Source organism: Xenopus laevis, chromosome 7S, assembly GCF_017654675.1.
Source record: "Xenopus laevis strain J_2021 chromosome 7S, Xenopus_laevis_v10.1, whole genome shotgun sequence".
Taxonomy (NCBI): domain Eukaryota; kingdom Metazoa; phylum Chordata; class Amphibia; order Anura; family Pipidae; genus Xenopus; species Xenopus laevis.
Window position 1 is genome coordinate 44,515,434 of NC_054384.1, and position 288,358 is coordinate 44,803,791.

The 288,358-nt window shown below is 41.0% G+C and overlaps 4 protein-coding genes and 1 long non-coding RNA gene across 6 annotated transcripts in view; 1 reads left to right on the forward strand and 4 right to left on the reverse strand.

Moving 5' to 3' along the window:
- dusp29.S (dual specificity phosphatase 29 S homeolog) overlaps positions 1-984 on the reverse strand; it is a 5,315-nt gene extending 4,331 nt beyond the window's left edge. The window contains 1 exon segment of the mRNA NM_001160010.1: positions 943-984. The gene's annotated coding sequence lies outside the window, so the exon portion shown is untranslated.
- Positions 985-19,287: 18,303 nt separating this feature from the next.
- Positions 19,288-100,418, reverse strand: LOC108703376 (dual specificity protein phosphatase 13). 2 transcript variants are annotated; one of them, XM_018239442.2, is made up of 4 exons: positions 100,282-100,418; positions 79,065-79,187; positions 54,392-54,612; positions 19,288-20,421 (listed from the first exon to the last, which is right to left on the reverse strand). In XM_018239442.2, exons 2-4 carry the CDS (start codon positions 79,184-79,186, stop codon positions 20,201-20,203), a joined length of 564 nt encoding a protein of 187 aa, XP_018094931.1. In that variant the 5' UTR covers position 79,187; positions 100,282-100,418; the 3' UTR covers positions 19,288-20,200. The 2 variants fall into 2 exon arrangements, with proteins under 2 accessions (XP_018094931.1, XP_041427100.1); XM_041571166.1 differs by lacking the exon at positions 19,288-20,421 and adding an exon at positions 40,584-40,727 and having other exon boundaries at positions 100,282-100,409.
- LOC121396327 lies at positions 98,187-122,487 on the forward strand. The gene is made up of 3 exons (XR_005962984.1): positions 98,187-98,999; positions 121,797-121,878; positions 122,204-122,487. It is a non-coding gene; the product is annotated as an uncharacterized LOC121396327 (long non-coding RNA).
- LOC121396326 (dual specificity phosphatase 29-like) lies at positions 106,457-184,918 on the reverse strand. The gene is made up of 3 exons (XM_041571167.1): positions 184,684-184,918; positions 133,519-133,736; positions 106,457-107,328 (listed from the first exon to the last, which is right to left on the reverse strand). The coding sequence occupies exons 1-3, from the start codon at positions 184,800-184,802 to the stop codon at positions 107,117-107,119; spliced, it is 549 nt and encodes a 182-aa protein (XP_041427101.1). The 5' UTR covers positions 184,803-184,918; the 3' UTR covers positions 106,457-107,116.
- A 44,218-nt stretch (positions 184,919-229,136) lies between these two features.
- On the reverse strand, positions 229,137-274,355 carry dusp13.S (dual specificity phosphatase 13 S homeolog). Its single transcript, XM_018239423.2, has 3 exons — positions 274,122-274,355; positions 231,675-231,892; positions 229,137-229,511 (listed from the first exon to the last, which is right to left on the reverse strand). The coding sequence occupies exons 1-3, from the start codon at positions 274,289-274,291 to the stop codon at positions 229,306-229,308; spliced, it is 594 nt and encodes a 197-aa protein (XP_018094912.2). The 5' UTR covers positions 274,292-274,355; the 3' UTR covers positions 229,137-229,305.
- Positions 274,356-288,358: the final 14,003 nt, after the last annotated feature.

Sequence of the window (288,358 nt, forward strand, 5' to 3'; positions counted from 1 at the left end):
GGGCTCACTGCTCACTGTTCACTGTTCTGTTGATAGGCTGGCCAGATTTTCTTCTGTGTGCATATTATCAGCTGCCGATTGACATTACTTGCAGTGTAGCAGTATACAGAGATTGTAGTTTATTAGAGCTGAGAGGACTTAGAAATGTACAACATTTTTGTTGCTGTTTACATTTTTAAATTAAATATTTAAAAAAATCTACACTAGAAAAGAAAAGGCTGATATGCACCCATACGCTCCTTGATGAGGCATGGTAATGTCTCATCAGTTCACTGACAGGTTGGGTTTTGGAGGAAACCCCAATCTGCGCTCACTTTTGGGGGATCACAAGAGTTTTTGCTTGCTCACAAAATATGCCCATTTTTTGCAATATGTACAGTAACTGGCTTTGCAAAATTGTTAATGGTTCTTGTATTTTCTTTACAACTCACAGAACACCCAGTATGTAAAAATAAAAATGTAAGTAAATCATATGATGTGCTATATCAAATACTATACAGAGGTATTTCTTTTTCAGTTGATGATCTTTTTATGCTCATTGTTTTCATACATTGTCCCAATATTATTATGATTTATATTGTTTAAATAGAGTGTGGGATCATCATTCAAAGCTCTATTAAAAAAAGTATCCTCTAACCAAAGCACACATTTACAGACAGAAAGCACTGTCAATAGTCTAAAAAGGAACACATTTGACTGCTCTTCTATATAAGATCACTGTAATCATAGCTCTAATGTGCATATGTCATGAATGTTGAAAGGCAGTTGCCTCCCTCAAAAGCAAAGTTAAACAACGTTATTTAAGATAGTATTGAGTATATTTACATGTTTTTAAATAGTTTTTAAAGAAGACAAGAATCTTTTTACAGAACATCACTATCATAAAGAATATCACCAATACTGCAGTTCACCACTTTTTCCCCATGCATATTTCTCATGTACCTGAGAGAACAGCCGTCCTTGTATGCCTGGGACACACTGTGTAAGGTCTCAGAGTAAATTGGACTATTTTTAGGGTGAGATTTGCTGACTCTGACCTTGGTTGCAGGATGGGACAGACAGAAGGGGGTGGGGATCAGTTTTTACATTCTCTAGAAACCAGTTATAAGCTTTTGTGCCAATTGAAAGAAAGTTAATTAAAGGGTCTGACAATTTTTATTTAAAAACAAATCTAATTACAGGTATGGGACCCATTATCCAGAATGCTCAGGACCTGGGGTTTTCCAGATAACAGATCATTCTGTAATTTAGATCTTCAAACCTTAAATCTATTAGAAAATCATGTAAACAATAAACCCAATAGGCTGGTTTTGCTTCCAATAAGGATTAAACCACTGCAGGCCATGTAAAATACTTTATTGGAGTATCTGTTGTACAGGCTGGAAGTGCTATATCATGGGTGGCAGTTATATATATATATATATATGTGTGTGTGTGTTTTTTTAGGTTATGAGTTTTAACATTTTAAATGCCAAGAACGTAGCTCCTACATTCTGGCATTCTGGCAAAAGGCTGTAATCGCCAAGAACGTAGGAGCTGCGTTGTCTATTAAAAGCGCTCCGGGCAGCACAACCCCCTAGGCAACAAGCATACCGACATCTGGTGCGGATCCAGTGACGCAATCGTCCCCACGATGACCCCCAAACACAGTGATGTCATCAAGAGGCATCAGCTGCGAGGGAATTTAACTCCAGCCCTCCATTGTGGATGAAAGAAGAGCCTTCCTGCTGCCTGCTGCAGTCCTCCAGTGACCTGTGCCAGCGTGATCTGCCTTGCCTGCCCCAGGTACAACTTTTACACACCTGTTATATACACTTTTATTGTACATTTTTGTCTGACTTGCTTTTTTTTTTTTTTTTTTGCAGCTTTCCTCTTTTTTCCCCAATTAGCTGTGCGGACACATACACTGACACACATATGTACTAGTATTTTGCACACTAATAACTCTAATCACAGGTTGTAATCACTTTTTTTTTTGCCTTTTATTGCATTTTCAGTGGTTTTATTGAGTTTTATCGTTTGTATTGCCATTCATTTGCTGTTTTTTGCTTATTTCTTGCTTGTTCATGATTGTTCTTGATTGTATTTACTGAATTTGTGTTCTTTATTACTTTTTTATTGCTTGCATTTCCAGTGATTTTATTGCATTGCATTTTATTGCATAGATGTGTTGTTGCTTGTATGCTGGCTTTTGATTGTTGTTCATCTTGATTGTTGTTGATTATATTTTCTGAATTATGCATTCTGTGTTGCTCTTTATTACTTTTTTATTGATTGTGTTACTTTTAATTCACATTTTATTACAGTTTCAGTGAATTTATTGCAACTTTAGTTGTGTTGCTGTTTAGTTACTGAATTTTGGTTGTTTTTCATCTTGGTTTTTCTTGATCTTGATCATAGTTATTGAATTTTTATCTCTTTATGATTTTTTAATATACTTAACTTGAATCACATAGCATAATCACTTTTTCTGTGTTATTGAATTTTTCTGAGAATTTTTATTGAGTTGGTTATACAGTTGAATTGCTATTCATTATTGCTGTTTCTGTTCATTGTTTGTAAAACCTGTTCATATTGTAGTGTGACTAGTGATCAGGTAATAATCACTGTTCAATCAGTTGGTTAGATTTAAGTTGTTGATTGATAGCTGATTTATTTGCTATTGATTGTAAGTGCTAGATAGAATAGTGAGATAGGTTTCTGTTCCAGAAAGTTACAGGGAGTGCCAGGGAGTTCAAGAGTTCAAAGTGTTAGACTTTTTCTGTCTTTGCCAAATTTGTATATATTGTTTTTGTTTTCTCTAGTCTCTACTTCTAAAACTACTCCAGTAAAACTACTCAGCAAAGCAATCTGTTTGCATAGCTATCAGTTTTTTTCTGACCACAGATCACACTGCCACATTTCTTATTTGTCACTGATTGTGAGCTCTTTGGCCTAGGTATATATAATGTATATATTTTGTTGCATGGCATCTAGCTCAAAGGAGTGACTCTGATTCTGAGTATGTGCCCCCTGCATCAGATAGTGACTTGTCTACTGATGAGTCACCAGATGGTAGTAGTACCATTGTTACTGCCCTTGAGGTACAGTAGGATGTTGAAGATCAGGAAGAGGGTGATAGGGCTGATGCTACAGCTGTAGGAGAGCCTGTGTGGGGGCCTCCTGGTACTTTCCCCTCTGAAATCCCCCCATTTACTACAGTCTCAAGTATAAAGGTGGATACCAGGAATTTTTGACCCAGTTGATTTTTTCCAATTATTTATGACTGATGCCATCCTAGAGAATTTGGTGATCTATACCAATTTGTATGCCAAGCAGTATCTTGCCCGAAATCCCCTACCCAGATATGCTCAAGCTAATACATGGCACCCCACAGATATTAATGAGATGAAGAGCTTTGTGGGCCTAACTTTAGCTATGGGTCTTGTAAAAGCCAATTCTTTGGCATCCTACTGGGATACCACCACAGTGTTGTATATCCCTGTTTTTTCTGCCACGATGCCTAGATGGTATCTGCTACTGCTCCGGTTTCTTCATTTTAATAATAATGCCACGGCTGTACCCCTAATGACAGGCTGCATAAATTGAGGCCCTTTATCGATAGACTGTCAGAGCACTTTGGAGAAGTGTACAATTCCTTCAAAAAATTTTTGTATAGGCAAATTACTTCTCCTATTCAAAGGGCGCATAAAATTCTGGCAATACATCCCAAGCAAACGTGCCCACTATGGGATCAAATTTTATAAACTCTGCGAAAGCAGCTCGGGGTACAAAAACCCCTGGTTGTCCCCTTAACAGTGGGAGCTCATCTCTCCATTTCTAGGCCAAGGTTACCACTTATATGTGGATACCTTTTACACAGGTATTCCCCCTCTTTAGAGCCCTATTTATTATAAATCATACCCGAAAAGGATTGCCCAGGGACCTAATAAACAAAAAATTTAGTCATAGAGAAACATATTCCCTGAGAAATGATGATCTCCTTGCCATCAAATATTGTGACACAAAAAATGTATTCATGCTGATGACAATCCATGATGCCTCAGTAATTGCAGAACAGAGAGCTGGTAGGCCCCCTAAAAACAAACCTCTCTGTAGCAAGGAGGACAGTAAGTACTTGGGCAGTGTTGATAGAACTTACCAACTTTAACATTATTACAACACCACCCAAAAAACAAAGGCCAAGGAAGTTGGTACATACTGTTTTAGATTCAAATGGCCCTTCGAAATTCCTATGTTGTCTATAAGGCAGCAACACCAGGTCCCAAATTGTCCTATTGTAAATATCAGATGCAGATACTCCCTGCTCTGTTGTTTGGTAGTGTAGAGGGGGAAGTGCCTGAGATTCCAGCAAGTAACAATGTGGTCCGATTGATTGGGAAGCACTTTATAGATACACTTCCACCTACTCCTGACAAGCAATGTGTCCAGAAAGCTTGCAAAGTGTGCTGTAAAAGGGGTATAAAACAAGATAACCCAGTTTATGTTTCAAACCATGTTAGTTTAGTAAGGGCTTCAGCTTTTTTTTTATACAGTGATCTTGTCACATTCAGAATTTGCAGTTGTGTAGAGAAAGTTATGGTTTAATTGTAAATGGGGACAGTTTGCATTTCAAATGTTTAGGTTAGGATCAACTTCCTCTATAGATACTTTACTCTTTACTTTACCACATTGTTACAACACTTTTGGAGAGAAACAAGATACTGGTTCTGAAATAGCTCCGCTTTCGGTGCAGTTATTGAGGCTATCTCTATTTCTGGACAATATATATATTTTTCTTAGTATAGGCTTTCATCGCTTTGTAGAACAGAGGTAAATTGCCAAATGATAGTTAGCAGGTTTTTTTAGTTGTCATGGCAATTTTGGGGAGAAATCTTTTTTTCAGGTCAAACTGTGAACTGAGCTGTCTTTGGAGGCTGCGTCTTTAGGTGCACCCATACACGAGGAGCATTATTTTACTCAGGAGAACTTTCTCTTTCATATTTAGGTTGAAGATTTTTATTTGAGTATTTTTCTCAAATTCACTTTAGACTTTGTTACTGTGATAGTGTCTTATTAAAAAAATTCCCCAAAAATATTGTTGCATTTATGGTGATCTGTATGATGGCAGCTACATTTAGAGCAAAAAGTACACCACAGCTAAAAACCTAGAAGTAAGTGGTTTCTAAAAATACCTAACTTATGGGGAGTATTTCACTTCTGTCATTAGATATACTATGTTAACCTAGAGATGCCTTATCTATGTTTCAATGTAAAATTGTACTAAATGCTGTTTTATTATTGGGTGTCTTCTGAACAAGAAAGGTGGGGTACCAATATATATCTTGTATAGTTGGATTTAGCAGAATAAGGGCTTTTCCAAACAGTAAAATTTGTGTCAATAAATATAATTCTTCTTTGAAAAAATGAAATTACTTTATTCTTCTTTTCACTTTTTTTGCATACTGTATTTCACTCAAATTTTTGTTACATCTCTAGCAAAAGTACAAAATTTTGTCAGACTGTTCAAGCCCAATTCATTCATGGAAAAAAACAATATACAGTATAATTTGCCTTATTTCATGTAGCTTTTCTTGTCAAAAAAAATAAATGTAATGAGTGCAGTAGATGTTCACATTTAGGACAAAATGGCTGGCAGGGAAAGGGTTTAAAGGCTCCACAGGGTTAACAAGCAAGAGTTGTGGGGTCAACATCCAGGGGGATTTTTAAGGGAGTAGCAGGTTGGATCTACTTGTTGAATTCCCCTGAGACCACCCTGCTTGATTCCCTGCATACTTGGCATTGTAATGCTGATGTAAGCTATTTATGATATTTAGGACATTTGTTGCTGAATACAAAAATTTATCTTGCTGTTTACTGCTGCTGACAAACCCTTTTAAGTTTAAAAATAAACAAACTATTTTTCCTTCATGTCTGGCTGGCTGTTCCCCCAAAACTTCACACTGTGCTTTCGGGATATTTAACCCATGGATCAGATGTTATGGCACTAAAGTTAACTGTCAATAGCTGTTCATGGTGACAACAACAGCTGATGGGTCACTGGCTTGACATTCTATGCTGTGGAATTTAAGGTCACGGTGGATTAAATTATGTACTTTTAAGACAAGGTACAATGTGTATAAATGATATCAGCAGTCTAGTCACTGAACTTTAACTTTCACTATATTTATATATTTTCTTTAGCACAACACTGCTAGTTTGTAGCAGTTATATGGTACATTTGGAATATAGTTATAGTTGTCACTATAGCTTGGCTCTAGTAGTGATGAGTGAAAACATTTTCCCATGTACAGATTCACCCCAAATTTTCAGGTTTTTGCAAAACCGCGATCAAACACACAACAAAAAAAGGGGACATGTGACAAACACATACGTCATTCCCCTCTCCTTTCACATCAACCAAAGGGATCTGAGCCATCCCACTTTCTATATAAGGACATAAACATAAATATATGGCTTATTCATTTTAATGTGGGATACAAAGCACCCAGATATTATCTGTTGGCGGTCAGATTTCTTATTACTTGTGTCTGTGTTTGTAAGATAGATAGTAGAAATATATAAACTGTAGATGGTACTTTTTGTTTAAATAGCAACATAGTGTAGTAGTAGATACCATTACCATTCAACCAGAGTTAATGTCAAAAATCACAGACATGTCTATTGAAAAAGCAGTTGAAGCCTAGTGGATAGGAGGCCTTCTAACAATTTAGCGCATGTGTGTAACAGTGAAAATGCATGTGATTTTGCCTTCCCAAGACAGAAACCCCCTTTGACTCTAATGTAGTTTGCTACAAAAAATACATTTGACAAATAATTTTGGTGGGAGACAAAAATGTTTTTTCTTGTGACAAAAAAAGTTTTGCATTTTTTTCTGCACTTCCGAAAATTTTTCGGCAAAGCAAAATGGAACAGATTTGGTCATCGCTATCTATGAGATTAATGTCAAAAGCCAAAGTAGCATGCCACAAATACTTGTTTTTACGGATACTTAATATTCATGGTTCCTTTAAAGGGCATGTAAAGGCAAAAAAATAAAATCCCATCTTTACTTTCTTTACTGAAAAGAAACCTATTTCCAATATACTTTAATTAAAAAATGTGTACCATTTTTATAAGAAACCTGACTGTATGCAGTGAAATTCTCCCTTCATTTACCGCTGTGCATAGGAATTGTCAGATGGTCCCTAACTGCTGAGCAGGGAAACAATCATACTTATGAACAGCGGGGGGAGCCCACGCCTTACTTCCCAGCCATGCAGAACTCAAGCAGCTTTGTTTTTGATGAACCGTAAGCAGCCCAGACCACACTGAGCATGTGCACAGTCTTATACTTGCAAACATGTTTAACAAAGTTACAAAATGGTGACCCCCCTGTAGCCAACTTTCAAAGCATAAATCATTTGTTTGATTAGGTTTGTGGTGCAGTAAGTTAATGTTAATATTTAGTATACAAAATACAGCATTTTTAGCCTTAGTAATTTTAGACTTTACATGCCCTTTAAGAATAAGTACTTCTATTTTGTACTTCAGTACAAAATCTCCTGTTTTACAGGTATAGAATCTATTTCTCCACTATACATTTCTCATGCGGCCCTCTTCCAGGCTAAGCAAGCTTACTGTACTACACCTAGAAATATACTTATCTTTCCTTCCATATTTAACAACTGATATTGTTATTGAGTATGAAGTTTGTCAGTTTCTCCAGTCCTCTACATCTACAGCAGGGGCATAACTACAGAGGAAGCAGACCCTGCAACTTCAGGGGGGTCCAGGGGTATATCTACAGTGTACCTCCAGCACTTACTCATATATTCAATTCCTCTCAAGGATAAAGGTCAGAGTGAGGCCACTATATACATAAAGTGGTGTGTTGATATTCTTGCAGGTACCTATTAAAGTGGGTTTTGAGTATGGAAACACAATTCACTTTAGGCTACTTAAAATTTTCACCAACTTAACATCAGTAAGAAGAGAAAATGTCTCTGTGAAAATTTGGTCTCTGTAGAACGGTACTGAGATCAAACCACACTATTTGTCTTGGCTCACTTTCAACAGACACAAGGGCATCAACTGACATTAAAAGAAAGGAGGTTGCATTTGAAGAGGTTTTTTTTTACAGTGAGAGATGTGAAATTTTGGAATTTTCTCCCTGAAATGTAACTTCAAGATGGGACTGGACTTTCAGCAAATGTGAAAATACAGGGTTACATAGATTAGGTTTTAGCATAAAGTTGATCCAGGGCCAGTGTGATGTTGTGGTGTCATCTTAAAGATAGATTTATCAAATTTCACCACAGTAAAATGCCACCACATTAATACATACAAATCAGAGCACTCTTCTCTGAACTGCATTGCATACACAATGTTACTCTTCTTGTGCTTTGGGATGGGGTCTTTTGGGTGAACTAGTTGCTGCCTCAGTGTGTTGCTGGGTTTAAAGCAGAATGTGGTGTTTATTAAAAAAAATTATTTTTAAAAGTTTTTCTGACACCCCAGCTACATATGGGAGGACCAAGTTCTTTCTCCTGTCCTGTTTTCCACCTTCACCCGTAGTCTTGGTGTTATTGCTTCTTTTTCCATCAGTTTTCACAAAAGCCCAATTTGGATACCCACATGTCTTCAGGGCCCCTCTGAGATGTTTCATCTCTTTCAACTTAGCCTCTGTGCTGGTGGGGATCTGGTCTGCTCTGTGATGTAGAGTTTTGATGACCCCTAGTTTATGATCTAGTTCTAGTGGATGGTGGGAGTCAAACAGCAGGTACTGGTCTGTGTGGATAGGTTTCCTGTAGACCTCTATTTCCAGCTTTCTACCCTCTCTGACTCTTACCAAACAGTCCTAAAAAGCTAGTGTATCATCTTGCACATCTTCTCGTGTAAACCTGATGTTGTGGTCCACTGTGTTGATGTGTTCAGTTTAGGGATGCACCGAATCCACTATTTTGGATTCGGCCGAACCCCCGAATCCTTCACGAAAGATTCGGCCGAATACCGAACCGAATCCTAATTTGCATATGCAAATTAGGGGTGGGAAGGGGAAACATTTCTTACTTCCTTGTTTTGTGACAAGAAGTCAAGTGATTTCCCTCCCCGTCCCTAATTTGCATATGCAAATTAGGATTCGGATACGGTTCGGCCAGGAAAAAGGATTCGGCCGAATCCGAATCCTGTTGAAAAAGGCCGAATCCTGGCCGAATCCCAAACCAAATCCTGGATTCGGTGCATCCCTAGTTCAGTTAAATACTGTACCTCCTGTGGGTGACGGGTCCCCTTTAAGCTTACCATGCTGTTTAATCACCTCTCCCTGGAAGGTTTAATAACACATCAAAGATCCAATCTTGCTAATACATTCAACACCTAATTTAATGACATCATTGTGGATTATGATTAACAGATTATGCTGATTGGAGCAACATTCCAGAGGATATATATTTTCGAAGAAAGATTTACAAGTTATTCTGAATTGAGAAAGCCAGTTGAATAACTGGTGAAATGTCTTCAAGAAAAAAAACACAGCAAGTTGATTTGACTTATTTCTATAAATACAGTATACCATGACCTGGATAAATGAAAATCTTCACAAACATATTGTGCATGCCAAGCTAGATTTTAATGACAAAATAGATGCTTGTGACAGAAAGCAGGATTTTATAGCACATGATTCATTCTATCAACAAATTAAAAACTCAGTTTCACAAAACTGTTAAAACAAACAACAAACAAGATTAAAGCCAGCTCTGTTCTACATGGCTGCATCAGATACTATTTAGCCTGCTACCGGCCAGATAGTATCTGCATTTCTCTCTGCACTAGTTTTGTGACTCCCCTTGACTCACTCTGGTGTGAAAGGGGTAAGCATGGTGCATTTAAGGGGGATGGCATCATAAGACCCCTGTTTGTTATAAATTAATGTAAAGCACTGGGTAGTTTGCTGGTGCTATAAAAATAAATTATGATCCCCATAAAATTACAACTGCATAAACAACCCCTTTTTGTTTGCAAACAGTACTCAGGAGACTGCTCTCAAGACCTACACATCATACTATACAGAATGTGTGTGCACATGATCAGTCCCGCATCTTTGGCTAAACCGATTATGTAGTAGTTGAACTATAGCTAAGCACAGCTAAGCTAACAGTAGCCCTTTTAGCAAACGTTTGTCCTTTGTTCATATTTATTGCTATGTAGCACAGAGGGCCTTAGAGGGCACCCTCTATAGCAGGCCAGAAAGTATGCAGAGCTGGCAATTTCTAATCTTGTTTGCTATAGGGCAATAAGCTTTGTTTTTATTGGTTCCATAACGTGACTGACAGTATTGTTTCACAGAATGGATATTTATATTGTTTTGTGAAACCGAGTTTTTATTTTGTTGATAGAATGAATCCTGTGCTATAAAATCCTGCTTTCTGTCTCAAGAATATACAGTATTAAACCAAAACCTAGCTTGACAAAGGCTTGATACAGTAGAGGCCCTGTGAGTCCCGAAATGTTGCCATTCTTTGTCTACTAAAGTTTGAGCCAATAAAAATCACAAAGCAAAACTGATTGAATTTGTCAGTGTGCTGCAGTCTTGTGGACTTTACATATGATTTTCCTGACCCATGGCAGGTTGGTTAACTCACTGCTAAGCACCTGATCCGAAGGTATATTACACAGAGGTAGTACACTTCATTATTGTATTAAAAACTAGCTTGGCATGCCCAAGTTAGTTACACTATTATATATTCTTTCCAAGTTTTTGTTTTACATAACTAATTCTGTAAGTAACTACACATAACTGCATTTGTACATGGGTGTTATACATTTGTGAGAGATTGTTTGTTAACATTTATAGAATGTAGTTTGTAATATTATTATAATATCCTTTTGTGCACAAACCAAATTGTGTTTTCATTAATACAAATAAGCCTTTTGTATATTTTTTATCTGTGCATATGGTCACAAATACTCATGTACCTTAAGAGACATTCATTCTGCATACTAGGGATACTTTTGTATACAGATTGTATTTGGGACAAACGCCATACCATAAGCGTCAGAGTTATCAATCAAAAAACAATCTGTGTTTATAGACTAAGGGGCATATTTATTATGCTGTGTAAAATGAAATTTGCAGAAAAATGGTGTAAAAAGCTGCGACACCAGCAAAAAATCTGGTGAGCCCTGGCCCCCGCCAACCCAAACCCGCTCGCTATGTGACACAATGCGTGGTGCACAGGCAGGGCACCTATATTTAAACATGCATGCATGGGGGACCTGGTAGTTTGCAAGTCGGGAGGGGGCCCCTGGGACTGTTAAGAGTGCCCTTGGTATCTCATCGTGTTTTACACAGTATAATAACTATACCCCTATGTCTGTATACAATAACTAGTTATAGAGGCAATTCCAAGTTTGTAGGAAATCCCATAATGTTGTTCACAACATACATAATAGTGTCACTGTTAAAGTAGACAGTATAAATCATAAAAATGTGCAGCACTTTACAGTTCTGTATATGCAGTATTTAATTTGAAATGAATTGTAGTACTTTTTAAATCCCTTCTTGCTTCTCTTGTCACCACCCAGTTTTTGGCAGCAAAAGATTTACAGCATGCATGCATGGCAGGCCTCATAACTATGCTACAGTTCAGACAGGAAGGCTCTGTTAAAAAAAATGAGGACAGCAGCTGTGGGACTCCCTGGGTTGGGACTAAACCAAGATATGATCCAGCTGACAACTCATGATGATCTATTGCTAGCACATGCTTTTGGTGTGCCTTTTCATGCCAGAAAGGGTGTAGCAGTAGTCTGCGACAGTGGCGTAACTACAGCACTGGCACTAGGGTGCAAAAATTGCACCTGGGCTTGTGGTGTCCCCATGGTCTTGTGGTTTTTAGATACTTTCTTCCTTATTCCAATTCCTTATTCCAGTTACTTATGCAAATAGAAAAGGCTGCTAGTTTAGGTAAAGTAATGATAATGGTGGATTTTAATTACCCAAATATTGACTGGAGCAACAGTACTGCTAGATCAGTTAATGGGAACAAGTTTATAAACTTATTGCACAACAATTTTTTAGCACAGGTTGTTGAGGAGCCTACCAGAAAAAATGCTATTCTTGATTGAGTGATCTCAAATGACCCAGAACTTATAGCAAATGTTTAAGCCATTGAACCCCTGGGTAATAGTGGCCATAATGTTATATCTTTTAATGTCTGGTGCAAAAAACAAAAATATACTGGGGCAACAAAACCCATGAATTTTGGAAAAGCTAATTTTAGTGCCTTGAGGGCTGCCCTACAGTGCATTGATTGGAGCAATAAGTTTTCAGCTAAAAACACAGAACAGACATGGTTGTCCTTTAAAATGATATTAAATCATTACTGTTCTCAATTTATTCCCTTAAGGACTAAACGTAGAAGCTCTAAGAATCATCCTGTGTGGCTTAATACAGAAGTAAAGAAGTTAATTGGAAAGAAGAGAAAGGCATTTAAAAACTACAAATCTGTAGGGACAGAAGCTGCATTTAATGAATATAAACACTGTAATAAATGTTGTAAATCAGCAATCCGGAAGGCTAAGAAAAGAAATGAAGAGTTAATTGCGGTGGAGGTGAAAACTAACCCTAAAAAGTTTTTTAAATATATTAATAGTAAAAAGATGCAGGTTGAGACCGTTGCTCCATTAAATAATGGTACCAGTATGGTTGTAACAGATACAGAAAAGGCAAATGTGTTAAATCAATTATTTTCTTCAGTGTATACAATAGAGGAGTCTGGGTTCACAGGCTCACTTTATAACTGCACGAATGGTTCAGCTCAATCTAGTCAGTGGCTGACTCAGGATATGATTCAAAAAGCTTTAATACAAATTAATGTAAACAAGGCTCCAGGGCCTGATGGCATACACCCCCGGGTTCTAAGAGAGGTTAGTTCTGTTTTAGACCAGCCCTTATTTCTGATTTTCTCAGATTCACTGTCATCTGGTATGGTGCCTATGGATTGGAGAAAAGATGATTATTCCAATATTTAAAAAGGGATTACGATCTCAGCCTGGCAATTATAGGCCAGTAAGCTTGACATCTGTGGTGGGCAAATTATTTGAAGGCTTGTTAAGGGATCACATTCAAAATTTTGTCCTAATGAATGGCATTATGAGCAACAATCAGCATGGCTTTATGAAGGATAGGTCATGTCAGATGAATTTGATTGCATTTTATGATGTGGTAAGTAAGATTCTGGACAGTGAGGAGGCAGTAGATGTGATCTATTTGGATTTTGCCAAAGCGTTTGATACTTTGCCCCACAAATGACTGCTTTCTAAACTAAGGTCTGTTGGGCTTAATGAAGTCATTTGCACGTGGATAGGAAACTGGCTACAGGATCGGGTACAGAGGGTGGTTGTTAATGGGACATTCTCTACTTGGAGTAAGGTTCTTAGTGGGGTCCCCCAGGCAGGGCCGCCATTAGAAATCACGGGGCCCCGTACAACAAAATTTTTGGGGCCCCCTGGGCCCCGCCCACACTGACGACCAAGCTCCACCCCATATCCCGCCCACTCCACATCGCAGTTAAAAGACCACACAGACATCAGCGCTAAAAAAGTAACCCCCCCACACAAGTTGTAAAAAGCTATTGATGGTCAGGGCCCCCTTATAAAAAATTGGGGCCCCAAAAAAAAAAAAAATTAAATTTTTTTTTTTAAAAAAAAAACAAAAAACATTGGTGGCAGGGGCCCCCTTATAAGTTAAAAAAACTTGGGGCCCCAACAAAAAAAATGTAAAAAAAACTAAAAAATAAACAAACATTGGTGGCAGGGGCCCCCTTATAAGTTAAAAACAAATTGGGGCCCAAAAAAAAAAAAAACCATTGGCGGCAGGGGCCCCCTTATAAGTTAAAAACAAATTGGGGCCCCAAAAAAAAATTTTTTTTGAAAAAAAAAAAAAAAATACTGGTGGCAGGGGCCCCCTTACAAGTTAAAAAAATTTGGGGCCACCAAAAAGAAATTTTTTTTTTAAAACAAAAAAAACAAAAAAATACAATGGTGGCAAGGGGCCCCTTACGAGTTAAAAAAAAAATTGGGGCCCCAAAAAAAAAGTTTTAAAAAAAAGATTGGTGGCAGGGGCCTATAGAATATTAAAATAATACATTGGTGGCCAGGGGATTAAAAAAAAAACAAAACACAAACTGGTGTTCCGTAGAATTGAACTCGTGGCTTCAGTACTTCAACTTCGCCTCCTTTCGTGACTTCGGGTCTTTTCACCGCTTCAGGACTTCAATTTCGGCTGTTTTCGTGACTTCTGGTCTTTGCGCTGCTTCAGGACTTCGGCTTCGGCTGTTTTCGTGACTTCGGGTCTTTTCGGCGCTTCGTGACTTCGTGACTTCGGCTTTTTCCGTGACTTCGGGTCTTTTCGGCGCATCGGCTTCGGCTTTTCGGCACTTCCGCATTCGGCACGCAAGAGGCAAGACGTACGGCTCGGGCGCTCGTAAGGGGGGCCCGGATCTTCAAAAAATGCAGCGCTGCCGGGCCCCCCTTCATGCCCGGGCCCGGTACGCTTGTCCCCCCTGTCCCCCCCTGATGGCGGCCCTGCCCCCAGGGCTCAGTATTGGGTCCACTTTTATTTAACTTGCTCATTAATGACTTAGGGGAGGGTCTTGTAAGTAATGTATCAGTGTTTGCAGATGACACAAAATTATTCAGCCCAATTAATTCCATCCAGGATGTGGCATCCTTGCAACATGATCTTGACAAACTGGCAATCTGGGCAGCTAAGTGGCAAATGAGATTCAAAGTTGATAAATGTAAGGTCATGCATCTGGGATGTAAAAATATCCAAGCCACTTATACCCTTAATAGGCAAATCCATTATGGAAAAGGACCTTGGAGTCCTTGTAGATGGTAAACTTGGCTGTAGCAAGCAATGCCAGTCGGCAGCATCAAGGGCAAATAAGGTCTTGAGCTCTATTAAAAGGGGCATAGAGTCAAGGGAGGAGGGGGTCATTCTTCCACTGTATAGAGCACTTGTAAGGCCCCATCTAGAATATGCCGTACAGTTTTGGTCTCCCTCACTCAAACAGGACATTATTGTATTAGATACGGTGCAGAGAAGGGCAACTAAGTTGGTAAAAGGTATTAAAAATCTTAGCTATGAGGAAAGACTGGCCAAATTGGGGATGTTCACGATGGAGAAGAGGCACTTAAGGGGTGATATGATAACTATGTATAAATATATAAGGGGATCATATAATAATATCTCTAATGCTTTATTTACCAGTAGGTCTTTCCAGCTGACACAAGGTCACCCATTCCGATTAGAAGAAAAGAGGTTCCGCCTAAATATTTGGAAGGGGTTTTTTACAGTGAGAGCTATGAAGATGTGGAATTCTCTCCCTGAATCAGTTGTACAGGCTGATACATTAGATAGCTTTAAGAAGGGGTTGGATAGCTTTTTAGCAAGTGAGGGAATACAGGGTTATGGGAAATAGCTCATAGTACAAGTTGATCCAGGGACTAGTCCAATGTTACTATGTTACATCAGGATTAAACTACATATGGTGGTCCTTAATTCTTTTACTTTTATTTCTTAAGGGAATAAACTGTAAACTCTGTTATTTGAAACGGCAATCATTTGTTCTTTTTAGCTGAAACCCTAAAGTTTGATTGCCTGAAATTTACTGCTATATATGTTTGTTTTTGCAAGAAATATAAAATAAGATAATAGTATGGTCACTATTACCCATGTATTTCAGTACTTTCACATTTGCTTATTTTTCGGTCCATGCTTAAAAAGAGATATATAACAGCTCGTTTTTACATCAGTTAATTCTATTGGGCTTATGTACAAAAGGTGCATAAATAATATCTGAACTTCCAAAAATAAATATAAATGCAGTTTTTAGCACAGAGGAGCCAGTTCATCAGGGCAAATGGGATTACCTGATTAACAAGGCAACAATGGCATCATAGCCGGTCACAGCAGAAGCAGAGAGATGAGTCAGCAGCTGAGGTGCATGGTCAAAAGGAGGCAGGGAATACATCAAAGGGTGAGTACATAAAAAAAATTGTTTTAGATTCCGATACAGATTCACCGGAGTCAGATAGTGAAGTGGAGGTGTATAGTACATACAAATCGCTTAAGAAATACTTGAGGTTGAAAGCTAAAGAATTTATGAAAGAGAAAGGTAGCCAAGAGTTCAGGATAAAAGTGGCTTCAGCAAGGGATATGTATTTTTGTGGGATTTCTTTGATACACAAGCAAAAGTGGTTAAGAAAATACAGGAAGGAAAGTATGTGGGTATATTCCAATTGATAATAAGAAATAAAAAATCTTACAGGAGGAAGGAAAAGAAAGAGGAGGGGAAAGTTAATAATGAATCCTTGTCTGAATGGATGAAAGGGTTTATGGTTTATATGAGCTGCTTTATGAGCATGGTGTTAATTTGGTGAAACACATATATACTGTTTATTATACTTTCACCACATACGGTAGCAATGCATGGCTTAATTAAGAGAAAGTTTAGAGAGAAGCTGGAGGACAACAATTCTTTGAGTTTTGGGCACAAAGACATGGAGGTCTGGATGGAATGGATGGGCAGCAATTAACATTGACAAATTAATCCCCTGGTTAAACGTTCATCCAGATAGAACAAAGCCTGAATGTATTAAAAATGTTTTTGTTTAAAAAAATGTAAGTGCAGCATTTAGTAAGTAGGGGGAATTAAAAGGAATTTGAAATCAGTTTATGGGTATCCTAAGGTATTGAAAGAAAAACTGGATAAAGAAATATTACTGGGCGGAATGGTGGGCCCATTCATAGAGCTTTAGAAAGCTTTAGCACTTTCTTGCATTGGTTTCTGGAAGTAAGGTCAGTGCATAGCCCACTATTTAATAAGTGATTTCCTATTAGTGAGCCACAAAGGATCAACAGTCTGCGGGGAGTTGCTATCAAACCTAGAACTTTTGTTAAATGAATTTGATGTTCCGGTAGCAGTTGAAACAATAGTAAAATTGATACAGAGATAGGAGTATGCAGACTGCCAATTGAGAAGGTTTAGTTTGAGAAGGCTAGGATATTAGGGAGGGATTTGGTGGCCAAGGACAAGGTCACACTAAAGGATTTACAAGCACTACCGGGCACTCTTAATTTTGCATGTAGGGGTGGATAATTAAGGCAGAGTTGTCATCAGACTCACCCCTGGTTAAAGGTATTTAGTGTTAATATGCATGAGACATAATATCTCATTCAAAGCCCAACATGTCCCAGATGTGAAGTGCAACATAACATATGCCTTGTCTAGGGAGAGAAGGGAGCTTTCTTTAAGCGTGTGCCTAATGTTTCGAACAGCAGCTCATACATGTCCTGATAATTTATGGCAGCTGGTGAACCCCTCTTAGAAGAACGGTACAAAAGGTCTGTATTTAAAAAAACATAAAAAAAACAAAACAAAACTTTCCACCTACAAAAGGGCGTGGAAAAGATGGCAGCTATTCTGCGAGTAATGGTGACATAAAAGATTTGTTGTCATTTTGACAGTACTTTACAAGGAGGGTAAATCAAAAGCGGCAGTTAGTGCCACATTAGCGGCTATTTTACATTTCTCCATAGCAGAGGGTAAACCAGATTTAACACACAACCTAGTAATTAAAATTTAATAAGAGGATGGGATAAAGTTTAAGGGCCCCAAAGTGCATAAAAGAGAACCAATAGTGAAATATAGGTTACAGTTGGTATTAGGGGCATTAAAAAGGTATGTTTGTCCATTTTGAATGTCTACTGTTTAGAGCAGTTTCCACGCCACATCTAATAAGAAAGTAGGAAAAGGTTTAATAGCCAAACACGGGCAGGTACAAGATAGGAGAGTGTTAATTTAGGTTAGCAAATAAAAAAAAAGGAAAGGGGTTATGGTACAAACGTGTTGATACAAGAAGGGAAATTGTTTATTTATATTAGTAGTTCTAAAATGGATCAGATAGGTAAAGGGAAATGGGTAAACATATGGGACACAGGGGAGTGTCATGCCCCGTTAGGTTAGTAAGGGAATATATGGCGGTGTGTCCATCTGGAGGGCAGCTATTGTTATTGCATGAAGAGGGAACCCATCTTTCATTCAGCCTTTTAGTTTAGGCAGGTACTGAACAAGGAGGGGATAGATAATGGGGGGGGGATCCAAAGAGGTTTGGATCACATTCTTTTAGAATAGGTGACGCAACTGAGGTAGCAATGGGTGGGGAAAGTAGCGAAAGGATAAAATCACTGGGAAGAGGGAAGTCAAAGGTATACGGGAGATAAATAAGGCCCATAATTGATGCAGGAGAGGTGTAAACTCATGTTCTGTCTTGATCACAGCAGGAGGTGCAACAAATTGCAACATTTTGATATTAGGGCATTTATTTATTTTCTGGGCGATGAAGCATGCAGGGGCTGCAGGTCAGCAGATGGGTTTGCTGAAGGAACACATGAAGATCTCTTGGTGGGGTAAGAGAGGTATGAGATGGGAACAGCAGAGAGGTATGTTTTTTGAGGCATTATGCTGGAATCCCATAAATTTGAACAACCTTACGTCAAATAAGAAGACCCCAGCACTTTATTGAGGCCATGAGGGCCAAACTTAACAGATATGTTAAGGAGCGTAAGAGTCAGGTGTATAGCATGGGCAAATATAATACAAAGGAGCAATTGGCGGGGGGCCATTTCCGCCTAGGGCATAGAGAAGGCCAGGAAGAAAGTTAACAGGGCCATGCAGAAATTCATGTTTTTATAAAATGTAAGTAGACACAGCTGTATAGGGAAGTCGGAGTGCATTTATCAGAGGGAGGTTTGGATTTGTTCATTGGGAACATCAAGGTGTTCTTTAAAGATTGGTGGAGGTCACGGGCCGGGTAGATGGGCCATTGGAAAAGGATAGGTGTCACTCCTCCCCTTTTTCCATTGGGTGGTCAGTGCGGCTCTAAGAGTACGAGTTGGTCATGGTGCAGGCCTACCTTTATGGAGTCACAAGTGTGCATCAGATTTGGACTGCACGGTCTTGTCTGAGGCATGCAAGAGACTGGGTTAGCGCCATTTATGCACAATGAGGGAGCAGGGGGATGGGCTATAAAGCATTCACGGAGGGCACTCGGTCCCATGATCCCTGCTTCATGTTTGACCAATTTTTGGGTAGAGAGCCCATGTTTTTTGAGAATACAATTTTTGGGCAGTGAGCCCACGTTTGGAGAATAAGAGCCGCAGCTGGGGACAGGGTGTACCTAGTCCTTGATGCTTAAACTGTTAAATAAAGCCTGTGACCTCCACTGATTTTTGCCAAAATATGTCTCTGTGTTTTAATTGAATGGTAGGGTTAAATCCTGGGGGCATAGGGGGTTCCTTAACATAATAGAATAGAAGAGTAAAAGTGAGGAAATTAGTTATAATTATAATATTAATCAGACAAAGCAATGTAATTTTCTCCCTAAAGCTGCTTTTTGTTTATAAACAAAACACCATACAACTATAGAAACAAGACATGTTCTTTCTATACTAGCACCAACCTACCTTAGATAGCAGCAGACCCAGAAACATCCCTCTGTATATGAATTTTACTCATTGAGTGATTTGAGTTCCGATAAAACAAAATGTTGTCTATTCTAAAATGGTAAATTCTTACAAAATGTAATAAAAGAACCCAGATCTAAATGGTTCAACATACTTTGTCAGTGCACAAATGGATCTGGCAGTTACTAATTATTGTTACTTTGGTTTATTCAAAGCTACATACACAAAAATAGTTACAATAAGAACTCAGATCTTTGTAAAAACATTTCAACATATTTGTAAATTACTGCTTATGTAACATCCTTGATTCAAAGCATGTCAATGCTGTTTGGAAGCCACATATTTACTTTTACTGACCATAGGTCACACAATCTTGTCTTCCAAGCAATGTACAAGAGCTTTTCTCATTTCTCATTTATGACTATAATGGTATTTTTGTTCATTTGTTATAGCAATGTAAAGGCTCATGAGTAATTATCATGTGTTTCTTCAGTTCTAAGTTAATATTTAATATTTTTGTTATATTTTGTATTGTTTATGTATTTTTGCACATTTCTTGTGATAGCCCTTAATAAAGAGATCTGTTTCCTTATGTATAATGTTTTTCAATTTGCTACCAATACAGGTGTCTTGGCAGTTCCATTAGAAGTAAAAGAGTTGGAAGATTTTGTATTTCTGGACTTCATTAGCTCAAATTTTGCCCTCACTACTCAAAGACCTTCCCTTGCCTGCCAGCTTTATATCCAGTTGACGTAACTGTTCCAGAAAACCATGGTTGGGTGAGATGTCTCGATGTTCACTCACACTTCTAAGGGCATCCAGAAGAGAAAGACCCTCAGAGATCATTAGAAATGCAAGGACAAGAGAGGCAGCACGGCTTATTCCCATTGCACAATGCACAAACACTTTTCCTGTAGGCACAGAAATGGGATAATAAAATATTTATGGCAAATTAATGGGCAGATTTATCAAAGTGTGAAATTAGAGATCACCACAGAAAACCTCACCCACTCAAGTGGACTTTGTATTTATTTATAAAGTGATACTAACACATCTAAATTGAGGCACAATTTCTTTCCTAAAATACAATTCTAATACATATAAAATTATAAAGAAAGAAAATTAAGTTTAAAAAAATGTATTGGAAATATTTGTTTAAAATAACTCTCCTTGTTTTATTTTTTCATGTTAAGTTTGATCAACTACTGCAGATCTTCTGTGACATTTTTCCTGATAAACACTTTATTGATATGACATCTACTGACAATCAGTTACGTTGGGTGTTTACTTTATACCATTCTACATAACCTTACTAAGAGTGTATTGTGCAACTAGTAAGAGCAAACAACTTCCAGGTGACAATAATGTTCTATATGACTTCATCACAAAAGTTACATTTTATAGTTTCATACAGTTACTCCATCATATTGTTGGACATGACGCCTCCAGCATTAGGTTATGGTGTTTTATATACTCTGGGCTTATGGAATTTTATAAATATGCAATATCAATGTTGGCTTTCCATGAATATATTTTCTGCCACATGCTTTTTCGAGGTGACTTCTGCAGTTTACCAGGAAGTTGTGTGTTTTTACCCTATGTTATCTTTCCAAGCCAACAAAAGACTAATAGTAACTATATTGGTCAATTTGGACAATAATTTGGTTTCTATAGTATTTACAGCACTGGATCAAATTGCTGACTGTATTCTTGTTTGAAGCACTTTATTATGCAATCTTATTGTAGAAAGTCATGGATTTAAAAATTGTAACACACAGGGGCACATTTACTAAGGGTCGAATATCGAGAGTTAATAAACCCTCGAATTCGACCCTCAAAGTAAAATCCTTCAAATGCAAATATCGAATTCGAAGCATTTTGCGCAAATCCTACGATCGATTGATCGAAGTAAAATTAGAACGATAAAATCCTTTGAAGGAAGGTTCAATTTGAAGGATTTTAAACGATTGATTGAAGGATTTTACTTCGATCAGAAAAAGCTTAGAAAATTGATGGGGAAGGTCCCCATAGGCTAACATTGTACCTCAGTAGGTTTAAACTACCAAAGTATGTAGTCAAAGTTTTTTTAAAGAGACAGTACTTAGACCATCGAATGGTCGAATAGTCAAAGATTTTTACTTCAAATCGTTCGAATCGAAGGTCGGAGTAGCCTATTCGATGGTTGAAGTACCCAAAAAAATACTTAGAAATTCGAATTTTTTTTCATTCGAATCCTTCACTCAAGCTTAGTAAATATGCCCCACAATGTTAAAGGCTTAAATACCCCAGTCAAACATAGAATCACAGGGCAATACTACAAAAATTTTTGACAGATATAGCTCTCCAAGAAACACATTGGACTACTTCAAGGCCCAAACCATACTTGCATAAATGTTTTTCACAAATATATGCTACTACATCCACAACCAAAGCAAGAGGAGTGTCCATAGCCTTTCGTAACCATGTGCAATTTGCTCTTAAAACTTCAGTTATTGGCCCAGAAAGACATTATTTACTTTTGACTAGTTCTATAATGGGTACACAGGTTACATTTCTAAATCTGTATGCACCTCAATAGAAGCTAGACAGTTTTACACTGAGGTTTTTAAGTTGTTACAAATACATATGAAAGGCCTTGTATTTGTTATGGGTGATTTCAATTTGGCGATGAACGCTAGTTTAGACCATTCATCGGGGTCCAACAGCAACTCACTAGCAGCACCAAAATATCTCAAGAAACGACTCCAAAATTGCTCAATTATAGATACCTGGCATTCATTGAACCCAACTGTTGCAGACTTCATATTTTACTCTCCAGTACATAATTACTACTCCAGAATTGATTACATACTAGTAACACAACACACCTTACAGCAAATTATTCTAGTTGATATACTCCCAAATGTCATGGTAAGATCATGCCCCAGTAATAGTAACCTGTTCCTTTACAAAGGCAGTTCAAACCAGACATGCATGGCGGTTAAACATATCCTACTTAACTGATACCACCTTGACCTACAAGAATACTGGGAAAATAACATAGATGAAGAACTTTCTATGGGCAATATATGGGCCGCTCAAAAGGCATTTATAAGGGGATCCTTTATAAAGTTAGCAACTGTCAAGGATTAGGTAGGGGGCGCTGTGGAGACTGATGGGGGAAGGGTGAGTCCTTGAGGCAGGAGCTGTATGTGCCTAGGGAACATGTAAAGGCAAGGCAGGAACAGGTTGATGCAGAGCAGAACGGGATGGAGAGGGCGAAGATCAGTACTGGATTAGGCAGGATGAAGAGGGCGACGACTTGAACAGACTGGATGGAGCAGGAGTGAAACAGGACTGGATGGGACAGGATTGTGCGGGAGTAGATCAGATTAAACTGGGGATAAAGTGCAAAAGGAGACTAGAGCAGAAGGAGACTAGAGCAGATAGCAGGAGAGGACTGGAGTGGATAGCAGGAGAGGACTGGAGCGGATAGCAGGAGAGGACTGGAGCGGATAGCAGGAGAGAACTGCAGCGGAAAGCAGGAGAGGTTAGGTACAAAGCAGAACAGGAAGCAGAAATCAGGAACAGGCAAGGCAAGGATGGTTCAAGGTCAAGGCAGAATAAGGTTAAGGCAAATAAGGTTAGAAGTGAGGAGCAGGGCAAGGTCAAAGCAAGGTTAAAGCAAGGAAAGATCAAGGTTTAAAGCAGGACCGGAGCAGAACTGGAAGATATGGCAGATCAAGACAGGACAAGGTTCAGAGCTAGGCAGGACAAGACAGAGAAGGGTTCAGACAAGACAAGATAAGGCAAGGCAGAATAGGAAGGAGGCTAGAACAGGAACCCGTAGCTAGGGACAATGCCGCACTGCTAGGATGGGAACCAAATTCTCAAGCAAGGAGTGTTCGGAGGGCTGAACCTTAAATAGGGCAGAGTCAGCCCTGATTGGCTAACTGCAACCAATCAGACTGCTGCTGGGCTGGGGCTGCAGAGGCCAGGTAACATATAGTGAGCAACTCTACAGGCTGCTCACCTGGCCAAATGGTTAAAGAGGATCTGTTACCTTGAGACATGAGTAATATATATCTTTCCCTCCTTAGTCAACTGTTTTTGTCTATATTTGAAACGGATTAGAAAATATAGAACAACAACAACGAACTATAAGTGCAGTGTGGGTACCACAATTCGATATGTTAGTGTATATGTGGGGGCAGATGGGCTGGGGTGTCCTCCAACAGTTAAACATATATACACACAAAGATTGGGACTATAAATCCCCACCCATGTGACCCCCAACACTCAATTATATATAAATACTTCAAATGTATAAAAGGCAATATTTATTAATCAACACTATGCCATAATCTCCAAATAAAAACAGTTAAAACCAAACTAAGCAGCGCTGCATGTACAAAGGGATCCCTTGTAAGTATTATAGATATAACCCAGCATGGATAATAATTAATTATTGTGGTGAAAAAGTGGCGTATCTGGAGCCACCTATAGCGAACCTAAACCTCAGAGGTGCAGCAAGTGGGGATCCCCCTATACAGGTCCACAAGTGCCAGGACTGCCGCACACTGCTCATCACGGAACCGGAACGAAGACGCTGCCACACGTCTTTCTAAGGACTCACAGTCATTCACGGACTTCCGCATGGTCGGTAATATACTTTATCTTGGTTGAGCGGGGCTGCCCTGGGAAACATCCATACTTGTAGGACACCCCACGAAGGCGTCCTTTTGGTCATCCCATTTATTTTGTACCCACCCACAGGGTTTTGGCCGCACGGCAGGTGCTTATAATCCCTCCTCACCCTTGAACATGGAACGGGGTTATTATCAAGAGGAAACCTACCCTAAAGGGGTGCTTTATTGATACTTATTGACTCTGGCACTTTGACACCTGGGATATTCCATTATTCATAATTCGGTTATAATTAACCGTATACCAGCAACGGATAATTTGGAACTTTCGCTATAGGTGGCTCCAGATACGCCACTTTTTCACCACAATAATTAATTATTATCCATGCTGGGTTATATCTATAATACTTACAAGGGATCCCTTTGTACATGCAGCGCTGCTTAGTTTGGTTTTAACTGTTTGTATTTGGAGATTATGGCATAGTGTTGATTAATAAATATTGCCTTTTATACATTTGAAGTATTTATATATAATTGAGTGTTGGGGGTCACATGGGTGGGGATTTATAGTCCCAATCTTTGTGTGTATATAGGATTAGAAAATATCCTACATGTAAAAAGTGTTTCACAGGTGCTGCCATCTTGAAACAGGACCCCTTTGTTTTCTGTGTGTGGGCTGAGCCAAACTGCCAAATCTCATGCATGCTAAAGTCGTAGAGTATCATGCTATGCACCATTCATGTTACACCAGGACTTGATATTCTATTAGGATTGTTTGAAACACCTTCTGTATTAGCACATTGTGAGGGCTACTACTAAATATCTCAAACCAAAACGTTAAAACCTACTAAGAATGTGTAGACCTTGGGGCTCATTTATAAACACTGGGCAAATCTGCACCTGTGAAATCTGCACCTGTGAAATAACCAATTTGATTTCATTGTTCAACTTGCAGCTGCCTGTAAAAAGCCAGTCACTGATTGGTTGCTATGGGTTACTGCCCAGGTGCAAATTTGCCTTTAGCTTAAAGTCAACCCCAAAATAAAAATGTCCCTAATAAAAGAAAACATCATTCTAAGCAACTTTCCAACATATATTTATTGAAGATGTTCAGTGCTTTGAAAGTTATAGTATTTGCTTAACTCCTGGTTGGTACTTTTTAAAAAAAAAATTCAGATGGTGAATAAAGTTTTTCCCTACTGGTGTTTCTGTATGTATTAATCAATCTAGCCATTATATTGCATTGTAATTTTTAGTGTTTTAGCAGGATAGGTGTTCCCTCAGCAGTGTTACAGCTATGTGCTGCTCCGAGGTAGATTTTTGTGCTGCTGGGGGTTAAAAAGTCAAAAATGCAGAGGGGAAGTGCAGCAATGCAAATTATGTATATGCTACTACCCAAAACACTGCTTTCCAGTACCCCTCAAATGTCCTTTTATCCTTCTGTTCTGCAATGCCATGTTCAAAGTCCATATCTTTACAGAATTTCCATCTCATTTCTCCCTGCTCGTTCACCCACCGCATTCCACATTACTTACTGTAATATGTAGAGGGGAACTGAGCCTTCAACTTCTACTCTGTAACACTCCATTTGGAAGGGACAGTGAAGGGGATGTGAAGGGAGAGCTTTCAGCTCCTGTTCGCAAGGTTCATAAAGGGTTATGCGCAAAGAAAACCAAAGCTCTCAACTTTAGACATAACTTCTTTGGAAAGGCACATGGAGGGGGATGCAAGGGAAAGCCTTCACCATCCATCAGAAGAGACAGTGAGGGGGATGCAAAGGGAAAGTTTGCAGCTCCTATTCAGGAGGTCAGAGAAGGCTATGCGCAAATCAAAATGGAGCCATTCAACTTCAGAAGCGAAATCAAGGTGCTATCAGTCATATTAGAAACCTGTCACGGAGGTAGAGTAAAATTAGTGCTTGGCTGTATCTGATTCCTTACTTCTTGTCTGTTCTGTGATCTCTTCCTTTCCTCTTCTTCTTCGTTCTCCTTCTCCAGCAGATTCAAACGGCTGAGGTGAAATCTCACGAGATTTCAGCCAGCTACAGTTTTTCCCATGAGGCTTTGCGCCCGACTTTCAGAAAGTCTTTGGAGACTTTGGAGTCTCGTGCACAATTTTAAAACCCTGCCTTAATTACATTTATTTAAAAAAAAGACGGAAATATCTACAGTGGTGTGAAAAACTATTTGCTCCCTTCCTGATTTCTTATTCTTTTGCATGTTTGTCACACAAAATGTTTCTGATCATCAAACACATTTAACTATTAGTCAAAGATAACACAAGTAAACACAAAATGCAGTTTTTAAATTTAGGGAGAAAAGAAATCCAAACCTGTGTGAAAAAGTAATTGCCCCCTGAACCTAATAACTGGTTGGGCCACCCTTAGCAGCAATAACTGCAATCAAGCGTTTGCGATAACTTGCAACGAGTCTTTTACAGCGCTCTGGAGGAATTTTGGCCCACTCATCTTTGCAGAATTGTTGTAATTCAGCTTTATTTGAGGGTTTTCTAGCATGAACCGCCTTTTTAAGGTCATGCCACAACATCTCAATAGGATTCAGATCAGGACTTTGACTAGGCCACTCCCACTAGTCTTCATTTTGTTTTTCTTCAGCCATTCAGAGGTGGATTTGCTGGTGTGTTTTGGGTCATTGTCCTGCTGCAGCACCCAAGATCGCTTCAGCTTGAGTTGACGAACAGATGGCCGGACATTCTCCTTCAGGATTTTTTGGTAGACAGTAGAATTCATGGTTCCATCTATCACAGCAAGTCTTCCAGGTCCTGAAGCAGCAAAACAACCCCAGACCATCACACTACCACCACCATATTTTACTGTTGGTATGATGTTCTTTTTCTGAAATGCTGTGTTACTTTTACGCCAGATGTAACGGGACGCGCACCTTCCAAAAAGTTCAACTTTTGTCTCGTCGGTCCACAAGGTATTTTCCCAAAAGTCTTGGCAATCATTGAGATGTTTTTTAGCAAAATTGAGACGAGCCTTAATGTTCTTTTTGCTTAAAAGTGGTTTGCGCCTTGGAAATCTGCCATGCAGGCCGTTTTTGCCCAGTCTCTTTCTTATGGTGGAGTCGTGAACACTGACCTTAATTGAGGCAAGTGAGGCCTGCAGTTCTTTAGATGTTGTCCTGGGGTCTTTTGTGGCCTCTCGGATGAGTTGTCTCTGCGCTCTTGGGGTAATTTTGGTCGGCCGGCTACTCCTGGGAAGGTTCACCACTGTTCCATGTTTTTGCCATTTGTGGATAATGGCTCTCACTGTGGTTCGCTGGAGTCTCAAAGCTATAGAAATGGCTTTATAACCTTTGAAATTGAACTCAGGTGTGATAAACCACAGTTAAGTTATTTTTTAACAAGGGGGGCAATCACTTTTTCACACAGGCCCATGTAGATTTGGAGTTTTTTTTTTCCCTTAATAACGTAAACCTTCATTTAAAAACTGCATTTTGTGTTCAATTATGTTATCTTTGACTAATAGTTAACGGTTTTTGATGAGCAGAAACATTTAAGTGTGACAAACATGCAAAAGAATAAGAAATCAGGAAGGGGGCAAATAGTTTTTCACACCATTGTAACTGGTGGGCATGCTGACTTGCACAGTCCCTGGGTTGGGCTGTGTGTTTTAGACTTTTTTTTGTGGCGCTATCACATGATATTGCTGGAGTTCTTATTATTATCATTGTTGTTATTTTTTTTTTTGGGCTGTTGGGGTCCCATGAAGAGAAGGCATCTGTCTTCTTGCTTGATCAGGTGGAGAGGGGGGGTGTAGGGGAATGCAGGAAGTGAGAGCAACAGCAGGACAAGTAGATTTTATGTGCCTGCTGCCTTACGGCCCATTGTGATCATGCCTCCGCTTCCCAATCCAGAAGTGCAGCAAATCTACAATCTGTGGCACTTGAGTCCCTTTATCCACAGATGCTACGATCTGTGATACTTAAAGGGTTAACCCAATATATAGGCGCGGCTATCATCGCGTTTCCATGTGGGCTGCTTTGATTTTTTTTGCCCGGGCTGCTTTTTACTCCCAGTCCGGCCCTGGTACCTACGTTCTTGGCCGGCAAAAGGTTGAATTTGATGGACGTGTGTATTTTTTTCAACCTAACGTACTATGTAAGTATGTAAGAATACACATTACTAGTTCCTGAATGATTTTGGGGATCAATCTGTATGGACTTTATTGTTGATCTACCTACTTCAATACAATTTTTGTAGTCACTTATCATTTGTCCAAGATGGCACATTTTGTGCCTCTCTCTGAGACTGCTTCCGCTGCTGACACTGCTAATGTTTTCATTAGGGAAATCGTTTGTCTGCATGATGTAGTTCAGCTCTAAATTTTAGAAGGTGCACCATCAGTCTCTAAAAATTAAACCCTTGAACAATATTTACACTGTTTCTCCTCTTTTCTTCAAGATAATTGGAGTAGATTTCTAGCACTTGTTGAATGGCTTACAATAACTTGTACACTCTTCTACCAAGCAAACCCATTCTCAAGACTCTTGGGGATTCAATCCCTGGTCTGTGTGATAATCAGACAGTGCACTCTCCTGCTGAGCCACTGGAGGCATTCAGAGTTCACTCTTCGAGGCTGTCCATATAGACCAGTGATCCCCAACACGTAGCTCGCGAGCAACATGTTGCTCGCAGCCTCACTTGATGTTGCTCGCGTAAGCTTACCAGCAGGTGTCCATTTAGCAAAGTGGCTTACTGTCTGGAGTGCTGTCTGGAGCGCAAACAGGTAGTTCTTCATTCATTACAAAGCATGCTGCCGTCTCGTCCTAGATAAGATAATCAGGCAGCTGGGGGCTGTACATTGTGTGAGTCAGCCAATCAAAAGTGTTACCTGGGTCATGGGTCAACTTGCAGGAATTTAAACATTAGGAAAATACTGTGGATGTTTTAACTGCAGATCGCAAGGAAAAGAGGCAGAGCTGTATGTTCGAAATTCGTTCCGTCGCTGCATCTTTCTGTAAGTATCTCTCAACTCTCTCCCCCCCTTTCTAGCTGCAGTTCTAGCCGACCCCTTCTTCCCAACCCTTCCTTTTTTCCAGCCCACACCAGTACTTATGACCCAGTATGATCGCTACTCAGCAGCCCCGTGTATTAGGAAGCATGTTTAATAGATTCTGCCAGCGAGATCCCTTCTCCCTAGCCCACCGTAAGAAGCGTGAATCACAGTTTCACTCAGTGCGATCCTTTCTCCCCTGCCCTCGCAGTCTCACATAAATTACAAGCGCGTTCCCCTGCTGTCCTTCGGTAAACCTCCTGTCAAAGACATCAGTGATATATAACAGCGTGTTTGTGATTAGTCCTGTAAGCGAGCGGTGAGTAGGAGGCGCAGGAAAAGGGTGGACTGCGAGAAAAGCTATGCTGGTAATTTATGTGTGAGGGCCGGGGAGAAAGGATCGCACTGAGTGAAACTGTGATTCACGCTTCTTACGGTGGGCTAGGGAGAAGGGATCTCGCTGGCAGAATCTATTAAACATGCTTCCTATTACACGGGGCTGCTGAGTAGCGATCATACTGGGTAATACAATACTGGTGTGGGCTGGAAAAAAGGGAGCACTCTGCAGCTTAAAAACAATCTTATTGCTGGCAAAGAAACTATATGAATAAAGCACTTATAACAGCACACTGCTTCTGCCCCTCTTTTTCCAGCAGCAGCCCAGAGTGATCCCTTCTCTCCAGCCTGTGCCATTACTGTGCCAATTTTAATAATTCCACATTCTACGTAACTGCTACTCCATCACCCATCACCTTGTTGTACCATTATGATTCCCAACTCCATACATCACTTTTCACCAGAGAGTTTCAGTGCTGCCCAGTCTCCTTTGTGTCACCATTTCCAAGAAGTTCAACATCCTACATTTCTTTTATTTCCCCTTTTCGCATGTTCATGTGCCACAATCTTCTCTACATTTTTGCTCCTTCCCGTCTCTCTCCTCCATATACCCTTGGTACTTCTGTGGCATTCTGTGCCCTGTCTGTACCCTCAGTGCTCCAGTGTGCTATTTTTTCTTCCGTCCGTACTTCCAGTGCTCCAGTGTGCTATTTTTTCTTCCGTCCGTACTTCCAATGCTCCAGTGTGCAATTTTTTCTTCCGTCCGTACTTCCAGTGCGCCATTTTTTCTTCCGTCCGTACTTCCAATGCTCCAGTGTGCAATTGTTTCTTCCGTCCGTACTTCCAGTGCTCCAGTGTGCCATTTTTTCTCCTGCCTGTACTTCCAGTGCTCCAGTGTGCCATTTTTTCTCCTGCCTGTACTTTCAGTGCTCCAGTGTGCCATTTTTTCTTCCGTCCGTATTCCCAGTGCTCCAGTGTGTGATTTTTTTCTCCTGCCTGTACTTTAATTGCTCCAGTGTGCCATTCATTCCCCCCTCAGGCCGGCACATGGCCTCTGTTTAGTTCCCAAAATGGATCTCTGTTGTTACCTGTGTAGGGGCTTTGATGACACATAACATTAGGCAGTTTGTTGTGCTTGCATGGACTGTGTGCATGGTGTGTGAATACACTGTACTACTGATAGGTATTCTTAAGTGTTGCTAGTAACGGCTGTGTATGTTATATTGGTCTCAATAAAGTACACTGTTAGGAATTTTAGGTATTTTCAGGTTTGCTATACTAATTGCAGGGTACAGATTGCTGAGTTTGCTATATTTCACACTGGCGTCACTAACAAACTGGCATTTTGTTGTAAACTGGAACACTTTTACTTTAATAAAAACTTTTGTTTTAAACATTTTATGATTTTTTTTACTAAGAAAATGGCTGCTCCTCCTCTACACAAGAAAAGACGTACCTACACATACAGTTTTAATGAAGAGTGGGAAGAAAAATACTTTTTTACTAATTTCAAAGAGAAATGCATATGCATAATATGCCATGCAACAGTTGCCATTGGGAAAAAATGCAATGTAGAACGCCATTTCACAACAACGCATAGAAAGTATGACCTGGAATTTCCAGTTGGCACGAATTTGCGGAAAGTAAAAGTGAAAGAGTTAAAATCTGTTCTAAATGCCCAACAAGCAATCTTCAAGAAACCTGCAAACAAATCAAAAGCAGCAACAATTGCATCATTCAAGGTGGCACATGTCCTTGCAAGAAAGAAGAAACCATATGAGGATGGAGAAATTGTCAAGGATGCCATGGTTGCAGTTGCTGATACTTTATTTCAGGATTTTAAAAATAAATCAGACATTATGTCTGCTATTCAGGACCTGCAGCTCTCTGGAAACACTATTACTCGCAGAATTGAAGCCATGTCAGATGACATTTGTCACCAGATGAAGAGGGATGTACAGCAATGTGATTTCTACAGCTTGCAGTTTGATGAATCAATAGATGTGGTGGACACTGCTCAGCTGAACATCTTTATTCGAATGGTTTTTAAGGATGCAAGTATAAAGGAAGACCTGTTTGCTGTTATACCATTGAAAGGAAAAACAAGAGGAGAAGATATTTACCAAGCTTTTAAAGCTTATGTTCAGCAGCTGAATGTCCCACTACATAAATTGGTATCTATAACAACTGATGGTGCCCCTGCAATGATTGGGTCAAAACTTGGCTTTGTTTCTTTATGTAGAAATGATCCAGCATTTCCACCATTTTTGAATTATCATTGTGTTATTCACCAGGAATCACTTTGTTCCAAAGTTATTGAGTTCCATCACGTCATGAAAGTTGTAGTGAGGATTGTGAACTCAATTCGTGCCAGGCCACTTCAGCACAGGTTGTTCAAAGCTTTCCTGGATGAATTTGATGCTGAGTATAAGGACCTCCTGTTTCACACAGAAGTACGGTGGCTAAGCAGAGGGAAAGTGTTGCAGCGCTTCCAAGAGCTTTTGCCAGAAATATCCCAATTTTTAGAAGAAAAAGATGAATTATACAGTGAATTATATGACCCTCAGTGGCTGACAGATTTGGCATTTTTAACAGACATGACTTCAAAATTAAATAACCTTAACCTTGACCTTCAGGGAAAGGACAAAAATATTACACAAATGATTGGGACAATAAATGCTTTTAAGGAAAAGTTAAAAATGTGGTTGTGTCACCTCAAGAGAAAAATTTTCCATCACTTTCCCAGCTTACAAAAAAGGCAGGAAGAGCATTTGACTTTTGAGACAGATTCTTATATTGGCAGCTGTGACAAACTGATGAGAGACTTTGATAAACGCTTTGCTGATTTTTGTATCATAGAGCCAATTGTGACATTCCTTGCCAATCCATTCATGGGCATTGACGTATGTTACATTGCAGAACATATTGCTAACATATTTAAAGTTAATGTTTTAGAAGTGGAAAATGAAGTAATAACATTAAGAACAGATGTGCAGCTGAGATCCAGATCACTGCAAAATGACTTCTGGTCATTAGTAGAAATCTGCAAGTTTCCCATCCTAAAAGGAACCTCACAAAGGCTGAATTCCTGTTTTGGGTCAACCTTCCTTTGCGAATCTGGATTTTCAGCTATGAAAATTTTAAAATCGAAATATAGAACACGTTTAAATGATGATCATCTGGGAGAATGCATGAGGTTGGCTGTTACAAACTACACTCCAGATATTCAGAAACTGGCAGAAAACATGCAGTGCCAGATTTCACACTGATTTATATTACATTTTATCATTTGAATTGAGTATATGCTTATTATTATTAAAATATTATGTTTTCCGTACTGTTCACGTTTTGCGTTGCTCACGAACAAGTTTTGCATCGGAGTGTGGCTCACGGAGCGAAAAAGGTTGGGGACCCCTGATATAGACCATTGCTCTCTCTGTTTCCTCTACTAATGCTCATTAAGGCCAGATGTCTACAATTTGGTAATTATAGGCCTATATATACAAGTTCCCTTCTGCCCTTCTGCTCCATTTGCTGGATCATTGATATTAGTTGCTGATCTTGCCCCCACGCTTGTTTTGTTCCTGCTCCAGTCTAGGTTCCCTCTCTGCCCGGTTACAGAGCACATAGGCTCCAACCTGCTAACCACACACCAGTGGTAGTTCCTGACAGAATGATCTAGCCAATGACCAAGGAGCCTGCTGGTAACTGCTGTGATGTTCAAGATAGTGTGGAACTACAACTCTCTGACAAATGGTTTACTTCAGTCAAGGGATATGAAGGGGAAAAAGACACTTTTCTTTTTAAAACTTTTTATTAGACAGCAAAACAGTATATATTTTCCACATAACAAAGATTTTTATGCATTCTTACATGTAGAAAGTGTATATCCTACTACGCAGAGGGGATTATCATCATAACATTCAAATGTCATGAGAGTGAAGGAAAAACACTGGTTTCAAACACTCCACATAATTACACATCGGAAAACAACATGTATCAGTAATAAAGACTATGTATTTAAGAAAATGAAATAAAAAGAAAAACTGAACAGTAAACTCAATCAACCGTGTCCGTGGTTATTATACTAATGTCAGCTAGCTCGCAATTCAGGAGGTGAAGCTACCATAAATTCCATCATATAGGTTTCAATTCAGCACAAATCAACAAGCGAAACAGATATTGAGTGATACAGGGGAATCGTAAAATTGTAAAGCCTGCACTAGATAAAAAATTAGCGTAGCCTGGCGTACTGCAGCCAGGGAGTCCAGACCTTAGTAAAGTTAGTATAGGTATCGGTAGTTATACTCAATAATCTTTCATTTACCATGATCCAGTTCATTTTCATACGAAACATAACCAAAGGAATAGAACTTTTCTTCCAAGAGGCGGCAATAGTTTGTTTCGCCGCTATAAAAATAAACTGTATCAATTTGCGATGATATTTGTCTGAAATTGGAATAGCAGTATTGAGCAAGGCTAACAAAGGATCTTTTCGGAGTCTAATTCCCAAAATCGAATCAATTAGTGTGAATATTCTGGACCAAAATCTGAACGCCTGTCTGCACTGCCACCAAACATGTAACATAGTACCACCCATTCCACAATGACGGAAACAGAGCGGACTAACAGTGGGATAGTATTTATGTAGCTTGGCAGGAACCAAGTACCATCTAGAGATCACCTTGTATAAAGTTTCCTGCGCCAGTGTATTTATGGAGGATTTGGCCGTATGCACCCACGTTTGTTGCCAGAAAGTGTCATCCATTACATTACCCAGTTCCCGTTCCCATTGGGTAGTATATTTCGGAGGAGAGGTAAATGATGAATTTAGAATATCCTTGTACAGCATAGATATTATACCCCCACTACAAGGGAATTTGATACACATTTGTTCCCAAGCTGAAGAGGATAGGATATCAGTACACCCTTTAGTCACTTCATTAAGAAAATGTTGGATCTGTATATATCGGAAGCATTCCCCTCTAGGAGGATTATACTGTTCAACTATAGTGGACCATTTCTTGAGGCCTTGCAAGCCAAAAAACTGAGTGACAAAGAGCATGGTATGGGAATGCCACCAGTGAAAGTCACTACCCTGTAGACCTGGTGGAAAGACAGGGTTACCAATAATAGGCATAGTTGGACAATGTGGCGATTTCAAAGGGGCTGTCAGTATAACCCGATCCCATACGGCCAGCGCCATTTTCAATATTGGGGCGGAAGTAATGGGCCTCTCACATTTAGAAATCCATGGTAACGCTGCAGGACTAATCGGGTTGAGCAGTGCCACTTCTATTTGTGCCCACAATGGTAGGTCTATAGAAGTGAATTAACGGCGCAATTTGTGCTGCTTGATAATAGAAAAAAACGTTGGGAACACTCAGGCCACCCCTATTCCTGGGTAGAAATAAAGTTTTTTGGGCCAAATGTGGTTTTTTCCCAGCCCAAATAAAATTCGTAAACTTTCGTTGTATTTTATGTAGATGGGACCGTGCAAGTTCAATTGGCAAAACTCTAAAAAAATATAAAATTTTTGGCAAAAGAACCATCTTTATTGCATTTATTCTGCCGAACCACGATATACGTAATTTAGACCAGGCTACTAGAGACTTATCAATATCTATCCAGAGAGGAGGGTAATTAGCCTGATATAAACCTTCGAGGGTCGGAGTTATTTTTACCCCTAAGTAAGTTATCTGTCTGTCTGTCCACTGCAAATCAAAATTAAGCTTAAGCAATTTAACCTGTGATGGGGAAATATTCAAGGGGAGGGCTTCAGATTTAGTCGAGTTAATCACCAGTCCAGATATTCGCCCAAAATGATGGAGGGTATTAAACAAATGTGGGAGAGATGCAAGTGGCTTCGTCAGAGTCATCAATAAGTCATCAGCAAATAGCATTTGTTTATGAGTTTGGTGAGCTATTGTCGTACCAGCAATTCGTGGGTCCTGTCTAATCAATACTGCTAGGGGCTCAATCGCTAGGATAAATAAGAGTGGGGAGAGGGGGCACCCCTGTCTCGTCCCCCTGTAGAGTGTAATCTTATCAGAAGCAAAGGGACCCCATTTAAGGAAGGCTTGTGGAGCGTTATATAGAGCCTGAATCGAAGAAATAAATTTATCCCCAAAGTTCCATTTGCGCAAGATATAATATAAATATTCCCGGGAAACTGAATCAAACGCCTTTTGGATATCCAGCGCTAATAGCACTGCTGAGGTGCGGGAGGAGTTAAGGATGTATAACAATTGCAACAGGCGTCTAATATTATCGCCTCCGTCTCTATTAGGGACAAATCCTACTTGATCAGGATGAATTAGGGATGCTAAGAATGAGTTCAGGCGCGTAGCCAATATTTTCCCCAGAATTTTGACATCATTGTTCAATATGGAAATGGGTCGATAATTGCCACAATCCAGCGGATTTTTATTGGGTTTAGGAATCAAAGCGATCTGTGCCAATATAGAGTCAGAGTGTAGTTTATCTCCTTGCATTAAGCTATTAAACAAATTCGTAAGATGTGGAGCCAAGATCGGGGCAAACTTCTTATAGTACAAAATTGAAAAGCCGTCTGGTCCAGGGGTTTTAGAAGTGGGGAGTAATTTAATCGCCAATAAAGTAGAATGATCTGACCATGCAATTGGTACAATTTTAGCAGATGCTATATTTGGCAATAAGGTTTGTGGGACAAAGATATGGTCTATACGAGAATACGTTTTGTGTGGGGGAAAAAGACACTTTTAATGTTTTTCTACTTATATGTAAAAGGTTTGCTACTATTGCTTTTTTCAATCAAGCACCCTATTCTATGAAGACTCGACTTATTATCTTGTTTCTCCTTGGGGGTAAAGCTCAAGAGTGGGCAGAAGCATACATTGATGAAGAGGCTCACTTTTTAGAGGACCCCTGTTCTTTTCTTTCTTTTTTTAAAAACAGACTTCACAGGAGACTTATGGCCAGTTTATTCTGATATTTTTTCCACTGAAACAGTTCAAGGTTCTCCTAAGCATTTTCAACTTACCCCTCCTGTTATTCAGCATTTGTTAGGCTTCAAGAATTGAGTATCTCCAGCCTGCTGTTAAATACTGTAATGACGGTGATGAAAAGGAAGACTATTGGGAGGATATTTCTGATGACAGTGATGAAAGTTTTATTTATACAAAAAGGAACATCTCAGGAGGAGGCCTTACACGTTTCGTGCCTTCTGGGCACTTAATCATAGGCTACTCTTTACAACCAGTGATATTTAAATAAAAACACACCAATCGGAGAAGTGATCTGGATAAAACAGTGAATGTAGCATTAGTGACTGGCTTATCCAGAAGAAATAAATACAAGTACAAAATAGAAAATTACAAGTAAAAATGGGTAAAATTACATATTTACAGAACAGACATATGTATTTATACCATGAGAAAATACTTTTTGTAGTAAAAATGTTGTTTTATATGAGTAATATAAAATACAGTGTTGTAACTAAGGTGACATTTTCAAATCACATTATTTGAAAATAAAAAATGTGTATTAATATCTAGGGTTGCTCAGAAATATTTTAAAGTATATTATTAGAGACTGGAGACAGTTTTTATACTTTTTATGGACAGATTTTCTCAAATACAGAAGACCATTTTAAACAAAACAGGATACATTATATTCTAAATTCATTCCTGTAGGTTGTCTTGTTTCCAAATAAAAAATCCATTTTGATTCCTGTTTTAGAAGTCTATCTATGAAATTACCGCCTCTAATGTGTGGTGAAATTTGTTCTATCCCAAAAACTGAGAAATAACTCAGAGACTTATTTACACAGCTAGCATAATGTCGGGCCACAGTAGTGGTACTATTCTCATTTTTTTATATTCAGAATATGCTCCCTTATTCTTTCCTTAAGGGTTCGACTGGTTTGGCCTACATATTGTTGAAAACACTTTTTACAGGTAATCAAGTACACCACATTTTTTGAGTTACAGTTAATATATTGCCTTATATTGCATGTTTTTTGGAAACTGACTCAAGACTTAGATTGGAGAAATTCTTGTACAGGAAACAGGTATTTGCTGTTTGCTCAAAAAAATGTTTCTTAAGTAACAATTGTCATACAAAGCAATTAATGTCCACAACAGTATTTAATAGATCAAAGTCATTAGTTGGGGAAAAAGATAGTCCTTTACAAAGTAGACTTAACTCCTCTTGTGTGAAAGTTCTATTGTTGAGGTTTAGTATCGTCTCATTCTCCTTTCCCTCAGGATATATCCTCCTCTCCTTGGGTCCTCGTCGTCCTCTCCTGACTTGCTTGAGAAGGGTTCCCCTCTGTTTTGCCATTTCTTTTTCCCATTTTTTTAATTATAGGGGGTATCATCATTGACCTTTCCTCTTCTACAACTGAATTCACACAAAACAACACTAATGTAGACACTCTGTCCTGCATCTTCACTTATAGTATGCAGTTTCATCAAATCAAAAAGATTGTAATTAAAAATTTTGCTATTTTGCATACAGACCCTGTGTTCGACAAAATTTTAGGTCCCTCTTCTTGAAGACGATCAAGAACCATTGGTAACACTCTTTCTCCAAGTCTTGTAGAAGATAAAAAAATCTACACCAAGCACCTGGCTGAACAAAGTGGGTATGTTTAAATGTAGGGCTTCCAGGTGCATTACATGTAGCTATGTTAACAAGACGACTACTTTTTCCTCATCGGTTTGCAAAAAAACATACAACATAAGGCAATATATTAACTCAAAAAATGTGTTGTACTTGATTACCTTTAAAAAGTGTTTGCAACAATATGTAGGCCAAACCAGTATTTTCTCATGGTATAAATACATATGTCTGTTCTGTAAATATGTAATTTTACCCATTTTTACTTGTAGTTTTCTATTTTGTACATGTATTTATATCTTCTGGATAAGCCAGTCACTAATGCTACATTCACTCTGATTGGTTAACCAGATCACTTCTCTGATTGGTGTGTTTTTATTTAAATATCACTGGTTGTACAGAATATTCCTAGCCTATGATTAAGTGCCCAGAAGGCATGAAACGCATAAGGTCTCCCCCTGAGCTGTTCCTTTTTGTACAAATAAACTTTTTTTACTTGCATCTATTTTTGGAGTGAAGTCCGGTTTCTGTCAAGCCTGTTCCAGCTTCTGTGCCAGCAGTTCAGCCTGTTCCAGCTTCTGTGCCAGCAGTCCAGCCTGTTCCAGCTTCTGTGACAGCAGTCCAGCCTGTTCATGCTTCTGCGCCAGCAGTCCAGCCTGTAACAGCTGCTGTGCCAGCAGTCCAGCCTGTTCCAGCTTCTGTGCCCGCGTTCCAGATTGTTCCAGCTTCTGTATCCACAGTCCAGTCTCCGGCTCTGGTACCCGGTATTCCAGTCTCTGACTCCGGTACCAGCAGTCCAGTCTCTGACTCTGGTACCAGCAGTCCAGTCTCCTGCCTCAGTGCCAGCTTCTCAGCCAGTCTTGGCTCCTGTGCCAGCTTCCTAACCAGTCTTGGCTCCAGTGCTAGCTTCCCAGCCACTCCTGGCTCCCGTGCCAGCTCCCCAAAAGCTGCCTGTTCCAGTGCCGGCTCCCCGAAATCTGCCTTCAACTCCAGAAGGGCTTCCACAGCAGTATCTGCTACCCAAAGCTCTGGTGAGGCCTTCCCTGCAGCATCCACTTTCCACAGCTCCAGAGCCTGTTCCTCAACAGCCTTCACTGCCCACAGCTGTAGAGGGGCTTCCACGGCAGTCTCCACTGCCCACAGCTCCAGAGGGGCCTTTGCTGCAGCATCTGCTGCCTAAAGCTCCAGAGGAAACTTCACTGCAGCATCCACTGCTCACAGCTCCAGAGTCGGTTCCCCAGCAGCCTCAGCTGCCCACAGCTCCAGCTAGGCTCCCCCAGCAACTGGCTCCTCAGTGTACCACAGCCTATGGACCCAAGGACAAATCTACCTCTAGACCTGCCTTCTCTGCTGTGAGATCTGATTCTGGTGAGTCTGGTGCTCCAGATTCTACCTGTCTCGTTGCTATCTATGGTGGTCATCCTGTTGTCCTGGGCAATCGACCTGTAATGGGTGCCTATGCTGGTTCTCCACCTGTAATGGGTGCCTTTGCTGGTCCGCCACCTGTAGTGGGTGGATTGGGTGGCTCTCTTGCTTTGGCCACTACCTTCTGGTGATTAGGCTCCAGTTCCAGCCATTGATCCAGTTGATCAGCTCTGTTTCTTGACCCTGTTGGCTCTTCAGCTCCTGATCCTGGCATCTCTCCTGTCCTGGCCCCTGTCCTCCTGATGCTACCTATTTTCCTGTCCTGGCTTGTGACCCCGCTGAGGTTCCTGTCCTGGCTTCTGACCCCCCTGAGGTTCCTACCTTGGCTCCTAACTGTGACAATATTCCTGTTCTGGCTCTCTACCCCTCCAATCTGGCTCCTGACCCTGGTGGCTCCTCCGATATGGTTTCTGACCCTGGCAGCTCCGCAACCTCTGTCCTTGGCAACTTCTTAGTCTTGTCTCCCAATGATCCTGTCAACATCTCCACCCTGGCTCTTAATCCCGGCGACTTTCTCCTTGTTAAAAATACTTTATTTGACTTGAGGGGGGGGGGTAATGTCAAGACTTTTGGGGATTCAATCCCTGGTCTGTGTGATAATCGGACAGTGCACTCTCCTGCTGAGCCACTTGAGGCATTCAGAGTTCACACTTCGAAGCTGTCCATATAGAGCATTGCTCTCTCTGTTTCTTCAGTCTCCACCCTCATCATTAAGGCCAGATGTCTATAATTTGGTAATTATAAGCCAATATATACAAGTTCCCTTCTGTCTCCCTTTGCTGGATCATTGATATTTGTTGTTGATCTTGCCCCCATGCTTGTTTTGCTCCTGCTCCTGCTCCTGCTCCAGCCTAGGTTCCCACTCTTATGCTATAGAAGACTTGAAGCACAGCACCGGTTTATGTTTAAGAATAAAAAGCCTTTAATAAGCACATTTGGCAACGATCAGGGCACAGTGACGTTTCAGGCCCTGTGGCCTTTTCTCAAACTTACCAGCTGCTATAAAGTTATTTCCTTTTATACACAGATGGCAATACCTCATCTACTGGCCTTATCTTTACTTATAACTTTGTTACAATGCTTCTCACTAGTAAAAACAAAAAATGTTACAATCTTACAGATAATGCATTCATGCACAATGTCACAGAATATCTTGTTATCTTACATCCTGTTTTAAATCCTTTCCTTAATCCCTTCAAGAGCAGTTACATATCTGCAAGACATAAATATTTAAAAACACATTAAAACAGTTACGAAAAATTGCCTGAAGATCGTATTTTCTATTTAACCCATAGGGTACAAGGCTATCGAGTTTCCTCATCCATTGAGCCTCCTTTTTTAATAATATTTTTATGCGATCACCCCCTCTACGTTTTTTGAAACATGATCCACGATTTGGTATTTGAGTTGCTGTACCCCATGGCACATTTCTACAAAATGTGCCGCCACTGCTTGCTCCGTTTTTTTAGTTCTTATTGCTGATTTGTCTTCCCTGATTCACTCTCTTACAGTGCGGCTTGTCTGACCTACATAAAGTAGTCTGCAGGACACTTAATTACATATACAGCGTAAGAAGTGGCACAAGTGTAGTATCCCTGTATTTTAATTGGGGTTCCTTTTCGCGGATGGTGTATTACACTGTCTTTCTGGCAGTTTGAGCAACAATTGCACCCCAGACAGGGAAAAATGCCATGTTTTACTGGGTACAGCACACTCTGAGTTTCTTTTACAATTCCCAAATCCGATTCTACTAGCATGGATCCTATAGTTTTATTAAGTTTATACGACATTACTGGAGGTTGTTGGAAACAACCAACCCCTGGAATACCGTCTCTCAAAACTCCCCAATGCTTTCTTATAATGTCAGCAATCTGATGACTCAGGATATTATATCTCGAGACAAAGGGAATACGATCCATCTGTTTGTTATTCCGACCTTGTATCATACTTTCCCTTTCAGTTTTGTCAATTGCCCTCAGTGAAATTTCCTATCAGTGAAAATGGCTTAAATACATGTAATAGCGGGATTAAACAGCAACAGTTACGTACATACATCTTCATATAATGAGCGACTTCCTTTTAAACACTGAAGTTATAGTAATTAATCCACAAAAGTTAAAATTTACCCATATGTACATTTAAAAGATTCATTCCCAAATGTATCATAGTAGTAAAAATAAAAACAATATGTAACCCTATTATCTCTGTAGCAACATTGTAGCATTCTTATTTAATTTAATTTAATTAATTTAGGTTTAGGGGAGGTTATATAGTTAATATTTTGATCGGGAATTGCGATATATGTATTTGCACTGATTTGCACAGGCAATTTGATATGTAATATCATTATATTATAGGGTAACACGGAGTATATGAATTTGATGATTATCACTCGAGATAAGTTGTTTTCCATGGTATTGAAATAATTGTCTAGGTAAACACTGGGTTAATTATGGGATATGAACGATGGCCAATCGATTGGCCATTGCGTTAAGAGGATAAACAGCAGTAGCGTAACTAGAGGGGGACTGGCCCTGGTGCGTGACGCGCAGCCGGGCCCCGTCCCCCTCTGTACGGCACGCATTTTCAATGGTGCACAGGCTGCCGGGGGGAGCCATGAGGGGGTGCGGGCCCTGCTCCCCCGGTAGTTCCGCCACTGATAAACAGGTGCATCCAATAGGTGAGGGAGAATAGCAGGCTGGTCCCAGGTGCACACTATAATTATGTAATAGGAGAGGTGATTACCTGGTGGTAAGAAAGATACTAAGTTAATACATTTGGAAGTTCAAAGGAGTATAGTGTATATATGGTAATGGAAGTTTAGCTGGGTAATAATGATCCTCTGGGTAATAATGATCCTCTAAACCAGTGATCCCCAACCAGTAGCTCGTGAGCAACTTGTTGCTCTCCAACCCCTTGGATGTTGCTCCCAGTGGCCTCAAAGTAGGTGCTTGTTTTTGAATTCCAGGCATGGAGGCAAGTTTTGGTTGTTTAAAAAGCAGGTGCACTACCAAACAGAGCCTCAATGTAGGTTGACAATCCACATAGAGGCTAACAAATGGCCAATCACAGCACTTATTTGGCACCCCAAGAACATTTTTCATGCTTGTGTTGCTCCCCAACTCCTTTTTCTTCTGAATGTTGCTCATGGGTTCAAAAGGTTGGGGACCCCTGCTCTAAACCCTAGGAGGAATATTGAATTTTATGACCATGAGATGTATGCCCATGGGCCAATTTTTAGACCTTTTCTCAATTTTTCACACACATGTAACACAGGCAACGGAGTTTTGTTTATAACAAGTGCTTTTTAAATAAGAATGCTACAATGTTGCTACAGAGATAATAGTGTTACATATTGTTTTTATTTTTACTACTATGATACATTTGGGAATTAATCTGTTAAATGTGCATATGGGTAAAGTTTAACTTTTGTGGATTAATTACTATAACTTCAGTGTTTAAAAGGGAGTCGCTCATTATATGACGATGTATGTACATAACTGTTGCTGTTTTTCTCGCCATTACATGTATTTAAGCCATTTTCACTGAAAGTCTGGTACTTTGAGAAAGGCCAAAAACATTGATCCATAGTTCCTAAATAAATGTATTATTTGATATTTCTAAGACCTGTGAGTGCTGACCTTTTTTTGTTATATCCTTTATTATATCCTTATAAACGGTGAGTAGTGATGTCATCAGTTATAAACGGTGAGTAGTGATGTCATTTCTGTCACATGACTCACTAAAATTTGTGTATTATATTAAATAAAGTACCCCCAGTTGTAAAATATGAGGATATTAGAAGTTACCTCGGAGTTCCATGACCTGTATAAATACACTCGGCCTTCGGCCTCGTGTTTTTATATGGTCATGAAACTCCTCGGTAACTAATAATATCCTTATATTTTACAAGAGGGGGTACTTTATTCACTATATATATATATATATATATATATATATATATATATATATATATATATATATATATATATATATATATATATATATATATAAAAGGGAAAGTTGTGCTCACCACTAGTTTTTAAAATCATTAGGCGGGGGTGCAATGAGGGTGTGACCACAAAATACATATAGACAAATACAAGATTCCTCTGCACTCAACCCATTATCAATATATTTAAGACAGAGACATTTTGTGCATACTGCTACTGAAAAATGCCTTACCCTTTAAACAAAACAGGGATTGTTTGTCCATATATTGCAATATATTTAAGCCGGCCAACTACGTCAAAGTCATCCCATATCTGGCCAGTCCTATGCTCAATTTTCATTTGATTCATTAAGAATTCTATGGTTTCATTATACATTTTATAAAAGGGACGAATACGTTTTACCTGCAACTTACTAGCTGCTTTCAAAGTAAAACTCCCAAACTTGGCTGCCCTTTTATTAGACACCAGTGGGATCACCTGACTATAGTTGGAGGGGGTGGGAGCTACAACATGGAGCTGGTCACTGCTCCTGTAGAACTATAACAAACAAGGGAAAGTTGTGCTCACCACTAGTTTTTAAAATCATTAGGCGGGGGTGCAATGAGGGTGTGACCACAAAATACATATAGACAAATACAAGATTCCTCTGCACTCAACCCATTATCAATATATTTAAGACAGAGACATTTTGTGCATACTGCTACTGAAAAATGCCTTACCCTTTAAACAAAACAGGGATTGTTTGTCCATATATTGCAATATATTAAAGCTGGCCAACTACGTCAAAGTCATCCCATATCTGGCCAGTCCTATGCTCAATTTTCATTTGATTCATTAAGAATTCTATGGTTTCATTATACATTTTATAAAAGGGACGAATACGTTTTACCTGCAACTTACTAGCTGCTCTCAAAGTAAAACTCCCAAACTTGGCTGCCCTTTTATTAGACACCAGTGGGATCACCTGACTATAGTTGGAGGGGGTGGGAGCTACAACATGGAGCTGGTCACTGCTCCTGTAGAACTATAACAAACAAGGGAAAGTTGTGCTCACCACTAGTTTTTAAAATCATTAGGCGGGGGTGCAATGAGGGTGTGACCACAAAATACATATAGACAAATACAAGATTCCTCTGCACTCAACCCATTATCAATATATTTAAGACAGAGACATTTTGTGCATACTGCTACTGAAAAATGCCTTACCCTTTAAACAAAACAGGGATTGTTTGTCCATATATTGCAATATATTTAAGCTGGCCAACTACGTCAAAGTCATCCCATACCTGGCCAGTCCTATGCTCAATTTTCATTTGATTCATTAAGAATTCTATGGTTTCATTATACATTTTATAAAAGGGACGAATACGTTTTACCTGCAACTTACTAGCTGCTTTCAAAGTAAAACTCCCAAACTTGGCTGCCCTTTTATTAGACACCAGTGGGATCACCTGACTATAGTTGGAGGGGGTGGGAGCTACAACATGGAGCTGGTCACTGCTCCTGTAGAACTATAACAAACAAGGGAAAGTTGTGCTCACCACTAGTTCTTAAAATCATTAGGCGGGGGTGCAATGAGGGTGTGACCACAAAATACATATAGACAAATACAAGATTCCTCTGCACTCAACCCATTATCAATATATTTAAGACAGAGACATTTTGTGCATACTGCTACTGAAAAATGCCTTACCCTTTAAACAAAACAGGGATTGTTTGTCCATATATTGCAATATATTTAAGCTGGCCAACTACGTCAAAGTCATCCCATAAATATATTGCAATATATGGCCAAACAATCCCTGTTTTGTTTAAAGGGTAAGGCATTTTTCAGTAGAAGTATGCACAAAATGTCTCTGTCTTAAATATATTGATAATGGGTTGAGTGCAGAGGAATCTTGTATTTGTCTATATGTATTTTGTGGTCACACCCTCATTGCACCCCCGCCTAATGATTTTAAAAACTAGTGGTGAGCACAACTTTCCCTTGTTTGTTATAGTTCTACAGGAGCAGTGACCAGCTCCATGTTGTAGCTCCCACCCCCACCAACTATAGTCAGGTGATCCCACTGGTGTCTAATAAAAGGGCAGCCAAGTTTGGGAGTTTTACTTTGAAAGCAGCTAGTAAGTTGCAGGTAAAACGTATTCGTCCCTTTTATAAAATATATAATGAAACCATAGAATTCTTAATGAATCAAATGAAAATTGAGCATAGGACTGGCCAGGTATGGGATGACTTTGACGTAGTTGGCCAGCTTAAATATATTGCAATATATGGACAAACAATCCCTGTTTTGTTTAAAGGGTAAGGCATTTTTCAGTAGCAGTATGCACAAAATGTCTCTGTCTTAAATATATTGATAATGGGTTGAGTGCAGAGGAATCTTGTATTTGTCTATATGTATTTTGTGGTCACACCCTCATTGCACCCCCGCCTAATGATTTTAAAAACTAGTGGTGAGCACAACTTTCCCTTGTTTGTTATAGTTCTACAGGAGCAGTGACCAGCTCCATGTTGTAGCTCCCACCCTCTCCAACTATAGTCAGGTGATCCCACTGGTGTCTAATAAAAGGGCAGCCAAGTTTGGGAGTTTTACTTTGAAAGCAGCTAGTAAGTTGCAGGTAAAACGTATTCGTCCCTTTTATAAAATATATAATGAAACCATAGAATTCTTAATGAATCAAATGAAAATTGAGCATAGGACTGGCCAGATATGGGATGACTTTGACGTAGTTGGCCAGCTTAAATATATTGCAATATATGGACAAACAATCCCTGTTTTGTTTAAAGGGTAAGGCATTTTTCAGTAGCAGTATGCACAAAATGTCTCTGTCTTAAATATATTGATAATGGGTTGAGTGCAGAGGAATCTTGTATTTGTCTATATATATATATATATATATATATATATATATATATATATATATATATATATATATATATATATATATATATAGTAGACAAGAAAAAAGGCAGCACTCGTTGTATCAAAAAGTGAAAAAAGTGTATTTAAGTTAAAAGTTCATTACATGACCTGTTAGTGGCAGAACATCTCTCCGCCTGCAACGTTTCGGGCCTGCAGCGTGCCCTTTCTCAAGCATCCTGTTATGCTTGAGAAAGGGCACGCTGCAGGCCCGAAACGTCGCAGGCGAAGAGATGTTCTGCCACTAACAGGTCATGTAATTAACTTTTAACTTAAATACACTTTTTTCACTTTTTGATACGAGTGCTGCCTTTTTTCTTGTCTACTCTGTATTTGTATGGGAAGCCTACGGAAGTCTCCCTAAAGGCGCTGCACCAACCAGACCTGTTAAGCTGAAGATACAGTGAGTGCTGCTAAATACTTGTCTTTTGTATGTATATATGTATATATATATATATATATATATATATATATATATATATATATATATATATATATATATATATATATATATATATATATATATATACACACATACATCCTTTCAGGGCCTCCATCAGAAATCACGGGGTCCTGTACAGCAAAATCTTCTGGGAACTCTGGTCCCCGCCCACCCCAGCCCGACCCCCAAGTCCACACAGACATCACTGTTAAAAACAGTAGCCCCCCCTCACAAGTTGTAAAAAGCCATTGGTTTAAAAAAAAATGGCGGCCAGGGTCCCACATAAAAGTTTTTTTTTAAAAAACAATGGTGATCAGAGCCCCCCTATAAAGGGGGCTTCAGATCTTTGGCTCGTTCAGGACTTTGGCTCGTTCAGGACTTCGGCGCTGTTAAGGGGGAGGCAGCTAATTCAAAATGTGCAGCACAGCCGGGCTGCCCTTTAGGCTTGGGCCTGGTGCAACTGCAGTATAGGCAGTTTTGCCTGGTCACCCACTTGCTAACATTCAGGATAATAGCAACATTACTATTAACACACAAAGGCACTATCAGTTCAGGCAACTGAATCCTTCAGCAGAGGTGTCAGGCACAGTAGCTGCTATCTGGTTAGCTCCCCATTGTTCTGTTGATAGGTTGTTAATGGGCTGATGGGGGAGGGAGTGGGGTGATACCACTCCAACTTTCAGTGTAGCAGTAAAGAGTGACTGAAGTTTATCAGAGCACAATTCACATGGCTGGGGACACTTGGGTAATTGACACCATGTCTAGCCCCATGCCAAATGTAAAAATGTGTTTAAAAATTCCATGCAGAATTATTTTGGAGCAGCACTCATTTTTGCTTTTTTGAAAATAAAAACGTTTTCCTGTGACAGTATCAGTTTAACAAACAATGGTTACAGAGTGAAAACTAGGGCACTACTTGCAAAAGCTTACAAACCTTACATGCTTTATGCCTTATATGGGCATATGTTTAAATCCAAGTACAGTGGCACAATAGGTATACTTGAAATAATAATAATAATTATAAGAAAGTCTTGTTTTCACCTAAACATGACCTAGAGTATAAATAGTAGAATTCTTACTGTTGAGTAACAAAAGACAAGACAAATAGGTGTTTTAAAAAACAAACTGTCAGCCCCAGTTTAGATGCTAATTCATTACACTGGCATACAACTTACTGTACATCTAATGGAGATAACATATTTAACCGCTCTTTGTGGCAGATTTCCATAGAGTTAATGTACCTCCTTCAGCTTAGATGCTGGAAGGACTGTTGCTCATATGTAATAAAATATAATTTGCTAGTATCTTTGGGATGTTGGAATTAACTAAAACATGAGGAATATAAATACACCAGCCTCAGGTATATATAATGCCAAAGCCAAAAAGTTCTAGTTGCCAAATAGTGCTTTCTTCACACATTTTTTAATTCAGTGCTCTTTATCAGATGTGGGGACAGATTTATCAAGGGTCGAATTTCGAAGTGTTAAATACTTCGAAATTCGACCATCGAATTGAAATACTTCGACTTCGAATATCGAAGTCGAAGTATTTTTCACCGAATTTGGACATCTTGCGATCGAAGTAAAATCGTTCGATCGAACCATTAAATAGTTTGAATCCAATGATTTGAACGATTTTAGCGTACGATCAAACGATTTTACTTCGTCGTTTAAAACTTAGAAAATGGTTGTAGAAGGTCCCCATAGGCTAACATAGCACTTCGGCAGGTTTAATTTGGCGAAGTATTGAAGTCGAAGTTTTTTTAAAGAGACAGTACTTTGATTATCGAATGGTCGAATATTCAAACTATTTTTACTTCTAATCGAATTCGAAGTAAATTCAAAGTAGTAGTATCCTATTCGATGGTCAGGTATACAAAAAATTACTTTGAATTTCAAAATTTTTTACTTCGAAAATTTTTCTAAAATGCATCAGTTAATAGTGCTGCTCCAGCAGAATTCTGCACTGAAATCCGTTTCTCAAAAGAGTAAACAGATTTTTTTATATTTAATTTTGAATTCTGACATGGGGCTAGACATATTGTCAATTTCCCAGCTGCCCCATGTCATGTGACTTGTGCTCAGATAAACTTCAGTAACTCTTTACTAGGGATGCACCGAATCTACATTTTTAGATTCGGCCGAACCCCCGAATCCTCTGCGAAAGATTCGGCCGAATACCGAACCAAATCCAAACCCTAATTTGCATATGCAAATTAGGGGTGGGAAGGGGAAGACATTTTTTACTTCCTTGTTTTGTGACAAAAAAGTCACGTGATTTACCTCCCCACCCCTAATTTACATATGCAAATTCAGATTCGGTTCGGCCAGGCAGAAGGATTCGGCCGAATCCGAATCCTGCTGAAAAAGGCTGAATCCTGGCCGAATCCCGAACCGAATCCAGGATTCGGTGCATCCCTACTCTTTGCTTCTGAACTGCAAGTTGGAGTGATAACCCCTGTCTTCCCCCTCCCCAGCAGCCTAACAACAGAACAATGGGAAGGTAACCAGATAACAGCTCCCTAACATGAGATAACAGCTCCCTGGTAGATCTAAGAACATCACTCAATAGTAAAATTCAGGTCCCACTGAGACACTTTCAATTACATTGAGCAGGAGAAACAACGGCCTGCCAGAAAGCAGTTCCATCCTAAAGTGCCTGCTATTTTTGAAATCACATGACCAGGCAAATAGCTGGCTGCCTACACACCAATATTACAAATAAAAAAATACACTTGCTGGTTCAGGAATGAAATGTTATATTGTAGAGTAAATTATTTGCAGTGTAAACAGTGTAATTTAAAAATAAAAACTACATCATAAAAATCATGACAGAATCCCTTTAAGAAAACTATTGGGTTTGACTTGTATATGAATGTACCCCTTGTCATATCATAATTTACTGTAGACACAGCCTGTTGAAGGTGGTGGTACTTTACATTATATCCCGTGCATAAAGAACTGTGTATTGCCACTATTCACTAGGCATGATGAAGAGCCTTGTGCACCAAACGAATTGTGTGAAAAGCACTATTTAGCAGCTAGTTCTGCTTTCTTGCTTTCTCTTGGTAATTGTATACTTTTTGGAGAAAATAATTTTTAATGTTGTGGTTGTCTGCACATTATATTGCCCTAAACAAGAGGATATATTATCATAGACTGATTTGGGCTGCATAATCCTTTTATTATTGTACTTTTACATTTGCTGTAACAATAATCTGGAAAGGAACTAATTAGATGATTAAGTTTTCCAGCTATAGAGCTATTAGTAGTGGCTCAGAAACAAAGGGCCTTGTGCACAGGGATTGAATCTTCCCTCATAACACTGTCCTTGGCATTCTATAGAAGAGAATTCTTGCAGAAAGTTGTGTTAGGTCTGCTAGATGTGATAAAAAAATATAAACAAAAAACAATTTTGATGTCAGAAGTCTAATGCAGCTATTTATTTAGAGGGGCCAATATCACTTTAAATTATTACTGTAACAAGATAGAACAAGTCACGGGCAACTTAATAAAATATTTACCTCATTTTTACTATTGATGAATTACAAACTTTCTTTAATGCTACATTTTTCATCTGAGAATCACATTTTACTAAAAGCCAAACGTCAATGTGGTTTTAAAACTCCCACTCATTCCTTTAATGGCCTTAAACTTTCTGTGTTCAGTCCCTCTACAATACTATTAGGGAAAGAAAAAACTACAGAAAGAGGGAGATTAAACAGAAAATTGCAACAAATCAGTGTAGTGCCACCCAATAATAAATACTGACCAGATGTAAATACCACACGTGCTTTATTCAGTGGCATGATAGCTTAGTAATGTGTACTCATACAATTGTCATTAAAAGGTCATACATTCTTTTATGTGTGCCCTGATAAGGGAATATAATTGGGCAGATATGATAAAAGTCATTACTGGTAAAAAATAAAAATTTACAAAATACAATTTTATTGTATACCCTGGTGCAGACCATATTATAATTTTTCGGCTTTCAGATGGGTTAGTATTTTTTTTTTATAAAAGTCACAAAAAGACACCTATCTTTATTTTAAATTTTTATATGCAACCCAATTGTATTTTTATTAGGTATCTAATTGACTAACATATATGCAACATTTTATAAATGTAACTATCCTTCTTGGCCAATTTCAGTGGCATTTGAAGGTTGTATCCTATCTAATTAGTAAGTCTTTTACAATAATCAAATCTGAATAGTATATGTGTATATATATATATATATATATATATATATATATATATATATATATATATATATATACTGTATATATCATTGAGGTAAAACAATATGGATAGCCAAATGGACATGAAGGAGCGGGTATCTATCTGGCTTAATGCTAAGAGATCTTTGAGAAATGTCTCATTAGTAGTAACCAAGTTCTGCTTAGATGGTATTAGGTCCATGTTATAGCTGGTTTCATCGGATCAGAAGAAATTCACTGGCACACAGGTACTGCTAGCAGGGTAAACCCTTGCTGATTTATTAAATGATTTGCAGCATGCAAAGTTTTCGTGGGTAACCCCCTTTATCAAGCATGATAAAGGGGGTTACCCCGAAACGTTGCATGCTGCAAATCATTTAATAAATCAGCAAGGGTTTACCCTGCTAGCAGTACCTGTGTGCCAGTGAATTTCTTCTGATCCTTTGCTACAAGGTGGGATGCCGATTCCTCTATTGCTGTGCACCAGGGATTATCCTAATTGAAGGCCAGGGTGTGCGAGTGCAACTCGATTACTTTCCAATAGCTGGTTTCATCCCCACACCTGATCCTCATGTGTTTTAGAGGATGTGGATCCAAAGGTACCATGTTTCACATATGGTGGCAGTGCCCTAACTTTCAGCTGTATTGGATCAGAATATATAATATAGTACATTCAGTGTTTAACATCTCAATCCCTGAGTCACACTCAATTGCAGTTGTTTATTACTGTTAAAGGAGAAGGAAAGCTCCAAGACAGTTTATTGCCAACAGATTGGCCACATTAGTGCAAGCTAAAACACTATATTTATTCTGCAGAATCCTTTACCATACCTGAGTAAACAGCTGTAGACACTATCTCTGTTTGTTTAGGATAGAAGCTGCCATAAAAGCTTGGTGTGACATCACTTCCAGCCTGAGTCTCTCCCTGCTCACTTACAGCTCTGAGCTCAGATTACAGCAGGGATGGGAGGAGGGAGGGGGAGAGGAGCAAACTGAGCATGCTCAAGCCCTGCCCTGGAGGTTAATGCTGAAAACAGGAAGTCTGATACAGAAGTCCATAAGTACCCAATAGAATGAAATAAATGCTGTGTTTCTTTTGACAGAGGACTCAGAGCAGCATTACTTTGAGGGTTTACTGGTGTATTTTTATAGACCTTTCTGATAAAGCTTACTTAATTTTAGCCTTTCCTTCTCCTTTAAGTATGCAGCTAAAGGACAATTGCTAGGGCATGGAACACAAAACAAATTTCAACTAAATATAAAAAGTGGACTGGATAATTTCCCAGGAGAAAATGTCCTGTATATTGTTAGATACCCATGCATAATTTTTACTAGTATGGACTTGGTTTAGTTAGATATGGCAATGAATATTCTGCCAATCTCCTTTGATCATGACATAGTCATTTCTTATATTAGAATCTAATAAGAGGCAGACCAATAATATAAATTTTTCTGTCCTTCAGTTTTTTTTTATTTGATTGTTGCTTTAATCTGGTCATAAAAGGATGACTGTCCAATTGTTTTGGATGCTTGTGGACCTGATACCAGTACTAGTATTACCTGTTTTCATATTTTGAGGCCAGCGGCGTAACAAGACTGTGCCGGGTCCCCCACCAATTAAATCTTCGGATGGGTCCAGCGCACATGACATCTCTGCTGCCCCACAACCCACCTTCTACCACATGCTTGTGCTGGCATGTGTCCATTTAAAGGAGAAGAGTGCCAAAAAAGAGGGCTTTTAATATAGCGGATAGGGATGTAGCGAACCGCCGATAATGTGTTCGCGAACGCCGTTCGCGAACACCGGCAAAAAAATGCGAACAGTTCGCGAACAGTTCGCGAACTTCGAACATCCGAAAATCGTTCGATTCGAACGATCGGAGGATTTTAATCGTTCGATCGAACGATTTCCGTTCGAATCGAACGAAAATCGTTCGATTTTAGCGATCGAATGATCGAATGGTCGAACGATTTTGACGCGAACGCCTATTGGCGAACGTCGCGCGACGTTCGCGAACTTGCGGCGGACGCGAACAGCCGATGTTTGCGCGAACGAGTTCGCCGCCGAACAGTCCGCGACATCCCTAATAGCGGAGGCCCATCACTGCTTGAGGCCAAATTGACATTTCAATGGATACTTGAAATTTCATTTGTACAATTTCCATATATCTAATTTTCTTTTAGATTAAAGGGATACTTTTTCCAAAACATATCATTTTATAGTGCTGATCCAGCAGAATTCTGCACCGAAATCCAATTCTCAAAAGAGCAAACAGATTTTTTTTATATTCAATTTTGAAATCTGACATGGGGCTAGACATTTTTCAGTTTCCCAGCTGCCCCAGTATTGTGACTTGTGCCTGCACTTTAGGATGGAATTACTTTCTGGCAGGCTTTATTTATCCTACTTAATGTAACTGAATCAGTCTCAGTGGGACTTGGCTTTTACTATTTAGTGCTGTTCTTAGGTCTTCCAGGGAGCTGTTATCTTGTGTTAGGGAGCTGCTATCTCGTTACCTTCCCATTGTTCTGTTATTAGGCTGCTGGGGAAGGGGGGAAGGGAGGGGGTGATATCACTCCAACTTGCAGTACAGCAGTAAAGAGTGATTGAAGTTTATCAGAGCACAAGTCACATGACTGGAGGCAGCTGGGAAATTGACAATATGTCTAGCCCCATGTCAGATTTCAAAATTGAATATAACAAAATCTGTTTGCTCTTTTGAAAAATGGATTTCAATGCAGAATTCTGCTGGAGCAGCACTATTAACTGATGCGTTTTGAAAAAATAATTTTCCCATGACAATATCCCCTTAAATTCTTTAAACACTGAATATTCACATTGTACTTATTTTTTCATTATTGTCTTTTATTGCATTCCCTAGTAATGTTTCAAAAAACACAGGGGCTATATAATGTGTACAATTCATTTTTTTTGTATGTCTGATTTATCAGGAGTGTACTGTTTAATAATTACTGAATAAATCTAGCAAGTATTTAACACATTGAAAGCGTGGCTAAAATATTGCAATTTGTCACAGCTCAAAGCCAGTTCTTCCTAACAAAGGCTATTTAATGATACACAATGGATTGTGCTGTTTCATAGATATTGTTATGGGTAATAAGTAACGTGCACCCATTATTTGAACTAGCACACACTGGTGAGTGCTGACTGCTTGAATTCCTACAAAGTATTTTACACATTAAACCCCAGTCCAGTCCCCAGGAAATTGTGCTAACGTGCAATGCCCCAATATCAACTGCCAATACTGTAAGTATTTGTCTAAACATACAATATAATCAGTAACTTGCTTTTTAGGAATTCTGTAACTGATTTACCTTTGGAAGATTGTAGACCTGCTTTTATAAAGTGTGCTGCTGGATAAAAGTAGGCACTGAGATCAAAATGTTGGTCATCAAATGCTTCTATGCCATAGTAATCAATGTTGAGGTCTCTGTAATATTCTGGTCCAGTGTTGATTTGAAACTTCCCAGAGGCAGCATTCAGAACATGAGTGATGCCCATCTCGCGCAGAGCTGCTTTATCTCTAGCTGTAAACCTGTGCAAAGAATATATTGCACAGATTATAGTTGAACAGATTTTTAAAAACCCTATTTATTTTGATCTAAACAAAGTCACACTTGATTGAAATTGTTGCCTGTTTAACCTCACTGGTTTTTTTCTCCAGTCTGCCTCTCAGTACACTGACTATCTATAGTGCTGTTTAATTACTGGAAATTTTTGAAGTTCAGGTATAGAATCTGTCATCCTGCTTGGGACCTGGAGTTTTCCAGGGATCTTTCTATAATTTGGCTCACCATAACTTAAGTCTACATTAAAACAGTTTTTCTTGCATAGACCAATTTAAAGGAGCTGTTCACCTTCCAAACCCTTTTTTCCAGTTCAGTAGTTTTCAGATTGTTCACCAGAAATAAAGACTTTTTTCGATTGCTTTCCGTTTTTATATTTTTACTGTTTTTCCAAATGTTTAATGTTCCTGTATCTGGTGTTTCAGTTTAGCAGCTCAGTGATCTAGGTACAGATTCTGAACTGTTACAATTTGCTACATTTAGTTGATACATTTTTCAGCAGCATTAGTGGAATGTTAGCACTGTAACAATTCTAACAGTTGCCTTTAAATGAACTCAGGGATTCTGCTCAGCAGGGCCAAAGAAAATAAATTATCCACTAAATGTACCATTTTAGAACAATTTACAGAGTAAGCAAACCCCCCCGACCTGCTTCAGAAACACATAAGAACATAAGAAAGTGAAAAATGAAACTTTATACTAGAAAAACAGTCACAAACAGAAAATAAAGAGTAAATAAAGAGTAATAGAAAAAAAAAGTTTTTATTTATTGTGAACTCAAAACTACTGAACTGAGAAGAATGAAGGTGAACAACCCCTTTAAGGAGAGAGTATGTGGAGTGGTACTGGGTGTTTATCCAGTGGCAAAAATATGCCATCAGAGAAACTGTGGTTCATAGGCCACCAACTAATTTACATTTTTACATTGTTAAGGTTCCAAAATGAACCCCGAGTTTGTATATATATATATATATATATATATATATATATATATATATATATACACACACACACACACACTTGTACAATCTATATACTCATATATCCTCATTGTAAATAACCACCTACACTGCTGCCAATGAAAGTTCTGTTCCCCTAGTCTAAAGGGGTGGTCTCTGGTGCATTGGTCCTATTTATGGGAAAAATACCCTTTGCTATCTATTTATAATACCCTCTAATGTACTTGTAAAGAGTAAGGACATCCTCTCGCAGGAGTTTTTTTTCCAGAAAAACAACCCCGACCATAATAGTCTACCCTCATATTATTAAATATTATATTTATAATATTAAATTTTCCATCCCACTAATCAGTTGAGTTGCACATCTCTACATTCTCTCTAGTTCATTGTTATTTTTCTTAAAGGAAAACTATACCCCCCAAACAATGTAGGTCTCTATTAAAAGATACTGAGTAAAACAGCTCATGTGTAAAACCCTGCTTCATGTAAATGAACCATTATCATAATAATATACTTTTTAAGTAGTATGTGCCATTGGGTAATCATAAATAGAAAATTTCCATTTTAAAAAATAAGGGCCGCCCCCTGAGATCGTAAGATTCACTGTGCACACATAGAAACCACATGTAAGGTCACATGAGCCAATTAACAGACAGAGTTCTGCCTTTTGCTTCCTCACTTCTTCCTGTTCCAGTTAGTGTTGTAGTATTTCTGGTCAGGTGATCTCTGAGGCAGCACAGATAGAGTCACAAAATGGTGGTTCAAGGCAAGAGATGTAAAAGGGCAATATTTATGTAAATATATATTCCAGTTTGGTAAGATTCTTTAATATGTCATTCAATTTGATATAAACTATCTGTTGCTGAAGTATTCATTTTGGGGGTATAGTTTTCCTTTAAAGGAAAACTATACCCCCTGAACAATGAAGGTCTCTATAAAATATATTGCATAAAACAGTTCATATGTAAAACCTGGCTTCATGAAAACAAACCATTTTCATAATATACTTTTTTGGTAGTATGTGCCATTGGGTAATCATAAATAGAAAATTGCAATTTTAAAAAATAAGGGTCGTCCCCTGGGATCCTAGGATTCACGGTGCACACAAACAAACAATACATGCTAGGTCATACGAGCCAAATAACAGAGAGATTTCTGTCTTTTGCTTCTACACTTCTTACTTTTACTGTTAGAGCTGGAGTATTTCTGGTCAGGTGATCTCTGAGGCAGCACAGAGACAAACAATACATGCTAGGTCATACGAGCCAAATAACAGAGAGATTTCTGTCTTTTGCTTCTACACTTCTTACTTTTACTGTTAGAGCTGGAGTATTTCTGGTCAGGTGATCTCTGAGGCAGCACAGAGACCATCACGAAATGGTGGTTCAAGGCAAGAGATGTTTATTTATTTACTTAAATATATATACACCAATTTGGTAACATTTGGTAACATTCTGTCCCAGCTAACTTGAATGCCTTAAAAGCATGTTTTTCTTACCAACCTCAACACCAACACATCTATCAAATCAAAAAGATTTTGCTTTGCTATGTCTTACCTTGCTTACAAGGGGAATATACTGACATGTATATTTATTAAGCAGTATTATAAGAATTACATTTCCTTCTGTGTCTCACCATGTAAAAAGCCTTTCCCAGTTAATGTATTGCAGTGGTGCCCTTATATTGACAAATTCCCTTACGTCCCATACAGCAGCACAATAAGATTTATTTTGTCTCTCCTGCTATGTAGGACAAGTGAAAAAAAACAAATATTAAAGGGTTAACCTCCAACCCCTCCCTTAAATAGGTGCTCCCAACCACACCCCTCAGTGTTTTTTTTTGTCCTACCTGGTGTAGGATTCTAATATTTCTTTATTTGTTTTTCTTTAGGTAATCCAGAGAGGAACCATGGATGTGCCTGGTCCCTAGGGGATCTGAAGACCACAGGGTGACTAGCCGAGGGTTTTAGTTCACCCGGAGGTGCACGATAGCCTCTTAGGTTTTGGATTGTTCGTGTAGCCGAGGGCTGCCCTAAATAAAGATGGAGGCCACAATCATATGCGGTGTGCGGAAATTCGCAGGCGAAGGATGACGTCTGGACGCCAGAAAGGGTAAAAGACGTCTTTATGAATAATTATGAATAATTATGCGCCCATTTATTTTACAAAAATAAATGCATTTGGTTTGCTTGGCGACTAGCGTTCACTGCCTAGGTCACAGCCTCCCTGGTTAGGTTGTAAGGTATGGGGGATTCTGCTGGGACCAGCAAGAAGTTTGGTGATATATAACTGATATATGTTTCTTCCTCTATTTCAGATGTCTGATACCCATGATCCTCCACCATCCAAAAAGCTTAAGAAATCTAAGCATCAACAATGCAAGGCATGTGATGTACCTTTACCTGATGGCTATGAAAAAAGGTTTTGTAAAGACTGTATGTCTTTTTTGGCCCACAAAGAATCTACAAAAGCAGAATCTTCTGAGTGGATTAAGAAGTTTATGAAATCTACAGTCAAACACCACTATCTCTTCAGACTTAACTACCCAGAGTAATCCAATATCTCTTGAAGATTCAGAGCTTGTAAAGACTGTGGGGTCCGTTTACTAAAGTGCGTTAAAAATATTCGCACAATATATAGACAGAATTTTCGCCAAATATGTTATCGCCAGTTTACTAACCTGCGGTAAATATAAATTTGCGAATTTTCTTGCGCAAGAATAATTGTTCGCCAGTTATCGCATTTGCTGAAAATAACGCTACGTACACATTAACGCATGGTTTACTAAACAGCGAAATGTGCTAAAGACAAAATTAACGCCAGAATATTCGCAAACTTTTACCGCCACCTATGAAGTGGCGTAAAAGTATTTTTTCCGCCAGAAAATTCTCAAGGGGCAGGAAATATCCCATAATAATGTTTTTTTTTTACCCATCATTCTTTGCTGACAGGAGACAGATCTGTAGCTATTGCTGACAGGATGTTTTGGCTTCTGCTTCTATCTGGTGCAACAGCAGCAGTTTCAGCTCAGAGTCGTATTATTGGCAGCGGCATCACAGTCCAAGGATTCGTCAGCCTCTACACTTTTTTGGTTTCATTGTGATTGGCTACATTAAACTGTGCATTTCTATGAAGCAAAGAGATTGACTGGTATCATTTCCTATGATTCTATTGGCAGAAGGGTTTATATGATGCATACATGTTTGATTGGTGTCACGCTGGTGATGTTGTTGGATGGTATAATCATCAGTCAATAAAGTTTATGAGTTTTGAAGATGCATTTCTGGCCATAAATGTCACAGTAAAAATTGCCATAATAACCGCCATAAAACAAGACTATTTTATAGCATAAATATTCACAAAAACGTAATTTTTCGCCAGAAAATTCGCAACTCGCTAAAATTACCACTAACGTAAGCTAGTTCCTTAACGTAGTTACCGCAAGTGATCGCAATGACTTCTGAGCGCATCGCTGTTTAGTAAACTTAGTCGCTGCGAATATTCTGGCGTAAAAATATTCTCAGCGATAACATGCGGAAACTTAAAGTCAGATTTACCGCACTTTAGTAAACGGACCCCTGTATGTCTTTTTTGGCTCAGAAAGAATCTACAAAAACAGAATCTTCTGAGTGGATTAAGAAGTTTATGAAATCTACAGTCAAACACCACTATGTCTTCAGACTTAACTACCCAGAGTAATCCAATATCTCTGGAAGATTCAGAGCTTGACTCTTCTTCAGATGAGGAAGAAGCTTTAGCATTTTTTTTTGTTCATGATTCTTCCACATTGATTAAAGGGATACTGTCATCGGAAAACATGTCTTTTTTCAAATGCAGATTTCTGCACTGAAATCAATTTTTCAAAAGAGCAAACAGATTTTTTTTATATTCAATTTTGAAATCTGACATGGGGCTAGACATTTTGTCAATTTCCCAGCTGCCCCTGGTCATGTGACTTGTGCCTGCACTTTAGGAGAGAAATGCTTTCTGGCAGGCAGCTGTTTTTCCTTCTCAATGTAACTGAAGGAGTCTCAGTGGGACATGGGTTTTTACTATTGAGTGTTGTTCTAAGATCTACCAGGCAGCTGTTATCTTGTGTTAGGGAGCTGTTATCTGGTTACCTTCCCATTGTTCTTTTGTTTGGCTGCTGGGGGGGGGGAAGGGAGGGGGGTGATATCACTCCAACTTGCAGTACAGCAGTAAAGAGTGATTGAAGTTTATCAGAGCACAAGTCACATGACTTGGGGCAGCTGGGAAATTGACAATATGTCTAGCCCCATGTCAGATTTCAAAATTGAATATAAAAAAATCTGTTTGCTCTTTTGAGAATTGGATTTCAGTGTAGAATTCTGGAGCAGCACTATTAACTGATTCATTTTGAAAACTTTTTTTCCCATGACAGTATCCCTTTAAAAGAGTCAGATATACCATGGATTCCCTTGATGGGGTTGAGGAGTCTCAATCATCATCCTTATCTGTTACAAAGAAAACTTTTCCTGTTCATTCTATAATGAATGAGTTGATGAGTAGAGAATGGAAGAATACGGAAAAGGTCCCTTCAATAACCAAAAGACAAAAGCTTTTGTTTCCCATTCAAGAGGATGAGTTACAGTCCTGGGAGTCACCTCCAAAAGTTGATTGCGAGACTATCTAAAAGAACTCTGTTACCGGTTGAAGATGGCTCAGGTCTAAAAGACCCTATAGAACGGAAGATGGAGAGTGTTTTGAAAAAGTCTTATTCTACTGGAGCTGCTTTGTGTAAGCCTGCACTAGCAGTTTCTGGTGTGGCACGTTCAGTTAAGCATTGGCTTAAGCAATTTTCAGATGACATCAATAGTAAAGTTCCTAGAATTACTAAAGAATGACTAAAGTCAGTATGGCAGTTCATTTTCTATGTGATGCATCTATGGAGAGTATTAAGCTGGCGGCTAAATCCATGGCTTTGTCTACAGCAGCCAGAAGGGCCTTGTGGCTCAGGTCTTGGTCAGCAGATGCGGCCTCTAAGAACAGCCTGAGTGCAATGAACTTTGAGCCAGGATGTCTCTTTGGTTCAGAATTAGACAGGCTTCTGGAATCCCTATCGGGACTAAGAACAAGTGTCTTCCACAGGAGAATTTTTCTAGACGTAATAGAAATTCCTTTTTTCTTACAAGAAGGTCATCTCCAAGAAGAAATAATACGTCACAGAGAGGTGATAAAAACGTTTTGGGTAACTCCTTTCATCCTTACAAGGGGTTCACCTCTTCTAGAGGAGAGAAAGCAGGGGGTAAGTGTGTTCCCCAGAAGAGAAAACCTTCCTTCTGACGCCAGAAGTTGGCTTCCGGTTGGAGGAAGACTAGCTTTTTTTCTTCCAGAATGGGAAGAAATCATCTCAGACATCTGGATGTGTCAAGTGGTGGCAGAAGGTTATCAAATAAAATTTCTTCATCTGCCTCTCCAAAGATTTCTTATTACTCCTCCAAGTTCTTTTTCAAAGAAGCTAGCTCTAGAAAAATCAATTGCAGAATTTGTTTCCTTCAAGGATCTCAAACAGGTACCTCTGTCAGAGATTCAGCAAGGCATGTATTCCAAGTTTTTTTTTGTGCCCAAGGCCAACGGGTCTTTCAGAACCATTATAGACTTAAAGTTTGTGAATCAATTTATCCAGAAAAAGGCATCCCTATTAGAGAAACACCTGAACAGGACCATCTTTTTGCTCCAGCAGCTGGGTTGGATCCAGTCATATCTGGTTCCTTCCAGATCAATCCAGTTTCTAGGATTCATGATCAATTCTTCAGTAATGAAGATCTTTTTGCCTCAGGACAAGATCTACAGTCAGTCCATCATTACCCCCTATGTTCAATCAGAGAGTTGATGAGGGTGCTGGGTCTAATGACTTCATCCATAGAGGCGATACCTTGGGCATGGTTCCATATGAGACCTCTCCAATCAGAAATTCTACTGAGATGGGATCGCAAGATCTTTGGAGATGAAAGTTTGTCTCAGTCACGAGACACAACTTCAGCTGAAGTGGTGGCTTCAGGAAAAGAACCTTTATCGGGGTCGAGGCCTGCAGCAAACGGTCTGGGCAGTGCTGACCACGGATGCCTCTCAGTCGGGTTGGGGAGCCAATTCAACCAGATGATGGTACAGGGGGTATGGGATCCATGGGAGAGCACCATGTCCTAGAATTTCAGAGAGTTAAAAGTTTACAATGCGATTTGGGAATTTCAACAACATCTGAAGGGGAAAAATCTAAAGAGTCTCGAAGTTAACTCGACGACAGTAGCGTATATAAATAAACAGAGAGGAACCAGGGTTCATTGATTGAATCAAGCAGTTTTCAAAATCCTATGGGGGCAGATTCACTAAAGGGCGAAGTGAATCTGGTGCAAATTTGCCAGCGTGACGTCATTTCATAACTTCGCCAATTCACTGGCGTAAATTCGCTAGCGAAGTGGACCTACTCTAGCGCTACTTCGCACCCTTACGCCAGACGAAGTTGCCCTATGGCGAATGGGACGTAACTACGCTAATTCACTAACTTGCGCCAGACTTGCCTTCATCCCCTCAGGCCAGCTGAAGTGCAATAGAGTAGATAGGGCTTGCTTCAAAAAAAGTTGAAATTTTTTCTAAGTCCCAAAAAACGCTGGCGTCTTTTCCTTTTTTAAGGGTGATAGACTGAAAAAGATCGTTAATTTTTTTGGGGGTACCCTCTTTCCCCTCTACATTTCCTAACATATGGCACATAAACTATACAGTGGGCACATGTATAGGGCAAAATAACAACTCTATTTTATTTTATGAAGCTTTCCCAGCTTGTGAAGTGTAATGTATTTGGTGCTACATGTACGTCCATTGTACTTTAACTTGGCGCCGTATGCAAATTAGGCATCGCTAGCATAACTTCGGTTTGCTTGACAAATTAACGCTAGCACAACTTCGCTACCGTTCGCCTCCCTGAGCGCAACTTCGCATTTTAGTGAATTTGCGTAGCGCTGGTGAAACTACGCCTGGCGGTGTGTTGCGGAGTGTGGCGAAGCTATCGCTGGCGCAACTTCGGATCTTAGTGAATTTGCCCCTATATTGGGCAGAAAACCATGTTCCTTTTATTATGGTAGTACACATAAAGGGGGAGGAAAATTATCTGGCAGACCATCTGAGCAGAAAGAAGATCAATTTTGGAGAATGGAGTCTGAATCAACAGATGTTTGTGAGGATCACACAACAATGGGGAGTTCCCTCAATAGAGCTGATGGCAACCAGAGAGAATCACAAGGTTCAGAGGTTTTGTTCTCTAAACAAGTGGGATCAGCCAGACTTCATAGATGTCATGTCATTCAACTGGGGGTTTCACCAGGTTAGAGCAGGCGAAGTACAATAGATTAGATAGGAGTTTTAAAAAAAAAAAAAGTTGATAAAATGTCTAAGTCCCAAAATAGTTGACATTTTTTCTAAGTCCCAAAAAACGCTGGCGTTTTTTGGGTGATAGGCTGAAATGGATCGATTTTTTTTAGGGTGCCCACCTTCCCCCCTACATTTGTGGCACCTTAACTATACTGTGGGCACATTAGAACACCTAAATAAACTTTTATTAAGTTTCCCTGCGCTTGTGTTGAGTTCTGTATGCGCTGCTGCATACACGTCCATTGAAATTCAAATTTGGCGCCGTATGCAAATTAGCCTTCACTAGCGCAACTTCGGACCGATCATCGTAACTTCGCTAGCGCAACTTCGGAAACAATCAGTAACTTGTGCAGAACTTCAGATCTTCGTGAATTTGCAATGTCCTGACGAATCTACGCCTGGCGAAGTGCGGCGAAGACAACGCTGGCGTATCTATGGAGGTAAGTAAATTTGCCCCCTAGGCCTAGAATTCTTCTACCACCTCCTTCATGGGATTTACCTCTAGTTCTCAACAAGCTCTGTGAGAGCCCATACGGCCAATTGAAGACTGCTCTGCTCTGTTTGTCGTTCAAGACCTTATTCTTGTTAGCTATCACCTCAGCTAAAAGAATTGGAGAGTTACAATCATTGTCAGTAAGGGAACCTTATTTAACCTATCGCACAGACAGAGTGGTTCTGAGAACTCTACCGAACTTTAGACTCAATGTTGCCTCCTTCTGCAATATCAACCAGGAAATTGTGTTGCCAAATCTTCCTGAGACCCAAGATGAGAATGATCAACTCCACCTGTTAGATATTGGGAGAATTCTTAAAGCTTATGTTAAGCAGACTGAAGACATTAGGAAAGTCAAGAATCTCTTTATTAGTTTTTTGGGGAAAAACAAGGGATTGAAAGCTTCTAAACCATCCTTAAGTCACTGGATCAAAGAAACCATTCAGATGGCCTATATAAAGGATAATCTTAAACCACCCTTGCAGGTGAAAGCTCATTCTCTACCTCTTGGGCCAAAGCGGCAGATGTTTCTATGGATCAGATATGCAGACCTGCTACTTGGAGTAATCTAAACACCTTCATTCAAAACTACAGGGTAGACATATCAGCCTCTAGGGAAGCTTCCTATGGCAGTAAAATTCTACAGAAGGCATTATAGCAGATTCCCCACCCATATTACTTGCCAGTTCTCATTGTGCTGCCATATGGGACGTAAGGGAATACCGTATATACTCGTGTATAAGCCGACCCGCGTATAAGCCGAGGTACCTAATTTTACCTATGAAACCCAGAAAAACGTATTGACTCGCGTATAAGCCTAGACACAACTCAGAAAAGTCTCAGAAATATCAAACAGTCGGTTTAATGTTAAAAATCAAGCCATGATGCTTAAAACATTAATTCATAAAAACAAGCACAAGTTTAAAAAAAAATGTAATTGATTGGCCAGGCAGCAGCTAGTCGTACCCACCTCATAACAAAGGGAACAAACATCCCAACAGATCCACTCAATAGCTGAGCCACATATATAAATAAAATACAGGTGCTAATAGCAGCAGTGATGTTACCAGTACAAAGAGGCTCTGCCCTGAGCTCTGTTAACCACTCGAAGCCTCTAACTGCAACCCCCAGCGTTCTACTGACAGCAGAGGATTGTGGGAATTGTAGTTAACTGAGTCGCCTTACTCGCCTTACTCGAAACTCAAATCTCTACGCCCGCAGTGTCCGGTCCCAAACTGATCGATTTACTCACCGCAGCTCCCGGTCGTTCTCTCCCCCAGACCTCGAACCTCAGCACAGCTGACTTCCGCCTCCAATCTGCGTCATCGTTACGTACCGGTAACATCTCCCGTATGCCAGAGAAAGACATGCCGGGAGGAGTAGTTTTAGCTCTGCCCGAAGGGAATTGCGGCTTGTGCGCAGGCGCGGCTGAGAGAAACAGGAAGTACGGTAGTTGAGAGTAAGGGGAGACTGAAGGCAAAGAGTAGCAGGTACTGGGGTGGGTTTGTTGGTGGGACAGAGGAGGGTTTAAAGGACCAGATGAAGAGCGGGGACACTAGTACTTTACATACATATACATATACCGTATGTCACTCATAAATAAGTCATTGGGTTTAGCGCTGTCCATGAACCACGTGATGTCCCTGGGTAGAACATAGGCAGGACGCAGGACGCGTTGCCATGGAACCTCTCTCTCTCTTACTGCCTGTCACCGCGCTGACCCGCGTATAAGCCGAGGTAGGATTTTCAAGCACATTTTGGGTGCTGAAAATCTCGGCTTATACGCAAGTATATACGGTAAGTACATTTATACTTACCGTAATTTACTTTTCCCTTAGTCCCTTCGGCAGCAAATATCCCTCCCTATTAAAAAATTTTTGAGCATTGACTGATGAGTGGTTACTGAACAAAAAAAAACACTGAGGGGTGTGGTTGGGAGCACCTTTTTAAGGGAGGGGTTGGAGGTTAACCCTTTAATTTAATTTGTTTTTTCCACTTGTCCTACATAGCAGGAGAGACAAAATAAATCTCATTGAGCTGCCGAAGGAAAAAGTAAATTACGGTAAGTATAAATTTACTTAGTTTGCACGTCTTAAATTTAGAAGTTGTAGTTACTGCCTTACAGAGTTGTCTCTGCAACATAATCTCAAAGACCATGTTCCCTAAATGCTCACCCACGTAAATGCTAGAGAGGAGTTTAGTATTATTAGTTATCATCAGGTCAAAAGAGAATCATTCCTAGTAGGTTCTTGAACTACCTGGAATTAAAAGGTGCAATTTAGCATATTTACAAACCTGCTAGCTCTTTTCTTGGCAACCCCATTACTCCTGTTATTGTCTGGCTAACTGAAGTCACCCATAATAACAACTTGACCTAGTTGACCTAGTGAAGCTGCCTCCATTTATAAAAGTAGCTGACTTTCATTGTCCTCAAATATGCTGGGTGGGTTGAAGCATTGATAATTTACAAAAGAAAATATTCATTAAAGGCATGGATTAATTAGGGGCAGATTTATTAAGGTTCGCTTGGTAAATTTAAATTTTGAGTTGTGAGTACATTTAAATGTATTCACATAAATTAGATATTCGACCTATGATAAATGTGTTAATACAACATGCAAACTGCTTTTCTCTTAAAATTAGAATAAAAGCAATTGCACAATCCAAGCTTTTTCAATATGAATGTCCTGCACATAGAAATTTCTCTCTATAGGGCCACTGACACAGCGTTCATCTTCTAAATACTTTACTTTGCAGTTTAAAACATCACTAAGAACCCTCGACGGGTGCAGCATGCGCAAAAAGACGTTCGCGCGTGTAGATGCATGCATGCGCTGCGAATCAACACAGAAGCACATGCACAAAACCACACAGAAGCGAAAGAGCAAATCGACACAGACAGTCCAGTGGTGACCGGACTAAGGGTAGGAGTCAAAGATGGTACCTGTCTGGCGCCCCCCTAGCTTTGTGCCCTAGGCACGTGCCTACTCTGCCTACCCCTAGTTCCAGCCCTGCCTCATCACTTAATCATTTGCTTCCTGTCAATGGGACTACATCTACCATCATACTCAGCGTGCCCTCATGGGGGGCCTTATTTATCAAAATCCACATTTTTCTGATTATTTGAATAAAACAAGTCAGACTTTGGACCTTCTTTCTTATTAAAAAAACACAATTTAATTGGATCAGGGACAAACACTAAAAAATTGAGCAAAAATCTGAAATTTGGGCCAGAATGTTTCGGATTTTTGCCCAAAAAGTCAGAAATAGTTGGATTTTTGGGCTAATTCTAATGCAGACCACAAAAACTTTAAAGTAGGATAGGGGGTGTGTGGCTTAAACACTGACCAAGATGGCAGCTTAACTTGGGAGCTCCGCTCCCCCTCAGCCCCTAAAGCAAGATATAAGCAGCAAACGGACATACCGAACACGGAGATCTCATCGTGGCAGGATTGGGCAGCAAGGGGTGCCTTACGGGGTGAAACGGAGCTTGGTGTAGCCATTCTCGGAGAAAGGCCCAGGCCCCACGGGAACACGATGTGACCGCAGGTGTAATCTCGGTGCTTCAGCCCTCCCGCCCTGCAGCCGGAACAGCGTGGCCGCCTAAGACGGGAGCTGCAGCCCCAACTGAGACGGACCGGAGTGCTAGATATGCGTACCTTGCAGCGCAATAAGTGAACGCGTAGGTAAGCGGTCACGTGACTCCATCTTCCCTGCACCTAGACTTCACTGTGCACTGGGTCAGGCCTTACACGTCGCTGATCATTCCCAAATAGGGGGTAGCTGAACCCACAAGGCGCACAGTCCTGGGCACTGGAGATCTATTAAGCCCCACCTGCATAAGCCTCACCGCAACGACTGTGGCGCAGCTCATAAGGCCTCATCTGACAACATGCAGCCAGAGTGTCTGGATTAGGGTCCAGTGTTCAATACACATTGACACCTCATAACTGCATCAATGTACTTTCTGATGGGATTTCTGTCCAGCAGACCCACTGAGCAGCTCTAGGCCTTCGCATTGCACGCACTGTACTGCTCCAATGCTCTCATTTACTGCTGCAATTTAAGAGAGTGAAAAGTGGCAAAGATTGTTCAGTGGCCATTAGCATCTGATACTAGCTAGACTCTCCTCCTAGCTCGGCCTCCCAAGGAATGAACTGACAAGGTTCTTTAGACTTTACTGCTCACGGCACTGCACCACTTTGAAGATACCCTTTGGAGCTAAATAACCAGGGCAGGAGCACATGAGATATCTTCTCAGAGATTTCTGACCACCTGACGACTAATAGACCCTTTCCATAGCTGTTCCTGACTGTACAGGGGGTCGCCCTGCTCTCCACTACGCATACTAACGGAGGAGAATAGACTGTTCCCATCCTTCTGTGGTCGGTTTTTGCACTGTACTCTACAATGACGGAGGGCAAGGGTAGAGCGAGCTCTGCTGAACCAGGTGCGGACTTCTTTAAAAGCAGATCAGCGGCTAAAAAACAGCTTTCATGATCTCAAGGTGCAGATTCATCAGATCAAGAATCATCCAGCGCCCCTTGCACAAAAAAAGATATTCAAGAACTAAAACAGTTTCTATGTGGATTTAAAGAGGATATCCAATCGGAGCTTAGAAACTCCCTGGCAGAGATCACCGCTGAACTCTCCTCTGTGGATCAAAAGCTCCAGACAGTCACTCAAGACCAAGGAGATATCCAAGAGAGACTCAGCAATTCAGAAGCCCAGATTCAAGACTAGCAACTGCAACTAAAAGAGCTTCAAGACTCACAAGAAGATCTCGAAAATCGTTCTAGACGGAACAATTTACACATTAGAAGTGTTCCAGAAACAGTGCCACTGGAGTCTTTTCTGAAAAGATATTTTAAACAACTGCTGCCGAACATGCAAGGGAGTGACCTACTGATGGACAGAGCCCACAGAGCACTCAGAGCGAGACCAAAGAACGATGCACCCCCCAGAGATATCATCGTACGCTTCCACTACTTCCGTACAAAAGAAGCGATACTAAATGCGGCTTGTGAAAACCCGATAGAAGTTGATGGCATCAAACCTCAACTCTACGCTGATCTTGCTCCATCTACTTTACAGAAGAGGAGAGAGCTGAAACCACTCACGGAGGCTTTACGTTTAAAAGGCATCCATTACAAGTGGGGCTTCCCCTTTAAACTCATCTACACCTGTAACAATGTTACCTATACTATGAGAGATCCAGCAGACATCGCAGAGGCTCTTAAACACCTGGAAGGCCAACAAGAGGCGACTGCGGATGAGGAGCAATAGCTATCTTCTCCCGGATTACCGTTAGATGTAGATTAACGGATGTGATGATCAAAAGACTGATCTTGACTTTTACCCTGTGCAGCTCCTTAGGTGCTTATGATTGAATATTCGGTTCTAAACTTGGCCACAAGACCCTCAAGCAAGAATCTCAATTGTTTAGGAGTAACGCTGTTTGAGAGAGAAAGAGGTAACAACCAGTTATCCAGGGATGAGACCCGAAAGCAAGACGAGATCCTTTAACTCCTGATGGCAGACCTCCAGGTGCCTCATTTCAATGGATCGGGACTAATCCAACATCTGAGATGACCATTGACTTTTTTGGCCTCCAATCCATGCAGTACTCTTGGAACACAGACAGGAGGTACCACCTACAAGATCGGTCTGAGAGACTTTCAAGAAAGGACTCTATCTGCTCTTTAAGGACATTATCTGAGAAGAAATAGCCTGTTATCCTTCCGCCCGGAGATAAGATGCAGATGCCAGGCGAGATTTTCTGACCCCAGATGACAGCTCTCAAGGTTTTTCATTTAAATCGTTTGTGTTCATTACTTGTTTAAATTTCTTTGTCTTTAATAGTTTATTTGATGCATAGTTGAATGATTATGTGTTTGATATGTTTGCATACATCAGGGGCTGGGGGGAGGGCATACCTCACTAGCCTCACTCCCACTTTGGGTAATCCCAGTGGATACAACTTACTTTGTACCCCGATAGTGGACCCCAGATACCCTGAGATACTGTTTACCCAGGGCCCCCTCCCTTCTCTAAGTTGAAACCTTCCCAGTTTTCCCCTTACCCACATACAATGGCAGAGGAGCCAACCGAGAACCATAGCGGAGACCCTGAACAAAATCTCCCATTCAACCTGAAAGTGATAACTCACAATGTTAGAGGTCTTAACTCCCCAAACAAAAGGAAGATGGCGCTGACTGATTATACTAAAATGAGAGCGGATGTGGTCCTACTACAAGAGACCCACTTTTCACGAACTTCATTTCCGAAATACATGAGTAAAGCATATCCGACTTGCTATTTATCCAGCTGGGACACGAAATCGAAAGGGGTGGCTATTCTTATCCACAGACACGTGAAATTCCAATTACAGAGAAAATTCATAGATCAGGAGGGTCGCTATGTTATAGTTACTGGCCTGTTGCAAAACCAGATTGTCACGATAGCCTCAGTTTACGCGCCAAATACAAGAAAGGCAAAGTTTTTTTCTAAATTTTTTGAAAAATTAGCAGATGTAAAAGAGGGCAGATTGATAGTTGGGGGTGATTTTAATACAATTTTGCATAACAATTTGGACAGAACCAGATACTCTGACGGCAAAACAACCCCTAGAACTCTCATCGGATACCAAACGTGTAACAAAACATCTGAAAAACCTGGCTATGGTGGACATATGGAGGGAGAGGCATCCCCTTGACAGAGACTATACCTACTTCTCCTCAGTATGCAACTCATATTCACGTATAGATTTCTTATTCACCAATTCGACACAGGTTGCTGCAGCGGGGAGAGCCAATATACATGATATAACATGGTCAGACCATGGGATGGTAGAGGCTATCTTTGATCGGTGGGATGCCATACGAGGTAGAGGCACCTGGAAACTAAATGATTCACTGCTTATGGATCAAGAGACTTGCGCAACCGTGAGAAAAACCCTGACAGATTACTTCAAAGAAAATGACCCCATGGACACCTCCTTAGCGGTTAGATGGGATGCCCACAAAGCGGTGGTGAGGGGGACTCTGATGACCATAGCCTCAAGGGCAAAAAAAGATCGACTCAAGAAGGTTTCTTCCATAACATAGGAGTTACACGGATTGTCAATACAGCACAAAGTAAATCCAACTCAAGCAACCCTACAACGGATTAACTTACTGAGATTGGAGCTGACGCAACTCCTGGCGGACAAGACAGCATTTGCCTTAAACAGAACTAAACAGAAATACTTTGAATATGCCAATAAACCTCACACCATGCTGGCTCGCAAATTAAGAGACCACACTGCAACACACGCCATTCACGCCATGCGAGACTCAAGGGGACATATTACGAGAGACACGGTCAAGATAGCAGAGTTGTTCCGCAAATTTTATGCAGAGCTGTATTCAGATGATAAAGCCCCCTTGGCAACGCAATCCAGGCAGTCCTCCTTTTTATCAGACTGGACCAAACCCTCCCTCTCGCCTACGCATCAAGAACAACTACAGGACCCCATTACACAAGAAGAAATTCAAGAAGCGATCAAAAACGCCAAATCGGGCAAATCTCCGGGCCCTGATGGTTACTCGGCTAGATATTATAAACAATTCGCGGACGTCCTGTCTCCTCAATTGGTCACACTCTACCAATCTTTCCTAGACGGTCGTCCCCCTACACCTCACATGCAGGTAGCGACTATCTGTATGATCCACAAAGAGGGTAAAGACCCACTAAACTGCGAAAGCTATCGCCCAATATCCTTGATAAATGTAGACATGAAACTGGCCATCAGACTAGCCTCTCATCTACCCTTGCTAGTACACACTGATCAAGTGGGATTTATCCCAGGTAGGCAAGCAGGGGACAATGTCAGGAAAGCAATCACCTTAACCTATCTAGCACAGAAACAATCAACCTCCACTATGTTGCTGTCATTGGATGCTCAGAAGGCTTTTGATAGGCTGAACTGGAAATATATGATGTCAATATTAGAGGAGATACACTTGCCACTTCCCTTCCTACGTGGTGTACAACAGCTCTACAGTGCCCCGTCGGCCAGAGTCACGATGATGGGACATCTCTCGGAGGAGATCAGAATACGAGGGGGAACGAGACAAGGGTGCCCCCTCTCTTGTTTGCCCTCTCATTGGAGCCCCTAGCCAACGCCATCAGAAACCATTCAAATTACGGGCATCAGGGTAGGTGAGACAGACCATAAAATTAGTTTATACGCTGATGACATTCTTCTTACCTTAAGCTCACCACAAACCTCATTACCACATCTGAACAATCTGTTAGACCAATTTTGCCTCATCTCTGGGTTCAAGATTAATCACTGCCAAATCGCAAGCAATCTCAATAAAAATGCATCCTACGGAGAAAAAAACTATTACAGCTCAATTTTGATTTTCATTGGCGAGAACAGGCAATCAAATATCTCGGGATACATCTAACCGCCAAATATGACCTCCTGTATGACAATAATTATGCTCCACTACTGGCCTCCTTAAAATCAAGCTTACAAACTTGGAGCAAATATGGACTATCTTGGTTTGGCCGTATTTCGGCGGTAAAGATGACACTTCTCCCCAGGATATTATATCTATTTCGAGTTCTCCCAGTATACTTTTCGGAAAGGGCAGCTAACTCACTGCAAAAGGCCATCACGAATTTCATCTGGGATAATAAACGACCTAGAATAAAACTGGACATAATGACAAAGCCAAAAAATACAGTATAGGAGGAATAGGAGTGCCACACATATTCCGATACTATATGGCAGCAAGATTATCTGAAGTAGTATCAATGCACAGAACTCCTATCATTCCGTGGTTAGAAATTGAAAACACGAGCCTGACCCCTATAACATTAGATCAGTTTATATGGATACCGGGGAAAGATAGAGACATTCCTAACCACCTTTCCCCCACAACGACGCATTCATTACAAGTCTGGGATAGATATAGAGACAAACTACATCTATCTTCACGCAACTCATTATTCTGCACATTCTTACGAAATAAAAAATTCCCCCCAGGGTTAGAAACTAAGGATTTTCTCCCCTGGATAGATAATAAAGCACATCTCTGTTCAACTTTGGTAACAGGGCGAGAGATACGTACCTTTTCAGACCTTAAAGACAATCACCAAATTCCAAACAGCCAGTTTTTTAGATACTTACAGATACGTCATTTTGTAACACAAACCTTCTTCCAGAGCAACATTCTTATACCAGCCCCCACTCTATTCGAACATCTGTGCAACAACTCAGATCAGACTGTTCACTTGATATCAATAATATACGACCGGCTCGCGGAAGATAATACCACTTTAGTACAACCGTATATGAATAAGTGGGAGGGTGATTTACAAGCGTCAATTGACAAGGAACAGTGGCAAACAATTTGGGATAAGGCTGGTAAAACGTCGGTGTGCACCATAATACTGGAGAAGGCCTATAAACTGATATTCAGATGGTACTGCACTCCCTCAAAGCTGGCCCACCTCTCCAGTAACAGCCTTCCCTCACTATGTTTTGGAGGATGCGGTGAGCGGGGTACATTTTACCACATGTGGTGGACCTGCAAGGTTGTTAGAGACTTTTGGGACATGGTGGCTCACACCCTATCTGCCATTTTTATACTTTCCATAAAACCTGACCCCTTATCATTCCTTTTGGGTCTACCTCTTACAGCACTGAAGACCTCAGACTCTAATAAGCTAGCGACACATATACTCACGGCAGCGAAGACACTGAGAGCCGCCAAGTGGAAGAGCACCTATTTACCAAACCAACAGGCCCTTATCTCCAAAGTGAAATGGATAAGAAATATGGAAACCATTAGAGCATTTCTGGAAGGTACAGAATACAAAAATGCACTGCTATGGCTCTCCTGGGCCGAATTCGAGACAACCCAATCAGACTCAAACTGACTCAATGGTTTGGCTCCTCTGCTCTCACCCTCTGACCTCCCTCCCTCCCTCTCTCCCCCCCTTATTTTTCCCGCACTATTATCTCTATTGTTCACATTTTTCTTCCCCTCTTGGAACTACACAAAGTGGATTGGCCAATACTTACCTCATACTACGGGTTGAGCACATGACGACAGCACTAATAAAGTCAACTATACGCTTCTATGTTCAATACAGAGGTTTACTGATCACACACAGTAATGTTTATAACAATGCCTGCAAATTTTACTGTGCCAATCTAAGATAATGTAACTGCACCACTTATACATGTGCTATTATTATGTTTGTAAGACTTTCTCTTTCTTCTAAGATAATAAAATTTTCAAATAATAAAAAAATAAAGTAGGATAGGGACGTCTCCCATTGACTTATATACAACCTTGGTAGGTCTGAGATGCCGAATTTTCAGATTCAGACTTTTTCCTTTCTCGGGATATAATAAATATCAAAAAAAATTCTTTCCACTTAAAATTCAGATTTTTTATTTTAAAAAAAAGCTAGAATTTTTCAAGTTTTTGGCATTCTGCCTTTAATAAATGACGACCTAAGTTTTATACCAGGAAAACATGATTCACAAATCATAATCCTTAATGAAACAATGCCAATATTACTGCATATACCTTAATATAACATATATCTTAATAAAAACATTCAAAACATTACTGTATATGCCCCAATTAAACATTCCAGGTGTTACTACATCTACCTTAATTGAACACTTCAGGTGCTGCTACATATAGGAAGAAGATACCTGGCTTTTTAACAAAAGAAACACCAGAGGGGTTATATCAGTTTTCTGAAATAAATATCTCAATGAAATTTTTTATATATTTCAAATAATGGCATATCATAAAGCTAAAACTCCCACACCCACCTTTATCAATACAGATCTTTTTTTAATGTCACCTTGAATTTTTTTACAAGTTTTGCTTTTAAAAGCATGTACCTTTCTCAAGAATGCCCTCTTGGGGTTCTGGATAGCTTTAATCCTTCTAATCTTTTCACCTTTTACTTTTACCCATCAATAGAACTACTTCTCCGATCATGCTCAGCTTTACCATACACCAGGAAAACATTAAATTCACAGATCATAATTTGTAATAATATGTAAACAATCCAAATATTGCTGTATATGCCCACTCACCTTTATCATTGCCAATCTTTTTTGATTTTACCTTAGGTTTTTTTCTCCACCGTTATTGTTTTTTTATACTTATTTTACTGATTGTTACAATCCAATTACATTTATTTAAAATAGGTCTAACATTCCAGTTTTCATTTGAACCCATTGGCATAAAATGTGTTTAAAGAATGTGTGAACCCTCTCAACAAAAAATGTAATCAGTGAATAGCCTCTCTGAAACCTTGAGATACCTGCCATTCTGGTTGTTAAAGTGATACTGACACTAAAAAATGAATTTTAGCATATGAATGTACATTAAGGGGCCGATTCACTAAGCTCGAGTGAAGGATTCGAATGAAAAAAATTCGAATTTCGAAGTATTTTTTTGGTACTTCGACCATCGAATTGGTTAAATTCGTTCGAATTCGAACGAAATCGAACGAATCGAACGAAAAATCGTTCGACTATTCGACCATTCGATAGTCGAAGTACTTCCCCTTTAAAAAAAACTTCGACCCTCTACTTCGGCAGGTAAAACCTACCGAAGTCAATGTTAGCCTATGGGGAAGGTCCCCATAGGCTTGCCTGTGATTTTTTGATCGAAGGATTTTCCTTCGATCGTTGGATTAAAATCCTTCGAATCGTTCGATTCGAAGGATTTAATCGTTCGATCGAACGAAAAATCCTTCGATCGATCGATTGCAGGAGTAGCGCTAAATCCTTCGACTTCGATATTCGAAGTCGAAGGATTTCAATTCGAGGGTCGAATTTCGAAGTATTTTTAACTTCGAAATTCGACCCTTAATGAATCTGCCCCTAAATGTTACCTATAGGTCATGTTGATCATTTTTTGCTGAGAGGTTTGTTTTTGTATATAATTGTTAGTTGAAGTTCCTAAGCCTGACTCTCTGACACTCTGACTTTGCCAACCTGACTGTCCCATCTCAGCCTGTTAGTTACAGTTTCTAATGCTAACGGACTCCTGCTGCACAAATATGGCAGCCCCCCTCATAAAGGAACATAGGGGACCAGACAGGTAATGTAAAAGCATCATGCAAATACTTTATGGCAAAGTTAGAAGTAGCTTGCAAAGCCAATATTATAATAGATGTAAAAAAAAGTTTAATTTCAGGTGTCAGTATCTCTTTAAAAGGTTAACAGTAAGGCTGCAGCATCCCCTTAATCATTTAAAAATCCTTCTCCTCCACTAAGCCACTCGGTCCCCTCCTTCGGGAATTTACTTTGGCTGTTGACTTATGAGCATGCTCAGTTCTTTTTAGCTCAGATTACTAAACACACCCTCCAGTCCAACAGCCAATAATGAGATAGCATTACTTGTTCCCATAGAAACTCTGCTCTAGCTGTATGATCCTATTTTTTTCTCCTAACCACCTCTCCTAAGGTTAGCTTAACCATTACAGTGCTCATCCCCAGCAGAACTTTTTATCAAATTATGGTGTGCCTGTATAACCCTGCACTCTGCATTACATGAACTTTACATCATACATGTCCCGTTTGCAGATATCAATGTTACTGCTGATGAAGAGGGAAAATGGCCGCTGGGTGAAAGCTGATATTTGTTTTAGGAAAATGTGATGGCGCTGGCAAATGGAGGGGGTATACGCAGCACAAATGATATGGCTTGGGTTCGGAAGATATGTCTAACATATACAGTACATAGTAGGAAAAAGTAGGCTTTACATGTCCTTTAAAGTAAACATTCTGTAGGTATCCCTTCTATCTAAATTATCAAACATATTCCCTCCTCTATAACCAAGAGCCTGTACAACTGATTCAGGGAGAGAATTTCACATCTTCACATCTTTCACTGTAAAAAAAACCCCTTCCGAATATTTTGGGTCATTTAATTTAATATAGTATTTTAATACTATATTAATTGTATATTGGAGCCGGTAGTGATATTTAACTACAAAGGCCAAAGGCCAACTCATATTGATTGGCTTATTAGCGTCAGATTGTTTTACTTCAATATTCTCCATACTTTTTATAAAATATTTCTTCTGATATTTTTTTCCTTTAGCTTCTTGGTCTTTTCCATTTTTTTCTTTTCTTATTTTCTTTCTTGTTTTTGTCCTTTTTAGTCCCTAATTTTAAATTATTAGTCTGTAGAAAACTTGTCACTTGACTAATTTGTTTAGCTTTATATATTTTTCCCAACTGTGATATAAAAATTTGGAAATCCTCACCCGCTACCTTCAAAAATTCTGGAGTCTCTCGAAAGTATCTATCAGGGAGGCCTTAGTATCCTATGCAGTATAATAATCAAATTGTCTATGTAGCAACAATATACCTTCAGACCAGGTGGGCACATGGCATCCAGATGTTATCATCCTCCCAGCTCCTAAATATAAATTGGAGTAGCTAGGAGAAAATTGGGTACCCATCACAGTCCCTCTGTTCTGAATGTAATATGTCAACAAATTAAAAATAATAATGTTGTAGTATGAAACTCATACTTTCTGCTGTAAATTCCCTTTGTTTAATATCACATATTCATCACCCAATTAACCCTTGTTCTATGCTCTATAGGTGTATATAATGCAAACACATTTGCTGTTACTATGATCCAACCTGGTTCCAAACCATTTGATGTCTCTAATCAATTCTATAACTGTATTAGAGTCTTTTAAATAGGATGGAACTGGAGGGATTACTGCTTGTAATATTAGATCTATGTATCTATTATCCAAAAATACCTGGAATACATACCTTAACATCTCGATAATCTTTATATATAAAGACTTCCTTCTTGTCAAAAAAAGGACACCTAATGCTCCTGGCCAGTTACAGAACATCTAGGGAAACATCTAACCTAAATAGGGAAACAGCTCCCAACCCTAACTCTGAAACAAGCCCATCCCTTGGTCCTCGGTTGGATGGGAAAATTAAACCTGCCCAAGCAACATCTGGGCAATTTTTGGCCAGATATTGGTCAGGGAGTTCCATCAGAGGGTACAATACATGGGTCTAAAGGACTTGAATTGGCGGCTTAAATTTGCCTGTGTATGGCCACCTTAATATGGCATGCATGATGTCATGCCACAAACCTCAGACTTAATTTTGGTGCTTTTTCTTGACACTGCCCTCTTCTGTCTAATTGGACACTTCCTTTGTCCTTTTTAGAACGTTTATTTATATGAGATGACGCTTATATTAAATTTTAATTTAAACAACAGTTTCCCTTTAAGTTTGCCCACATCTAAAGCAACCATCATATATTTGTTTTCAATCAGCTGACCAGTAAATGCTATCTATTGATTGATTTCTACAGGTTATAAACTACTAGTAAACTTGAAAAAATGTATTACATTACTCACTATAATTTTCCTAACTATACCTGTTTTTACATACATGGTGTACTGGTTTTTGTAATGTTATTTCTTCTCCGTATAAAACATACACCCAACCCCATCTGTGCTGATAGGTAGAGAAAATAATTCAAACAACTCAAAAAAGTTCTGTCAAAGTTAAATATTTTTTGTTAGTTTATTCAGTCAATCATATTCTGAGCCTGCTCCAGGCTGTGCTTGATCATATTCCTGTCTGTCTAGACCTTCACTTCACTATGTCCTGTTGCAGTCTCTTAAGATGTTCACCTTCTCCTCCTTGTCTATTTCCTTTATAGAATTCACAATGGACCACAGCTATCGTTGTTTCATGGACTCATTATAATCCCTTTTAGAAATCCCTTACATCACCTTTTCTGTAAAAAGTTGGCTCCCAGTATACCAGCATGTGATCCACTAAAACAATTTTTTTTAACTGTAGCTGCATAGCTGTATAGAGTGTACAGCTTCTTACTTATAGCAGTAGGTTTGATATTCATATTATTAATATCTTATAGATACCACAAAGGAAGATTGTGTGAAGCACTGAGGACAAATGATGTCATGTGACTAGAGGGATAAAAGATTCCAAGGACCAAAAGCCCAGTCCCTAGGACATCTTGTTGGCACTCCTAATGCTTTCCAGAGACTGAAAAGAAAACCTGGTACCAATGGAAGCAGATTTTTTTCTTTTATCTTTCCCTGCCTATGTTTTAATGTTGCTGTGTTTCCTTTGCTGTTCTTACTATACTTTTGTTAGTAAAAAAATTATTTAAGAATATATATATATATATATCTATTAGAACATAAAGATGCTCGAGTTGGGCTTTTAAATTCTTTGGGTAAAGTCCTTCTGATGGGATTTGTGGACAGGGATTAAACTCAGTGCTGACATGGGGGTATATTTATCAAAGAGTGAAGTTAGAGAGGTGTATTTATCAAAGGCTAAAAGTGAAAGTTCACCAACGCTGGTGAAAAGTCTCTAGCATTAGCCACTTCACTCTTTAGTAAATCTATCCCTCAGTCTGTAGCCCTTCAACCTCTGTCTCATGCCTGCCAATGTTTCACCTAGGAATCAATTAAATAATAGCCTTTAAAATGTTTCTGTCAAAGGCAAAGCTCAATACTCCCTGTCATCTTACGCATCTCCAAGGTAGAGTCTTGGCCACACTTGGTTGACATGACCAGTAGATCCTCTGTGGCACCAAAGAACACGCTGAAGGTCAGAAACAGGTAATGGTTGATGGGATTGATGGACTGCCATTCTGAAATAAAAAAACAAATTTAATTTGCTAGTGGCTGTTGTTTTACTTAGCATCCAAGTAAGGTGGCATTAAAAATGACCTTGACCATTTAAAAATGATTTAATAAAAAAAAAATTAAGCATGTAAGTCTGACAAATATATTTACCCATATAACTCAATGTAAATGTTGCATTTCACCTTAAATATTGATTTTCATTCATGATATTAAGTACACTGCTAACAACTGGAGAGCCCCTATTCTCAAAATAGAAAAGAAGGGGCACTCCTGTTAAACATTCATGTTTAACTGGCAAAGTACAACTGATAACAGTGGCAAAACTACAGAGGAAGCTGACCCTGAGGCTGCAGGGGCATACACAGACTAGATACGATTTGGCCTCAAGGACTGAATAGGGATTATACCCCAGCAATGTTTATTTAACTATCAATATTTAACTATTAATATTTAATATTAGGTATGGAGTCCTGTTTGTAATTGTTTTTAATTGGTGTAGAAAATAAATGATTGATTCAATATATGTACTATATTTATGTTTTTAACACATTTCTGTTCCTTTTTTTCTTTTTTCAAAGGAGCATGATCTACAGGAAATATCCTGAGTATCGGTACCAATTTGTACATACGATGAAGTGTCTCATGAAGAGTGCTGAGTACTTTATGCCACATGGGTGCCAGATGATATCTCAGGCCTGTATAGATCAATTCCTTTCAGCATTCAGTCTTTTGATGTTTCAATTTTAGTATCACTTTTATCACTGTGTGTTACAATGTTTTTGATACATTTATATTTTGGATACACTATTTGCAATTGTATAGCGCCATATCGACAGAAAATAATACCTTTGATATTGGTTGCTATGGACTATGAACCACGGAGAATAAAATATGGACACTGTGAACTCTGACCTTGGGGGAGGGATGAGAGGCGTGACTACACCCCTCTTCCACTATAAATGTTTGTCACATGTTTACACCAATAGGCTTGATAAAGGGCCCAGTGGAGGCCCGAAACGTTGCCGTTTTGTTTGTGAGCTGAATAAATACTGATCACTTAATCAATTGCAACAGTTGTGCCGCAGGTCTCTTGCTTTGCGTGACCCTGAGGCTGCAGGGGGGTCTGGGATTGCATCCTCTAGGGGGCCCATAGATAACTTGCAATGCATGAAAAATTGTGGGTCATCAATGATTTTTTCTGAGAGCTAGGTGACCTGCATTACGGATTTACAACAATGCGGGTGCTGCTAATGGGAAAACTAAAGAAACAATTAAGCGTTTACTCGGTAAAGCGCACTGAACAATTTTACATTAAGCGTGTAAGCAAGTGTCGGTGGATATTGTATATTATAATGAACTTAATTTGATAATACATTTACTTACAGTTTTTCACATGTGCCAATAATGCACATAATGAATAGAAAAAAGTTATCAATTATATAATTTTGTCCTAAAATACAAAATAAAAAGGTGTTTGACGAAGTTTAAACATGTAGTATAGCTAGGGCGTGGCCAACCACGCGACTAAGCAGCAGCAGTTTCACAGCGCTCCCGGGCCAAAGTCATAACTGGGGCCATTACCAACAGTAGCAGGCACAACTTGTGGATCGTGGGGAGGATTTACCTCCTTAACCTCCCTGCCGGCTGGCGATCCTGTAGCTGCGGCTCTTGCTGGGACATCTTGCAACCACCTAGTAGTTAAGGCCGACGCTATCCACCATAACATACTGGTGATAACAGCTCCACTGATTTAAGCAGCAGCAGTGCTGGAACCACTACATAGCAGCAGCCCCAAAATTGACAAAAAGCTCTGGGAAACCCTACACTGACCTGCTTTAACTTGCACTCCTAAAACTAAACATCTAGCTGGGTACATGGATGCACACTAGTGCCTATATAGGAGCACACCACCCAGTGCCTCTTAACCTCAAAGCCACAGACTGTATAACAAGGGCGGAGAGCGATCTGCTGCATGTGAGCTGCACGAATACTTATGTGTAAATAGTTGGGGAATGTGACCAAGATGGCGTACTAAACAATAGCTTCTTCTGGTGCTTCGCACTAAGCTTAACCTCCTGAATACATTTCAAGGCAACGTAACCCTGCCTTTGTCGAGTGACAACGCTCTACACCTGGCTACAAGATGGGCAAGCATGGGGCCAGATCTAAATCTGAAAACAGAATGGACAGATATCTCCGCACCTCTCAAGACACTGATAGGGCCACAGAAGAAGACCCGCCTTCTCCAGCCTCGGACTCCTCTGCTTCCAATGCTCCAACACCTGAACCGACAAATGCAGAACTTCTCGCTGCTATTACGGGGATGCATACTTCAACCACGGCCTCTACCTCCCGGCTCCAATCCGAGGCCATTCATTATGAGATTCCTCAACTACCAGGACAGAGATGCAGCGGCTACAGCAGCGTGTAAGAAGGGCCCGCTCACGTGGAACGGCAACTCTATCAGCCTCTACCCAGATTACTCCCCAGCGGTGCAGAAGCAACGTGCCTCATACCAAGGGATCAAAAAAAGATTGTGTGACGCTGGCATGCTATATTCAATGATATACCCTGCTAAGCTGCGAATAGTGGATGGTGACACTACTAGGTTTTTCTTGACTCCAGCTGAAGTGGACCAGTGGCTCAATACCCGGAGAAGACAAGACAACTCGAGAGACAATCCAAGTCAGCGCCAGTAATCGTGGTTTGTGAGTATGGACTCCTGTACTTTGCATCTTTGTACTAATGTGGGTGCCACATTTCAAATCGGCACTGCCCGGAACTCATGTCTCCTCTAATCTTTTCTGATACCTAAAAGGGGATCTTGTAATCAGCTGTCTACGCAGTATATTGACCCTCTCCCCTTGTACTCTCAAGTCAGCGTCCGGTTTTATGGGAAAAGACGGGGGTAACCTAGGCAAGTTTTTTGCTCTGCACAGCTGAAGGCTATATCCTGGATATTACAACCCGGGGGGGGGGGGTCCTACGGCTACTAATAGGGGCTGTTAACCCTTAACTGTTCACAGTGCACCCAGGCTTGTAAGGCCTCAACAAATATGTTGCCCCAGCTTCTACCAAGCCACACTGGCGAGACATTTACGATATGCATGCCTTGAACTGTTAAACGTTTTGATAAATATATTTCACTGATCCAGATATGTGCCCTCTGACCACAGTACAACTGCCCCCCCCTACCCTGGGGTCACGACTCTTCTTGCCTCTCCTCAGCTGGCTTGCTCTACGGACAAGTGATATACAAGTGGCAAGCCCATTGTCACAATCTGCCACAAGAAGATTGTTGCCTTGAGACAATGGCCAGACATAAGTGCAAGCACCATGAAGCGTAATGTTGCTGCTCCTCCCAATGGGATTTAGTTTAGGGTATAGGCCATCTACATGTTGTAGAAGGGTGGGAAACAGGGAAAACTGGGATGTTAAGTTTGTGTTATGTTACATGTGTTGCATGCTATGATGATATTGCACTACCAAGGGTAAATGTAAGTAAATGGTCACGGCTGCTGCCCAATGTGGGACACTCGCTTTATATACACTACAACATGAATGATGGGTGAAGTTACATTGTTGTCATGGAATGTGCGGGGATTGAACTCTAAGTTTAAGAGAGCCCTAGTATTTGACTACGCTAACAGATGCAAACCTGACCTCCTCCTGTTACAGGAAACCCATCTTACCGGTCAGAAATTGCTTGCTCTAAAGAAGCGATGGGTTAATCAGGCATATCATGCACCATATTCCACTTACTCTAGAGGAGTTTCGATCTTAGTGCGGAAAAACTTACAGTTCGAACTACTACATACTGTATCAATACCGACCACTACGGCCGATATATAATTGTCCACTGTAAACTGAACAATCAAATAATGATTCTGATTAATGTATATATCCCCCCCCCCCGTTTAAAGCTGAGATATTGGACCTCATATTTGCCAAACTGTCTACCTACTTGCCCTGCCCAATATGTATCATGGGAGACTTCAATACAGTTCTGGATCCTGCAATGGATAGGCTGCGTACGCCTGTAGCGCAATCCTCCTCCCTTAGCCAATGGCTATTAGCCCTAGGGCTATTAGACATATGGAGACACAAATACCCCAATGAGAAGCAGTTCTCCTGTCATACGCCAGGCAAAGGGGCGTTATCCTGTATAGATATGGCCTTGGGGTCCCCAGACTTCATCCAATGGGTAAAAGAGGTTGCGTATCTCCCAAGAGCTCTGTCGGACCATGCCCCACTGTCATTAAGATTATGCACAAAACCCCAACCTTAACATTTCCAGTGGAGATTATCCCCGCTCTGGCTTAACAATGCTGAGGTGGAGGAAGCCTCTCGTACCGAGTATGTGAAATACTGGGAAACAAACCAAAACACGGCCCATAGTAATGTAGTGTGGGAAGCCTCTAAGGCGGTTGCCTGGGGCACCTTAATATCGGCAATTGCGAGGGCACGCGCAACCGCCAAGCAGGAGGTTACTGAAGCGGTAGAGAAAATGTCGCAGGCGGAGGAAAACTATTGCAAGTGGGGAGATGAGTTGAGTCATCAAGCTCTAATTCTTGCGCAGAGGAATCTAGAATTGGCACAAACCGCTTCCACACGCAAGAAACTGCTATATGCCAGCCAGAGGTCCTTTGAGCAGGGAGACTAAAATGGGAAAACCCTGGGCTACTTGGCCAAGCTTGATAATCCCTCCACAATGATTGCTAGAATTAAGGATGCACAGGGCAACTGTGCTCTTGATACGGAAGAAATGGCTGAAATCTTTGCCACATACTATAAAGACCTCTATACTACACGGGTAGCCTACACATTAACAGAGCTTGAACAATTCCTAAAGGGTATGGAATTCCCCAAATTAAGCCGGGCAGAAATTTCTTACTTAGACGGTCCCATAACCTTGGGGGAGGTGGCCACAGCCATGGGGAGCCTCTCACCCGGGAAAAACCCCGGACCAGATGGTCTGCCGGTGGCGTGGTATCGTCTTCTTAATGAAGAATTGATACCTAAGCTGCATACCATGCTGTTGGGTGCAAAAGAGTCAGGTCATCTCCCACAATCCTTTTACTCAGCCACTATAATACTCATACTTAAGGAAGGAAAGGACCCTGAAGCGTGTGAATCCTATCGGCCCATATCCTTACTTAACACAGATGTAAAAATAATACATCCAGATCAAATGGGCTTTATGCCCAACAAGAGCACAGCTATTAACCTGAGACGAATATTTTCCCACCTTCAAATTGACCACGCCAATGCTGGTACCAGAGCAATTGCCTCACTAGATGCCACTAAAGCATTTGACTCTGTTGAAAGTGTTGGAAAACTTCGGCATAGGGCCTAATTTTATATCATGGGTTCAATTGCTGTACCGCTCGCATACAGATCAACAGAACTCTTTCCAGGGAATTCTCCCTTTCCCGAGGGACCAGACAGGGATGCCCTTTGTCCCCACTGTTGTTTGCCCTAGCAATAGGACCGCTAGCTATATTAATCCGACAGTCCCCTAGGGTGATAGGGCTCAGAACAGGAAGGGTAGAGGAAAAAATAGCTTTATATGCTGATGATGTTCTCTTATTCCTAGCAGACTCCATTGGTTCTCTTCATAATGCGCTACACTTAGCAGGTCAGATGGGAAGGTTCAGCGGACTCACTATAAACAAGGAGAAATCCATTCTTTTGGATGAATATGTACATGAAAATGTTGAACCAGTGTTGCTAACTTTTAAGACCAGAGCAAGTCAATGGGAGAAACTTCCACTCACTGTTTGGGGCAGGATAAACTTGTTTAAAATTATATCTCTGCCTAAATTTATGTATGTTATGCAGCACTCCCCGACCTGCCCCCCCCCGCAACTATTTAAGCGTATTGATGATATACTATTTCCTTTTATATGGGCCCACAAAGCCCCCAGGGTTAACAGACAAACGCTAATGGCTCCACTGGACTGTGGTGGTTTAGCGTTCCCACATTTAAAATATTACTACTATGCTACGCAGCTGATGTACATACACAATTGGCTTGCACTGAACCCTGAGACTCCACTTACGACACTGCATGCCACTATGGCGGGATCCCTTGAAGCGTTGAGAAACGCCTTATAGGAAAGCCAGAGACACCCCAGAACTGCCGCCCGTATTGTCGGTTCCACAGAAAATATGGGCGCTTGCCACTAAAACAGTATCCAAGTCAAACCCCCAACCTTTGCAAAACGCACCACTTTGGAGAAATTCTAATTTTACAAGCTTTGCACAAATGCCCGATTTTCATTACTGGCCCAAAGTGGGAGTCCGCCATTTGAAGGACTTACTAGTGGAAGGCACCTTTCCCTCCCTGGCCCAATTAAGAGAGCGCCTAAGTCAGCCCTATATACAACTATTCCGGTATTTCCAGCTGCGCCATGTGTTTAGTTCCCAATTTGACACCTAACACAACAACCTCATCCTTCGAGAATAGACTGTGGGATCCAGACCCAAGCAAGCTAATTTCTGTAATATATAAGTCCCTGATACCTAGCCTGGGGAAACCCTTTGACAAAGCAAGGAGTAAATGGGCTGTAGACATACCTCATTTGAGTGATGAGATGTGGGCAGAGGCAACTGAGGGGCTATATGACTATCTAATCTCCACCAAAGATAAGATGGTACAGTACAGAATAATTCACAGGACGTAAATCACACCGCTAAGGCTAAAAGTAATGGGTAGGAACCCTACCGCATCATGTCCAAAATGCAATTCTCCAGACTCAGGTTTCTTCCACTTGCTATGGGCATGTCCGGTGGTACACAAATACTGGGCAGAAGTAGTGCAATACATTAATGAACAAGTCCTCTTACCTGGCATTCTTGCCCTGGAGGTATGCTTGCTGGGAGTGTTAGAAGACACGGCCGCACTGATTAAGACCCGCAACCTACTAAAATCACTGTACTTCTATGCCAAAAAACATGTGGCAATGAAGTGGATGAGCCCCCTTCCCCCACAGGTTCAACAATGGGTCAGATTAGTAAACAGTATCCTACCAGTTATTAAACTAACCTATCTGGCCAGACGGTGCCCCCAAAAGTTTGAAAAGGTTTGGGACCCCTGGTTGGATGTCAATCCAGGGGTAACCCTCTAAGACAACATAGGAACTCGCCTCGCGTAAGTACTCTCCCAATGCCACTTTTTCCTAAGTTTCCTCCCATTGACTACTGGAATGTGTCTTACTGTATACTCCTGATGTGTATAACTTACTATTGCCCGTTAAACATGTCATTTTATTTGTATGGTCATAGCATTGCAACTTTATGTTTTTGTTGTTGTGTTGTGAAAATGTTAAATAAAAACCTTTTTGGGGGGCGTGGTCTGCATGGAGACCGGATAGGCAGCACAGGCCGCACGCTCCGGTACAAGGGAGCTATATACTGCGGATAATCTGAGCTCACCTGCGCTATCCACGCTTTTACCGGACGGGTGAAGCTCCCGGGATACCTGCCGCAGCCTTCGATGGTGCGGGGAAGCAGGCGCAATCACTCCGTGCGCAACTCAGTGTCTCCCCGCGTCATGGCTAATAAAGATGGCGCTGAGCGCCATGCGGCGCGCCAAGCCCCAGACGACCTGCAGGGTCCTGCAGGAGCTGCTGCGGGGAAGCTAGCTCGTTTTGCTAGGGATCCACTGCCACAGCCTTCACCAGCAGGTATGTCCAACGCTGCCAGCATCATAGTGGAGCATACAGCCATAGAGCCTATTACAGATGCACTCTCCTCCCCTGTAATCCCACAACCTCTTGCTGAACCTACCCTAACAGAAGTCCTGCATGCTATAACTTCGAACCACACTGCTCTGGTTGGAAAGATAGATGAACTCAGGACAGACTTTGCTATTCTGAAACATGATGTGCAAAAATTAAGGGAAAGAACAGGGGAGGTGGAACGAAGGGTCAGTGATATAGAGGATTACACAACACCTCTGCCTAACAGGATACTGGCCACAGAAAAGCAAATAGCGTTGTTGGAAAACAAAGCAGATGATTTGGAGAATCGTTTGAGAAGGAATAACATAAGGATCCTGGGCCTCCCTGAGAGGGTAGAGGGTAATGCCACAGAAAATTTTGTTGAAAAATGGCTGGCTGATACGTTTACCCGTACCACTTTTTCTTCAGCCTTCGTGGTGGAGAGGGCACACAGGGTACCGGGCAGACCACCTCCACCGGGGGCCCCTCCACGCCCTTTAATTGCCCGTCTTCTGAATTACCGTGACAGGGATTCGGCTCTACAGGCGGCTAGGAGAGCAGGAGAAATACTTTTTGAAAACCACAGAATTTCACTTTATCCAGATTTCTCTTCAGAGATTAGGAAACAGAGAGCTAAGTTCACTGAAGCCAAGTTGCAACTCAGACAACGACAAATCCCATATGCCATGATGTTTCCGGCGCGATTGAGAGTAACAGACAAAGGCAAAGCCAGTTTCTTCACTACACCGGAGGAGGTCATCAATTGGCTGGAGATGAGGCCCCGGCAGTCTCCACGGAGGGAGTAAGGAGCTTCGTTATTCTGCTTCGAGTTGGCTCGACACGTGTTTACTCTTAGGCTTACATTGTTGTTGTGGCTGCTGTGGACTGTATGCTGGTTTTCTTTTTCACACTGACTGTATCAGCAGGAACTGCTCCGGACAGGTAACAAAATGGTATATTTTGTAAAGCAGGACAGCTATTCATTGATTCTTTCATCCCTGAGCGGAAGCGACAGGCCCAATGACATTTCAGTGCGCCCAGTAAGGTCGAAGTGTGCACACGAACCCCCCCTTCACAGTTCAACTTATTTCAATTAGGGGTTAAGGACAAACTCACTCTCACAAGGTTATGGAGTGGGTGGGGTGGGAATGGGTAAGGGTTAAAGTTATGGGGAATGGTATAGTTAATTTTTACGGTGTCTTGCGATTCATATCCTATTGTGATTTAATGTCAATGTGCAGTTTTTTTTTCACTGTGTCTTCAACCGACTCTGTTACATTTCCTATCTGTAGGACTGATGGCTACCATTAGCATAATGTCATGGAATGTTAGGGGTATGGGGGATGGGATAAAACGCAGACTGGTTTTCGATTTTGTTAGAAGATACAAACCTCAGATAATTTTTCTTCAGGAGACTCATCTGGTGGGTACTAAGCTGTCATCCCTGAAAAAACCCTGGGTTGGCTCACTGTATCACTCGTATTTTTCCAGTTACTCTAGGGGAGTATCTATCTTGTTGGCCAAAACCTGCCCTCTAACGGTGGAGAAAGTAATTTCTGATAAACATGGTAGATTTGTCTTCTTACACGGAAATGTATTTGGCAAGAAATTTAACCTAGCGAACATATATGCCCCCCCCCCGCCTACGGAGGAATTTTTTAATGCAGTGACTGACACAATGTTACGTTTGCCCATAGCGCCATTTCTCCTTATGGGTGATTTTAATTCGATAGCTGATGCTGCACTGGACAAACTGCATCCTCCCCGTGTTTTCTCAGGGCATTTCACCAGGTGGGTCTCCTCCATTAGTTTGGTGGATCTATGGAGAGTGCGTAATCCTGCGATCAAACAGTTTACGTGTTACTCCCCTGGCTCCAACAGCATGTCAAGAATAGATCTAGCTCTGGGTTGTCCTGAGATGAATAAATGGGTTAAAAAGGTTGAGATACTTACAAGGGGCATCTCAGATCACTCCCCCCTGTTACTTACTTTTACGTACTCACAAGCTCCCGTGGATAGAATATGGCGGCTGAGCCCCTATTGGGCAAAACATACTCATTTAAATGAAATCATTGCTACTAGTATATCGAATTTTTTGGCTGTGAATGGTGACGAAACCCCCCCAAATGTAAAATGGGATGCTTTCAAAGCCTATATTAGGGGTGAATTTATTAGCAATATTGCAGCCCTCACGAAAATAGCACAAGCGGATATAGCCCAAAAAACTGAAACGGCTCAGGTTAATGAAGCGTCCTATGTCAATTATCCTACAAACCAATCGTTTCAGAAATGGCAGGCTAGTCTGAATGCCTTGAAAATTGCCCAAGTGGAGCTTACAAAAAAACATATGCTATATCAGAAAGGTAATATCTTTGAGCATGGGGATAAAAATGGGAAGCTACTTGCACTGATAGCGAGAGAGGACACATCCAACATGGTAATACCAGCTGTACGGCTATCAGATGGTACGGTAGTGTCTTCAGTTGAAGAAGTAAATCAGAGATTTATGGACTTCTATGCTGACTTATATAGCCCCAAAATAAACACCACCCCAGAAGAAATCAGAGAGTATTTACGTGACTTGTCTATACCTAATTTGACTGAGCAACTTTCTTTGGAGCTAGCTGGTAACATCACGCTAACAGAGGTTGAGATGGCCATAGCTTCATTTCCAGCCGGAAAAACTCCGGGTACTGATGGATTACCAATGGAGTGGTACAAGCAGCATGTAAAGCTGCTTGCACCTATCCTGACGGATTTATACAATGGGGTGCAAAAAGGGGCTCCGTTGCCAACCTCGATGAGGGAATCTTTGATAATCTTATTGTTAAAACCTGGTAAGGACCCGTTAGAATGTAATTCATACAGGCCCATTGCACTCCTTAATGCAGATGCAAAAATCTTAGCGAAAGTCCTGGCAACACGCTTGGCGCCCATCCTCTCTGCCCTAATTTCCTCTGATCAGACAGGTTTTATGCCTGGCCGTTCCACGGATATAAACATCAGAAGACTGTTCACAAATATTTCCATTACACACGATAACTCAGGCAGTCGACTGATTGCCTCTTTAGATAACGAAAAGGCCTTTGATTCCGTTGAATGGGAATATCTGTGGGCCACGTTGGGTAGGGTTGGCATCCCCTCTTCGTACATTGGCTGGATTAGAGCCTTATATCACTTACCTGTGGCAAAAATCCGTACCAATAATAAATTGTCCACTCCATTCCCGATCCTTAGAGGTACTAGACAGGGCTGTCCTCTTTCTCCGCTATTGTTTGCACTAGCCATGGAACCTATGGCCTGCCGGATCAGGTCCTCCCAGGTAATTGAAGGGCTGAAACTTGGGGATCTATCTGAGGTCATTTCAATGTATGCGGATGACACTCTATTGTATTTACCAAACCCTCACCTGGCATTGTCAACAGCTCTAGCCATAATAAACGACCATACTAACTATTCTGGACTCAGGATTAACTGGTCTAAGTCTGTACTCTTTCCTGTAGACCCTCTCCCTCCGGGTACTCCCCAAAGGACTCTGGGACTTAACTGGGTGTCCACCTTTAAATATCTTGGGATTTGGATTCATGCTGATCTAACTAAATTCACGGAACTTAATATTCTGCCTCAAATAAGATTCATGGAACAGAAAAGGCATGCATGGGCGAATCTGCCGCTGTCTCTAATTGGCAGAATAAATCTACTCAAAATGGTGATATTGCCGAAATTAACTTATATATTTCGACAATCTCCCATGAGAATTCCACACACGATCTTCTCTAAATTGAAAAGCCTCTCGCTTATGATGTACTGGAACAATACTATCCCCAGATTATCTCTTTCCACTTTACAACTTCCAACCCGACAGGGAGGTTTAGCAGCCCCCAATCTTTTCCTTTATTACTTGGCAACACAGTTGGTGGTTGTGAGGAATTGGGCCATTTCTGATGACTCAAATGCGTCCGTCATCCTTGAAGCTAAACTGGCAGGGTCCTTTGAAGGTTTAAAGAATCTACCGTATCGTGGTGCCTCTTACAATATTGCGATCTCCCCCCTGATGAAAGAAACCATAAAGGCCTGGCAGCTGGTTCTTCGATATTTTCCTAAACTTCAACATCAATGCTCTAGCTTTACCCCACTATGGTGTAACCCCTATTTAAAGCAGCTAGAGTTAATTCCAGACCCTCAGCTTTGGGCTAGATATAACATAAAATACCTGTCTAATGTCATAGTAGATGGTAAACTTCTTGGTTTTCCAGCTCTGAAGGAAACTTATGCCTTGCCGAATAATATGTTTTTCAGATATCTGCAATTAAGACATGCTTTTATAGCTCAGTTTCGGAGTGAATCTGTAGACATTACACTGACTGGCTTGGAGACTGGGATACATAAGCAGGTGTTAGGCAAGCCATTATCATATTTTTATGCACAATTGCAGGATGCTAGGAGTGTCCCACTTAATAAACTTCGAACAAAATGGCAAAGTGACATCCCTGAGCTAACACAGGAAAACTGGGATGAATCCCTTAATTTCATCTTTGAGGGAGTGATTAGCAGTAAAGACAGAATGACACAAATCAATTACCTGCATAGAGTGTACTTTACCCCACATCGTCTGCATACAATAAATCCGGCCCTTAGCTCGGAGTGCCCCAGATGTCAGCACTCGCCTGCGGATTTTTTCCATATGGTGTGGGTCTGCCCTGTGATCAAAACGTACTGGAGGGCAGTTGTGCAACTCATTACAGCAAAAACTGATATCTTTGTTCCATTTGAGCCCAGAGTACTTTTATTGAGTCAGGTAGAAGATGTATCTCCGAGGAGGGCACACTGTTCACTAATCTCTATACTCTGTATGTATGCTAAAAAATTGATTGCGCTAAACTGGAAATCTAGGGGGGGACCCAGGGTTCATGACTGGGAGCAGCTAGTGGACAAATCTTTACCAATGTACAAACTTACATATATGAAAAGGGGCTGCCCTGAGAAATTTGATAAGGTGTGGGGTTTGTGGATTGAACAGGACCCTGAGCTAGTCCCACCTTGACTCACTAACTGAACACACTGTGTTACCAATGTCCTCTGCCTGTATAATAAAATCCAGGGGCAGCTGACAATGTCACGGGACCGACTGCTGACTTACTATTTTTTCATTGGGGGAAAATTAACAAGTATGGTGGATATTATCACGTGACTATCGGGTGGGTTAGGAACAGATTTATATTGTTTTAACGGTGACAAGTTTTGAAGGAATAAAGGTTGTTGTAAGGTTATGGATACACTGAGATTACCTAGGAATGCTGAGATAGAACTGTAGTATAATGACATTCAAGGTTATGTTAAGGATCCGAAGAATCTCACAGACACCATGTTTTTGCTTTTGTTGTTTAAGTTTTATTTTAAAACAAAAATGTTTACATGATACAAATAGTATGGAACAATCGTTGTATTTATGTCTGATGTGTTCACTGACTGTACAATAAGTTTCAATAAAAAGAATTGTTAAAAAAAAAAAATAAAAACCTTTTTTTAAAAAAAACAAACCATGTGGTATAGCTCAAAACATCTGACAATGGAACACAAAGGATTTACAAATATAGGTTCTGCAATACTTTAAAGGGGTTGTTCACTCATAAATTAACTTTTCGTATGATGTAGGAGACAATTTTTTCATTTAGTTAATTCGATTTTTATTCAGCAGCTCTCCAGTTTGCAATTTCAGTGATCTGGTTGATAGGGTCCAAATTACTCTAGCAACCATTCAATGATTTCAGTTGGAGACTGGAATATCAATAGGAGTTGAGTAATAAGTAGCAATAACAATAGATAGATTTTTTTATATGTGGGTAAGTTACCCCATTTGAAAGCTGGAAAGATTTGGAAGAAGAAGGCAAATCATTTAAAAACTATAAAACAAAATAAAAGATGATGGGTAACTGAAGAAGAGTTGCTTAGAATTACCCATTCTATAACATACTAAAAGTTAACTTAAAGGTGAACCACCCCTTTAAAATGGAAAGATGAAACAAATTTTTAACTGTTTCCAGTTTTACATAGTGGCCAGTTTAAACTTCTATGTGCTGCCAAATACAGAATCTACTGCATTTGCATAAAAAAGTGTATTTGCATGCCATAGATTCTTTCTGTTTGCCTCTTGATCTATGTCACATATTCGAGTACATGGTAACATGTAGTATACTGTAGCTCAAAACATCTGACCATGGAACACAAAGAGCTTGTTGACTGAAAAAACTCTAAACAATCTGAAAAAGTAGCAAGCAGTAAAATATGTCTGCAAAAGGAGTTAAAGATTTTTTTTTAATAGTTATAGTCCGTTCATTGCAGTTTCTGTATTTGGTTGAGTGGGTACTGTGGTAAATTCAATCCCCATCCAAACAGGAGGTTCCACAGAGACAGTTAGGGAGAGGGGACTGTCCTCACTATCCGAGGATGAGGAGTAGGGATCCACCAAATCCAATGTTCAGTTTAGGATCTGGCCGGGATTCTGCCTTTTTCAGCTGCATCCAATTGTCTGGCTGAATGGTATAATTAAAACCATGTGACTTTTCATCACACAAGCAATGATTTTAGTTTTTTTGCAGTATGCAATTCCGTATGAACCCTTACTTACTACGTAAGTATTAACACTTTCAAATTAAAGATACCAATTCTATTTAGGATTTAGCTGAATCATTCAAAAAGGATTCTGGATTTGGCCGAATCCCAAAATAGTGGATTTGGTACATTTCTAATAAGGAAACACTGTTGTCTATCTGGTTGAAGGGAAATCACCCCTGAATTGATGTCTGGATGAGTGCCAAGTCAACCTTCAGGTCTAGCAGCTAGGCAAACTAACATAAGGTCAAATTCTGCTGACATTATATTGGAACAGAACCAGAGATCTTGCAGATATGCAATATGAAATATGTCTGCACCATATGGGTTTGGGTTTCTGGTTCAGTGCTTTGTCATACTTGAGTTTCAGGCATGATCTAGTCCAGGGATCCCCAACCTTGTGAACCCGTGAGCAACATTCAGAAGTAAAAGGAGTTGGGGAGCAACACTAGCATGAAAATGTTCCTAAGGTGCCAAATAAGTGCTGTGATTGGCCATTTAGTAGCCCCTATGTGCATTGTCAACCTACATTGAGGCTCTGTTTAGCAGTGCACCTGGTTTTTATGCAGCCAAAACTTGCTTCCAAGCCTGGAATTCAAAAATAAGCAACTGCTTTGAGGCCACTGGGAGCAACATCCAAGGGGTTGGTGAGCAACATGTTGCTCACGAGCTACTGGTTGGGGATCGCTGATCTAGCCTATCAATAGAATCCCCAGCTCTGAACTCATTCACTGTCCACTCTAGATTGTGTGCTTTGCTGATCCCTGTTTCCCAACTATTACTTGTTTATTATGGTTCCTGGCTCATGTCCTGGTCCTGCTTCTTTCGTTAATTTTCTAATGTTGAAACCAGCTTTTCTTCTATTTACGAGTTTACCTCAAAATTCTTGGCTCGTTATCTGGGTCTGGCCTAGTCTGTTGAATATGCTAGCTCTGTCCATAACAGCTGCATCCATGAGTTATGTGTTTGGCTCCCATGCTCACCCCAGTGAGATTCTCTGCATTTATGTGCAGTAATATCTGGCAGCACACAAGTAGTTCATGGTCAGATTTAAAGCCAAAGATTGCTGTTGTAGGCAGACGAGTATGCCTAGGTTGGAATCCAGTTACTTGCATGGGTTTGAGATTGCCTTACATGACATTACAGTAACAAATGCCAAAGGAGCTTCATCACCTTCTGTTCCAGCCAAGCAATTATTTTTGCAGTGCTGAGCAAGAAGGTAAACAGGAACAGATTGTTCATTGCTTGCAACCGCAGGTGCCTACAGCTTTGCCTAGGGTACCTATCACTACAATTGCATTGTTTTCTACTTAAGCCCCAGAATCTAAGGTACTCTATATAGATCAATATTCTAAGGATAATAAACAGGTTTTTGCTTTTCACTTAAACTTTATTTTAGTTTACTGCTATGCTCTTTCAGTGTTGTACTTGGACAAAATCCTTACACCAGGAGACTACACTCAGTACTATTATTCTTCCTCTCCTAACTCAAACTTCTATTTTCCTCGTCTCTCTCTCTTTTTTTTTTTTATTACATACTCATAATAAAAAAGAAGATTATTGTAATTTAAGCCTTTTCAAAAACAGGAAGAAGCTGTTTCTAAAGAATCTAAAAAAACATATTGATAATAAATCCGCTATTATCAGAACAGTAATTATAATTGACAATTGTGACATTGAGTATATTAGGTCTAGTAGCAGCCTAGCCTGTCTACCAAACAGCAAAAAGAAAAGGTTATACTCTGAAGTGGCATGCACCATGTTGTTGTAATCCCATACTATGTCCATCAGAACCTCTGGCCACCTATCATTGTACTTTCCCCCCAGGGTTAGCAATGTCTGATTAAAATGCTCACTAATAGCATTGCCCTGGGGTGATAGGGGGTCTGTGAGACTTGAGTACCCCCTGAAACCTGCAGAGTTCAGTAAACAGCTGCGACTGGAAATTTGGACCTTGGTCTGCTGGGCCGTATAGCCTTATAACATGAGGTCCAAAAAGAAAGTGAGGCAGATCTTTTCCAGGAATAATAATAAGAAAGCATGGTCTCTGCACAGACCTAGTGAGAGCAGCCTGCAAGATCTCCTCCTCTCTTGTGAGTGTTACTGCTGATTTGTTTGAGTAGGAAGCTAGGGGTTTCACCTATAGAACATTTACCCATATAGGAAATCCCATAGTTAGAGTACAGGGAGTTAGTTAACCCTTTCCAGTCAGCCATCATAGTGACTGGAACTAGTGCAGCTGCCTGAGCTATTGCTAGAAAAGTAATCCCTGTAGGATATAAAGGACTTTAGCCCTGTAGTGAGTTTCCAGCGTGTACCCCGGATTTGGACTGTTGATTTCCGATCTGCCTCTGTGACACGTGCAGTGGATCTCCTCGGGATTTCATCAATCTGGTGTTGCAACACATACCTCTGATCATACTACTTTGGTATATCCCCGCAGACACCATTCTTAAAGAGACAGTGGACATTTTTATACAAGGGGTGCTACTTATTATATGTATGTATATTTTTATTTGTATAGCGCTCCTTGAGGGCAAAGCACTGTACAGCAAAACAATAAATTAGTAGTGACAAACAAGGGGTCATTGAAGTAAAAAGTTACAATAGGTGCATTAAAAAAATAAAATATAATTACAATACAGATTAAGTGCTCAGTGTCAAGGAGACAAAAGGCTGGAGGACCCTACCTTGTAGGGCTTACAGTCTAAATGGGAGGGTAACATACAGACACAATTTGAAGGGGTATTAAGGTGCTGTAGGTTACAGTTTGTTACACTGTTATATAAGTGCCGGTTCCCATTTCAGGTGTTATCCAGGTGCTCCCAGAGGTAGTCTTTGAGTTTCATTTTAAAAACCCTGAAGGAGGATTCTCTCCACAGAGATACAGGAATGGCATTTCAAAAACTAAGGAGCCACAAGAGAGAAGGGTTTGATATGTGAAACAGCAGTACTAGTGGGGGGTGGTGTGGAGAGGAGCGGAGGTTTTGGCCAGGAACAAGAGATGAGATGTAGTTAGGTGCAGAGGAATGAAGGGCTTTGAAGGTTATGAGGAGGAGTTTATAAGTTATTCTTTGTTTTATAGGAAGCCATGAAAAGGACTTCAGCAGGGGAGGGGCCTGTACCCTTTTGGATGAGAGAAGGATAATTCTGGCAGCAGTGTTTAATACCGACTGTAGGGGGGAGAAATGGGCATTAGGGAGGCCAGTTAGTAGAAGATTACAGTAATCTAGTCGGGATAGGATGAGAGAATGCATGAGCATCTTGTCCGTAGCAGGTGAAAGGAAGGGACAGATTTTGGCAATATTGCATAAGAAAAAGTGACAGATTTTGAGTGGTGTTAGTATGATCAGAGAAGGAGAGAGAGGAGTTAAAGATTACCCCCAGATAGCGTGCTGAGTTGACAGAGTCAATGAGCATGCCATCAATAGAGATAGTAAAAAGGGGAGTAGGCCCAGGCTTAGGTGGAAAGATGATTAGTTCAGTTTTTGTTAGGTTGAGTTTGAGTTGGCGCTGGTTCATTCAATTTGAGATAGCTAGGAGACAGTTAGAGATTTTAGCCTCTGTTTCAGCTGTTAATGAATGGGTGGATACATATATTTGGCATATCAGCATACAGATGATAAGTAAAGCCAAATGATCGGATGAGATCTCCCAAAGACAGAGTGTACAGGGAGAACAACAGCGGACCAAGTACAGAGCCTTGCGGCACCCCCATATTAAGTGGAACTGGAGATGAGGTGTTGTTAGCATGTGAATAATCGGTTAGAGAGGTAAGAAGAAAGCCAAGATGCAACTTGGTTACGGATGCCAATCGAATACAGAATCTGCATCAGGAGAGAGTGGTCAACTGTATCAAATGCAGATGATAGGTCAAGGAGGATAAGGATGGAGAAGTGACCTTTGGCTTTGGCAACCTGAAGATCGTTTGTAACTCTGCACAAAGTAGTCTCAGTAAAGTGACCAGGACAGAAACCAGATTGCAGAGGGTCCAACAGATCATGTGTGTGTAGAAAGTTAGTAATATGGGGGGACACAATACGTTCTAGGAGTTTAGAGGCAAGTGGTAGAAGTTAGAAAGGACGGTAATTTGACAGACAGGATGGTCAAGTCAAGTGTGGCCTTTTTAAGAATAAGCTTTACACAGGCCTGTTTGAAAGGAGAAGGGAAGGTTCCAGAAGCTAGAGAAGAATTAAAGATGTGAGTAAGTGGTGGTGTAAGCTCTGCAACACAATGTTTGAGCAGAGAGGAAGGCATAGGGTCAAGGGGGCAAGTTGTGAGTGGGGAGGACAAGAGAAGCTTGGAGACTTCAGATATTGTTACTGGAGGGAAGGAATTAAGACATGCAGCAGGGGGCTTAGGAAGGAGGAGCTGGTTTGCAATGGTAGAGGTAGGGATCAGATTGTGGATGGACTCTACTTTGTCTTTAAAGAAATCAGCAAAGTCCTGAGGAGAGTGCGTCAGGTTGACCGATACTGTTCATGACGGATGGAAAAGAGTATTGAATAGAGAAAACAGGCGTCATGGGTTGGATTTGTAATTGTTTATAAGGGTACTGTAGTACTCTTGCTTGGCTTTCGACAAGGCAGAATTGAGGCAGGACATTAGAAATTTATAGTGAATAAAGTCTGCTTGCATACAGGATTTCTTCCACATACGTTCAGCAGATCATTTACAGGAGTGTAAGAATCTGGTTTGTGAATTCAGCCAGGGTCGTGGGTTTTGAGCATATGTACGCTTAGCCTGTAAAGGGGCATATGAGCCAATGGTGAGGATAGTATGTGATTATACTCACTTACCAGGGTATCAGGAACAGACATCTCCTTAAAGGAAGTGAGACTGGACCTGAAAGACTGAGCTAAGGCTGGAAGGTCAATGTCATGTATAGCCCGAACTAAGACAGTGGGGAAGAAGCAGTTGGGCATGGAAAGTGAGAGATGGATAATGTAACCAAAAGGTGATCGGAAAGGGCGAAGGGTTCACTGTTAAAACCAAAGAGAGAGAGTTTTTTAGTAAAGACTAGATCCAGAAAGTGGTCATCCTTATGAGTAAGGGTGTTTGTCCACTGCTGGAGCTCAAAGGAGGCGGAGAAAACGAGAGGACCAGGGTTGTGAAGCATCATTGATGTGGAAGTTAAAATCCCCAAGGTTGATTGGAGGGCTGTCAGTGGATAGGAAGAAAGAAAGCCAGGTGTCAAAGCCAGAAAGGAAGGCAGCACAGGAGGAGGCTGAAGGGGGTTTGTAAATGACAGCAACACGTACAGAGAGAGGGTTGAAAAGGGTATGCACCTCAAAAGAGTAAAATGAGAAGGCTGGAGGAATAGGAATAGTTTTGAACCGACAGCGAGAGGAGAACTCCAACTTTCCCACCACGTCCAATGGTTCGGGGGGTGTGAGAGAAAGAGAGACCACCATGAGAGAGAGTGCACCTTCAATGGCGGTATCTTTCTGTGAGAGCCAGGTTTCTGTTATTGCAAGAAGAGTAAGTAAATTAAAGCAAAAAAGATCATGGATTAATGTGGTTTTGGTAATTAAAGAGAGCATGTTACGGAGGGTACAAGAAAAGGGAAGACAGGAACAAGAAAGAGTTGGAATCTGCATAAGGTTAGAGAAAATAGAGGAACGAGAAGATTTGCACAAGTTGGCAGGAAAACAAGGACTAATATATGATGGTATGGAGCAGGGTCCAGGGTATGGAGAGATATCCCCTGCAGCCAGCAAAAGTAGTTAAAAGAGGGAGAAGATGTGGGAAGAGGATTTGAAGGGACTGCACATCTGTGTCTTGTTAGTAACTGGAGGACAAAGGTGTTGCAAGTAGTGTATAAAGTGTATTATATTGTCTAACATTCACTGTGTTATTAGTTTTTCACTGTTCATATTGCATCACCGATTGTAATGTACAAATTATCTGCGTATTGTGTGGTTTATTGTTTGCTACATTGGGTACCACAATCACCATTATTGCAGTTCCCAGGGATTTGTATGCCCACCAATATCTGGTTTTAGCCCTCGGTGAAGGCACTTAACTTATCCAAACCTCGCAAATCTCCCACTTAGCAGAGGCTTGGGATCTACTGTTAGCACCACAGTGTGGCCCTGCATATTCCTGTCAAGAAAGGGTTACATGTGCATGTGTCTACCCTGGGAAATTTGAAGACTAAAGAAGTTAAGAAAACAATTGCTGGGACCACAAAATAACAATGTAAAATGAGGGGGGGGGGATAAAATTGAGGTTCCACTTTATGTAGTGAGGATGGTCCAATAAATAAAGAGAGAAAAAGTCTTTAAATGAATAGTTCACCAATTTGCATCTGGTCTATATTTGTCGTATATTAATATGTTTCATTTTTTGTCCAGGAACTCTATAGTTTGCAATTTCAGCTATCTTGTAGCAAGGGAACAATTTACCCCAGCAATCAGGCAGTGGTTTGAATGAAAGACTGTAATATGAATTGAAGATGGTATACTTAGAAAGATAAGTAATACAAAGTAAGATTGTAGACTCACAGTAAAATAGTTGTTTGGCTGCTGTGGTCAGTGACCCCCTTTTAGGTTTTATTATGATACAGAATGCTCTGTTTCAAGCAACTTTTCAGTTAGTCTTCATTTTATGTATAGTTTTTCAAAATTAACGTAAACATCCAATTTAATATTTTGATACCTCTTTATACATAAATATAACTCTTATTTCTACATATACATTTGCATGTAATATTATGCTTGATTTGTACCTTCAACCTTGCTTATGTGAATTTAGCACACACCTCAGTCCTTTTGTTTTCTTTTCTTCTGTTATTTTAATATTCAGACTCTCTTAATTCCAATTCACTGTCGCGTGTTTTCAGTCTCACGCAAAGCTGATCCTTCTTCTTAATGTTTTTAAAATGACTCAAGGATATCTACTTTTGAGTCTATTTTTATAACTGTTAATTTTATCATATGATCTACTACTTGCCAAACTGGACTGGAAGACCAAAAGTATAGGGTTACTTATGAGAGTGTTCCAAAGTCCATTCCTAAGTCTGATATAGCACGACAGTGCAGCAAAACCCTTGCCAGTACAATTTCCCACTTCATTTGGGTTTCATTTGAAAGGTGGCATAGTGCTGAGCTATCATCCTCCCTCAAAAAGTATTTTTCAGAAGTGAACATCTTAATGAACCTCAGAGAACAAGAAAATTGTATGAATGCTTATGAAGAGTCAACTGAATGTAATCATATAATCAGCTAGATAACTGCTGTTTCCCCACTCTCTACCTGAGCATTCCAATGTATCAGTCTTATGTCTGATTACTGTAGTTGCAGCTAAACTGTGTCTAATGCATTAGGTTTGGAGTTGCATTGCATAGATCACCTGATGTATACCTGATGATGTTTAGTGTCACAAATGCCCTTCAATACATTCCTTGCCTTGTATGATTGCCACACACCACAGTGCACAAACATAGGGTCTGGATAGCCTCAATCAATGCCCACGTTGTCATTGCTTCATTCTTGTTCACTAGTGATTCAGTGGATACATAGATGCCTAGTTAGAAGCAATCTGACTGAAAGTGTTTCTAGGATGCAGTGCAGACTTCTGTGGTAACTAGTGATGGGCAAATCTGACCTGTTTCAGATTCAGAAATGGCGAAAATTCGGTGCATGCATTAAAGTCTATGCAAAAAACATTTTTTTGACGCACAACAAATGTTTTCACCAACTGGAATCTTATGGGCATCATTTTCGTGTCAAAACTTGGAGAAAATGTTCCCTCATCACTAGTGGTAACCAATTAGAACTAGCTCATTTGATGTATAGCCAAGCCACATTTGTGCCAGAAATATTATATTCAATACATTCTAAGATGCTCTTGTGGCCCCAACTTAGTCACCACACCATGCATTAGCTCAAAGAAAGTTCTGGCCACTTTGTTCCCACCTGGATGTTGCCAAAGGCTCCTATTTTTCCATGTGCTACTTGAAAGCAGAATCCATGCATGTGGGAGTAATTAAAGTTTTCCCAAGAGCAAGTGTATAGTTGAAAATTACCAATTCTCTGATTTTAATGTGAGAAATCAGGTCACTTCCTTTACACCTTCCTTGTCAAACCTGCAAATAGTTTTGAAAATACTTGCTTCATGGCCCAGTAAAATCTGAATCTGTTCTTCCTCTATTAAATTTTCAGCATTGTATATAGTTGTCATCTTTTTACCATCTTTGGTGAAAACAATAAAAAATGAAGGAGGCGAGTGGAAAATTACATTCAGAATTTGCAGTAGCCATTTTGAAAATTTGGCACAGCCCTTTGGCCTTTGCAATGTTGCAATTCTAAAATCTTGCAACTGAACTTGCATCCCTGCCAATGTCCTATCAAAGTGGGTATTCAGTGGTGGGAGATGGAACTGGGGGAGTAAAATCTGGTGGGACTGGAATTATAGAGGACCACTGCATAGGGGAGATGCACAGTGTCCACTCCAGTTGTAAACCTCTAAAATCTCTTTCAGGAGATGAGCACCAGCCACCATTTGCAATAGGAAGAGGTGTACCAGGAGGACTACCCTGTGTCCTGTCACTTTGGTACTGCAGGGAATTTAATATGGAAATTAAAGGCTACTGTTCCTATTTGAGACCATCGTGGCTGGTATTGGTAAAATATATAATCAATTTTTGTGCTGATCTAGTGACGTAGTGGAATGAAGTCAGATGGGGCAGAAAAAGTTGGAGTGATTGCTTAGGTCAAGTTTGTGCACAGTGATGATGCAGGGGGAAGGTGTATTGTGTGCATGCAAAGAGAAAATTATCAATAACTACCCTTCTTGTGTTCACTATTCAGTATACAAATGTGAGTGGTTAGCTACCTATTAAAAATTATTGGTAATAAGTAAAATCACCGTATTGGATACTAACTATTCAAATACATATATCCAGATTATAAGAGAGGATTAAGATAAACCAGTGATTTGCTGCTCTCTGGATAGCTTAACTGTTAGTTACACATTAGAAATCAGATCTAGTACATATTAATCTTCATGCATCACTCAGAAATAAAATACCCAACTATATATTTAAAAGTACCCGACCATATATTCTCAAATAGTCAAACAGTATGGTCAAAAGTATAAATTGTTATAATAACTACCTGAGCCAATATAGGAAAACTATAAACTTTGAATTATTTGATTGAGGTGCGTGTTTTTTAACATTGATAATAAAAGTTATGTCTTTGGCCTGTTCAGCAGTTTTAGCAGTTTTATTCAGTTTTATTATTGTGCTTAACAAATTGTCAATATCCTTACAGAGCATTTGCAAGCTATTTGCGAAAAGTTCGCAAAAAACTGAAAGACGGACACAGTATCGCAATATATTAGTGTTCAGGAAAAAACATGGTTAATACAAGTATTTGCGAATAAATATGCACTTCGCAAACTTTATAAATGAGCCCAACTATCTACTAAATATTACCAATTAAAATATATACTTATTATTTAATAAACTTCATGTATGTATGTATATTTTAATTTATATAGCAATACATTAATAGAACAAACAGGGCCAATACAATAATTAGTGATAAGTATAGAAGAGTTAAGTAGGAGGTCCTTGCCCTGTACACTTTACAATTCTATTTGCACTAAGCCCCTCCACCCAAATTATCCCCATATTATCAGTTTGTAAGCATCTCCTTAGAAGCCCATATAAAGAGAAATCAACCAGTATGTTAAAATAGCCCATAATCATTGGTTTAACTTCAAAGCACCCAATTCTAATGGTTTAATGTTAATGGGGATTTTATTAGCTCTCTTGAAGTATTATTTTATTGTAAAGGTACAGCTAACTATAGCATATGCTCTTTCCCACTCTTCCCTAGGGTGTATGGTTATATGCAGACAGGAGGAGGGTGTTTAAGAAATTCTTTAAAAAAAAACAAATAACAAAAAAAATTTTTTTTGAAAAAATACTACACTATATTTTATTCTTTCTGTTAAATCCCCCTCCTCAATGAATTTTTGAGGATTCTAGCACTTTATTTTCTGTACTTGGAGATCGTCTCAAACAGGTGGAGGAGGACCTGCAAGTGCTGAACTGTGGGGAAACCAAAGTTTGTCCTTGGATACAACCTGATATATTTAGACAGGAGGAGAAGCATGCTGCTATATCAATAGAAACATACTGTATACTGACACTCTCTGTGTGTTTGACTGCACGTGTATCTTAAAGATGACTTGTCGACCTTTGAAACAATCCAAATCTTATTTGGTTGTGTTAGTCGAGCAAAATAAACATTCACTACACTATATAAATGATAAAAATCTTGTTTCATTTGTTATTTTGGAATCCACATTTAGAACATACACATAGGTGCTGGAGGGAAAATATGATGTAATTGGTGTGGCCGAAACATGGCTGAATGAGTCGCATGACTGGGCAGTTAATATTAGTGGCTATACTTTGTTTCTGAGGGACAAAGGCAATAGAAAAGGAGGAGGGGTATGTCTGTTTGGAAGGCATGATTTAAAAGCTTATATAAAGGAGGAGTTTATGTTAGAAAATGAGGGAGCAGAAGTCTTATGGGTGGAGTTCTTCACCAATTGTAAAGAGTCCAGCGAATTAATTGTAGGTGTATGCTATAGACCCCCTAATTTAAGTGAGGAGGAGGCTAAGCTCCTGATGCAAATAGAAAAGGCTGCTAGTTTGGGTAAAGTAATGATAATAGGGATTTTAATTACCCAGATATTGACTGGAGCAAAAGTACTGCCAGATCAGTGGGATGGGAACAAGTTTATAAACATGGTGCATGACAATTTTATGGCACATGCTGTTGAGGAGCCTACCAGAAAAAATGCTATTCTGGATCTAGTGATCTGAAATGACCCAGAATTTATTGCAAATGTTCAAGTCATTGAACCCCTGGGTAATAGTGACCATAATGTTATATCATTTAATGTCTGGTGCAAAAAACAAATATATACTGGGGCAACAAAAAACATGAATTTTGGAAAAGCTAGTTTTAGTGCCTTGAGGGCTACCCTACAGAGTATTGATTGGGGCATTAAGTTTTCAGCTAAAAACACAGAACAGAAATGGTTGTCATTTAAAATGATATTAAATCATTACTGTTCTCAATTTATTCCCTTAAGGAGTAAATGCAGAAGCTCTAAGAATCATCCTATGTGGCTTAATACAGGCATTTAAAAACTACAAATCTGTTGGGACAGAAGCTGCATTTAATGAATATAAACACTGTAATAAATGTTGTAAATCAGCAATCTGGAAGGAAAAGGAAGGAAATGAAGAATTAATTGCAGTGGAGGTGAAAACTAACCCTAAAAAGTTTTTTAAATATATTAATAGTAAAAAGATGCAGGTTGAGAGTGTTGCTCCATTAAATAATGGTACCAGTATGGTTATAACAGATACAGAAAAGGCAAATGTGCTAAATCAGTTCTTTTCTTCAGTGTATACAATAGAGGAGTCTGAGTTCCCAGGCTCACTTTATAGCTGCACTAATTGCTCAGCTCAATCTAGTCAATGGCTGACTCAGGATATGATTCATAAAGCTTTAATAAACATTAATGTAAACAAGACTCCAGGGCCTAATGGCATACCCCCCCCCCTGGTTCTAAGAGAGCTTAGTTCAGTTTTAGACCAGCCCCTATTTCTGATTTTCTCAGATTCGCTTTCATTTGGTATGGCGCCTATGGATTGGAGAAAAGCTGATGTTATTCCAATATTTAAAAAGGGATTACAATCTCAGCCTGGCAATTATAGGCCAGTAAATTTGACATCTGTGGTGGGCAAATTATTTGAAGGCTTGTTAAAGGATTACATTCAAAATTTTGTACTAGTGAATGGCATTATGAGCAGTAATCAGCATGGCTTTATGAAGGATAGGTCATGTCAGACAAATTTTATTGTTTTTTATGATGAGGTAAGTAAGATGCTGGACAGTGGGGGGGGGCAGTAGATGTGATCTATTTGGATTTTGCCAAAGCGTTTGGCCGCACAAATGACTGCTTTCTAAACTAAGGTCTGTTTGGTTTAATGAAGTCGTTGGGGTCCACTTTTATTTAACTTGTTCATTAATGACTTAGGGGAGGGTATTGTAAGTAATGTATCAGTATTTGCAGATGACACAAAACTATCCAGCCCAATTAATTCCATCCAGGATGTGGCATCCTTGCAACACGATCTTGACAAACTGGCAATCTGGGCAGCTAAGTGGCAAATGAGATTCAATGTTGATAAATGTAAAGTCATGCACCTGGGATGTAAAAATATCCAAGCCACTTATACCCTTAATGGGACTGCACTATGCAAATCCATTTTGGAAAAGGACCTTGTGTCATTCTTCCACTGTATAGAGCACTTGGGTCATTCTTCCACTGTATAGAGCACTTATAAGGCCCCATCTAGAATATGCCATACAGTTTTGGTCTCCATCACTCAAATAGGACATTATTGTATTAGAGAGGGTACAGAGAAGGGCAACTAAGCTGGTAAAAGGTATGGAAAATCTTAGCTATGAGGAAAGACTGGCCAAATTGGGGATTTTTTACGCTGGAGAAGACGCTCTTAAGGGGAGATATGATAACTATGTATAAATGTATAAGGGGATCATATAATAATCTCTCTAATGCTTTATTTACCTACTGGTCTTTCCAGCTGACACAAGGTCACCCATTCTGATTATAAGAAAAGAGGTTCCGCCTAAATATTCGGAAGGGTTTTTTTACAGTGAGAGCTGTGAAGATGTGGAATTCTCTCCCTGAATCAGTTGTACAGGCTGATACATTAGATAGCTTTAAGAAGGGATTGGATTGCTTTTTAGTAAGTGAAGGAATACAGGGTTATTGGAGATTGCTCATAGTACAAGTTGATCCAGGGACTAGTCCAGTTGCCATTTTGGAGTCAGGAAGGAATTTTTTCCCCCTCTGAGGCAAATTGGAGAGGCTTCAGATGGGGTCTTTTGCCTTCCTCTGTATCAACTAGCAGGCAGATTAACAACAAAAAAAAACTAAAAGGTTGAACTTGATGGTCGTGTGTCTTTTTTCAACCTTACTTACTATGTTACTATGTAGGTATAGGGTATATATTGGGGAAACTGTTATCAAAGCAAGCATCATCCCAAAATCTAATGTCTGCTCTAGAAATGAGGACCTGATGCATATACCCATGCATAGATAATACAGTTACTGACAGTGGAAGAAGGGGGCATGTAAGAAGGTCAGTGACTTCAAGGACTTGCATAAATAAAAATGAAAGTTATTGTTATGCCACAGGCATAGAGGCTAGGAAGGCAACATGTATATGTTAGCCCATAAATCTTTGGGCAGAGACAACTTGTTTCTAATTTTGGTTCTGTACATTACCACAATGAATATTAGTGCAATCATATCATTTAGTTAGCGTAGACTTTGAGAGGTTCAGCTTTGATAAAACAAGTTGAAACATTCTTAACCAATAAATGCTAAATATTAAATCAAAATCTTAAGCTTAACAATGTGAGACACAACATAAAAGGCTAAATGGCAGTGTTTTTGTAAAAATCCCTTGGACTCTAAATAATAGATATAGATATATATATATTTTTTTCTTTCTTGAATGTTAACATGCTCAATCAGAGAAGATTACACTTCCAAAGTCTGCTGTGTAGCTCTGCCTCAAGACTTTGCAGTTGTTCGAGAAAACCTTGATTGGGTGCGATGCATCTCTGCCTTGCTACATGGCGGATTGCATCTGCCAGGGAGAAGTGCTGGTAAATCATTAGGTATGCCAGGACCAGGGTGGCAGATCGACTTTTACCCAAGACACAGTGAACAAGAATCTTTCCTGTGAATAAATAAACATACAGGTAACTCAAAGGAATTGTTTGGTGTAAAAATAAAAATTGGGTAAATAGGCTTTAAAATATATAATATGTTTTCATTATAGTTAGTTAGCCAAAAATCTAATCTATAAAGGCTGGAGTGACAAGATGTTTAACATAACCTGAACCCAACATCCTGATTTGCAGCTCTCTTATTGGTTATCAGTCAGTAGCCAATCAGTGCCTTGGGGGGGGGGGAATAAGGGTCACAACTGTTTGACTTCAATCTGACCTGCATGCAAAAGACCAAAGCAAATTCACTGAACAGTAATGTCCCATGTGCCCCCCCTTCAAGTGGCTGACTAGCTAAGAGTAAAAAAGATGTAAAGCAGGTATCACGGCCGGCACCCAATACCAGAACAAGTGCCAAGCACACCTGGTCTCGGCTCGGCTTCACCAGTAGTGTGACCACCGTTGGGCTTCGGGAGGAGCCCTCAGCTTACTTGGGTGCCACCTGGACTTAACGAGGGGTGCAAGGCGAGATGTTCTGGCTGATGAAGGGGCATGGCTGTTTAGCAGAGTCTTTAGGCCCGAAGGTCACGGTACAAAGGACAAGGCAAGCAGATGGTCAGACAGGCTAGGTCGAGGCAGGGAGATAACAGAATCGCCAGGCAGGCAAGGGTCAAAACCGGGTATCAATCAGACAGATAGGATCAGGCAAAAGAGTGGTCAAAGTTCAGGCTGGGTCAATATTCAGAGTTCAGAGTAGTCAGTATACAGGCAGGGTCAAACACGGATTATCAAACAAGGTTCAGGAACAGAAAGCACAAGGCTAAGAAGCACCAGGATAACAATCCTATAATGGGCAATGACAAAACAGTAAAGTACCCCTTTAATACTTTTAAATTTCGCGCCTTTGCGCGCTGACGTCATCACACCAGCGCGCATGCGTTTACATAACACGGAAGTGCGCGCCGCGCGCACACTAAGGGGAAGGCAGCGCATGAGAAGAGGAGCGGTGCGCATCCCCGCCGCACCACTGGACCACCAGGGTGAGTTACCTTCCTTACAGCAGGAAGATAGGTTCTTGGTATTTGTTAAATATGAGTTAAAATAATTGTGCCTGTTGAATCTGCTGATGCTGTTCTAGTACTAGAGTCTTATGTATAAGGCTTCCTGTTGAATCTGCTGTTATGTTTTCTATGCTACTTTTATCTTACTGAGTTATGGAGTTTCCTTCCTGTTAATCATTACACAATTACTTCAGCAGCTACTTTTCTGTGTGTTTCACTATATTCCATGGACACAACAGATTCGCGACGAGGATGGGATTGTAGGAAGATCTGCTAAATGTGAGACACCAAAAGCTGCAGCTAAAAAAAAATAAATAAAAAAGACACAGAACAGTGGTAAGTCACTGCAGAGAGTTGTATGCTATCTGGAAATATGGCTGGACATATTGGGAAAGTGGAAGCATTTGCCAGCTCAATAGAGGACTGGGCTACATATATTGAGAGACTGGAACAGTATTTGGAAGTAAATGACATACCCCTAGAGAAACATGTGGCAGTATTACTCCGTGTAATAGGGGGCAAAACGTACAGCCTTGTGCGCAACTTAACAGCACTAGAAAAACGATCTTCTAAAAGCTTTAAAGAAATAGTGCAAATTGTTCAGGAACACATGTCACCTAAGCCCCTGGTTATAGCAGAAAGATTCAGATTTCACAAAAGGAACCAGCAGGAGGGTGAGACAGTAAGGTTCTTAGTGGGGTCCCTGCTGTGTTTGCAGCAGAGTTAAAGGAACAGTAACACCAAAAAATGTAAGTGTTTTAAATTAATGGAAATATCATGTACTGTTGCCCTGCACTGGTAAAACTGATCTGTTTGCTTTAGAAACACTACTATAGTTCATATAAACAAGCTGCTATGGAGCAATGGCGGAATTTGAAAAACGGCTATATGGCACAGGTTAACTAATGGATAAAAGATAACACAATTAGACAGACAGAGCTTATTTGTTGTCTGCTGTGTAACCTGAGCCTTTTCTCCTTTGAATGGCTGCTCTCATTGCTACACAGCAGCTAATTTATATAAACAATAGTAGTGTTTCTTAAGCAAACACAGCAGTTTTACCACTTTATTTTTGACGTTACTGTTCCTTTAAGGAAACTGGCAGAACACTGTGATTTTAAGGATGGACTGAATGATGCACTAAGGGACAGATTTATATGTGGTTTATGTAGTGAAAACATACAGAAAAGCCTGCTAACAGAGGATAACATCACATTTAAACAAGCAATAGAAATTGCAGTAGCAATGGAGACCACTGCTAAGGACACATTAGAATTACAGAACAGAAGCAAAGCAGAAACAAAGCAGCAACTGATGTGCATAGAGTGGTGGCAGGTCAAAATAAAAGATATTCTAATCAGAATTCTGGATCTTGCTACAGGTCTGGGAAAGTATTCCATAATGCAGCAACCTGCAAATTCAAGAATGCTTCCTGCAAAAAATGTAATAAAAAGGGCCATATCCAAGCAGTATGCCTAAGTGACAAAATGAGCTTCACTGTTTCAAAACAGCATTTTACAACTACACATGATGTTCATAATGCTTGTTTAGCTGATAGCACTGATTCTGAACTTGGAAGTATTTATGTTTATCATGCAGATACCGGTGACCGATCTGTCATCTGGCTAACACCAAAAATAGATGGTATTCCAGTTAAGATGGAATTAGACACAGGGTCTGCTGTTTCAATAATAACACACCCGGAATATAGACAAGGAAGCACTTAGCCTTATCTGGGGAGTGAAAAGATTTAATCAATTCTTATATGGCCGGAAGTTTACACTCGTAACAGACCATCAGCCATTGGTTGCAATACTTTACCCAAAGAAAGGAGTTTCTGCAACAGCTGCTGCTCGCATGCAGCGCTGGGCTTTGTTTCTTGCTGGTTATGACTATGATATTGAGTTCAAGAGGACAGCTGCACACGCAAATGCAGATGGACTGTCACGTCTGCCACTACTAGATCAAGACAGTTCTGAGGAAAATTCTGAATATGTTAGGGGCCGATTCACAAAGGGTCGAATATCGAGGCTTAATTAACCCTCGATATTCAACTGGGAATTAAAATCCTTCGACTTCGAATATTGAAGTCGAAGGATTTTAGCGCAAATAGTGCGATCGAACGATCGAAGGATTATTCCTTCGATCGAACGATTAAATCCTTCGAATCGAACGATTCGAAGGATTTTAATCCAACGATCGAAGGAATATGCTTCAATCAAAAAAACTTAGGAAAGCCTATGGGGACCTTCCCCATAGGCTAACATTGAGTTCGGCAGCTTTTAGATGGCGAACTAGGGGGTCGAAGTTTTTTCTTAAAGAGACAGTACTTCGACTATCGAATGGTCGAAGATTTTTAGTTCGAATAGTTGGATTCGAAGTCGTAGTTGAAGGTCATAGTAGCACATTCGATGGTCGAAGTAGCCCAAAAAACACTTCGAAATTCGAAGTTTTTTACTTCGAATCCTTCACTCGAAGTTAGTGAATCGGCCCCTTAATGTACATCAGATTGATTGTCTTCCTCTAACCTGTAAAATGATTGAGAATGAAACCAAAAGAGATCCCACTCTAGCATGTGTCTATGAGGCAACTCTTAAAGGCTGGAAGTATACAGACAAGGCCCCACTAATTCCTTTCTACTCATGTAGACATGAACTGACCATACATGAAGGATGTATAATGTGGGGAGTTCGTGTTGTTATTCCCACAAAGTTGCAATCAAGAGTACTAGATGAGCTGCATGAAGGCCATCTAGGCATAGTAAAAATGAAGTCACTTGCTAGGAGTTTTGTGTGGTGGCCAGGAATTGATCAACAAATAGAGCAACTAGCAAACAAGTGCCATGGATGTCAAGAGGTCTATGCCACAACCAGCTCCAGTTCATCTGTGGGAATGGCCCTCTGCTCCTTGGCAACGTATACACATTGATTTTGCTGGACCATTTCTGGGACTGATGTTTTTCATTATTGTGGATGCTCATTCTAAATGGCCAGAGGTTTTCTGCATTAAGTCTACTAGTACCTCATATACTATTGCTATATTGAGAACCTTGTTTGCAAGAACTGGAATACCTGAACAGATTGTTAGTGATAATGGTTCTCAATTCATTTCTGAATAATTTCAATTGTTTATGAAACGCAATGGAATTAAACATTCTACTTCAAATCCATACCATCCTGCAACAAATGGTTTAGCTGAAAGATTTGTACAAACTATGAAACAGTCACTAGCACATGACAGTGGATCCCTGCAGCATAAACTGGCAAGGTTTTTGTTATCCTATCGGAATTCAATTCATACAACTACAAGCTGTACGCCTGCAATGTTATTTATGGGCTGCAATCTTAGGTCTCTGTTAGACTTGCTGAAACCAGATCGCAATCGTCATGTAAGAAACCACCAGTTTAAAATCAGGGGAGGAGAGAGGAGAAACTTGCGGCAGCTTAGTGTTGGGCAAACAGTCTTGGCAAGGAACTACAGAGGGCTTAATAAATGGCTACCAGCAATTGTCACTGCTCAAAGGGGTCCATGCAGTTACAATCTATATTGGCGTTGTCATATTGACCAGCTACGTAATACTGCAGTTACCACTGAGCAAAACCAGACACAAAGCCTTGTTGGAATTCCCTATAGTAAAGGGGTACCCCTTGAGCCCCAGATTGTGACATCACCAGAGGTAACAACCCCTGCAAGTCCAACCAAAATGGAGAGTACATGCTCTGAAGCATCAGTGGTACCTGATTGTTCCGAGCACTAGTTTCCTTCCATAGAAGAGGGCAACATTTCTAGGCATTACCCACAAAGAGAGCATCGACCTCCTGATAGACTTAACTTATAACTTGTGACTTTTATTAACCATTTCTTTTACAGGTGTTACCACCATGAATCTTGATGGGGGAGAGAACTGTTAAATATGAGTTAAAGTAATTGTGCCTGTTGAATCTGCTGATGCTGTTCTAGTACTAGAGTCTTATGTATAAGGCTTCCTGTTGAATATGCTGTTTTCTATGCTACTTTTATCTTACTGAGTTATGGAGTTTCCTTCCTGTTAAGCATTACACAATTACTTCAGCAGCTACTTGTCTGTGTGTTTCACTATATTCCATGGACACAACAGTATTATGTTAGACATCCATTCACTCCAGCCTTTATAGATTACATTTTCGGTTAACAAACTATATTGGAAACCATTTTTTATATGTAAAAGAAATAAAAATTGGAGCAAAATTAGGAAGATCATATGGATATATCTTTGTGGAAATCAGTAAATATCATTGTAAGGCATTGTAATATGAACTATACAAACTATCTAACTATAAACATTGTCAATGGTCTATAACAGCAATTAAGCAAAAAAACCTATGCAAAATATTACTAAAAATCTGGCTTCAAAAAGATTCTTATATAGGTAGCTTGTGAGATATTATTTTTCCCAAAAATGATAAACACGAGAGAACCCATGACACAGGTGAACCAATGGAACAGATTTGTTTTTGTATATAAAAGACCTTAATGCTTGAAGTGGTTGGTGTTAAAATATAGGTTCAGAAAAGAACAAACTTGTCCTGAGTTGAGCTTTATTCTGCTGCTAAGAATGTCTTGTTTGCTGATGCTGTTTTCAGAGATGTAACATCATAGGACACTATTTTTTCATTAGTCCTTAGTTTTACCTCTGGAGCTTTGTTGGTAAGTCTGTGGGGTTCTGAATGTGGTTTATTGTGTTACCAACGAAATGGACTAAGATATTAGATAGTATTTAGAGATCTTATATGTCACCAAGTTAAAGAAATTGTTCAGTACAAAAATAAAAACTGGGTAAATAAATAGGTTGTGCCAAATAAAAGATGTGTCGAATATAGTTAGTTAGCCAAAAATGTAAGCTAGAAAGGCTGGAGTGACTGGATGTCTAACATAACAGAACAGAATTGCAAACTCACTAAACAGTTATGTCCCATGTGGCCCACCTTCAAGTCACTGACTAACCCAGAGTTAGAGAGCTGAAAAGCAGGAAGTTGTATTCTGTTATGTTCTGTGAGACATCCACTTACTCCAGCCTTTATAGATTACATTTTTAGCACAGGCACAGCCTATTTACCCAGTTTTTATTTTTACACTGAACTGTTTCTTTAATGCTGCTGACAATTGGCCTGAGTGGGGGCTTCTTTATTGTGTATCTTAAGGTGTTAAATAGACATAGGGGCACATTTACTAAGCTCGAGTGAAGGATTTGAAGTAAAAAAACTTAGAATTTCGAAGTTGTTTTTGGGTACTTCGACCATCGAATAGGCTACTTCGACCTTCGACTACGACTTCGAATCAAACGAATCGAACTAAAAATCGTTCGACTATTCAACCATTCGAAGTACTGTCTCTTTAAAAAAAACTTTGCCTGGCCAGGGCTAATATAATTGTGAGCCCAAAACCTGATAGAGATCCCAATCTATGTCAAAACTACAGACCAATCTCTTTAATAAACCTGGATCTCAAACTGTACGCCAAAGTCTTGGCTAATAGGCTAAATTGACATCTACATATGATCATTCATCCAGACCAAACTGGATTCATTCAGGGGAGGGAAGCAACAGACAACATTAGGCGAATTCTACAAATAGTATATGCGGTCGAAAACAACAAAGTTCCATCTATGCTCTTAGCTTTAGATGCCGAAAAGGCTTTCGACCGCATAGACTGGAGATACATTGCACACACTCTTATGCAAATGGGATGCGGATCAACATTCACCTCGGCGGTAATGAAACTGTATGATAGACCCTCAGCTCAGATAGCAATGGGGAGATATCATTCAATCTCATTCCCTATTAAAAATAGGACAAGGCAAGGTTGCCCCTTATCCCCTCTAATATTTGCGATGTGCATTGAACCCCTGGCTCATAGGATACGCCAAAACCCTGACATTTCAGGGATAACCATAGGGTCCCATACGTATAAAGTAGCGCTTTTTGCCGACGATACAATCTTTTCGATAACTAAACCTCAGACTACCCTGCCTAACCTATATAAGGAGATCCAAGACTTCACTACCGTATCAGGTTTCAAAATAAATAACACTAAATCAGAGGCTCTCAATCTTTCCCTTGAAAAACATGTACAGAAACTCCTCGAACTCAATTTTGAATTCCAGTGGGCTAATAAAGGACTCAAATATCTAGGAGTCAAGATCCCCAAATGCATAGCTCAGACAGCAGAAATTAATTACACCCCTCTTATCCTATCATTACGCAAAGACTTACAAAGGTGGCATACCATGCCAATATCTTGGCTAGGCAGGATATGTTCTATTAAAATGACTCTACTCCCCAAGCTTTTGTATCTGTTTAGAGCTCTGCCGGTGCCTCCTCCTAAGAAATAACTAGACAAACTACAACAACAAATGCTAGATTTCATTTGGCAACATAAGAAACACAGAATTGCTAAATCAGTCTGCTATCAATCTATCAACAGGGGGGGTTTAGCCTTTCCACATCTGGAAAACTATAGGAAAGCGGCCATACTAGCGCAAATAGCTAAATGGCACTCGTCCGCCTGTAACGACAGATGGGTGGAACTTGAAAACCACTTAACTGCCCCCCACAAAGCAGCGGACCTGCTGTGGTTGGAGTACAAACACAGGCCCAGGAAACTCATGAACAACATTTTCATCAAGTATTCAATTACAACTTGGGACAAAGTGAAGGCAGCCTTATATCCGCATAAGCAGCCATCCCCACTCACACCATTATTACATAACCCTGCTTTCCCTCCGGGGCTGAACTCATCTTCATTTGCGTGGTGGACAACCAATGACATCACGAAAGTACAGGATATGTTTCGTAACTCAAAATTACTGACGTGGGACACTCTGAGAACACAATATCACATACCTTTAAGAGAACACTATCGCTTTCAGCAGATATCCCACTTTCTTGTACGGTTATTGGGGCAGGGCTCTCCAGACAACTCACCTTTTGAATATATTTGCAATAACCCCCATCGCAAGCACAAAATCAGCTTGCTTTACACCGAGCTCATGGAACAAATCAACTCTACAGGGAAAACACAGGCAATGCGTAAATGGGAGCAGCGCCTAGGCAAATCTATTGCCGATGAAGAATGGGAGAGGATTCACAGAACTATGGCAAAAGCTTCAATTAACACTTGTATAAAAGAAAATGCATATAAAGTTTACCACGATTGGTATTATACGCCCCATAAACTGCATAGATGGTTTCATACGACAGATCTTTGCCCGAGAGGGTGCGGGGAAATTGCAGATGAAATGCATATGTGGTGGACTTGCCCATTAATCAACAGACTGTGGAAAGAAGTCTTTCAGACAATTAATGATACCTTAGCAACGGCTTTAGCTCCGGATCCTTGGGCGGCTCTACTACTACGAAAGCCCGAACAAGTGACTTCTAACGAACATAAGCTATGCGTTCAACTTTGCTTAACAGCCAGGGGCTTGATAGCAAAAAAATGGAAAAGACCCCCCCCCAACGATGCAGGAAATACGGAATAGACTGTGGTGGACTATTGAAATGGAGAAACTAACTGCTCTAATGAATAATAGACTACACAAATTTGATGAAGTGTGGAATATCTGGCTATTTCGAGAAGGCCTACTGCATAGGCAGGTATAGCGTTTCAACCACCAAACTCCCCACATTATTGTTCTTCTCATGTATGACTATGATCATACGGCATTTCACTGCTTAAAAATAAGAAACGAGGATAATTAGGATGGGAATGTATGTCAGGATGTCCTTTATTCATAACCATATGTTTACATGTGAGAAATACATTCCATTGTATGTCTTTTTTCTGTCAAGCTTCAATAAATACAAAGTTCAAAAAAAAAAAAAAAACTTTGCCTACCTACTTCGGCACTTTAAACCTAGTGAGCACCAATGTTAGCCAATGGGGACCTTCCCCATAAGCTAAGTTTTTTTTGATCAAAGGAAAATCGTTCGATTGATGGATTAAATTCGTTCGATCGAACGATTTTTCCTTCGATCTAAGTATTTGCGGTAAATCCTTCGACTTCGTTGGTCGAATATCGAGGGTTAATTAACCCTCGATATTCGACCCTTAGTAAATGGGCCTCATAGAGTGGTTTCCCCTGGGTGTTGAAATGATGTCCTTTTCAAGTTGTTGCTAGTATGATCCTTCTTGAATGCTCATATATAACAATCACTGAGTAGTGTGACCACTTGGGAGAGATAGTATGTTCAGTATCACTGTGCATCTCTTTTTATAGTCCTTTGGCAAGTGATGTGAAAGCCCTCCTCTCTTGTAAAGTTGCTAGGGCATTTGTTATGTGATGATTTTGTGACTGTGAAGACCACTGGGACATATGGTTCACAGCAAGTTTAATACTATAGCTGGAAGTTCCTTCTCTGGCTTATAAAGTGTCCTGTCTGACAAATTCTCTACCCACGAATCTTTGATTTTCTGGGGTCTTGCTATCATCTTTCCACCTCTATGTTAATTCGTCTGTACTCTGGATGTTTGCTGGTTCATAACAATAAAATCATGAACTTGTTTATTTGTTTCTCCTTGTACTATATGATACATTTATAATAGGGTGGATAAGATTGTCTAGATGTCTGGCCTTAGTAGGCAGTAGGGTTTTAGGGTAGCAGTGTTTAACACCTCTCTGTGCTGTCTCCCTGTGCCACTAAGCACAAGCTACTATTTATTTACTTTAACCTGTATTGACCATCTATGCTGTAACTTGTCTATGTGACTCAGCAATACATATTCTTTATTTTTTATAGAAAATACTAAGAGCCTGAAGATTACCCCTAGACACACAATGAATCATTTGTATAAAAAGTTGTATTATACTGCTCAATCTGTAAGCAGTAAACAAGCCTATTCTGACACTGCCAAACTTTGTTTCAAATTGTTACATTGTCCTCTGATTTACTGCCTTAATGAAGAAACTGGTCTGTCTCATGCATTAATTTAATAGTGGTCTTTGGACATTCTGTAGGATCTTGGCCCAGTGATCACTTACCAGACATAGGGGTATATTTATCAAAGAGTGAAGTACTGTTTCTATTTTTGCTGATGATGCTAAATTGTGCACGACTCTAGGGTCCATGCAGGTTATACACTTCATGCAGGTGTATTAAGTTATACACTTAATGGTAGTGTGTTGTGGGTTTCCTTAACTGAAAAGGATCTAGGGTTTTTTGTACATAACAATTTGTCTAATTCCAGGCAGTGTCATTCTGTGGCTACTATTCAGGTGCTGTCTTGCATAAAAAAGGGCATTAAAACGGTGAAAACATAATTCTACACCCTTATAGGTCCCTGATAAAGCCTCACCTGGAGTATGAGTACAGTTTTGAGCTCCAGTCCTGAAGAAGGATATCAATGAGCTGGAGAGAATGTAGAGACATGCAATTTACCTAGTTAAGGGGATGGAAAATGTAAATTATAAGGGTAGATTATCAAGGTTGGGGTTGTTTTCTCTGGAGAAAAGACACTTGAAAGGGAACATGACTATTCTTTATAAGTACATTAGAGGGCATTATAGACCATTAGCAGTAGGTTTATTTTTCCATAAAATGGATCATCAGACCAGAGGCCACCCCTAGAGACTAGAGGAAACTTTTAGTTGCAGCAATGTGGTTTTTTAGAGTGATGACAGTGAGGGTGTAGAATACACTGCCTGATGATTTTGTGAGGGCTGACTCTGTTAACACATTTAAAAAGATGTGAAACACATCAGTAGTAGGTAGATTCAGTGTAAAAGACCTATAACCACTGCTTCCGTCCTTTAAAAAGATACTGACATCAGAAATTAACCTTTTTTTCATATCTATCATAACATTATCGTTGAATGCTATTTATAATGTTGCCATAAAAGTATTTGCCTGATGCTTTTACATTACCTTTTCTACCCGCATGTTCCTCTATGAGGGGGCTGACATTTTTTAGCTGCAGTAGTCAGTTAGCTTTAAAAACGCTAACTGACATGTTGAGAAGAGACAGTCAGTTTGGCAACACAATCAGGTTTAGGAATTTCAAATAACAATTACTTACAAAAGCAGAACAATCAGTAAAAAATGGTCTACGTGACTTATATGTAACTTTTAATGTAGATTAATATTTTGAAAAGAAATTCTTTAGTGTCAGTATCACTTTAAGAGGAGCTTGGATGATTGCTTGAACATTCATAATATCCAAGGCTATAGTGATACTACAATCTACAAATAATATAGATATTAATATCTACAGTTTTGGTGGGTGTGTGTAGGTATGTGTACTGAGTTTCCTTTAGAGGGGTTGAACTTGATGGTCTTTTTTCAACCCAACTTAACTATGAATTAATTATTTTCAATGTATACAGTGTAAAACTACACAATAAAAACCATGACCGAATCCCTTTAACTATGTAACCTACACAATTTGGACAAGGGAAAATCTTTTTGCCAGATATTCCTCTGATGATAACATTAGATGCATCCCTCCAAAGTTGGGGGGACACCTGGAAAAAACATACTTCTCAAGGGCTGTGAGCTCAGAGACAGAAAACAGTATCATGCAAATACAGGGAACTGAAGGCTGTTTGGAAGGCTCTAAAGGTTTTCTGGCACAAGATTCAGAATATACTGATTAAGCCAGACAACATCTTGGTGATTTATTATATTATTAGCCAATATTAACTAGGGTGGCTAATTTACCATATCCCTATAATACATTGGATCTTTTAATAAATTCAATGACAATCGGAGTTTGTGAGTTTAGTTGTGGTTTCAAAAACCTCTAAAACCACAAAAATGCAACCTTCAATAAATAAACCTCCACAAATTTGTCATTTTTCTGGAATGCTAGGAAAATAAATGTGTATTGGATGTAGGAAAAGAGTCACACAACACCAGTATTTTCTCAGGTGGGGAGCTTGCCCCTTTTATTGCCACCTCATGTGCAACAATGTTTTGGGGGGTTTTCACCCTCCCTTCATCAGCATCCTGATCTCCTTGTTGTGGCAGAGATTCTATGTATGTTGGCCATGTCTTAAAAAATGTGTTGGTATTTTGCTCCTTTTTAGTTGTGGCTTCCAGCCAGTCCATGTGAAATAGATAATGCAATTTCTGTTTTACTATCGTTATGTTGGGTGGATCTTTGTTTAGCCAATGTTGCAGTATTGTTTTCCAGGCTGCTGCTGCCAGTCTTCCAATCAGGTTCTTATCTGTTTTTGTCAACTGTGTAAAGGTTGTCTCATCGCTAAATATTGCCCATTCTAATTGTAACTGGAGAGGTTTTCTGACGATCTGAGGACCACATTCTGCTATGTCTGTCCAGAAATTTTGTAGGGAGGGGCAAGACCATAGGTTTTGTATTAGATCTGCTTTTGGGGATTGGCATCTGAGGCAACTATCAGAGGGCAGATTTCCCATTTTGTATCTCCTAATTGGAGTTAAATATGAGTTATGGAGTATTTTTAAAGCCATTTCCTGATATCTACTGACTGGAAGTAGCTTCATTACATTTGTGTGATGTTTGAAAATTTCAAGAAGTGTCTTGTTTGGAATTACTGTAGTCCATGCAAAACCGGCCTTTTTTTTCGTTGTCTGTGTCAATCAATCTGAGGATTGAGAGCAAAAAAGGGAAAGGACCGCTACTTCTCACCGCATTCCTAACCAGGTGCTCAGTCAAGCAGGATCCCCACTGCCAACTTCCAATGACTCAAAAACAGGTAGACGGCACTTCTGGAATAGGTTTTATTGGGGTTGCTACTGTAAAACCTACTTACAGCAGCAACCCCAATAAAACCTATTCCAGAAGTGCCGTCTACCTGTTTTTGTGTCAATCAATGTCCTAATTGTTTGATATATTTGGGAAGTTGTTTGTTTCGTGTGTTTGTTTTTCCAGATTTGATTAAATAGGTTAGCTTTATCATCATCAGGAATTTTTTTAATTGCATTTGTTGCAAAATGGAGAATTTGGAGAGTTAAAAATACATGTTGTGTCATGAATGGGAATTTTTCCGTCAATTTTTCCCGAGGGTATACTGTATCAGGGATGGGCGAATTTGACCCGTTTCGCTTCGCCAAAAATTCGCCGCCGGCGAAATGTCGCAGACGCCCATTAAAGTCTATGGGCGTCGAAAAAAAATTGTCGCGCGGCGAAATTATTTTGTCGCGCGTCTTTTTTTTGTCGCACGTCTCCATACAAGTCTATGGGCGTAATTTTTTCGGCGAAACGAGGCGAAAAAATTCGCCCATCCCTACTGTATAGTTGTTGTCTATTATGTCATATAAGTTTTGTAACCCATTTTCCCTCCATTGCAAAAGAATGGGATTTCGTTTGCCTATTGGGAAGTCATCATTACCCAACCATGATAGATATGGAGATATAGTTGGTGATAGTTTTTGTTTCTTCCTAACTATGTGCCATGCTTTATATGTGTCTAGAAATATGGGATTGTTACGGAGCGGTGGTGGGATGTTGATGATGAGTGTAATATGTAGTTAAGGGAGTAGTTCTCAGCTGTGTATTGATCTAGAGATATTGTTGTGTAGATATCTCTGTTGAGAATCCAGTCCCCAGTGTAGCGAAGAAGCACTGCCTCATTATATTTAATGTTAGGGAGATTCGTTCCGCCTAGGTGTTTAGGTTGCTGTAGTTTAAATTGGCTAATCCTCGGGCGTTTTTTATTCCAAATGAAAGTTCTAAAAGTTTTTTTTTAGATCTGTTGACTTGGCAACATCTGTAGTGGGTATAGTAATTTGGGGAAGGAAATCATTTTAATAAAATGTATTTTGCCCAGGAATGTCAAATTAGTGTGTTTCCATTGATGCACCCCCTGTTGAATATTATCTATTATTTTACGTATCTTTATGGTGTGCTGGTAGTCTAATCCCTAGATATTTAATACTGAAGTTGGTTTTTTTGAAGGGGAAATGTGAGAGCCAGTCTGTAGGGTCTGAATGATTTAACTTTAGCGCCTCCAATTTGTCTAAGTTAATTTGAAATCCTGCTATTTTACCAAACCTTTGTATATATTGAAGGATTATGGGTATTTCTGTTTTGGCTTGGTTAAGGAACAATAGGATGTCATCAGCAAATGCTGCCACCTTCAACTTTGTTTGACCTATTTGGATACCTTGAAGTTGGTGATTTTTGAGTATGTGTCTTAACAGTGGATCAATCGCTACGTTGAATAGAAGTGGTGACAATGGGCATACTTGGCGTGTACCTCTGTGAATTTGAAATCTGTCTGAGTTAGTGTTGTTTATTGTTAGAAAGGTACTGGGTGCTAAATATAGGTTTTTAAAGAGGTTTAGCATATGTATGCCAAAGTGTTGGAGTTTAATTAATCAACGTAAATGTATGTGTGTTATTCTGTCAAAAGCCTTATCAGCATCTAGATTTACTAACATTCTGTGTTTTCTTTTTTCTAGGTTACTAATATATATTGCAGTGAGAGCTTGTCGAAGGGTTTGGACTGGTTGGCGACATTTGAGAAAGCCAACCTGATTTTCGGTGAGTATTGAAGGTAGTATTTGTTGAAGTCTATCTGCCATTATTTTGTTTATTATTTTTAAGTCCTGATTTAGAAGTGAAATTGGTCTATACGATTTTGGATCTGTTGGATTTCTGCCCTCTTTATTGATCAATATAATTCTGGCTACGTTTGCCTCATGCCAGAGCGAATTTCCCTGCAAGGTATCCGTATATAAAGTATTTAGAAGTGGTGTTATATCTGCTATCAATAGTTTATAAAATTCTGCAGTGAGCTCGTCTGGTCCTGCTGTTTTTCCCTTTTTTAAGTGCCGGATTGTATCTGATATTTCTTTTTCCGTTATAGGTGCGTCAAGGATTTCACAGTCTTGAACTGATAGTTTTGTGAAGTCAGCTTCCTGTGGGAATTTCAGACCATCGTTTGGATCATCCGTCGGGGCTTCATAACGTTTTTTAAAATGATCAGTTATGATATGCCTAATTTGTTTTGGATCTCATGTTTTTGTATATAAGTGGTTTGAGTTTGTCATTTTGCTATGTATGCTAATAGTTTGCCAGATTTGTTACCGTACCTATAAAATTGGTTTGTTGTGTTGTAAGCCCTTCCAGTCAATAAAGTATCAAAAAGTGTTTTGGTCTCTTTGTATTTATATTTGTCCTCTTCAGTGTTTGTTTTTTTAAAAGTTTTGCAATGTTCTGTCAATTGTTTTTGTAAAAGGTTGTATTTTTCATTATATGATTTTTTTTGCTTTATTAAATAGGAAATTATCTGCCCTCTTAATACCGGCTTTGCCGCTGCCCATAGCAGTTGTGGATTATCCCAATGATCAATATTATTGTCCATATAGTTTGCCCAGCTTGTATTGAGAAACAGTTGAAAATCCTTGTTAGCACTCAGATTAGCCGGAAATCTCCAGTTATATGAACCTAATTGGGGTGTTTTCAATGTTTATGTTCATCATTTGGTGCATGTATATTTACTATGGTGTAAACCGTGCCATACAGGTCAAAATCTATGATTAATAGGCGCCCATTTTCATCTTTGTAGGTGCGTAAAACAGAGCATTGAAGGTCTTTGCTAATCAGTATTGCCACCCCTCTTGTCTTTGTTTTATAAGATGCATCTATTACTGTTTGTATCCATTTACTTTTAAGAGTTTGTTTGTCTTTTCCACGCCAATGAGTCTCTTGTAAGAGAATTATCTGGGCCTTTTCCCTTTGTAGTCTATCTAGTACCTTTCTTCTTTTAATTGGGGAGTTAAGTCCTCCCACATTCCACGATAGTATCTGGAAGTGATTTGTAGATTTAACAGTTAAGTCATTAATGTCCTCTGTGTTTGTCATCTGTGTGGTTTAACCCACTCCTTTTTTGTAATGATTGATTACAGAGGTTTGTTTCTTTGTGCGGGTTGGCCTGTCTCAGCGAGCAGGCCAGTGTCCCTGATGTTTATATATGTAGGGTCTATGTGTGTTAAGTATCTTGTCTATATATTTCTTATCTGATGTCGTTTGAGCTGCTGTAAACATTTGAAATAAGAAAAAAAAACTTGTAATATAACATATTAACATTTGTACTGAGAACAGGGTGAGAAGGTAATAGGAAAGAAATATAAGAAAAGAAGAAACAATGGAGATCAACGAATATTTCTCACTGTTGCCCTGTATAATGTTTTTGTCATCATCATCATCATCATCATTTATTTATATAGCGCTGTCAAGATACGTCGTGAACGTCTTGCATATGGTAGGAAAACGGGGGTTGGAAGAGGAATAGGTAAAGTCAAGTTTTGCTATTGTCTCAGTTTATCCACTGAGTGTGTTAAATATAGTCCCAGTATTCGTAGGTTTTTCAGGTTATGTCCTTATCTTTGGTTTTCTCCCCATAGTATTCCTTGGCTTGCGTTGGGGTGTCAAAAAAGAAGGTGTTCCCATTGTCTTTGTCGACAATCTTTAGTTTTGCTGGAAAAAGTAGGGAGAAACAATATCCTGCATTGAAAAGGGTTGAGCAAATTGGTGAAAACTCTTTTCTTTTTGCTGTGACGGAAGCTGAAAAATCTTGAAAAATCAAAATGCGATTTCCGTCAATTGTAGAGTTCTCGCTTTCCTGTAGGCTGTCAGTATGTTCATTTTGTCAGAGTAATTAAGTAATTTAAATATCACTTGTCTTGGTCTGTTGGAGCTTGTGGTTGGTGGAGGTCCGATTCTGTGGAATCTCTCTATAGGGAAGGTAGATTGAGTTGCTTCCACTTTTAACAATGTTGGTAATTCACTTTTAATAAATTTTTCCAGGTCTGCACCTCTGATTGATTCTGGGACGCCTACTATTCTGAGGTTGTTTCGTCTGTTCCTATTCTCCAAGTCATCCACCTTTTCAGCTAGGATAGCTATCTCCCTCTGTTGTGTGTCTAAGGTTTTTTTGTTCAGCTTCTGTTATTTTTTGTGCTTGATTCGTAACTTGTTGGAGTATTTCTGTAATGTTTTCTTTAATGCCGGCTAACTTTTGATCCAGCAAGGGGCCAAGTATTTGCATGAGGTATTGTACTTGGATTTGTAATGGTGTAGTTTGGGAGTTGGATTCGGCATCAGAATCCATTGGGTCCGTGTCTTGTGTTGTTTTCTTGTCTTTGGGCTGTTTTATTTGTCTCTGTGTTCTTGCGTTAGATTGTCCCAGATATTTATCCATTTCTGGTATGAATTGGATGTAGGTTGGTGGTTCACTTAGTTTGCCGAATTGGTTGCTTTAGTGTGTGTGTTGAGCACACGCTTAGATAAACGTATACCTGGGTGCAAAACAGAGAGATTTATATAGTAATAGAATGCTGATGCACACCAGGATTTTTCTTTAAAATTTGCTTACTTTATTTAATCGACGTTTCGGTCCACGTCTGGGACCTTTATCAAGACACATCTTAGTACAAATGAAAACATTATATAGGGACTCACCCACCAGTGACCCATCACCAGACCACACCCATTTTTCAATTACATGTATTAACCCATGTGTGCCCTTATTTTCAGTTATCACGATATGTTCCTTTTGCGGGCATGACCTGTGAATCAAACGTACATTGTTTCAATATTTGGCAATTTATATAGTGATACATAGTAATCTATATAATACAACCCTTATAGTGTATAAATATTTAAATGTTTAAATATATAAATATATAAATGTTTCAAATTAAAACATAAAAACAATGTCTATGTCGAAAATTTTCTTAAAAACGGCATAATCAACTTTTACAGTACTGAAATTGATCTTTCATTATCTATACTTCTAAAAAAAGGTACAAAGGAACAATATTCATTTAGACCGCGGGGAGATAAAGTGTCAAGTGTTCTAATCCAATAAACTTCTTTTTGTAACAGTAAACGATCCCAGTTGCCACCCCTATTGGGTTCTGGGACTAAATCTATGCCCATAAATTTTAAGGTTGGGAGTCTATGTCTATGCTGTGGAAGGGGCTGATCTGCTTCTCCTGTTTCAAAGGCTTTTTTAATAGATGATCTATGATTTCCCATTCTTGTGCGTAGTGTGTTTTGAGTTTTGCCCACGTACGTTAAACCGCACGGCATGTTATAATATAAATTACATGGGTAGATGTACAAGTTATACGATGTCTGATATTAATTATTCTACCCGAATGGGGATGTTTAAATGTGTCACCAGGCATCATAGATCTACACGTGGTACAACCCGCACACTTATAACACCCTTTCTTTAGCTTACTTAGGGTGCCCCTTTTCTGTTCATAACAGTGAACGGGATCAGTCTGCATTAATAAATCTCTCAGATTTGTCCGCCGTTTGTAACCCCACATTGGCTTTTGTGTCAATACTTTAGCTAGCTTTTTATCACTTTGTAAAATTGGCCATTGATTATCAATAATATCCTTAACTTTTGATGATCCTGTGGTATATTGCGATGTTACAATAAAGCGATTTTGTTTATTGGGGGCAAGTTTTGTCTTTGTATCCTCTCGCTGTGACATATGTATACGTGCCTTTTTTAATGACGTGTTTAGTACATGCGGATTGTAACCTCTCTGTACAAAATGGTTGAATGTTTCCTGTATTTGTTTTTCACAAGTTTCGCTTTCTGAGTTATTTCGTATAGTTCGCAAGAACTGTGAAAAAGGCACTGCTTTTTTTGAACTAGTTGGGTGAAAACTTGTAGAATAAAGTAAGGTATTTTGATCTGTAGTTTTTCTATATAATTTGTAACCCAACCTGTTGGTCTGTCTATAAATTTCGACATCCAGAAACTGGATCTTTTGCTCATTATGTGTTAATGTGAATTTGACTGTGGAACTCAAGTTTTTAAGACTTTCTACCATATTTATCAAATCCATCTTTTCACCTCGCCAAATGATCAACACATCATCGATGTACCGCAAGTATAGATAGAGGGAGTCCTTGAAGGCGGGTATAATATTTTTTTTTTATATTGGGCCATAAAACAATTTGCATATGCGGGCGCCATTGGAGCTCCCATTGACGTACCTTCACTTTGTACATAAAAAATTTTTCAAAACGAAAATAGTTACATTTCAATGTTATTTCCAAAAGTTGACAAACAAATTCTATAGGGGGACCATCATAGTTGGCTGAATTTTGTAATGCCCACCTCACTGAATCAATCCCTTCCTGGTGGGGAATGATGGTGTACAGACTACACATATCTATACCTGCCAATATAATTGGTTCCTCTGGTAGAACCAAGTCAGTCAAAATTTGTAACAGATGCTGTGTATCTTTTAAATAAAAAGGCAATGATTGCACAGTATTTTGTAAATAGTAATCCAAATATAATCCAATTGGATGTAGCATACCCCCCCTAGAGGAGAAAATTGGTCTACCTGGGGGTTGCTGACACGCTTATGGATTTTCAGCAAACAGTATAATACAGGGCAAATGGGAAACTCTTGTGTAAGATATTGTTTTTCCCCTTTTGTGATCCAACCATTTTTAAACGCTCTCTTTAATATGATTTCAATTTCAAGTTTATATTTAGCCACTGGATCCCCTCTTAGCTTTGTATATACTGTTTCATCGTTTAACTGTTTATACACTTCATTTTGATAATCAACAGAGTCCATCACAACAATCCCTCCCCCCTTATTGGCCGGTCTATATAATGGTGTCATCGTTATTTAATGACCATATGGATTGTCTCTCTTCATTTGTTAAATTGGGCTATCTAAAGTATTGACACAAAAGCCAATGTGGAGTTACAAACGGGGGCCAAATCTGAGAGATTTATTAATGCAGACTGAGCCTGTTCACTGTTATGAACAGAAAAGGGGCACCCTAAGAAGGCTAAAGAAAGGGTTTTATAAGTGTGCGGGTTGTACCACGTGTAGATCTATGATTCCTGGTGACACATTTAAACATCCCCATTCGGGTAGAATAATTAATATCAGACATCATATAACTTGTACATCTACCTATGTAATTTATATTATAACATGCCCGTGCGGTTTAACGTACGTGGGCAAAACTCAAAACACACTACGCACAAGAATGGGAAATCATAGATCATCTATTAAAAAAGCCTTTGAAACAGGAGAAGCAGATCAGCCCCTTCCACAGCATAGACATAGACTCCCAACCTTAAAATTTATGGGCATAGATTTAGTCCCAGAACCCAATAGGGGTGGCGACTGGGATCGTTTACTGTTACAAGAAGAAGTTTATTTGATTAGAACACTTGACACTTTAGCTCCCCGCGGTCTAAATGAATATTGTTCCTTTGTATCTTTTTAAGAAGTATAGATAATGAAAGATCAATTTCAGTACTGTAAAAGTTGATTATGCCGTTTTTAAGAAAATTTTCGACATTGACATTGTTTTTATGTTTTAATTTTAAACATTTATATATTTAAACATTTAAATATTTATACACTATAAGGGTTGTATTATGTAGATTACTATGTATCACTATATAAATTGTAGCAGATTTTAAAGCTAAATATTGAAACAATGTACGTTTGATTCACAGGTCATGCCCTCAAAAGGAACATATAGTGATAACTGAAAATAAGGGCACACATGGGTTAATACATGTAATTGAAAAATGGGTGTGGTCTAGTGATGGGTCATCGGTGGGTGAATCCCTATATAATGTTTTCATTTGTACTAAGATGTGTCTTGATAAAGGTCCCAGACGTGGACCGAAACGTCGATTAAATAAAGTAAGCAAATTTTAAAGAAAAATCCTGGTGTGCATCAACATTCTATTACTATATATATATATATATATATATATATATATATATATATATATATATATATATATATATACATATACAATAATGGAGTATGCCCCAGCACTCTCTTCAGCGTATCAATGAAAACCTCGGTGCTCGCTCCCTGGGGGACGCCGTCTCATCTCCTCGTATTATAGCAAATAGAAATGAATGAAGCAGCACTCAATAGATGCAAAAAGTGTATAAAAATTCAGAACATCACAAAGCGACGTTTCGGACAAACCAAGTGCCATTTCTCAAGCCAAATGAACAACAGCATTACACAGGTGAAACATATTTAAGCCAGTGGAAAGGAAATGACCTCATAGTTTGTATAACTCTCAATTAGCATATATGCATTTATAGATACAAAAAGAGGTCGTAATCTTTGTTTAAACCTGCTGGATGTAGCGATTTAAGTTTGTTAATCCACCACACCTCCCTTTTTAACGGAGGTATCGTTTCTAATATCATAAATTTCAATTGATCTGCAGTATGTCCCTTCTCTATGAAATGTTTTGAAACAGGTAACGTAGTAGTGCCTAGATTAATGCTTGAGCGATGTTGAGAAATGCGTGACTTGGCCATCTGAGTAGTTTCACCTATATAGATGAGACCACATGGACATATTAGTACATAAATCGCAAACTTGGAAATACATGTAAAGTGTCCTCGTAAATGCACAACTTGTCCAGTATGGGGATGAATGAATTCTTTACCCTTAAGGACATATGGGCATTGTACACATCCCAAGCAGGGAAATATTCCTTTTGACCTGCCACCCTAGAATACATTTGTCTCCCTAGGTTTGACTTTCAATACAGATGAGGTGACCTGAGACCCAATGGTCTGGCCCCTACGATATGAAATCAAAGGGGGTACTCTGAATTCTTGTATCAATGGGTATGCATTCCGCAAGATATGCCAATGTTTCTGCAAAACCTTACTGACCGCCTCACTCCCTGTGTGGAATTGGGTGACAAACGGTATACGGTTAGATTTCCTCACTCTTTTCCGAGGATGTCTCACCTTATACTGCGCTTGTTGTATTATTTTCTCCGGATACCCCCTCGCTCTAAATTTGTGACACATAATTTGTTCCTGTTTATCTTTTTCATTGTCCTCACTTATCAATCTATGCACTCTCGAAAGTTGACTGATGGGTATAGATTTTTTAGTATGGGATGGGTGTTGGCTGGTATAATGTAAAATTTGGTTCCTATCCGTCGGTTTAGTGTATAATGAAGTACATATTTGGCTGTCAGAACCTTTATATACAAGGACATCCAAAAAATAAATTTTTTGGAGTGGAGATCAAAAGAGAGTGTAAAGGTAATAGAGGGTTGTATCCTATCAATCCTAGCGTGGAACCGCCGAAGGGAGTCAACGTCACCCCATCATACTATAAAAATATCATCGATGTATCTCCACCAAGCCAAACAATGGCTGGTGAAATCCACATCGAGATATACAGTATATAGAGTTGTTCAAGCCTAGCCATAAAGGCATTGGCATACGACGGGGCGACGTTGGATCCCATCGCGGTTCCACGCAGTTGAAGATAGTAACGTTCCCGAAAAGTGAAATAATTACAACATAGTATAATCTCCAAAGCCTGTAGGAAGAAAAACAGCTGTTGTATAGAATACTGTGCTGATTCCTTAAGAATACATTCACAGGCTTGTAAACCATCCTTATGTGGGATAGATGTGTATAGACTGGCCACATCTAGTGTGGCCAGAATCACATCACTATCTCCCACATATCCAAGAGATTGTAGCTTTTGGAGAAAATGTCCTGTATCTTTTACGTACGACGGAACCTCCTGTATCAATGGACTCAATATCTTGTCCAACATCGTTGCGAGTGGACAAAAGACCGAGCCTATTCCAGCCACTATTGGCCTCCCTGGGGGATGTACTGGATCCTTGTGGATCTTGGGTAAGACATAGATAGTTGGTGTGATCGGACTTGGAACCACCAAAAATTTCCTAAGTTTATCTGTAATGACCCCATTATCCACCATACCATCAAATAGTGTTTTAATCTTTCTAATGATTCCCAATAGGGGATCACTAGATAGAAGTTTATACACATTCTCATCAGCCAATTGTCTCTCAATTTCAGAGATATAGTATGCAGTATCCATTATTACTATCGCACCCCCTTTATCGGAGGGTTTGATAGTAATATCGGTTCTCTGGGATAGATCCCTCAATGCATCACGTTGTATTTTGGAAAGATTATGTGTCACCCCTAGGGGACTCGCCCCAACCTGACACACATTTTTCACTTCTGACTGGATGTTTTTTAATGTATGTTTCCACAGCAGCATATGTAGTAGGTGGAACATACATACTTTTGCTATGTAAACCAAAAGTGTCCATATCCAAAGTGTGTCTGTCCTCATTTATGACCAATGGTTCTAAGGGTTTATGGTGAAAATGAACCTTCAATCTCAGCGAGCGAAAAAAACTATACAAGTCAATGTCCAATTGAAACATATCTGTGGATTTATCCGGACAGAAATTCAAACCCAACGTTAACACCGATTCCTCAACATGAGTAAGCTGTTTCGAAGAAATATTATATATCACTTGCTTATGGTCCTCTTGCTGCATCCCCGCTGTGGGCGTCTGGACGTGCCTTCTATGTCTGACACCTCCCCGCCGCCATGGTCTCCTTGTCCTCTCTTGGGGGACTTTGCTAAAAAATCAGACCTACAGTATATGCCTTATCCTGTTTGGTAGACTGGGCACCTTCCCCTCTAGTTACGGATGTGTAGCGTTTACTTTCAGATCGATATTGGGAATATTTATCTTCAGCATCAGACATCCAGGCATATACAAAACCTTTCTGGTAGTCAAGTGCATCTCTGTCAAATTTAGAGCGTTTCTGTCGCTCTCCTTCTTTGCGATATCTCTCCAATTTGGCGGTTAATTGCGTATGCACTTGTGTCAGTTCATCAACAGAGCTACATTGTTGCAGTTCAGCCTCAACAGTAATGATTTCTTGTTGAACAAGCTCTAGTTCTTTATTGATGAATTGAAGTGTTAACAGCATAATATCATTGGAACATCTATCAATTATCTGTTTAAACTGATTACAGAAATCTGAATTGCTGGCAAAAAGGGTGGGACGTAGACTTACTCTCAATCCACGCGGTTATCCATGCCTTCTTATGGTATTCTGCCAAAGTCAGGCCGTGTAATTCCAGATCAACCGTCCTCTTGCGGAGCGTTTCTAGTTGCCGCCGAGTGTTTGTCACTGTCGGTATTTGCAAAAACTCAACGGGACCGGCAAAGTGGGAGAGAATCTGTGTCACTTCCGCATCCGTGTAAACTGAAGTCCCGTGATGCGTTCCAGCTCCCTGTTGTGTTCACCTGTGTAATGCTGTTGTTCATTTGGCTTGAGAAAGGGCACTTGGTTTGTCCGAAACGTCGCTTTGTGATGTTCTGAATTTTAATACACTTTTTGCATCTATCGAGTGCTGCTTCATTCATTACTATTTGCTATAATACGAGGAGATGAGACGGCGTCCCCCAGGGAGCGAGCAACAAGGTTTTCATTGATACGCTGAAGAGAGTGCTGGGGCATACTCCATTATTGTATATATTACCGCAGCCTACGTGCACCTCACTTTGATCCACGATGGATAGTCGTGTTGGAACTCACCGATCTTTCTCCCCTGCGGCTCAGTCCAGGTCCGCAGGTTATATATGACTCTAAGTGAGTCGGCCTCAGTGTTTGCACGTTCCATTCTGCGGTAATTTGGAGTGCCATGTGGTTCCAATATACTTATATTACCCGTCGCTGTGTGCGTCTAGATTAGCCTTTGTCCACCTGGGGTCTTTTAGTCAGACGGGTAATATTGCTCTGCGGCCTTACTATATTTGTAGCGGAAGGCCGAGATGCGGCGCTGATGGTTGCGCAGTGTCCCTTTTCCCAGTAGCGGGTGTATCACCTTACCACTCTGTTGGCCTGCTGAATCCTGCCTTGGGTAAGTTGGCGTGGTGTTAATGGCGTTCAAGTCTGGGTGGGTCACGCATCTGGCTCTGGGGTAGCAAAGTGGGGGGTGAGCCGACCGTTGGTGCTGTGGTCTTTGCCCTCCAGGTATCCTCTGTCTTTTGTGAGTGTTTCCACTCAGTTTTCAATACTTTATGTGGCTCTAATGGCACTTTCTCGGAGCTGTAGACAAGGAGCTCGTTAAAATGTGGCCATCTTATGGGACCGCCCCCCGGAACTCCCTACTGTCTTTTTTGATTCCAAATTAATTATGTAACTATGTAATTATGAGCTATTTAAATTCCCTAACATTCACTGGAGTAATAAGGTAGCCAATTAAAAAAACAGAAACAGGTTTGTGAATATGCCTGACAACAAATATGCTCTTTGGGATCTTTCATCACCAATACTTTTTATCTCTAGCACTTGTGTCTTGATCATTTAGGCACCAGTGATTATAACATGGCCTTCTTTGAGATTATGTTGCAAGAACAACTGTGTATGGTAGTAACTAAGACACCAAGTTTGTTCAAATGTAGCATGGTTTTATCGTAATAGTAATCAGCCATAAATGAAAATGTAGAATCTGAACACATTATTTATATTTATAGCTTGCCACTACAGATGAGAAGTAAACAGTGGATAACCAGTCTGGTGTCCCATTTACTGATCTGTCAATACAGTGTACACAGTTTGTGAATCCTAGAATTGCAGTACCATATACCATCTCATGAACTCCTATGGGGGTGTGTGTGTTCTGTATACTGGCCAGGATCTCAAGATCCCGTATTATTGTTTTTTTATTAAACCAAAGGGGTATCTAGGACAATTGGAGGGGATATGAGCAGTGCACTTCTGTTGTTTTTAAGAGCAGCAAGTTGTCTTCTTTTCTGTGATTATTATCTATTTAATTTAAAATTCTTAGGATGAGGTACTATATATTTAATAAATGTAATACTTTATATGTATATATACTATAACATGCAATAACTTAGTCTTTCATAAATGAGAATGGGGCTGTCAACCCAAAAAATGAAATGTTGGCTAATTCTATGCAAATTTGCAATATATATTCATTACAATTTTTATGTTTTTTAAATTATTTGTATATGTAATTTAAATTTTTTTTTTTTTTTTTTTTAAAAAAAAAGCAGTGTTTGATTGTCCCTTGCCATCCTCTGCACTGGTGGCTCAGACTTTAGAAAGAATGTAATTTAAGACAGCTGATTAACATACTTTGCCGTGGAACTCACATTTTTGCAGCATTGCTTAAAAAGTATCAATCAGGAGTTAAGAAAAAGCACTGCAATTATAAATAAATGCATATTAGAAAGTATCTTAGAATGTTTTTTGGGTTGACTTGCCCTTTACTATTCCTTCATTAGAGATACAGTAATCCAATACTCACCATTTGAAGTATTCAGAGCTTTGTGAATAAACTCTGCTGCAGGGTGAAAAAATACCCCTATATTAAATTGTGGACAGTCTTCAGCTGTGATTCCATAATACTGTAACTCTGGATCATAAACAATGCCATCTCCTGTACACTCCCAAGAGGCATGGGCAGCATTAAGGATGTGTGTTATACCCATCTTCTTTAGCTTACCTTTATCACTGGCAATTACACTGGCAAAAGACAAAAACAAGCAGGTTCTTGACTATTGCATAATATATATAGCAAATAATTAAACTGTGAAATTTCAAATCAGCTATGGTTGTATAGCAGCAAAGTGTTGCCTGCTTGCAGCTATAACTAGTGTTTATAGTGTTTTATGCAACCAGTCAGTTTAGTTTTACGAAAGAAAATAATTCATGCACTTGATAAGGTTGTATTATAAAAGGTTCAACATTTTGATGCATAAAAAACAATCTGAACCATTTTACCGTCTGTACAATTTCACTTTGATTTTGATGCAACTTAAAGGAACAGTAACAAAATGAAAGTATTCTATATGCCATTCAAGATGAACAGGGCAAAACAGCAATAACTGTATTTACAGTACACAAAAAAGGAAAGAGGTGGAGAATACAATGGGTTTAGTTCTTACACAGGGAGACAAAAGGTGAACCTATGTCATGTCCTACAGAAATATAGAATGGAAAACCTTTCTCATTCAAAATAGCACATTTATTGCAAAGAAAAAGCTTATGTGTAGGTGTGAGAGTAACAGATACAAACTTTAAATCTAAAAAAATAAAATAACTTTTGATGTTACTGGTCCTTTAATAACTGTAATTTAACCATGCTACTGTCATAGATTATACGATTTACAATATGGTCAGCAAGGGCCAGACGACCACTGACAGTACATTTTACAATCTGAAGTTATTCTGAGTCGTGAAGCAGCAAAGGAAGCTGTGGCAGCTTTAAGAGAGTATCCAGACAATTTCAGAGAGGGAAATACTCCCAAAGACAGGCACATTAATAGAAAAAAACACCTTGTGACATGATAGAACTACTATAGGGATAAGTCATTTCATGTTACCTTTCCTTCACCTTTAAAAGTTATATAACTTTTAAAGGTGAAGGAAAGGTAACATGAAATGACTTATCCCTATAGTAGTTCTATCATGTCACAAGGTGTTTTTTTCTATTAATGTGCCTGTCTTTGGGAGTATTTCCCTCTCTGAAATTGTCTGGATACTCTCTTAAAGCTGCCACAGCTTCCTTTGATTTAAACCAAATGCCTTACTTAACAACAAACAATTCAACCATTTGCTCCTCACAATGTGTACTACTCTTGTTCCTCTGCTGCCTGCAAGTTTCTTTTAGAGTGACTGTGGAGAAGGATTAGAGCGTCTTCATGATTTTTTCAATTCCAATTGGCTGAAATGCGTATCTACGAGGTCACTGATGATATGCATTCAAATGTGAAAAGAAGGACATCATTGGTGAAGAAAAAAAAGTTTGCCCAGGGCAGGAGGGAAGTAGCATACTAGGGTTTCAGTGATGTCAACCTTTGGGAAAAACTAGAGGTTTTAAGGGAAAAAAATAAAATGCACGTTGCTCACTGCATTATGGTAAGTGGATACTTTTCAATTAGATGAGGTGTTACATGAGTTGGATACTATTGTATCAATGTATCCAATGTATCACCCCCAGTTAACCAGTTCAGGTGCTGTAAGTTGTTAGTATAATAAAACTTAGCTTTTATTGGCTTTAAACTAAAAGACATGCAGCTCACCACACAAGACCCACTACTGATATAACAATCCAGTAGTGTTGAACTATGTCCATAAAATTAAATTTAATTAAAAACACATAGGATGGAACAGTGAGAATAGATCAAACGAGCATCAGTTAAACTTTACTATAGCTCACAAATCAATTCAGTATACATAGGGTGTGTGGAACACATACTTTCTTGTTAAATTAATTCTCAAGCAGTGCTTGTACACCTATTTCACAAATTGACTATAACCAAAATCAGCCAAGCATTGGTGCTTCAATTCAGAGCCACAACCACCCTTCCCTCCCTTCCAATTGTCCCCAGAGCATTCTGCCTGTCTACGTAGGGAGTAAGTGGGAGCTGATCCCCCATCGTCCACCTATGCCGCCCGATGCATTTCACCGATTGCTCGGCTTTTTCAGGGCTTCTTCTTATGCCCCTGGTCCACCAGCTAATGGTCCAAATGACCATTAGCTGGTGGAGGTCTCACATGCCCGGTCAATCAGCAATGAAGGCATCCATTAGTGTTAAAATCAATTAACTTTATTTAACATTCTTAACAGTAAATCAGTGGGGCAGGCATTTGGCTGGCTCAATGAGTTTCATGGTCAAACTTGCCACTTCCTCAGAAGCCAGAACAGAGTGGTTTTCAACTAGGAGGTCCTGGTCGATATCAGGGTAAGCATCCAACCATAAATCCAGAGTCACAAACAAATCAGATTGAGTGTTCAATAATCCATATGTGTATATTTATATGAACATAATTGGAAGACGCAAAGTGTCAACATATCACTTTTATTGTATTTAATACTTTATATTGACAGATTTACATGTGAGTCCCTACCATTTCGTAGCTGATTCCTAAAAATATATTGTGCTCACAGAATCACTATCATACAGTAACATGCCAAAATATAACCTCAACATAATATTCGTTATAATAATAATAATAATAATACTTACATAGTTACATAATTAAATTGGGTTGAAAAAATATAAAGTCCATCAAGTTCAACCCCTCCAAATGAAACCCAGCATCCATACACACCCCCGCCTCCATACTTTCACATAAATTATATATACCCATATCTATACTAACTATAGAGTTTAGTATCACAATAGCCTTTGATATTATGTCTGTCCAAGAAATTATCCAAGCCACTTTTAAAGACATTAACAGAAACAGCCATCACAACATCACTCAGCAGTGCATTCCACAACCTCACTGTGAAGAACCACCTACGTTACTTCAAATGAAAGTTATTTTCTTCTAGTCTGAAGGGGTGGCCTCTGGTGCAGTGATCCTTTTTATGAGTAAAAAGGTCCTCTGCTGGCACTTGGAGGAGGCGTGGCCTGGTAGAGGACTGGTAGCACTCAGTTTTGGGTACTCCCGGGGCTCCTACCTTAACTACACCCTATAAGCCCCATTAAGACCTACTACTACTTGTGGAGGCGAACCGCAGAGACGAGCAAACCACCCGAGTCATTTCAGGAGAAGAAAAACCTCTTGTTGAGAGCCGGCGCGCAGTTCCGGTTGAGGCCTAGCGGCGTGTGTGAAGCCGCGGCCTCGAGAAGTTGAGGACCCGGCTGAGGCGTGACCGGAAGCGCGGTCCTACAAAGAACACCTGGGGGACACTGCGGAAGCCAGTGAAGGCACAACAGTAAGCAACAACAGTGGGGGTGAATGAAATTGGAGCCCTGGGGGCCCCCTCTGCAGCCTATAACAAATAATAAGGCCCACAATAAAGCTTCTGCCTGCAGCAGGAATCTGCTAACACTTGCACAAGTAACTCCCACTGAGCCCTGCCAGTGCTATCCTGACACACAAAGTGTTTTATAACAATTGGGATTCAGTACTAAACCCTGCTCTGGTAAACAACCTGCTACCCACCCTATCTGCCCAAAAGTCTACAAACTAAAGGCATTTTTGCAAAATGTAAGGGAAAGAACAGCAGAGGTTGAACACAGGGTCTCATCCCTTGAAGACCAAGTATCTCCCCTACAAAATTCCATAAGAGGACTGCAACAACAACTCCAAACTGCACTGGACAAATCTGATGATCTCGAGAACAGGACTAGGCGCAACAATGTCCGGATCGTCGGATTGCCAGAAAAAGCAGAGGCACAACCCCCTGAACAATTCACCGAAAACTGGCTGAAAGACTTGTTCGGAGCTAATATTTTCTCAGAGGTGTTTATAGTAGAAAGAGCCCATCGGGTCCCCACTAGAGCCCCACCACCAGGAGCTCCACCCCAGCCTTTCCTGATAAAAGTCCTTAACTATAGAGACAGAGATGCTATCCTTAAAGCGATACTGTCATGGGAAAAAATTTTTTTTCAAAATGAACCAGTTAATAGTGCTGCTCCAGCAGAATTCTGCACTGAAATCCATTTCTCAAAAGAGCAAACGGATTTTTTTATATTTAATTTTGAAATTTGACATGGGGCTAGACATTTTGTCAATTTCCCAGCTGCCCCTGGACACTGCAAAGGCAACACCTTATACTGACAGATCCGCTGAACGTGACAAACTAGTTTCGCCGGTTAGGGATAAAAGCCTAACCGGCGAAACGTGCGTCAGGCACCGTAGCTTTGCCGCTAGCTTAGCGGTTACAAAACTGGGAACCATAGGAACTTAATTTTAAGCTCGCAGTGGGTCAGAGGTCCAGAGGGGGAGGAACAAGAGATACTATTTCCTGGTGGGGAATCGATCACTAGTTTGTCACGTTCAGCGGATCTGTCAGTATAAGGTGTTGCCTTTGCAGTGTCTAGGGAATAGGCCAATACGCTTTAGGTGCCTCTGAGAGGACACAGTGTTAGTTAAATTCTGCGCACACCATACTGTACAGTGGCTGTCTAGTCCCCCCTCCGAACAAAAGGTTTAGGGGATATTACGCTTGAGGACTCAAGGGCATTCCCCCACAACCCCCAATCCACGCTCACCTCATAACCAGTCTCTCCGGAGATCACTGCTTCAGTGCTTACTTATCCTTAATGTACTCCCTGACTACTATTCAGCCAGTATAGGGAAACGGGTGATGTAAGATCGATATGAGAACAGTCTAAGGAAACAATTACACTGTTACTCCTGTTTATACAAATTCCAGATCGGATTTCCACCCTTTACTTTTAATTGTTTTTAGTGGTTGTAATTATTAATTCCCTTTCAATCAATGAATTTTAGTACATGAAATAAAAGTTACTTTTTATGATGTCTCTTTAATTAGTCCAAGCCGCAGGCTCAAGTACATTCCCATGTTCACAACTTAGCACTATGCACTTTAAAGATTTGAGTCACCATGAAATGTTAAGAATTGCACTTTAATCAATTTTGCTTTAATAATCACAGAAGAAATGATTGGATTGATCACAATAAGAACACAACAATTTATTTAAGTTCCATAGTTGATCGCTTGAAGCAGGAAGACACATTGTTTAACACAGGTCAATTTAAGATTGTGCGACGCTATATACTCCGCTTTCTGTCTCTCCTTTTGAGCATTGAACCAGGTTCTATATAGGAGTGGTCAGCACATCTATGTCGAGTTGCTCCTAACTCTCGGTCAAGGGGTAACCCTATGGAAAAACAATTGGTTAGAAGGTGCGGCTACCATCTATATTGTTGTAATCTTTATCCTGGCAGATCATCAACCTACACTCTAACCAGGCCGGGAGGGATCAAGGTTACACAAGTTCCGGGTTTGAAAGGGCACACGCCCCACCACTGACCGCTTCCAAGGTCTACAGTTATGGGTACTAGACCCACCCAAGTTTGGGGGGTGGGTAGGGTGGGATTTGGGGAAATGTTAAATTGTTGTTTAACTTCAATCTTAACTACTATTTTATTTTGTCAACAAATGTCTCTGGTCGGACCTTTACAGCAATCAATGGTGCCCATACTGCTCACTCAAGTATACCCCTTTAAATATGTCAAGCTATAACATAATTTCATGGAATATCAGGGGTCTTAATTGTAAATTTAAGCGCAGCCTGATGCACAACTATCTCAAAAAGCACAAACCCACCATTCTCCTTCTGCAAGAAACACATCTTACTGGACAAAAAATTCTTTCACTTAAAAAACCTTGGGTGGGATGGTCCTATCATGCTACATTCTCCACACATGCTAATGGTGTATCTATTCTAATCAAGAGAAACATTAACTTCTCGCTAACCCAAGTCATTACAGACCATTACGGTTGTTACATTATTCTCCAAGGCTTAGTGTGCAATAAACCTATCACTATAATTAATATATATATGCCCCCACCATACAATGGGACCCTGTTAGACCAGATCAATACCAAGATAGCAACCTTGCCACCTTCCCCCCTATGTATCATGGGCGATTTTAACTCCACAATGCACCCCCTGGCAGATCATCTTCATTCTCAGGAACCTGGCCCAACTAAACTAGCACAATGGGCAGAAGCCTTTAAAGGAAAACTATACCCCCCAAACAATGTAGGTCTCTATAAAAAGATATTGCATAAAACAGCTCATATGTAAAATCCTGATTCATGTAAATAAACCATTTTCTTAATAATATACTTTTCTAGTAGTATGTGCCATTGGGTAATCATAAATAGAAAATTGCCATTTTAAAAAGTAAGGGCCGCCCCTGGGATCGTAGGATTCACTGTACTCACAAACATACCAACAAACCATACATGTTAGGTCACATAAGCCAATTAACAGACAGAGTTGTGTCTTTTGCTTCCATACTTCTTCCTGTTACAGTTAGAGTTGAAGTATTTCTGGTCAGGTGATCTCTGAGGCAGCACACAGACCATCACGAAATGGTGGCTGAAGGCAAGAGATGTAAAAGGGCAATATTTACTTAAATATATATTCCAGTTTGGTAAGATTCTTTAATATGCCACTTAATATGATATGAACTATCTGTTGCTTAAGTGTTCATTTTGAACACTTAAGCAACAGATAGTAGCAACTTAGTAGATACCTGGAGGTGGAAGCACCCAGGGGTAAAAGAATACTCTTGCCATTCAACCACTCACCACACCTTCCCAAGAATAGATCTAGCATTTGTAACTACTGACATTCTCTCCCTCGTTGAGAGGACACAGTTCCTTCCACGTATTCTCTCTGACCACTCTCCACTCCTGCTCTTCCTCCGCTGGGCCACTCCAACGGAATCCAGACTTTGGAGACTAAGTCCCCTATGGCTAAATAATGATACAGTGCAAGAGGCCAACTCTGAAGGATATTCAGACTATTGGGTACAAAATGCAGACACTGCCCCCAGGCAATTCTATGGGACGCAAGTAAGGCGGTAATGAGGGGAGTATTGATGAGAGCCATATCACAAGCACGCCGACATACACAAGACATAATAGAGCACGCGGAAAAATAAGTAGAACAAGCAGAAAAGGAACACACTGCAAATCCAACACCACAGAATTATGCACTATTAAAAACAAAACGTAACACCCTTGAACGCCAAACTACCCTCTTAACAAAGAAAGCACTACTATACCAAGCCCAAAGAATGTTCGAACATGGAGACAAAAATGGGAGATTGTTGGTATACTTTGCGAAGACCCAAAGCCCTACAACAGCTGTATCAAATATAAGAAGGGCAGACAGGACTTTGGTTACAGACCCTAAACACATAGTGGAAGAATTCACAACCTATTACCAGAACTTATATCATTCTACTATACCACACACAAACACTGTGCATACTCGATTCTTAGACAACCTAACAATTCCCAAAAGATAGTCCAAGATAGAAATTCCCTAAATCAACCAATATCCTTAGAGGAAGTCAAATCAGCTATAGCATCTCTTCCTGCCAACAAAACACCAGGTATAGATGGTCTTCCATCCAATTGGTATAAGACCCTAGAAGAGCAACTAGCCCCTCACCTATTAAATACGCTACAAAAATCATTTGAGTTAGGGGCCCTTTCCCCCTCATTTGGAGAAGCCCTTATTGTAGTGATTCCGAAACCAGGAAAGGACCCCGGCCTGTGTAGCTCTTACCGCCCAATCTCCCTCATAAATACGGACGCAAAAATCCTTGCAAAAATACTGGCTACAAGACTACAAAGATATATAATAGATCTCATCCACGCAGATCAATCAGGTTTCATGCCGGGTAGATCCACGAACATTAACATTAGGAGACTCTACACCAATTTATCTATCCAACATGAAAAAATGGGAAATAGAGCAGTGGCCTCGCTAGATGCAGCGAATGCATTCGACTCCATAGAATGGCCCTATATCTGGGAAACCCTCCACAGGTTTGATCTGGGCAGTCATTTTATTAAATGGCTTCAGATGCTGTATCACCAGCCAATGGCAAGAATCAGAGTAAACGGTCTAATATCAGATCCTTTTCACCTAGGCAAAGGCACCCGCCAAGGCTGTCCCCTCTCCCCTTTTCTCTTCACGTTAGCAATAGAACCCCTAGCCATTGCAATCCGAGCATCAGACCAAATAATCGGCAGAGGTCCTATCACGGAAAAAATATCCCTATACGCCGATGATATGCTCATCTACCTAGCGGACACCCAAAATTCTCTAGCCACACTCCTTGATGTAGTAGAGCAGTTTGGATCCATATCTGGTCTCAAAATAAATTGGGACAAATCCCTATTATTCCCTCAAGATCATCAAGCCCCCCAAAACCTCCCATCCTATGCCCAGCTAAAATGGGTAAATGAGTTTAAATATCTTGGCATAAATGTACATCTAGACCTTACACAACACCTACAAAAAAACCTAGACCCTATAATCACAAAACTAGCTAACGACCTACAAGCCTGGACAAACCTCCCACTAAGCTTTTGGGGGAGAATTAATCTTATTAAGATGATCTACCTCCCCAAATTCCTATATCACCTACATAACACCCCAATTCATGTTCCTCAGTCTCTCTTCAAAAGGATTAACAGCCTGGTTCTCCCGTTTATCTGGAACCAAAAAGTCCCTAGAATTGCCTGGGTAAAATTGACGGCAGAAAAAGAAGATGGAGGCTTAGCCATGCCTTATTTTCAGCTATACTACTTAGCAGCTCAACTATACTACATACATTGGTGGTACCACCCTGACCCATAAAACCCTACACTGGTGGGATCACTAGAAGGCTTTAAAAACCTACCCCACTGAAAACTTACTCTCCCACCTACCATTACCACACCACATAAAGCCTGGACTCAAGCCCTGAAAATCCTCCAAAAGGACCCTGTTAGTCTTACTATGGGGCAACTCCCACCTCAATCACTTCCGTGACCTAGAAGATTTTCTTTATTGGCCGAAACAGGGAATTAAATACCTAGGAGATCTGTTACAGAATGACACCTTCCTTACCTATGAAGCACTCCAGACCAAATGCTCTACACCGAATGTACCACTGTTCAGATATTTTCAGATCCGACATACGTTTAAAGTGCAATTCGGTAACCTTTTCCCCATCCTAACTAATTTGGCGGTGGAAGAAACTCTATTAGAGGAACTACCCAATAAACTGGTGTCTAAGTTATATCGTAATTTACTTACTTCTGTTCCTCCCCCATTTAATCTAGCACTGGCGAAATGGCAAACACATATCCCTGTGCTCACCCAAGACGACTGGGATGAGGCCACTGACAATATGTACACTAGCTTAATAGCAATACGAGATAGATTAATTCAATATAAGGTCTTTCATCAACTCTACATAACCCCCCAAAAGTTAAAGAAGATGGGTAAAACAGAAAATTATGCCTGCCCCAGGTGTGGAGCCTATACGGCTAATTTCTTACATATGATCTGGGAATGCCCAGCTATAGCTGAATTCTGGTCGCAAGTAATGGCAACTCTAGCAAACACACTAGACTATACACAAGTACTTTCCCCCATGGTATGTCTATTGGGAGTAGTGGACGAATTGGTACCTAGGGTATAGGCAAGATTACGATTACGAGTATTGCTCTTTTACGCTAAAAAATGTGTAATAATGCATTGGATGGGGTCTAACACACCCACAAGGGACTCCTGGATTAATCTAATCAACCAGACGATACCTAAAATTAAACTTCCCTATGAAGCCAGAGGTAGCGCAACCAAATTTGATAAAATATGGAGTCCCTGGTGGGAGTCAGGTCCTGGGGCAGAACCAAGGGATATTGAAAGTAGGGTGTGATGGATTGTATGTAAAAATGTAGTTTACTAAACTTATAACCTTATACTCCCTGTTGTTTCCACTGAGTGAACAAAACCAGAGACAAATGTAAGTTTAAGTACAAATGTTTATTACTTGTATTATTACAAATTATAAGAAATAAAGTTTACCTTTAAAAAAATTTGCTGTTTGTCTATAATGTCCTCTAATGTACTTGTAAAGTGTAATCATGTCCCCTCGCAAGTGCCCTTTTTCCCCAGAGAAAACAACCCCAACCTTGACAGTTTACCCTCATAGAATATGGGGGAATCTGTGCTCAGCCCAGCAATGGTTATATGGTGAATGCCTCAATCCTCTTGTATGGATGTACCGTGCATCCAAAGGTATCAATCTTAGTAGAAAGTAAAAGGAGAGCACTCAAATTGCAGATTTAACTGCTTATGCTTATTTATTTCAGTCTGTGAGACACAACATGTTTCGGGCCCAAAAAAGCCCTTTCTCAAGAAAGGGCTTTTTTGGGCCCGAAACATGTCGTGTCTCACAGACTGAAATAAATAAGCATAAGCAGTTAAATCTGCAATTTGAGTGCTCTCCTTTTACTTTCTACTAAGAGTTTACCCTCTTAATTTAAGTCTTCCATCCCTCTAATCAGTTTAGTTGCACGTCTCTGCACTCTCTTCAGCTCATTTATATCCCTCTTAAGGACTGGAGTCCAAAACTACACTGCATACTCCAGATGAGGCCTTAACAGGGACCTATAAAGAGGCATAATCATGTTTTCATCCCTTGAGTTAATGCCCTTTTTATGCAAGAGAGAACTTTATTTGCTTTAATAGTCACAGAATGACACTGCCCAGAATTAGACAACTTGTTATCTACTAAACCCCTAGATCCTTTTCATTGAAGGAAACTCCCAACACAGTGCCATTTAGTTTAAGTAAGTGTATAATACTCAAAAGTTAAAGGGTAACTCTGGCTTCCAATCCAAAATTTGATAAAGAGGCCACATAACACAGAAACCCCTAATATACCCATCACAGTTCTTCTATTTCTGCATCATTTGAAATCCTGGCACGGAAGGAGGGACTAAACACTGATGTTACAAATTGTAACAAATTCTCCACAGCTTACAGACAGCATGCAGGATACAAAGTAACAGTAGTCCGCCAGCTCAGCAAAGTAGTCAGATAGATCAGCAGGAAAGCAGGGGCTAGGCTTAGGGAACTGTTCCAAACCATTAAAAATCATGAAAAGTCTGTAAATTTTTTTATTAATGTATATTGCTTGAAATTATGTTTACTTTTCAAAAAGCTTGAATTATGTTTGTGTAGTGCTGCCCTTTAAGTATTGCAAAAAAAAATAACAGTTCAACAGTGACTCTTTGGATTCTGAATCTAAATGCATATACTTCTGGAAAAAGGAGTGTAGGAGGAGTCAGGGCTGGTCTTAATCACCGCCAGCGAATAAATTCGCGAAACGCCCGTGAAAATTCGCGGGCAAAAACAGGCGCCGTGTCAAAAACGGGCGCCGGCGTCAAAAACGAGACGCCGACGCTGTTTCGCAAATTTTTCGCCGTTTAGCGAATTTTGCAAATTTTCCGCCGAAGACAAACGGCGCAAATTCGCCCATCACTTTTCTCCTGTTCACACTTTATTCAAAATGCTAATGGTGCACCAGCACTGTGTCACTGTATGTAGTACATCTTAGACTGGTCCTGATTCCTGTCTCCTGCTCTGTTCTGCCTTCCCTATGCTCCCTGTGTGTGTCATACTTTGATATTTGTTCTGGGGGTTTGTTAGCATTTGAAAATTATTGTTAGTGGCCCCTAAGGTGTTTAATCATATGCTGGGGTACTGTATTATACACATGGGAGGAGGAGGCATATGGATTTAAGGTTAAGACTTAATATGACTTAACTGTTTTCACATATGAGTGACATCCTTGCCAGGGCAGACACAAGGTAGTTTGGCACCCTAGGCAAGAGCTTCACTCAGTGACCCTGTCCTGCATTACCATTTACCTCCTTACCATGATGGTTTTTAAATAAAGAGAGCAAAAAGGTGTACAACACTTTTTCATTTATATTACTGCCCCCTGTACCTGTGCAAGCAAGCTCAGCAGCCATCCATCATACAGCCCTCCTGCAGCCATCATATAGCCCCCAATCTTTACCTGTGTCAGCAGCAGCCAAAAATAAATCTGATCACATCATATTGCCCCCAAGTATTTATATACCTGTGCCAGCGCCCAGCCCAGCAGCAACAGCAAACATATGGCCCCAAATCTGTACCTGTCTGTGCCAGCAGGAAGCTTCACACTTTAGAGTAATAGAAAGATAGTCTTCAGTTCAGTGCAACTGTGCAAGGCTGAGTGCAGTGAGAGCGAGCCACACCAAGCAGGCCACCAGCTCTCTGCCTCTCTCTGTCACCCAACACATCAGTGACGTCATTGACACGTGTATGCACATTGCGGTGCCGCGCTCAGAAGGAGCTATTACTTGCTTGCAAGAGGGAGAAGGGGAAGGAGATGGATTCCACCCAACTGGGTGACCATGATTACTGAAACAAATGATTAAATAAATGCTTGAAAAGTACGCCCCTCAATGATGGCGTCCTAGACAGCCACCTACTCTTTCTACCCCTAGTTCCGGCGCTGATCCCAGCAGTGAGCACCAACCATTTGGTTTTTTGGTGTGCTATTAATGTGGACATGGTCTTGCGGTAACATGGGTGTGGTTTAAAGTGGGTGTGATCTAAAAACAGGAAGTGGCTAACACTGGCTTCCGTTATCGGCCCTCCACCGAGGAGGTGCAAATGTGTGTGATTCGCTTTGAAGATATTCACTATATCTCGCATGTGGTTGATTCTGGTAGCTAGGGTCCAAATTACCCGAGCAACCGTACATTGATTTGAAAAACAGACTGGAATATGAGTAATAAAAATTAGCTGTTATGTTACATAGCAGTACATGGACAACACCTGTCTTTACAACACCTGTACTTACACAGGGAACACATGCTGGAGCCATTTCAATATCCTTCCTCAGGCAGAACTCACTATGGCTAACACAGAGCATCCACAGTGTCTAAAATCTTCAAGAGGGCTCCTAAGCTTTCCATGCCGAGCACACAAATCTTGCTTTAATCTTCAGGGCACAGCTCCCAGCACTATCCAAAGTGCGAGCCCACAAAAGTCCTCTTTACTGGACTCCATCCACATGCAGCTCCTTTAGGGTCCTCTGCTGCCTCGAGCTCCAGAGCATCTCTATCCAGGTTGATCTCCACAATGCTTGGGGCCCATACCCCAAACCCTCCAAGGGCCTCACCATCCCTTGGGCTCACATCTTTGCTTGATTTCATGCAGTCCCAAAAGGATTGAAAATGGAAAGAGAGTCTAAGCACATGGCAGCTCAGCTTTTTATACTTCTTGCACAACAGTGACAGCTTCAGGCCAAATCTGAACTCTGCCAGGACTCAGTAGGGAAAAAGGACTCACGCTCCTCCCAGATCCAGTTTAGGTCTAAGTCTTGATGACACAGATGGCCACAGCAGGGGATTTCCAACCATGTCGGATTTTCTGACCATAGGGGATTTTAACCCTGTGGATCCATATATGAGTATACAACATTGCTTAGATGTACAAATCAAATCAGGTCTGTATTTTAACATATTCATGATTATTTCAAGCTTGCATGAGTTTATCCTAGATACCTTATATTTTGTTATCCATCACAATGTGTTCATATTTGACAGCACATAACATTTACAAATACAGTGCATGGTGATGGTGGGGGGGACTTGCCCCAGCTAAGCCAATCTGATTTTTGGGGAATGGGAGACGCACACGAGTTTAACATGTACCTGTGCCACATTCTTAGATCGCACAGGTACATAGAGGATATTATGATTATTTGGCAAGTATCAGAGCAGAAGTAGAATTATAATCAGTTTAATTTATCTTTTTCCATGAATCACCATAGGAGACATTTAGAATTTTTGGATATCTTTATTGAGGTGAATGAACAGAGTTTACTTTGCAGGAAATATGACAAAACTACTGCCACTAACAGTTTATTACATGCCTCCTCCATGCACCCATGCAGCTGTATTGAAGGCATTCCTAGGGCCAATATCTTAGGCTAAGGCATATTTGTTCATCTGATGCTGAAATCGAGATACCAGTTTTACAAGACCTTTACAAAAGGTTCAAAGCAAGAGGATATAGGGTGAGGACTCTCCATAGGGCCTATCAGTGGGCACGTTCCCATACTCTGGAGTCTCTCTTATATACTTCTAAACAAAATAAAAACAGAATAAGGAGAGTAAGGTCCATTATAACAAAGTATTGGAACATCTTGTCACAAGACCCCACAGTGGGCCAAATAGTTAAATTATCTCCATCTTTCAGTTACAGGAGGAATTTGAGCATTAAGGATTTAATAAACCAGAGTCATTTTAAGAGAAAAACAAGTGCGTTTTTCTGTAAGAATCCTGGGAATTTTAGATGTGGCAGATGCAAGCAATGCAAATTGATCAATCCTTTATTTCAGTTTGGCAGTGGTGTAATTGAGTTGGATATTCTCCATCATACAGATTATATGATGGATATACAACATTGTAATTTAACAACTGCAATTGCCGAACATATTTTTTTCTAATTCCTTTTGTTTGGAGGCCTTTTGGATCTTCAAATTAAATACATATAAGTCACAGTTGGGGCTCATATTATATAATATATCCATATTATTATTATTATAATGAATATTTTGTAGAGATTATATTTTGGAGTATTGTATGCTAGTGATTCTACCAGCACATTATCTTTTTTGGAATCATCTTAGTTTCTACTATGATATAGTAGGGACTTCTTACATGTAAATCTGTCTACATAAAGTATATACAATAGAAGTTATATGTTGACACCTTGGGATTCAATTCAATGCGATAAATGTGCGATAAATAAAATATGTGTTTTACTTGCGATAAAGAATGCACTATTGTATCTAGTTCGATTCATTGCAATATGAAATTTAGTGAATGGACTGCCGTTTTGTCATTATCGTTCTTTTTTTTCACAAATCACACTGCAACCTAATATGTGAAATTCTACCTCCTTCTACATTTGCATAAATACAAAATATGTCAACTTCATAACTTTTTACATGGAAAATAACTTCTTGGTACCCCCTAAAGCTCCATGTTGCTGTCAGGATCAGCCCGGGACTCAAACCCCCTGTTTTTGAGGTTCTGGACACTGGCTGCATTTGCCTCGTGAGCCACTGGGGGCTGATCCTGAATTCTTGTGTTTAATGTTTCTGTTTATTTGCCTGTTCACAGTATGTTTCCTCCCTGTTTTCCACCCACTTCGTTTACCCTCATGTGTCGCCCATTCCTAATCACCTTCCCTTTATAAACCCCGCCCTGAGCTTTGTACTTTGTTCCTGAGTGAGTACCTTTTGTTCCTGTGTTCCCCATTTTTTCCCTCGCCTTGTGGATACCCTGATTAGCCTTTTTTGCCTGTGCCTGCCTTTTTGTTTTCTGTGTTCTGGCTGCCATTAAATCTACAATTTACTTTCATCATGTCTTTGACTCCAATCACCTATGGCTACACCCCTGGGCTTCCACCATATCCACTCCCCATGGAGTGGCTATCCTCGGTTACAGCGGTTCCCTGTTGTAAACCTTACAGCCAAACTGCAGCCACACTGCAGGAAGCCTTTGGAAAAGCCCTCCATGCCTTCTGACTCCATTGTTAAACTGCAACTCCATTGGGGTGGAGTGGATGAGGCAGAAGACTATCTCTGGCAGGATTTTGTCTCCGTTGATGACTGGGAGGATTCAGTCTTCGATGAAGACTGGGAGGATCTAGACCCAGACGAAGATGAACTACAAACTGCTGTCTGGCCTGTGTCAGAACGGCCGCCTCCAGTTTTTTGGCCCTTGTCTCCTCCACAACCTTCTGCTCCTGTGGCAGCTGCCAAACCCAGATCACCCTCTTTGTCTCTCAGATCTGAATCCCAGTTTATTAGTTTTTCTATGGTTTCCCAGCACCCTCCATTGCCCACAGCTCGTGTGCCGGCTCTCCAGTCTCCAGCTTTGGTGTCAGCTCTTCAGTCACCTCCCTCTGTGCCGGCTCCTCAGTCACCTCCCTCTGTGCCGGCTCTTCACTCACCTGCCTCTGTGCCGGCTCTTCACTCACCTGCCTCTGTGCCGGCTCTTCACTCACCTGCCTCTGTGCCGGCTTCCCAGCCAGTCCCTGCTCCTGTGCCGGCTTCCCAGCCAGTCTCTGCTCCTGTGCCGGCTTCCCAGCCAGTCCCTGCTCCTGTGCCGGCTTCCCAGCCAGTCCCTGCTCCTGTGCCGGCTTCCCAGCCAGTCCCTGCTCCTGTGCTGTCTTCCCAGCCAGTCCTTGCTCCTGTGCTGGCTCCCCGAAAGCTGCCTGTGCCAGCTCCCCGAAAGCTGCCTGTGCCTGTTGCCATGCCAGTGCTTCAGTTTCCAGCCTCTGTGCCAGCAGCCCAGCCGGTTCCAGCCTCCGTGCCTGCAGCCCAGCCGGTTCCAGCCTCCGTGCCTGCAGCCCAGTCGGTTCCAGCCACCGTGCCTGCAGCCCAGCCGGTTCCAGCCTCCGTGCCTGCAGCCCAGTCGGTTCCAGCCACCGTGCCTGCAGCCCAGCCGGGTCCAGCCTCCGTGCCTGCAGCCCAGCCGGGTCCAGCCTCCGTGCCTGCAGCCCAGCCGGGTCCAGCCTCCGCGCCTGCAGCCCAGCCGGGTCCAGCCTCCGCGCCTGCAGCCCAGCCGGGTCCAGCCTCCGCGCCTGCAGCCCAGCCGGTTCCAGCCTCCGTGCCTGCAGCCCAGCCGGTTCCAGCCTCCGTGTTGCCATGCCAGTGCTTCAGTTTCCAGCCTCTGTGCCAGCAGCCCAGCCGGTTCCAGCCTCCGTGCCTGCAGCCCAGCCGGTTCCAGCCTCCATGTTGCCATGCCAGTGCTTCAGTTTCCAGCCTCTGTGCCAGCAGCCCAGCCGGTTCCAGCCTCCGTGCCTGCAGCTCAGCCGGTTCCAGCCTCCGTGCCTGCAGCCCAGCCGGTTCTAGCCTCCGTGCCTGCAGCCCAGCCTCCATGCCTGCAGCCCAGCCGGTTCCAGCCTCCGTGCCTGCAGCCCAGCCGGTTCCAGCCTCCGTGCCTGCAGCCCAGCCGGTTCCAGCCTCCGTGCCTGCAGCCCAGCCGGTTCCAGCCTCCGTGCCTGCAGCCCAGCCGGGTCCAGCCTCCGTGCCTGCAGCCCAGCCGGGTCCAGCCTCCGTGCCTGCAGCCCAGCCGGGTCCAGCCTCCGTGCCTGCAGCCCAGCCGGGTCCAGCCTCCGTGTTGCCATGCCAGTGCTTCAGTTTCCAGCTGGACCCGTGCCCAGCCGGTTCCAGCCTCCGTGCCTGCAGCCCAGCCGGGTCCAGCCTCCGTGCCTGCAGCCCAGCCGGGTCCATCCTCCGTGCCTGCAGCCCAGCCGGGTCCAGCCTCCGTGCCTGCAGCCCAGCCGGGTCCAGCCTCCGTGCCTGCAGCCCAGCCGGTTCCAGCCTCCGTGCCTGCAGCCCAGCCGGGTCCAGCCTCCGTGCCTGCAGCCCAGCCGGGTCCAGCCTCCGTGCCTGCAGCCCAGCCGGTTCCAGCCTCCGTGCCTGCAGCCCAGCCGGTTCCAGCCTCCGTGCCTGCAGCCCAGCCGGTTCCAGCCTCCGTGTTGCCATGCCAGTGCTTCAGTTTCCAGCCTCTGTGCCAGCAGCCCAGCCGGGTCCAGCCTCCATGCCTGCAGCCCAGCCGGTTCCAGCCTCCGTGCCTGCAGCCCAGCCGGTTCCAGCCTCCGTGCCTGCAGCCCAGCCGGTTCCAGCCTCCGTGCCTGCAGCCCAGCCGGTTCCAGCCTCCGTGTTGCCATGCCAGTGCTTCAGTTTCCAGCCTCTGTGCCAGCAGCCCAGCCGGGTCCAGCCTCCGTGCCTGCAGCCCAGCCGGGTCCAGCCTCCGTGCCTGCAGCCCAGCCGGGTCCAGCCTCCGTGCCTGCAGCCCAGCCGGTTCCAGCCTCCGTGCCTGCAGCCCAGCCGGTTCCAGCCTCCGTGCCTGTAGCCCAGCCGGTTGAAGCCTCCGTGCCTGCAGCCCAGCCGGTTCCAGCCTCCGTGTTGCCATGCCAGTGCTTCAGTTTCCAGCCTCTGTGCCAGCAGCCCAGCCGGGTCCAGCCTCCGTGCCTGCAGCCCAGCCGGGTCCAGCCTCCGTGCCTGCAGCCCAGCCGGGTCCAGCCTCCGTGCCTGCAGCCCAGCCGGTTCCAGCCTCCGTGCCTGCAGCCCAGCCGGTTCCAGCCTCCGTGCCTGCAGCCCAGCCGGTTCCAGCCTCCGTGCCTGCAGCCCAGCCGGTTGCAGCCTCCGTGCCTGCAGCCCAGCCGGGTCCAGATGTGGCAGATGCAAGCAGATGCAAGCAATGCAAATTGATCAATCCTTTATTTCAGTTTGGCAGTGGTGTAATTGAGTTGGATATTCTCCATCATACAGATTATATGATGGATATACAACATTGTAATTTAACAACTGCAATTGCCGAACATATTTTTTTCTAATTCCTTTTGTTTGGAGGCCTTTTGGATCTTCAAATTAAATACATATAAGTCACAGTTGGGGCTCATATTATATAATATATCCATATTATTATTATTATAATGAATATTTTGTAGAGATTATATTTTGGAGTATTGTATGCTAGTGATTCTACCAGCACATTATCTTTTTTGGAATCATCTTAGTTTCTACTATGATATAGTAGGGACTTCTTACATGTAAATCTGTCTACATAAAGTATATACAATAGAAGTTATATGTTGACACCTTGGGATTCAATTCAATGCGATAAATGTGCGATAAATAAAATATGTGTTTTACTTGCGATAAAGAATGCACTATTGTATCTAGTTCGATTCATTGCAATATGAAATTTAGTGAATGGACTGCCGTTTTGTCATTATCGTTCTTTTTTTTCACAAATCACACTGCAACCTAATACGTGAAATTCTACCTCCTTCTACATTTGCATAAATACAAAATATGTCAACTTCATAACTTTTTACATGGAAAATAACTTCTTGGTACCCCCTAAAGCTCCATGTTGCTGTCAGGATCAGCCCGGGACTCAAACCCCCTGTTTTTGAGGTTCTGGACACTGGCTGCATTTGCCTCGTGAGCCACTGGGGGCTGATCCTGAATTCTTGTGTTTAATGTTTCTGTTTATTTGCCTGTTCACAGTATGTTTCCTCCCTGTTTTCCACCCACTTCGTTTACCCTCATGTGTCGCCCATTCCTAATCACCTTCCCTTTATAAACCCCGCCCTGAGCTTTGTACTTTGTTCCTGAGTGAGTACCTTTTGTTCCTGTGTTCCCCATTTTTTCCCTCGCCTTGTGGATACCCTGATTAGCCTTTTTTGCCTGTGCCTGCCTTTTTGTTTTCTGTGTTCTGGCTGCCATTAAATCTACAATTTACTTTCATCATGTCTTTGACTCCAATCACCTATGGCTACACCCCTGGGCTTCCACCATATCCACTCCCCATGGAGTGGCTATCCTCGGTTACAGCGGTTCCCTGTTGTAAACCTTACAGCCAAACTGCAGCCACACTGCAGGAAGCCTTTGGAAAAGCCCTCCATGCCTTCTGACTCCATTGTTAAACTGCAACTCCCTTGGGGTGGAGTGGATGAGGCAGAAGACTATCTCTGGCAGGATTTTGTCTCCGTTGATGACTGGGAGGATTCAGTCTTCGATGAAGACTGGGAGGATCTAGACTCAGACGAAGATGAACTACAAACTGCTGTCTGGCCTGTGTCAGAACGGCCGCCTCCAGTTTTTTGGCCCTTGTCTCCTCCACAACCTTCTGCTCCTGTGGCAGCTGCCAAACCCAGATCACCCTCTTTGTCTCTCAGATCTGAATCCCAGTTTATTAGTTTTTCTATGGTTTCCCAGCACCCTCCATTGCCCACAGCTCGTGTGCCGGCTCTCCAGTCTCCAGCTTTGGTGTCAGCTCTTCAGTCACCTCCCTCTGTGCCGGCTCTTAAGTCACCTCCCTCTGTGCCGGCTCTTCACTCACCTGCCTCTGTGCCGGCTCTTCACTCACCTGCCTCTGTGCCGGCTCTTCACTCACCTGCCTCTGTGCCGGCTTCCCAGCCAGTCCCTGCTCCTGTGCCGGCTTCCCAGCCAGTCCCTGCTCCTGTGCCGGCTTCCCAGCCAGTCTCTGCTCCTGTGCCGGCTTCCCAGCCAGTCCCTGCTCCTGTGCCGGCTTCCCAGCCAGTCCCTGCTCCTGTGCCGGCTTCCCAGCCAGTCCCTGCTCCTGTGCTGTCTTCCCAGCCAGTCCTTGCTCCTGTGCTGGCTCCCCAAAAGCTGCCTGTGCCAGCTCCCCGAAAGCTGCCTGTGCCTGTTGCCATGCCAGTGCTTCAGTTTCCAGCCACTGCGCCAGCAGCCCAGCCAGTTCCAGCCTCCGTGCCTGCAGCTCAGCCGGTTCCAGCCTCCGTGCCTGCAGCTCAGCCGGTTCCAGCCTCCGTGCCTGCAGTCCAGCCGGTTCCAGCCTCCGTGCCTGCAGCCCAGCCGGTTCCAGCCTCCGTGCCTGCAGCCCAGCCGGTTCCAGCCTCCGTGCCTGCAGCCCAGCCGGTTCCAGCCTCCGTGTTGCCATGCCAGTGCTTCAGTTTCCAGCCTCTGTGCCAGCAGCCCAGCCGGTTCCAGCCTCCGTGCCTGCAGCTCAGCCGGTTCCAGCCTCCGTGCCTGCAGCCCAGCCGGTTCCAGCCTCCGTGCCTGCAGCCCAGCCTCCATGCCTGCAGCCCAGCCGGTTCCAGCCTCCGTGCCTGCAGCCCAGCCGGTTCCAGCCTCCGTGCCTGCAGCCCAACCGGTTCCAGCCTCCGTGCCTGCAGCCCAGCCGGTTCCAGCCTCCGTGCCTGCAGCCCAGCCGGTTCCAGCCTCCGTGCCTGCAGCCCAGCCGGGTCCAGCCTCCGTGCCTGCAGCCCAGCCGGGTCCAGCCTCCGTGCCTGCAGCCCAGCCGGGTCCAGCCTCCGTGCCTGCAGCCCAGCCTGGTCCAGCCTCCGTGTTGCCATGCCAGTGCTTCAGTTTCCAGCTGGACCCGTGCCCAGCCGGTTCCAGCCTCCGTGCCTGCAGCCCAGCCGGGTCCAGCCTCCGTGCCTGCAGCCCAGCCGGGTCCATCCTCCGTGCCTGCAGCCCAGCCGGGTCCAGCCTCCGTGCCTGCAGCCCAGCCGGGTCCAGCCTCCGTGCCTGCAGCCCAGCCGGTTCCAGCCTCCGTGCCTGCAGCCCAGCCGGGTCCAGCCTCCGTGCCTGCAGCCCAGCCGGGTCCAGCCTCCGTGCCTGCAGCCCAGCCGGTTCCAGCCTCCGTGCCTGCAGCCCAGCCGGTTCCAGCCTCCGTGTTGCCATGCCAGTGCTTCAGTTTCCAGCCTCTGTGCCAGCAGCCCAGCCGGGTCCAGCCTCCATGCCTGCAGCCCAGCCGGTTCCAGCCTCCGTGCCTGCAGCCCAGCCGGTTCCAGCCTCCGTGCCTGCAGCCCAGCCGGTTCCAGCCTCCGTGTTGCCATGCCAGTGCTTCAGTTTCCAGCCTCTGTGCCAGCAGCCCAGCCGGGTCCAGCCTCCGTGCCTGCAGCCCAGCCGGGTCCAGCCTCCGTGCCTGCAGCCCAGCCGGGTCCAGCCTCCGTGCCTGCAGCCCAGCCGGTTCCAGCCTCCGTGCCTGCAGCCCAGCCGGTTCCAGCCTCCGTGCCTGTAGCCCAGCCGGTTGAAGCCTCCGTGCCTGCAGCCCAGCCGGTTCCAGCCTCCGTGTTGCCATGCCAGTGCTTCAGTTTCCAGCCTCTGTGCCAGCAGCCCAGCCGGGTCCAGCCTCCATGCCTGCAGCCCAGCCGGTTCCAGCCTCCATGCCTGCAGCCCAGCCGGTTCCAGCCTCCGTGCCTGCAGCCCAGCCGGTTCCAGCCTCCGTGCCTGCAGCCCAGCCGGTTCAGCCTCCGTGTTGCCATGCCAGTGCTTCAGTTTCCAGCCTCTGTGCCAGCAGCCCAGCCGGGTTCCAGCCTCCGTGCCTGCAGCCCAGCCGGTTCCAGCCTCCGTGCCTGCAAGCCCAGCCGGTTCCAGCCTCCGTGTTGCCATGCCAGTGCTTCAGTTTCCAGCCTCTGTGCCAGCAGCCCAGCCGGGTCCAGCCTCCGTGCCTGCAGCCCAGCCGGGTCCAGCCTCCGTGCCTTTCCAGCCTCCGTGCCTGCAGCCCAGCCGGTTCCCCCGTGCCTGCCCAGCCGGGTTTGCCCCCGTGCCTGCAGCCCAGCCGGTGCAGCCTCCGTGCCTGCAGGCCCAGCCGGGTCCAGCCTCCGTGCCTGCAGCCCAGGCCGGGTCCCAGCCTCCGTGCCTGCAGGCCCAGCCGGGTCCAGCCTCCGTGCCTGCAAGCCCAGCCGGGTCCAGCCTCCGTGCCTGCCAGCCCAGCCGGGTTCCAGCCTTCCGTGTTGGCCATGCCAGTGCTTCAGTTCCAGCTGGACCCGCTGCCCAGCCGGTTCCAGCCTCCGTGCCTGCAGGCCCAGCCCGGTCCAGCCTCCGTGCCTGCAGCCCAGACCGGGTTCCAGCCTCCGTGCCTGCAGCCCAGCCGGGTCCAGCCTCCGTGCCTGCAGCCCAGCCGGTTCCAGCCTCCGTGCCTGCAGCCCAGCCGGTTCCAGCCTCCGTGCCTGCAGCCCAGCCGGTTCCAGCCTCCGTGCCTGCAGCCCAGCCGGGTCCAGCCTCCGTGCCTGCAGCCCAGCCGGGTCCAGCCTCCGTGCCTGCAGCCCAGCCGGTTCCAGCCTCCGTGCCTGCAGCCCAGCCGGTTGAAGCCTCCGTGCCTGCAGCCCAGCCGGTTCCAGCCTCCGTGTTGCCATGCCAGTGCTTCAGTTTCCAGCCTCTGTGCCAGCAGCCCAGCCGGTTCCAGCCTCCGTGCCTGCAGCTCAGCCGGTTCCAGCCTCCGTGCCTGCAGCCCAGCCGGTTCCAGCCTCCGTGCCTGCAGCCCAGCCGGTTCCAGCCTCCGTGCCTGCAGCCCAGCCGGTTCCAGCCTCCGTGTTGCCATGCCAGTGCTTCAGTTTCCAGCCTCTGTGCCAGCAGCCCAGCCGGTTCCAGCCTCCGTGCCTGCAGCCCAGCCGGTTCCAGCCTCCGTGCCTGCAGCCCAGCCGGTTCCAGCCTCCGTGCCTGCAGCCCAGCCGGTTCCAGCCTCCGTGCCTGCAGCCCAGCCGGTTCCAGCCTCCGTGCCTGCAGCCCAGCCGGGTCCAGCCTCCGTGCCTGCAGCCCAGCCGGTTCCAGCCTCCGTGCCTGCAGCCCAGCCGGTTGAAGCCTCCGTGCCTGCAGCCCAGCCGGTTCCAGCCTCCGTGTTGCCATGCCAGTGCTTCAGTTTCCAGCCTCTGTGCCAGCAGCCCAGCCGGTTCCAGCCTCCGTGCCTGCAGCTCAGCCGGTTCCAGCCTCCGTGCCTGCAGCCCAGCCGGTTCCAGCCTCCGTGCCTGCAGCCCAGCCGGTTCCAGCCTCCGTGCCTGCAGCCCAGCCGGTTCCAGCCTCCGTGTTGCCATGCCAGTGCTTCAGTTTCCAGCCTCTGTGCCAGCAGCCCAGCCGGGTCCAGCCTCCGTGCCTGCAGCCCAGCTGGTTCCAGCCTCCGTGCCTGCAGCCCAGCCGGTTCCAGCCTCCGTGCCTGCAGCCCAGCCGGTTCCAGCCTCCGTGCCTGCAGCCCAGCCGGTTCCAGCCTCCGTGCCTGCAGCCCAGCCGGTTCCAGCCTCCGTGCCTGCAGCCCAGCCGGGTCCAGCCTCCGTGCCTGCAGCCCAGCCGGGTCCAGCCTCCGTGCCTGCAGCCCAGCCGGGTCCAGCCTCCGTGCCTGCAGCCCAGCCGGGTCCAGCCTCCGTGCCTGCAGCCCAGCCGGTTCCAGCCTCCGTGCCTGCAGCCCAGCCGGTTCCAGCCTCCGTGCCTGCAGCCCAGCCGGTTCCAGCCTCCGTGCCTGCAGCCCAGCCTCCGTGCCTGCAGCCCAGCCGGTTCCAGCCTCCGTGCCAGTCTCTGTACCTGTTCCTCAGCCAGACTCCGTTCCTGTGCCAGCTCCCAGATGACTGCTTCTTCCTGAGCCAGTTTCTGCCCCTGTACTATATGCCCTGGCCTCGGGGCCTGAGGACCTGTCTGCCCTGGCCTCGGGGCCTGAGGACCTGTCTGCCCTGGCCTCGGGGCCTGAGGACCTGTCTGCCCTGGCCTCGGGGCCTGTCTGCTCTGGATAGTTCCACTTCCCCTGCTACAGGACCTGGTAGGGCGATTAATCCTGTCTCTATCAGGCCAGTCCCTGCTCCTGTGACGGCTTCCCAGCCAGTCCCTGCTCCTGTGCCGGCTTCCCAGCCAGTACCTGCTCCTGTGCCGGCTTCCCAGCCAGTCCCTGCTCCTGTGCTGTCTTCCCAGCCAGTCCCTGCTCCTGTGCTGGCTCCCCGAAAGCTGCCTGTGCCAGCTCCCCGAAAGCTGCCTGTGCCTGTTGCCATGCCAGTGCTTCAGTTTCCAGCCTCTGTGCCAGCAGCCCAGCCGGTTCCAGCCTCCGTGCCTGCAGCCCAGCCGGTTCCAGCCTCCGTGCCTGCAGCCCAGCCGGTTCCAGCCTCCGTGCCTGCAGCCCAGCCGGGTCCAGCCTCCGTGCCTGCAGCCCAGCCGGGTCCAGCCTCCGTGCCTGCAGCCCAGCCGGGTCCAGCCTCCGTGCCTGCAGCCCAGCCGGTTCCAGCCTCCTTGCCTGCAGCCCAGCCGGTTCCAGCCTCCGTGCCTGCAGCCCAGCCGGTTCCAGCCTCCGTGCCTGCAGCCCAGCCGGTTCCAGCCTCCGTGCCTGCAGCCCAGCCGGTTCCAGCCTCCGTGCCTGCAGCCCAGCCGGTTCCAGCCTCCGTGCCTGCAGCCCAGCCGGTTCCAGCCTCCGTGCCAGTCTCTGTACCTGTTCCTCAGCCAGACTCCGTTCCTGTGCCAGCTCCCAGATGACTGCTTCTTCCTGAGCCAGTTTCTGCCCCTGTACTATATGCCCTGGCCTCGGGGCCTGAGGACCTGTCTGCCCTGGTCTCGGGGCCTGAGGACCTGTCTGCCCTGGCCTCGGGGCCTGAGGACCTGTCTGCCCTGGCCTCGGGGCCTGTCTGCTCTGGATAGTTCCACTTCCCCTGCTACAGGACCTGGTAGGGCGATTAATTCCTGTCTCTATCAGGCCTATTGCTGTAAGTGGTGGTATCGCTGTCCTGGCTTGCCTCTTCCTGTTTCTAATAGGTACCTGTGCTCCTGGTCCTCCACCTGTGATGGGTGCCTGTGCTCCTGGTCCACCACCTGTGATGGGTGCCTGTGCTCCTGGTCCACCACCTGTGTTGGGTGCTCCTGGTCCGCCACTTGTGATGGGTGCCTGTATTGGTCTGGTCTATCTTCATGTCCTGGCTTCTGACTCTGGCTGTGATGTCTTAGCTCCTGATTCTGCCAACAATCCTGATCTGGCTCCTGACCCCAGCGATTTCTTTGTTCTGGTTTCCCATCCTGGTGAGGTTTCTGATCCTGACGAGGCCTCTGTCTATGTCTCCAGTGTTTGGACTAAAAAGGTGGCCCTGATGAGACCAACCCACATGGTAATGTGGCTAAAGAACCAAGTGAAAGTGAAATCAGATCATCTACCACCTCTAGACATGGCTCATGTAGTTCTTCAAACCAAGTCAATCCACCAAGGACAGAAGATGACATCCATTCAGACCACACCAATATCAATCCAGTGGAGGCCACAGGTTTAGCTCGGAAGAACATTTTGCACTAATAACAACTATCTATAGATATGTTGATCTGTTTGGAACTGGCAAGGTCTGTACATCCTATTCACAAAATGGAATGAAATCACAGCATCTGTCAACAGCGTGAGCAATGTACACAGAACCTCTGATGTAATAAATAAAAAAAATTAGTTAAACAAAAAATGTCGGAAGAAGCCCCTCAGGCCAAAAAAAATGGAGGCTTGACAAAGGGCCTTTTATAGGCCCTAAACTTTGCCAATTTTTCACGAGCTAATTAACAACTCACACTGGTTCAACTGCATCAGTATTGCCATTCATGTTTGTCTTTGGATACTGTTTTTGGGCCCGTGGCAGTATTTGGGCCACACAGGAGGAGGCAACTGACACCAAACAGGTATATACTGGTAGTAGCACTCTACTCTGTATACTGTAAAAAAAACTGGAGGAGGCCCATTTCAGCCTGAACAGTTTTCCACATGGGAATTACGGGAGAAAATTTCTCCTTTGGCCATGTCTGGGATACTGGTGGTGTGGATACAGAAGATCCATCAACTTATCAAACACTTTTATTCCTCAAAATTGTCAAGATTGTTTCTCATTGATACTTTGCAGAATTATCTCTGAATAATCCTTTGCATTAAATCTCCTATTTTTACTGTTAGCATGTATCTGTTTGATAGGGTCAAAAGAAGCCTCACAACCAGCCATGTTTGGAAACTGAATCACAAATATGCATATAGGATTAACTACATTGAAAGCAAAGTGTTAAAAAGTTATAATGTGGGTGTTGCAGTCAGCCACTTTTACAAACTCCAAATATTGGATAGAGCAAGCTATTATTTGAACATTTCCGCAGAAAAAAATTGTCAGATTTTAACATTCTTATCCCCCAAAAAATAAAAACTTGGTGTAAGCTAAAGGTCAATCAACTATTGAAGTTGTGTGATAAATTGTGTCTAAGTGTTTCTCTTTCTGTAATCTCGGTAACTATATAATCTATCAATCTAATTGAAATATGCCATCTATACATCTATATATACCTAAATAGTGTCTAATTTCTGGGTTGAAGGAGGGGCAGAGAGAGAGCTACATGTTTTTTGAAGGATACAATAAATCAAAAACTCAGCATAAGCATAAGGAATAGCATGAAGATTTTGTGAACATTCTGCCAATTGCTTATGGATGATTAACACATTGTTGTCTTGTTTTTACAGACCAACAATCAGAACAACCACCACCCATCTTGCTCTGTAGCACAAAAAAAGCAATGTGGCCAAAAATAATACCACACCTTCTAAAACTTTAACAATAGATATTGTTTCAGGTGATACTCTAATCCAACAGAAAGATAAATGCCAATTATCCATTATCCTCTAAATCAGGGATCCCCAACCTTTTGAAGCCGTGAGCAACATTCAGAATAATAAGAGAGGATCATGTTGTCATGCACTAACCATATTTTCCTAGCTGGCCAACAAGTGTTTTGAACATGATAATACCAGATATGTTTTGTTTTATAGAGATTTGTGACTTACAGATGAAGCCACTTGGATTTGTGAGTTAAATGCGTCATGACTCAGAGTTAATTGAAGAAACTGTGTTATCTAAAGTTATCTTATCTCATTTAATGCATTTAACCTTTTCATTAGCATACCAAAGCACCATTGTTCACAATGGTGAATGCTTTAATTAGATGGGATGTTGTGACACAGTTTTCTGTGTTAAATGAGATAAATGGGATATCTGTGTTTAGTTATTCTGTGTCAAACAGACAAACCAAAGTGGCTGCATCTGTATATCAAAAGCTCCCAACAGTATTAATATTCAAAACACTACTCAGAATTTAGCATACTTTACATTCCAAAGCCAAAAAATCCTTGAACAGTAGATTAGCAATTGGAGTCAGCAGCCAGGGTCGATACCCATAACTAGCATCTCCTGAAAAAGATTGAATATATGCTTAAATCATGGGAAAGGTATGCTGTACTTGATAATGAAACAAACCCTTTCTATGTTGTGACTATTTTATCAGAGTAAACACAATAAAACACACTATACAGCTTGTTAAATTAGAGAATGTCCACAGCTTATTTATTGATAATTTAATCACATGTATTTTTCAAGCATATGTAGGGGCCACTACGGTTTAATATGCCCTGCAGCTTTAAGGCCCCCACCTTTTTCTTAGAGTGATCTGCCAGGAGAGATGTGACCGCTTCCTGCTACACTGCACTATAATGTGTGTAAGGAGTGGCCTCTTCCTCTTTCGCCTCTGGATGCTGATCCTGCTAGGTGTGCTCAGAGGGGCTGAGTACAGAAGGCCCAGAAGAAGGCATGTGTCCAAGTCGGGACCAGGAAACCCCGTGAATGAGGAATAGATATACTAGGGCAGACTTGTCATAGTCTCTCTAGGAGAGAAAGGCAGTAAGGATAGAGAGAGAGCAGTTGAAGCTCCAACAAGGATTTGCAGTAAGGGAGTAGCTTCCCAGAGGCTCTGTGTGTTGCCTCCAGTCAGGGTATGAAATGCCTGTGTCTGCTCTAGGCGAGCCTGCCTGCAGATCTGTGTGAACTCTCTATATGCTGTTGCCTCAACTCCTGCGTGAGTAGAAACCTGTTGTCACTTGCCTAGTGCATAGTTCAATAAACCTTGTTCCTGTTTTATTAAGAACCTCCTGGTGCCCAAGTCTTTTGTTATTGCACAGTAGCCTGTGGGAGTTGTAGTTACACTGCACCACACCTTTAATCTTCCATATAGCAAAGGCCTTAGCCTGAAGTGTTAGAGTCACGTGTAACCCATGCTCTAGTGCACTAGCTGGTGAATTAACCCCGTATGGCCCAAATAGGTGTTACACATACATACAGCCCAATTTCTTCATTAGGCCGCCTATCCCAATGCAATTCCGCCTTTTTGAAATAAATTCCTTAGCCAGGAGACTATTTACTTCAATAATTATTTTTCCTCCTAAGCTGCGACAATGAATTTTTTTTTTTTTTATAAATTCTAGGATGGGTGGCTGGGTATAAACCTCGACAGCATGATGATGACTTTCCTCTTCTCCGGTCTTCACTGACTGACCGGTAAGCCTCTCCCACAGCTGCCTTTTATACTCACCCGCTGCCGTCACATGCGCCGTATTAACCAATGTCTTCTTTTTCTCATCTGCAGCTTGATTACCTCTGTCGTCTGGAAGCATTTGGACAAACAAAGGTGAGTAACCCCTGCTCTGCCTGCCAACCTTCCCATGCTGACATCAATCAAAAGGGCTCCTACTGCCAAGCATGTACCTTGTACGTTTTATGGCACTTCCGGGTTCTCCTGCTGCATGCAGTTTCTTAAAGTGATTGACCGCATCAGATCGCATGACGACCCCCTCGGCAATGAGCACTGGGGCTTGGATTACAGACAGTCCTCTGATAGCCTCCCACATGACCTCAAACAGCTGTCAGATGTTAGGAGACATGTTCCTGCAAGTGGGGCATATAAATTCAGCCCCAGCACCTCCCCCTTCTTCTCTGCTGGTGGTGATCAACACTGGAGCCCTCCTGCTGTGGTCCTCCTGTGGTCCTTGACTGAGAGAGCTACTTTGCCTGCCCCAGGTAACATTTGCCTATTTATACACTTGGGCAGATTTATCAAGGGTCGAATTTTGAAGTGTAAAATACTTCAAAATTCGACCATCGAATTGAAATACTTTGACTTCGGATATCGAAGTCAAAGTATTTTTTCACCGAATTGTTCGATCGAATGATTTTAGGGTACGATCGAACGATTATACTTCGATGTGCAAAGACTTAGAAAATGGTTGTAGAAGGTCCCCATAGGCTAACATAGGACTTCGGTAGGTTTAATTTGGCAAAGTATTGAAGTTGAAGCTTTTTTAAAGAGACAGTACTTTGATTATCGAATATTCAAACTATTTTTACTTTGAATCGAATTCGAAGTATCCAAAAAATTACTCCGAATTTTTTTACATTGAAAATTCCCTCGAATTCACTTCGACCCTTGATAAATCTGCCCCTTAGTATATTTATTACACACATATTCAAACTTGTCTTTTTTTGCTATTTTTTTTTCAACTATTGCCCACACAAATAATCACACATATACTGATATATACACACATATACCTTTGCTAGTGTGTACACCTACATAATTATCTTTGCCCTTTGTTATTGTATCATTATTTTGCATTTTTCCCTTTGTGTCTTTGTTTTCCCTAAAACATTTTATTTGGTGTATTTTGACCTCTTTTGATTGATTTTCTTGGTTTTCTGGCATCTGCTGTCCAAAACAGTACTGTCCAACTGGAGCCCCCCCCCTTGTGTGCCCCCCTCCCACATGAAGGTCTGCCTGCTGTGTCTGCTTACCATGTGTAAACTTTAAAAGATATCCCTACAGAGATTAACTGTCCCTTGCATTGTTTACACCTCAAATTCAGACTATAAAACCCTGTATTGTGCATACATGTAATCCCCTTTGGAGACAAAAAGGAACACCAAGAGCCCCAATAGTGTAATATGTTTTTACAGGGAGTAATGGTAGAGTAAACAAGTTAATACTCACAAACCAGGGCAACCACTGTATAGGCAGGTGGGGAGATTATCCTGACCCCACTCAGGAATAAAAAGTCGCTCTCTGTAGAAGAAGAAAAAGGGGATGATACCCCTCCACTCGGGGTGGACTCGATATAGTAGTAAGACAAAACAGAGGCGCCAAAAGGATAAAAATAGCTAAAAGCACTTAAAAACCCAATGGGTAATTCAGAGGAGGTAGTAATGAACTTACCTCCTCCAAGCAGACACCAACGAAAGTGGTAATTTTCAATAATAGTTTATTCACAAAACGGTATTGCAACGCGTTTCGCAGGCATTTCCTGCTTCATCGGGCAATATGGAACGGGAGCAAAAACAACAGTGTATTTGTATAAACACGCCAGGCGCCTCTGTTTATACAAAGACACTGTTGTTTTTGCTCCCGTTCCATATTGCCTGATGAAGCAGGAAATGCCTGCGAAACGCGTTGCAATACTGTTTTGTGAATAAACTATTATTGAAAATTACCACTTTCGTTGGTGTCTGCTTGGAGGCATATAAATTCACGAAAAGGGGAAAGAGAGGTAGAAAAGACTGGGTAAGAGAGGAAGGAGAAAAGAGAGAAATGAAAGAAAAGAGGTGAGGAGGGGAGACAGCAAGCAATATAATGAAGAAAAGCGGATCCAGCTTATATTTCCATGGTATGTACATTCACATATAAACAGTCATAATAGCATAAGAAGCCAAAGAGACACATAACCTGAGGGGCCCTAGGTACGAAATATATTTCTCAAGATTACTCATCCTAGGTATAAAAGGCATATGTACAACATATTAATCATCCAGTGGGAGCCAATCCATATTTGGGGTAGGCGAATTGCTGGGTCTATTTGAGTAAGATTCATTGTGTAGAATCCACAGCGACCAGGTGTTATTGAACTTAGTAGGGCAACCCCTAGCTGCATAGATTTGTTCCAGAATTGGTAGGGTTTGCTCGACCAGACCTATCCAGAAATTTAACGTAGGCGGCTGCTCCTCCTTCCACTTAATAGCAATGGCCTTTTTTGCCTGAAAAAGTAAAAAAATAAGTAGAGTCGTTTCCGAACGTGATATTACCGTATCTGCAAGATATTGAGTAGGAGGACCGTTGGATGGAATTCTATTGGTAAAGCCATTAGCTGTGTGAGGTAAGTAACAATATCTGTCCAGAACAGCTGAATTTGAGAGCAAGACCATATCATATGAAAGAAATCAGCCTGTGGACTTTTGCATCTATTGCACTGGTCAGGTATTGCTGGGTTAATTTTATGGAGAAGATAAGGTGTGTAGTATGCTCTATGGAGGTATTTGGAGGTATTTAAATTGAATAAGTCTATCACTATCTGGGGATAGTGTCCTGCAAAATTGTATTCCACCGTTCAGAGGCAAGGTCAGGTATGTTAATGATCCATTTCTTATATAGTTCCTGGGTAGAAGAGAGCTTGGTTTGACAAATGTGTCCATATAAAGTTGAGGGAGGTTTATTGAGCTGTTTCTTCCTGAGTAGGTCCTCAATTAAGGAAGTTTGAATCTGAAGAGGGCTAGTGTGAAATTGCTGTGTGAGGGCATGATGCAATTGCACATATCGAAAAAACATTCTGTTGGGGAGGTTAAATTTATTCTTCAGTTGGTCAAACGTGAGCAAAATATTGTGCGCATAAATATCATTAATATATTTAACATTAAATTGTGCCCAAAATAGAGGGATCAGGTATTGTGAGCAATTGTTCAAGGTTCGCATTAAGCCATAGCGGAGTATACGGAGAAATAACTGCATCAACTGTATACCTAAGGTACCTAAGGTGCACCTGTTTCCAAGCCCTAACAGCATTTCTCATCATAGATGTGCAGTGAATTATGGGAAGCTTATCCCTGTAGATCAGATTCCTAAGCCCTTCCAGGAAGCCAACTATTTGGGCCTCTAAAAGAGTTACTGGGTCTTTGGGGGGAGATTCTAACCACCATTTTAAGGGTAACAATTGGGAGGCCAAAAAATACCCCTGCATGTCTGGGGCTCCACCTTCAGTAAGGGGGGAATCAATGCCGTGTATTTGACCCTCACCAGCCCAGGAGACCAATAGAGTTTGATGAGTAGGGAACGTAATTGTTTAAAAAAAGAAGGGGGTAACCAAGTGGGTGTCTAAACAAATAAAGAAATTTAGGGAGGAACTTCATCTTGAAAAGGTTAATCCTACCTATTAAAGAAAGTGGGAGTTTAAGCCACCTATCGACTGCTTTCTGAAGGGATATCATAAGGGGGTCTATATTTAGTTCTTTAAATTTCTCAATTTGTGGATGTATATATATGCCTAGATATTTCATTATAGTGACTTGTTGTAGTGGGAGGTCAGGGTCAAGCACGTCGACTGCTTCTGGATCAAGAAGAAGGGTGGATTTGGACCAAATGATCCTGAGGCCTGAGTACAGGGTATGGGAGTTTATTAATAGAAGGGCTGCTCTGAGGGATGGGCCTGGATCATGTAAATAGAGGAGAGTATAGTCAGCAAAAAGGGAAATTTTTTCCCGAAGTCGTCCAAACTCAAGGCCAGAACCTCTGTGCGGGCTCGAATCAAGCACGCTAGGGGTCCATAGCCAATGCAAAGAGGCCTGGGGATAGAGGACAGCCCTGGCAGGTTCCTCTTGCTAGGGATATAGAGGGAGAGATATCAAGATTCGACATAACTCTAGCCGTGGGGTTACTATTTATAGCTTGGAGCCAAATTAAAAAAAATTCCCGAAATCCAAATTTTTTGAGGGTTTCCCACAGCTAGGCCCATTCGACAGAATCAAATGCCTTCTCGTTGTCGAGAGAGGCAATGACCCTAGTAGCAGGATTATCATGGGGAATAGTTAAGTTAGTATATAGCCGTCTGATGTTGAGTTCGGCTGCTTTATGAGGTATAAACCCGACCTGATCTGGAGCTACTATTGAATTGATGACATGGTTGAGTCGTCTGGCCAGGACTTTAGTTAGGATTTTATAATCCGAGTTGATGAGTGAAATAGGTCTGTAAGAGTTGCTAGAGAGGGGGGTCTTTCCTGGTTTTAAGATAAGTACTATGATGGCTTCCTTAAAAGAGGCTGGCAATTGGGCCATAGTGAGGGTGTGGTTGAAAATGGTAGTAAGATATGGGGCTAACAGAGAAGCATAGGTAGTATACCAAGTATTAGGGATGCCATCCGGTCCCGGGGTTTTCCCTGTAGGGAATGATGTTATGGCCTCTAGGACTTCTTGCTCTTGAATTGGGGTATCTAGTAGAGTCCTATATTCCAAGGGGAGATTGGGAAGATATAGCTGTTCCAAATATTCTGCAATTTCCCCAGGGGATTTTTGAAGTTTGAAGGAGTACAACCCTTGATAAAAGTCAGCCAAACATTGGTTTATTGCCAATGGGCAAGTGATAATCTCATTATCTGAGTTTTCTAAGGCATTTATTGCAGGTCTAGTATATTCATCGCTGGCAAGTAGAGCTAACATCTTACCATTTTTATCACCTTTTTCATAAAGTGCAAATTTGTGATGAAGTTGCCCTTTTTGAGCCAATTTCCACTGTGCCTGGGCAAATTTTCTCTGTGCTATTACATGGCTAATTTTATTTTGCTCAGTAGGAATTGAAATGTACCTTGCCTCCGCCTCTTTCAACTCCCCATCTACCTCGGTCATCGATTGTCTAGCCCGTTTCTTGACACATGCTATTTTGGCAATATAAGATCCTCTAATTACCGCCTTCATAGTGTCCCAGACACAAGGGAGAGGAGCAGTGTCTATATTAACTTGAAAATAGGATTGTAGTGTCTGTTGGATTACTTTTTGAATATCCGGGTGTGTAATCCAGTAAGGGTTCAATCGCCAGATTCTTTGTATGGGATTCGAGTGCAAACGCCAAGATATTAATAAGGGTGCATGATCAGATATACCTCTTGAGTGCAATTCTGTTTTAAGAATTTTGGGTGACATGTCAATCGAGACAAAGGCGAGGTCAATCCTTGACATAGAACCTCTTGCATAACAAGAAAATACGCTTGAGAGGGTTGCAAGTCCTCCATACATCTTCAAAACTCGAAGTTCCTGCCCATAGCTTTAGTGCAGTGGTACCAGGTCTCAGTGCAGTAAATAGTGAGAGACGATCCAAATCAGAATCCATAACCGCATTAAAATCGCCCATAATTAGGACTGGGTCAGAGTTTAAGGCTGCAATAAGCGGTAGTAGTTGATATAAAATATCATCGTGAAAGGGCGGAGGTATATATAAGTTCACTATAATGTAAGGGGTTCCAGCAAATGATGCATGGAGGATAGTAAACCTCCCCTCCATGTCGTTCTGGATACTAAGGAGTTGAAATGGGAGTGCCTTACTGATTAATATGGAAGTATCTCTGGCATAATTTGAATATACTGCATGAAAGGCATGTGCTATCCAGGGCTTTTTGATAAGGTGTGAATTAGAGGCTTTGCAAAGATGGGTCTCTTGGAGACAAATTATATGAGGGGAATATTTTCTCAAAAAATTAAAGACCAGAGACCTTTTCATGGAAGAATTCAATCCTCTAACATTCCATGTTATAGCTGTTATTTCTGACATGGTTTGTTATGATACAATTTATGGCTTTGCCCCCCCCCCCTCCAAGCAAGAGAGGATGAAAGAAGACATAGAAGTAATCCCATATTTCCCACCCTACTTGCTCCCGTAGTGGAGAAGCTTGGCGCCCATAAGATATTAAATTCTAGAGGGGTGTGCCTAAACAGTGAGCACACTTAACATTTATATAAAAAGTAACAAATGATCAAACAAATAAAGAATAATTACAGAAAGCAGATGGTCAATAGTGTCAGATGTTCCACCAAGTGATTAAGAATTAGAGCCAAAATGTAGCTCCCTGAGACCGCTGCTGCAGAGTAATTTACCAGTAAAAGTGATGTAGGTAAACATGGAGAGGAGAATGGCTCTGAAATATTAAGAGAACCAAAATGCATAACTGTGGGGCATGAAGGCCATGGTATCATCCAAGCCACTGATAGGTGAGTTGTTGCAGATTGCCAATGCCTGCTGAGATATGATTCTCATTATACTGTCAAGGGCGCCGATGAAGCCATTGGGATGCTTCATTGGGAGTGCTAAAAAAAAGGGGTTTTTCCATCCAAGGAAACACGCAACTTCGCTGGATATATCATAGCGTATTGTATGCCTGCATCTCTGAAACGCCGTTTCACTCCCATAAACTGTTGACGTTGTTTCCGAAGATCGTTTGAAAAATCCGGGTATAGGGAGACAATTGTGTTTTCATAACGTAACTCTCCTTTCTTTTGCGCCGCCACTAAGGCCGTATCCCTGTCTGTGAAGTTTAGGAGTCGGGCTATAAGAGGCCTGGGGGGTGCCCCCGGTGGTGGCAGCCTAGCTGTAATGCGGTGTGCCCGTTCAATAATAAAAGCTGAGGAATATAGTGCATCTCCAAATTCCCCCTTTAGCCAATTTTCCAAGAATTTTGCAGGGTCAAGCCCCTCTGATCTCTCAGGAAACCCGACAAACCTGACGTTGTTTCGTCTGAGACAATTTTCCAAATCGGCGGATTTGGCCTCAGCCGACTCAAGTCTACGGTGTAGCAAATCTAAGCGCTCGGGCAGAGGATTGCATGAGTCCTCGAGGTCACTTACCCGCTGCTCTACTTCGTTAGTCATTTACCGAACTCGCTGGAGGTCTTGTCTCAGTATCGCAAAATCGACTCGGAGTTCGTCCACTTTAGCCATCGTTGCAGCGTGGCAGGTCTGGATAGTGGAGCGAAGGGTCGCGACTACCTCTGCAAGTGTGAGTTCCTCTTTACCGTTGAGACCCGAGGGTTGTTCGAGATCTTGCTGTTGGTGATTAGAGGTACTTGTCATAGGATTCTCAATGCTTGTCTTTAGAACCTCAGGAGCTTGGGTCGAAGTAGTTGTTGGATGCGCAGGCCGTGAGCGTTGCTCTTTAGGTGAGTAGGGTTTCGGTTTGTCGGCCATTTTGGAAGGCCTCATGGAGTCTCGGAGATTGTGCCACAGCCTGCTTTTTTTCCCCCATAAGCTTACAGGTAACGGTGTAAGGTATCTGGTGAGCCGCAGATAAACTGGTCAGTCAGAATATAATCCGGAGATATCGGTAAATCAGCGGAGCTAAGGCAACGTGCGTCTGTTCACATCAGTAGTTGGCCACGCCCCTGTGGTTTCATTTTTTATTCTTTTTTTTCAGTCTTGTGTGCTAAATAGCAAAGTTTGGTGTGCTAGTGTGCTTACAGCAAGTTTGTCACAACCTGCTTTACTTTGCAGTTAGTTTTCCCTCAGTTTGAGGGGGTGAGGTTTGATTAGTTGCACCTGAACAGACTGTATAAATAGAACCCCTAGGACTCCAGTGGAGCTTGCTCTAGTGTTTGCTCTTTAAGTGGGGGATCTGTAAGTGGAGTTACAAACACTGGAGTTAGTGGGGGGCTCTGTAAGTCGAGTTACAAAGACCGGAGTTTCAAACTAGGTCAAAAGTTTGTTCTAAACCCTATTTTTTTTTTTATTTTTTATTCCTGTTTTGATCTGTAACTGGCATAATGAGTGCTAGCAAGATTGAAGGTCTGACTCAGTGCACAATCTGCCATATGTATGCAGATTTGGAACAAGAGATCCAAAATGCTTAACTCTGTGGTGGTTGTGAGCGAATTGCCACTTTGGAGGCTCGAATTAGAGCACTAGAGCAACAAATTGCAACACTGCGGTCAATTGACAATCTTGAAAGGAGTCTCTTGCTCACTGAGCAGGACCTAGCGGGGTCAGATAGTTTGGGGGGGGGGGGAACAGCAGCAGGATATTGAGGCAGCTAGCTGGGTGACAGTTAGAAAATCTAAGGTGGGCAAAAAGAAAAATGGAGGCTGATCCGGAGCTTATACATCAAAACAAATTTGCCAGATTGTGTGATGATGATGGGAGTATGAACTCCGGATTGGCAATTCTAGATAGGCTGATCTCTCTAACAGCCGGGAGACCAGTTTCTCTAGTAGTGGTGGGGAGGAGAGCAGAAACAGGCCTAAGCAGATTGTAGTTGTAGGGGACTCAATTATTAGGAAAGTGGATAGGGTAATCTGTCGTCCGGATCGCTATAAGCGAACAGTTTTCTATCTAGCTGATGCCAGGGTTTGGCATGTGGTTGATCGGGTAGACAAATTATTGGGTGGGGCTGGGCACGACCCAACTGTCTGACCCAGCATATCGGTACTAATGACAAAATAAATGGTAGATGGAAGACCTTAAAGGAATTGTTCAGTGTAAAGATAAAAACTGGGTAAAAAGATAGGCTGTGCAAAATAAAAAATGTTTCTAATATAGTTAGTTAGCCAAAAATGTAATGTATAAAGGCTGTGATTTGATATATGTCAGTCTGAACACTACTTCCTGCTTTTCAGCTCTCTTGGTTTACACTGACTGGTTACCATTGTTACCAGGCAGTAACCAATCAGAGACTTGAGGGGGGGGCCACATGGGTCATATCTGTTGCTTTTGAATCTGAGCTGAATGCGGAGGATCAATTGCAAACTCACTGAACAGAAATGTACCATGTGGCCCCCCTTCAAGTCGCTGACTAGCTCAGAGTTATAGAGCTGAAAAGCAGGAAGTTGAATTCTGGCTGTTTTATTAGACATCTGTTCACTCCAGCCTTTATATATTACATTTTTGGCTAACTAACTATATTAGAAACATTTTTTATTTTGCATAGCCTATCTATTTACCCAGTTTTTATTTTCACACTGAACTATTCCTTTAAAGAGTGATTTCAGGGATCTAGGCTCTATGATCAGAGAAAGGTCTTCCAATGTTATCTTTTCTGAAATTTTGCCCGTGCCACGGGCAGGTTTAGGAAGACAGCGGGAGCTTAGGCTCAAGTCTTGGTGTAGGAAGAAAGGGTTTGGGTTCCTAGAGCACTGGGCTGATTTTTCCTTGGGGTACAACCTATACAGTCGTGACGGTTTGCACCTCAATGGAAGGGGGTCCACTATGGAAGGGGGTCCACTGTGCTAGGGAAAAGAATGGCTAAGAGGTTGGGGGAGTGTTTAAACTAGGCAAGGTGGGGGCGGGTGAGAAAGAATTATGGGAAGCTAGGGTAGACAGGGCAGTTGGGTTAGTAAGGGGTCATGGGGGAGGAGTGAGGGGGGCATACAGTTTACCAGCTAAGGAGGTCCCTCTGTTACAAGGAAAACAGAATAATTCTAACTTAACATATAATTCTCCACTAAGTAATGCAAATTTCAAAAGTAAAAGTAGTAACCTCCACTGTATGCTGGCAAATGCACGGAGTTTGTTGAGTAAAATAGGAGACCTAGAATTAATTGCATGCTCTAAAAATTATGATATAATTTGGTATCACCGAGACCTGGTGGGATGAAACATGTGACTAGACTGTGAATTTAAATGGTTAAACCCTTTTTAGGAGGGACAGAGGGATAAAAAAGGATGGAGGAGTGTGTTTGTATGTAAAGCCTGAATTAAAGCCACGCACTAAAGAAATAATCATAGCTGCCACTGGTGAGGCTATAGAATCCCTCTGGGTAGAGATTTTGACTGGGCAAAAGGTTACAAAGATAATTATCATTGGTGTATGCTACAAACCACCTTGTATAAGTGACGAGTATGAAGCCCAGCTACTCTTGCAGATACAAGCGCTTCACAGCTGGGTCAAGTTGTTGCTATAGGTGACTTCAATTATCCAGACATTGACTGGGGTAATGGGGTTGTGAAGACAAAAAAACCTAGTAGGTTTGTAAATATGCTGAATGACAACTTTTTATTCCAGCTCGTTCAAGAACCTACTAGGAATAACTCACTTTTGGAACTTGTATTAACTAATAATACTGAACTCATCTCTAACATTTGTGTGGGTGAGCATTTAGGGAATATTGATCATAACATGGTCTCCTTTGAGATTCTGTTGCAGAAGCAATTCTATAAGGGAGTAACTAAAACACTACATTTCAGACGTGCAAACTTTGACAGTATAAGGGCATCTCTGCCACATATTAAGTGGGAAATGCTTTTCACAGGGTTAAACACAGAACAAAAATGGGAAGTCTTTAAAATGCTGCTTAATAAATATACATGTCAGTATATTCTCCTTGTAAGCAAGGAACGACGTTGCAAAGCAAAACCTTTTTGGTTCAATAGAAGTGTTGGTGTTGAGGTGGGTAAGAAAAGACGTGCTTTTAAGGCTTTTTAAGTTAGCTGAGACAGCCAAATCATTTATAAGGTACAAGGAGGCCAATAATTCATGCAAAGAAGCTATAAGGCAAGCTAAAATTGATATGGAAAAGGATACTGCAGCAAGCAGTAAAAAGAATCCATTATATTTTTTTAAATATGTTAATAGTAAAAAAATTAAGCAGGAAGGGGTGGGACCTTTAGTATCAGAGGGGGGTCAGCTGGTTGATGAAAACAAAATAAAAGCGCATATTCTGAATTCATATTTCTCGTCTGTCTACACAAATGAGGAACCAGTTATTGAAGGTTTTCTTCTTAATAGTCCCAATTCTAGTAATACAACTAATGATGCATGGTTCACACATGAGGTAATTCAAAAGAGACTAGAACATGTTAAGATAAGCAAAGGTCTGGGGCCAGATGGTATTCATCCCAGGGTACTTAGCAAGCTTAGCTCTGTGATTGCTAAACCTCTTTACTTAATTTTTCAGGATTCATTGAAGTCTGGCATAGTGCTGAGAGACTGGCGAATTGGTAATGTGGTGCCTCTATTCAAAAAAGGATTCCGTTCTCAGCCTCAAAACTATAGACCAGTTGGTCTGACGTCAGTGGTAGGAAAGTTTTTTGAAGGGTTAATAAAGGATAAGATACTGGACTTTATAGGAAATCATAATACTATGAGTGTGTACCAGCATGGTTTGATGCGTAATAGATCTTGCCAGACTAACTTAATTTCTTTTTATGAGAAGGAAAGCAAGGACATCGATTCTGGGATGGCAGTGGATGTGATTTACTTAGACTTTGCTAAAGCATTTGATAAAGTGCCACACAAAAGGTTACTGGTTAAATTAAGGAATGTTGGCCTGGAACATAGTATTTGTACTTGGATAGAGAACTGGCTAAAAGATAGACAACAAAGAGTGGTGCTAATTGGACCAGTTGTTAGTGGAGTACCGCAGGGCTCTGTACTAGGTCCCTTGCTTTTCAACTTGTTTATTAATGACCTAGAGGTGGGCATTGAAAGTATTGTTTCTATTTTTGCAGATGATACTAAATTGTGCAGAACTATAGGTTCCATGCAGGATGCTGCCACTTTGCAGAGTGATTTGTCTAAGTTGAAAAACTGGGCAGCAAACTGTTGATAAATGTAAGGTTATGCACGTTGGCAAAAATAATATTAATGCAAGTTATACACTATACAGTGTGTTGGGAGTTTCCTTAAATGAGAAGGATCTAGGGGTTTTTGTAGATAACAAGTTGTCTGATTCTGGGCAGTGTCAGTTCTGTCTTGCATAAAAAAGTGCATTAACTCAAGGGATGAAAACATAATTATGCCTCTTTATAGGTCCTTGGTAAGGCCTCATCTGGAGTATGCAGTGCAGTTTTGGACTCCAGTCCTTAAGAGGGATATAAATGAGCTGGAGAGAGTGCAGAGACGTGCAACTAAACTGGTTAGTGGGATGGAAGACTTAAATTATGAGGGTAGACTGTCATGGTTGGGGTTGTTTTCTCTGGAAAAAAGGCATTTTGCGAGGGGACATGATTACACTTTACAAGTACATTATAGACAAATAGCAGGGGACCTTTTTACCCATAAAGAGGATCACCGTACCAGAGGCCCCCCCTTCAGACTAGAAGAAAAGAACTTTCATTTGCAGTAACGTAGAGGTTCATCAAAGACAGGACAGTGAGGTTGTGGAATGTACTTTAAGAATGGCTTGGGTGATTTTTTGGACAGACAGAATATCAAAGGCTATTGTGATAGTAGACTCTACAGTTAGTATAGGTATGGGTATATATAATTTATGTGAAAGTATGGAGGGGTGTGTGTATGGATGCTGGGTTTTCATTTGGAGGAGTTGGACTTGATGGACTTTGTCTTTTTTCAACCTGATTTAACTATGTAACTATTTAAGGGTATGTCTTAATATGACTTAACTTTTTCACATATGAGTGATGAGTGATATCCCTGCAGTGAGCACCAACCACCATTAATTGGGTGTGGTTTAAAAACCGGGAATGGCTAACAATGGCTTCCATTATTGGCCCTCCACTATGTGGGCCAGAAAAATTCCCGGCCCTCGGTACCACAGAAGTTAGACAGCACTGCATTAGCAGAACATCAGAAAAATCAGAAATGCTTCTAAAAGCAATAAATTAAATGAATTATGCATTTTGCTTTAAGAATCCTCTCCATATATTAATATCACCCTCTGCCTATTGCTAGGGGCTCTAGGGCAGATCCAACTTGTGCGTCTACATTCCCTCCACAATAAAGTCCATATTCAATTCATTGAGAAAATGTTATCTCATAGTTTATCATATGTAAAAACACAAGGACAAGAGTAAAGACGTTGCCAGCTGATTGGCTAGTATATGGTATTTTCTGAATGATATTTGTCTGAAAATCTGGCAGATGTTGATCGACAGGTATAAAATCCCATTGAATTGAGGGACACATCAGTTTGTTGATGTGGTCCTCGATCCAGCCATCAGTATTTTCAGCGTTGTAATCAGACCATTGGATCCTAATGCCTGAGATGGAATCTGTCCAATATCTCCCACCTAAAGGCGTGTACAGTCACCTTTATTTCAAGTAGAAAAATCACTCTTAATTCAGTTCCAGTTTTCTCCCATATACTTCAATAGAGTTTTCACTTGATAACCAGTGAGATACATTTTCTAAATTAAATTGCATCTCATTTTAAATCTTGCCCATAAGTTTTCACACGTAAAACCTTTTTTCTCACAGAATTGAATCTGCCACAAAATTTGAGGTTGTACTATCCTCACACTTTTTAATTCATAGACACAGGCAATTCTGATAACAAAATCTGGGAATATTGTCATTACAATATTTAAAAAGGGATTACAATCTCAGCCTGGCAATTATAGACCAGTAAGTTTGACATCTGTGGTGGGCAAATTATTTGAAAGCTTGTTAAGGGATCACATTCAAAATTGTGTCCTAGTTAATGGCATTATGATTCGCAATCAGGGCTTTATGATGGATAGGTTATGTCAAATGAATTTGACTGATTTTTATGATGAGGTTAGTAAAACGCTGGACAGCGGGGGGGGCAGTAGATGGGATTTGGATTTTGCCAAAGCAATTGATACTGTGCCCCACAAATGACTGCTTTCTAAACTATGGTCTGTTGGGCTTAATGAAGTTGTTTGCACATGGATAGAAAACTGGCTACATGATCGAGTACATAGGGTGGTTGTTAAGGAGTAAGCTTCTAAGTGGGGTCCCTCAGGGCTCGGTATTGGGTCCACTTTTATTTAACTTGTCATTAATGACTTAGGGGAGGGTATTGTAAGTAATGTATCCGTGTTTGCAGATGACACAAAACTATGCAGCCCAATTAACTCCATCCAGGATGCAGCATCCTTGCAACAATATCTTGACAAACTGGCAATCTGGGCAGCTAAGTGGTAGATGAGATTCAATGTTGATAAATGTAAAGTCATGCACCTGGGATGTAAAAATATCCAAGTCACTTATACCCTTAATGGGACTAAACTAGGCAAATCCATAATGGAAAAGGACCTTGGAGTCCTTGTAGATGATAAACTTGGCTGTAGCAGGCAATGCCAGTCAACAGCATCAAGGGCAAATAAGGTCTTGAGCTGTATTAAAAGGGGCATAGATTCATGGAAGGAAGGGGTCATTCTTCCACTGTACTGAGCACTAATTAGGCCCCATCTAGAAAATGCCGCACAGTTTTGGTCTCCAGCCATCAAACAGGACATTATTGAATAAGAGAGGGTGTAGTGAAGGGCAACTATGCTGGTAAAATGGAAAATCTTTGCTATGAGGAAAGACTGGCCAAGTTGGGGTTGTTTACGCTGGAAAAGAGGTGATATGATAACTATGTATAAATATATAAGGTGATCATATCATAATCTCTCTAATGCTTTATTTACCAGTAGGTCTTTCCAGCTGATGCAAGGTCACCCATTCTGATTAGAAGAAGAATAAGGGTAGGGGCACACGGCGCGATTTCGCCGCGATTCTGCGCTAAGCGAGTTGTCGCTGCTTTTTTTAGCCGAAATAGCTTTGCTAACTTTGGCGCTGGCGTCAATGCAAATCGCGGCGAAATCGCTGCGCTAATTCACACGCGGCGATTCGTTTTCTATTGTCGTCCGAAGTTGCCTTGCTGGGCGTTTCCGGGCGACAGTAGAAAAAGAATCGCCGCGTGTGAATTAGCGCAGCGATTTCGCCGCGATTTGCATCGACGCCAGCGCCAAAGTTAGCAAAGCTATTTCGGCTTAAAAAACGCAGCGACAACTCGCCCAGTGCAGAATCGCGGCGAAATCGCGACGTGTGCCCCTAGCCTAAAGGAGAAAGGAGCCTAACTGGTTTTACTACTTTTTAATTGTTTCCATTGTTTGCTATTTTTGCACAAGTGAAACTGTAATGTAAAATGAGAAAAAGGTAAATGTGCTAATTGAATTAAGTTTTACATAAGAATTAAAAAGTTAAAATAGAAAAGAAAGTATGGAAGCAAAGAAAGACAGCTTTCTCCAGCTGATAAAACTAAGCTATCATAGATGAAAGTGATGATTGCAGGGCCCAATTATTAAAGCTGCTCTGTAATCATCATGATTTCATTTAATACAATGAAACAATATAGAGCCATGGTTTTGCATTTTGCACCCTACAGAATTGAACTTACACAGGTCCCTGCACTCCATTTTGGAGAAGAGAAACCTGTAGCTGGACCCATAAATACAGCACTGCCTACATTCGGCAGCACTATAATCATGAAGGGTGGAGAGGAAGATATACATCCACCCTCCTCAGGGCCGGAACTAGGGGTAGGCAGAGTAGGCATGTGCCTAGAGCGCAAAGCTGGGGGGGGGCGCCAGGCACGTACCTGCTCTGTCGCCTACCCCATGTCCGGTCCCATCACTCCCCATCTTCCTGCACGGTGTTTGGCCTTTCTGCGCATGCCGATTTGCGCTTGTGCGCATGTTCGCCGGTGTCAGCATGCGCATGCTCAGCCGGCGCCACGGCAGGACAGGTTGCCTAGGGCGCCTGCATGGTGTGGCCCGGCTCTGACCCTCCTCTCTATTCAGGGACATAGGTTAGGGAATGCCAGAAAATGCAGGCTGTGCTCTTAACCTCATGCCTGTTTTTTTAATCCAGAGTAAGGTGCATAGTGCAGCCAGGCATTGGGCAAAAGCGCTCTCTATAAGTACTAGGAGGCATGCTACTTTACCCTTTACATTGCAAATAATCAATGAAACATGTGAAGGGTTACCTTTATGTTACACAATGCTACACAATTAATATATGTGCTGTTCTGAGCATAACATGTTGTTTCTTCTCTGCAACTGTTACTACTTATTGATAAGCTATGTATCCTGTCACAAGATGTCTTACTCCTATGCTACAGATCATATGCTTCCTATACATCAAAGTGTTCTTTGTCTTTGTACTCAATATAAGCTGTTGTAACACTACCAATAAACTGAACTTGTTATGAGTCTCACTGCTTGCTAGTGTCTCTCTGTACAAGCTCCCGGATCCGAGGAACGTACGGACGCTCTGTCTTAGGGACCCCTGGGCGTCAGTAGCCGGTTACCCCAACAATTTGGTGTCAGAAGCGGGATATAGCAGGCTGCACGGACGGTAGGTAAAAATCTGTCTTATTGACGATCTTTTCCTTATCACCCGTATATGCTTAATGCTGTATCTATAAGTATAGGGTTGGGGTACTAATGGCTTTGGTGGCTATTAGATAAAGAGGATCCCTGACGAGGGACCTAATAGGAATTTTAGGTAAATTCCAGGAGTCTTGGTAGACTCCAGAGTCTTTGGTAGACTCAAAAAGAGTCTTTGGTAGACTCAAAAAGAGTTTTTGGTAAGCTCAAGAGTTTGTGGTAAACTCAGTTTTGCTACTTGAGACAGGGGATCCTGAATGGTTACAGCGCTTCCGTACTGTTCTTTGCATGTTGTGCATGTTGTGTTGTAATGTCATTTTGTAGTGTTTAATGTTGTTTTAATTATTTGTATGCTAAATATTTTGCAAGACTAAGGATCACCGCTTGATCAAGGTGACAGGTTTTGTCGGGACCTTTGATCCCAAGACAGCCAACCCTTGTCAGGTTTTCTTGCTCGATATTTACTTTTCGATAAATTTGTTGCAATATTAAGACTTATCTCGGAACTGGATAAAAGTTTTGTCAGGACCTCTGATCTCAAGACAGCTTTGTCCAAATTCCTGATTTATTGCAACATATTTATATCATAATCGTGTGAAATTCTATCATGGGAAGCAAAGGTTCTAAAGATTTGCCTTCACCCAATCTTGGTGAAATGTGTAAACAATATGTGTATAGGTGTAGCCCCATAGGGGGATTTTATGTAGACCCATAGGTAGATAAAATAGCAGGATGGGGAGAAGCTTTTTCTATACTGAACGTCTTGTGTCAGTGTGGTTCTTCTGGTGTACACCCATAATCTAATTAGGACGGGAATAGATATCCTCAGGACTGTTTGTGTCCTTATCAATTTTGATGTCCAAAGTGGGGCTGCAGGTTCTGACTGCTCATCAGCCGATACAAAGGACCCAGGTTGACCAATAGAGGACGGGACGGAGACTGATCACCTCCGGGACACAGGAAGACCTATTTTTTAGTTTCTTACTCGTGTCAAACCTGCTACCTATTATTGTTCATACCTGTTGTCTAAATCGACTCCTGGCAGCCAGCAAAGACAGGTATTTTCTTGCCTGCAGCTCTTTATTGAACCTGTATAGAGCTATCTATTACCCGGTTTGTGTTTTATGTTTTGTGATATTCTCTTTCCAAGTGATTTGGATGACAGGGGAGTTTTGATGATAGAGACAGGGTATCCGGATGTCGATAGGACGATGTCCTGTCCTGACTGTGTGTTTGGTCTTCTGTTTGGCATTACTGGGGGAGGGCTGGAGATTGGCCAAAGTTAGACCACGAGGTTACCCTGAACAGTATTTAGGCAGAAAAACGCCTTTTGTCTAAACGTCCCAGACTTTTTGACATATCGCCTCAACGTTCACTTCCCAGTATTTAATAGCAGTCTAGGTCATAGTCTTATTGAAGTGTATGAGAAAGTCTCTATCGAATCAAATGGGAAAGTTAAAGTGATGTATTAGAAGCTCTAGCCCTACAAGAGTTGAGTGGTTGTAACTCATATGGCATACATAGAGCCATCAACTCCCTATGCTGGGAATGTTTCCCGTCATAAGTGCAGTAGAAGAAGGTCAGGTAATTGACATACAAGAAGGTCAGGAAAATGCCCCAGAATCAGAGGAAGCTAGAAAGCAAAGAAAAGAACAAGAAAAGCTGCTAGCAGAAGGGTTAAGTTAGAAAATAGTGAATAGTGAGAAGAGACAATTTATCTTTCAGTGCTGAAAACAGCAGCGCTGATACAGGCAGTTCTCAGCCTCAGAGCCAAGCTCTACCCCACCCTTAGAGAAAAAGGGGGGGGGGGAGACGGGCATCCATGCAGCATGTCTCATTAACACAGACAGAAAGCACCAAATTTATGAAATAAACACCAAATATTCTTTTAAGGAAATTCCACACACAGTACGGGCTGACTCCAAATTAGCGTTGGGTTTGTAGATTGCACTTAATACATACGCCCACATACTCAACCTATCTTTCTTAAAGATATTGAAGATATTGATTCTTCATTCAATAATAAAAATCTTAAATAGTGTACAAAGTAAATATCTTTTATCAACAAGACTAACAAAGTATGAAGCAGCTTTATTAACACCATCAAATCTAACGATCAAAAGATGTAATGTCCTCAACCCTGCCACACTAAATACCTGAAAAGGGGGGGGGATGATCTGTTGAAATACATGACAAAATGAGGTACATGGGTTCAATAATGTAAAAGATGAACCTTTGTTAAATCCTTATTGTGAATTGTTTTTTGATGGTTCTCGCTACTGTATTGAGGATGGTAAATATCATATGCTGTTGTAACATTTGTCTGATGTTTTAGTTCAGCAGAATCTACCTCCACACATGGCAGCTCAAGAAGCTGAGCTACAAGCACTCATCACAGCACGCACACTAGTGGAAGGTCAAAGGGCGAACATCTTTCTGATAGCAGGTACTGTATTGGTATTTGTCTCGACTATCTTCTGATTTGTAGGGCCAGAAATTTTATGACATCATCAGGTAAACCAAATAAGAAAACAAATACAAATTTAGTAAAACAGCTATTGTTAGCATTACAGCTTCCAACTGAGGTAGCCATTCTTAAAGTACAAGCGCACACAAAGCTTCAACCTCCAGAAGCTAGAAGGAAATGCAAAAGCTGACAAGAGAGCCAAGTCAGCTGCCCTCTTGCCTATAATGACAGTAAGTTGCATCCTGGACATGGATATCCTGGCTACAATTCAGGACTAGGCCCCTAAGATGGAAAAAAGAAAGTGTTCGGAGCTGGGAGCCTCCAAGGATGACATGGGTCTATGGAGAAATGGCCTATTATACTGTCTATCAAAAGCAGTGAATGCTATGATGGCACATCTAACTCATGGACTTGCGCACTCAGGTAAGAATGCAATGGCTGCTTCAGTTCAGAAAAGTTGGATAGCACCTGGGTTTCCAGCATTTGTTGCAAAATATGTCTTTTCTTGTGTTACCTGTTTACGTCATAATCCTGGTCAGGTAGTCAAATCTCCTAGACAGCTAAACCAGAATAACCCTTTCAGCGATTACAAATAGACTACAGCCAACTGCCCAAAGTAGGTACCTATGAATATGTACTAATATGTATTGACATGTTCTCAGGATGGCCTGAGGCATGGCCAAGTTGCCAAGGCTACAACAAAAGCAACTGCTAAGAAACTTTAAATTAAGTAATCTGTAGGTGTTCTTTGCCAACCTACATTGAAAGTGATAGGGGTACACACTTTACAGGGCAGATAATGTCTTAACTAAAAAAATAACCCTCAGTTTTGGGAAGGTTGAAAGCGTAAGTGATGTTTTATAAAATATACAGCTTGGAAAATAGCACTATTAAAGCATTAAACAAGTTTAAATGACACATGGAAAATAATGATTGGTCTAAGTGTGTTTTTACAGGCAACCAAAGATGAAGCTAATGAATTTTGCAACGAGCAGAAGATGGTATTTATAAAACAACTCTTAATTTGACAGATACTAACTTTAAGAAAAGTATAGAGTGTTGGAACCTATTCTATTCTAAAATAGAATTGGCTATTTATGAATTAATTACATAGAAATCTGTCTACTACTTTGAATGTGGTGCATGGGCTTATGTTTGGTTACCAGAGAATAGCTATGGTACCTGTATTATTGCTACTTCAGCTCCTGCCATAGCAATTGTAGATTGGGATAATATAACAGCAAATATTTTTGTTGTAAATAAGATTAAAGAGTTACAATATGAAGCAAGGGCAAGTAGGCATAAGGAGTGGAACCCTTTTAAAGGTTTACAATTTGATAATATATTTAGTTTTACTTAAGCAAGATAGTGTTTTCTTGTTCATGGTTTTCATTATGTTGCCATCATTTTATGCCCTTTATAAACTTACTGTGTTTATAATTTCTCAACGTACAAAACCTAATGCTAAACATATCTAGTGTCAGGATTCAAGATCCTCACTCTGAAATTCTTTATAAAAGTAGTTTCAAACATTTTAATTTGTTTACTTCTATAGAACAACTGAGCATGTGGAAGATTTGGCAATCGTTTTTCTTGCAACATGTTTGTGTGATTATGATGATGATTTCAAATGAACACTCTTTGAGTGTGATAGATGGGAACCATTCCTATTTCACACTTCCCTTTAATTACGGACGTCTTTTCCATGTCTCTTTCCAAAGCACTTTAAAGAAAAAGTTTGCTGACACCTGTCTCTACAAAAACACGACTATATCATGGAGATGCAAGTACTAAGTTCATCACTTCTAAGAACTATACTTGGGACTATACCTTTGCAGATGCCTTTACTATAAATAAGTTCAAACCATCTTTTCTAAACGGCACTGGAACATGGATAAAGACTTATGTTTACTAAACGCAATATTTCAAAATATATGGCATGGAATCTTTTGGGTGTTGGTTGAATTAGATATATAATACTTCATGTTAATTCTTTTAAACTGAAGTAGTTTGTATAGTTAGGCAAATAACAAGATTGGGATGGTTTAGGAATACTCCAGCAAGTAGTTGTGTTAATTCTGCTGGTCAAGAACGAGTTCTTGGTTTTGAAGACAGGCCTAGCCCCTCTTCAGAGCAGAGTAGTCTCAATACGGTTATTTGCATTTAGGTGAGTTTATAGTTAAGGTTAATTTTGGTCATGGGTGTGACCAAAAGGGGAATGTTAAGGTGGCCTTTATTATAATCACATATATCATCCTTTCTATCAGCTTAAACAAACAACTTATGCCTCTGTTCAAGGTTGGTCCTATTACACAGGACTAGGTGAACGGTCATTCAATACTTGTTATTTCTGAAACTGAATACTCTTTTCTAATTGGTTATGGTGGGAAACCACCCTAACCCACCTTAAAGCATACCAGTTTAGTTACCTCTCTTCCCATTGAGATTTCTTCTGTTGATTCTAATTTACCCTTTGCTGGCTGTCTCTCTAATATTACTATGTTACAATGGCATTCCCATTTGTATTACTTCTCTCCTATTCCTTCCATTTATCGTTCCCTTACCTATTTCCCACCGGTGTTACCTATTGCTAATTATCAACTCCCTGTTTCTCTGTTCCGCACACTTATTGATCATCATACTGACACAATTGCTGCAAACACACTGATAAATTGTATGATACAGTGGTTAAAACTATTGCTACCAAAAAACAAATTACTTTCTATAGGTTCCCAATTACAGGATGATTTGCAACACCATTGGTATGACATTTTCACTGGATGGTCTCCCACTGGTTCTCAAATCATGCACACTATTTTTTATCCTACTCTCATTGTTACTGTTGTTTTGGTTCTTCTTGATATTTTTAATTTACATCTTCTCTGTTCTAATTCATACCCGTGTTAAGTCTCTAATTGATACTGCAGAACAATCCCAATTAGCTTGTCTTCATACCCACTTCTATAAACCTTCTTAACTGTATATTAGTTTTGCATTTGTGTATTATGATTTTCATGATGATCATGATATGATCAAAGAGGGGATTGAAGGGTTACCTTTATGTTACACAATGCTACACAATTAATATATGTGCTGTTCTGAGCAACTGTTACTACTTATTGATAAGCTATGTATCCTGTCACAAGATGTGTCTTACTCCTATGCTACAGATCATATGCTTCCTATACGTCAAAGTGTTCTTTGTCTTTGTACTCAATATAAGCTGTTGTAACACTACCAATAAACTGAACTTGTTATGAGTCTCACTGCTTGCTAGTGTCTCTTTGTACAAGCTCCCTGATCCAAGGAACGTACGGACGCGCTGTCTTAGGGACCCCTGGGCGTCAGTAGCCGGTTAATTTAGCTGTTGTAATTTGCAGTACTGAAATGTATATACAAGCTCTTCTTTTGGGTAATCTTACAAAAATGTCAAACATACTTTTTTGTACATTACAGCAACCATTTGTTATTTTCTAATAGTGCATCATTTATGAAGTGAATGCATTCACATTGTCAAGCAAGCTACAGCTTACAGTGGTACAACTAAAAATGTACGTAGCAATAACGGTTAATAGATGTCAAACTTGTTGTGATGCATATAACTGTATATTAATAATTTAAAAATCCACTTACACATCGCCTAAGAAAAGTCCAAGGAACACTTGGTCCACGTGATGTAAATTGCCTGAGTAAGCATCTAACAGTGCCTCTAGCTGATAAACAGAAGGAGATTCCCTGCAGACTCCTTTCATTCTGGCAGCCCCAATAGTATCGGCAACAGACTGAGACTATTCCTGTTGGTGGCAGTTGTTACATTTATCAGGCTCTAAGTTGTGACACTTGATGTCATGTAACAGCTGAGAAGTTGCCACCAAATGCAACTGCGTTGGAGGGGCCTCAGACTGAGACACAGAGTAATTGTCTTCTTAATGTCAGACAAGCCTTTGTGTCCTGTTATTACGTATTGCAGTTTGATAAAAACACATGATTAAATGTTCCAAATTTTCTCAAGACATTTGGTTTGATTAACCACAGGATATTGCAGTTATTTCAGAGGGTGCTATGCTATGATATTTTGATTTTCAGAAGGAGAATGAACCGAGGGAAAGAAGAGTATCAACATAGTGACATAGTAACATAGTAAGTAAGGTTGAAAAAAGACACGTCCATCGAGTTCAACCCTTTTTTTTTTTTTTATTAACTACCTATCTGCCAGTTGATCCAGAGGAAGGCAAAAAAAACCCATCTGAAGCCTCTCCAATTTGCCTTAGAGGGGGAAAAATTCCTTCCTGACTCCAAAATGGCAATCTGACTAGTCCCTGGATCAACTTATACTATGAGCTATTTCCCATAACCCTGTATTCCCTTACTTGCTAAAAAGCTATCCAACCCCTTCTTAAAGCTATCTAATGTATCAGCCTGTACAACTGATTCAGGGAGAGAATTCCACATCTTCACAGCTCTCACTGTAAAAAAACCCTTCCGAATATTTAGGCGGAACCTCTTTTCTTCTAATCGGAATGGGTGACCTCGTGTCAGCTGGAAAGACCTACTGGTAAATAAAGCATTAGAGAGATTATTATATGATCCCCTTATATATTTATACATAGTCATCATATCACCCCTTAAGCGCCTCTTCTCCAGCGTGAACATCCCCAATTTGGCCAGTCTTTCCTCATAGCTAAGATTTTCAATACCTTTTACCAACTTAGTTGCCCTTCTCTGTACCCTCTCTAATACAATAGTGTCCTGTTTGAGTGATGGAAACCAAAACTGTACGGCATATTCTAGATGGGGCTTTACAAGTGCTCTATACAGTGGAAGAATGACCCCCTCCTCCCTTGACTCTATGTCCCTTTTAATACAGCTCAAGACCTTATTTGCCCTTGATGCTGCCGACTGGCATTGCTTGCTACAGCCAAGTTTATCATCTACATGCACTCCAAGGTCCTTTTCCATAATGGATTTGCCTAGTGCAGTCCCATTAAGGGTATAAGTGGCTTGGATATTTTTACATCCCAGGTGCATGACTTTACATTTATCAACATTGAATCTCATTTGCCACTTAGCTGCCCAGATTGCCAGTTTGTCAAGATCCTGTTGCAAGGATGCCACATCCTGGATGGAATTAATTGGGCTGGATAATTTTGTGTCATCTTCAAACACTGATACATTACTTACAACACCCTCCCCTAAGTCATTAATGAACAAGTTAAATAAAAGTGGACCCAATACTGAGCCCTGGGGGACCCCACTAAGAACCTTACTCCAAGTAGAGAATGTCCCATTAACAACCACTCTCTGTACCTGATCCTGTAGCCAGTTTCCTATCCACGTGCAAACGCCTTCATTAAGCCCAACAGACCTTAGTTCAGAAAGCAGTCGTTTGTGGGGCACAGTATCAAACGCTTTGGCAAAATCCAAATAGATCACATCTACTGCCCCCCCCTGTCCAGAATCTTACTTACCACATCATAAAATGCAATCAAATTCGTCTGACATGACCTATCCTTCATAAAGCCATGCTGATTGTTGCTCATAATGCCATTCATTAGGACAAAATTTTGAATGTGATCCCTTAACAAGCCTTCAAATAATTTGCCTACCACAGATGTCAATCTTACTGGCCTATAATTGCCAGGCTGAGATCGTAATCCCTTTTTAAATATTGGAATAACATCAGCTTTTCTCCAATCCATAGGCACCATACCAGATGACAGTGAATCTGAGAAAATCAGAAATAAGGGCTGGTCTAAAACTGAACTAAGCTCTCTTAGAACCCGGGGGTGTATGCCATCAGGCCCTGGAGCCTTGTTTACATTAATTTGTATTAAAGCTTTTTGAATCATTTTTTCTGGTAGGCTCCTCAACAACCTGTGCTAAAAAATTGTCGTGCAATAAGTTTATAAACTTGTTCCCATTAACTGATCTAGCAGTACCATTGCTCCAGTCAATATCTGGGTAATAAAAATCCCCCATTATCATTACTTTACCTAAACTAGCAGCCTTTTCTATTTGCATTAGGAGCTTTGTCTCTTCCTCGTCACTTACATTAGGGGGTCTATAGCATACTCCTACGATTAATTTGCTGAATTCTTTACAATTGGTGAAGAACTCCACCCATACAACTTCTGCCCCTCATTTTCTAACATAACCTCCTCCTTTATATGAGCTTTTAAATCCTGCCTAACATACAGACATACCCCTCCTCCTTTTCTATTGCCTCTATCCCTCCGAAACAAAGTATAGCCACTGATATTTACTGCCCAGTCATGCGACTCATTCAGCCATGTTTCGGCCACACCAATCACATCATATTTTCCTTCCAACACCAGCAGCTCCAGCTCTCCCATTTTACCAGTCAGACTTCTTGCATTTGTAAACATACATTTAATACTGGTACCATATTGAACATATGACATGTGGTCCTCCCTATCTTTAACAGTATCCCCAGCCAAATCTCCTCCCCCATTTTCCCTTTCTTTGCCCACTATCTCATCAAACCTGTCTTCCACTGAATCTTTTACTGAACTTTCCCCCCCCCACACCTAGTTTAAAATCTCCTCCAACCCTCTAGCCATCTTCTCTCCCAAAACAGCTGCCCCATCATCATTGAGGTGCAGTCCATCCCTAGCAAAGAGCCTGTAGCCGACTGAAAAATCAGCCCAGTTCTCCAAAAACCCAAAACCCTCCTCCCTACACCAATCTCTCAGCCACACATTAATCTCCCTACGCTCCCGCTGTCTCCTTAGTGTTGCTCATGGCTCAGGTAATATCTTTGAGAAAATTACCTTGGAAGTCCTCGCCCTCAGCTTTGCACCTAGTTTTTTAAAATATTTTTTGAGGACTTCACCACCTCCTCTAACTTTGTCATTGGTACCTACAGTATGTGTACTAAGACCGCTGGGTCTTCCCTAGCCCCTCCCAATAATCTGTCCACTCATTCCACCACATGCCGAACCCTAGCACCAGGCAAGCAGCAGACTGTTCGGCATGTAGGGGCCTTGCGACAGATTACCCTATCCACCTTTCTAATAATTGAATCCCCTTTAACTAGAACCTGCCTTTCCTTCCTTGCACTCCCCCCACCACCCGTATTAGAGCCACTGCCTCCCGGGGTGCTCCGAGAGTCAGCCTGCTCCATACACGCCAGTCTTCTGTCCCCTACTTCCCCTCTTGACTGTCACAAACATTCTTCCCTCGTTAGCCGCCACTGCCCCTTCTCCTCCCCCCACTCCACTAGCCCCTGCCAGTGGTTGCTCTGCGAGCCTCCTGTTATTCCCCTTGTTTGCCGCTGCTCTCAGTGCTGCAAGTTCACCCCTTAGAGCAGTGATCCCCAACCAGTAGCTCGCGAGCAACATGTTGCTCTCCAACCCCTTGGATGTTGCTCCCAGTGACCTCAAAGCAGGTGCTTATTTTTGAATTCCAGGCTTGGGGGCAAGTTTTGGTTGGATAAAAACCAGGTGTACTGCCAAACCAAGCCTCAATGTAGATTGACAATCCACATAGGGGCCACCAAATGGCCAATCACAGCACTTATTTGGCACCCCAGGAACATTTTTCATGCTAGTGTTGCTCCCCAACTCCTTTTACTTCTGAATGTTGCTCACGGGTTCTAAAGGTTGGGGATCCCTGCCTTAGAGTCTGCAGCTCAGATTCCAAGATGAAAACCCACCGACATCTCTCACATGTAAATACTGCATGGAACTGCTGCTCCAACACCACATACATGTGACAAGACACACACTGAGTAATACCAGCAAACCCACTCATATTTACACTGGGTACTTACAGTCTCCCAAATGTAATTCCTCACCAACACCTTTTTGGTTTTAAACGCCTTAAGGTTTTTAACGCTGCTTAACACTTAATTCACATGCAACACTTAGATCACATGCAACACTCACTAAGCAGTGAGTGTTCCCTTATTAACTTTTTTTTTAAAAAAAAAATGTTCCCCTTAGACCTCTAAAGCTAAAACACAAAAAGAACTTAATGTACTTAATGTATCAACTAGTTTACCCCAAAGAGAGAAAAGAAAAAGCTGTTTGTCTCAGTCAGATAACTCACAGAACACACAGCAGTCAGTTATTTGCACTTACTCCCTCGTTGCGCCCAGCACTCCCAGCATGTAATCAAGTATTACAGAGCATGAGAGTTAAAAGACCAGTAACACCACAAAATGTACGATTTGGTACCACAGAAGTTGGACAGCACTGCATTAGCAGAACATAAGAAAAATCAGAAATGCTTCTAAAAGCAATAAATTAAACTGGTTTCATTTACATTTAATCAAAGTACAACATTTCTATATATAAGCTAGATGTTTCACATAATTTGGCAGCTTTAGTTTACTGAACTTTATTAAGTAGCATGACAAAACCTATGCTTTGCATATGAATTTTGCTTTAAATATCCTCTCCATACATTAATGTCACCTTCTGCCTATTGCTAGGGACTCTAGGGCAGATCCAACTGGTGCGTCTACATTTCCTCCACAATAAAGTCCATATTCAATTCAGTGAGAAAATGTTATTTCATGGTTTATCATATGTAAAAACACAAGGACAAGAGTAAAGACGTTGGCAGCTGATTGGCCAGTATATGTGATTTTCTGACTGAAAATCTGGCAGATGTTGATCGACAGGTTTAAAATCCCATTGAATCGAGGGACGCATTGGTTTGTTGATGTGGTCCTCGATCCAGCCATCAGTATTTTCAGCCTTGTGATCAGATCATTGGGTCCTAATGCCGCAATGGAATCTGCCCAATATCTCACACCTAAAGGCGTGTACAGTTACCTTTATTTCAAGTAGAAAAAACGTCTCTTAATTCAGTTCCAGTTTTTTCCCATAGACTTCAATAGAGTTTTCACTTGATAACCAGTGAGATAAGTTTTTCTAAATCTCACTGATATTAAAGCTCATATTAAATCTTTCCCATACGTTTTCAGACGTAAAAACGTTTTTCTCACAGAATGGAATCTGCCCCAAAATTTGAGGTCGTACTACACTCACACTTTTAATTCATAGGCACAGGCAAGTCTGATAAAAAATCTGGCGATTATAGAGCAGTAAGTTTGACATCTGTGGTGGGCAAATTATTTGAAAGCTTGTTAAGGGATCACATTCAAAATGTTGTCCTAGTGAATGGCATTATGAGCAGCAATCAGGGCTTTATGATGGATAGGTTATGATTGATTTTTTTGATGAGATTAGTAAAATGCTGGACAGCAGGGGGGGGGGCAAAAACTGCCAAAACCCCCTGTTTGAAAGCCTCTCTAATTTGCCTCAGAGGGGGAAAAAAATACTTCCTGACTCCAAGATCGGACTAGTCCCTGGATCAACTTCTACTACAAGTTATCTTCTATAACCCTGTTTTTGTTCATTTGCTAAAAAGCCATTCAACCCTTTCTTAAAGCTATCTAATATATCAGCCAGTACAACTAATTCAGGGAGAGAATCTTCACTGTAAAAAAAACACTTCCAAATATTAAGCTGGAACCTCCTGTCTTCTAATCGTAATGGGTGCCCATGGGGAGGACCAACATTAGAAAAATTATTATATGACCCTCTTATAAATATATACATAGTTATCATATCACCCCTTAAGCGCCTCTTCTCCAGCGTGAACAACCCCAACTTGGCCAGTCTTTCCTCATAGCTAAGCTTTTCCATATGATTTATCAGCTTAATTGCCCTTCTCTGGACCCTCTCTAATTCAATAATATCCCATTTGAGCACTGGAGACCAAAACTATATGGCATATTCCAGATGGGGCCTTACCAGTGCTCTGTACAGTGGAAGAATAACCCCCTCCTCCCATGAATTACCCTTGATGCTGCTGACTGACATTACTTGCTACAGCCGAGTTTATTATCTAAAAGGAATCCAAGGTCCTTCTTCATTATGGTTCATAAGTCAAGGGTGGGGTGCTGCAGAGGAAGATTTGCAAAGTGCTTCATCTAGATGATGATTTTTAAGGAGCTCAGAGAAAACTGCTAGTGTGGGAGCTTTCCTTATCCAAGATGGTAGATCATTCCAGAGGTGGGGAGCAAAAGGTAGACCTGAACTTTAGGTCAAGGAAGAAGTGTATGTGGGCGAAAAATCTGCAGATATATATAGGGGAGTAGAAGAATGCAGGGCTCTGAAAGACTTGATAAGAATTATATATTTAATGTACCACTTAACCGGAAGCTATGAGACATGATAATAGTAGTGAGGCAAAGGGGAGTGATTTCGATGTGTGCAGATTATGTGGGAAGCAGCACTGAGGACTGAATGTAGTGGGTGGAGATATGATTTATGGTGACCAGTTAGTAATATGTTACGGTAGCCTATCCTGAAAATATGAGGGCTTAGACCCGTGTTTTAGCATTGGATAGGCAGAGGAAGGGACTTATTTTCACAATTTTTCTTACAAAGAAGCAGCATGTTCTGGTGAGAGATACAATGTGGGTTGAGAAGATGAGGGAGGGGTCTAAGGTAACAACCAGACACTCCTTTTGGGGATGTAGGGTGACATTGTCAGCTGTAGTTTAGGTGGAAATATAAGCAGTTCAGTCTTGCTAAGCAGGCATCCAAAATGCTATTACAGTAAGGCATTGCATGATTTTTGCCTGAATTGAGATCAGCAGGTAAGTTAGACCTGTGTGTTACCTGCAAGTCGAAAGGAGAAGTCAAAGGATGTGATGAGGTCATCAAGAGAGAGAATGCAAAGAGAGAACAGTTACACTGAAGGTGGGCATAAAGAGATAGGATGACAACCATGATAAAGCAGAACCGCTGATAGCAAGCATTTAGAGAAACCTTAAAAGAAGACAATAGTGGCATTGCCGTATTGGGCAGAGATAAAACTCCTTTTGAATCTCTGTGTTCAATGGAACTCTCTCCCATGCATATAATTTCAAGAATTTATAAAACCTTATGCCACTCTACGTCTTCTACTACCACTTCATTTGTTGACTCATGGGCCTCTGATCTCAATGTACACTTTTCAGAAGAACAGCTCAGTGCTATCATGACTAAATTATTTAAGAGTACCAGATGTTGTAGAATACAGGAAACCAACTACAAAATAATGTCACGATGGTACTATCCCCCGACTAGGCTGAAACATATTTACCAAAATACCAGTGACAGGTGTTGGAGATTTGGTACAGATAAGGGTTCCCTATTGCATATCTTCTGGTCATGCCCATTTGTTACGCCTTTCTGGAATGATGTGAGACAAGCTATACGCGAAAACTTGAATTTCGACATCCCAGATGACCCCACATACGTTCTGTTGTTTCACATGGATAAGTCTCTTGGTACCTTTACTTCCACAATTGAACCACATTTACTTAACGCTGCCAAACTGCTAATTCCTTTAGAATGGAAACAAACCATTGCTCCGACAATACGTGACTGGTACTTAAAGGTGGAAGAATTGCATAAATCTGAAGAGCTCTCTCTTTATTTGACTGATTCTTCTGATGTTTATGCCGTGAAGTGGTTGCGATGGCTCTCCTTTAAGGAGTCCGACTATTATAAACGAACCTCAATATAAAGTGTGGGTTTCCCACCCTCTGTCTTACCCCTAACCTTGTCCACCCTTTTGCTGCCTTCATGTATGAAAATATTTTGGCCTACATTTCGCATTGCAGATTGTACTTCTGAATTGTATGTACTCCCCCCCCTTTTTTCTTTTCTGTACCCTTACTCCTTTTTTTTTTCTCTACTTATTTGAAAACTTAATAAAAGTTTAATTGCAAAAAAAGAAGACAATAGTCAACTGTATTGAATGGTGTAGTGACCTTTGAAGAAACCCAATTGAAAGGGAACATGAAGATGGTTGGTATGTAGAAAGTTCAGCAAATGGTTGGTGACAATCTATTCAAGGAGCTTGGGGGGATCAGGAGCAACATAGTAAGTTAGGTTGAAAAAAGACACATGTCCCTCAAGTTCAACCTTTAAACTCTATTTAAACCTGCTTAACTGCTAGTTGATCCACAGGAAGGCATAAAACCCCATTTGAGGCCTCTCCAATTTGCCTTAACCTTTTCGCTGCCAGACAATTTGGCTGATTTGGTACTTTTATTGCCAGATCGTTTTTGAACATTTTGTACTCTTTCACTTTAAGGGCCTTTCCTGGGGGGGGGTCTTTTAGTTTACCCAGGAAAACAATAATGTTTTTTTTTTTTTCAGGACAGCCTGAGCTTTCAAAATATGCTAGAATTTTGGTGTAAGTACACTTCTGTAAAAAAAACATAGGCTTCAAAGTGCCTAATAAAATGAAAAAAATCATGTTTCACATAGTACAATTACATATATCAGAAACATCATTTATTTTATGTACAATAACACAGCCGATTTGGAAAGGTCTATGTCTCCCAAATGCGGCAATACCAAATATATATATAGTTTTATGGAGATTTCTCACTTATATAGATCAAAATCTATAAGCAGTACACTAGCAAATTTCCAAAGCACTGCTCCACAAAATGGCATACTTCTGATTTCAAGGCCAAAATTCCACTAACAGTAGGTTCACCCCAGAAAACCATATATTTTTAGAAAGTACACATTCCCCCGAATCTAAATTGGGTATGCATGTCTTTCTGCCCCAAAGCACCAAGTCGCAAATCTTTCCTAAATTTGGCAATTTTGGGGACATTTCCAAAAATCACCTCAAAACTTCCACCCTGCAGCATCTTATATCGAACATACCATTAGTTATCAAGACAAATGACCTCAACTATGAAAGCCTGGGGTCTGCTGAACAGTTCGATGTCCAATATCTATAGGTGTACCTAAGCATGTGGAATATAGGGGCCTCAAATGGAAGACCCCCTATTTGGTCTATTATTTCAGGTACTGCAAAATCAACACATTTACACCATTTTGGGGTGGGCAAAGGTAGGAAAAAGTATGTTCACCCCAGAAAACCATATATTTTCAGAAAGTACACATTCCCCCGAATCTATATTGGGTATGCATGTCTTTCTACCCCAAAGAACCAAGCCGCAAATCTTTCCTAAATTTGGCAATTTTGGGGACATTTCCAAAAATCACTACAAAACTTCCACCCTGCAGCATCTTATATCAAACATACCATTGTTTATCAAGACAAATGACCCCAAATATGAAATCCTGGGGTCTGCTGAACAGTTTGATGGCCAATATGTATAGATGTACCATAAGCACGTGCCATATAGGGGCCCCAAAAGGAAGACCCCCATATGGTCTGTCATTTCAGGTACTGCAAAATCAACGCATTTACATCGTTTTGGGGGGGGGCAAAGGTAGAAAAAAGTAAGTTCACACCAGAAAATGATATATTTTCGGAAAGTACAAATTCCCACGGATCTAAATTGGGTATGCATGTCTTTGTACTCCAAAGTACCAAGCCGCAAACCATTCCTAAATTTGGTGATTTCGGTGACATTTCCAAAAATCACCTCAAGATTTCTAACCTGCAGCATTGTATTACCCACATCCTTTAAGGTATCAAGAGAAATCACCCCAAATATGAAGGCCTGGGGTCTGCTGAACAGTTTGATGTCCAATATGTATAGGTGTACCTAAGCACGTGGCATATAGGGGCCTCAAAAGGAAGACGGTCTATCATTTCAGGTAGTGCAAAATCACCACATTTACATCATTTTGGGGTGGGCAAAGGTAGAAAAAAGTACGTTCACCCCAGAAAACCATATATTTTCAGAAACGACACATTCCCCCGAATCTAAATTGGGTATGCATGTCTTTCTACCCAAAAGAACCAAGCTGCAAATCTTTCCTAAATTTGGCAATTTTGGGGACATTTCCAAAAATCACTACAAAACTTCCACCCTGCAGCATCTTATATCGAACATACCATTTGTTATCAATACAAATGACCACAAATATGAAAGCCTGGGGTCTGCTGAACAGTTTGATGTCCAATATGTATAGGTGTACCTAAGCACGTGGCATATAGGGGCCTCAAAAGGAAGACGGTCTATCATTTCAGGTAGTGCAAGATCACCACATTTACATCATCTTGGGGTGGGCAAAGGTAGAAAAAAGTAAGTTCACCCCAGAAAATGATATATTTTCAGAAAGTACACATTCCTACAAATCTAAATTGGGTATGCATGTCTTTGTACTCCAAAGTACCAAGCCGCAAACCATTCCTAAATTTGGTGATTTCGGTGACATTTCCAAAAATCACCTCAAAATTTCTAACCTGCAGCATCGTATTACCCACATTCTTTAAGGTATCAAGAGAAATCACCCCAAATATGAAATCCTGGGGTCTGCTGAACAGTTTGATGCCCGATATATATAAGTGTACCCAAGCACATGGCATATAGGGGCCTCAAAAAGAAGACCCCCATTTGGTCTATCATTTCAGGTACTGCAAAATCAACACATTTACATCATTCTGGGGTGGACAAAAGTAGAAAAAAATACATTCACCTCAAAAAACCATATATTTTCAGAAATGACACATTCCCCCAAATCTAAATTGGGTATGCATGTCTTTCTACCCCAAAGAACCAAGCCGCAAATCTTTGCTAAATTTGGCAATTTTGGGGACATTTCCAAAAATCACCTCTAAACTTCCAACCTGCAGGATCTTATATCAAACATACCATTAGTTATCAATACAAATGACCCCAAATATGAAGGCCTGGGGTCTGCTGAACAGTTTGATGTCCAATATGTATAGGTGTACCTAAGCACGTGGCATATAGGGGCCTCAAAAGGAAGACGGTCTATCATTTCAGGTACTGCAAAATCAACACATTTACATAAATTTGGGGTGGGCAAAGGGAGACAAAAGTAAGTTCACCCCAGAAAACCATATATTTTCAGAAAGGACACATTTCCCCGAATCTAAATTGGGTACGCATGTCTTTGTACTCCAAAGTACCAAGCCGCAAACCATTCCTAAATTTGGTGATTTCGGTGACATTTCCAAAAATCACCTCAAAATTTCTAGCCTGCAGCATCGTATTACCCACATTCTTTTAGGTATCAAGAGAAATCACCCCAAATATGAAATCCTGGGGTCTGCTGGACAGTTTGATGCCCAATATATATAGGTGTACCCAAACACACGGCATATAGGAGCCTCAAAAGAAGACCCCCATTTGGTCTATCATTTCAGGTACTGCAAAATCAACACATTTACATCATTCTGGGGTGGACAAAAGTAGAAAAAAATACATTCACCTCAGAAAACCATATATTTTCAGAAAGTACACATTCCCCCGAATCTAAATTGGCTATGCATGTCTTTCTACCCCAAAGAACCAAGCCGCAAATCTTTCCTAAATCTGGCAATTTTGGGGACATTTCCAAAAATCACCTTTAAACTTCCAACCTGCAGGATCTTATATCGAACATACCATTAGTTATCAATACAAATGACCTCAAATATGAAGGCCTGGGGTCTGCTGAACAGTTTGATGTCCAATATGTATAGGTGTACCTAAGCACGTGGCATATAGGGGCCTCAAAAGGAAGACGGTCTATCATTTCAGGTACTGCAAAATCAACACATTTACATAATTTTGGGGTGGGCAAAGGTAGAAAAAAGTACGTTCACCCCAGAAAACCATATATTTTCAGAAATTACACATTCCCCCAAATCGGGTAAGCATGTCTTTCTACCCCAAAGAACCAAGCCGCAAATCTTTCCTAAATTTGGCAATTTTGGGGACATTTCCAAAAATCACTACAAAACTTCCACTCTGCAACATCTTATATCGAACATACCATTAGTTATCAATATATATGACATCAAATATGAAAGCCTGGGGTCTGCTGAACAGTTTGATGTCCAATATCTATAGGTGTACCTAAGCACATGGCATATAGGGGCCTCAAAAGGAAGACCCCCTTTTGGTCTGTCATTTCAGGTACTGCAAAATCAACACATTTACATCATTTTGGGGTGGGCAAAGGTAGAAAAAAGTACGTTCACCCCAGAAAATCATATATTTTCAGAAAGTACACATTACCCCAAATCTATATTGGGTATGCATGTCTTTCTACCCCAAAGAACCAAGCCGCAAATCTTTCCTAAATTTGGCAATTTTGGGGACATTTCCAAAAACCACCTCAAAACTTCCACCCTGCAGCATCTGATATCGAACATACCATTAGTTATCAAGACAAATGACCCCAAATATGAAATTCTGGGGTCTGCTGAACAGTTTCATGTCCAATATGTATAGGTGTACCTAAGCACGTGGCATATAGGGGCCTCAAAAGGAAGACCCCCCATTTGGTCTATCATTTCAGGTACTGCAAAATCAACACATTTACATCATTTTGGAGTGGTTAAAGGTAGAAAAAATTACATTCACCGCAGAAAACCATATATTTCTAAAAATCACTTCAAAACTTCCACCCTTGCAGCTCCTTATTTCGTACATACTATTAGGTATCAAGATAAATCACCCCAAATATGAAAGCCTGGGGTCCTCTGAACAGTTTGATGCCCAATGTACATAGGATTATCGAAGTACATGGCATGTAAAGACCCCAGAATCTACATTTTGCATACTTATTTGATGGCTTACATTTACACTAATTTCCAAACATTACCAGTTTTATATGGGATAAAAGCTACAAAAAGTTATGGTGACCCCTAAAAACCATATATTTTTGGAAACTATACATTCTGACGAATCTAAAATGAGTAATTACTGTATATACTCGAGTATAAGCCGACCCGAGTATAAGCCGAGGTACCTAATTTTACCTACAAAAACTGGGAAAACTTATTGACTCTAGTATAAGCCTAGACACAACTACAGCCCTGTCTCCCAGCAGCGCACATTCTGCCAAAGCGACCCCCCCAGCGATCAACCGGACTTCTTTGCAAAGCTGATGGTGACAGAGAATTGCCAAACGGATTACTGTGTGCATTGTCCCACTGTCCCACTACCATGTGCAGAGGGTGCTCTTTGATATTGCCATCACTGTTAATCTTTCGTATAACCAACAGAGGGCGCTGTGTGATATTGCAGTCACTGTTAATCTTTCATATAACCAACAGAGGGCACTGTGTGATATTGCAGTCACTGTTATTCTTCCATATAACCAACAGATGGCGCTGTGTGATATTGCAGTCACTGTTATTCTTTCATATAACCAACAGAGGGTGCTGTGTGATATTGTAGTCACTGTTATTCTTTCATATAACCAACAGATGGCGCTGTGTGATATTGCAGTCACTGTTATTCTTTCATATAACCAACAGAGGGTGCTGTGTGATATTGCAGTCACTGTTATTCTTTCATATAACCAACAGAGGGCGCACTGTTATTCTTTCATATAAGCAACAGAGGGTGCTGTGTGATATTGCAGTCACTGTTATTCTTTAATATAACCAACAGAGGGTGCTGTGTGATATTGCAGTCACTGTTAATCTTTCATATAACCAACAGAGGGCGCACTGTTATTCTTTCATACAACCAACAGATGGCACTGTGTGATATTGCAGTCACTGTTATTCTTTCATATAACCAACAGATGGCGCTGTGTGATATTGCAGTCACTGTTATTCTTTCATATAACCAACAGAGGGCGCACTGTTATTCTTTCATATAACCAACAGAGGGCCTTGTGGGATATTGCAGTCTCTCCCCAAGTGAACGGTTGGTATAGGAATGATTAAAAGTGACTGCAATCTCAGCTACTGGCGGAGGGGCCAGGATTGCCCCTGGCTGGCATGTGCGGACCTCTCTGTGCGGACCTCTCTGTACCCACTATGGCCTCACTGTTCAGTAGTAAGTTTGACTAAATACTGTATCAGTAACTTCCCTTAAAATAACTACATTAAAGGAAACTGTACCCCCAAAATGAATATCTAAGCAACAGATTTATATCATATTACGTGGCATATTAAAAAATCTTACCAAACTGGTATATATATTTAAGTTAATCTTGCTCTTTTACATCTCTTGCCTTGAACCACCATTTCATGATGGTCTCTGTGCTGCCTCAGAGATCACCTGACCAGAAATACTACAACTCTAACTGTAACAGGAAGAAGTATGAAAGCAAAAGACAGAACTCTGTCTGTTAATTGTCTCATGTGACCTAACATGTATGGTTTGTATGGTTTGTTTGTGTGCACTGTGAATCCTATGATCCCATAAATGGCAATTTTCTATTTATGATTACCAAATGGCACATACTACTACATACTACAGGGTTTTATACATGAGCTGTTTTTTGGAATATCTTTTTATAGAGATCTACATAGTTTTCCTTTAAAAAAAATTCCTTCATTACAAAACCATAGCTTTTTTTAGGACCTTAGCATGCCTTGCCTGGAAAAAGCCCCCCCCCCAACTCAGGGACACCCCTTTTATAAGTACCTGAGCCAGAAGCATTCAACATAGAACAAGAGTTTGGGTTAGTAAGATTGCCGGGTTTGACTTCACTTGAGTCACCATTTGTGTTTAGTAATCTTAATAAAGAATGATTTCTTTGTTGGTGAAGTTGTTGCTGTTTCAGTAGATTGTTTTGATTCATAATGAGCTAATTCTGTTGTTTAAGAAGGAGATTTTGATTGAGGAGATTATAAATGGCTGAAAGTTAGAGTTGAACATTTGATCAAAACACTTCTAAAAAGCGAATTAATACAATAGATATTTCACTTTTGAAAAACATAAAAACAAGTTTCTGGTTAAATGTCTGTATGTAATGATGATATTTTATGAGATGATGAAAGTTTTTTATTTTTGGACATCAGAAAATTGGTAACGATGGCACAATGGAAAAGCATATTTCTAATTGTAATAAAAATGCACAGACATGAGAACATTAGCAAATGACATGCTAGAAACACATATTTCAAGACATCAAAAGCAAAATATATCTGGTAGTAACTATTTTAACATAAAACCTTCAGACATTTTCAACTTGTGAATTTCATGAAATAGATAGATAGTAACAAGTATCAATTTTGCTAATTCAAATCGACTTGCCAGAAGCGTTTGGCTGATGTTAAAAAGTTGGTGTATGGAACACTTTTTTTTTTTGAAAACGGTAATGTTTTTTTTTTCTTAAAAAGGAATTGTTCAATATAAAAATAAAAACTGGGTAAATGGATAGGCTGTGCAAAATAAAAAAAAGTTTCTAATATAGTTAGTTAGGCAAAAATGTAATCTATAAAGGCTGGAGCGACTGTATGTCTTATATAATAGCCAGAATCCAAATTCCTGCCTTTCAACTCTCTGACTCTGAGTTAGGCAGCGACTGGAAGGGGGACCAGATGGGATTTAACTGTTCAGTGAGTTTGCAATTAATCCTTAGCATTCAGCTCAGATTCAAAAGCAACAGTTATGGCCCATATGGCCTCCCCTCAAGTCACTAATTGGTTACTGTGTTGTCACCAGGGTAACCAGTCAGTGAAAACCAAGAGAACTGAAAAGCAGGAAGTAGTGTTCTGTTATGTTAGACATCCAGTCACTCCAGCCTTTATACATTACATGAGCAATATTGTTTTATGTTGTCTGATAAGGGCAATCCAGCCACAATAGGGTTAAAAGGTAAAAAAAATAGGCAAGATTGTGTTACAAATTCATCAAAGGTAGAACATATTCTTTGAAGTCTCAAAAACTGGCTGTAGGGTATACTTTTGATAAGATGAACTGGATGGGAAGAATGGGCATGCAAAATTGTGTTACCCGCACAGTCTTTTCGATAAAGTGTAGAAGAAACGTTATCACTTGAAAATATGAGTGTGATATCTAAAAGGTTTAACGTATGTGTGTTAAATTCAAAAGTGAAATTTTAAGTCATTACCGTTGATTTAAGAAATAAAGTCTTGAAAGAGTGAGTCAGTGTCTGATCAGACTAATAGAATATCATCTATATAGTGGCAGTAATAAATAACAACACTATTACTTTTATTATCGATTCTATACTGTTTTTGCTCACACACAATTATCTCCTCTTTGATCACAAGTATTATCTTCAATGTTGTGGCAGAGAAATGGGTGCTAAGTTTTTTCCCTCTTTTGCAAACCTATACCTTGGTTGGTGGGAGGATCAGATAATTTTTCATAACTCAAACACATATAAAGATTGTATAATTTATTGCGGCCACTATAAAGATGATATTCCCCTTTGTCTAGGGGCTTTGTAATGCATATGTTTATCAACATTTAGACACTGTCCAGTTAACACAAAGTTGTTATAACATAGGAAAAAATCTGTTTGTGTAAACATTATAATTACAATCACATTTCTAAAAACAATAGTTATACAAAACAAACTGACATCACTGCTTCTAACCCATATTATTCTTAAACATTTTGTTGCATAGTCACAAAATTAATTTCAAAAACACTTCTAAAATAAAATGTCAAATTATGGCACTTTCAAATATAAGTATTAAGGATATTTCAATTAAAAGCAACTAAATCAAGGTCAGTGTTGAGGCCTCCTGGACTTAATATGTTCATTTTGTATATCCAATAGGTTTCCCTCTGTCTTAATTTGTTTAGTTTTAGTCGATCTCTCCATTTATATGTGTGTTTAATGTGTTCCAGTACCACATAACTTAGTTTCCTTGGGTCTGCACAATGTGATTCTTTAAAATGTCTTGGGACACTATGATTTGTCTGTTTTTTAAATATATTATTTACATGCCCACTGCTATCTTTGTTCTACCAATATACGGTAGTTTGCATACACATATTAGTGCATATACCACAAATATTGTTCTGCAATTATAGAATATTTTAGGTTTTGGCAAGCCCAATTCTGTATACTGAAAGTCACGTGGAGCTACATACTGACAGGCTTTGCATTTCTTATTAAAGCATTTGAATGTGCCTTTCAAACTTAAATTGCTGTTGGAATGGTCATTTTTATCAAGACCGCTGAATGTATTTGAAGGAGCTAACATGCTTTTTAATAATGAATTTTTTCAAAAATATATAGTTGGTTTTGATTCTACATGTTTTCCTAAGATGGGGTATTTTAATTATTTGCCAGTGTTTTTTTTATGCTAATTTGTCTACTGTATTTAGTGACAGGAATTTTGCTGATAGTCTTATTTGTAAGACTAGTTTTGGTCCTCAGTAGGGAGTTCCTATTAATCTTGTCAGCTTTTTCTTTTGACATGATAAGAGGATTGTATTCCTTCTCTTGAAAACGTGTCTCTAAAAGTTTTCTCTTTGCCCTAAGGAACTGTACATAGGGAATATTATTAATCCACTGTTTATCATGTGGATCATGTACCACTTTTGGCTTGTAAAAGAGCATATCTGTCAGAACTTTTCCTATATAGATCAGTTACAACCATGTTATTTTCCACTATTTACATCAGATCCAGATAGTTAATGGATTTTGTATCTGATTCACTTGTGAAGTTATGGTCATTATTATTGATGTATTGGACAAACGTCTTGAGGGAATGACATTTCCTATTAATTGACAAAACAGGGAATGAAACATTAAAAGAAATTACATGTGTAAGTCCACATTTCCCCAATACTAAAAATAACAGCAATTTCTTTCCTAGCAATTCCCTTTTACACAATAAAAGTGTATCACAAATTAATCTAGAAAGATATTGACCTCCAAAATAAAAAAAACCTGAACAAAATTTAAATTAATGGGAACTCCATGCCCTTAAAACATTGAAAGAAAGAAGGGACATAGTGATCAAACAAGCAGATAAGGGGGGTGCATTAGTAATACAGGACATACAAGATTATAGAGCAGAGGCCTGTGTGACACTACTACTTATCATCCATTAACAATAGACTCAACTTGTAAATTTGTGAAAGAAATGGATCAGATATTAAAGAAGGCCATAGATACAGTGGTTATAAACAAAAAAGAATATAAGTATCTTAGTAACAGCAACCCCCATATAGCAATAATGTATCATCTTCTGAAAGTACATAAAACATTAGTAAATCCACCTGTAAAGTCAATCATCTCTGGGATTGGCAGACTTACAAGTCCACTTTCGGAATATACTGACTACTTTTTACAGCCTCTGGTCATAAAGCAGAAATCATATCTGGCTGGGAGGAAGTTGACCAGAGCAATAGATCTTTAGCCTGCTCAGCATTCTTTGATGCATTTAATGTCAAAGGCCCAAGCACTCCTTACTCTCTAAAAACATGTGCAGGAGTTGTCAAGACAGCAGGAAGAAGGGCATCCAGCTACCGAGAAGAGTCCATAGATAGAAAGGTATGCCTACTCATGCCAACTATAAATGAATGCAACCAGGTCCCCTATAATAGATATGAAATCCCTACACCAGATGTAGCTGGTTGACAAACACACTAGAAAATGGACCCCCTCCATTTTTCCACCAGGAAAAACCTTACAGCACCAGCCTGGTACACACACCCCTAAACATTTCTGATGATAACCCCACCTGCGACAGTGATCAAGATCATTTAGGATGCACAGTGTTCCAGAGAACAAAAGAGGATAACCAATTGGCAATGTCTATTGAGGTTAAACTCTTTCTAAAAATAATGGAACAAGAACTAGTTAAAAATGATTCAAACAGTTGGGTTGCTTCTCTACCCTTTTGGCCTTAGAGGTAACACCTGCCCAACAACAGAGAGGAAGCCCATAAATGTTTCTCTTCTTTCAGACACAACTTTCAAAGAAAACCAGAGATGAGAGACCACTTTTTTTCTTTCAGGAGGAAAATATTTGAGAATAGCCATGCAGAGATAGCGCCCACCATCAAAGACTCAGAGGAGTGCTGGTAACTACCAATATTTAGGGTATACCACCCAAAGAAACCAGGTCAAATTAGAGTGGTCTTTGATTCCAGTGTCAAATCCAAAGGTGTTTCCCTAAATGACGTTCTCCTAACAGGCCTTGAACTCAATAACAAACTTCTTGGAGTACTCCTTCATTTCCACAAAGACTCTATTGCCTTTATTGCTGACATTCAACAATTGTTTCATTGTTTCCTTGTTAGAGAGACAGACAGAAACTTCTTGAGATTTTCCTGGTTCAAAGACAACAATCCTTCCAAGGACATCACAGAGTACCACATGAGGGTGCACACCTTTGGTAACAGTCCTTCGCCTGCAGTTGCGATCTATGGGCTCAGAAAGTAAGATAGAGCATGGGTCAGACATCAGGCAATTAGTAGAAAAAGACTTCTATGTGGATGACAGTTAAAATCGCTACCTTCAAGTGAAGCTGCAAAAAAAGGGCACAAGAAGCCGCAAAAAGGGCACAAGAAGCACTTGCTTGCTCAAACCTCAGGCTTCACAAAATAGCTTCCAACAGAAAAGGAGTGATGGAAGCCTTCTTCTCCCAAGACCATTCAAATGATCTAAGAGACTTAGTCTTGGGAGCTGACTCTTTACCAGTGCAACGGAGCCTTGGACTTCTGTGGGACTTAAAGTCTGATACCTTTGTCTTCCAAGTGAACAGGGAAGAAAAACCCTTCACTCGCAGAGGTGTCCTGTCCATGATAAATAGCTTATATGATCCTTTAAGATTCGCTGCTCCCGTCACCATACAAGGTAAAGCACTTTTAAGGGATTAACCCTTGAGACATCTGATTGGGACACCCCACTGGCTCCTGACAAAAATAATTTGTGGGCAGAATGGAGAAACAACTGTTTCAAACCTTTGTGTTACACATCCGTTCGCCCCAGTACCTTCTACAGAGGTACAAAGCCAAAAACTTTGTGTGTTCTCTGATGCTTCTGTCAAAGCCATAGCTGCTGTAGCGTACCTCAAAACTGTGGACATCTATGGACAATGCCACATTGCGTTTGTTACAGTTAAGGCAAAACTGGCACCAATCACACTATACCCAGACTGGAACTCTGTGCTGCCATTCTAGCTATAGAGCTAGCTGAGCTCATCACAACTGAGACTGGCATGGAGCTCAAAGAGACTGTATTCTACACAGAAAGCAAGGTAGTACTGGGCTACATCTACAATGAAACCAGAAGTTTTTATGTTTGTCAGTAACAGAGTGCTCAGAATCAGGAGATCCATGTGCCCAGAAAAGTGGCACTATGTACCATGCAACCAGAGCTGTTTCTGTGAGTCAGCTTAAAGGACACATCTTGGCTCACAGCACCAGCATTCTTGTGTAACACAGAACAAACTTATCCCAAGAGTTAGACATGTGAGCTAGTATATGCTAATTCAGATGGTGAGATCTATCCACAAGTTTCTACATGCCATACAATGACCACTGACAACCAACATAATTCCAGCAGATTTAACAGATTCTCAACTTGGAAATCAGTCATCTGAGCTATCACCTGCCTAACCTACATAGCTCACTCCTTCAAACATACCTCATCTACAAATGTAAGTATCTGCAAAGGATGGCATCACTGTAAAAATGTCTATGCAGTGGCAGAACTTCAGCAATCCAAAAACATCATCATCCACACTGTCCATCACAGAATGAACAGACTTGAAAGAAATTTCCTCTAGGCTGACGGAACTCAAGTTGGCTACAGGGTTTATCTCGGAAGGGGGCGGTAGATCTTACCAGGCTGGAAGCACGCTCCATGGCTCTGTCAGTAGCGGCACAACGAGCTCTGTGGCTCAGATCATGGGTGGTGTATGTCTCATCTAAAATGAGCCTTTGTACCCTGCCTTTCGAGGGTTTGCGCCTATTTGGAGCAGAGACCCGCTCACTCAATTTTTGTGATGGTCAAGAAGACCCAGGACCAGGCAGCAGTTGTCTAGGTCTATGGGAGAAGAGTACAGACCGTTTTCTTGGAGGAAGGGGCACGCCTGCTTTGCTAGGGGAGACGAGTCCAAGTCTGCCCAGCCTAACAAAAAGTCATCCTGACTATCCGTCTACCAGGGGGAAGGTAAGGAGCAGGCTGGCAGACTTCCTAAAATCATGGAAGTCTACCATCTTAAACAAGTGGTTCTAGACATTATAACGAGAGGCTACCATCTGGAATTCTTCTCAATGCCAACAGACCATCTTTTTGTAATCTCTCCTTACCCCAGCACAGGGGGAAAAAAGGGAGGCTCTAGACCATCATTTGCAATGGCTGGAAGAAGTGGTGTCCCCATTCCCAGTGGAGGATCGGGAAAAAGGGATTATTTTATCCTTTTCTTGGTGAAAAAATCCTCAGAGGTATGGAGGCCTATTCTGGACCTAAAGTTAGTCAACAGACACTTGAAGGTGCAAAAATTCAAGATGGAATCCATTTTTTCAATTATGGCAGCAGTGCTTCCAGAGAATTGGCTTCTTTCAATCTATCTACGGGATGCCTACCCAGTAGCACCTTCACACCAGCATTTCAAATTTGGATCATCACTACTATATTTTTTTTCTTTAAATAGTTCAAGGGACCTCTGCCATTGACTGCTACATGAACTTGGCAGGTTTTAGGTAGAGAATAGTCGAATTAGAACTGTTTCCAGGGTTGTGGTGTGATAAATCTCACATTCAAATTGGTGCGTTTTGAACAAAAAAAAAATTAGAAAATCCAAATTTACCATCGAACTTTAGTAAATCTGCCCCCTAAAGTTAACTCAAAGGTGAACAACTTGCTGTATATGCAAGCTTTTGGAGCAGTTTATTTTGGATGGAGATCTGTCAGGGTAAAAATAAAATCTCTATGGCCATCTCCCTAGAATATGATGTATCCCTTTACCTACTAGCATGCAAAAGAACTTTCACTTTCAGTAGTGGGAGGACAGGCAGTGAGTTGAGGAGTCTGATAGCTTGTGGAAAAAAGCTTTCGCGCAGCCTGGTTGTTCGGGCTTTAATACTGCGATACTGCCGGATGGGAGCAGCGTGAACAGTCCGTGTGAGGGGTGTGTGGAGTCCAGTGCAATGCAGGAGGCCTTTCTTACACAGCGCTTGTGGAAGATGTCCTGCAGTGATGGAAGAGCCGCTCCAATGATGTTGCCAGCTGCTCTGACAGTTCGCTGTAGACTTTTCTGGTCAGCAGAGCTGGCACTACTGTACCAGATGGAGATGCAGCTCATCAGGACGCTCTCTATGATGCCCCTGTAGAACACTGTGAGGGTGGGAGGCGGAAGGCTGGCCCATTTCAGTCGTCTTAGGAAGTGAAGACGCTGCTGAGCCTTTTTAGTGATGGAGGCGGTGTTGGTGGTCCAGGTGAGGTCATCAGAAATGTGGACTCCCAGGAATTTGGTGTTCTTTACTGTCTCTACTGTGGAGCCGTTGATGTTGAGTGGTGTGTGAGCAGAGAGAGTTCTCCTGAAGTCAACGATCATCTCTTTCGTTTTATCCACATTCAGTGACAGGTTGTTCTCAATGCACCAGACCGCCAGCTGCTGAACCTCATCTCTGTACGCTGACTCGTGGTTGTGGTTGATGAGCCCGACCACAGTTGTGTCATCGGCGAACTTGATGATGTGGTTCGAGCTGTGTCTAGCTATGAAGACATGTGTCAGCAATGTGTACAACAACGGGCTGAGAACACATCCTTGAGGAGCTCCTGTGCTCAATCTGATGGTGCTGGAAACCTTGTCGCCAATAAGACAGACTGAGGCCTCTCTGACAGAAAGTCCAAGATCCAATTGCACAAAGAGGTACTCAATCCCAGCTCTCTTAGTTTCCCACTCAGCTTTTGAGGGATGATGGTATTGAATGCTGAGCTAAAGTCTATAAACAGCATTCTCACATAACTGTCTTTCTTGTCCAGATGAGTTAGTGAGAGGTGGAGTAGACAAACAGTCAGCCAGCACTCACCACTTAAACTCTTATATGGAACGACCAGGTGTACGTCAAATGGTGTCCACTTCCATCAACTTCAGTATCCAAAAAATCATAGTAGACAGCACCAGTCTTGAAAATTATTTAAAAAGCCTTTATTGTTACTTCATGGCTTTATCATCTGAACAAATGCAACAACGTTTCAAGCCACATGGACATGAACTTGGATAGTGAGAGGTGGAGTACAGAAGATAGGGCATCCTCAGTTGACCTGTTTGGCCGATATGCAAATTGTAGTGGGTCCAGTGAGCGGGGGAGGGTGCTCTTGATGTGTGCCATCACAAGTCTCTCGAAGCATTTCATGATGACCGGGGTTAGTGCAACAGGGCGGTAGTCATTCAGGCACTGAAGATTTCTTTGGCACTGGAATGATGGTGGTGGACTTGAAGCATGTGGGGATAATCATCTGGCTCACCGATGTGTTGAAAATGTCAGTGAAGACGTCAGCCAGCTGATCAGCACAATCTCTGAGCATACGACCAGGAATGTTGTCTGGTCCGGCAGCCTTTCGTGGATTGACCTTGGTTAAGGTCCGCCTCACGTCGGCCATGGGTAGACAGATGACTTGGTCGGTGAGAGGAGGAGTAGCTTTCCTCACAGGCTCTTTGTTTAGTGCGTCAAACCGTGCGTAGAACTTGTTCAGTTCCTCTGGGAGTGTGGCGTCTTCGTTGCTGCTGCTCTGCACAGGCTTTTACTGTGTGACAGCCTGAATGCCTTGCCATAAGTTGCGTGAGTCTTTGAGTTGTCGAAATGATTTTGAATCTTCAGTGTGTACTCCTGCTTTGCTTGTCGGATGGTTCGAGAGAGGTTGGCCCTGGCTATTTTAAGAGCAACTCTGTCCCCTGATCGGAAAGCGATATCTCTCTCTCTCTTAGCCATGCACGAACCTTTGCTGTAAACCAGGGTTTTTTGTTGGCTCTTGTGGTGACAGTTTTGGAGACGGTAACAACCTCTATGCATTTGTTGATGTAGCAGGTCACAGAGTCTGTGTACTCCTCCAAGTTGATGGAGCCATTGTGGGTAGCAGCCTCCCTGAACATGTTCCAATCTGTGCAGTCAAAACAGTCCTGAAGTGCTTCCAAAGCTCCACTCGGCCAGACTGTGATGGTTTTTATGGCTGGTTTTGTGCGTTTGAGCAGCAATGTGTATGTGGGTGATAACATCACTGTCCAGTGGTCGGAGGAACCTATGTGGGCGCGTGCAAAGGATTTGTAGGCGCCGCGCACGTTCGTGTAGACTTTGTCCAAACAGTTTTCTCCCCTTGTGGCAAAGTTCACATGTTGAAAGAATTTGGGAAGCACTGACTTCAGGTTTGCGTGGTTGAAATCGCCAGCAACAACGATAAATCCATCCGGGTGTATTGTTTGAAGCTTGTTGATAGCCTCGTACAGCTCTCCTAGCGCTAGGTTAACATTTGAGCTAGGCGGCAAGTACACAGCTACCACTAGTACTGCAGTAAATTCCCTCGGCAGATAGAAAGAAATATATATATATTAGAATAGCCGGGGTAGCACACACTCCAAGTGAAGTATATATTTATTCATTAACCCTTTAAGTGCCACAGAACGTAGAATCTACGTTCTGTGGAAAAGTAACTTGAAATGCCACAGAACGTAGATTCTACGTTCTGCAGCACTTCCGGGTTCTGGAGCGGAGGAGCGGCTGTTAGAGCCGCTCGCTCCGTTCCGCTTCGATCCCCTGCCCCTAGGCAACGAGCAGAGCAGGGGATCGAGTGGCCCCTGGGGCGCGATCGCCCAGGGGCCCAAAAACAGCAGCAGGCACGTGTTCCTTACGTGTCCTGCTGCTGCAGCCTGCACTGCGCCGATCAGCTCCGCCCCCACAGCACAGAGACACGCAGATCGTCGCAGATGTCTTCCTGGGACCCCTCCACATCGTGTGCAACAGTCTTCAGCGACTTTTTCAGGTTAGTGCAACAATTACACACACAAACACACCAACACACACTTATTACAGTAATACACACTTAGATTCACACTTACACACACTTACACATACATTTTTGGGGATTGGGGGGGTCACTTACACTCACTGCACTTACACACACGTGCACACGCACACACGCGCACATAACATGTAATTTACCATTTGTACACACGCACACGCACATACATGGCATTGTGGCTTTTTTTTTTTTTTTCTTATCGCATCGTCTCTTTATTTTGCTGAAAAAAATGTTTTATTGCCATTACGAATAGCGTATTCGCTAACCGTACTGTGCAATATCTTTTGTATGTTATTTCGGTGATTATATTGCAATTTTGGGTATTTTGGTGCATTTTTAGCCATTTTATTGAATTTTTAGCCATTTTATTGCATTTTCAGCTCTGCATATGTTGTGTTCACTTGTTTCTAGCCGTATAACCTGTTTGGCCCAGCTAAAATATTCAAACTGTGATTCTGACGGCCGATAACACTATTCTGGAAAAAAACATTGATTTTTGTGGTTTTATTGGATTTTTTTTCATTTCACTCTTTACTGCCTTATTTTGTTTTGCCTTGTAAATTTTATCTACTATATATCCATTTGGGGGTCTCTGTGCGCCACATAGTTTGGTATATCTATGCATATTGGGCATCAAAGTGTTCAGTAGACCTCTGGCGTTCATATTTAGGATGTTTTATGCTGATACGTTACGAAATGTGGGGCATATAATGGGGTAAAATTCAAGCTTTGTGACGATTTTCAGAAATTTGATAAAAACCGTTATGTTCAGCATTGCTTTGCAGTTTGGCAGTTTGTAGTAGAAACACTTATTTACCCATATTGGATTCGTCAGAATGTGTACTTTCTGAAAATATATGGTTTTCTGGGGTCTCTGTACTGTTAGGGGGGTCTAATGTCGCATAATACACACACCAGGTGCTCATATTGCAGCAGCCAGCGCGTCAGCTGTGAAAATGTATATACACTATTGTCATTTGGTGGTCTCTGTGCGCCACATAGTTTGGTATATCTATGCATATTGAGCATCAAAGTGTTCAGTAGACCCCTGGCGTTCATATTTAGGATGTTTTATGCTGATAGGTTACGAAATGTGGGGCATATAATGGGGTAAAATTCAAGCTTTCTGACGATTTTCAGAAATTTGATAAAAAACCGTTATGTTCAGCATTGCTTTGCAGTTTGGCAGTTTGTAGTAGAAACACTTATTTACCCATATTGGATTCGTCAGAATGTGTACTTTCTGAAAATATATGGTTTTCTGGGGTCTCTGTACTGTTAGGGGGGTCTAATATCGCATAATACACACACCAGGTGCTTATATTGCAGCAGCCAGCGCGTCAGCCGTGAAAATGTATATACACTATTGTCATTTGGGGGTCTCTGTGCGCCACATAGTTTGGTATATCTATGCACATTGGGCATCAAACTATTTAGTAGACCCCTGGCGTTCATATTTAGGATGTTTTATGCTGATACGTTACGAAACGTGGAGCATATAATGGGGTAAAATTCAACCTTTGTGACGATTTTCAGAAATTTGATAAAAACCGTTATGTTCAGCATTGCTTTGCAGTTTGGCAGTTTGTAGTAGAAACACTTATTTACCCATATTGGATTCGTCAGAATGTGTACTTTCTGAAAATATCTGGTTTTCTGGGGTCTCTGTACTGTTAGGGGGGTCTAATGTCGCATAATACACACACCAGGTGCTTATAGTGCAGCAGCCAGCGCGTCAGCCGTGAAAATGTATATACACTATTGTCATTTGGGGGTCTCTATGCGCCACATAGTTTGGTATATCTATGCATATTGGGCATCAAAGTGTTCAGTAGACCCCTGGCGTTCATATTTAGGATGTTTTATGCTGATACGTTATGAAACGTGGAGCATATAATCGGGTAAAATTCAAGCTTTGTGACGATTTTCAGAAATTTGATAAAAACCGTTATGTTCAGCATTGCTTTGCAGTTTGGCAGTTTGTAGTAGAAACACTTATTTACCCATATTGGATTCGTCAGAATGTGTACTTTCTGAAAATATATGGTTTTCTGGGGTCTCTGTACTGTTAGGGGGGTCTAATGTCGCATAATACACACACCAGGTGCTTATATTGCAGCAGCCAGCACGTCAGCCGTGAAAATGTATATACACTATTGTCATTTGGGGTCTCTATGCGCCACATAGTTTGGTATATCTATGCATATTGGGCATCAAAGTGTTCAGTAGACCCCTGGCGTTCATATTTAGGATGTTTTATGCTGATACGTTACGAAACGTGGAGCATATAATGGGGTAAAATTCAAGCTTTGTGACGATTTTCAGAAATTTGATAAAAACCGTTATGTTCAGCATTGCTTTGCAGTTTGGCAGTTTGTAGTAGAAACACTTATTTACCCATATTGGATTCGTCAGAGTGTGTACTTTCTGAAAATATCTGGTTTTCTGGGGTCTCTGTACTGTTAGGGGGGTCTAATGTCGCATAATACACACACCAGGTGCTTATATTGCAGCAGCCAGCGCGTCAGCCGTGAAAATGTATATACACTATTGTCATTTGGGGGTCTCTGTGCGCCACATAGTTTGGAATATCTATGCATATTGGGCATCAAAGTGTTCAGTAGACCCCTGGCGTTCATATTTAGGATGTTTTATGCTGATACGTTACGAAACGTGGAGCATATAATGGAGTAAAATTCAAGCTTTGTGACGATTTTCAGAAATTTGATAAAAACCGTTATGTTCAGCATTGCTTTGCAGTTTGGCAGATTGTAGTAGAAACACTTATTTACCCATATTGGATTCGTCAGAATGTGTACTTTCTGAAAATATATGGTTTTCTGGGGTCTCTGTACTGTTAGGGGGGTCTAATGTCGCATAATACACACACCAGGTGCTTATATTGCAGCAGCCAGCGTGTCAGCCGTGAAAATGTATATACAGTATTGTCATTTGGGGGTCTCTGTGCGCCACATAGTTTGGTATATCTATGCATATTGGGCATCAAAGTGTTCAGTAGACCCCTGGCGTTCATATTTAGGATGTTTTATGCTGATAAGTTACGAAATGTGGGGCATATAATGGGGTAAAATTCAAGCTTTGTGACGATTTTCAGAAATTTGATAAAAACCGTTATGTTCAGCATTGCTTTGCAGTTTGGCAGTTTGTAGTAGAAACACTTATTTACCCATATTGGATTCGTCAGAATGTGTACTTTCTGAAAATATATGGTTTTCTGGGGTCTCTGTACTGTTAGGTGGTCTAATGTCGCATAATACACACACCGGGTGGTTATGTTGCAGCAGCCAGCGCGTCAGCCGTGAAAATGTCTATACATATTGTCATTTGGGGGTCTCTGTGCGCCACATAGTTTGGTATATCTATGCACATTGGGCATCAAACTATTTAGTAGACCCGTATGTTTATATTTAGGATGCTTTATGCTGGTAATGATACATGGACAATACGATGCTGGAAAGTTGAAGCTTTGAGGCAATTTTCAGATATTTCACCAAAACCGCCAAATTTGGCAAAGCCTTGCGACTCAGTAGTTTTGAGCAGAAAAGCATGGGTACCCATTTTAGATTCTGTAGAATGTGTACTTTCCAAAAATGTATTGGTTTGGGGGGTAAACATATATTTCTGTGTTTTTACCCCACAAAAATGCAGACAATGTGCTGATTTTTCATTAGCTGAAGTTACCCACAGGACAATTTGTATGTGCTAACTTCATTTTGGGGCCTCTAAATGCCATATACTTTGGTAAACCTATGCACAGTGGGCACCAAACTGTTTGGAGGACCCCCGGCAATCACAATTTGGGTGCTTTTTTGTGATACGTAATGATACATGGGCGATATGATGCTGGAAAGTTGAAGCATTGAGGCAATTTTCAGATATTTCACCAAAACCGACAACTTTGGGAAAGCCTTGCGACTCAGTAGTTTGGAGCAATAAGGCATGGGTACCCATTTTAGATTCTGTAGAATGTGTACTTTCCAAAAATGTATGGGTTTGGGGGGTAAACATATATTTCTGTGTTTTTACCCCACAAAAATGCAGTTAATGTGTTGATCTTTCATTAGCTGAAGTTACCCACAGGACTATTTGTATGCACTAACTTCATTTTGAGGCCTCTAAATGCCAGATACTTTGGTAAACCTATGAACAATGGCCACCAAACTGTTCGGAGGAACCCTGGCAATCACATTTAGGGTGCTTTTTCTTGGTGCATAACGATACATGGGTGATATGGTGCTGAGAAGTTGAAGCTTTGAGGCAATTTTCAGATATTTCACCAAAACCGACAATTGTGGGAAAGCCTTGCGACTCAGTAGTTTGGAGCAGAAAGGCATGGGTACCCATTTTAGATTCGGTAGAATGTGTACTTTCCAAAACTATATGGGTTTTGGGGGGCAAACATATATTTCTGTGTTTTTACCCCACAAAAATGCAGTCAATGTGTTGATTTTTCATTAGCTGAAGTTACCCACGGGACTGTTTGTATGCGCTAACTTCATTTTGGGGCCTCTAAATGCCAGATACTTTGGTAAACCTATGAACAATGGCCACCAAACTGTTTGGAGGAACCCTGGCAATCATATTTAGGGTGCTTTTTCTTGGTGCGTAACGATACATGGGTGATATGGTACTGAGAAGTTGAAACTTTGAGGCAATTTTCAGATATTTCACCAAAACCGACAATTGTGGGAAAGCCTTGCGACTCAGTAGTTTGGAGCAGAAAGGCATGGGTACCCATTTTAGATTCGGTAGAATGTGTACTTTCCAAAAATATATGGGTTTTGGGGGTAAACATATATTTCTGTGTTTTTACCCCACAAAAATGCAGTCAATGTGTTGATTTTTCATTAGCTGAAGTTACCCACGGGACTGTTTGTATGCGCTAACTTCATTTTGGGGCCTCTAAATGCCAGATACTTTGGTAAACCTAGGAACAATGGCCACCAAACTGTTTGGAGGAACCCTGGCAATCATATTTAGGGTGCTTTATCTTGGTGCATAACGATACATGGGCGATATGGTGCTGAGAAGTTGAAGCTTTGAGGCAATTTTCAGATATTTCACCAAAACCGACAATTGTGGGAAAGCCTTGCGACTCAGTAGTTTGGAGCAGAAAGGCATGGGTACCCATTTTAGATTCGGTAGAATGTGTACTTTCCAAAAATATATGGGTTTTGGGGGTAAACATATATTTCTGTGTTTTTACCCCACAAAAATGCAGTCAATGTGTTGATTTTTCATTAGCTGAAGTTACCCACGGGACTGTTTGTATGCGCTAACTTCATTTTGGGGCCTCTAAATGCCAGATACTTTGGTAAACCTAGGAACAATGGCCACCAAACTGTTTGGAGGAACCCTGGCAATCATATTTAGGGTGCTTTATCTTGGTGCGTAACGATACATGGGCGATATGGTGCTGAGAAGTTGAAGCTTTGAGGCAATTTTCAGATATTTCACCAAAACCGACAATTGTGGGAAAGCCTTGCGACTCAGTAGTTTGGAGCAGAAAGGCATGGGTACCCATTTTAGATTCGGTAGAATGTGTACTTTCCAAAAATATATGGGTTTTGGGGGTAAACATATATTTCTGTGTTTTTACCCCACAAAAATGCAGTCAATGTGTTGATTTTTCATTAGCTGAAGTTACCCACGGGACTGTTTGTATGCGCTAACTTCATTTTGGGGCCTCTAAATGCCAGATACTTTGGTAAACCTATGAACAATGGCCACCAAACTGTTTGGAGGAACCCTGGCAATCATATTTAGGGTGCTTTTTCTTGGTGCATAACGATACATGGGTGATATGGTGCTGAGAAGTTGAAGGTTTGAGGCAATTTTCACATATTTCACCAAAACCGACAATTGTGGGAAAGCCTTGCGACTCAGTAGTTTGGAGCAGAAAGGCATGGGTACCCATTTTAGATTCGGTAGAATGTGTACTTTCCAAAAATATATGGGTTTTGTGGGGTAAACATATATTTCTGTGTTTTTACCCCACAAAAATGCAGTCAATGTGTTGATTTTTCATTAGCTGAAGTTACCCACGGGACTGTTTGTATGCGCTAACTTCATTTTGGGGCCTCTAAATGCCAGATACTTTGGTAAACCTATGAACAATGGCCACCAAAATGTTCAGAGGAACCATGGCAATCATATTTAGGGTGCTTTTTCTTGGTGCATAACGATACATGGGTGATATGGTGCTGAGAAGTTGAAGGTTTGAGGCAATTTTCACATATTTCACCAAAACCGATAATTTTGGGAAAGCCTTGCGACTCAGTAGTTTGGAGCAGAAAGGCATGGGTACCCATTTTAGATTCGGTAGAATGTGTACTTTCCAAAAATATATGGGTTTTGGGGGTAAACATATATTTCTGTGTTTTTACCCCACAAAAAATGCAGTCAATGTGTTGATTTCTCAGTAGCTGAAGTAAAGTCCTGATCAATTTGGATGTGCTAACTTCATATTGGTGTCTCTAAATGCCAGATACTTTGGTAAACCTATGCATAATGGCTATCAAACTGTTCAGTGGACCCCTGGCAATCATATTTCAGGTGCTTTTTCTTGGTACCTAATATAGTTTGGGATATGCAGAGCAGCAAAATAAAACCTTTGAAATGATTTTTCAGAATTTTGAATTTTTTTTTGAAAAACCGCTATGTTCAGACAAGCTTTTATGTTTGGTAGTTGGGAGTAGAGAGACATAGTTACCCATTTTGTAATCGGCAGAATGTGTACTTTTCAAAAATGTATGGTTTTCTGGGGTAAACCTACGGTTTCAGGAGTTTTGGCCTTGGAATCTAAAGCATGCCGTTTTCTGCCTTAGTGCTTTCAAAATTCGGCAATATACTGCCGGGAGTTTTTGAGGTACAGAAGTCCTAAATCTCCCTAAAACTATACATATCTGGTATTGGCACGTTCGAGAGACATAAGGCTTTCCAAATCAGTTGGATTTTCATCCGTAAAATGAAATATTTTTCTGGTATAAATTGATATACGATGAAAAATGGTAATTTTTCATTTTTTTTTGGTATTTAGCACTATAAATTTTTTTGCACAGGTGGAAATACATGAAAACTCAGGCAGATTTAGAAAGCTCAGTTTCTACCGAAAAAAACAATGTATAGTTTTCCTAGGTAAACTATAGGTTTCCCCTCAGAAAATGCCCCTAAAGTGAGAGAGCACAAAATGTTTCAAAAACGGCTGGCATTTCGCGTAACCAAAATGTGAAATTCTGCTGGCACTTAAAGGGTTAAAAAATAGCATTACAGAGGCATCAACGTTTTGGCTCTTGGTCTAGAGCCTTTGTCAAGATGCAAAACCAAACTAAAATCATTACAAAGTTACAAAATTTAAAATATCAATTGCTCCACCTTACATGTGACCTCATTTTCCCTCACCTTAAGAGAACAACTTTCTCAAACAGGTTAAAGGAAAACTAAGCTCCTTCACAATATCAATACAATGTATGTGGATATATATACTTTTTATAATTATTATTTTAAACCATCTATTACAGCCTAACGTCTATCAAGGTAACAATTGTAGCAATATTCATTTAATCCCCCTGGTGAAACAGTTCCCAATTTTCTAATCCAAAATGTTTCACACTGTAACAACATGCGTGAACAATCTCCACCACATTTGGGCATAGGTATGTGGTCTATGGCTATGAACTTAAATGTTGGTAGCCTATGTCCCAACTCCAAAAAATGCTTCGCTTCTGGCTTATTTGTTTTTTTGATCTCTGAAGGCTACGTTAATAGCTGATCTTTGGGCATCCATCCGGAGCCTAAGCATTAAGTCTGTCTTGCCGACATATGAAAGGCCACACGGGCATGAAATTAAATAAATCACATGCGTTGTGGTGCATGTGATATGATGGCGAATATTAAATCTATGTCCTGTATGTGGATGTACAAAAGTAGTGCCCGGTGTCAATTGGCGGCATGACAGACATTTTGGACATTTAAAACATCCAGCCTTTGTCCCTGGAAGCCAGGATGTAACAGAGCTTGGTTGTGTATAACAATCGACCGGATCACTCCTGACCAAAAGGTCTCTCTACTCCAATTTACAGGCATAGTGCAAAAGATAGCACATTGGCGTGGAAGCAATATCATAAATACGATATCTAGAGACGATCTGGATCCATAAGCTAAAAACACTAACACCACGTGGTCTCAATATAGAGATTGATTTTAAATGTTTTTTAAATGATTTATAAAATAAATTTCACTGTTTTAATTTAATCTGTCACAACCTGCTCCACAATTTGGGGTCCATTCAGATCCTCGGGTTGCAGCCACTTGGTAACCAAATGCCTACTACTACAAGACCAACATATTAAGGCCAAACAAAAGTCCTAGGTATTTGTGCATGTCATAGTCATTGTTGAGTTAATATAGATGAAGGCTCATAGAAAGACTCTACATGATTATCATTAGATTGATTAGTAAACAAAAAGATGGTTTGAAAGGTAAGTGAAAATATTGGAAAAAAATCACAAGCACAAAAATTGGATTTAGGAATAAGGGACTAACAAAATATGTGGCCTTCTTTCATCCTTGCACACACCCTGATGCTAGAAAGTAACTATTTCTGTGGTTTGGTAAGCATGCAACTAAAGTGTGCATTGATAAGCCTGCACCTTTCTCTGTGGTTGGTTAGCCCCCAATATACCCCACAATCTGGAGTTGAAGATCCTCATCAATATTTTGTGCGAGGCCATGCTGCACTACAACATGACAAACAATGCTGAGGTGCAAAACCTTAAAGGGGCAATAAAGCAGAGCACCCCCATTGAGTGAGAGGCATCGTAAGTGCAATTTTGGTAGGAAACATGCCCACTCCTTCCTTATTAGTTAATTGATTAACACACATCTAACCTCTAAGTCAATCAGGTGCCATTGATTACAATCCCTTCCAAAATCACTTAATTGAAGTAAAGTACAAGGTCCCAAGATGCATAGCGCATTAGTTACAAGATTGTAGCTAGTCTATGCCAAAATACATGCACATCCCGTAAAAGGAATCTTTAAAGGGGCTTTGTAGAAAATGTAACATACAACTTACCCACAAGCCAGCCCTCAGGCATTTGTCATTTGGTGAAGAGGTGATTGAGAGCTGAGTGAGGGAGGATAGTGACATCCTGGATGCTTCCAGGAAAAGACAGATCTCTGACTTATGGGAAGGTGGTGTGTGATCAAAAGATGAATAAAGTCATAGGTAATTAGGGAATTGTCCAATTTAGAAAAAGTCCTTCTTCAATGTTATCCACTCTGCCTGGGTTGAGGGTAACTAAATGAGTCTGGGTGACAGTCTCTTTTAAAGTAAAATTGCATCAGGTGTAAGTTTTTATTGTTAATCCAATGGAGCCTTTAACCATTACTGAAGCCTAAGGATAGATAGGCTCAATCGAATGTTAGAAAATTTGAATATTCGAAGTTTTAAAATTCGAAGTGGGAGAGGAAGCTTGGGGAATAAAGAATTTAAAAAAAAAAACTTCGAGTGAATATTGATAAATTTAGAATCCTTCAATATCGAAGTTGAAGTCGAATAGAAGAATAGAAACCTGCACTGCTACAAAGTGCATTTTTCTATTAAAATTTTTTTTTGTACTTTTAAAGTTATGAACATTTTTATTTCTGCCATTATATATAGATCAAACCTCTGTTATCGCTGCAGAGCGCTGATCAAAGCATTCTTGAAGTCTGGTAGGTTAATGTATCGGCTTTATTTATGCGCTTTTTAAAATTACAAAGGAGGGGATTTACATCTAACGCGTTTCGTGTGAGAAGACTTGACAATTCATCAGAGTGATTAGTGCATGCTTGTGTTAATGTTTAAATAGTGACATGCATGCATATCATTAGCAAATTAAAGGTGAAGAACATTCTTGTGAAAAAACAAACAAATTCATAAAATTATACATAAAATGTAAAATAATACTTGTACAAAAGTGACGCTCATTATTCTTGAATGTGATACCAATCTCTTAATATTATGTGTGTATTTATTTAAAAAATTACTTGTTTCAAATAGTGTATATATTATTAAATTATTGTATACTCCATATTGCCATGTTGCTGTTTATTCATTAATATATGAAGTATAGCAAATTAAAGGTGAAGAACATTCTTGTGAAAAAACAAACAAATTCATAAAATTATACATAAAATGTAAAATAATACTTGTACAAAAGTGACGCTCATTATTCTTGAATGTGATACCAATCTCTTAATATTATGTGTGTATTTATTTAAAAAAATTACTTGTTTCAAATAGTGTATATATTATTAAATTATTGTATACTCCATATTGCCATGTTGCTGTTTATTCATTAATATATGAAGTATATATATGAAGTACTGTGCTATGTTATTATATATGAATTTAAAATAAATAAATTATTGAATAACACTTTTGTGATCGGTTCATTAATAAATATTAGTGTAATCATTTAATATTGAGTGTCTTTATAAATAAATAGTGTGCGTATACTAATTAAAAAAATTTTGTTCGTTTTGTATATACCTTTACATTTCTAATAACAATTAAAAGTACACATCTATATAAATACAAGAAAACCTGATTAATGTATTAATATGTTCATTATAGACATTCCGAACCATTTGCTTTATTTTTACTTAATTTTATGTTCGTATATGACCCATTAATGGAACAGAATAATAGATCAGGGATTTCTCTAAAGATAATTGCAGTAGCCCATTTCAGATTATTTCAGATTATTAATAAAACATATATTGGAAAGATTAATTCCACTCTATTCATTCCTTATTCACTTAATTTGGTCATTTTAATTCAATTATCAATTGAACAGTGTTATTCTTTTTTGTACTTTTTTTTACTTAATTGTACATATTCCCCTAGCTCTTTGGAAGTTATATAATGATTCCAAGATTTTAATATCGAAATAAAGGGAGAAATGAATATACAAATAGTGATCTATCCAATAAAGTTTTTTTATCTCACATTCTTTGTTCAGCCCATTTGGTGTAACTGTGTTCAATAGAGTCATCCATTTGACCGCTTTCTTAGACAACATTGTATCTATATCGCCTTTCCTCTTCCCCAATTTTACTGCTTCAATTACCTGAAAAGATACAAAGTATTCATTAGCCCCATGTTCTTGAATTACATGTTCTGCTATGGCTGAGGATACATATAATCTGTCTATACATGCTAAATGTTCTAATACTCTGTCTTTTAACCATCTCTTTGTCTTACCGACATATTGCTTGCCGCAACAACAAGTTGCCAAGCATATAAAATCTGATGTCCTACAATTAGCATATGTTCTGCAGTTATAGACCTTTTTAGTTACAGTACTCAATCTCTTTTGAGACATTTATAAACCCACAACATTTGCAGATATTAGCACCACATTTGTATGTTCCAGAGACATTCAGCCAATTATTTTTATCTTTCTTATTAGGTAACATACTTGGGGACACCTTATCTCGCAAATTATTAGCCCGTCTATAAATAAATTGTGGTTTCTTTAGATCCAATTGTGTCAGAACAGGGTCCGATCTCAATACTACCCAATGTTTTAAAATTATATTTTGTATTTCCCTGGCCTCCATACTATATGTGGTGATAAATTTCATCCTGTTGTTATCAAATGTTGTCTTCTTATTTCTATATTCACTTTTCCTGTTTCTCAAAAGGTCAGACCTGGTACGAAGTACTGCTGTTTCATATGCTTTCTTAATGCATTCTGTACTGTAACCCCTAGATAACAATCTATCCCACAGTTCCATGGACCTGTCGTGGAAGGAGCAGTTTATAAATGTCTCAAAAGAGATTCAGAGTACTGTAACTAAAAAGGTCTATAACTGCAGAACATATGCTAATTGTAGGACATCAGATTTTATATACTTGGCAACTTGTCGTTGCGGCAAGCAATATGTCGGTAAGACCAAGAGATGGTTAAAAGACAGAGTATTAGCACATTTAGCATTTATAAACAGATTAGATGTATCCTAAGCCGTAGCAGAACATGTAATTCAAGAACATGGGGCTAATGAATACTTTGTATCTTTTCAGGTAATTGAAGCAGTAAAATTAGGGAAGAGGAAAGACGATAGAGATACAATGTTGTCTAAGAAAGCAGTCAAATGGATGACTCTATTGGACACAGTTACACCAAATGGGCTGAACAAAGAATTTGAGATAAAAAACTTTATTGGATAGATCACTATGTGTATATTCATTCCTCACTTTATTTCGATATTAAAATCTTGGAATGATAATATAACTTCCAAAGAGCTAGGGGAATATGTACAATAAAGTACAAAAAAAAATACAAAAAAGAATAACACTGTTCAATTGATAATTGAATTAAAATGACCAAATTAAGTGAATAAGGAATGAATAGAGTGGAATTAATCTTTCCAATATATGTTTTATTAATAATCTGAAATAATCTGAAATGGGCTACTGCAATTATCTTTAGAGAAATCCCTGATCTATTATTCTGTTCCATTAATGGGTCAGATACGAACATAAAATTAAGTAAAAATAAAGCAAATGGATCGGAATGTCTATAATGAACATATTAATACATTAATCAGGTTTTCTTGTATTTATATAGATGTGTACTTTTAGTTGTTATTAGAAATGTAAAGTTATATACAAAACAAACAAAAATTTTTTAATTAGTATACGCACACGATTTAATCATAAAGACACTCAATATTAAATGATTACACTAATATTTATTAATGAACTAATCACAAAAGTGTTATTCAATAATTTATTTATTTTAAATTCATATATAATAACATAGCACAGTACTTCATATATATACTTCATATATTAATGAATATACAGCAACATGGCAATATGGAGTACAATAATTTAATAATATATACACTATTTGAAACAAGTATTTTTTTTAAATAAATATACACATAAAATTAAGAGATTGGTATCACATTCAGGAATAATGAGCGTCACTTTTGTACAAGTATTATTTTACATTTTATGTATAATTTTATGAATTTGTTTGTTTTTTCACAAGAATGTTCTTCACCTTTAATTTGCTAATGATATGCATGCACATCACTATTTAAACATTAACACAAGCCTGCACTAATCACTCTGATGAAGTGTCAAGTCCTCTCACACGAAACGCGTTCGATGTAAATCCCCTCCTTTGTAATTTTAAAAAGCGCATAAATAAAGCCTATACATTGATATTAAAGGGATCCTGTCATCGGAAAACATGTTTTTTTCAAAACACACCAGTTAATAGTGCTACTCCAGCAGAATTCTGCACTGAAATCCATTTCTCAAAAGAGCAAACATATTTTTTTTATATTCAATTTTGAAATCTGACATGGGGCTAGACATTTTGTCAATTTCCCAGCTGCCCCTGGTCATGTGACTTGTGCCTGCACTTTAGGAGAGAATAGGGAAGATTGTAACATACTTACCGTGATCTTCCTTTCCTGTACGAACTCCATGTCAGTACTTACCGGGTTAGCCCCTCCCCCATGCTCCCATCAGAAGGACCCTCCCCAAGTCTTTAAAGACCGGCCACACCCACCTACCGGCGTCTTTGTAACAAGCTTCTAAAATCACTTGAAAAAGGGCGGGCCGTACTGACATGGAGTTCGTACAGGAAAGGAAGATCACGGTAAGTATGTTACAATCTTCCCTATTCCCTTTACGAACTCCATGTCAGTACTTACTGGGACGTAGCAAGCTAGTATTTTCCCAGTGGGAGGGTAATAGGCTCTTAACAAGAATCTGTAGCCATAGATGGCAAGACTTTGAAGAGACCAATCATGCAACTTCTATAAGTGAATGTTAAGATTCCCGGTGAAAGCTCCAGAATAAGAATAGTCTTATATCATAGGCTGTATACCCCAGAAAAAGAGACGTTAACCCAGCGTCAGTGTGAGGAAAAGATGAATTCCATAACAGCTTGACTCTTCCAGAAGAAAAAAAAAGAGAGGGATGAAGACCTCCCTTCACCTGGCAAACTCAGCAGTTTAAAATACTTACTCTCCTACTCACCAGAAAGCATCCATCACATGTTTGCTTAGTTTCAGTGCAGATTTGTAAAGCACCTGTAAAAAACACTTGGTAGGAGTTAGAATCCCAAACAGACCCCTTTGTTTGTGTGGCCTGTTTAGAAAATAAACAAAAGTGCCAGCCATAAAATGCACAATGAGGCATACTTGAGGCATGTACTATAATGCCTAACTATCTGATTGGCTAGCAATTAGATCTGCTCTAACTGGAAAGCAAACCCAGAGAACAGGGACATGGGAACCTGAAACTTATCTGGGGTGAGAATTACTTACTCCGTGTATGATCCTTACGATGGAAACACTGGTACCAACCTCCTGATCTAGAAGATAATGCCAGTTGGAGACAGGGTAATTACCTGAAGAATAAAACCCGGTTGGATGGCAGAGCATAGCCTTGTGAGACATAGAACTGGTAACCCCTAGAGGATTTCGGAGTCAGAATAAAATAACCCAAGCAATACTATGATAGCCACTAGAGTCACAGAGGCAGGTTGTAGAGTAACCTGGAGAGATGCTCAGAGTCTCATGAGACCAATCAGATTTCCTCCTTCCAGCAAAGGAACATGTGTACATGTAGGAAATTCAACCATCCTATATCATGCGAACTTCCTCAATGTTCTGCATTATTAAAATGGCAGGGGTTAGCCCTGCAGCCATATGTCTTTTGTGTCAGTGTGTTCCTCACATTGACTATATTCGAGGTAGCTGAATCCTCTTACATTGAGTACCAGGCTGCCCACCATTGGGCATGCAGAGGATGTGCGTAGGCATCAATTGCTCAAGTACTTAGGACTGGACTGATCATAAGGATGTTTGAGTAACATCAGAAGGCTTCCAATCCACCAGACTAGACCTACTGTGTTAGATGAATGAATGAACCTCCTGGTCAGATGACCGAGACTTGCCGGGTCAGATACTAGGTCCAGTAAACTAGACCTAATGGGATAGGTGAACCAGACCTACAAGGAAAGGTGAACCATCCTACCGAGAAAGGTGAACCATCCTACCGGGAAAGGTGAACCATCCTACCGGGAAAGGTGAACCATCCTACCGGGAAAGGTGAACCATCCTACCGGGAAAGGTGAACCATCCTACCGGGAAAGGTGAAACATGCAGACTGTGAACTATGCACACTGGGTCAGGTGAACTATACACGCTGAACTGGGACAATTTCGGTACCGATGACTTAATTTCCCCAGTTATGCACCAATGAAATAGAAGTAAGAGAAGTGCACACACCTCAAGAAATGCAAGACTGATATAATTTTTAAGACAGTCTTTAAGATGTTCTGTTGTGAGGCAATAAAATGGGTAGAACCCGTAGGTATGTAACCGTGACGATGCAGATTCCATACTGGTGGTTCAGGAGGACACCGATATAAAGAGAGGGAAGAATCAACACTCACTAGATGCTTCCATCATTTGCAGTCTAAATCAGTACCCATATGGTATGCAGAACAGCTAGCCTCAAAACATGGATAATCCATTTTTTTTTTGTATTTTTTTTTTTTTAACTAGGAGACTAGACAAACAAATGGACAACTGACTAAGTCTGTCTTCTAGACACAGAGCAGAAACCTGGCTTTTGGGCCACAGAGATGTTCTGCTTTGCTGGTAGTATGACTTAAACCACAACAGCAATGTTCAGCCTGTATCATATTTTATACCACGGCAATCTAACTGCCAGGAGAGCTTACATAGGTAAGATTTAATAACAATTAAACTTAGTTATGCAACCCTAGTGACTGAACAAAGGTCATCTCCGAGGGGTGTGATGTGTGTGTTATGACAGTAGGTTTATTAGTAGTATGTGCCAATACATAATTCTGTGTGGCAGTCACCACCTATGGCCCTTAGGAGGGACTAAGGAGCTATCCAGCTAAGGGCACAATCGGGTCTGGACCTCCAGGTACAGACATGGACGTAACTACTGAAGAAGCAGACCCCGCGGCTGCAGGGAGCCCAGGAGGCATAGTTGCCCCATGAGGCCAAAATAATGTTTTATCTCAACATGCATTAGCCATGCACATATATGCAGATGGCCCATACCTCTATATACATATATGTATACATATATACTGACATATATACACACACACGCATGATACGCACACATGTAAGACTCTTATGCAGAACACTTACACGCTACAGTTAACCATTGGTTAAGCATTCATTCTGAAGGTATTGGCTTTCTTAGGATAAGCATACTTCTCGGATGATTAGACGACTTAGTCATATATAAAGCCAACATAAGTGATCCTTTAGAGACCACCAACAGGGTGTAGAGCCATGGTGCTAGCATGTATTAAGCCACATGTATTATAATGGCAGATTATTACATAGGCCTCTGTTGAGGACCTAGAGATACTGCTCTCTGGGAGAGTATACTGACCAACCCCAGAGCTCCAGCTATGGATATTGAATAATACTGCCTATTTGACCGGAATAAGGAGCAAACTGCCTTGGCCCTCCAGTAATGCCGACAGTGAATTGCAACACAAAACAGGGAAAAACTTGCAGAGAAGGGCCCCAAACATTGTGTTGTACAATTAATACCTGTAATCCATATAGCAGACAGGCTTGAGCCGCTCCTGCTGTGTATATCAGAAATAATATGTAAACTCACCTAGCACAGGGAGAACGTTAACCTGATACAATTCCGTGTTTAATTGAATTAAATAATACCTTAACATTGAGGAATGCATTGTATTATAAGACATTCAGATGTAAGTGTATTAGATCCTGCAAAGCAAAGATACAATCACAGCAACATGTTATACATAGTTTGAATTAGCTGCTGTTTAGAGCAAGCATACAGTATATCAGAGCCTAGCAGCCAGCCCAGGGATGCATTCATAAGGGCTACTGGTTCCAGGAGAGCAATACTGGAGAGCAATACTGATTCCAGGAATAGCAAAAACCTCAGCACATCACCTCACAGAACAAATAGCAGCATTTATTAGGGCTATTGTTGTCAGGTATGCAAATGTACAGGACTCAGTACACTGTAGTTTTGCATAGGATAGTGTTAGCCACTAGAACTATTGGAATAAAGTGAGCAATTAGCCAGAACTCAGCATACACTGCTGGTTTCAGGTGAGCAAAAGGTCAGAGCCTTGCACAGTGCAGATCAGCAAAGGATTAGCTCAGTATACTTCAGAACAGGATATAAACATGTTCCTTACCTGTAGCTCCTAATGCCAGGCTGTAAGTAGGTCTCTAATGCCACATATTGCAGGACACCAGGTTCATAGTTAACAGGCCTCACAAGTTTACTGATAGCAGTACTTACCAGAGGCTGCTGGACAGAGTTTCCAGTCTGCAGAGTTAGAGTGGGCGGGGCCATCTCCACTTGCTATAGCTGGCAGTTGCACAGGAATCACCTGATTATACTCAGCTGGTGTCTGCACATACAGAGGAATCCCATAATTGTGCTCAATGGGGGGTCACTTTACCAGTGGAACCCGCTGATTAAACTCAGGTGCTGTCTGCAGAAGCAGGTAACCAAAAGCAACTGCTGTGGTTACACAGAGGCAAATTGGATAATTGGTATCGCCTAACAGAGCCATGCACCGTTTCTAGCTGAAACCTATAAGGCAGGCATTTTTTTTTTTTTTTTTTTAAATAACCTCCACCTTAGGAAAATCTGCTGAGGGAGGCAGCTGGCCATGGAACCTGTCCTCCATTTAAAAGACAAGAAAAAGAGGAGGCAGTAAGGCTCAGGCCCCTAACTAATTTTGCCTAATAATTGGCTGACCCTTTAACTGCCGCCTCCTTCGCCCATCCGTAAAAATAAAGGGTGTGTAGGGGCCACATACACCACTGCCCCTGGAGGCCTTTTGGGCAGGTCAGGAGGGCACACCGGATGGGGGGACAAGCACTTGCCGTCGAATGCTCTGACAGCAATACAGAAACGCAACTGAAACACAGGCAGACCAGGAGTAGCAAACATTGCACACCAGTGCCTTACCTGATCCAGAAGCTGAAGCACAGAAGACTCCAGGATATGAGGCCGAGTGCTGGGGAACAAAAGGTCCCATGGACCAAAAACCCCTGTCCCTAGGACGCCTTATGGGCAGGCCTATGCTTTCCCAAGGTTTAAAAGAAAAACATTTTTGCTTCCGATGAGAGCAAAATGAGAAGGAAAAAAAGACGCCGGTAGGTGGGTGTGGCCGGTCTTTAAAGACTTGGGGAGGGTCCTTCTGATGGGAGCATGGGGGAGGGGCTAACCCGGTAAGTACTGACATGGAGTTCGTAAAGGGAAATACTTTCTGGCAGGCTGCTGTTTTTCCTTCTCAATGTAACTGAATGTGTCTCAGTGGGACATGGGCTTTTACTATTGAGTGCTGTTCTTAGATCTACCAGGCAGCTGTTATCTTGTGTTAGGGAGCTGTTATCTGGTTACCTTCCCATTGTTCTTTTGTTTGGCTGCTCGGGGGGGAAAGGGAGGGGGTGATATCACTCCAACTTGCAGTACAGCAGTAAAGAGTGATTGAAGTTAATCAGAGCACAAGTCACATGACTTGGGGCAGCTGGGAAATTGACAATATGTCTAGCCCCATGTCAGATTTCAAAATTGAATATAAAAAAATCTGTTTGCTCTTTTGAGAAATTGATTTCAGTGCAGAATTCTGCTGGAGCAGCACTATTAACTGATTCATTTTGAAAAAAAATGTTTTCCCATGACAGTATACCTTTAACCTACCAGACTCCAAGAATGCTTTGATAAGCGCTCTGCAGCGGAAACAGAGGTTTGATGTAGTAGCCGGTCAGAAGGAGCCGACACATCGTGAGAGCTGCGGCTTAGCAGGAGCTGGCGTGCATGGGAAGAGCTCCGCCATTGCCACATCACTTTTTCATTTGTTCATTACATGATGCATTACATTACAAAAGGCCACCAAAATGGCAAATAGTATGGTAAAGTTTCCAAGGTTTTTATTTCAGAGAATAAAAAAATCTAGAAAGGCAAGTCTTTTACTCTGTATAGCCAAGTTAGCATTATACCATGTTTCTTGATGACAGAATTTTATATATAATATATAAAGGGGTATTTTTTAAATGTACAGGTACACTTTATCCAGAAAGCTCCAAATTATGGAAATACCATCTACAATAGACTCCATTTTTAGTCAAATAATTATATATTTTTTTAAATTATTTCATTTTTCTCTGTAAAAATAAAACAATACTTTGTACCTAACTAAGTTACTCTTCATTGGAGGCAAAACAATCCTTCTGGGTTTAATTAATATTCAAATAATTTTTTAATAGACTTAATATACAGATATTCAAATTACAGAAGGGTGCCTTATCTGTAAAACCCCTGTTCTAAAAATTCTGAATACCTGTATTTATATTTCTTAAATTAGAGTTGAGTGTTTTATATAGTAATATAAACAAGCTATCTTATATACTTAGTTTAGAACTTTAGACAATCAACTGTTATGTCAATTAAAATAAATAAATTAGCAATCATCTTGTATACTATTTTAACGCTGAATATTTCTGGACTTGCGAAGCTCTCCATCCAGTTTTAATAGCTGACGAAGAAACCCGTGGTTAGGGGATACCCAGCGATTTTCTTGGACTTTCTGAATGGCTTGAGTTAAAGTCATCTGATGATGAATCATTAGGTAAGCCAGGACTAGTGTTGCAGATCTGCTGATTCCAACAATGCAATGCACCAGCAGTCTAGCTGGGGAACAAAATGGAGTGATGTTAAACAATATAAATCAGTTTTTGCATTGAAAAATATGCATACAACTATTAAAAAAGAAACTTGATTATATGAAACTAAGCATCATCAAAAGGGCATGATTTGTGCATTTTCTAAACTATGTACAGTACATTTTCTGATTTTTGTATAACTTGCTATAACTGGTTCAACTTAAGACTATCATTTCTCACTCCATAGACTAGAATGTAATTGTAACATAATACACCTTGCAATAAGATTTCTCATTGAACTGAATCTAGCCCACTGACTGCTAAATGCACTTAGTCCTGAGTGTGGTTTATTACTACTTTGTCACATCTTGAAGCAACCATTACAAAGAGTATTCATTTGTGAAAGATACTAGTCGGTTTTGCAGATTTGTCATTTTGGTTAAAGATGTTAGGTAGGACATCTCTGAATTAGCATGCATGGAACAAACTGACCCTTAGTAGCTGATTTACTAATGTTCATATTTTGTTTCTTTCCCCGAGATAAAAATCTTGAATTATACTAATTACTTTAAACTATGACTTTTTTAAATGTATTAAAAGTAAAAACCACAAAAAATACTAATCCCTAAACATCGCTGTTTTTTTTTGTTGCCTCTTTGTGCTACATACAAATATGGGATCTGTTATCTGGAAACCCATTTTCCAGAAAGCTCTGAACTACGGGAACGTCATCTCCCATAGACTCCATTTTAATCAAATAATTTGAAATGTTTAAGTATATTTCCTTTTTCTCTGTAAAAATAAAACAGTACCTTGTATTTGATCCCAGCTTAAATATAAGTAATCTTTATTGGCAAAACCATTCTATTGGATTTATTCAGTATTTCAATTATTTTTCAGTAGACAAGGTATGGAGATCGGGATTACGGAAAGACCCTTTATTGAGGAAACCCCAGGCCCCCAGCATTCTGGATAATAGGTTCCATACCTGTACTTGGGTAAACCTATGTACATTGAGAATCAAAATGTTCCTCATACCCCTGACATTCATATTTGGGATGTTTGATCTTGGTTCAAAAGGTTAACTGGGAGTTTTTGTATGACTTGCTATAGCTGGTTCAGCTTGGGAAAATGGTATACTTGAAGCGATTTTTATAATTTTATAACAAAATCTACATTTAGCCAAGCTTTGCAGTTTGGAGTAGAAAAATGGCTTTACTTATTTTAGATTCAATACAATATGTATTCTCCAAAGAAACATCATCAGAAATTTTATTAAAAGGGCTAACTTTAGTTTTGTGGTAGTAGTTTGGAGAAATAAATATTTTCTACCCATTTTGCCATTTTGGATTAAGGAGAATGTGGATTTTCCATATGGCTTTTTGGGGTGAACTGTTTTATGATAAATCAAAAAGAAGGGAAAGCTCCCTATAGTTTATTCCTTAGCAAATATGTCACTTCAGTTCTGTAAGGGGCACATTTACTAAGCTCGAGTGAAGAAATCGAAGTAAAAAAAACTTTGAATTTCGAAGGTTTTTTTTGGGTACTTCGACCATCGAATAGGCTACTTCAAGCTTCGACTACGACCATTCGATAGTCGAAGTACTGTCTCTTGAAAAATAACTTTGACTACACACTTTGCCACTTTAAACCTACCGAGCTACAATGTTAGCCTATGGGGACCTTCCCCATTACTTTTCTAAGGGTTTTTTGATCAAATGAAAATCCTTTGATCAATGGATTAATCGTTCGATCGAACGATTTTTCCTTCAATCGATCGATCAAAGTATTTGCGGTAAATCCTTCAACTGCGATAGTCGAAGGATTTTACTTTGAGGGTCGAATATATTAACCCTCGATAAACAGGAAAATGATAAGTGTGTGTAAAAAGGGTTTATAAACTATGTGTGTATTACAGTACTGTATGTTTCAGAGCTATTTAAGATTCTATTTACTGCCAATATAATGAATTTTGTAACACCAGTGGATACATTCAGAAAAAAAGACAGAGTAACAGCAGAACACTTCTCTGTTTCTTTTCTGAAGGTATAGATCTTTGTCATTGGCTGTATTACATTTACAGGAACTAACCAGCAGGCTGAGCTCTATGATGCATATTTTAACATATTTTAAATACCATGTTTACACCACAAAACAGTGAAAAGGATTTTTTATCTCTTAATCTGCTTACCTCCACTGGTATTTAATGCTCGGTGGATAAATTGTGAGGCAGAGTTGAAATATTGGCTCATATCAAAGTCTGGTACATCATATGCAGGAACCCCATAATATGAAATGCTTGCACTATAAAAATCAGAGCTGCCCTCGCAAAATCTATTGCCATGAGCAGCATTCAGAATATGTGTAATTCCCATCTTCCACAACTCATATCTGTTATTGGCAGTTGCCCTGAAGGAGGAAAGAAAAAGAAAAGGAACAATGAAACAATCAATCAATCAATTAAATTATGCTACCTTATTGGGCTTTTATTGTTTATTATATAATAATTTATATAACTGGCTTATAGTCATATATTCACAAAGCAGTTACCTTAGAATGTACCCTCCAATAGGACAGGGACCAGTTGCACAACTTTAGAAAAAGTAGACCCCATAGTAGCAGAGGTGGGACTACTATCCCTATACAGGGGACCCACCTGGGGGGGCACACTCATTAAATATATTGCATAAAACAGCCCATATGTAAAACACTGCTTCATTTAAATACATTTTCATAAATATATATGTTTCTAGTAGTATCTGTTATTGGATTTTCCAAAATAGAAAAATGTAATTTCATGTTCTACCTCCTTGGCTCTTACAAGTTACTGTGCTCATGCATAAACCAAGGGCACACAATAATTTTTATTGGAAGTTTTCAAAAGACATTACAGTCATATAAATGACATATCTTACATCAATAACATAAATTTACATAATAAAGAACAGTTACATAAGGACCTGTTTAAACATCCTACAGAATAGGTCTATAATATTATGGTACTATAACATTATCCACACTTCTAAAATTATATAACGACAGGTAGTCACATTACATCTACTTGTAGATCCTTCTCGAATGGAGCCAATCCTTCTGGAAAATGGGGGATTTAAACCACCCTACTGAGATTCCAGAAGTCACATCCATATCATTCTTGTGATGCAATGTAATCTGGAAGTCTATACTGATGGAAGTAATACAAATCCCTGCAAAACAATAATAGATTAATCTGAATAGGATGATATAATAATTCCATCTATTAGAACCACTCAGTGTTGAGTTATTTATCACCAATTATAATTTACCTGCTTTTGTTTTGATTCCCAAATGGAGTTGATCCTCTCAGGAACTGGGAGGGTTAAAACCACCCTGCTCAGTTCCTGAGAGTCGCATCCACATTTTACCTATATTGTAGTCCAATTTTGAGGGTTTTATTGGTGAAAATGTAATATGGGTCCTATAAGGAAACTACAGATATGTCTAAATAAAATAAACTAAAATCTTCCAATAGGAGTCTTCTTTCCATAAAACAACAAAACTTAACAAAAGAAAAGGGTCCAACGGAACATGCTGTCATTAACATGGTTATGATATCTGAGGATGTTACTGTTATTTTACACTCCAGCAGAGTCAGCAAGTCAAAAATTATTAGTGAGAGGTGAGTATAAATCGAAGGCCATAGATTTGCCCTTTTTTGAAAAGCCTGAAGGTCACCACATCTAATAGCCCAAGATCTTTTAGCTTTAAGATTAAAATCCACTTTTTTAAGAATTTCTTCAATTGTTGGTATAACATAAGATTTCCAGTTTTCAACAATAAGCATTCTAGTAACAATGAATATGTGTCTCTCCCTAGGGGACAAGTCCATAGTCTTTAGATGCAACAAAGCCATACCTGGGGGTATCCGAGTAAGTGACACGGGTAATTGTCCAAGGAATTTTTCCAATTCTTCCCAAATTTTTTGTATCCTTGGGCAGAGCCAGAAAATGTGCATCAAAGAACCCACTTGATTACAGTTCCTCCAACATAATGTGGATGTTTTATTATCAAATTTGGCTATTTTTTCAGGTGTCATGTACCATTGCCAGGTCATTTTAATTAAATTTTCATGGTGGGAAACACAATGTGTTGTTTTTTTTTTAATGATTTGAGTGCTAATTCCCAGTCTTCCTGATCAATATCAACCTGCAAGAACTCCTGCCATGTCCTGAGTTGCCATTTAGGGGTATCATCTTTCAGATATAACAATGCTCTATAAAATATTGTGGTTCCTTTAGTTTTACTGTCCTGGGGATTGAGTAATCTATTAATTTGGGGTGTAAGAGATATAGGGTTAGAAGGATGTTTTGTTAAAAATTTGTGTATTCTGATATATTTAGGTTTATCAGATTCAGGAATGTTATATAAAGATACAAGTTCTTCAAAAGGTTTTATTTCTAATCCTACTAATAAGTCATCAATTGTTTTTATACCCTGAGAGATTAGAGATTGCTAGTGGATCACAGCTACAAAGTTTAATCATTTCTTTCCGGATTCCTAAGGTATTAGCTGTAATGGGATTTGAGATATTTTGTTGTATTTTCCAGTTCAATCTGGATTCTAAAAATGATCTATAGGCTTTGACAGGGAGTTGTTCTTGTTCAATGCTTACCCACTGCTTTGAAAAATCATTAATCCAGATTGCTCTAGATTGCTCAAGTATTGAGGCCTTATAATATGTTTCTATATCTGGAACTCCCAAACCCAAATCAGATGTATGAGTGGTTACAATTTTGTTTGAGAATCTTGAAAACTTGTTCATCAAGACAAATTTATTGATCATTCTCTGTATGGTAGTAAAGAACTTTTTGGGGACTTTTATTGGTAGGTTTCTAAACAAATATAGTAATTGGGGTAGTATCATCATTTTGAATGCAGCTGATCAGCCTAACCAGGAAAATTCTAATTTTGATAGGGCTTCTAACTGAGTTTTAAGTTTAATTATCCAGGGTTCAAAATTTTCTTTGTATAATTGGGGTATGGATGGGGTGAGATATATACCTAAATATTTAATAGATTTGGCAGTCCAGGAGTATGAACAGGAATCCTTGAGATTTTGTACTATTTCTGGACGAACATTACAAGGCATAACCACTGTTTTGCTTTCATTTAACTTATAATAGGACATGAAAATTCTTTGAGTTCAATATTTAGACTAGGCAATGCTACTGTGGGATTTTGCAAATACAATAGGATATCATCCGCGTAGAGACCCAATTTTGTTGCAGAGCTATCCAGCTGTATTCCATGTATATTTCTATTGTCTCTAATTTTCTGTGCCAAGGGTTCTAAAGACAATATAAAAATTAATGGGGATAATGGACACCCTTGACGAGTGCCATTAGTGATATCAAAGGAAGAGGACAGTGTGCCTGAGGACAAAACTCTTGCGGAAGGTTGAGAGTATAAGGCCAGAATGGCTTTTTGGATATAACCCATACAACCGAATTTTGTCAAAACATTTGACATATAATTCCAGTTGACTCGGTCGAACGCCTTCTCCGCATCTAAAGAGACAAAGAGGGTAGGCGTCTGACAGAGCCTAATCTTGTGCAGCAAGGCAAGTACCTTTCTTGTTCCAATATAGTCGAACGATTTTTAGTTCGAATCCTTTGATTCGAAGTCGTAGTCGAAGGTCGAAGTAGCCCATTCGATGGTCGAAGTAGCCCATAAAAACCTTCGAAATTCTAAGTTTTTTTACTTCGAATCCTTCACTCGAATTTAGTGAATCAGCCCCTGTGAGTTGCTATTTCATTGAAGATATCAACAAGAGGTTTAGATAAGATGTTAATATATTTCTTATAATAATTGTTTATGAAACCGTCAACTCCCGGTGCCCTATCCTTTTTGAGGGATTTTATTGCAATCTCAACTTCCTGCTGATAGAATGAAACATTAATCTGTTTCTGCTCGAATTCTGAGAGTTTAGGAAGGCTCACACTGTCAAGATAATGATTAATCTCTTGTTGGGAGGGGATATGTGTTTTGGGGTCTTTACCTAAATTATAAAGATTTTCGTAGTATGATGCCAGAGCATTGACTATATCATTCGGATGGTGAACTATTGTACCTGAGGTGGGATGTTTAATTTTTATGATCCTCTGACATTCTCCGGCCTTTAATTTTCTGAGCCATTGCTTTGCCTGCCTTATTTCTATCAGAATACCAGTTCTCCTTTAATATAGTTTGCCATTTATCATACTGATAATATAAACTGTCTGCTAATTGCTGACGTATTTGTTCTAATTTGGGGATAAGATCTACTTTCTTATCAGTAAATATTGCCTGCTCCAGGGATTTTATTTCCTTAAGCAAAAGATCTATTTTTCCTCTGAACTTCTTTTTTAAAATTGCACTATGCTTCATAAAAATGCCCCGCATGTATGCCTTATGGGCATTCCAAAAAGTGGCTCTGGAGACATCTTTTGTATCATTAATTTTAAAGTACTCCTCTAGATTCTTTTTAATTAGGGGGGAAGATTGTTCAGATTGTAAAATTAACTTATTCATTCTCCAAATGTTATTAATAGGAGGGGAGCCCTGTGTTTGGATCTTAGCTATTATTGGGGAATGGTCAGACCATATTCTAGTACCTATTGTGATATCTGATATAAGTGGCAGGGAAAATTTATCAGCTAAAATGTAATCTATTCTAGTAAAAGAACGGTGAAAAGATGAATAAAAAGTATACTGTTTGTCTTTTGGGTGCAGGCACCTCCAAACATCATATAGTTCAAAGTTGGCTAAAGCAGATTGAATAGTGGCTGGGGTTTTTTTACGTTTGGTGGTACAGTCATCAGACGGATCTGTCACTGCATTCAAATCCCCTGTTATAATTAGATAGCCTTTTACAACTAAATGTGTCAGTCACCTCAAAACCTAGTGAATCCCTTACAGCTATGCATACACCACACTTCTTTTTCTCTGGTAATGTAGAATGGAAAACATTAGAGAATTGATGTAACTTAAATATAGAAGCTCCTCTATCATTCAGATGTGTCTCTTGGAGACATACTATATCCACCTTCTCATCTTTAACCAATTTTTGTAGGAGATAGTATTTCCTATGCGAATTTAGCCCTCTCACATTTTTGGACAAGACCTTAAATTCTTGTGTCATCAGTCATATCAAACCTGCAATAAGTCATATATATAACAATCAAACCAACTCTGCTATAGTGAGATCCATCACTTACAGTCTCTATGTATATCAGATACCAAAGTCCATGTTTTTTAATCCTGTTATGGAAGAAAGATGTTAATAAAAATAAAATCAACAAAAACAGAAAGAACATCAGTGAAAGCAGTGACATCAGGATTTTGATGCCATCGCTGAAAGAAAAAGAAAAAAAAAGTTCAGTCAAAGTTAGTTACCGTAGGCCTGTTAGGTCAGGTCCACTGCAGTGGACTATGTATCAGGACAGTTCTCCTCAGGGAAAGGAAGAGTGGTACCCTGAGGGGAAAAATCTTACAGGGGAAAAAGTTTGTGGAATGAAACACTTTCACATTTTAATGTCCTCCTGATGCTTCAGAGGATTTTTCACTCTCAGGCCTATCATGAGACCAGTCCATCTGCTGCTGATTAGGAGTGGTTAGTGCAAGTCTCCCTTCTCTTGGGTTCACAATATGCATGTTCCATTGGGACAATAGGTCAAGTCCCTCCTTTACATTCTTTAAAGCAAAAAGTGTTCCTTGTTTGCTGATCAACAATTTGGTGGGAAAGCCCTATCTATAAGGGATTTTGTTGTTCCTCAGGGTTGCAGTAACTGGACCAAACTCTCTCCTAGCTTGTAAGGTCATCTGTGTTAAATCTTGATAAGGATCAGGCAGTTTTTGGCCTCTTCTAGTCAGGAATGCCTCCTTAACATGGTAGAAGTGTAGCCTGATGATGACATCTCTAGGCACTCTCTCAGGAAGGAAGCTTGGTTTCGGCAGCCTGTGTGCCCGATCTATAACCAGCTCGTTGTCTGTCACACTGGGTAGTGTTGATTTAATAATGTCCCTCACATACAACTTCAGACCATCTGTTGAGACCGATTCTGGGATCCCTCTGATTTTTACATTATTACATCGGTTGTGATCTTCCGCGTCAACTATTTTCTCCTTTAACCATTTAACATCATCCTGCAACTCCTCGTGTGCGTCTACCAGTTCGTTATGAGCAATTGTTACGTCAGCCATTTTTTGCTCAATTTTAGTAACTCTTGAATTTGTTTCAGTAGCGAACTGGGCCACATGATCTGATAGTAGTTTTATGTCACTGTGAAGAGCGCTTCTAAAGGAGAGCATAAACTCCTTGAAAAAGTTCTGGGAGATCGGCTGATCAGAAGTGGGAAACTGTGTTAGAGGGTCTGAATCAGCTGCAGCTGCTGTCAGTGTGTGTGAATCTTGTCCTACCTGGACTTCCTGGTGCTCTGTGCGCGTGATGTTGGTGTGTCTGGGGTGTCATCACCGCTGCCTCTGTGTTGCACATCAGGAGAATTCAGGCTCTGTGAGGCATATAATGGTGAAAAAGGATTTCTTTGAGGCAAAGGAGCTTGGGATGCTGCATAGTGCTGGTCCTTCTCCTCAGAGCAGTCGCCATCTTGCCCTGGAGTGCTAAACCAGTCAGTCAGCTTCCTTGGTCTGGGGCTATCTTTCTTTCTCTTAGAAATGACTTTCCTGTATTCCATGTTGTTCTAAGAGTGTTCCCCTGCAATTTTGCCGCTAAATAAAGCTTTAAACAGGTGCTGTGAGCTGCTTTTCCAGTGTCTCATGCAGAGCTATAGGATCAGACCTCCATACAGCTCCACAGCCAGGCCACGCCCCAACATGCCAACATTTTAAAGGGAATAAAGTATATAGTGCTTGTCTCTCATGGGACTCAAAGCTATGAGCAAGTGTCAATCCATGCACTAAAAGAGTGAATTTTAGGCAGTGACAATTTTGCTGCACTTCACGCCACTTCGCCAAATTCTTTAGCACTACACTAATTCACTAAAATGCAAAGTTGCGTCTCAGCAGCTGAATGCTGGTGAATTGTTGCTAGCGTTACTTCGGCAGTGTGAGAATTTAATTGCGAAGTTTGCTAGTATTCATTTATGCCTAGAGAAACTTGGGTAGTACTCTTACGATTAGGTCAATTTGAATATGGTGGGTACATTAAAGTTGTATGGACATCTTTATTAGTTATGTTCCCACTTTAAAAAAGTAAAAGTCGCCAGCGTTTTTTACAACTTTAATGCTTTTCCGGCATACAGGATATGATGTCACTGACATAAGATTGAGGAAGATGTAGCTTCATTTTATTAGTTCCTCTGGTCTGAGGTGGCGAAGTAAACTCTGATGAAAGAGGTAACGTTCAGTAAAATTCACCTCTTTGTGTATTTGCAGAGTAACGACCGTTCACCTGAGCGAAAAGTGAGATAGGGTGAGAACTAACAATAGCAATGGTCTTGTTTGCTAGCGAATTGGGGGATTACCCAGGGAAGTCCATATAAGGGAGTGGTTTAGGGTTGCTACCTTTTCTAGAGAAAAAATAATACTAACCTTCCTACAGTATATATTTATCTTTTAATAAGATTTCAATCAAGCATCATTTTTACTGGCTATGCTTGTAAAAAGCCAGCTAGGTGTAACCAAGGGCCTGAGGACCAATTCCTCACAGAGTTGGTAAAAGTTTTGGTATCCAACATCCTTTAAGTTAAGCTAGCTACTGTGAGACCAACTAGGACCAGGTATCTGAGCAGTTGAGGCTCCACCGAGGAGGAAGTAGACAGCAGGACAACAGTATTTGTCACCGTAGTAAGCACAGAAAGGCAGTTTTCTCTGAGTTCTCTGAGAGCACATCCAAATTTACATGCAGTGCAATAACCATAAGCTTTCAATTATAAGCAGGATCAGATGAACAGATAAAACAAAACCCTTGCCACACTTGGGCACAAACAATTATACTGGATATTTTCCTTCTCTGTTAATGGTCCCCTACTGGTATTCCAAAATCAATAATGGAAAAGGACCTTGGAGTCCTTGTAGATAATAAACTTGACTGTAACAAGCAATGCCAGTCAGTAGTTGCAAGGGCAAACAAGTTCTTGAGCTGTATTAAACCATAGATTTGCAGGAGGAGGGGGTCATTCTTCCACTGTACAGAGCTCTGGTAAGACCTCATCTAGAATACGTTGTACAGTTTTGGTCTCCACTGCTCAAACAGGACATTATTGAATTAGAGAAGGGCAACTAAGCTGATAAAATGTATGGAAAATCTTAGCTGTTAGGAAAGACTGGGCAAGCTGGGGTTGTTCATGCAGGAGAATAGGTGCCTGAGGAGTGATATGATATCTATGTATAAATATATAAGGGGGAAAATTCAGTGGCACACAAGACTCCTTTTTGCTGGGCAAGCCTTTGCCGTTTAATAATAATAATAATAATAATAATAATAATAATAATAATAATAATAAAGGGCTTGCCCTGCAAAAAGGAGTCTTGTGTGCTGGTGAATTTACTCTCTTGGCTACTTTGGAAGGTTCTGAAACCTCTGTCATCGTGCACGAAGCTTAACATAGCGGGTTGAGTAAGGGTGTGCAGTTGCTCTACACGTTCTTGTAAATATATAGTAATCTCTCTGATGCCTTATTTACCAGTATATCCTTCCAGCTGACACAAGGTCACCCATTCTGATAAGAAGAATGGAGGTTCTGTCTAAATATTCAGAAGGGTTTTTTACAGCTAGTGAAGATGTGTATTTCCCTCCCTGAAGTGGTTGTACTGGCAGATAAATTAGATAGCTTTTTTATTTAGTGACAAAAAGCAGACTAAAAATAGCGCTAAAGTACTACGATGATCCTTGTACTGGTCTGGTTTCCCTCTTGGCATCAGGAAAGGTTTTTCTCTTCCACTGAGGCAAATTGTACAGTCTTTAGATGTGTTTTTGCCTTAGTTTGGGATCATAAACTTTCCTGGCCCCCATTATCCCGGTTTTGTCATAATAACCCTACAGTCATTCCAAAATTTAAAAAAGGATTACAACATGGCAATTGTAGGCCAGTAAGTTTACCATTTGTGGTGGGCAAAATATTTAATGGTTTGTTAAGGGATCAAATTCAAAATTGTGTCCTAGTGAGCATGACTTTCTGAAGGATCGGTCATGTCAGACAAATTTGTTTTTATGATGTGGTAAGTAAGATGCTGGACAGAGGGGTAGCAGTAGATGTGATCTATTTGGATTTTTCTGAAGGTCTGTTGGGCTTGAATCCTGAAATTGATAATGCCATTAATTTATTACACTGCTTCCCTTCATCCACTGGAACTCCTTTACAAATTATATAGGTGCAGAGATACCTCTAGGACCCATTCACAGTGTAGTATCCAGCTTGTGTGGACATTTTATTTAAGGGCATTTCGTCTGTTTTGCCATTACCTCATGATGCCTTTTTACCCCTCTTCCTGTCTAAGCTGAAAGCAAGCAATAAATGTACCAAAAGTTCATATGGTTGTCTGACTGCTTCACCTAACACAGCAGAATCATTTAACCCACTACTAGCCAAGCAGTTTATAACAGTGGCGATGAGGATTTGTGTTACTGAACTCAGCTGCAGAGCAAACAGGCTGCATGACTTCTTTTCTGCACAGTGAGTAACTTGCAGCAATGTCTGCCATTAGGAAAGTACCAAGAGTTTTTAGAATCTGAAGAAGAATTTGATTCTTACTTGGAAGCATTTGAGAGATGGATGTCTGTAAATTATGTTAGTCAGAAAAAGAAAGCAGATATATCACTTGCTACACTGCCAGCAAAAACGTAGTCTCTTTAAAACTTTTATAGCTCCTGCTAAGGCCACTGAGTTGCCATTTGAGTTAAGCTTAGCGATCGTCATAAATTGTCAGGGAAACAAACAAAGCTGCACGAGGTCAGGTAAGTAAGGTGGAGGGCTCCCCCCGTCATTTGAAATTATGATTGTTCCCCTGCAGAGCAGTTAGGGACTGTCTGAAGTTTCCTATCTGCAGCTGTCAGAGGAAGTAAAACGAAGGGGGAATTTCACTGCATACAGTCAGGTTTAATATCAAAATGGTACACATTTTTTATAGATAGATTTATTTTTCATTAAAGAAAGTAAAATTGTATTTTATTTATTTGCCTTTACGTCCCCTTAAGGAAGGATTCTCTGTGGAGAAAGAACTAGAAAGAATGGAACATTATGGTATTGTGTCATGTGTCAAATACAGCAGCTGGGCTGCCCCAACCTTAGTGGTTCCCAAAAAGGACAACATTTTTAGATTTTGTGGTCACTACAAGGTCACTGTCAATTGCTGTGTAGAACCAGAACCCTACCCACTACAAAATGCAGAGGACTTGTTTGCTATACTTGCTGGAGGTAAATACGTCATTAAAACTGATTTATCCAATGCCTATCAACAGCTAGAGCTGGACACAGATCCAAAGACATATCTTACCATCAGTACACACAAAGATTTGTTCCAATAACAGTGCTTGCTATTTGGAGCATCAACAGCACCAGCAATCTTTCAGCATGCAGTGGATCAGTTTCTTCAAGGATTCGATCATTTGGTCTGTTTTCTTGATGACATTTTGATTACAGGTTCATCTGTTGAAGAGCACTTAGCACTGTTAGATAAGGTGTTATCAAAATTAAAAGAATCTGGGTGCAAGTAAAATTGTCTAAGTGTCACCCAACAGAAACCAAGTTAACTGCTATTGTTTACGCACCCTCACCTTAAAATGTGTCTGAACTATACTCATGTGACTTCTAAATTATTATGGTCATTTTCTTCCAAAATTGCCCACATTTGCTGCAACCGTTACATGAACTTTTGCCAAAAGATAACAAATGGACTTGGTAAGCTGAGTATGAAAAAGCATTTCAGGATACAAAGCAAAGGCTAACCAACAGCAAGTGGCTAGCACGCTATGACCCTAGTAAGTCACTAACATTAGCACTTGATGCCTCACCCTATGGAGTTGGAGCAGTTATATCACATATACTGCCTAATGGAGAAATGCATGATGATGGCGAACTCAACCTAATCCCAAAAATAACACTTGTTGAAAGTGCAGGGTGCTTACCCAGAAGACCCTTCCCTTACATTAGGGTCAGTAGATTAATTGCCAAAAATCCGGATGCACACCTTTTTGTGAATGTTATATCAAAAGTGGTTTATTAAGCCCACATAAATCATAAGTTTTGAACCCCTCTGGGCCCTTTATCAAAAATGTTTAATCTCATATTTCTTACCAGTGTGAGGATGATGGAATAAATTAATTTTGATGACTGAATTGCACTGGGTACAATGTAGACAGGGGAAAATGTCACATTTGGGGGTTTGTAGTGAACTCCCAATATCCGCTTTTATCAATTGGTCACGTAAATTTTTACTTATTTTATAGGCAATCATGGGAGGTGACTGGAAAGAAGGTATATCGGGTAAACAAGATTGTAGGCTATGCCAATGCTTGCGTATGATGTTGGATACTTGTCGACTGGTCGTTGTAAACTTACTGACAAATACAAATTTGTCATTGTTAGAAGTTTTTACATTCTTAACAGTAAGTAATTGGTCTCTGTCAATATCCCTCACTTTGGCCATATGTTTTTGTACGATTTTAGCTGGATAGCCTCTTTCTTTGAAGTGATTGGACATCTCAACTAGCCGTGTGTCACTAACATCATCCTCATTGACAATGCGTCTTAAGCTTGCCATAGATGCAAAGATCCGATCGTACGAATCATCGTACGATCGGACTTTCCCATCTCCCGACCCGCCACTAACCATTCAGATCAAAGTCTTACCAGTCAGATTACTTAAAGAACAGATCAGCAATGTTCTGCCCCTGACAGCAATCGTACGATATCTATGTCCATCCAAAGCTAGTGACTCTAAATCAAGTAAAAACATTTGCTGTGACTCTGTATATTCTGTGGACTTTAAGTAATGTTTAACAGCCTAAAGGCCAGATGTATGTGAAATGGAAATGTACAGACTTGTACCATAAAAACGCTCTAGTAAAATGTCATCATCCGGGAATGAAAGTATATTGAGTAAATGCATGGTGTCTTTGACATATGAGTGGGTATCATGTACCAACGGTTGAAGGATTTTGTCAAAAAAATTTGCTAAAGGATCAATAATAAATCTGTGCTGGCTACTATTGGTCTCCCTGGGGTTCATGTAGGTTCTTATGAATTTTGGATAACATATAAAATACCGTATAAAATACCGGAATGATGGGATTCTCCGTTATCAGGAGGCTTTTCAAGTCCTCATCAATAAGGCCCTTATCCATTGCTCTGAAAACTCGATCCATAATGCATTGCTGTATAGAGGCGAGGGGGTTATTATTGAGTGGTATGTACACATCAGTCTGATAATTGTCTGTGAAATAATTTTTATTCAGAACCACTAGGGCGCCCCCTGCCTCTGCTGGTTTTATTATAATCCTATCACTGGACATTAATTCATTCAAACACAATCTTTAATTGTATTTAAGATTTGATTTACATCCAAACCAGGGATTATGCAGGGATTTCCTTTTAAGCCTCTCTATATCATTAGTCACTAGTTTGACATATTCCTCCACTACATTGTCAGGATAGTAACTACCGTTACTTAAACCCATTTTTTTAAGGGAGAGTTGTGAATGACCAAAACCTGCATTGCTATATGTGCTATACTGCATTGTGTTAGAGGAAGTGGGTACTTTAGAAAAGTGCCTTTTTAATCTCAGGGTACGAAAAAATCTCTGAAGTTCAATGTCAAGTGAGAAAGTATTACACCCAGAAGTAGGACATATTCCTCCACTACATTGTCAGGTTAGTAACTACCGTTACTTAAACCCATTTTTTTTAAGGGAGAGTTGTGAATGACCAAAACTTGCATTGCTATATGTGCTATACTGCATTGTGTTAGAGGAAGTGGGTATTTTAGAAAAGTGCCTTTTTAATCTCAGGGTACGAAAAAATCTCTGAAGTTCAATGTCAAGTGAGAAAGTATTACACCCAGAAGTAGGACAAAATGAAAGACCTATCTGTAAAACTGACATTTGTGTAGGGGAAAGAATAGTTTCAGAGATATTATATATTAACGTTTCCTGTAGGTATTGTCCCTCAATTTCCGACGTGGCTGTTGTCTCTGGTCCTCCAGTTGGTAGTGCCGTGTTGAATTGTCCTTCGGCTGCTTTCTGTCTGAGGTGCCTTCGTGTCCCCCGTCTCTTTTTCTTACATGGCCCATTGTAGGATCCCCTAAAAGAGAGGAGGATGTAGAAGCCGAGTTATCTGCTGTGTTGCCGGTAGACGTATCCTCAGTAGCTTGTTCCCAGCGTCGCTGCACACCGGTATGGTGAATCTCTTCTGGATCCCTTAGACAGTCATGTGGTAGCTGGTGTTGCGTGCTCCTTGAGCTAGTCTCGGGGTACTCTCACGATGTTTGTCGTTGGTGGACGTCACTTCCCTTGTTCCAATTGTAAACGGTTCCTAGACGGTAATCCTCACTATTGCGCATGAACTTAGTGCGCTTCTTGTCTTCGATGGCTAGCTTATGTTTAATCAGAGTCTCTTCTGTACGTGTCAGTAAACTTTCCAGACTGTCAGGCTGTACAGAGTCTCTCAGTTTACTTTCTATATCAGCAATTTGTGTTCGTACTTCAGGAATCGAAGATTGTAGAAATTCTATATTACGCAATAAAATGTCCAGAGAGCATTTGTTCATATCTACGTGTAAAATATCAGTGTTTTCCCGAAAAATGGTTGGTCTGAGTTTCACTCTCAGACCACGTGGTAGCTTCTTGCTCTTATAGTATTCAGTTAGGGTGATTGCATGCAACTCCAAACCGATCAGTCGTTTCCTTTTTCTTTCAAACTCATGGATCAGGTTATCCCCCGTAGGGGGATCTTCAGAGATTTTCTTCGTACCCTGAAATTAACAAGCCACTTTTCTAAGATACGGGTTGTTATACCCCAAAAATACCAGCAGAGGCCCTTGCATGAACTCCACAAGGGCCATCCAGGTGTAAGAATGAAAGCACGAACTTGTAGTTACCTATAATGGGCTGGTCTGGATCAGGACATGGAAAAGTCAGTGTGCCACTTGTGCTTCTGTAAAAAAAAAAGCCAACCACTGCACCTCTTCACCCATGGACATGGGCTACATCACCATGGGAAAGAATCCATATTGACTATGCTAAAATAAATAAACATTTCTTGTGGTTATAAAGAGTACAAGCAACAAAACTTTTGCTTTGCTGCTTAATTTGTTTGCATCCTATTTTTTGATAAAGGAATTGGTTTCTGATACTAGACTTCAATTCACTTCTCAAGAATTCCAGTACTTTTTGATATAAAATGGTATCAGCCATAAACTGACCCCAGCTTATCACCCAGCTATAAATGGTGCTGCTGAAGAAAGCTTGGGTAACACATTAAGTTGCCAGTAGGGTTGAGCGAAAAATTTCACCATGTACAGATTCGCCGTGGACTTCCGGGTTTCGCCACCGGTGGTGATTCGCCACATGGCTCGTTACGCTTTGAGCGACAAAAAAAGCAAAACAAAAAGATTTGCAACAAAAAAACCTGAGAGACAAATGCATTCGGAATTTTTTTTACTTCCCCTCTCCTTCCACATCAACCAAAGGTACTGTATCTGAGCCATCCCACTGTCTATATAAGGACATACACATAACTATATGTTTCATTCATTTTAATGTGGGATACAAAGCACCTGGGTGTTATATGTTGGTGGTCAAATTTAGTATTAGCTGTGCCTGTGTTAGTAAGCTAGATGTAATATGTAATCTATAGATGGTACTTTTTGCTTAAACAGCAACATAGTGTAGTAGTAGATACCATTACCAGTTAACAGACATAATGTAAAAAAATCACATTTATGATTTTAAGAAATTGGCAGCATGGAAATCTAGTGGATAGGAGGTCCTCTAACAATGTAGGGGTGTGTAGCAGTGAGATGTGACTTTGCCCTCCCAATTTTTATTGGTAGCCCCAAAGTAGAAACAAGGTGCCAAGAAATAAGACTATAGACTCTAATGTAGTTTGCTACAAAAATAATGTGTGCAACAATATTTTGTCCGCAACAAAATTCTCATGCAGTTTTGCAAACAGGACAGATTCGCTCATCACTAGTTGCCAATGAGTCAGCTGGCACTACAGCAGAGCTGTTTAATTATCACAATACTCCACATTCAGTCAATGAAAGTACCCCAGTAGCACTGTTGTTAAAGAGGCACCTCCGAAGCAGATTGATTTGCTTATAATAATTCCAGACAAATAATATCTGGACAACCTGGTTCCAGATGAGAGTGTGTCACACATACCTCCTTCTTATTCTACAATTTACTTTGAAAAACCTGTATCACCCTAACAGGAATTACTGGCTGCCAACACTTCATCCAGTGCTACAGCCCATGAGGGTGAACTGAGGTATCAGATGCGAGCATGCAAGCCTCCTGAGAGACTGGGCATATCACTATGTTATTGCTAACTTGGACATTTCCAGCCTTAAAATCTTTTAGAACTGAGTTATAAATGATTGTTGTTAAATACTTTTTGTCAAGATTTACTTTTTTCCCTTTTGCTAAAAAGAAGGAATGTAGTAACCTGCTTGTGTGGCAATTTTGGTTAAGGGCATTCCTGTTGTTTTGTTATTGCCTCATGATTCTTATTCCTGTTTCCCGTCTTCTGGTATAAGCTGAAAGCAAGCATGGAGGAGGCCAGTCTTACGTGCCATGTTCTAATAAATCTACCTGTAGGGAGGTAGTGCAGAATCCCTGCTCTTTCCACCCTTCTAGTTGCACAGAGCTCTCAGGGCTGCAGGAAGTTACATAGCAGCCTGGGGGTGGCTGGCAGGAAGAGGAAACAGGAGAGCCTGGCAGAAAAAGGCCTGACAGAGAGAGCCAAGAGGTAGAGAGAGCTGCTGTTGGGCCCAGAGATGGAAGGCACCACCAGCCTGGCAGAAAAAGGCCTGACAGAGAGAGCCAAGAGATAGAGAGAGCTGCTATTGGGCCCAGAGCTGGAAGGGCCCCACAAAAAACTGTCATTTGGATCAGGCTGGCACAGGGAAGCCAGATACTGCTTGGAGAAACAGAGAGTGTGAGAAAATCCTGACTGGAGAAACCAGCACAAGCAAGGGATTCCCATCAAAGTTTACAAAGAGGCTGAAGTTGCATACCTGAAGTGTGATTGTAAAGTATCCAAAGAGACTGGGAAGTGAGTATCATCATTATTCACATTAAAGGAGCACTTAGAGATATAAGAGAATATGTTTCTTGGGACTGAGAAAAGGACTATACAGAGATAGTTTGCCATAGTTAGTTAGAGAGGAACCATCACCTTCTATTTTAGATAAACAGTTATTTTTGTTTACAAAGTCTGTTTGCATTATTAGTTTCCTAGTGGAGCCACCCGTAGGTGCATTCCCGGATCCCACTAGGTGGAGGCACTTCACTAATAAGTACCAGGTACCCAATCTCTCTCAATACCCATGTGGAGTGGCTCAAGTTTGTCCCGTGCTGTCAGATAAACACCACATGTGGAGTGTAACACTGACAGAATGGTTGCCGGAAGTTAGCAAAAGTTCCTGTCATTGTCTGACTGCTTCACCTGAACTAACACAGCAGAATCATTTAACCCACTTCTAGCCAAAAAGTTTATAACACATAGAGCTTTTGAAATCAATAAGATTTCACTGCACATATGGCCACTTGTGCTGATTCCAGCTCATTGCACCATGCCCCATGCTTTGTAAATGAAGCCTATCTTATTTGTACTCATCCATTATCTATTCTGAAATGTTACCTTGTTGAACTATTAAGTTATTATTCCCCTGGGGGATAGAGAGTGAATAACAATAACTAGGCCATAATTTTAGAAGGGAGAAAATACAAGGCTAGTGGTGTTAACTCTAGTTTAACCTGCCTAACTGTTAGTTGATCCAGAGGAAGGAAAAAAAAGAAAAAACCCATCTGAAGCCTCTACAATTTGCCCCAGAGGGGGAAAAAAGCCCTTGCTGACTCCAAGATGGCAATTGGACTAGTCCCTGGATCAACTATGAGCTATTTTCCATAACCCTGTATTTCCTCACTTACTAAAAAGTCATCCAACCCTTCTTAAACCTACAGATGAAGCCAGAACGGATTGCACGTCTGGCACGCTGTAATGTTAGATAATTGGCAGCAAGTGCGATATCTTAAGATGTGCCGTCGTGTTTATCGCAGTTACCTGCATGCAGTTCCAATTCTGGCCACTAGAGGCCACCAAGCGCAAAGTATTGCTATAGTTACCAGCTTGCTTTAGTGATTCACAGTGCAGAAAGATCGTGGCATGCACTCAATGTAACCAATGTGTATAAGAAACGGATCCACACACGCTGATTAATGCAGTCGAGGAATATCCCCTTTTATTCAGCCACCAAACATGAATGTATTACAAAATATACAAAAGTTAAAAACATAGTATCCAGTTAATCTAGAAGGGAAAGGCAACGCAATAAGCAAAAATGTAACAATTTTTTACCAATTTTTTACCAATTAAGGAAACAAAGTTACTAGCTTACCCTACATGGGAGAAGGATGCTGTCCCTGGCAAAAATCCGTCTGTAATTTTTATCTACAAAAGAATAACAGGATATTATATATCGTAATGCTTTACAGAAATGTTTTACAAATAACAGGCCATATTGAAATCTTCATTTAACCCTTTTGGGTAACGTGTCTGTAATAGCCAAATCCAGTAGCATTCACGTTGCAAGATATTTTTCTTTTTATCCATGCCTGTACTAAAACTCACTTTCTCTAACACCTGCCATCGCAGTTGTGATACTCGGTGTCCATGCTCAAAAAAATGTTTCGCCAATTGAGATTCTGTTTTATTTATCTTATCCACTGGCTTTTTACCATGCAATAGTGTTGTAGGCAAATCAGGACGGTAAGTCCTAATATTTGATTTATGCTCATTGAGCCTGATTTTAATCGCTCTACCAGTTTGTCCAATATATAACAACCCACATGGGCACTTAATACAGTACACAACATCATATGTGTCACAGGTAAAAAAACCATATAGTTTATGTTTCTGTCCTGTCTGTGGATGAGTCACACAGCTACCAGGGATAATGGCACTACAGTGACTACAGTTTCTACAGGGAAAAGTTCCCATACTTTGTGTGCCTAATATATTACGTATCCCTTTTTGTGAAGTAGTCTACCGCTTTATCAGTTCACCAACGTCCTTCCTCCTTCTATACGAAAAAATTGGAGGTGCTTTGAACAATTGGCCATGTTTAGTATCAGTACTCAAAATATTCCAGTGTTTTAAAATTACATTACGGTAATACTTAGAGTTAGTATCATAGGACATAACAAAAGGGATTCTTTGAGATTTAACAGATTTCGATCTTGGTTTCTTAGTTAATGCTGATTCCCTAGGTATAAGCTCAACCTCATTTTGTGTAGCCAACAATTTAGATTTATCATACCCCCTTTCCACACATTTTTCCACCATCGTAAGTGATTCGGATTTATAGAGTTCAGGCGTGGAGGTAATTCTTTTCACCCTCATTAATTGGCTCTGTGGAAGACCTTTAAACAAGCTAGGGGGATGAAAGCTCGAAGGCCGTAGTAAATTGTTCCTATCTGTAGGCTTGCTGTATAAAGATGTAACAAAAGTAGACCCCACCACCTGGATATTGACATCCAGGAAATGGAGATTACTGGGACTGGCTTCAAAAGTAAATTTAATCGTCGGATGCACTTTATTCAAATATGACACAACATTTTCTAATGTTTGCATGTCACCGGACCATATGAAAAAGGTGTCATCGACATATCTCATATATTGCTGTATGTACTGATTAAAGACACTATTGGAAGAAATGTATGTTTTTTCGAAATGGTCCATAAAAATATTAGCATAGGCCGGCGCCATGTTAGCACCCATGGCACAGCCTTGCAATTGTAAGAAATATTCATTATTGTACACAAAATAATTTTTGGTAAGGACCATCTCCAGTAGTTAGCAAATGAACGTGACAGTATGCATAGGTAAATTCGATGTTGATAAGTAATTGTGTATGCACTCTATACCCTCATTGTGGGGTATTGAGGTAAAAAGGTCTTTAACATCAAGTGAGCACAAAAGAAAATTTCCAGATGGTAAAGTTACTTGATTGAGTCTCGTTAAAAACTCAGTTGTATCCATTAAGCATGGTTTTAATGTTGGCAATATTTCCTGCAGATGCATATCGATATAAATGGCAGCAGGTTGCCATAAGGAACCTACATTAGAGACAATCGGGCTCCCAGGTGGTTTACTCAAACTCTTATGCACCTTAGGCAGGAAATATATATACGGAACTTTAGGAAATTTTTCAGTGAGTAACTGCATAATATCCTCAGAAATGACACCCTCCATTACCGAACCATTTAAAAAGATGTTCAATTCATTTTTAAATTTAATTGAAGGGTAACTGGATAATCTCTGATAGTGTGCCTCATTATTTAACTGCCGTAATGCTTCCATATCATAATCACACAAGTTCATAACCACAGTGCCACCACCTTTATCAGCCCTGGTAATGAATATGTCGGTATTATCTTGCAAAGATTTTAGAGCTTTTCATTCAATTACAGAAATATTTTGTTGTTTAAAATGTGGTTTATTAATCTTGCCACTATTATGTTTGCCGACATCCAACATTACCATCGCCTCAAAGGTGTCAATGGTGGGAAAAACACCTGGGGGAACAAATTAACTTTTTGTGCCAAGTTTGCATTTAAATGTCTTAGTCATATTGTCAGTTTGCCGCAATTCCTTATCCGAAAAATGTACTTTCAATTTGAGCGATCTAATGAATTTAAACAAATCGATCACAAAAGAGAATGGGGCTGCAGTATATACTGGGACAAAGTTCAATCCCTTATCTAGTACGAGCCATCATCGCCTGCCTCTTCACAGGGATCTGCGGTCTCTTTTTTAGGAAAGGGTCGGGGAAGAGGAACCGAAAAACCAGGAGGGGTCGCAGAAGGAAGAACCAGTGTGAAAACACGAGCGGTGCGGTCACACCGCAGGTAAATGTTATAAACTTATCTTCTTATGAACTTGAAGGTCACGAACTTGCCGTACTAGATAAGGGATTGAACTTTGTCCCAGTATATACTGCAGCCCCATTCTCTTTTGTGATCGATTTGTTTAAATTCATTAGATCGCTCAAATTGAAAGTACATTTTTCGGATAAGGAATTGCGGCAAACTGACAATATGACTAAGACATTTAAATGAAAACTTGGCACAAAAAGTTCATTTGTTCCCCCAGGTGTTTTTCCCACCATTGACACCTTCGAGGCGATGGTAATGTTGGATGTCGGCAAACATAATAGTGGCAAGATTAATAAACCACATTTTAAACAACAAAATATTTCTGTAATTGAACGAAAAGCTCTAAAATCTTTGCAAGATAATACCGACATATTCATTACCAGGGCTGATAAAGGTGGTGGCACTGTGGTTATGAACTAGTGTGATTATGATATGGAAGCATTGCGGCAGTTAAATAATGAGGCACACTATCAGAGATTATCCAGTGACCCTTCAATTAAATTTAAAAATGAATTGAACATCTTTTTAAATGGTTCGGTAATGGAGGGTGTCATTTCTGAGGATATTATGCAGTTACTCACTGAAAAATTTGCTAAAGTTCCGTATATATATTTCCTGCCTAAGGTGCATAAGAGTTTGAGTAAACCACCTGGGAGCCCGATTGTCTCTAATGTAGGTTCCTTATGGCAACCTGCTGCCATTTATATCGATATGCATCTGCAGGAAATATTGCCAACATTAAAACCATGCTTAATGGATACAACTGAGTTTTTAACGAGACTCAATCAAGTAACTTTACCATCTGGAAATTTTCTTTTGTGCTCACTTGATGTTAAAGACCTTTTTACCTCAATACCCCACAATGAGGGTATAGAGTGCATACACAATTACTTATCAACATCGAATTTACCTATGCATACTGTCACGTTCATTTGCCAACTACTGGAGATGGTCCTTACCTAAAATTATTTTGTGTACAATAATGAATATTTCTTACAATTGCAAGGCTGTGCCATGGGTGCTAACATGGCGCCGGCCTATGCTAATATTTTTATGGACCATTTCGAAAAAACATACATTTTTTCCAATAATGTCTTTTATCAGTACATACAGCAATATATGAGATATGTCGATGACACCTTTTTCATATGGTCCGGTGACATGCAAACATTAGAAAATTTTGTGTCATATTTGAACGAAGTGCATCCGACGATTAAATTTACTTTTGAAGCCAGTCCCAGTAATCTCCATTTCCTGGATGTCAATATCCAGGTGGTGGGGTCTACTTTTGTTACATCTTTATACAGCAAGCCTACAGTTAGGAACAATTTACTTCCTAAGCCTTCGAGCTTTCATCCCCCTAGCTTGTTTAAAGGTCTTCCACGGAGCCAATTAATGAGGGTGAAAAGAATTACCTCCACGCCTGAATAGGGATGTAGCGAACGTCGGAAAAAAAGTTCGCGAACATATTCGCGAACTTGCGCAAAAACGCGAGCGGTTCGCGAACGGTTCGCGAACCCCATAGACTTCAATGGGAAGGCGAACTTTAACATCTAGAAAAGACATTTCTGGCCAGAAAAATGATTTTAAAGTTGTTTAAAGGGTGCAACGACCTGGACAGTGGCATGCCAGAGGGGGATCAAGGGCAAAAATGTATCTGAAAAATCTGCCTGTGTGTGCTTGGAAGAGATAGTGTAGGGGGAGAGCTGTTAGTGATTTCAGGGACAGATGATAGTAAGTTTGCTGGCTAGTAATCTGCTTGATACTGCTCTGTATTGGAGGGACAGAAGTCTGCAGGGATTTGAGGGACATTTTAGCTTAGGTAGCTTTGCTGGCTAGTAATCTACTGTTCTCTTTAAACAACTGCCATACGTTGACCTTGTAGGCATTGTTTGCCCAGTTTTTTTGGACGCAGCCACTGAAGCACAGTTGCCAGAAAAAATATGCCATATAAATGCTGAAAATAGTCATTTTTCGCCATACGTTGACCTTGTAGACATTGTTTGCCCAGTTTTTTTGGACGCAGCCACTGAAGCACAGTTGCCAGAAAAATTATGCCATATAAATGCTGAAAATATAAATTTTTTTGGTTGCAGCCACTGAAGCACAGAGGCCAGAAAAATTATGCCATATAAATGCAGAAAATATGCATTTTTTTGGTCGCAGCCACTGAAGCACAGTTGACAGAAAAATTATGCCATATAAATGCTGAAAATATAAACTTTTTTGGTTGCAGCCACTGAAGCACAGAGGCCAGAAAAATTATGCCATATAAATGCAGAAAACATGCATTTTTTTGGTCGCAGCCACTGAAGCACAGTTGACAGAAAAATTATGCCATATAAATGCTGAAAATATAAATTTTTTTGGTTGCAGCCACTGAAACACAGAGGCCAGAAAAATTATGCCATATAAATGCAGAAAATATGCATTTTTTTGGTCGCAGCCACTGAAGCACAGTTGCCAGAAAAAATATGCCATATAAATGCTGAAAATAGTCATTTTTTGCCATATACGTTGAGTCAACGTATGGCAAAAAATGACTATTTTCAGCATTTATATGGCATATTTTTTCTGGCCTCTGTGCTTCAGTGGCTGCGGCCAAAAAAACTGGGCAAACAATGCCTACAAGGTCAACGTCGTTGACCTTGTAGGCATTGTTTGCCCAGTTTTTTTGGCCGCAGCCACTGAAGCACAGAGGCCAGAAAAAATATGCCATATAAATGCTGAAAATAGTCATTTTTTTGGTCGCAGGCCACTGAAGCACAGTTGCCAGAAAAATTATGCCATATAAATGCTGAAAATATAAATTTTTTTGGTTGCAGCCACTGAAGCACAGAGGCCAGAAAAATTATGCCATATAAATGCAGAAAATATGCATTTTTTTGGTTGCAGCCACTGAAGCACAGAGGCCAGAAAAATTATGCCATATAAATGCAGAAAATATGCATTTTTTTGGATGCAGCCACTGAAGCACAGTTGCCAGAAAAAATATGCCATATAAATGCTGAAAATAGTCATTTTTTGCCATACGTTGACCTTGTAGACATTGTTTGCCCAGTTTTTTTGGTTGCAGCCACTGAAGCACAGAGGCCAGAAAAAATTAAACCAGTAGGGTTTGCACCCTAGTTTGTAACGGTGGCGGAGGGAGGAGGAGGACGCTAAAGGACAGCTGTGTGTGGAGTCATGAGGCTTGAAGAGAAGGACAGCTGCATAGAAGTCAGAACAAGTCTTCCGGCGTGCAGTAACCCTCCGAGATCCACCCCTCATTCATTTTAATAAAGGTCAGGTAATCGACACTTTTGTGACCTAGGCGAGTTCTCTTCTCAGTTACAATCCCTCCTGCTGCACTGAAGGTCCTTTCTGAGAGCACACTTGAGGCTGGGCAAGACAAGAGGTTCATGGCAAATTGTGACAGCTCTGGCCACAGATCAAGCCTGCGCACCCAGTAGTCCAGGGGTTCATCGCTCCTCAGAGTGTCGATATCTGCAGTTAATGCCAGGTAGTCCGCTACCTGCCGGTCGAGGCGTTCTTTGAGGGTGGATCCAGAAGGGTTGTGGCGCTGCCTTGGACAGAAAAACATTTGCATGTCTGACGTTACAGACTGGCCAAAGGGCTTTGTCCTTGCAGGTGTGCTCGTGGCAGGATTACTGGCACCTCTGCCCCTGGAATGTTGATGAGTTCCTGAAGTGACATCACCCTTAAAAGCATTGTACAACATGTTTTGCAGGCTGGTTTGTAAATGCCGCATCTTTTCGGACTTGTGGTATGTTGGTAACATTTCTGACACTTTATGCTTGTACCGAGGGTCTAGTAGCGTTGCGACCCAGTACAGGTCCTTCTCCTTAAGCCTCTTGATACGGGGGTCCTTCAACAGGCATGACAGCATGAAAGACCCCATTCTCACAAGGTTGGATGCAGAGCTATCCATCTCCGCTTCCTCATTATCAAGGACTGCATCATCCACGGTCTCCTCCCCCCAGCCACGTACAAGACCAGGGGTCCCCAAAAGGTCACCACTAGCCCCCTGGGAAGCCTGCTCCTGTTGGTCCTCCTCCTCCTCCTCCTCCACAAAGCCACCTTCCTCCTCTGACTCCACTTCTGGCACCTCTCCTGCGTTGCAGCAGGTGCCTGGGTTCGTTCTGGTGATTCCGACCAGAAATCGTGCGCTTCCAGCTCCTCGTCACGCTGGTCTACAGCCTCATCTGTCACTCGTCGCACGGCACGCTCCAGGAAGAAAGCGAAGGGTATTAGGTCGCTGATGGTGCCTTCGGTGCGACTGACCATATTTGTCACCTCTTCAAAAGGTCGCATGAGCCTGCAGGCATCGCGCATAAGCACCCAGTAACGGGGGAAAAAAATCCCCAGCTGTGCAGATCCAGTCCTACCACCCAGTTCAAAAAGGTACTCGTTGACGGCCCTTTGTTGTTGCAGCAGACGTTCCAACATAAGGAGCGTTGAATTCCAGCGAGTCTGGCTGTCAGAAATCAAACGCCTGACTGGCATGTTGTAGCGCTGCTGAATGTCAGCAAGGCGTGCCATGGCTGTGTAGGAACGTCTGAAATGGGCCGACACCTTTCTGGACTGGGTGAGAACGTCCTGGAATCCTGGGTACTTGGAGACAAAACGTTGGACTATTAAATTTAACACATGTGCCATGCAGGGCACATGTGTTAAATTGCCTAGTCTCAACGCTGCCAACAGATTGCTTCCATTGTCACACACCACTTTTCCGATCTGCAGTTGGTGTGGGGTCAGCCACCGATCGGCCTGTGACTGCAGAGATGACAGGAGTACAGATCCGGTATGGTTTTTGCTTTCCAGGCACGTCATCCCCAAGACAGCGTGACAACGGCGTACCTGGCACGTCGAATAGCCTAGGGGGAGCTGGGGGTGCACAGGTGTGGAGGAGGAGAAGGAGGACCCAGCAGCAGAGTAAGAAGAAGAAGAAGACGAGGTAGAGAGCGATGGAGGAGTAGAGGTGGTGGCAGAACCGCGTGCAATCCGTGGCGGTGACACCAACTCCACTGTTGTTGTTGAGCTACCCATTCCCTGCTTCCCAGCCATTACCAAGTTCACCCAGTGGGCAGTGTAGGTGACATACCTGCCCTGACCATGCTTGGAGGACCATGCGTCAGTAGTCATATGGACCTTTGGCCCAACACTAAGTGACAGAGATGCGGTAACTTGGCTCTGCACATGTTGGTACAGGTGTGGTATTCCCTTTTTAGAAAAAAAATTGCGGCTGGGTACCTTCCACTGCGGTGTCCCAATTGCTACAAATTTGCGGAAGGCCTCAGAGTCCACCAGCTGGTATGGTAAAAGCTGGCGGGCTAAGAGTGCAGACAAGCCAGCTGTCAGACGCCGGGCAAGGGGGTGACAGTCAGACATTGGCTTCTTACGCTCAAACATGGCCTTCACAGAAACTTGGCTGGTGGCAGATGACTGGGAATGGGAACAGGTGGTCAAGGTGGAAGGCGGAGTGGAGGGTGGTTCAGACGGGTCAAGGAGAGCAGAGGTAGAGCAGTAAGATGCTGGACCAGAAGGAGTGTGGCTTTTAGTTTGCCTGTTGCCTTTGAGGTGTTGCTCCCAAAGTGCTTTGTGCTTGCCGCTCATGTGCCTTCGCATAGAAGTTGTACCTATGTGGCTGTTGGGCTTACCAAGGCTCAGTTTCTGACTGCACTCATTGCAAATTACAATGCTTTTGTCAGAGGCACACACATTAAAAAAATCCCACACTGCTGACTTTTTGGAAGTGTGCGATCTGGCGGTAACAGTAGAAGTTGGCGGAGTTGGCGGCAATGGCGGGTGCGTTGGCCGGCTGAACACAGGTGCCGATACATGTTGTTGCCCTGCTGATCCCTGCGGGCTGTCCTCCCTGCTTCTTCTAAGTCTTATTCTCCTACTGCCTCTCTGACTCTCCGTCTCTCCATCTGAACTACCCTCCTCTTGCTCTCTTCTACTAGGCACCCACAAAACATCAATCTCCTCATCATCATTCTCCTCAGATGCATCAATTTCTTCTGACACATCACAGAAGGAAGCAGCAGCGGGGACCTCCTCCTCATCACTCATTATGTCCATCTCTATCGTGTTCTCTGCCAGAATTAAATCTGGTGTAAGGTCCTCATCTCCTTCATCTTCTTCTGGCAATAATGGTTGCGCATTACTCAGTTCAAGAAACTCATTGGAAAATAACTCCTCTGACCCCAGTGAAGAAGGGGCACCGGTGGTGGAGGAAGTGTTACGTGGGGTGGCCATAGCAGTGGAGGATGAGGAGGATGTTGTGGTAAAGTTAGAAACGGTAGAGGATGGGGTGTGCTGTGTAAGCCAGTCAACTACCTCTTCAGCATTTTGGGAGTTCAGGGTCATTGGCTTTTTAAAACTGGGGCAATTTGCTAGGGCCACAGGATTGCATAGCAGCACGGCCCCTAGCACGGCCTCTGCGTGGCGGCCTGCCTTTGCCTGGCATTATTTTTAAAAAAACAACAACAACAACAAAAACTCAGTTGGTTTTTCTGGAAACGATAATACACACAGCTCGATGGCGGGTTGAAGAAAACACTGTGCAAATAATGCCTACAAGGCCAACGTATACACTACTACAGCGGTGGATACGGATTACGTAAAATATATGAATGCTGCTTGAAAAAAGTGACTCCGGTGTTTTTTCTGGAGACGGTAATATTATGGATATTTAGACAGAATGGGAACAAGGTCACACAGCTCGATGGCGGGTTGAAGAAAACAGTGTGCAAATAATGCCTACAAGGCCAACGTATACACTACTACAGCGGTGGATACGGATTACGTAAAATATATGAATGCTGCTTGAAAAAAGTGACTCCGGTGTTTTTTCTGGAGACGGTAATATTATGGATATTTAGACAGAATGGGAACAAGGTCACACAGCTCGATGGCGGGTTGAAGAAAACAGTGTGCAAATAATGCCTACAAGGTCAACGTATACACTACTACAGCGGTGGATACGGATTACGTAAAATATATGAATGCTGCTTGAAAAAAGTAACTCAAGTGGTTTTTCTAGAGACGATAATATTATCAATATTTAGACAAAATGTGAACAAGCTCACACAGCTCGATGGCGGGTTGAAGAAAACAGTGTGCAAATAATGCCTACAAGGCCAACGTATACACTACTACAGCGGTGGATACGGATTACGTAAAATATATGAATGCTGCTTGAAAAAAGTGACTCCGGTGTTTTTTCTGGAGACGGTAATATTATGGATATTTAGACAGAATGGGAACAAGGTCACACAGCTCGATGGCGGGTTGAAGAAAACAGTGTGCAAATAATGCCTACAAGGCCAACGTATACACTACTACAGCGGTGGATACGGATTACGTAAAATATATGAATGCTGCTTGAAAAAAGTGACTCCGGTGTTTTTTCTGGAGACGGTAATATTATGGATATTTAGACAGAATGGGAACAAGGTCACACAGCTCGATGGCGGGTTGAAGAAAACAGTGTGCAAATAATGCCTACAGGGCAAATAATGCCTAAAAGGTCAACTTATACACTACTACAGCGGTAGTAAAATAAAAAAAAGTAAAATAAAAAAAAAATGAATATTAAAAAAAAAAATTAAAGTTGGTGCTGCTGAACTACTAGGAGCAGCAGATTAGCACACCAGTCCCACTCCCCAACACTGCTAGACTAATAGCACTGGGCTCTTATAGTAGTAGTAGTAGTAGTAGTAGTAAAACAACAAAAAAATAAATAAAAGCAGTCCTTACAAGGACTACTGTTATTGCAGCAGTCAGCAGATGAGATCAGAAGCAGGACAGCTGCCCACTGCAGCTACATACAGAGCACTGCAGTAGAAGGTAGATTACTAGCCAGCAAAGCTACCTAAGCTTAAATGTCCCTCAAACCCCTGCAGACTTCTGTCCTCCAATAACAGAGCAGTATCAAAACGATTACTAGCCAGCAAACTTTCAACTGTCCCTGAAATCACTAACAGGCAGCAGCTCTCTCCCTACACTATCTCTTCAGCACACACAGGCAGAGTGAAAAAACGCTGCAGGGCTTCGGTTTTTATAGGGAAGGGGAGTGGTCCAGGGGAGAGCTTCCTGATTGGCTGCCATGTACCTGCTGGTCTGGGGTGAGAGGGCAAAAAAAAGCGCCAACAATGGCGAACCCAAAATGGCGAACGTCGCGCGACGTTCGCGAACTTCCGGCGAGCGCGAACACCCGATGTTCGCGCGAACAAGTTCGCCGGCGAACAGTTCGCGACATCTCTACGCCTGAACTTTATAAATCCGAATCACTTACGATGGTGGAAAAATTTGTGAAAAGGGGGTATGATAAATCTAAATTGTTGGCTACACAAAATGAGGTTGAGCTAATACCTAGGGAATCAGCATTAACTAAGAAACCAAGATCGAAATCTGTTAAATCTCAAAGAATCCCTTTTGTTACGTCCTATGATACTAACTCTAAGTATTACCGTAATGTAATTTTAAAACACTGGAATATTTTGAGTACTGATACTAAACATGGCCATTTGTTCAAAGCACCTCCAAGAACGTTGGTGAACTGATAAAGCGGAAGACTACTTCACAAAAAGAGATATGTAATATATTAGGCACACAAAGTATGGGAACTTTTCCCTGTAGAAACTGTAGTCACTGTAGTGCCATTATCCCTGGTAGTTGTGTGACTCATCCACAGAAAGGACAGAAACATAAACTATATGTTTTTTTTACCTGTGACACATATGATGTTGTGTACTGTATTAAGTGCCCATGTGGGTTGTTATATATTGGACAAACTGGTAGAGCGATTAAAATCAGGCTCAATGAGCATAAATCAAATATTAGGACTTACCGTCCTGATTTGCCTACAACACTATTGCATGGTAAAAAGCCAGTGGATAAGATAAATAAAACAGAATCTCAATTGGCCAAATATTTTTTTGAGCATGGACACCGAGTATCACAACTGCGATGGCAGGTGTTAGAGAAAGTGAGTTTTAGTACAGGCATGGATAAAAAGAAAAATATCTTGCAACGTGAATGCTACTGGATTTGGCTATTACAGACACGTTACCCAAAAGGGTTAAATGAAGATTTTAATATGGCCTGTTATTTGTAAAACATTTCTGTAAAGCATTACGATATATAATATCCTGTTCTTCTTTTGTAGATAAAAATTACAGCCGGATTTTTGCCAGGGACAGCTTCCTTCTCCCATGTAGGGTATGCTAGTAACTTTGTTTCCTTAATTGTTAAAAAATTGGTAAAAAATTGATAGATTTTTGCTTATTGCGTTGCCTTTCCCTTCTAGATTAACTGGATACTATGTTTTTAACTTTTGTCTATTTTGTAATACATTCATGTTTTAGGACTTTTGAATAACTGGTTTTTAATCAATTTTTTGAAATAATTTCTGAAATATTTTTTCTATTTTTTAGCGATTTTTCCTAATGAACTTTTGGATTATGGAATAATTGGACACTTTATTACACATGTTGTTTTTGGTGTTTATTATTATCTTGCTATTTTCTTTTTGGAAAGTTTTTTAAGTTTTTTCTCATTTTCTTTAATTTGTGATGGTTAATTCATTATGTTAATTATATGCACACATATGTAATTGTTACGTCACTGACCTATGCTTTAAATTGCTTCGTGCATTCTGTTTCAGTATGCTTGATAAAGGGGTTGTCCCCGAAACGTTGCATGCCGCATTAATAAATTTAAAGCAAGGGTTTTTCACCCTGCCAGCAGTACCTGTGTGCCAGTGAATCTTTTCTTCGTACAGTTGTGGGGTTACCGAAGCCCTTTTTACTGAGCACCAGGGTCAGTGTATCCTCGAGAGGGCCTGGGTGTGCGTGGGCAGTTTTGATTTTTAACACACTAAAGGTGGCCATCGAGGATTCGGACGATTTTCGGACAGTGTGTGGTGAGCGCCAACATCTTTTGTCCGGCAGGGAATCGGTCGTTTGGTCAATCGGACAGGTGGTACTTGTGCAAGTTTCATAAAGATTTAGTGCAAATTGTTCTAAGTCTGTCTCAGTCTCCGGAACTCCTAGGAGGTGAATTTTGACTCTTCTGGACCTATTTTATAAGTCTTTGTAAAGACATAAAAGATTCAAGGGTCTCATGATCAGTTACGGTTCGCACCTAAAATACCTGCCAAGGCCGGTGGCTGGTATTACAAATTTACCGGCAATGTAGCTGCCGGTAAATTTGTAATACCCTTAAAAAGACCCCCTCGGCCTGCCCCCAATCATCTACAAAACTCGCCTGCCCCTTTTGTTGCGGCCCCCCCCACCGGCCAGGAAATCATTGAAGAATTATCAGTATGCACTGCTGTCACTTGTCTCTGTGTGTGGTCCTCTAGGGCACTCATCAGTTATGGAGTTTGCAGGCTAAGTGAAGCAATGGACCTCCCTGCCCTAGCTCTTTTCATTTGCACAGCTTGTGCTTGTGTATAGAAACACACAACTAAGTGAACATCAGCCTGAAAATAGCTGCTTTCATGTTTTTGGGTCAACCCAGTGGTGGAAATACCGGGGGGAGTAGGGGGTGCGATTGGGCCAGGGCCATCACCCCCTCAGGCCCCACTCGGCAGCTTGCGCACCGCTGATTTCCAGGCAGAAAATATCGTAACTAGGGGGGGTGAGGGAACCCGGCTTTAGGGGGGGTGGGGGCAGTGCCGAGCCAAGTCGGCCGTCTGCCCTAGGCAACCCAGCGCCTACTCCGCCCCCCCACCGTTTGCGCATGCGCCAAGGATGCGACGCGCATGCGCAGAGGAAGCGCAAGTGCGCATGCGTCGGGGGTGCACAAGTGCGCATGCGCAGGGGAGCGAAAAACTGCTACCACTGCTTCTGGAACTAGAGGATGGCGTCGGAAGAGGTAAGTGCCTTGCGCCCCTCTACCTTTGCGCCCTAGGCACGTGCCTCTTCTGCCTACCCCTAGTTCCGGCCCTGGGTGGGGGGACCCGGCTTTACATCCTGCACCAGGGCCCACCCCCCTCTAGTTACGTTACTGGGTCAACCTACGCTCTGCTGTTTACTGACAGACGCAGTGGAGTGTGTGAAACATTTTATGATACAGTAGTTGAGGAAAAATGATGGGTGAAATATTTTGCCATGAAAAAATGTTCATAGACTGTAATATACAGTAAAAAAAATTCATCCAGTTTGGAAAAAGTAACATGCAAGGATGCCCTTTGACTTCAATGAGCTTCATCCACTGTTTTGCAAATGTTCTGTAAAAAAGGGCAGAGTCACTTGTCCCTATTGAGGAATAAAACACCAACAGTGGCACGAGTCATTTTTAAAATGTCAGCACCAGCATTTCCATATACACACTGTAGTTGGCCAGGTATTAGCAGTTTCTCTCTGTTGAGTCATTTATTTGTGGATTAAGTTTTTACAGGCATTGTGGTCATTTTGCCCTTCATATGTATTGGATATTTAGTTGATGCTGCAGCATTTCAGTACATCACAGGTGAGGGTTAGTTTTGACTAATTCACAACAGTGAAAGTGTTGGTGGCCAAATGGATAAGGTGTTTGCTTTTAAAATAAGAGGTTATGAGTTCAATTCCCTTTTCTGCCTTAAATTTTATTAATTTCTCTAATTAGTTTTGACATGTAAAATTTTCATTTTATGACATATCAAGCAGTTTTAGGAATGAAAAGATATAGTGGCACCATCAAATTATTTGTAATCCGGGAATGGACTTTTTTGGTGTGGTTAAATGTCATGAAATAGCTTGAACCAAATTGATGGTGACACTGTCTTTGCATTCCTTATTTTCTTTAATATAACATGATTGGGCTTAATATGTTGTAAAATGTACATTATAATTTTAAATATCAATTACAGAAAATTGTGAGACTTTGGGTATTGATGGGTATTGAACCCAGTACCTTCGGGATCAAAAGCACATGCCTTAACAAATGCGCCACCACAGCACCTATATGTTCAGAAGTTTCCTTTATCTGTGATGTCAATCACACATTAAAAAAAAAATAATCAGAGCGTGGTAATGAGAAAATGAAGCTCAGGGTAGATGGAGGAGGCATTGGGACTTAATTTTGGTTATTTATTTATATATTTTTTAAATTATTTTTTAATTTGTTACTTTTTTTTTTTGGTTCCTCAGGACTTAACCTCTGCAGATCTACTTTCCTAGCCATGCAAAAATAATCACACTGCTATTTAAATTATTGTGACTGGTTTCTGAACACATGAAGAGCCCCCTTTCTCCAGGCTACATTGAGTGCATGCCACGATCTTTCTGCACTGTGAATCACTAAAGCAAGCCGGTAACTATAGCAATACTTGCGGTTCGAATGGAAAAGTTGTTCAGGAGCCACCTGGTGTCCATTACTTGAATTGCGCCTATTTTCATTTTCACTCTAATCATTTCTAAACGTCAGCACATCGTGTTTCCCTGCACTTAACGCGACCAGCGCGTTTATCTTGATGAGTTACAGCGCGCCAGATGTACAATCCGTTCTGGCTTCATCTGTATCTTATGTATCAGCCTGTACACCCCCTTCTGAATATTTAGGGGGAACCTCCTTTCTTCTAATCAGAATGGGTGACCTTGTGTCAGATGGAAAATCCTACTGGCATTAGAGAGATTATTACTTATATGATCCCCTTATATATTTATAGATAGTTATCATATCACCCATTAAGCGCCTCTTCTCCAGTGTGAACAACTCCAATTTAGACAGTCTTTCCTCATAGCCAAGATTTTCCATACCTAGTTTAGTTTCCCTTCTCTGTACCCTCTCTAATTCAATGATGTCCTGTTTGAGCACTGGAGACCAAAGCTGTATAGCATATTCTAAAGGGTGCCTTACTAGTACTCTATACATGGCTGATCTGACCAGGTTCCCTAGACAAAACAGTTGGCTAACCTTCCCCCCCCCCCCGCATAATGTATGCACCGTAATGGAGAGGGAGGGCAAATGAAGGGGAGGGAGGAAGGGCAGAGGAGGCAGTTGCCTATTCTGACTACCCCTAGTTCTGGCCCTGTACAGTGGAAGAATGACCCCTTCCTCCCATGGATCAATGCCCCTTTTAATACAGCTCATGACCTTAATCGATATTGATGCTATCTGGCTGGTATTGCTTGCTACAGCCAAGTTTATTATCTACAAGGACAAAAAGGTAATTTTCCATTATGGATTTGCCTAGTGCAGTCCCATTAAGAGAATAAATGGATTGGATATTTTTACATCCCAGGTGCATGATTTACTTTACATTTATCAACATTAAATCTCATTTGCCACTTAGCTGCCCAGATTGCCAGTTTGTCAAGATCCTGTTGCAAGGATGCCGCATCCTGGATGGAATTAATTGGGCTGTATAGTTTTACCATTATCAATCACCCTCTGTAGCTGATCCTGTAGCCAGTTTCTATCCATGTGCAAACAACTTCATTAAGCCCAACAGACCTTAGTTTAGAAAGCAGTCATTTGTGGGGCACAGTATCAAAGGCTTTGGCAAAATCTAAATAGATCACGTCTACTGCTCCCCCACTGTCCAGCATTTTACTTACCTCATCATATAAAGCAATCAGATTTGTCTGACAAGACCTATCCTTCATAAAGCCATGCTCATTGCTGCTGCTAATGCCATTCAATAGGACACATTTTTGAATGTGATCCCTTAACAAGCCTTCAAATAATTTGCCCACCACATATGTCAAATTTACTGGCCTATAATTTCTAGGCTGAGATTGTAATTCCTTTTTAAATATTGGTTACATCATCTTTTCTCCAATCCATAGGTACCATACCAGATGAAAGCGAATTTGAGAAAATCAGAAATAGGGGCCGGTCTAAAACTGAACTAAGCTCTCTTAGAACCCAGGAGTGGATGCCATCCGGCCCTGGCGCCTGGTATACATAAATTTTTATTAAAGCTTTATGAATCATATCCTGAGTCAGCCACTGACTAGATTGAGCTGAGTCAGCTATGAAGTGAGCCTGTAAACTCTGACCTCATTACTGAATACACTGAAGAAAAGAACTGATTTAGCACAATTGCCTTTTTTGTATCTGTTACAACCATACTGGTACCATTATTTAAAGGAGCAACACTCTCAACCCGCATCTTTTTACTTTTAGGGGTTAGACTTAGCCTCAGCCCCAATACACTCATTCATAAAATGCAGTTTCTGTCCTAACAGACTTGTAGTTTTTAATTGCCTTTCTCTTCATTCCTATTAAGTTCTTTACTTCTATATTAAGCCACAAAGGGTGATTCTACATTTATAACATAATGCCCCAAGGCACTAAAATGAGCTTTTCTGAAATTCATGGTTTTTGTTGCAACAGTGTATATTTGTTTTTTGCACCAGACAGTAAATGATTGAACCCCTGGGTAATAGTGACCATAATGTGATAACATTATGGTCACTATTACCCAGGGGTTCAATAACTTGCACATTTGCAATATGTTCTGGTTCATTAGAGATCACTAGATCCAGTAAAACATTTTTTCTGGTTGGCTCCTCAACTTGTTCATATACGAATAGTCAGCCAGCACTCACCACTTTGATTTTTGGTTGTAACGACCAGGTGCACGTCAATAGGTGTCCACTTCCACCAGCTTCAATATCCCACAATCACAATAGACAGCACCAGTCTTGAAGATTTGTTTAAAAAAGCCTTTATTGGAACTTCATGGCTTTATCTGAACAAGCGCAACAACGTTTCAAGCCGCATGGCCCTTTATCAAGTTAATGTTTCACACATGGTAACACATTTTTATACTACTTTGTATAGCGCCATCTTGTGGCTCAATCCTTAAATACATCACAAACTACAGATCACAAAAAATTGTTTTAAACATGCTATATTTTGTTTTGTCGATGGAGTCTCCTTCTCCATATCTATGCTGCTACTTTCTTGTTCAAAAATCTGTAATATTAAAAACATAAAAATCCAGTTAAAAACATACTTAGCGAAATATAGAGTGTAAATCGTATTCACGATTTAGGCCATGGGGTTCCATGGTTTCTAAGCACCGTATCCACCAAGCTTCTTTCTTTAACAGTTCCTTATTTCTATCCCCTCCCCGCCGGAGTTTGGGCACATTATCCACAACTTGGAACTTTAATTGTTGGACCCCATGACCTTTTTCCACAAAGTGGCTAGCCACCACCTGATCTATTTTCTTTAACCTTATAGCGCATCCGCATCGAGTTGAGACACGATGAGAGTTTGGATGCATCTCAAAAAATTTTTTTGATTCGATGTCTTGAGTTAATACTTCATAACAATTACTTCTTATTTCAAGATGAGTTCTTTGTACAGATCAAAGGTACAGCTATGGGGTCTAATGTGGCCCCGTCCTATGCGAACATATTTATGAACAATTTTGAAACCAAGTATGTGTATGTAAATGAGTTGTTTTTGCAACATTGTAAGTTATGGTTAAGATTCATCGATGACGTGTTCGCAATATGGACGGGGCCACTATGAACCCTTAAAGATTTTCATCAACAAATTAATTTGGCGTTACCCCATATCAAATTCACACTACACGCTGATGAAAGTAAAATAGCTTTTTTAGATACGATGGTATTGAATCAGGACGGGAAATTGGAAATAGACCTTTTTGTGAAGCCAACTGATAAGAATACACTCCTTCATTATGAGTCATTCCACCCTGTCTCAACAAAAAGGTCATTGCCAAAATCACAATTCCTACGGGTAAAAAGGATTGTTTCCAACAGAGATAGACAGAGTGAACGTCTAGAGGAGATGCAGGAGAAATTTATTCAAAGAGGGTATCCGATACCCTTATTAAAACAGCAACGGAAAGAAATTGAGGGGGACCAAAAGGGGTGTGAATATCAGGATAAACCTAACAAAAATAAAACTAAGAGGGTTCCATTTATCTCTAAGTACACATCTTTAAGCAAAGATGTGGCCAAAATTATCAATAGACACTGGAGTTTGCTTAAGGAGGGGATACCGTCTGTGGAATCCTTTCAAGCTTTACCCCTTATGTCATACAAGAAAAATAGGACTCTTGGTTCTATGCTGGTGAGATCGGACCTAGGGGGCAAACAACTGAGGCAAGGTGTATTACGCTCAAAAAACAATGGGACTTTCCCGTGCCTTTCTTGTAACTGTTGTTCCAATTGTCAAAAGGGAGATACCGTATATCACCCACGTAAGGGCAACCCCATCAAGATCAGGGGATATTACACTTGTACATCAACTTTTGTAGTGTATATTGTGAAATGCCCCTGCGGGTATTTATATGTAGGACAGACCACTCGCATGGTATGAGATAGGATACGGGAACATAAGTCCGCTATAAGGTTAAAGAAAATAGATCAGGCGGTGGCTAGCCACTTTGTGGAAAAAGGTCATGGGGTCCAACAATTAAAGTTCCAAGTTATGGATAATGTGCCCAAACTCCGGCGGGGAGGGGATAGAAATAAGGAACTGTTAAAGAAAGAAGCTTGGTGGATACGGTGCTTAGAAACCATGGAACCCCATGGCCTAAATCGTGAATACGATTTACACTCTATATTGCGCTAAGTATGTTTGTAACTGGATTTTTATGTTTTTAATATTACAGATTTTTGAACAAGAAAGTAGCAGCATAGATATGGAGAAGGAGACTCCATCGACAAAACAAAATATAGCATGTTTAAAAATTTTTTTGTGATCTGTAGTTTGTGATGTATTTAAGGATTGAGCCACAAGATGGCGCTATACAAAGTAGTATAAAAATGTGTAACCATGTGTGAAACATTAACTTGATAAAGGGCCATGCGGCTTGAAACGTTGTTGCGCCTGTTCAGATAAAGCCATGAAGTTCCAATAAAGGCTTTTTTAAACAAATCTTCAAGACTGGTGCTGTCTATTGTGATTGTGGGCTCCTCAACTTGTGCCATGAAATTATCATACAACAAGTTTATAAACCTGTTCCCATTAGTTGACTTGGCAGTATTTGTTGCTCCAGTCAATACAGATAGAGCCAGGCTGGTTTGTGCGTTTGGTGCGCTGTAACTGTATGGGATAGATGCGATATACACGATTAATGCAGTTCCCCACGTTGCCTTAATGAACCAGAAAAGTTTCCTTAAACCACATCACATTAAATGGACACCAGGTGGCTCATAGTACACACAAGGAAGAACTTGAGTGAGACACATGGGCAGAGGGGAAATCATGGGGACAGCCAGAGGCACGGGCAGAGAGGAAATTGGGGGGAGAGACACCTGGTAGAGAGGAAATTCGGGGGGAGAGCAAGAGGCACTGGGGCAGAGAAAAATTAGGAGGGGAGAGAAAGACTTGGCGGCAGAGGGAAAAATCTGGGAGGGGGGAGGAGAGATACACGTGGCAGAGAGGTCTGGGAAACCTGCCAAATCATTCCTCCACCTTTTGTCACAGTCAGGATGATGTATTAATCGTTTTTATTACTTAGGCTATATGCCTTCAGGTTTCAGATCTTTATGGTGTGCAAATTTGTGAACACAGACAGTAGCACTCTCCTGTAGTGTAATGGATAAGGCATGTGTTTCTGAAACAAAGTGTCATGAATTCAAAACCTTTGATTTTTATTTCACACTTTTTTTTTTTACTTTTCTTATAAATGGTGAGATCCCAGTTGCTTTATTTAATACGGACAGCGTACCCACAATATAAAGATATAGAAAAAACCTGAAGGAAAGCACAAAGGGCAGAGTTAGTGCCTAATTGACTGCTGTCACAATGAATGAGATTGTTGGGCAGAGGGAAAAATCCACAGAGGCAAAAAATCGGGGGAGGGAGAGAGAGACACAGAGGCAAACAATTGGGGGAGGGAAAGAGACACAGAGGGAAAAAATCGGGGGAGGGAAAGAGAGACCAGAGGGAGATGGAAAAAATCAGGGGAGGTAAAGAGAAACAGAGGGAAAAATCGGGGAGGGAAAGAGACACAGAGGGAAAAATCGGAGGAGGGACAGAGACACAGCGGGAAAAATCAGGGGAGGGAAAGAGACACAGAGGGAACAATCGGGGGAGGGAAAGAGACACAGAGGGAAAAATCGGAGGAGGGAAAGAGAGACACAGAGGGAAAAATCGGGGAGGGAAAGAGACACAGAGGGAGATGGAAAAAATCGGGGGAGGGAAAGAGACACAGAGGGAAAAATTGGGGGAGGGAAAGAGAGACAGAGGGAAAAATCAGGGGAGGGGGAGAGACACAGAGGAAAAAATCTGAGGAGGGAAATAGACAGAGGGAAAAATCGTAGGAGGGAAAGAGACACAGAGGGAGATGGAAAAAATCGGAGGAGGGAAAAAGACACAGAGGGAAAAAGAGACACAGAGGGAAAAATCAGGGGAGGGAAAGAGAGACACAGAGGGAAAAATCGGAGGAGGGAAAGAGAGACAGAGGGAAAATCGGAGGAGGGAAAGAGAGACACAAGGGAAAAATCGGAGGAGAGAAAGAGACACAGAGGGAAAAATCGGAGGAGGAAAAGAGAGACATAGGGAAAAATCGGGGGAGGGAAAGAGAGACACAGAGGGTAAAATCGGAGGAGGGAAAGAGAGACACAGAGTGTAAAATCGGAGGAGGGAGAGAGACACAGGGAGATGGAAAAAATCGGAAAAGGGAAAGAGACACAGAGGGAGATGGAAAAAATCAGTGGAGGGAAAGAGACACAGATGGAGATGGAAAAAATGGGGGAGGCAAAAAGAGACACAGAGAGAAACATCGGGGAGAGAAAGAGAGACACAGAGGGAAAAATCGGGGAAGTGAAAGAGACACAGAGGGAAAAATCGGGGGAGGGAAAGAGAGACCAGAGCGAGATGGAAAAAATCAGGGGAGGGAAAGAGACACAGAGGGAAAAATCGGGGGGGGGGGGGAAGAGACACAGAGGGAAAAATCGGAGGAGGGACAGAGACACAGAGGGAAAAATCAGGGGAGGGAAAGAGACACAGAGGGAACAATCGGGGGAGGGAAAGAGACACAGAGGGAACAATCGGGGGAGGGAAAGAGACACAGAGGGAACAATCGGGGGAGGGAAAGAGACACAGAGGGAAAAATCGGAGGAGGGAAAGAGAGACACAGAGGGAAAAATCGGGGGAGGGAAAGAGACAGAGGGAGATGGAAAAAATCGGGGGAGGGAAAGAGACACAGAGGGAAAAATCGGGGGAGGGAAAGAGAGAGAGAGGGAAAAATCAGGGGAGGGGGAGAGACACAGAGGAAACAATCTGAGGAGGGAAATAGACAGAGGGAAAAATCGTAGGAGGGAAAAAGACACAGAGGGAAAAATCGGGGGAGGGAAAGAGAGACACAGAGGGAAAAATCGGAGGAGGAAAAGAGACACAGAGGAACTAAATCGGAGGAGGGAAAGAGAGACAGAGGGAAAATCGGAGGAGGGAAAGAGAGACACAAGGGAAAAATCGGAGGAGAGAAAGAGACACAGAGGGAAAAATCGGAGGAGGAAAAGAGAGACATAGGGAAAAATCGGGGGAGGGAAAGAGAGACACAGAGGGTAAAATCGGAGGAGGGAAAGAGAGACACAGAGGGTAAAGTCGGAGGAGGGAGAGAGACACAGGGAGATGGAAAAAATCGGAAAAAAACGGAAAAGGGAAAGAGACACAGATGGAGATGGAAAAAATCAGTGGAGGAAAAGAGACACAGATGGAGATGGAAAAAATGGGGGAGGCAAAAAGAGACACAGAGAGAGAAACATCGGGAGAGAAAGAGAGACACAGAGGGAAAAATCGGGGAAGGGAAAGAGACACAGGGAAAATGGGGGGAGGGAGAAAGACACATTTGCTATAAATCATAGGTGCAGACATGGGGGGCAGAGGGAAAATCGGGGGGAGGAGAGAGAGACACTCTGCAGAGGAAATTCGGGGGTTGGGGAAGAGAAAGATATTTTATCTTGGGCTAAATGTTATTAAGTTGATTAAGCTACCCTGATAGTGTACATTGAGGGTGCCACTATGTCTTTTCGGTCCTTGTGTGTATTAATATAAAAGGATTGGGCTTAATTTTATTAAAATGAAAAGTGTACTTTTTAATATAAATTAAAAATTAAAAAAATTAAAGTAAAAAAAACACTAAACCCACTGGTCAAAAGCATCCACTTAATCCACTAGGCCACCACTGCATCATGTAAGATATTGAGCGCTTTTCTCCTTTGGAAACTGATGTACTGTATATTGGTACAGATGGCATTAGCTAGCGTTATTACATGCTAATAAACGCGACAAGGCAACTTAAAACCATTAAGCATTAAGCATTTGCTGCTGCTTATCTAGCGTTACAGCACGATAAACTCACAAAAGAAAGTGGCTCCATCTGTATCTTGGTAAATAAAATCCTCCATTATCATTACTTTGCCCAAACTAGCAGCCTTTTCAATTTGCATCAGGAGCTTAGCCTTCTCCTCCTCACTTACATTAGGGGGTCTATAGCATACTCCTACAAATAATTTGCTGGACTCATTACAATAGAGCTCCATCCATAAGACTTCTGCCCCCTCATTTTCTAACATCACCTCCTCCTTTATCCTTTAATTCCTGCCTAACAAACAGACACACCCCTCCTCTTTTTCTGTTGCCTCTGTCCCTCTGAAACAAAGTATAGCCACTGATATTTACTGCCCAGTCATGCGACTCATTCAGCCATGTTTCGGCCACACCAATTACATCATATTTTCCTTCCAACACCAGCAGCTCCAGCTCTCCCATTTTACCAGTCAGACTCCTTGCATTTGCAAACATACATTTAACGAAGAAAGTTAGTCCAGCACCCACTGTTTCATGAATAAAACGGCCTTTATTGGACCAAGGGCATTACGTAATGCCCTTGGTCCAATAAAGGCCGTTTTATTCATGAAACAGTGGGTGCTGGACTAACTTTCTTCGCTAATATTGCCAGTGGAAGGTGGCCACTGGAGGACGTGCACCCAGCCAAAGAAGTGAGTTGCAGTTGTGCTGACTACTAATCTGCTATCAAACATACATTTAATACTAGTACCATAATGAACATATAACATGTGGTCCTCCCTCTCCTTAACAGTACCCCCATCCAAATTCCCCCCTATTTTCCCTTCCTTTGCCCGCATCCTTATCTAATCTTTCTTCCACTGAATCCTTTACTGAACCCCCCACACGCCTAGTTTAAAATCTCTTCCAACTCTCTAGCCATCTTCTCCCCCAAAACAGCTACACCATCATCACTGAGGTGCACCCATCCCTAGCAAAGAGCCTGTAGGCGATTGAGAAATCAGCCTAGTTCTCCAAAAACTCAAACCCACCTCCCTACACAAATCTCTCAACCACGCATTAATCTCCCTAAACTCCCACTGTCTTCTTAACATTGTTTGTGGCACAGGTAATATTTCTGAGAAAATTACCTTGGAAGTCCTCGCCCTCAACTTTAGACCTAGTTTTTTTAAAATCTGCTTGAGGACTTCACTACCTCTTCTAACTTTGTCATTGGTACCTATGTGTATTGGTACACATAGGGAATACATTGAGAACAGTAACGATTTAATATCATTTTAAATGATAACCATTTCTGTTTTGTGTTTTTAGCTGAAAACATAATGCCCAAATCTATGCTCTGAAGGGCAGCCCACAAGGATTTTTGCACCAGAGATATCACAGATATCACATTATGGTCACTATTACCCAGGGGTTCAATTACTTGCACATTTGCTATATGTTCTGTGTCATTAGAGATCACTAGATCCAGTAAAGCATTTTTTTTGGTTGGCTCCTCAACAACTTGTGCCATAAAATTGTCATGCAACAAGTGTATAAACTTGTTCCCATTAACTGAGTTGGCAGTACTGTTGCTCCAGTCAATATCTGGGCAATTAAAATCCCCCATTATCATTACTTTACCCAAACTAGCAGCCTTTTATATTTGCATCAGGAGCTGAGCCTCTTTCTCCTCACTTACATTTGTGGGTCTATAGCATACTCTCACAATTAATTTGCTGGACTATTTACAATCGGTGAAGAGCTCCACCCCCTCATTTTCTAACATCACTTCTTCCTTTATATTAGCTTTTAAACCCTGCCTAACAAACAGACATACCCCTCTTACTTTTCTATTGCCTCTGTCCCTCCGAAACAAAGTATAGCCACTGATATTATCTGCCAAGTCATGTGACTCATTCAGCCATGTTTCGGCCACACCAATAAAATCATATCCCAGGCAAATGCAGTAAAAGAAAAAGCACACAGGCCTGAAGTTAAATCCAAGGACCATTCTGTGTTTAAAACAAACAACAGCCAAGCTCTTTATCAATATTTCTTTACAGTGTAAAGCCTAAAATGATTGGTACAGATATAATGATGGTATATTTTTCAAAACTCAATTAATTATTTTAGCATATAATACACTCTACATTAATTAAAAGGCCTATTTCTTCACAAACATGTACTTTTAGTATTTGGCACTAGATTGCTAAAAATACAATAAATACCAAAGCCGTTAGAGTACTTTGTGATTTAAAAATAGTTATAGGTACAACTTACAGATCCCCTAAAAAAAGGTTAGGCCACACTTCATCCACACGATGAGAAAAAGAAGTTCGCCGGCTGTTCAGAAGTGTTTGCAACTCTTCTAATGTATATCCAATGTCTGTCAAAGACTGTTCTTTACCAGATTGACTTATGTTGCTCGCTGTCTCTCCCTCCATGTTCATGAATGCAGGGAGTGTGCAGTTTTTAGTTTGACAGTGTCACTTTGATTATATGTAACAGGTGAAGAATGCTTTCTTGCTGTCTCTAAATGATGAGTTGCACAAACACAGTAACTCAAGTAAACCTTGAAATCACTCCATCATACCTACAAGACATGGTTAATTATGGTTTATTTCCAAAATGAACTTTAGCTGGTGTTCTACAATTCATTGAGTTAATTAATTTGTGAAAGTTCAATAAAACTATTTATATCTCTTTAGACATTACTCCAAAAAAAATTTTGTGCCAAAAGTAATTTAAGTCAGTTTTATATTCTGCTATAAATCTTGCAGATAGACAAACTGTATATTGTAGTTCTTCCCAAGTTAGATTCACTAATGTTATGTGGTCATGTTAAAAACTGACATAGCACGCAACACTCCTGGTACATTAATTTGGGTGCGGCTAGAAACTAACTACAGAGTACATAGTAAGTTAGGTTGCAAAAAGACACACATCCATTAAGTTCAAACTTTTAAGTCTATATAAAACCTGCTAACTGCTAGTTGATCTAGATGAAGTCAAAAAAAAACCCCTGTTTGAAGTTTCTACAATTTGCCTCAGAGGGGGACAATTTTCTTCCTGACTCCAAGATAGCAATCGGACTAGTCCCTGGATCAACTTGTGCTATGACCTGTCTTTCATAGCCCTGTATTCCCTCACTTGCTAAAGAGCCATCCAACCCTTTCTGAAAGCTAATATATCAGCCAGTATAATTGATTCAGGGAGAGAATTCCAAATCTTCACAGCTCTCTGTATTGTATGGTATTCCAAAACCCAGAACAAACACCAAGGTCCCTTTCACTTCGGGAGGAGCCCTCCGCTGATCAGATGCTGCCAGGTCTTAAAGTGAGAGGACCAAGGGGAGATTTCTGTGCAGACAAGGGAACCGTAATGCATACAAGAATACCTATCAGGCAGTGCAGTACTGAATCAGGAGTCAGAGATGTAGTCGAGATCACAGGCTGAGGTTACAAACGACAGTAACGCAGTACAGAATCAGGATGCGAAAGAATTGTCAGGAACAGGCAAAGATAGGGACAGGCAGTAATCTACAGAAGGTTAGGGACAGGGAACAGACTTGAAGCACACCCAGGAACTATCTGAAATAGACCCGGGCAATATGAATATGGAATGTGGTGCATTTAAATATTTGAAATTTGTGCCAAGCATGACATCAGACGCATGTCAAGACCCGGAAGTGCCATATGTCAAACCCAGTGCACGCCAGAATAAGAAGCTGTGAGTTGGAGGCGTTCCCACCACTTCCTCCCAGTTATCATAACACTCTCATTTTAAAAACCCCTTCCGAATATTTAGGTTGAACCTTTCTTCTAGTCAGAATAGATGCCCACATGTCAGCTGGAAGGACCTACTGGTAAATAAAGCATTAGAGAGATTATTATATAATCCCTTTATATATTTATACATAGTTACCATATCACTCTTCAGGCGCCTCTACTCCAGTGTGAACAACCCCAACTTGGCCAGCGTATCCTCATACTGAGATTTTCTATACCCTTTATCAGCTTAGTTGCCCTTCTTTGGACCCTCTCTAACAAAATAATATTCCATTTGAGCACTGGAGACCTGTATGGTATATTCTAGATGGGGCCTTACCAGCGCTCTGTACAGTAGAAGAATAACCCTCTCCTCCTGAAAATGTATGCCCCTTTTAATACAGCTCAAGACGTTGTTTTGACTGGCTGCTGACTGGCTATGCTTGCTACAGCCAAGTTTATTATCTACAATGATTCAAAGGTCCTTTTCCATTATTGATTTGCTTAGTTCAGTCCCATTAAAGGGGTGGTTCACCTTTGAAATAACTTTTAGTATGATGTAGAGAGTGATATTCTGAAACAATTTGCAATGGGTTTTAATTTTTTATTATTAGTGGTTTTTGAGTTATTTAGCTTTTTATTCAGCAGCTCTCCAGTTTGCAATTTCAGCATTGTGGTTGCTAGGGTTCAAATTACCCTAGCAACCACGCACTGATTTGAATTAGAGACAGGAATATGAATGGGAGTGGGCCTGAATAGAAAGATGAGTGATAAAAATTGGAAATAACAATACATTTGTAGCCTTACAGAGCATTTGCTTTTTAGAAGGGGTCAGCGACGCCCATTTGAAAGCTGCAAACAGTCAGAAGAAAAAGGCAAATAATTATAAAACCAATTGAAGAGTTGCTTAGAATCGGCCATTCTATAACATACTAAAAATTACCTTAAAAGCGAACCACCCCTTTAAGGATATATATTGTTAGTAGCTTGCATATTTTTACATTTATCAACATTGATGGGGTTATTTATCAAAACCCAAAATCTTCTCACTATTTTCTGAAAACCACTCCAACCAAATCCACGCTGACTTCCCTCCCTTTTTATCAATAAAGTTTCATGAAAAGATCTTGTGCGGGAAAAAACTCAATAAAATTGTGAAAAAAACCCCGAATCTTGTGATTTTTTTCTGATTTGTTGCAGGATACACTACTTTTTCAGATTTCACGCCCGAAATTTGCGACTTTTTCAGATTTTTATGTTCGAAACCATGAAATCTTCGGATTATTGAATGAAACCCAGCACAGATCAGGATATTTTCAAAATGACAACAGAACATCTGCCATTGACTTCTACATGAACTCAGCACTGGTTGGAGTACCAGAAAAAATATCGGACTTTAATAAATAACCCCCTGAATCTCATCTGCCATTTAGTCGCCCAGATTGCTAGTTTGTCAAGATCCTGCTGAAAGGATGCCACATCCTGGATGGAATTATTTGGGCTGCTTAGATTTGTGTCATCTGCATACACTGATACACTACTTACAATAGAATCCCCTAAATCAATAATGAACAAGTTAAATAAAATCGAATTTGTCTGACATGACCTATCCTTCATAAAGCCATGCTGATTACTGCTCATAATGCCATTCACCAGGACATAATTTTGGATCTGATTCATTAACAAGTCTTCAAATAATTTGCCCACCAAGAATGTCAAATTTGCTGGTCTATAATTGCCAGGCTGAGATTATAATTCCTTTTTAAATACAGGAATTACAACAGCTTTCTTCCAATTATAGGTACTGGTACCATACCAAGTCTGAGAAAATCAGAAATAGAGGACATTCTAAATCCAAACTAAACTCTTAGTATCCGGAGGTGTAATCTATCTGGCCCTGGCACCTGGCTCTTCATTCCTATTAACTTATTTACTTCTGTATTGAGCCACATAGGTTGCTTCTACATTTACCTCTTATTTCTTAATTCTGATGCTAGACAGACAGCTAAACACACTAAAAATATAAAAGCAAAAATAGACACGTGCAACAAAAATATATATATTTTTTAAATATTTAAAATTGTCTGCATAATTTCTGGATGTGCTCTTGTCTTGGCCCTTGCCTGTCCTTGATCATTGCATGCTGCCTGAACCAACCTTTATCTGATTACCGACTACCCTTCTGGATTCTGATACTGTACTGCATTGACTGTTATTGACCCCAGCCTATTCCACAACTGGGGTCAAATCTGGGTTTTGGGATACTGAAAGTGACATTACGATGGCTCGACATGGACACCGAAGGAGCAGCTGCTTCTCCTGCTACTGCAGAAGCAATACTGCCAAGTCTACTCCTGTTAGGAATTTAATGTGTTAGTTGAACCCTGTATTGTGCAGCAATAAGAACACCGTGATGAATTCAATTAAACTCTTTATTTTCAGGTCTCACAGAAGGACAATCCCTGCACATCCCAAGAAGGAAAACCCGCAGTAGTTCTGGAAATAAGCAGGAGTTTCTAGGAGAGTATACTGTCCTTAGAAAGTAAACAGTCTTTGAAAAAGTAGTTTTCTTCCCACAGGAAATCAAAGGAGCAGATATGACCTTGAATAAGTCCTCTTTTAGGAAAGGAAACTTGACTGTACATAGAGTGAGAGCAAATTAATACTCAAGGTAAGTAGCAATACACACGGTAACTGGAACAAGCATGAAAGTCTTGGATTGGGGAGTAACCATCTGTACCCCCGTTAACAGAAATAGGCAATAGATCAAAGGTTAATGAGCACAGTCTTGGTGTAGACACAGGCAGGCTGCAGACAAAAGGTTAATGAGCACAGTCTTGGTGTAGACACAGGCAGGCTGCAGACAAGGGTTAATGAGCACAGTCTTGGCTGGATGCAAGCATGAAGTAATGAGCACAGACTTGATGTAGACACAGGCAGGGTGCAAGTAAAGATTCAATACACAGTCTTTGATATAGATATCAAGCAGGGGTGAAATAAAAGTCTTTGCAGCAACAACAATGCAGTCGTGAATATAAGCTTATTATAACTCACGCAGGTAAAGAAGGATTGCCATGCGGACCGTTGCTATGGATGTTGCCGGGGAAGAATTGTTGTTGAAGAGGAAACTGTTAGCAATTAGGGATGTAGCGAACGTCGGAAAAAAAGTTCGCGAACATATTCGCGAACTTGCGCAAAAACGCGAGCGGTTCGCGAACCCCATAGACTTCAATGGGAAGGCGAACTTTAACATCTAAAAAAAAAATTTCTGGCCAGAAAAATGATTTTAAAGTTGTTTAAAGGGTGCAACGACCTGGACAGTGGCATGCCAGAGGGGGATCAAGGGCAAAAATGTATCTGAAAAATCTGCCTGTGTGTGCTTGGAAGAGATAGTGTAGGGGGAGAGCTGTTAGTGATTTCAGGGACAGATGATAGTAAGTTTGCTGGCTAGTAATCTGCTTGATACTGCTCTGTATTGGAGGGACAGAAGTCTGCAGGGATTTGAGGGACATTTTAGCTTAGGTAGCTTTGCTGGCTAGTAATCTACTGTTCTCTTTAAACAACTGCCATACGTTGACCTTGTAGGCATTGTTTGCCCAGTTTTTTTGGACGCAGCCACTGAAGCACAGTTGCCAGAAAAAATATGCCATATAAATGCTGAAAATAGTCATTTTTCGCCATACGTTGACCTTGTAGACATTGTTTGCCCAGTTTTTTTGGTTGCAGCCACTGAAGCACAGTTGCCAGAAAAAATATGCCATATAAATGCTGAAAATAGTCATTTTTTCGCCATAACGTTGACCTTGTAGACATTGTTTGCCCAGTTTTTTTGGTTGCAGCCACTGAAGCACAGTTGCCAGAAAAAATATGCCATATAAATGCTGAAAATAGTCATTTTTTGCCATATACGTTGAGTCAACGTATGGCAAAAAATGACTATTTTCAGCATTTATATGGCATATTTTTTCTGGCCTCTGTGCTTCAGTGGCTGCGGCCAAAAAAACTGGGCAAACAATGCCTACAAGGTCAACGTATACACTACTACAGCGGTGGATACGGATTACGTAAAATATATTATGGCTGCTTGAAAAAAGTCACTCCGGTGTTTTTTCTGGAGACGGTAATATTATGGATATTTAGACAGAATGTGAACAAGGTCACACAGCTAGATGGCGGGTTGAAGAAAACAGTGTGCAAATAATGCCTACAAGGTCAACGTATACACTACTACAGCGGTGGATACGGATTACGTAAAATATATTATGGCTGCTTGAAAAAAGTCACTCCGGTGTTTTTTCTGGAGACGGTAATATTATGGATATTTAGACAGAATGTGAACAAGGTCACACAGCTAGATGGCGGGTTGAAGAAAACACTGTGCAAATAATGCCTACAAGGTCAACGTATACACTACTACAGCGGTGGATACGGATTACGTAAAATATATTATGGCTGCTTGAAAAAAGTCACTCCGGTGTTTTTTCTGGAGACGGTAATATTATGGATATTTAGACAGAATGTGAACAAGGTCACACAGCTAGATGGCGGGTTGAAGAAAACACTGTGCAAATAATGCCTACAGGGCAAATAATGCCTAAAAGGTCAACTTATACACTACTACAGCGGTAGTAAAATAAAAAAAAGTAAAATAAAAAAAAAATGAATATTAAAAAAAAAAAATTAAAGTTGGTGCTGCTGAACTACTAGGAGCAGCAGATTAGCACACCAGTCCCACTCCCCAACACTGCTAGACTAATAGCACTGGGCTCTTATAGTAGTAGTAGTAGTAGTAGTAAAACAACAAAAAAATAAATAAAAGCAGTCCTTACAAGGACTACTGTTATTGCAGCAGTCAGCAGATGAGATCAGAAGCAGGACAGCTGCCCACTGCAGCTACATACAGAGCACTGCAGTAGAAGGTAGATTACTAGCCAGCAAAGCTACCTAAGCTAAAATGTCCCTCAAACCCCTGCAGACTTCTGTCCCTCCAATAACAGAGCAGTATCAAAACGATTACTAGCCAGCAAACTTTCAACTGTCCCTGAAATCACTAACAGGCAGCAGCTCTCTCCCTACACTATCTCTTCAGCACACACAGGCAGAGTGAAAAAACGCTGCAGGGCTTCGGTTTTTATAGGGAAGGGGAGTGGTCCAGGGGAGAGCTTCCTGATTGGCTGCCATGTACCTGCTGGTCTGGGGTGAGAGGGCAAAAAAAAGCGCCAACAATGGCGAACCCAAAATGGCGAACGTCGCGCGACGTTCGCGAACTTCCGGCGAGCGCGAACACCCGATGTTCGCGCGAACAAGTTCGCCGGCGAACAGTTCGCGACATCTCTATTAGCAATGGCCTGGAGACTGAAGCTGGACGTTGATTACTGAAATGAGGAGAAGGAAGCTGTGGTTGCTAGGGTAGATCTGTCTAGCAACGGATCGAGCCGGTTCAAGTGAGGTGCTGGAGCAGGCCAGGAAACTGATGAGGCAAGGCTGAGAAAAGGTAGAAGGACTGGGAACAGGAGACTGCAGGCAAGATGATTCTTGACATGAAGATCTTGGAGCATGAGAGACACCAGCCTTACTGCCAGATAGAGTAAGTATAACTGCGCATCGTTACTGCACCTGTGCAAACTTAAATAGGCTGAGGGGGAGGCGGCCGCAAGCTCCATGACAGAGCTGCGGTGCCTTACACTACCCCCCCCTTCATTGAAAAGTGCTCCTGCACTTCACCTGGGTTTATCTGGAAATCGTCTGTGAAATTCTTTAAGAAGGCGGTCAGCATGTACATATGCTGCTGGTTCCCAAGAATCTTCTTCAGGTCCGAAACCTGCCCATCTGACCAGATACTGGAGTTTTCTATAAAATCTCAGAGAATCTAGAATCTGTTCCACCACAAACTCCTCATGCGAATCAACCTGAACTGGTTGAGGTGGTTCCTGAATTCTCCCTTCAAAACAGTCCTCCACAAAAGGTTTGAACAACGACACATGAAAAACTGGATGAATTTTCATGGACCTAGGGAGCTTTAAACGGAAAGCTACAGAGTTAATTTTGGTAAGAATTTCAAAAGGATCGACGAATTTTGGTCCTAACTTTGCAGCGGGTAGCTGTAAGGAAAGATTCTGCGTTGACAAATACACTTTATCCCCTACCTGATACATGGGAGCAGGTCGTCTACGCCGATCAGCGTGCAATTTCTGAAATCTTTGAGTCTCATTCAACACCTCAGACAATTTTCTATGACTAGACTGCAACTTTTCAAGATGTGACTCCACTGCCGGCATTGCTGTGACAGAATTGCCAATGTTTGGAAAGATTACAGGATGATATCCGAAATTCAAAAAAAAAGGTGTGTTAGAAATAGCTTTAGAGAAAGAGTTATTGTATACAAATTCGGCTAAAGGTAGCAGCTCTACCCAATCATCTTGCTGATAACTCAGAAAACAACGAAGATATTGTTCCAGAATCTGGTTTGTGCGTTCAGCTTGGCCGTTAGTCTGTGGATGAAAAGCAGTGGAAAGATTAATATGAACCCCAATGCATTAAATAAATTCTTCCAAAAACTCGAAGTAAATTGTGAACCTCTATCTGATATAAATTCATCTGGCAGACCATGCAATTTAAATATATTTGCCAAGAATGCCTATGACATTTCCTCCGCTGTGGGTAATCCAGGCATTGGTATAAAATGTGCCATCTTTGTAAATCGATCTACACAAACAAATATGGTGGTCATTTGTCTAGACATAGGAAGTTCCACAATAAAATCCATTGCCACTGAACCCCATGGGCGAGTTGGAACTGGTAACGGCTGAAGTAACCCCACCGGAGATGCACGGGGTACCTTGGTTCGAGCACATGTGTTACAGGATGAAACAAACTTACGCACGTCTAATCGACAGAAGGGCCACCAAAAATTTCGCAGAAGTAATTCATAAGTTCTAAACTGCCCCTGATGACCTGCTACTGGAGAATCATGAACAGCCTTAAGAATCTCAAGTCGTAAGGAAGATGGAACATATAATTTTCCTTGAAACTTCCAATAATTATTCACAGATTGAACCTTACGATTAGAAATGAGGTCAGTAAGCTGAATATCATGCTCATAAGCCACCTGAATCTTCTCGGAAATCGAGATACAATTGATATGATCAGAGAACCTTTGAGGGGGAATGACAGTAGTCTCAGAATCCTCTTCCTTCCGATCAGCTGGAAATAGTCTGGATAAGGCATCTGCCCTGGAGTTCTTAAATCCTGGCTTGAAAGTGATCTGAAAATTAAATTTTGTAAAAAACAATGCCCAACGAACCTGTCTTGGTGAAAGCCTCTTTGTCTTCTTGATGAATTCCAGGTTCCTGTGATCTGTAAAGACTGTTACTGGATAAATAGCACCCTCTAAATAATGCCTCCATTCGGAAAAAGCCTCCTTAATTGCTAAAAGTTCTCTATTCCCCAGATCATAATTTTATTCTGCTGCTGATAATCGCCTAGAAAAATAAGCGCATGGATGCATATTGCTTCCCAAACCCATTCTCTGCGAGAGAACTCCCTCAATCGCTGTTTCCGAAGCATCCACTTCCAGGAAGAATGGTTTGAGCACATCAGGATGAATCAGAATGGGTGCTGAAGTAAAAGAAGACTTTAAAAAGGAAAATGCTTGTTCTGCAGCAGAAGACCAACCCGGGAATCTGCCTTTCTTGGTAAGCGTTGTGATAGGAAGTACTATTTTGGAAAAACCCTTAATGAAGCGTCTATAAAAATTAGCAAACCCCAAAAAACGCTGCACTTCTGTCAAAGTTGATGGAGAAGGCCATGACATAATAGCTTCAATCTTTTCTGGATCCATCTCTATCCCTGTACTCGAAACAATATAACCCAAAAACGGAATCCTGGAACACTCGAATTCGCATTTTTCTGGTTTGATGTATAAGAAATGCTCACGTAATTTGAGTAACACTTGACGAACCTGCACCCGATGTTCTTGAAGAGTTTGAGAAAAAATAAGTATATCATCCAAATATGCAACAACAAAAATATCCAAAAATTCTCTTAAAATGTCATTGATTAGGTGTTGAAAAGTTGCGGGTGCGTTGCTTAAACCGAAAGGCATTACGCAATATTCAAACTGTCTATACCGTGTACGAAACTCTGTCTTCCATTCGTCACCAGAGTGCACACGCACCAAATTGTAGGCACCCCGCAGATCCAATTTGGTAAAAATTTTTGCAGAATGGAGTCGATCTAAGAGTTCTGGAATTAGGGGCAACGGATACCTGTTCTTGACTGTAATCAGATTCAGTTCCCGATAATCAATACACGGCCGTAAAGTACCACCCTTCTTCTTGACAAAAAAAATCGGTGCCCCTGCTGGTGACGTCGACCGTTGAATAAAACCTTTTTGCAAATTCTCCTCAATATAATCTTTCAACACCTCAAGTTCAGGTCCCGATAATGAATATATTCTCCCGAAAGGAATTGCAGCTCCGGGCAGTAGGTCAATAGGGCAATCATACGGTCTGTGTGGTGGCAAACAATCCGCATTCCGCTTGTGACAAAGGTCTTCGAAGTCTTGATATGGATCCGGTTATATGGAAGAAATTACAGAAGAATGATGTGTAGATGTAGCAGAAACTTCGTCAGAAGCAGAACAATTTCTCTTTTTCGGAAAAACCATTGTTAGAGTTTTCCAATCTATTCTTGGATTAAACGACATTAACCATGATAATCCCAGGATCACTGGAAAATGAGGAGAAGCAATGGCTAACAGGTTAATATTACATTCAAAATTACATGGAAATTTCAATAGTAATGATTCAGTTTCCCATTTCACAGGCCCAGAGCTAAGGGGTGACCCATCAACTGTCTTCATAAAAAGAGGTTCTTGCAACCCTTTGTATGGTAGCTGGTATTTTTGGATCAAATGAATGTCAATAAAACTGCCCCCCGCACCAGAGTCTATCATGGCTGTTACTGGAATACTCATGTCCCCATGTACAATCCTAACTTGACAAGTTAAATGCCCTGGAAAGTTATTAGAATTACCAGGTAAGACAGAAATAAAAGGAGTCGGATTCCTCAAATATGCTTGACTTGTTTTTTTATTGGATGCAGGTTTTCTCCTTAAAGGGCAAGCTAAAGCAAAATGACCAGAGTCTCCACAGTAAAGACATAAGCCTAATCTTCTCCTGCGTTGTTTCTCCTCCACCGATAAGGCTCCATGAATGAGATCAACCTGCATCGATTCTTCTGTCGATGAAGACTGTGAGGGTGATGGGACATATGAAGGTGGAATTCCTTGTCTTTCAGCTCTCCTCTCCTGGAATCTTCTATCCATCTGAATACTTAAATGGATTAAATCTGTCAAAGTGACTGGCGACTCGCACCTTACAAATTCATCTTTAATATAATCAGCTAGACCTCGACGAAAATGAAGACGTTTTGCTCCTTCATTCCAATCTACATCTTGAATCCAATTTCGGAATTCAGCTACATATTCTGTTACTGACCTTTTCCCTTGACGAAGATGTAATAGAGCAGTTTCAGCGGTCATACTCCGATTTGGGTCGTCGAACATCAATTTCATAGCAGCCAGAAATTGAGAAAAATTGTTCAAGATTGGATCCAAACTTTCTATGTATGGAGATACCCAAGATAAAGCTTCCCCAGTCAGAAGAGAAACAATCATTCCAACTTTAGCAGTATCTGTAGGAAATTTATGTGGAGTAAATTGAAACTGCATTTGACACTGATTTAAGAATCCTCTAAACTTGAGTCGATTCCCATCAAAGCGTTCAGGTAATGGGAGTTGTATGGTTTTCTCTTCACGTTCATGGGTTCGAGTTGCTACTTGAAAAAGTTGTCCCTGGAACATTGCCACTTGATTCTGTAGCTCTTGCACCTGCCCCTGTAAACTAGGTAGTGTAAGGCACCGCAGCTCTGTCACGGAGCTTGCGGCCGCCTCCCCCTCAGCCTATTTAAGTTTGCACAGGTGCAGTAACGATGCGCAGTTATTCTGTTAGGAATTTAATGTGTTAGTTGAACCCTGTATTGTGCAGCAATAAGAACACCGTGATGAATTCAATTAAACTCTTTATTTTCAGGTCTCACAGAAGGACAATCCCTGCACATCCCAAGAAGGAAAACCCGCAGTAGTTCTGGAAATAAGCAGGAGCTTCTAGGAGAGCATACTGTGTTAGGAAAGTCCTTAGAAAGTAACAGTCTTTGAAAAAGTAGTTTTCTTCCCACAGGAAATCAGAGGAGCAGATATAACCTTGAATAAGTCCTCTTTTAGGAAAGGAAACTTGACTGTACATAGAGTGAGAGCAAATTAATACTCAAGGTAAGTAGCAATATACACGGTAACTGGAACAAGCATGAAAGTCTTGGATTGGGGAGTAACCATCTGTACCCCAGTTAACAGAAATAGGCAATAGATCAAAGGTTAATGAGCACAGTCTTGGTGTAGACACAGGCAGGCTGCAGACAAGGGGTTAATGAGCACAGTCTTGGTGTAGACACAGGCAGGCTGCAGACAAGGGTTAATGAGCACAGTCTTGGCTGGATGCAAGCATGAAGTAATGAGCACAGACTTGATGTAGGCACAGGCAGGGTGCAAGTAAAGATTCAATACACAGTCTTTGATATAGATATCAAGCAGGGGTGAAATAACAGTCTTAGCAGCAACAACAATGCAGTCGTGAATATAAGCTTATTATAACTCACGCAGGTAAAGAGGGATTGCCATGCGGACCGTTGCTATGGATGTTGCCGGGGAAGAATTGTTGTTGAAGAGGAAACTGTTAGCAATGGCCTGGAGACTGAAGCTGGACGTTGATTACTGAAATGAGGAGAAGGAAGCTGTGGTTGCTAGGGTAGATCTGTCTAGCAACGGATCGAGCCGGTTCAAGTGAGGTGCTGGAGCAGGCCAGGAAACTGATGAGGCAAGGCTGAGAAAAGGTAGAAGGACTGAGAACAGGAGACTGCAGGCAAGATGATTCTTGACATGAAGATCTTGGAGCATGAGAGACACCAGCCTTACTTCCAGATAGAGTAAGTATAACTGCGCATCGTTACTGCACCTGTGCAAAATTAAATAGGCTGAGGGGGAGGCGGCCGCAAGCTCCATGACAGAGCTGCGGTGCCTTACAACTCCAGCATCTCAGGGAACAAGAGACAAAGAAAGACCAAATTGTCTAATGTCTCCAGAGATTGTCTGCAAGGTTGGATGTTATTCAACAACAACCTGTTGCTTCCACTAGATCACTACCTATGCCTCCAGGAACCTTCACTGTAAAACCCAAGGTCCTGTTCCCTGAGAAATTCAGTGAGGACCTTAGTAAATTATTTGCCTTTCAAGAGGCTTATAAGTTATATTTTGGGTTCCTACCCCACTGAGAGGTCCAGGGTCAGTTTTGTTTAATGGTAGGGTCTTAGGGTCTGATAGCCAGAAGTCTGCACTGATGAGAGGATGACAATTTTGTACATTGATTTTGTCATTCAAAGAAAAACGTTTTTTTAAGCTTTTTTTTTACCTCTTAAAAAATGTGATTCATGGACTCCATAACCTTTAAACAGGTTAAAAGACAGGTAGAGGATTATTGTACTGAATTTTACCAATGGGCGGTAGAGACGGGCTGGAATGATACTGCCTTACACAGTCAGCTCAGTGGGACTTTCTGATGCTATCAAATATAGCTTACTTAATTTTGCTGCTCCGTCCTCTTTCATGCACTTCGCTATACAGATTTATTGGAGGCACAGGGAGAGGCGTCAGGAGAGAACCCCTGCTTCTACGCCTCATAACACTTGGGCTCTACTCTCTTGCCCTCTAAAGAAAAGAGCCATAGGCAAACTAATAGGTTGTGTCTGTATTGTGGGGGTCAAAGGAATTTCAGTGACTCCTATCCCAAGAGGCCAAACCTAAATTGGTCCGGGGAGTTCTGTTTAGGTCCAAAGTGCTCAATCTGGTGCGGGAGACAGGTTGCGTAGAAAGTACTGCATTTTTAGATCCCGGGCATTAATTTTGCTTATAGACATGGTATTCCCATAAAATACAACTTCTTGTTCCATTGGTTAAGTCAATGGAAGTTCAATAGGATGTGGGTTAATGTCTTCCAAATCTATTAGTCTCATCAAATCCATGGGTACTAATCACTCTGAACAAATCTTCTTCTACATCATTAATTGTCCCCATACTCCTGTGATTCTAGGCTTTTCCTGGTTAGATTAGTTACTAACAAGATAGGCTGTGGGGTTTCTTGTATAAATCCTTCCCATGTTCTAACTGCAATCTGTAGAAGAGTTACATTCCTATTTTTATTTTGCAGAAGCATTCAGAAATAAAGCTGCTGATACCCTTCCTCCCTACAGGCCTTATTACTGTGGTATTGATTTAATTCCAGGCTCCTCTCCTCCTAGGGGTAGGACATAGCCTCTTTCCCTTCCTGAATCTCAGGATAAGGAGGAGTTCATTAATGAAAATCTGGAAATAGGGTTCACAAGGCCTTCTTCTGCTGCTGGTGCCAGCTTCATTTTTCGTAAAAAAAAAAAAAGATGGTGGCCTAAGGCCATGCATTGAGTATAGGGGTCTGAATAAGATTATGGTCAAACATTATTATTCCCTTCCCTTGATTTCTGAACTCTTCAATAGAGTTAACGGCACCATTTTTTTCTAAGCTCGATTTAAGAGGCGCATATAATCTAATTGGATAAGGGAAGGAAATGAATGAAAGACGGCATTTAACACTTGCTTGGCAT

Coding starts and splice junctions, on each gene's coding strand:
- dusp13.S (XM_018239423.2), bottom strand. CDS start 274,291: ATGAACATGGAGGGAGAGACAGCGAGCAACATAAGTCAATCTGGTAAA. Junction 231,893..274,121: donor AACCTTTTTTTAGGGGATCT/GTAAGTTGTACC, acceptor TTCCTCCTTCAG/GGCAACTGCCAATAACAGAT. Junction 229,512..231,674: donor AGCATTAAATACCAGTGGAG/GTAAGCAGATTA, acceptor TTTGTTCCCCAG/CTAGACTGCTGGTGCATTGC.
- LOC108703376 (XM_018239442.2), bottom strand. CDS start 79,186: ATGGCAGTCCATCAATCCCATCAACCATTACCTGTTTCTGACCTTCAG. Junction 54,613..79,064: donor AGACTCTACCTTGGAGATGC/GTAAGATGACAG, acceptor TTCTTTGCACAG/GTTTACAGCTAGAGATAAAG. Junction 20,422..54,391: donor AGGTCTACAATCTTCCAAAG/GTAAATCAGTTA, acceptor CTGTGCCTACAG/GAAAAGTGTTTGTGCATTGT.
- LOC121396326 (XM_041571167.1), bottom strand. CDS start 184,802: ATGAAAGGAGTCTGCAGGGAATCTCCTTCTGTTTATCAGCTAGAGGCA. Junction 133,737..184,683: donor GGACTTTTCTTAGGCGATGT/GTAAGTGGATTT, acceptor GTCTTTTGCCAG/TGTAATTGCCAGTGATAAAG. Junction 107,329..133,518: donor AGCTCTGAATACTTCAAATG/GTGAGTATTGGA, acceptor ATTTATTCACAG/GAAAGATTCTTGTTCACTGT.